This window comes from Macaca mulatta, chromosome 20 (genome assembly GCF_049350105.2).
Source record: "Macaca mulatta isolate MMU2019108-1 chromosome 20, T2T-MMU8v2.0, whole genome shotgun sequence".
NCBI lineage: Eukaryota > Metazoa > Chordata > Mammalia > Primates > Cercopithecidae > Macaca > Macaca mulatta.
Window position 1 is genome coordinate 41,862,673 of NC_133425.1, and position 217,493 is coordinate 42,080,165.

The following is a 217,493-nucleotide window of genomic DNA, read 5'->3' on the forward strand; positions in this document are numbered from 1 at the left end:
GCATTGCATCAATAAAGCAACATTGCTATGAAGGCACTGCAATCTTGTCTTCTCTTGTTGGTTTGAAAGCTTGTTTTTTGTTGTTGCTGATTGGCCTTTGGATGGTCTATCTTAAGGACTAATTCATTTGGTTCTGCAATGTGTCATCACTGCAACCATACCTTAAGGCTCAGAACACCTAGGGAGATAAACAGAAGTTATTTTTGTTATCTGGGCTTTATCAATAAATTTCAACTTGGAAAGATTACATGACATGCCCTGAGTCCCACATTCAGCCACAATGGGAAGGCTGGGCACAGTTCTAGGCTGAGCCTTAACATACTGAAGACAAGAGGAATCTGGGAGTCCCCAGGATCATCTCTTACTTTACTGCTGATCTCAAAGACAATCAATAGAGGCCCAGCACAGTGGCTGACACCTGTAATCCCAAAACTTTGGGAGGCTGAGGCAGACAGATCACTTGAAGCCAGGAATTCAAGACCAGCCTAGCCATCTCTACTAAAAACACAAAAATTAGCTGGGCATGGTGGCAGGTGCCTGTAATCCCAGCTACTCAGGAGGCTGAGACACAAGAATCACTTGATCTCAGGAGGCAGAGGTTGCAGTGAGCCAAGATCACACCACTGCACTCCAGCCTGGGTGAGAGAACAAGATTCTGTCTCAACAAAACAAAACAAAAAAAAAAAAGAGAGAGAGAGAGAGAGAAAATCAACAGATTCTAACATAGTTTTCCTTGCATTGCATCGATAAGGCAATGTCATCATGAAGACACTGCAATCTTGTCTTCTCTTGTTGGTCTGAAAGCTTGTTTGTTGTTGTTGTTGATCAGCCTTTGGTTGGTCTGCCCTTAGGACTAATTTGCTTGGTTCTGCAGAAGCCAGTAGGGTTAGGGGCTGTTACAGACTGGATTATGTGCCCCCCTCAATCTCCTAGAATTCATATGTTGAAATGCTAAGTAGTAGTGCCTCAGAATGCAAGTTTAGGATCGGGTTTGGTTGGTCGGCACAGTGGCTTGGATCCAGAGCCACTCATATTTGATGGGGTTGAGGACAGCATTGCCAACATCTTGCACTGAGCGAGTCAGTCCTGCAGAAGGAAGGTCTGCTCATGCTGCTAGTATGGCCCCGTGAGGAATCACTGAGTCCCATCAGCTAGCTTTTCCGTTTGTATCCTCTCCTTATTGTTATCATCTTGACATTGACCCAAGGGGCTCAGTCCAGCACTCTGGACTTCATTGCCTGCTCAGGCTGGTGGAGGAGGCAGACATCCAGAAACACGTGTCTGAGCCTCTGTGCACTCCAGACTTTTAATCTCCTTAATTGAAATTGATTGGCCTCTTGGGAGGCAGCTCTGCATTGGCCTCAGCTTCAGCATGTGATCAACTTTTGCTTATTTTTTTTTAAAGACCAACTGACACACCATGGTATCCAATCTTCTCCCTGCATACCAGGTCTATTTGCCAACCAGAAGCAAAACCAGAAACACACACACTTACAAAAACAGCTCAGGAAACAAAAGCACCTGATAAAAACAAGGAGAGAAATTTTCTGTCTCACGGTGACAAAACCCCGTTACCAAGGAAAGATGAAATCACATGGGAAAGGAGAGATGGGAGGGGCTGGGGGAAGAGTAAGCTGCCTGAAGCTTACAAGATCAATAAGCTGGGCTGGAGTATATCTAAGAACTAGCTGCAAAAAAGATAAAAAGGGAAGAAAAGTGAAACACCTTTTTTTTTTTTTTTCTTGGAAACAAAGTTTCTCTCTGTCACCCAGACTGGAGTGCAGTGGTGCAATCTTGGCTCGCTGCAACCTCCACCTCCTGGGCTCAAGCTATTCTTCTGCCTCAGCCTCGAGAGTAGCTGGGATTACAGGCAGGCGCCCCCACACCCAACTAATTTTTGTATTTCTGGTAGAGATGGAGTTTCACCATGTTGTCCAGGTTGGTCTTGAACACCTGACCTCAAGTGATCCGCCCACCTCGGACTCCCATAGTGCTGGGACTAAATTGAAAGAAAACCAAACATCAAGGGACCCAGATTAGTGTTCATCTAGATACACCACAATCACTCTGAAGCAGCTAGAGCTGGTTTGCAAACCAGCTTGGTGGGTCATATCTCTGGGTAAAGCCTCCAGTAGGGCCCCTTATCTACCAGACTGATCATATGTCCTGGACATGTCTCCCTGTGGGCTCTCCTGTGCAATGCTGGTGGGTCACTTCACCAACTGGGCAGTGGGCTTCAAAAAAACAGTCCTAATTGGAGGGTGGGGCCACCTTGTGACTTCCAGTTCTCAGTTCTGTCTCTGCACCAGCTGCATGGGGGTAACACCAGGGCAAAAGAAGCAAGAGGCAGGACTGGCCAGGTGCAGTGGCTCATACCTGTAATCCCAGCACTTTGGGAGACCAAGGTGGGCAGATCATACAGTCAAGAGATCGAGACCATCCTGACCAACATGGTGAAACCCCATCTGTACTAAAAAGTACAAAAATTAGCTGGGCATCGTGGTGTGCACCTGTAGTCCCAGCTACTCAAGAGGCTGAGGCAGGAGAATCGCTTGAACCCAGGAGGCGGGGGTTGCAGTGGGCTGAGATTGCACCACTGCACTCCAGCCTAGTGACAGACCAAGACTCCGCCTCAAAAAAAGCGGGGGGGGGGGGATGGCCAGGACCTTAGAGGAAAGGAAGCACAGCACAGACAAGTCAATTGATCACTATTGTGCATGACAAACTCATTGCAAACACCTTGCTTCCTGACCTTCTGAAGATCAAGTCCAGAGTCCAGATTTTATAAGTGCAAAGATCCAGCTTTTTTGCTGTTGGAAAGCTCTACTTTCAAAGTAATTCAAGGAGAAAGTACTTCTTAATCTCCATGTTCCCTACACAGAGGAACAAAAACATTTTGTCTACTCTGTTATGCTCAGTTACTGAAGTCTGCAAATTAAGTGGATAAAACCCCGATTAACAAGAGACATACATAAAAATTGTATTTGATGCTAATATTTTTTCTTGCACAGGAGGCCTCACAGAAAATAAGACCCCAGGCTGGGTGCATTTTGGGAGGCTGAGGCGGTGGGTCACTTGAGGTCAGTTGTTCAAGACTAGCCTGGCCAACATGGCAAAACCCTGTCTCTACTAAAAATACAAAAATTAGCTGGATGTGGTGACATGCACCTGTAAGTCCCAGCTACTTGACTTGGGAGGCTAAGGCAGGAGAATCGCTTCAACTTGGGAAGCAGAGGTTGCGGTGAGCCAAGATTGTGCCACTGCACTCTAGCCTGGGCAACACAGTGAGACTCTATCTCAAAATTAACAGCAAAAAAAAGAAGATCCATAAAAAGTGGTCCGACTCAGGAACTTATATACCATTTTAACAAATGGTAATAAATTGTGAAGTGACTAGACAAAGGAAAGCAGATCATTTGGGCTTCTAGGAGTGGTAAATTGTGGAACTATAACTAGGAAATATACAGTACATAAGGGATGAATAGCAGGTTTTGTTATGCAGACTCACCTTGGCACTGTCTCTAGTGATAAGTCATTTCTGTGATTCAGCATTATTCCCCTCTTCTGGTACTGGACAGAGGCATCCCTTCACAAATCCTTTACAAATGGAAATTCATGTTACCTTTACCAAGGGAAACATGGCCTGTTTTTAGGCAGAAAGGAGAAGGACAGAGAGCTTTTCCTGTGTCTGTATTTTCCCAATTGTCTTCAACTCAAAATAATTCTTAAACCAAAGTGACATATTCTGGGGCCCTTCACGTAGCAGCAGGAAAGTGACATAATGATGGAGAGGGTGAACACTGTAAAGACAAGGGCTGTAACATTATCCATCATCACTGAACCAGGGTCTAAGGGTGTTGAATGCATAGTAGGCACTCAATAAATATATGTTGAATGAATAAATAAATCAGTGGATGGATGGATGGATTGGATATTGGATAAAATAAGATTGAAGCAACTACATAGTATGGAAAAGAAAATTGCAGCTTATTGAATTCTGGCTCCCATAAAATACCACCAAGACAATATGTTGATAAAGGAAAGATCACGGCAGTAAGAGACAGCACTACCCTGGCAGTCATAATGTCTGAGTGGGACAGGTAAATTCAGGGTGTGTATGATGTTTGAGAGTCTGTTTTAAGGCAGCTGTTTAAGTGTGGGGCAGACTAAGATTGAATAGGATAATGATATCATCCAGTATCATGGAGACAGCAAGGTGAGTTAACAGTCATTGGATGCAATCTACCAAAGTTAAGCAGTTTTAAGTAAGTTTGAAGGAAATTCCTAAAACAAACACAAAAGTTATTTGCAATGTTTGTATTTCTGGGCAAGTGTTTCCTGCCATTGTGAAATCATGTTTGTTGATACGGTTTGGATCTGTGTCCCCACCCAAGTCTCATGTCGAATTGTAATCCCCAGTGTTGGAAGTGGGCCCAATGGGAGGTGATTGGATCATGGGGTTGATCCTTCATGAATGGCTTAGCACCTTCCCCTCCATGCTGCTCTCATGATGGTGAGTGAGTTCTCACGAGATCTGGTTGTTTAGAAGTGTTTGGCAGCTCCTCCATCAGTTCCTCCTGCTCCAGTCATGTAAGAAGTGCCTGCTTCTCCTTCACCCTGCATCATGATTGTAAGTTTTCTGAGGCCTCCCCAGAAGCAGAAGCCACTAGGCTTCCTGTACAGCCTGTGGAACCATGAACCAATTAAATATCTTTTCTTCATAAGTTGCCCCATCTCAGGCATTTTTTATAGCAATGTGAGAACAGACAAATACATTGGTAAAGACAGTGGAATAGTAAAGTCATGTTGTGAGGACTGCAGCATAGTAGTCATGTAATGCAGACATGAGGAAGCGTATATAGGTTTCAGTGGCTTCGGTCCTCAGTGGCCTTAAGTAAACTCTTCTCCTTCCACAGTGTGGCACATACAGAAGAGTAAACCACATTTGTCCGCAGAAAGTCAAGCAAACAAGCAGATGTTACAGTGAGCCGAGATTGCGCCACTGCACTCTGGCCTAGGTGACAAGAGCGAGACTCCGTCTCAAAAAAAACAAAACCAAACAAAAAAAACATATTAGTAACAATGAGAGGTGGGGAAGGGAATGAAAAGGTAGGCAAGGCATAGCCCTGTCCCAAGAAACCTAATAAAAATGAGATTGCTTGTCACCTTGGCCACTTGCACCTTTGATGATCAATCCTTGATCTGGGCTTTACTGAGCAAAAAGAGTGCCCTCCTTGCAAGCCAAACCAAACCAGTGACCTCAACATGAGCTTCCAGAGCCTGGAGTTACCTCTTGCTTGCAGCAAAAATATACACATTCACTCATGGCCTTCAGCTCCTTCACCTCTGGGTTGTCACTCAACAGGAGGGTGGAGACTCTGCCTGCTGGCAGAGACCAGATCCCAAACAAAACATCCCCCATTAAAGTTATAAGAAACAGTTCTCTAGCTCCAACTCTGTCTACCACTGTTGGTTTCCCCAGCCACCCAAAAGCTTCTCCCATCATTTTTGGGACATTTCTTGGGTATTTGTGATTCTCTCAACAACCCCATGGTATGCACTACTTCCTCCAATTCTAACACCGGTTTTCTGAAAGGACAGGCACTGCCCCTACCTCTGAAAGCCTGGAAGCCCCAGGAAGGCGCTTCACCCCAGTCCTGCCTCCTATTCACATATCTGTGGCCAAGCAGGACATCAATCTAGCCCGCTTGCTATGTACTTCCTCCCTAAAGAGACAGAAGCCTGAATCACCACCAGCACCCTAGCGTGGGTGCATGGCGTATGTTCTCAGGCACTCCTAAGATCCCCGAGGAAGGTCCAGGTAGACAATATGTGGCCTTGCTGTGCTAAAAGTTGCGTTTCAGGTTTGGTGCCAGGCCTGGGATCTGCCCCAGCAGCCCTCGAGGCAGACCCACATGGAGCCTGAATCCTGGAGATTTCAGTTTGATCTGCGGTTCCTGACATACCTGAAGTGTAGGGCCTGGGGTGCTGCAGCCAAGAAATTGTAACACACCTCCAGTCCTGATCCCTTCTGCTTTAATGAGCTAGGACTACAGGTGTCAGAGGCACAAGCCTGGCTTGAGAGCTTGCAGCATAAAACAGTACAATGTTCCAATTACCGCCTTTCGGGGTTTTAGGGTCAAACCACTCTTCTTTTAATAAGGTAATGAACAGATCAGCTTTTTCAAAAAAATTTTTTTAACTGATAGATATTACCTTTGGAAAATGTGCCGAAATAATGCCCCCTAATGGGGGTCCTTCACCACCACAATCCGTTTTCACATTGCCAACCCTTTGTTACAAGAATGGGGTCCTGATCCAGACCCCAAGAGGGGTTCTTGAATCTCACCCAAGAAAAAATTCAGGGTGAGTCCATAGAGAAAAGTGAAAGTTTATTAAGAAAGTAAAGGAATGAAGAATGGCTACTCTATAGGCAGAGCTGCCTCCGGAGGCTGCTGGTTTCCCATTTTTTATGGTTCTTTCCGGATTATATGCTAAACAATGGATGGATTATTCATGCCTCCCCTTTTTAGACCATATAGGTAACTTCCTGATGTGGACATGGTATTTGTAAACTGTCATGGAGCTGGTGGGAGTGTAGCAGTGAGGACCACCAGAGGACACTCTCGTCACCATCTTGGTTTTGGTAGATTTGGGCCAGCTTCCCTATTGCAACCTGCTTTATTAGCAAGGTCTTTATGACCTGTATCTTGAGCTGACCTATCTCATCCTATGACTTAGAATGCCTTAACCATCTGGGAACGCGGCCCAGTAGGTCTCAGCCTCATTTTACCCAGCCCCTATTCAGGATGGGGTTGCTCTGGTTCAAACGCCTCTGATACCTCCACCATTCCCAAGAGCCTCTTTTGTCAAAAACATGCATCTACCAATAAGAGCTAACATTTACTGAACACGTTCTGTGTGTCAGGTTTGGCCACGTGATCTCATTTCATTCTTACAACAACTCTGCGAGAGAAATACTATCTCCCCTTTGCAAAACAGAGAGCATGGTCAGCGGGGTTAAGTGACTTCCCAAGATCACAGGCTAGTTTGTGGGGTAAGATTCTTCCTTATCCACATGCTGTCAGGATCCAGACGAGATGTTTATCCTCCTACACCCCAGTTTGAATTCCAAGGAACCACTGGGCAGGCTTCAAATGTAGGTACAGTGAGCTGATTTGTAATAATAACAGCCAATATCCGAGAACATACCACGTGCCAGGTAATGTACATAGAGTCTTTCATTTGCCAACTCAATAAGATATATATGTCTGCAGCTCGATACTACAGGCTGATCTTTGTTAGAAAAGAAATGATTTGGGGACTGCTTGTCAGTAAAAGGAAAACTTTTAAAAACCCTACTGAGGAATTCCTTATTCTGACTATCTGCCTAAATAATATCTTTTTAACTTCTACATCAATAGCTTAATGCAGCCTTGAACTCCTGGGCTCAAGCAACCTACCTACCTCACCTTCCCAAGTAGTTGGGACTACAGGCAGGCACCACCATGCCCAGCTAAATTTTTTCTTTTTTTCGAAATGGGATCTAGCTATGTTGCCCAGGCTGGTCTTCCTGCAGCTTTGACCTCCAGGCCTCAAGCAATCCTCCCACCTTCAACTCCCAAGGTGGTGGGATTATTGATGTGAGCAACCACACTCTACCCACAGCTGTTCATAAAACTTCAGATGATAAGCAGTTTTAATGCCCAGAATTTAACTACATGGAGTATGTCCCCAGCTTCCTGCATTTTATAATCTCCGGGTAACACACCTCTCCCATTTTTGCTCTCCCAGTCCTTCCACCAGCTTTATAACTTAATTCCCTGTATTCAAGCTCTCTCTGTTTGAAATTTCTAAGGTGATTTCTGCTTTTTCTACTGAACACTTACTAATAAACCCCTTTTCCATTTCTTTGCCTTTGTAGATTTGTGTAAATGCCCAAGGTTTTATTATTCAGGTGCCTGTCTATCCTTTTTGCTGAGTTCTTCAATCAATGTGACCTTTCTGATTTAAGTTTGTTTGTTTGTTTGTTTTTTTGAGATAGAGTCTCACTCTGTCACCGACTGGAATGCATGTCGGCTCACTGCAACCTCTGCCTCTTGGGTTCAAGGGATTCTCATGTCTCAGCCTCCTAAGTAGCTGGGACTATAGGCACTAGTCACCACGCCCAGGTAATTTTTTGTATTTTTAGTAGAGATGGGGTTTTGCCATCTTGACCAGGCTGGTCTCGAACTCCTGACCTCAAGTCATCCACCTGCCTTGGCTTCCCAAAGTGCTGGTATTACAGGTATGAGCCACTGCACCTGGCCCTTTCTGGTTTTAATTTTTTGGTTATTATCGTTTCTTCCCTCCACCCTCTCAACATTGACAGGCGAGAGTCAACGCCTGCCATTTATTGCTCTCCTCTGCTCTTAGATCCCTGTTACATTAAACTACAAAGCAGCTAAAGCACTGGACAACCCAATCCCTTCCTCTGGGACACTGCCACCTGGGAGCATCGCTGAACGTTTTGTTCTACTGGGTAGTTAGAAACAAGATCTGCAGGCCAGGTGCAGTGGCTCATGCCTGTAATCCCAGCACTTTGCGAGGCCGAGGCCAGCGTATCACTTGAGGTCAGGAGTTTGAGACAAGCCTGGCCAACACCGCGAAACCCTGTCTCTATAAAAATACAAAAAACTTACCCGAGTGTGGTAGCACATGCCTGTAATCCCAGTTACTCGGGAGGCTGAGTCAGGAGAACCACTTGAACCCAGGAGGCAGAGGTTGCAGTGAGCCAAGGTCATGCCATTGCACTCCAGCCTGGGTGACAGAATGAGACTTAATCTCAAAAAAACAAAAACAAAAACAAGATCCGCCACAGCGGGGCTCTGCCCCTGTTGATGGGAACTACGCATAACTAATGAACAGGAAAATTAGTAGCAAAATGGCCTGATCCTTCTCAACATGCTTCTAATAACTTCCAATATTCCCAGTCTAGATTTCCTTATGTATCTTCTTTCCTTCCTAAATGATTACTCCAGACCTTCAAAACCAGGCATTTTTGAGTCTCTGTTTGCTCTTCGTTTCCTCCCCATCATATGGCACTTTGCTCTGCAGAGGATTAACCCAGCTTCTCAATCACATTAGATGCACCTGAGTTTTTTTTGTTTTTGTTTTTGTTTTTGTTTTTTTTTTTTTTGGACAGTGTCTTGCTCTGTCACCCAGGCTGGAGTGCAGTGGCATGATCTCAGCTCACTGCAACTTCCACCTCCCAGGTTCAAGCGATTCTCCTGCCTCAGCCTCCCAAGTAGCTGGGATTACAGGTGTGCACCACCACGTCTGGCTAATTTTTGTATTTTTCATAGAAATGGGATTTCACCATGTTGCCCAAGCTGGTTTCGAACTCCTGGACTCAAGCTATCCACCCACCTTGGCCTCCAAAAGCGCTGTGATTATGGCTGTGAGTAAAATCCCAAGGTGCTGGGATTACACTGTGTCTGAACCACCATACACATTTGAAATAAGAACTGGCTTGGTCTCTAGTTGTGGATGCTGAGATGTCAGAAGTACCCAACAATTCGGCAGATTTAAGGCTAGACTTTATCTTCTGGCATTGCAAATACCACATGGGATAGATACCAGATCTCTGTTTCAAAGCTGAGGTAATTGATGTTCAGAGGAGTTTACTACTTGTCCAAAGTTACATAGAGTGTAGGGGGCAGAGCCAGGTCTGAACCCAGGTCTTTCTGTTGCCACAGCTCCTGCCAAACACTGCAGTCAATGTAGGAAAACATAAACGAAAGCACTGGATCTTAAATTCCAGAAAAACGCTATGGCAGCTACTCAGGAGACAGAGGCAAAAAAATCACTTGAACCCAGAAGGTGGAGGTTGCAGTGAGCCAAGATCATGCCACTGCACACCAGCCTGGGCAACAGAGGAAGACTCTGTCACCAAAAAATAAAAAATAATCTGAATATCTTATGGACTTTAGTTAATAATAAGATATCAACCCTGGTCCAATACTGTAACAAATGTACCCTACTGATGTAAGATGTTAGAAACATGGGAAACAGCACAAGATATATGGGAACTCTCTGTATTAACTTCATGACTTCTCTGTAAATCTATAACCATTCCTAAAAATAAAGTTCATTTGGCTGGGTGCAGTGGCTCATGCCTGTAATCCTAACACTTTAGGAGGTTGAAGCAGGTGGATCAGTTGAGTCCAGGAGTTCAAGACCAGCCTGGCCAATGTGGTGAAATCCCATCTCTACTAAAAATACAAAAATTAGCCAGGCATGGTGGTGCACACTTGTAGTCCCAGCTACTCGGGAGGTTGAGGAACAAGAATCACTTGAACCCAGGAAGTGGAGGTTGAAGTGAGCTGAGATCCCACCACTGCACTCCAGCCTGAGCAACAGAGACTCTGGCTCAGAAAATAAAGAAAGTTCACTTCATTTACATTTTTGAGAAATTCCCTAGTTCCTCAAGCCAGATCTAAAAGCCTGCTATGTGTTCATATAGCAATCTGGACTACTGGCTAAATGAATTAATTTATCACCTTATATAATTATATGTTTGTGCATTTTGCTCACTGCTGTATCTTAGTGCAAGGTCAGGGCCTGGTTCTTGACAAGAGCTTAGTAATAGACATAGAGTAAGTGCAGCATCACAGAATAAAAGTTTGATGATAACAGGATTTCATCTGTTCTGTTCTCTGTTGTATCCCTATCACCTAGATGATGTCTGGCACATGGTACACACTCAATCAGGATAAATTCTTCCCCAAGTGGAGTCAAGGAATCTTTTCCCTAGTGATCCAGGGCTCTCCACCACCCTGGATCCCTTTGGGGTGGCCTGTCCACTGTGGGTTGGGGCCACAGGTTTGTGGGAAGTGGGGATTGACTTCCCCGTTCCTGGCTGAGGCTCCACATCTTCCCTCTGCACTGGGCTCTGCAGAAAATTTTCAGCTGGGGCAACTTGCTGCTCAGTTAGCACCATTTACCAAAATAAGGGAAAGTAAGAAAGGGGCAAGGGGGAGGTGCAGTTTAAAGAAGATTTGTGAGACATCTAATTGACAAAATCAAGTAGGAAATTGCATACATCTGTCTACAACTCAGGGGTGGTGTAAAGCTGTAGCTATAAACCTGGAATTCATCAACCTATAGTTGGTGTCTGAAACCAAGAGAATGATGGGGCAGCCGCTGCGGGAAACAGCATGGCGCTTCCTCAAAAGATTAAATGTGGAATGACTACAGGATCCAGCAATTCTGCTTCTGGGTAATGTGGTCTATCCATACAATGGAATATTATTTGCCCTTAAAAAAGGACATTCTAACCCATGCTGCATGGACGGACCTTGAGGACATTATGCTAAAGGAAGTAAGCCAATCACAGAAGGACAAATACTGTATGATGCCATTTCTATGAGATCCCTACAGTAGTCAACTCATAGAGACAGATAGTAGAACGATGGTCGCCAGAGGCTAGGGGAGGAGGGAATGGGCAGTTGTTGTTTCAAGGGGATGGAGCTTCTGTTTGGGAAGATGAAAAGGCTCTGGAAATAGATGGTAGTGATGGTTGCACAACAATGTAAACATACTTAATGCCACAGACTGTACAATTAAAAACAGTTAAAATGGCCAGGCACGGCGGCTCATGCCTGTATTCCTAGCACTTTGGGAGGCCGAGGCAGTGGATTGCCTGAACTGAGGAGTTCAAGACCAGCCTGGGCAACATGGTGAAACCCCATCTCTACTAAAATACATGAAAAATTAACTGGGCCTGATGGCAAGCACCTGTACTTGCCAGCTACTTGGGAGGCTGAGGCACGAGAATTGTGCTTGAACCCAGGAGGCAGAGGTTGCAGTGAGCTGAGGTCACGTCCCCGCACTCCAACCTGGACAACAGCTCGAGACTCTGTCTCCAAAAAAAATTAACAATAGTAATAATAATAAATAATAATATAAAAATAAAAGTGGTTAAAATGGTAAATGTCATGTGTGTGTGCATATACATATATATATATATATATATATTTTTTTTTTTTTTTTTTTTTTTTTCTGAGACAGAGTTTCACTCTTGTTGCCCAGGCTGGAGTGCACTGGGCATGATCTTGGCTCACCACAACCTCCACCTCCCGGGTTCGAGCAATTCTCCAGCCTCAGCCTCCCGAGTAGCTGGGATTATAGGCATGCACCACCATGCCTGGCTAATTTTGTATTTTTAGTAGAGACAGGGTTTCTCCATGTTGGTCACGCTAGTCTTGAACTCCCAACCTCAGGTGATCAGCCCGCCTCAACCTCTCAAAGTGTTGGGATTACAGGCATGAGCAACTGTGCCCAGCCTTGTTATGTATATTTTACCACAATAAAAGAACTCATTATTATGTACTGAATGCTTCCTATATGCCCAGCATCTTTTAAGTGCTGTACGTGTTTCAACCTCATTGAATCCTCCTATTTTCAAGGTAGGTACATTATCACTCCTATTTTATAGGCTAGGAAAGTAGTGATCAGAGAAGTTAAGTAAAAGGCCTAAGCTGTTTTTTTGTTTGTTTGCTTGTTTGTTTGTTTGTTTTTTAGACGGAGTCTCACTCTGTTGCCCAGGCTGGAGTGCAGTGGCACGATCTTGGCTCACTGCAAGCTCCGCCTCCCGGGTTCAAGCCATTCTCCTGCCTCAGCCTCCCGAGTAGCTGGGACTACAGGCGCTCGCCACCATGCCTGGCTGATTTTTTGTATTTTTGTTTTAATAGAGACAGGGTTTCGCTGTGTGAGCCAGGATGGTCTCCATCTCCTGACCTCGTGATCCACCTGACTCAGCCTCCCAAAGTTCTGGGATTACAGGTGTGAGCCACAGCGCCCAGCCTAAGCTGTTTTCAAAAATTTGCTAAGGATTGTTTTATGGCTGGATGTCTGTTCAGTTTTAGATTATGTGTCATGTGCAGATGAGAAGAAGGTATATTCTGTTGTTTTGGGGTGGAGAGTTCTCTAGAAGTCTATTAGGACCATTAGGTAGGTATTAAGGTCCCAAGTATCTTTGTTAGCTTTCTGCCTCGATGATCTGTCTAATATTGTCAGTGCAGCATTGGAGTCTCCCACTATTTTTGTGTGATTATCTATGTCTCTTCATAAGGCTGTAAGATCTTTGCTTTATGAATCCAGGTGCTCCTGTGTTGGGTGCATATATATTAAGGATAGATGTTTTTCATTATGTAATTTCCTTCTTTGTCTTTTTTGTTCTTTGTTGGTTTGAAGTCTGTTTTGACTGAAATTTGAATACCAACCCCTGCTTTATTAGTTTTCCTTTTGCTAGGTAGATTTTTCTCCATCCCTTTATTTCGAACCTGTGGATGTTACTGCATTTGAGATGGGTCTCTTGAAGATATAGTTGGATCTTGCTTCTTTATCCAAGTTGCTATTCTGCCTGTTAATTGGGGAGCATTTAGCCTGTTTATGTAAGTTTAATATTGATATGTGTGGATTTGATGCTGTCATTTTGTTGTTACGTGGTTATTATGCAGAACTGATTGTGTGGTTGCTTTATACTCTCAATAGTCTATGTATGTGAGTGTGTGCGTGCGTGTGTGTGTGTGTGTGTTTTGTGGCAAGTAGCAGTTTTTCGTTTCCATATTTAGCACTCCCTTCAGGACCTCTTGTAAGACAGGCCTGGTGGTAAAGGAATTCCCTTAGCATTTGCTTGTCTGAAAAGGGTCTTATTTCTCCTTTGTCTATGAAGCTCAGTTTGGCTGGACAAGAAATTATTGGATGGTGACAGATTGGATTAAGAAAATGTGGCACATATACACCATGGAGTACTATGCAGCCATCAAAAAGGATGAGTTTGTGTCCTTTGTAGGGACATGGATGCAGCTGGAAACCATCATTCTTAGCAAACTATCACAAGAACAGAAAACCAAACACCGCATGTTCTCACTCATAGGTGGGAACTGAACAATGAGATCACTCGGACTCAGGAAGGGGAACATCACACACCGGGGCCTATCATGGGGAGGGGGGAGGGGGGAGGGGGGAGGGATTGCATTGGGAGTTATACCTGATGTAAATGACGAGTTGATGGGTGCAGCACACCAACAAGGCACAAGTATACATATGTAACAAACCTGCACGTTATGCACATGTACCCTACAACTTAAAGTATAATAATAATAAATAAATTAAAGAAAAAAAAAAGAAATTATTGGATGGAATTTATTTTCTTAAAAAATGCTACATATAGGCCCCCAATCTCTTCTGGCTTGTAGGATTACATTTGAATGTAATCTTTCATTTAAATCTTGGAGAATATGAAAGCATTTCTCGGGGTTTTCTGCATTTCCTGAATTTGAGTGTTGGCCTCTCTGGTAGGATCGGTGAAATTGTTGTGGATGACATCCTCAAATGTGTTTTCCAAGTTGCTTACTTTATCTTCCTTTCCTTCAGGGATGCCAATGAGCCATAGATTTTGTCTCTTTAGATCTCATATTTCTCAAAGGTTTTGCTCATACTTCTTTATCTTATTTTATTTTTGTCTGGCTGAGTTATTTCAGAGAATAAGTCTTTCAGATCTGGGATTCTTTCCTCAGATTGCTCCATTTCACTGTTAATATTTGTGATTGTATTATAAAATTTTTGAAATGAGTTTGTCAGCTCTATCAGATCAGTAATTATTCTTTATTAAAATGTCCATTTTTGTCTTTTGTCTTCTGTATTGTTTGGTTTGTTTCTTAGATTCCTTGTATTGGGTTTTAACTTCCTCCAGGATGCCAATGATCTTCATTTTTATTTATATTCTAATTCAATTTCTGTCATTTTAGCCATTTCAGCCTGATTAAAAACCATTGCTGAAAAACTAGTATGGTTCTTTGGAGGGACAAAGACATTCTGACTTTTTAAGTTGCCACAGTTCTTGCAGTGTTTTTTTCTCATGTGTGTGGTCTAATGTTCCTTCAATCTTTAACCCTTATCCTGTTTGCCCTGAGAATACTCAGCAGCAGTGCTTGTGGCTGCGGCATTTGGCCCAAGATAGCTTTGTCACAAAATATATTACCTTTATTATTATTCTTGCATCACTCTAGTATATTGACTTTGGAAACAAAAGATATTATTCTATTTTTAGCATCTTGTTTTTATCCGTGGTATTTTCATTAAAATATATAGTATTTCTTGATTGCTGAAAATGACCATTCCTACAAAACAGCATTTCTACGTGTGATGTTAACATCATTCTCAAACAATTGTTAGCTGAAGATTCATGTGACGAATCTGATTTTTCTGAAATAGATGACTCTGATTATTCAAATGATTCTGATGTTAGTTCTGTTTATAAATAACTTCAAGAACAGTTTTTCTATTTTATTTTCATGTTGAAAATTAGTCAGATTTGCTTCAGCCTCAAAGAGTATGTCTATGTAGAATTATGAATGCTTGCAGTAAGCTGCACTTTTCTCTTCTAAATGGGAAAAGAGTTCAAGTTGTTGTCCATTGCAGGGTTTTTGTTGTTGATGTTTATCTCCTGTGATTCCCTTTTGAGTTAATTGTAGTGTAAGGTGGGTGCAGCTGACTGGGTTCATTTCTGGAAGATTTTAAGGGGCCAAGGCTGAACTCAGCACTCCTGCCTGCATAGTCTAACTCTCAGGGGCTGCTACTAGAACCTTGGCTTTGTTCTCTGGCCTCTCTAGGATAAAAAGCTGCTGTGCTGGAGGGACTAGAGTTGTTCTCAGTCCTTTGGCCACAACACTCTGACGGGTGGTGCTAGCCAAAGCACTTCATCAGGATGATGGCAGCAGGATTCATTCTCATCCATGCATGGAGCAGTCATGGCAGTGCAGCAGTATGGATATTCATTGGCTGGGGAAAGATACCAGCACAAATGAGGCTACAGTGCTTCTGCTCATGCTTTTGCTGGATATGGGGTGCATGCTGGGATGGGGATGCTGGTGTCCATGTTTGCAGTTATGCCTGCATTGGTGAGAGTGGGGCAATCAGGGGTGTGGGGCTCCTGGCCTGCATGCATGCATTTGCATCTTTAGTTGAGGTGGTGCAGAGGTGGGAAAGCTACAAATGGGTCTGTATAATAGTCACTGTATTCATCTGTGTGCAACAAGAAGCATCAGCAACTGCACAGATTCTTTTCTGTTCATCCAGTAAGTAATCTAGAGAGAGTATATTATCTAGTACAACTTTAGCTAGATAATTCAGAGAAGCCTGTTGTGCAACTGTAGCCTTTACAGTAGAATCTGCTTCAGGGAGTTTTATGAGAGATAAACTTTTCATCATTGCTTCATTTACTTCAAACCATAAAAAGAGATCAAACAAACAATGCACAGCCAGAAGAGTGAAGGCCTCTTGGCAATGCTCTCTCTAACCTATGATATAAGTGAAGAGAAGTAGACCGATGTTCTGTTTCTGACTCTGAGGCAACAAATATATTATTTCAATTTCTCACTCATTTTGTTTCTTCATCATTTATATATCAAGGCATAAAGTCATCCCTTTTAAGCTTAGTTGCAAAATCCTTCACAAATATAAGTATATCCCTTTTACACAAGATCCATTTTATAGTTTGATGGTTTATAGAGGCATGAGCATGAAAAAAATTGAGGTAAGAGTGTCATGATAGTAGAGAAGTCTTGATTTGTAATCTTGGGGAGGCTGTTTATGTTCAGGATGTTATCTGCATCTGGGGAGAAAGTTTCCTGGTTAGCTTTACCTTAAGGTCTCTAATGAGTGCACAGTTCCAAAAGTCTTGATGGGACCTTCTGAGTTGTTTGATTATAAACCCAAGGTTTCTGGTCCTGACACTCTCCTACAGAGTGAGTGACAAGGGCAGTATTTCCCTGATGTTGTTTCCAGAAGACACAATCTCTGGGTTTCAGATCATGAATGGTTTGATTGCCCTCAATTGGTGTACTACAACAAGCTGTTTATACTTGGTGAAAATACGTAATGCATTAAAGCTTTGAAGCATTTGGTCATATCAGAGTTTAGAAGAAGAAGATGCATGAAGATGCAATAATGCATGCATGCATTATTAGGAGCATAGCTCTTCTGGTGACTATTTCATAGGGGGTCAACTTATGTTTTCCACTGGAAGTGGATCTGAGTCTCATCAATATGTAATACCTTTGATCAAGACAATCCAGTCAATTCAGTTAGCCTAGTCTAATGCTATTTTATTTGTAATGTTTAATTATTTTGTAACTTATCAAGTAAGACAAGTACCTTTATCACTGGAGATCTCTCCAGAAAAGTCACATGAGAAGCCTCCTCCCCATGCCTCCCCTTTTTTTTTGAGACGGAGTCTCACTCTGTTGCTCAAGCTGGAGTGCAGTGTCGCCATCTCAGCCACTGCAACCTCTGCCTCCCAGGTTCAAGTGATTCTCCTGCCTCAACTTCCTGAGTAGCTGGGATTACAGGCACCCACCACCATGCCCAGCTAATTTTTATACTTTTAGTAGAGGTGGGGTTTCACCACTTTGGCCACAATGGTCTCGAACTCCTGACCTCAGGTGATCCATCTACCTCAGCCTTCCAAAGTGCTGGGATTATAGGCATGAGCCACCACGCCCAACCAAAAATACATTTTAAATAATGTTTTAGCTATTGTTATAACATCAGCTCTCCTGCATGGGAAAGCTTGCATATAACCAAAGAATATTAACTGAAAATGACAATAGAACAGGTGTAGTGGCTCATGCTGCACTTGGCCTGCTGTCAAACTTCATGATTCCAACTATTTGACATTCTGAAAAAGGCAAAACTATGGAGGTAGCAAAATAATCAGTAGCCTGGAGCTTGTGAAAACTGAGGAATAAATAGGTAGAGCACAGAAAACTTTTAAGGCACTACAAGTACTCTATATGACTCATGTATCCTATATTGGTAAATACATGTCCTTATACATTTGCTCAAACCCATAAACAATATAACAAAAAGAGTGAGACCTAATAGAAACAGTGGATTGTGGGTGACAAAAATGTGTTAATGTGGCTGCGTGTGGTGACTCACACCTGAAATCCCAGCACTTTGGGAGGCCAAGGCAGGCGGATGACGAGGTCAGGAGACTGAGACCAGCCTGACCAACATGGTGAAACCTCATCTCTACTAAAAATACAAAATTAGGCTGGCACCTGTAATCCCAGCTACTCAGGAGGCTGTGGCAGGAGAATCGCTTGAACCCAAGAGGCGGAGGTTGCAGTGAGCCAAGATCAGACCATTGCACTCCAGTCTGGATGAGAGAGGGAGACTCCATCTCAAAAAAAAAAGTGTTAATGTAAGTTCATCAGTTGTAACAATGTAGAACTCCCATGGGTGGATAATGGCGAAGACTGGGTATGTGTGGAATAGGATGTATATGAGAACACTGTACCTTCTTCTAAATTTTACTGTGTAAACTTACATAACTTTACTGAAAGACATAAGAAAACATGTTTGAAAATCAATCACGTCTTTAGATCAGAAAAAGTGGTGAAATAAAGGTCATAATGACACAAACTTGGTGCATTTAAAACCTAAAAGAAACATGTATTTTCAAAAATAATTTTCAGAATGGAGGGGATGATGGCAAATGGAAGGCAGGACTAGATTGCAGCTCCAGATAGAGTAGCATCTGGAGGCTTCCATTGTGCATTTTAGCTCCAGATTGACTGCAAGAAAAACCAGCAATACTGAGAGGACCCACAGACCCTCTGAAGGAAGTGGACTGCTCCTGCAGGACCCGGGAGATACCTCAAATACTGTGAGTGCCCCAACTGCAGAGGTGGAAAAGGGAGACGCTCCTCCCCCTAACACACACACCCCCACTGGGGAAGCTGAAGATCTGTTTGCAGGAGAAGTTTTCCAACTTTAGAATAAATTGGAGACGGTTCCTCTTCTTTCTCTATAATGTGGAATACTGTCAAAATGATTGATATCAATTCTTCTTTGAATGTCTGGTAGAATTCTGCTGTGAATCCATCTGGGCCTGGACACTTTTTGTTGGTAATTTTTAAATGACCATTTCAATCCTGCTGCTCATTATTGGTCTGTTCAGGGTATCTAATTCTTTCTCATTTAAGCTAGGATGGTTATATTTTTCCAGGAGTTTATTCATCTCTTTTAGGTTTTCTAGTTAATGTGCATGAAGATGTTGACAGTAGGCTTGAATGATCTTTTGTATTTCAGTGGTGTCAGTTGTAATATCTCCTGTTTAGTTTCTTAGTGAGGTTATTTGGATTTTCTCTCTTCTTTTCTTGGTTATTCTTGCTAATTGTCTATCAATTTTATTTATATTTTCAAAGGACTAGGTTTTTGTTTCATTTATCTTTTGTATTTTTTGTTTCCATTTCATTTAGTTCTGCTCTGATCTTGGTTATTTCCTTTCTTCTGGTTGCTTTGGATTTGGTTTGTTCTTGTTTCTCTAGTTTTTTGAGGTGTGACCTTAGATTGTCCATGCTCTTTCCAATTTTTTGATGTATGCATTTAGGGCTATGAACTTTCCTCTTAGCACCACCTTTGCTCTATCCCAGAGGTTTTGATAGGTTCTGTCATTATTATCAATCAGTTAGAAGGATGGTTTAATTTCCATCTGGATTTCATTTTTGACCCAATGCTCATTCAGGAGCAGGTTATTTAATTTCCATGTGTTTGCATGGTTTGGAAGTTTCCTTTTGGAGTTGATTTCCAGTTTTATTCCACTGTGGTCTGAGAGAGTGCTTGATATAATTTCAATTTTCTTAAATTTAGTGAGGCTCATTTTATGGCCTATCATATGGTCTATCTTGGAGAAAGCTCCATGAGCTGTTGAATACAATGTGTATTCTGTGGTTGTTGGATAAAATGTTCTGTATGTATCTGTTAGGTCCATTTCTTCCAAGGTGCAATTTACATCCATTGTTTCTTTGTTGACTTTCTGTCTTGATGACCTATCTAGTGCTATCAGTGGAGTATTGACATCCCCCACTATTACTGCGTTGCTGTCTATCTCATTTCTTAGATCTATTAGTAATTGTTTTATAAATTTGGGAGTTCCAGTGTTAAGTGCATCTATGTTTAGGATTGTGACATTTGGTTACATGAGTAAGTTCTTTGGTGTTGATTTGTGAAGTTTTGGTGCACCCATCACCAGAACTGTATACACTGCACCACATTTGTAGTCTTTTCTCCCTCCCCTTCCTCCCACTCTTCCCCCAAAGTCCCCAAAAAGTCCATTGTATCATTTATTGCGCCTTTGCATCCACATAGCTTAGCTCCCACGTATCAGTGAGAACATTTGATGTTTGGTTTCCTCTCCTGAGTTACCTCACTTAGAGTAATAATCTTTCATCTCATAGAGGTCACTGCAAATGCTGTTAATTCATTCCTTTTTAGGGCTGCATAGTATTGCATCAGCTATATATTACTACAGTTTGTTTAGCCACTCATTGATTGATGGGAATTTGGGTTGGTTCCACGACTTTGCTATTGTGAATTGTGCCACTATAAACATGCGTGTGCAAGTAACTTTTTTGAATAATGACTTATTTTCCTCTGGGTATATACCCAGTATAATATACCCAGTATAATAATATCTAGGATCTACAACAAACTCAAATCAGTAAGAAAAAAAAAATCCCATCAAAATATGATATAACGAAATACCACCTGTATCCCAATAAATTATAGAAAATTAATAACAATAATTTTCATGTATTATTCAGGAGACAAAATCTTATTAAAAATAAAATAGAGGGGATTGTCAAGTCTGATATAAATTCATAATTACATGTATTATCCTAGACAGTTCAAGGAGGACAGGACTCCTAGGGAAATGTCTGCCTCTGGGTTGCCTGCAGCCTACTCTCTCATACCTCCCGCTACCCGCCCCACGCTTCCCCGACCCTTGCCACTGCAGCCTTGCTGCTACCGCCAGGCCACCGGCATTTTTAAAAGAGGCCCCAGCCTGAGTTCCAGGAGCAGAGCGTCAGTCAGCGCAGCCAATGCGCATGCGCAAGGCGCGAGCTGATTCTAGAGTCACAGGGATCTCCACGGTCCGCCTGGTGATGCGTCTGTGAGGTGTCGCAAAGCAGGACCCATTCGTAGCAGTAGGTAGGTGTCGAGGCTCCAGCCTGACGTCTCCAGGGGGTGGAGAGGGATGGTCTCCGGATGCCGGGAGTCGCGGAGAGCGCACCAGGATAAAGAAACTTCAGGCGGAGTCCCAGGGAAGCAGCGCGGGATCCCAGCCTCAGGCCTGCCCAGACGGTGTGCGGGCGAGTCTGCCTCCAACTCGCGCCCTCTCTGATCTCGAGGACAGGCCTGCAGTATGCCCATGGGCTGCTCTCTTGAACCCTGCAGCCTCAAGGGCTGCCTGGGGTGGGTGTTTCTGTGCCGCTGCTGTATGTCTGTGTGTATGTCTTTCTTTCTCTCCTGGCTCGCTCTCTCTCTCCTCTCTCCCTCTCTCTCTCCCTCTGTGGCTGTATGTGCCCATGTGAGTGTGTGTTTTGGGATGAAGGTGCCCTGTGCGCTGGAGGGCTGTTTCTTGCATGTCGGCCTGTGTTTGGTGAGCCGCCTTCTGTGTCTGCCTGGGACGTGTGACCAGTTGTCCCTCTTTTTCCCTGCGGTTCCAGTTTGGGTTTGTGAAGGCCTTGGCAATGTGGGTAGCTGCGATGGACCTGCAGGGGTTGAAATCTACTCCCCATCCTGAGAGGCCTCTTTTCTAGGATCAAGACGGCCGCAGCACACCCAAGGACAGTATTTTAAAAAGCATCACAGGAGCTCATTGTCCTCCTGCAGGAGGGTTGCAGACCGACCTCCAAGAAGATGGTTCTAACTCCTCCCACCCTCTCTTCCCATTGAGAAATGGAGCCCCGCCGCGACACAGGCTTGGAGAAGAAGCCGAGAACGGGACGTGACAAGGATCTATATCACTCCAACGCTGGCCTTTCTGGCCAAGTCACCCGTTTGGCACCCCTTGCCGGAAACCCATGGCGGTGGCATTGTGCTGTATCCCGCCTGGGCTCTGACCTCTACTCTGGCCTCCCTCTTGCTCTGTCTGCCATGTTTCTGACGGGCCTGGATGCTTCTTGGTCTGGCTCAGGGTCTTCCACAGAGAACACTTTTGAGTCTATCAGGGAGAAACTGCCTGGAAATCCGTTTCATGATTGTTGTCATCACAAATCATCAAAATGTCATCTGACAGAACATATTTTTCTAAGTTGATTTACTTATGAGACATTTACAAGGGTATAGAATAATGTGCTCAGTGAATGTAGTCGTCTCATTTAATCTTTGATGTTTCAGATGATGATATTTTTCGTTTTTTGAGACAGAGTCTCATTCCATCGCCCAGGCTGGAGAGCAGGAGGGAAAACACAGCTCACTGCAGCCTCGACTTCCCAGGCTCAAGGGTCCTCCAACCTCAGTTTCCCAAGTAGCTGTGGCTACACGCATGTCCCGCTTTTTGTAAATTTTGTAGAGATGAGGTTTTGCTGTCTTCCCTAGGCTGGTCTCGAAATCCTGGGCTCCAGCAGTCTGCCGACCTCGGCCTCCCAAAGTGCTGGGATTACAGGCATCAGCCATCAAATCTGGCTAGGATTACTTGGTTTCCTTATTGGCATATTCTATATTCACCAAATAAAGAATCTACAGTCTCAGTCTAGGTAGGGTAAGCAAAAATAAATAAATAAATAAATAATCTACAGTAATCTTGCATACTTATATTCTAAATTTATTTACAAATTCATAACTTATATTGGTCTAATTTTAAAGTTTTTTAAACAATATTCGTAATGGCCATGTCAATCTTTTCATAGCTTTTTAAAATTAAAATAGATTTGAAAGTATACCTAAATCGTTTTGGGTTGTTCTTGTTTTTGTTTTTTGTTTCTGGAGTGCAGTGGCGCGATCTCAGCTCACTGGAACCTCTGCCTCCCAGGTTCAAGCAATTCTTTGCTTCAGCCTCCAGAGTAGTGAGGATTACAGGCGCCTGCCACCATGCCCAGCTAATTTTTTTGTTTTTTAAATAGAGACGGGATTTCACCATCTTGGCCAGGCTGGTCTTGAACTCCTGACCTTGTGATCCACCCGACTCGGCTTCCCAAAGTGGTGGGATTACAAGCGTGAGCCACCGCTCCCATCCCCTAAATCTTAAAAATATTTTTAAAGAGACATTTTAAAAAATCAGTTTTAAATGAGTTTAGCATTACATTTCCAACTGTTTACATTTTAACGAGGACTGACTGAATTGTATTTTTTTAAAAACCATCTGGCCAGGTGTGGTGGCTCACGCCTATAATCCCAGCACTTTGGGAGGCTGAGGCAGGTGGATCATCTGAAGTCAGGAGTTCGAGACCAGTCTGACCAACGTGGGGAAACCCCATCTCTACTAAAAATACAAAAAATTAGACGGGCATGGTGGTGCATGCCTGTAATCTCAGCTTCTCGGGAGGCTGAGGTGGGGGAATCACTTGAACACGGGAGGCAGAGGTTGCGGTGAGCCAAGATCAAGCCATTGCACTCCAGCCTGGGCAACAAGAACAAAACTCTGTCTCAAAAAAATACAAAAACAAAAACAACAAAATCTCCATGTAGCCTTGAATTAGTAACACATCTGTCTTTTCTTTGATGTGGGGTCTACTTACCTTCACAGAAAGTTTGGATTCTTTTCTATTAGCAGTGAAAGAGATGCTGTACTTGACAGTCTCATCTTTTATTCAAATGGAAAGGTTATCAAACTATTTCTCAAGACAATGCTTTTAAATATTATTTATACATTAATCTTTTAAGTAAACAATTTCTATCTTATTCCCTGTACACTTGTTGTATTATACTTTATTTTTTATTTTTTTAATTATATTTTTATTTGAGTCACCAGGAGAAAGATTCCCTTGTGGTTCAAACCAGGTGTTCAGAATCATAACAGGACAGAAAGGTTTGATCCCGAGCAAAGCCCTAGAGGGGAAAACCAAAACAGACTGAAATAAGACAATATCCCATATAAAGAGATGAATGAGTGGCCACACACACACACACACACACACACACACAGACACACCCTCCGATGATGTGCGCAGAGGCACATTTCACACGGTCATTTCTGTTTCTTTTTAAATACTGGTTTGTGGGGTGGGTTTTTGATTTTTTCCAGCTACAGAAAAGGCCCAAAAGTGCATATGTGAGGCGGGAAAGGCAGAAATTCAGCAATAAAGCAGTTTCCCTGAAGGAACATGAAGGGGAGGAAACAGAAAGCAGTGTTAGAAGAGTTCACTTTTCTCACCCTTGGGCTTCCTGCATTTTATTATTGGTCCACAAAGTTATATTCACATTGTAGCTTCCAGGCATCTTCCTTCCTGGGAGTAGATTGGCTGATAGACCTCTGGGAACTGTAGAGAAGACCAGCGGCTCAGGCCAGCTTTCAGGGCTCTGTGATCTTCTAGGGATGGATGGCTCTGGTAGGGAACAAAGAGGCCCAGCAGCCCTGGGCCCCTCAGCACCAGTGTGAAGGTCCTTTCTCTCTCTGGGGATGTGTAAGAAAATGGCCCCTACTTTGAGGACAGAAAGAGTAGAGGGAGAGCCTGAGCAAGATTCCATGGCTGGCTCCCCTTGTCTGGGAAGGAAAACTAAGCTGAGCCACAACAGGCTGTTTCCTGCTGCTCTGGGCCCTCCTCCCACCACTGGCCACTCTCCCAAATGAAGGTCTTCTAATAGGATTTGTCCCTGACCTTTGGTCCCCAAATCCGCATTGTACTTTGAGAGCAAGAGGAAACAGAATGCACCAGCATCACCCCCAAGCCTCCCAAGATAATTCCCCAGGAGATTCTCTGCTGCCCCAGCCCCCAAACTGCCCAATACAAGATATTCTACCCACTTCCACCCAAGCTAGGGCCAAAAAGGAAAAGGATTAGTCAGGCAGGAGCTCCTCGCCCACAGTTATTTACTCATTTCCTCAACCTCTGATTTTGGGCAAATATCCCCAAATGCATTAACAAACAGTTGACAAAATACTTATGATGACTAATGACTGAACAGGTCCTGTCCCTCACCTGCAGGTTACAAGTGCGCAAAGGGAGAGGAGGTCAACGGTAGGGCCTGTTTAGACTCAGGGTGACAATGGGAGGGGGACAGAGGGGTGGCAAGAAAAACCAGAGATGAATAAAGTCAGGCCAGGGTTGTCACAGCCACCAACCACCAGAGAGAAGGAACTTGAATACAGCACCATCATTCCCCTCCACATCCTGGAGGCTGTGCTTTCCATTTTGTAGCCCAGGGACCCTCTTCCTTGTTTCAAAGGGGCTTTATGTGAGGGGAAGACCTGCAGGGAGAGGCCCCTCAGTGAGACACACACAACGTGGGTGAAACAGGGTCCTTCTGGCACCCTATTCTGCAGCCCCAGACACAGATGGGGGAAGAAAATATGTCTGGAATGACGGAGCCTTCCCCCATCCCTTACCCACAGTGAGCTGCAGACCCAATGGCGGCCCCCACCTAGGCTACACCAGCCCCTTACCTTCTACTCTGCATACTACAAAGGCACATGGCTGGGCTTTCCCCACTCAAGAGATTCGGGAAGGAGGAATTAATTTCAAAGACAAGAGAAGGAACTTCTCTTCCCCCAGGGCCCTCTCCTCTCACTGTGGGTTTTGAGGAAATTATCAGGGGAAGAGGGCTCTGCACAGGCCCACATAGGCCCACTGCACACAGGCCCAGAGACACCTGAGGACACGCCCCCTGCCCATCTCACACTCTCACTCGCGTGTCAGACACTCATGCTCCTGCCTCTACACGCCAGGTCTTGGAGACATAGTGGTCCTTGCGAGCTTTGTGCATCCGCACGTCCACTTGGCATTGGGCCGGGGAGAGGAGGCCATGGAAGGCCCATGGCATCTTCCCAGCAGAAGCAGGGAGGGGCGGCCACCTAACGCAGATCCCAGAAACTGGGGGAGCTGGGGGCGCTGCACACCCATAGACCCCGGGCGTCTTTGCCCTCCCCTCGGACCACGGCTTCCTCCTAGGCTGGGTGGGTTCCTGGAGACTGGGGGTGGGCTTCAGGAAAAGGGGCTGCCGGGAGAACTCCCCGTTCTCCTCCCCTTCCTGCGGTTGTCCTACAATGAAGAAAGGCAAACTTGACCCAAACTGTGCTTCCTGGGGAGCCCTTTGTTCACTGCAAGCCTGCGTGGGCAGGAGGCAGAATCACGGGATGGGATGCGAGGAACTCACGGGGAGGGGAGGGAGAGTTCACCCCGCAGCAGGAGCCCCATACTCCTGTCATCGCCCTGGAGGAGGGAGAAGATGGAGAGGGAGACCCCGGTGGGCCAGCAGCCCCCGCTTTGAGAAAGAGAGGCAGAGCCCCTTGCACCGGTTCCTACACAACGTGGAGCCCCGTCCCCATCCCAGGGACAGGGAGTGGCTCCCACTGTGGTTACTTTGTGTGGAGCCCCCGCCTGGGGGTCCTGGAGTCTCCGCCTCCCCCAGCCACGGCATGTGCGGATGTGTGAGGAGCTGGGCGGGAGGATGTGAGGGGAGAAGGGAGGCGTGGAGGCCGGGGCAGGTCTCCAGTTCCAGCTCCCGAGAGGCCCAGGCCCCTCCATCAGGAGAGACACTCAAGCCGTCGGCCAAGACCAAGGGGAAGCCTCCGGGGAAGGAGCTGGGAGGTGGCAGGAGACGGCTTCTGTCAGTAAAAGCTGCCGGAGTAGGGACAGGGTCTCAGGATGTGGCAGGGTTTAAAGAACAGAGGCACTGAGGACCGGCGGGGGCGCCCGGGCTCCGAGGCCTCCATGCTCTCGGCCGCGGTCCCCGGGTTTCCCGTGAGCACCCTGCCCGCACTTCCCGCCACGCGGATCGGCTGCAGGGCAGCCCCGTCCTGAGGGAGCGCGGTCCCGCCGGCAGCGCTGCAGTCGCGAGGGGCCGCACTGCCTGGAGAGTGGGGCTGCGGCTCCCGGCGGCCACCCAGGCCTAGGCCCCCTCTGCTGCTGGCTGTGGCGAGGCTGCCGCCGTCCTGGGAACCTCGGCGCTCCGGATCAGCCCTGCCCGGCCGGACGACCGCGCTCTTCCCCTGCTGCTCCTGGCGTCCTGGCTCCGGATCCCCTCCTGGTTCTTTACTTTGGGGACTCCGGGCGTGTCCCCGCCGCGCCGGAGCCTCTGCCGGGTTCTCAGACGCCGGGAGCCGCTGACTGCTTAGCGCGCTGGGCTGCGGGAGACTCCGCCAGGCCCCTTCACAGCCCCCAGGACGCAGGCTCGAGTTCCCTTCCAGTCTGCCGGCGCCTGTCCGTGCTTGCCCAACTTTGTTTATACCACACTTAAGAGTTTTAAACTTAACGAGCTTTTCAAAAAAACTATTCTCTCCAATTCTGTGGATTGTCTTTTAGGGTTTTTGTTTGTTTGTTTTGAGACGGGGTCTCACCCTGTCGCCCAGGCTGCAGTGCAGTGGTGAGATCTCGGCTCACCCACTGCAACCTCCGCCTCCCAGGTTCAAGCGATTCTCCTGCCTCAGCCTCCTGAGTAGCTGGGATTACAGGCACACGCCACCACGCCCGGCTATTTATTTTTTATTTTATTTTTTGTAGGGATGGGGTCTCCTTATGTTACCCAGGCTAATCTCAAACTCCTGGGCTCAAGCGATGCTCCCGCCTTGACCTTTCAAAGTGCTGGGGTTACAGGTGTGAGCCGCTGTGCCTAGCCCCATTTCTGAAATAAAAGATCCTCTTCTCACTGAAGTATATCCAGTCCCTTGTCCATCATTAATGATCCATTTTAATCCTGTGATTTATTTCCAGTTCATCTCTTCCACGGATGTGTCCCATATGCGTTTCACATTATAAGTATTTAAAAATATTCACTCTCATGTGTTCCTTCCTGTCATATATACATATATGAAAAAAAGAATGCAGCAGTATCTGGCGTTCCATAAGAAAGAAAATTAAGCCATAAATTTTACTTCTTAGTATGTTACATAGGTTAAATAAAATATTTTAGAAAGGAAATGCTTTTGAAAAAGTTATTTTATGATCCTAAACCTTTGAAAACAAGTGTAGCACAATTACATTAATCTTGGAGAAGTGCTCAGATATATCTCTATAGACATGTGTAGATATATAGGCACAGATATAGAGAAATATCAATTTTTCTTATACCTTGAAAAGGGAAGGCATTTCAACAATGGTGAACCAAGGAAAACATATCTCATTTAAACTGCTTAGACTGATAAAAATTTAAATGAATAAATATTTAATATGATGATTAATAAGGACAGAATACTCAGACATTCCATATTAGGATTATAAAGTGTTCCACATTTAGGAGTTGGCAACTAGACAATATCTATTAACATTTAAAATACAGAAAAGGGGCCGTGCGCGGTGGCTCACACCTGTAATCCCAGCACTTTGGGAGGTTGAGGCAGGCAGATCACGAGGTCAGGAGTTTGAGACCAGCCTGGCAAGCATGGTGGAACCCTGCCTCTACTAAAAATACATTTTAAAAAAATTAGCTGGGCATGGTGGCACCTGCCTGTAATTTCAGCTACCCAGGAGGCTAAGGCAAGAGAATTGCTTGAACCCGGGAGGCGGAGGTTGCAGTAAACCGAGATTGTGCCACTGCACTCCAGCCTGGGCGACAGAGCGAGATTCTATCTCAAATAAATAAATAAATAAATAAATAAATAAATAAATAAATAAAATACAGAAAAGAAGCAAGTAGCAATGCTAGTCCTGAGAATCTCCCCCCAGGGCCACAGATGCAGGTGAAAAGACAAGAGCACAGTGCTGGACCCCAGTGCTTCCACGGGGTGACCTGTATCTGCCAGGATTTACAGAGGTTCCCCCCTTTCACGTATGAACTTTTTGCACATTTTCTGAGATTCCAACTTTATAATAAAATCAACAGTAAAACAAATTTAATTTTGATATATCATTTTTCAAAATAAAAAGACGTTCCAAAAGAGACCCTTTTTCGTTTGTTTTTTTGAGACAAAGTCTCACTCTGTCTCCCGTGCTGGAGTGCAGTGGCACAATCACAGCTCACTGCAACCTATGCCTCCCGGGTTCAAGCAATACTCCTGACTCAGCCTCCTGAGGAACTGGGATTACAGGCACCTGCCACCATGCCTGGCTAATTTTTTGTATTTTTAGTAGTGACGGGGTATCTCCATGTTGGCCAGGCTGGTCTCGAACTGCTGACCTCGTGAACTGCCCACCTCGACTTCCCAAGGTGCTGGGATTACAGGCATGAGTCACCGCGCCCAGCTGAGGCCCTTTCCACTCACTGTGCAGCTGAAGGGTATTCCTGAGGCCGCCCAGGAGAAAAGTCACTAATAAAGGCATGGCAAAGCACTACTCTGTTTTTTTGGTCTCTCTGTTTACACCACAGTGAAGAAATAGCCTGAGCTGAGCCCTGCTGACTTCTTCCCCAGCAGTGAGCCAGACCTTAAAGCAGCATTGTTCCCTCCTCTCCACCAACGCCTCCCAATCTGCCAGGCTGTGTTCACTGACCCCAACTGCATCTGAGGGTCACTGAGGCCAGTGGATCTAGGGGAGCTTTCTGCTGGGCCAGAATTCCTCCACCATCACATGCTGGACACAGCAGTGGACACAGCAGTCAGCTCCTTCATAGTTGATTCTTATACATAAAAATAATATTGGAGATTCTGAAACACACCAAGAAATATGGGACTTAATGTAACAGTGAAATAGCAAAATAATTCACATAACTAACTTCGTTTCCATTTAAGGTGCCTTCTTCTATTCCTGCATGCAGGCGAGGATAATTTTACAGCACTGAGATAAAATGAAAAATAACAATCATATGGTTTTTGAAACTAACTCTTAGGTTAAAGGGGAAGTATATAAACAACTATGCTTTGATGGAGATTTATAGGAACACTGTGACTTGGCCAAGGACAAGGAAGTTCCCAACCTCCTCAGACCCTCGCTGGCTCCCAGGTGTCTGCCATCCTCAGCCCCCTCTACATCTCAACCCCTTTGCCAGCCCTTTACATAAAAAGAGCCTGACATTTATACTGACTTAAGCTGCTTCTTTAGAACAGTCGTCCACCATCTTCTTCATTTTCTGGCTCTTCAAACTAAAGTCACCTTCCTTGCCCTAACTCCTTGTCTCCTGATGTATTGGCTGGTGTGTAGGAGCAGAATGAAGTTGGACTTGGTTACATTACTTTCTCTTCACAAAAAGTTCAGATTTCCTTTTGCAGTGGAAGAACTGCTGTACTTGAGCACTTCATTTTTATTCTAATTGAAACACTATCAAACTATATTTCTCAAAACAATTCACTGTAAATAACATTTATATGTTATTGTAAGTGAATAAACTGATATTTTATTCTCTACATACTAATTATACTTTGAAAATATATGTACTTTACAGTAAAGACTTTCAGTACTCTGTAGCAATAGTTTTTCTAGAGTTATATTCCCAATAGTTATAAGTCATAAATTAAACCCACCATTTTTTGCTTGAGTATGTATACATTAGAAAACAAAAGAAGGCTGCGCGGTGGCTCACGCCTATAATTCCTGCATTTTCTGAGGCTGAGGCGGGCAGATCACTTCAGGTCAGGAGGTCAAGACCAGCCTGGCCTATATGGTGAAATCCTGTCTGTACTAAATACACAAAAGTTAGCCGGGTGTGGTGGCGCATGCCTGTAACCCCAGCTACTCGGGAGGCTGAGGCAGAAGAATCGATTGATTCTCCCAGGAGGCAGAGATTGCAGTGAGCCAAGATCTTGCCACTGCACTCCAGCCTGGGCAACACAGCAAGACACCAATCAGTCTCAAAAAAAATAGCTTTTTTGAGGGGGGATAGAGTGAACTGGTATGCTTAGATAGAAATTTATATAATTTAATATTCATATATTCATATTTTTATATAATCATGGATATTTTCTAAAAAACATTGACAAGTTCCACAGAAATTGCTTTCTTTTACTACATGAGTAATGTAGGGAGGGATTTTGGATGAGGAATAGATCCCCTCGAACAACACTGGAGGGCTCCACCTTGCTGCTCCTCATCCCATCTCAAATTCATCAAAAACACTTTTTAGTGGAAAGCTAAAAAAAGCTGCAGGGGGCTTCTCTCCCCAGAAATTAAGCCAGGGTTCCTATCATTCATACATGTAGTCACCAATTATGTCTCCTCATTAGGCAATGAGCACAAACTTGCCAGTGTCACAGTGGAAGGGAAGCCGCAAATGACACTGTAACTGGAAGGGGTGGGGGAGTCACATGAGATCAACGACAGAGACAGCATCACCAGAAGTGCCTTTGCATTGCAGACAGAGCAATGGAGAGAAAGGAAGTCCCTGTCTTCATGTGGCTGACATTTTAGGGAAAAAAAAGGATGAAACTCCACACTACAATGAAATGTAGAATGGAGCATGTCAGGAGGTGATAAGTTTTATGGAGAAAAATGAGGGTAGAGTAGGCCATATTCCCAACAAAAATGACTGAGGTGGGGATCTCATCAGTAGAGGTTTATTGGGCCAAGATTTGAGGCTGCACCCAGAAACAACACAAGTCACAGGAGCACCTGTACTTTTTCAGCTGGGGATGAAATCATGGGGGTGTCTCAAACTGTTTCTGCAAAGTCCGTTCCTGGGAGCAGGTCTTAGGACCAGGTGGCATCTCTTGGTCTGCTGAAACATTAAATCCAAAAAGTATCTCAAAGACCCGTCCTTTAGGTCTCACAATTGTGATGTTATCTATAGGAGTGGTTGGGGAAATTACAAATCTGGTGACCCTCAGTTACATGACTCTGGGGCAGTAAACAACTTAAAGAAAACAAGCTAAGCAATGGCAGGCACGGTTTAACCATCCCTGTTCTTAACAAACTTCACACCCTACCGTAATTCTCATCTTGTCTTATAGATGCATCTTCGATCTCTGAATGAGGAGGAGGTCAGCTTTCTTTGCTTCAAAGTTTAACTATGAACTAAATTCTTCTCAGGGTTATCTTGGCCTCCATGATAGAATAAGCAAAAAATGATTTGACCTATGAGGTTAGAAGCAAGACGGAGTCAGTTATGTTAGATTGATCTCAAGACTTATAATTCTACAAAGGTGGTTTCAACTTCCAACAGGCCATGGCCATGGATGTGTGGAATTAGACTGAAGATTCCCCCTGGGAAACAGCCAGGAGAATGGACCTGAAAGATGAATGAGAAAAACTTGTACAATGGGGCCAGGTGGGGTGGCTCATGCCTGTAATCCCAGCACTTTGGGAGGCTGAGGCGGGTGGATCACCTGAGGTCAGGAGTTTGAGAAGAGCCTGGCTAACATGGCAAAACCCTATCTCTACTAAAAATACAAAAATTAGCCGGGTGTGCTGGTGCACATCTATAATCCAAGCTACTCAGGAGGCTGAGGCAGGAGATTCACTTGAACCCAGGAGGCAGAGGTTGCAGTGAGCCAAGATCGCACCACTGTACTCCAGCCTGAGTGACAGAGAGAGACTCTGTCACACACACACACGCATACACACACACACAAAACCTGCACAATGGGAGGGGGTTTACTCATAACCCAGGGTTGGTAGGTTACAGCCACCCATTGCTAGGCCTTGATCCTCATTACTCCAATCCTTCTTTTGAAATGTGAGCTCAAAGACACCAACATAATCTGTGTAGCATCCCCCTTCACTCAGTTATCCCCAAGGATGACATAAAATGAGACATCAGCCTCCAAGCCAATAACTGACAAATGGTTTAGTGGGGTTTCCTTGGTTAAAAAAACAGAGAATTATTTTTGCCTCAGATGGACAAGTGTCTCAGACATGCTCCTTTAGTTTGGAAGTCACAATGTAACAGTGGATGTGTTGAAGAAGCCCTTTAATGAAGAGAAGCTCAAGGCCATGTCAAAAGCCTCAACTTCCCAAAAGCTTGCTGCATTGGAATAAACAGTTGAATCAAGAGTATTTGAATGCATCAGTCGGCAAAGCCTGAGTCCTGTCGTCTTGCCTTCCTCCCATACAGCATGAGCTTCACCACTCGCTCCACCTTCTCTACCAACTACCGGTCCCTGGGCTCTGTCCAGGCGCCCAGCTACGGCGCCCGGCTGGTCAGCAGCGCGGCCAGTGTCTATGCAGGCGCCGGGGGTTCTGGTTCCCGGATCTCCGTGTCCCGCTCCACCAGCTTCCGGGGCGGCATGGGGTCCGGGGGCCTGGCCTCAGGGATGGCCGGGGCTCTGGCAGGAATGGGAGGCATCCAGAACGAGAAGGAGACCATGCAAAGCCTGAACGACCGCCTGGCCTCTTACCTGGACAGAGTGAGGAGCCTGGAGACCGAGAACCGGAGGCTGGAGAGCAAAATCCGGGAGCACTTGGAGAAGAAGGGACCCCAGGTCAGAGACTGGAGCCATTACTTCAAGATCATCGAGGACCTGAGGGCTCAGATCTTCGCAAATACTGTGGACAATGCCCGCATCGTTCTGCAGATTGACAATGCCCGTCTTGCTGCTGATGACTTTAGAGTCAAGTATGAGACAGAGCTGGCCATGCGCCAGTCTGTGGAGAACGACATCCATGGGCTCCGCAAGGTCATTGATGACACCAATGTCACTCGACTGCAGCTGGAGACAGAGATCGAGGCTCTCAAGGAGGAGCTGCTCTTCATGAAGAAGAACCACGAAGAGGAAGTAAAAGGCCTACAAGCCCAGATTGCCAGCTCTGGGTTGACGGTGGAGGTAGATGCCCCCAAATCTCAGGACCTCGCCAAGATCATGGCAGACATCCGGGCCCAATATGACGAGCTGGCTCGGAAGAACCGAGAGGAGCTAGACAAGTACTGGTCTCAGCAGATTGAGGAGAGCACCACAGTGGTCACCACACAGTCCGCCGAGGTTGGAGCTGCTGAGACGACGCTCACAGAGCTGAGACGTACAGTCCAGTCCTTGGAGATCGACCTGGACTCCATGAGAAATCTGAAGGCCAGCTTGGAGAACAGCCTGAGGGAGGTGGAGGCCCGCTACGCCCTACAGATGGAGCAGCTCAATGGGATCCTGCTGCACCTGGAGTCAGAGCTGGCAGAGACCCGGGCAGAGGGACAGCGACAGGCCCAGGAGTATGAGGCCCTGTTGAACATCAAGGTCAAGCTGGAAGCTGAGATCGCCACCTACCGCCGCCTGCTGGAAGATGGCGAGGAATTCAATCTTGGTGATGCCTTGGACAGCAGCAACTCCATGCAAACCATCCAAAAGACCACCACCCGCCGGATAGTGGATGGCAAAGTGGTGTCTGAGACCAACGACACCAAAGTTCTGAGGCATTAAGCCAGCAGAAGCAGGGTACCCTTTGGGGAGCAGGAGGCCAATAAAAAGTTCAGAGTTCAAAAAAAAAAAAAAAAAGTATTTGAATGCATCAATCTGGCCAGTGGATTTGGGGAGAAAGGCAAGGGGTTTCATCTTAAGGACTGAACTAGGCCCCTTGTCCAAGGAAATCATGCATGCATAGCATTGAATTGATGTCTTGGGCAAGGTGGACACAGTGGCAAGATATTTGAGGATGAGATGAGACTTGTTCTGGGACTGCACTGCTCTATACCCCTCCTCATGGGCCTTTCCACTGTCACTCTGCCTGAGGACAGAAAAGATGTGGGTGTGGGCATGGGGCTGGGGTGGGGCAGTGGCAATAGCCACTGACTGGGCTAAAGGCAAATGACTCACTATTCTGGGACAATTCTGTTACCGCTAAGTTACAAGTTGCTGTGAGGACTTCCTTTTTCCATCTGCTTTTTAAAGACCTGAGTCTGAGCTACTCTGTATGTACATTTTTATAGCCATGTTTTCACCCTGTTGCCCAGGCTAGAGTGCAGCACCTATTCACAGGCACAATCCTTGCACACTACAGCCTCAAACTTCTGGTCTCAAGAGATTCTCCACTTCAGCCTCCCCAGTATCTGGGACTACAGGCTGGGACTCCAGCTGTGTAACACCATCCCCATCCTGATCTACTGCAGATTCTCTTGATTTCTGGGTAAATGGACTGACTGGACCATCCTATCCTGTCAAATCACTTGCACAAATACTTCTACTTTAAGACTTCTTCCACCTTGTCCAGAACCATAATCCATCAACCCCATTATTTGATCTCTTAAGAGAATAAACAAATGACACACTGACCCATCAAAACACACATGTCCTTTCCCCAAATACCAAACACAAAAAACCCAGTTGGTCTTCTTCACTTGGCCCACTTGAGAGAGTCACTTTCTCATGAGTACTTTTAACTCCCTGATTTACTGTTCTGCTTTTTCTGGCACAATCCCATACCTGGATGAGCACCATGCTATGTTGTTCAATGATGTCACTCAGCTGAGCCAGATACAATGTAGAAAAGTGGCCAGGTGGTATCAACACAAATTCAAAACTACCCGCACACCAGAGGACCATAAACACTGCCCAGAACTTAGTAAGTTCACATCTGGCTGATAAAATCCTTTCTTCAGAAACCCGACGTATCTAACAATCTTCTCCATGTCCTTTGAACATTTACTCATGTGGCTTTTACCTGGTATCTTGCCCAATAATTCATACAAAAATTAGATCCCACGAGGCAAGAACCGCCTCATCTTTCTACCATCTCTAAAGATAATATGCACAGGTCTGTATCTTTCTAGCCTTCTTTATTTCATCATGTCAGAAAAAAGATATACCATAGATAAGAGACTGAGAAGACATTCAGTCTCATTTGTAAGGTAATATTATAATGAGATTACATCTTTCTTTTTTTGTTTTTTGTTTTTGTGTTTGTTTGTTTGCTTGTTTGTTTTGAGGCAAAGTCTCACTATGTCGCCCAAGTTGGAGTGCAGTGGCATGATCTTGGCTCCCTGCAACCTCTGCCTCCCAGTTCAAGAGATTCTCCTGCCTCGCCTTCCGAGTAACTGGGATTACAGGCACCCACCACCATGCCTGGCTAATTTTTGTATTTTTAGTAAAGACAGGTTTTCACCATGTTGGTCAGGCTGGTCTCGAACTCCTGACCTCAGGTCATCCACCCACCTCAACCTCCCAAAGTGCTGGGATTACAGGTGTGAGCCACTGCACCCAGCCCACATCTTTCTTTGTGCCATTATTATGTCTTCATGAAATCAATGCTTCATTACGCAAACATGGTCCCATGGACCATCTTTTTAAAAAATGGCATTAATATGGCCAGTTCCTTATAAAACTAAACATGCCCATAGCATACAACTCAGCAAATGAGTTTTCCCAAATGAGGTTTTTTTTTAACCTTTTAAGTTGGGGGTATATGTGCAGGTTCCTATTACCTTGTTATATAGGTAAACTTATGGAGATTTGTTGTACAGATTATTTTATCAACCAGGTAAAATAATCTAGGAGGTCAAGGCGGGAGGATCACTTGAGGTCAGGAGTTCGAGACCAGCTTGGCCAACATGGTGAAACTTCTTCTCTACCAAAAATACAAAAATTAGGCTGGTGTGGTGGCGTGTGCCTGTAATCCCAGCTACTCAGGAGGCTGAGGCAGGAGAATTGCTTGAACCCAGGAGGCGGAGGTTGCAGTGAGCCAATATCATGCCATTGCACTTCAGCCTGGGTGAGAGAGTGAGGCTGTTTCTCAAACAAATAAATAAATAATAAAAATTAAAAATCTACATATTTATTTTAATTATGTAATTACTTGCCATCATATCTCTCTCGGAACACTGATCCAAGAACAACAAAAATAATAGGGCTGATACTTTCTGCTAATTAAGCAAATTTCCTTTTTTCTTTGTGAAACCAACTGACAAAATTCTTCAGTTTATGGTTTTTAGGAATAATTTCTACTAATTTATTTTCAGTGGAGTTTTACGGATGTCCCAAACAAAAACACCAACAATGACCAACCAATTTCATTGGGAAAGTACTAAATTTAACAAACTTTATTTTTTGATCAATGAAGACTCATTTTTAATTTTACTAAAACCTTTTAGATTTAGCCTTGGATAATAAAATTAATTAATATAGGGAATGCTTACTAACATATATAAAGACTTGTTAGTTAGAATGTCAATTTAATATTGATCAAAGTTGCCTGACAAAAATAAACTTTAGGTAAACTTAAGACAAGTTTGATGCATTCTGTTTATAATCTTGTACCTCTGTTTTCATTCTAATTTGGCATGCTGCATAGTTGTTGTTTTTTTTTTTTAATTCCAGGTGGGTTATGGCCACTCTTTTCCTCTCTTAAGTCTTGCTTTATTGTTCTTCCAGAAACAATTTTAAAATTTGCAGAGCTGCATCTGGATCAAGCAGTTGCGTTGGAGGAATTTGAACCTTTAAATCACAGAAGAGCTTATTTTCAACTGCCATAGCTAACATTGAGTCTATGCCTAATGATGTAAGCAGTGTGGATATGGGAATGTCTTTGAGTTTTGTATTCATGAATTCTCTAGCTCATCTGTTGATACTTAAGATGAAGAATGTGTAAAAACCATGTCAAACTTTTCCAGAAAATTGAATTTATCTTAGAATTATTTGTAGAAATAAATTCCATTAGATGGAACTTGGGAAAGTTTTCCTGTAATTTCTTGAAATCAAATTTGACAGTACATTGTAGTCTGATCATTCTGCATTCCTCATTCTGATTTTCCAGCAACTTGCTTTTTGTAAACTGCTCAGATGTTGAATTTCTCAATAAAATAATCACAACCAAATACCATTTCAAATCCGAAGCCAGAGAGCCCCCTTGACATGGCTTGTTGAGAATTATTCAGAATCAAGCACGATTCAAGTTACTGATGGATGTGGGGTATTTGAAAATTTAGTATTCCTCTGGTGGTTAAAATGCTTGGAAGATAATATTTTTTCAGCAGTCATTCAAGATTCAAGGCTCTCCAATTAATTGATTGTCCAGTGAGACCATAGTTCCTGTGATAGTAGCAGAACATGTCCAGCAAGGAGTTAGCAGCAGCATCGTTGGCTTGTATTGCATTTTCAATTAAAGCAGAGACTGTTGAATAGCACTCAAAATTATCAAGTTTTTGCCTTCTTGTCAAAAGGTGAAAATGTACTACTCCATCTACTTTGGAGCTTAACACTTTCTCCACTCAAGAAGAGATGTTGAGAGTTTCCAGGAGCCCATCGTCCAAGACTGTGGCACTAAAACAATACACCTGAGATTTTACTCTGGAAAGGCATTTACTATTAAATGCACCTCCTTACATATACACCATGGAATACTATGCAGCCGTAAAAAAGGATGAGTTTGTGTCCTTTGTAGGGACATGGATGCAGCTGGAAACCATCATTCTCAGCAAACTATTGCAAGAACAGAAAACTAAACACCGCATGTTCTCACTCATAGGTGGGAACTGAACAATGAGATCACTTGGACTTGGGAAAGGGAACATCACACACCAGGGCCTATTATGGTGAGAGGGGAGCGAGGTGGAATTGCCTTGGGAGTTATACCTGATGTAAAGGACGAGTTGATGGGTGCTGACAAGTTGATGGGTGCAGCACACCAACATGGCACAAGTATACATACGTAACAAACCTTCACGTTATGCACATGTACCCTAGAACTTAAAGTATAATAATAATTATATATATATATATATATATATATATATATATATATATATATATATAAATGCACCGCCTTTTTCACCTCAGAATGAAAAATGACAGGACACTGTAGCCTGATCACTTTGCATTCTTCACTCTGATTTTCCAGCAATTTGCATTCCTCTCAAATGCTCATAAGTTGGATATCTCAATGAAATAATCACAATGGGCCCGTCTCCTTGAACAGTTTGAAGGCTACTCAAAAAACGAAACATTGATCTGCCATATCAACCATATCATTGAACAATCTCACTGCTTGGTGTATACCCAAAAGAAAGGAAATCAGTTTATCAAAGAGATACCTGCACTTTTATGTTTGGTGCTGCACTGTTTACAATAACTAAGATTTGGAAGCAACCTAAGTGTCCATCAACAGATGAATGGATAAAGAAAATGTGGTACCGATATACAATGGAGTACTATTTAGCCATCAAAAATGAAAGCCAGTCATTTGCAACAACATGAATGGAACTGAACATCATGTTAAGTGAAATAAACCAGGCACAGAAAGACCAACATCACACGTTCTCACTTATTTCTGGAATCTAAAAATCAAAACAATTGAACTCATGGACATAGAGAGTAGAAGGGTGTTTACCAGAGTTGGGAAGGGTAGTGAGAGGGTGGGGGGAGGTGGGAACAGTTCATGGCTACCAAAAAATAGAAAGAATGAATAAAACCTACTATTTGATAGCACAACTGGGTGAGTAGTGTCAATAACAACTTAATCATATATTTGAAAATAACATAAAGAGTGTAAGTGGATTGTTTGTAACTCAAAGAATAAATGATTGGGGGGATGGATATCCCATTCTTCACAATGTGCTTGTTTCACATTGCATGCCTGTATCAAAACCTCTCATGTACCCCACCAATACTACATCTCCACAAAAATTAAAAATAAAATATAAAAAAGAACCATCTCCTTTCTGTAGAATAAACATTACAGTTTGAAATCCAAGACTAGAGAGCTCCCCTGATACAACATACACTCCATTTGCCATGAATAGTTTCCCCTTTGCTCTATACAAATGTATTTGTAGAAGTTGGCATTCTGGAACATTGACTTCTAACACAGCGAGAGGGATAGCCACACATGTGAGATATGATGACAGAGCAGTATTCACCAGTGCATTCTGTTGAAACAGTGAGCAAGCCAAATTCAAGTTATTTTCCAAACTCATTGATTGTAGCCACTGAAAGGTCTGTGAGACACCACCAGGGTCTCTGTGAAACCTGGCTAAGACTTAGAATGTGGACTTGAATGTGATTGTGATCATTATGTAATACTTGCTGTAAAAACTCAGGTTGGTGTTGGCCGCATATCCCTATAACAGTCAGGTGGGGAGAGTCAAAGAGTGTTTCTTTGACAAGTTCCTCTAAAGGTGGCAGTAAACTTAGTGCCTTTTTGCCATAGACCCAGAGATAGCGAGAGACACTTGACAACCCCAGATTACTTCCTTAGCAGCCAAAGCCAGCATTTCACCTAGAATGGATTTTTGCTGTGGGGAGAACATGGCAAGCATGCAGAGATGTTTGGGATTTGGTAATACCTGGGTGAGTTTTCCAAGCTCTTATGAAGTATAAGATGCACAAGGCCCATTTCTAAATATTGGAAACATCTTGCTGTGAAAGCGTGTGATGTCAGGAGTTAAGACCTTTGATGATGCCATGCACAAAAACATGTGGCAATGTAATCACCAGTCTTTACCTCTTAAATGGCCTTGCACATGGCTGCTCCTGTACTGCTGAAGCCCAGTGCCAGTAGTTTATGTTTCCCCATTGTGTCATCAGCCCAATACAAATTATTGTCAAACTTACACCCGGAGGTGCTAACAGGAAAATAATCTTCTGAGTAAATGCACATTTTATCAGTCTCAACTTCCAAAAATTGGTCATCGAACAGTGTGAGTTTGTGTCTTTCTATCTTGGCTGTCACCTTTACTACATTGTAGGGGTCTGAGGTGTGTAGAGTGAACACCTCAGAGTTCCAGTTGCCCTTGTGGGTTTTGCTATCATAAACCCTTTCAAAAGACACATGCCTGATTGCAGAAATGAATATTGTCCCCTGACAATCAATATAGAATTCTGGATCATTCTTCCCTTTACTTTTCCTAATAGCTTCTGCTAAGCTAGTGACATTCTGTGGGATTATATCACAGGTATCTGTCATCTGAAATGTGATGCAAGGCACTTCTATCAAAAAGGCCCTTGTCATGCCAGAAAGAACAAATCCTAGATTGAGGTAATCCACATTTCTTATTGTTCTGTAAGTGGGCACTGCCACAGAATAATCAAGATTTTGGTCTTTTAAGGCCAAAATAAGTTGAAATACCTCAAGGCCAAAATAAGTTTAAAAACTGCCTCATGAAGAAGTGTTCCTGGGATCTCTTCATCTAGTTTTTGAATTCTCCACAAGAATGAAACATAATGAAAGTCCTTGATTTCCATTCTCATCATATCACTCACTGTCATCTCACAATGTGGACTTGTTTCTCATTCCTGAAATCCAATATACTTGGAGTCACAAGGTAAATATTTAGCTATTTCAGATGTGTTGCCTAGAACTATTCATGGAGGCACTTCACCAGGGTTTCCAAGCACCCGAATTGTGATATTTGCTTCCATAATTCCTAGAAGCAAGTTATCATGAGGTTGTGTTTGTTTACTGTACATGAACACAATCTGTTCAAGTCTTGATAAAACGGAGCCCATATTTGTTTGTAAAGAACCACACACTTCACAGTGGCTTTCTGTAGGTAGATTTGATGACCTTTATGTATATATTCATTTCCCTCTCCAGATTTTTGAAAACTATCAATTTGCCCATCGTTGGTGGAAAAACAGCTTTTCTTTCTGTCTTTCTGCATCTTGTGGCCATGACAAATGCCATTTGCAAAAAACAGAGGTGCTAACAGGAAAATAATCTTCTGAGTAAATGCATATATGATATTCATATATTACTCTCTGGATATCTTCATTGACCTTGCTTCTTGTTATGCCATCCTTTAGCTTATTGCAGAATAAAAAAGTGGCTTTTAACTGTTTGAAAATGGTATCATAGTAAAATCCAACATGGAAGAGGCATTCAGAAAGTTCATCACTGTTTGAAATCAACTTACACTTTCTAGCAACTCTAGAAGGCATCTTCTTTCTTTAACTTAAGCATTTTGTAGATGGCAACTATATTAAAACTCTTTTAAGGGATCTTGTAGTGATTATGGATTTACCCCTTTGTATCTTGAGAGAATCATTTTTAATCTCTTTTACTAAGTCTAACCTAATTTGGCAAACCAGTGCATCACAAGGGAACCAAGTCTGCCTTGGAACTACTATATTAAGTTTAAAATAAACTATTTTTCAACTTATCTAGAAATACTAAAAATAAACACCCCTTGACTCAAAAATCTTCCCTGGCACCGCATCTGCATCTATACCCTCTTTCATTGTCATCTTGTGAAATGATATATTACTCGATTTTGCTGGTAAAAACTAATTAGAACATTTATATTTAAATCATGCTTAACAGTTTACAGAAGTATTTTTCATTTTCTTCTTGTACCCAGTGGCAGAATTTTACGATTCTGAAGCACTTAGACTCTCATCATCTTTTTTGCAGAGAAATAAAACAAAACTAACAATACGATTTTTTAAATCTGCTACCTAGGATTTTGTAATTTATGTATTAAAACAAGGATTTAATTTGTTCTCTTTTAAGCTATTTGGCTGCAATGCTTTCTTAAAAACTTTAGATTTGCTCTTCCCTGATGTGTTGGGACATGAACCCAGGTAAAGAAAGAAGGTTAAGGCCTCATTTAACATGGGTCTATTATTACTTTTCTGTGCATTAAGATCATAAAAACACCACCAAAACTATGAGCCAAAGTGCATTGACTGAATTTTTTAATAACAATGAGACACAAAAAACTAGTTAAAATTTACTTATTTATTTTTGTGAAAACAAATATTTTATAATTTTTGTAATCTTTTCGAGAGACAGGGTCATGCTATGTTACCCAGGCTGCAGTGCACCATCATTTCACACTACAACCTTGAATCCCTGGGCTCAAGTGATCTTCCCGCCTCAGCATCTGGAGTAGCTGGGACTACAGTTGTGTGCCATTGCACCCAGTTTTTGTAATTTTCCAATGGTTGAAAGATGGTCAAACCTTAGACAAAGTTCTTAAAGTCAGTCAAGCATAGTTGAACTATTTTTTTCCTTACCAATTCTGTAATTGATATACTTTGTCATTATTGGATTCACTTCGAGATCCCCAGAAATGGACTCCTATTATGAGTGAACTCTCATGTTGATGTTACCTATCTGGGGTGTTCCAGAGTGTTCTTGGTTGTCTTCTTCAAAGAAAGAATTCACTCAAAAGACCAATTAGTAAAGCAGGCAAAAGTTTTATTGGGGAAGTAAAAGGACACTCCAAAAGAGGAGTGGGCTGACCCTGCTGGAAACAGCCCCGGGATATTCTGCATTTGATATGCTGTGGTCTTGCTTTTTTCCTTGCCCACTTCTCACCAAGGCTTGGGGAATCATCCCTTACTGTGGTTAATGGACGTGCACTGGACGCAGTGATCAATACAAATCCCACCCAATGGGAACATTGCTCATTACTGCCACCCGGGAAGGGCACATAGCCATCAAATTTGTACTCATTGCACCTGTGTGGCTCTCAAGAATTCTGCTTTTGCCTTTTTTCTCCCTTATCAGGATCTAGTTAACCACACTTTGACAGTTCCACCACAGAGTGAGTACTGGGCATCTTAAGAGGTGTTCTGGGCTGTTCCTTCCAACATGGGTACTTCCCCTCCTGCCTGCTAATGTCTGACTAACTGCCTCCTCTTACATTTATCTCTTAAGGAGTTGGGACCCAGAAATCTTTTGGGAAATAGGGCGGAGGTCATTCTTCTGTAACTACTTCCTGCTGCAAAGGGGCGTTGAGGGTCTTCTGGTCCCTCCTCCTTGCTTGCTGTCATGGCAAGAAGCTTTCAGAGGTTGTTGTTGTCTCTCAAAAGGTTTGACCCACAGTGTCCAGAGGAGACATGCAGAAACTTGCTTGTCCTCAAGGTTAGGAAAGAGGTTGATATCCTTGTCACAAGACTATTTGAAGTCTGACGGCTTCTAGATGGGACGAAATAAACTTAGTTAGTAGATTCAAGAAGCAAGGCCCAGAAAAGAGAAGAAGGAAGATAGAGGTCAGGGGTCCCAGGAAGGGGAGGGGCCATGAGAATCAGAACCAGGTGACACCCCTCAGCAGCCTCTTCCCAAAGATGAGAAGCCTAGTTTATGAGATCTCAAATGTGCTCCTGAGCCTGCCCTGATCTCTTAACCCAGATCAGTACTCTTCTCCAAGCACAGTCAAGTTCCTCCCTGAGCTGCAACCAGCATGTCAAGACCTCTACCACGTTTGAGAACTACAGCTGCGAGAGAACTGACTTGTCACTGTAACTCTTTTATAGCAAGCAGTCATTTCTAGTTCTTGAACCAATTCCAGAGACAGGCTGTGGTAGGTTCAGGAGTAAGTGCCAATGCTGGCTATTCCTATTGTGGCACCTGTGGTAATGCCAAGCCCAACAAGAAAGGGAATTAATTGAATTGCTTGGTGGGCCCCAGTAATAAGAGCAAGGGCCGAGAAGCATCACCTGGGGCAATGAGATGCTAGGGTTTAGGTAAGCCAGCATGGGTGTTCTGGTCCACTTTGCAGAGAAGCATAGGTGGGCCTGTGTCCCACACAGAAAGCAAAGTTCTGTCATAGGCAGACAAGAATGGATATGGAAGGAGGCAAAGTCAATTCCAAACATTACCAATATCCTCATTGGCTATGCAAGATGTGATATTCTGTCACTAAAGTTGGAGCTGCTAGAAGAGCCAGACATGAGTGACTAGTTTGAGTAGGAAGATGGTTCTTATTTTCCCAGAAGAGCATGTGTCTAGTAATGTCAAGGAGAAGAGCTTCTAAAGGGAGTTAAAGATTTGAAATTTTTGCATGACCCCTCCTGGCTTGGTAAGGTAGAGAACCTTACTTGGTATTGGGAGATTTTAGTTTCTAGAAAAAAAAAAAATGTATGAGACGTATTGACAATGGTGATGGTTGTGTTGCAGTGCTCAGGGTTGAGAGAACCCACAAAAGTTCCAGAATCTCTGGCAGTAGTGATGCCTAGGGGTACCTGACTGAAGGTGATGGGGGAGAACAAGGGGCCTAAAATAGTGCAAGTGTTAAGAAAAGCTTGAAAGTCCCCTTTGCTTGTGTTAGGTACTGTATGCATCTCTGGGAAGGTTTTGTATAGAGAAGCCCCAGTGATAGGTGAAGCTAAATTGGGTTTGAGAAGTTGCCTATTCTTGTATCGTGGCTGAGTAGGCTGTTCCTGCCCTAGATAGAACTAATTCGTGCATAGCCCATAGGTTGAGGGATAGGAAGATTTGGTGAACTTTAGTAGCTGTTGAGCTGCTTGTAGATTTTTTTTATATATAGTTGTGGGCTGTTGGGGCCTATGAGGGTGATTTTAGCTGGGAGCATAGAGCATTTGGCTGCATGGTCCCAAAGAGAGCAGATCAGAGCCAAATTAAGATGTCTGTTGATTATGGGAAAAAGCTATTAACTCAGTGAGTGTTAGAGAGGACACCACCCAGATAACGGCTTTGAGATTTAAATCCAGGTAGGGCCGAAGAGACCTTTTCCTGGGGCGCTGGGGTGGGTGGGGGGTGGTGTTGGTTCACAGTAGCAAAGACATATTAGTAAACCTGCAAGGAGTATTATGATTCATGGTGTAACAGGCCAAAGCATTACTAATTTACTTATCTTTATTCTTTTGGATTTGCTTGAAGAGGAGTTTGAGACCCTGGAGGGGCTCCGTGGTCCAGGTGTCCAATGGGGCCTTTACGACTTCCTCTGCCAGAGATGAGTCACACAGCTTTATCTTGGAGTAGTGGATCCACCTGGTGATCCCTGGCACCATAACTGCTGTAGGAGTGGAGAGCAAAACAGTGTAAGGACCTCTCCAAATAAGACTCAGTTGAGAGTTTGGAGTTCCATCCTTCCAAGTCTTAATGAGAACTTGAGTACTTGGAGGGTATAAAATTTGGTCAGAGTTTTCAGGATGTGAAAATATCTTTTGGCCAGTTTTTGAATTCCCTGCTGAGACTGGGATAGAGAAGTAACATAATTAGTGAGTTGGTAAGTTTCAGTATCCAACAGGAAAGTGAAGAAAGGATCTTCCACATAATAACTCAAAAGAACTGAGTTGTAAGTTAGAGGTGGGTATGTTTCTCAGCCTTAGTAGAGCAATACATCACAGCTCTGGTCATGGCTTTGAGGTTTCCTGGCATAATTTTTCCAAGGTTTGCTTGAGAGTTTGGTTAATTCTGTCAACCATTCCAGAGTGTTGTGGATGCCAGGAGAAAAGTCGAAAGTAACTGATTCCCAAGGCCCGAGAAACAAGTTGAGTAAACTGTGAGGTGAAGGATGTACTGTTATAACTTTGCAGTGACCTGGGAATGACAAACCGGGGGACGACCTCCTTGAGGGCCTTTACTACCCTCATTGCTTTTCCCATTCACACTGGGTAAGCTTCTATCCAACCTGGAAAGGTGTCTCCAAAGACCAGAAGATATTTATACCCTTGACAGGCAGGAAGTCAGTTGAAGTCAAACTGCCAGTCCTCCCCAGCATAAGTGCTCCCCCATTGGACTGGCTGGAAAAGAAAAGGAGGTTCGGCTCCTTGTGGGATGTTTAATGTATCAAGGGCACAGGCCCTGCAAACTTGTTCGAGAGTCTTGGAAAGATTTTTTTCCCCAAAAGAGCCATTTGCACATTATTGAAAGTTTTTTCTTGCCAAAGTGGCAGGAGTCATGCAAAACATAGCTAACTTTCCATTGAACATTTTAAGACAGATGTAGGACCTCTCGCAGTTGATACCAGCCTCCGGGGCCTCGTGTCCCAGTGCCCATTCCTATTCCTCTGGTGAGTACAAGGGGCTGGTGGCTTTGGATCCTCAGTGGGAGGATGAATTAAAGGAGGCTGAGGATGCTCTGCTGGGAAATTTCCTAAGCCATTTATAGGAGAATTACCCACTGAGGGGCTCACAAGAGCCAAAATGGCATGGTCTAGTTTGCATTTTTGGAGAGATTCTGATCTTCTTTTAGAGCCATAAAGGCCTGGACATTGGGTACCTCTGACCATTTACCCTGTCACCTGCAAAGCAGGTCCAGCTGCAAGATGGTATTAAAATTAAGGCTACCATTTTCTGGCCAGACTTCCATAGTCATATAGTTTTGTATTGAGGCCATGAAGAGTTACAAAAGAAAACTAACATCTTTTTCTTTAATGTCTAGGAATCAATCTTGTCCTAACTTTTGAGAATGCATCCAAGGGGTGACTCCTACAGTGTGGGGTGTTGAATGTCCATCTGAAAGACAGACAGAAGTAAAGGCCAGGGGAGAGTGAGCATCCTGTCCATTCTCATCCATTATGAAAGGGGAAGAACATCCTCTCCATCTCTTTCCCACACTAGGCCAGGCATCCCTAGCCTCTCAGGAGCTTCACACTTCATGCACCCTTATTGCATGCTCCCTACTGAGAGGTGACCTCTTTGCCTCATTTGGTCTGTTGATCCCCCAGGTCCATAGGTCTCCCGTCTAATTATAGATGACTGTGCCCAATTATAATTTTGTAGCTTTTTGTGTGATAACCCTCTGCATACAGGCAAAGCATGTCAAGGACAGTGGGGAGGGCCACAAGAGGGAAGTTGACTAGTAAATCCCGGAGAATTCAGTGGTCAGAACATGGAAAGAGTTTTGGGTAGTAGCTACATCCAGGAGAACCCTAAACCAAGACCATAGCACCTGAAATTTACCTAAATTCCTTCGGGAGATGGAATTAGTGCAGAGGAGACAGTGACAGAGCATTCAAAAAGCCACTCTAGGCTGGGCGCAGTGGCTTAAGCCTGTAATCCCAGCACTTTGGGAGGCCGAGACAGGCGGATCACGAGGTCAGGAGATCGAGACCATCCTGGCTAACATGGTGAAACCCCGTCTCTACCAAAACATATAAAAAACTAGCCGGGCGAGGTGGCGGGTGTCTGTAGTCCCAGCTACTCAGGAGGCTGAGGCAGGAGAATGGTGTAAACCCGGGAGGCGGAGCTTGCAGTGAGCTGAGATCTGGCCACTGCACTCCAGCCTGGGCCAAAGCCACTCTATTGGAGCCTATCTGGGAAAAGAAGAGGAAAAAGTAGGTGGCATTGGCTAGCAAGAGAGATGCCGTGATGGCATCGGCAGCAGGACCAACTGTGAAGAAAGACAGGGTGGTGAGTCCCCAGAAGTCAGTTGTGAGAATGTGGAAGTAATCAGAAGCCTTGGGGTCTCTGGCAAGAAGAAAACATTCAGTGCCTGGAGGGGCTCTGTCGGGCATTAGGTAGAAGTGCTTCAGCTGAGCACACAAAGCGGAGATGCCAGGGAGCTTGATCGGCATGCTCAGCATTCTCATAGACTATGCCGGATAGGAGCAGACATGTGAGAGGAGACAGCAGGGAGCGTAGCCCTTACCTCACGACAGCATGCAAGTCACAACACCGAGAGAGATTGCCAAGCCTGGAGTTCCAGAAAGTGTCCTCGGTTCTTGTCTTCTTGCAAGAAAGAATTCAGCCAAAAGATCAGTTAGTAAATCTAGCAAAAAATGTATTGCAGAAGTGACAGTATGCTTTAAGAGAAGAGTGGGCCAACTTGGCTGGGAGCAGCCCCAGTACACTCTGCATTTGACCTTTTTCCTCACTTTCTTCTTTGGGTTCCTGCCTTTGTTCTTGACCAGTTCACACCCAGGCTTGGGGGGCTCTCCCTTACTCTTGGTTAATGCACATGTGCAGAACCCAGTGATCAAGATAAATTCTACCCAATGGTGGCATTGCTCATTGCTGCCACCCAGAAAGGTTGTATAGCCATCCCTTTTGCCTTTCCCCTTCTTTATCTGAATGTAGCTAACACATCTGACAGTTCAACCACAGAATGAGTGATTACTAAGCACCTTAAGAGTCGTTTTGGGGTGTTCCTTCCCATATAGCTACCTTTCCTCCTGCCTGCTCATATCTGACTAATGCCACCCTGACAGTTGGATTGCAAGGTTCTTGTTCAATTGAACCTTGAAACATTGAAAGGGTCATGTCCCAGGGAGATGGGAACCCTGTGCAGTTTTACATGGAATTCTGAGTAGGAAGTAGAATGGATTCTATTTGGTCACATTTGCTATTTAACTACTCTTGATATCATTGTCATCTTAGCCATAAATCATTCAAGTGATGGTAAGATAGACATAAGTGAGCTTCACTTTATGAATTCAAATATTGCTTTAAGTATTTAAAACCTGCTGTATGATTGCACAGCAACAAGAACATTTTATAACAATTGATATTAAAATGCTGTAAGTACAATAGCAATTAAGGATGTACTCATGTAAGAAAATCACAAAACTTTAAACTGAAAAACAGAAGAAACCTTTTTTAGTGTTACAGGTTCATAGAATTCATAAAAAGTATTTGTCTTAGATTCCTTTACATAATAATCATCCATATGTGGTCAGGTATTTGATATCAATTATTCACATCTGATTAGAAGTGGGAACCTTGAGATGCTACAGGAAAACTTTAAAAGCATTATGAACCCAAGCCAAACTAAAATCAATTAGAAAGTAAGCCAAACCATCTCAAAGTATACCTTTAGTTGTCAGGCAATACCATTTCATTTCCAAAATCTAACTTAAATGCAATTTTTACAGAAATTTAAAATGTGCCGGTTTAGTTACATTTATCGAATAAAGTTAACAAATGAATATCTCTTGACAATGAGAGCTCCAAGGACTTTAAAAAAAGGCTGTAAAGTTTGTTTCCTTTCCTTAAAAACACAGTTAATTATGACCTTTACTTAAAATACATAAGTCAATTAGACAACTCAATATTTTGCAAAAAAAAATACAAGAATTATATCAGAAGTCTGAGAAGGAAAGAAAAAATGATGCTATATCTAACCTTTGACAAGTCGCTCTCCATTCTGATATTTGAAGACAATGAGCTTAAGGTAGGAATCCTTAAGGTTTCTCTTGGAATATGTATTCTGTTGAGACCTAAATTTTCATTAAGATTTCCATTGCATGCTGACTGTAGGACTGCCCTTATAGTATGAGAAGTAAATAAAGATCCGCTCTGCTCTTTTTCTTGAAGAAGTTTGGTACTGACGTCTGCTAGAATTTCTTTACGTCTGTGAAGATTGCAAAACACAGACACTGAGTATTTTGGGTTTTTTTACAAATTATGTCTAAATGACTTGCATTGTTTAAAAAGTCACCATGAGTCAATGAAAGATACCACAAACTATGTTTTAACTCTGAAAATGTATGAGAGCATGTGTACTGTACACAGTTTTAATTTTTAAATTGTTCTAAAGAACTACATGTACTTCTAGAGGATTTTTAACAAGTAATTCAAACAAAGTAGAGAGGGAAGAGCGAAAGCTATCAATGATATGTGGATTAACAGGTGACATTTGTTGCCTTCTGAAATGGCTCTAGTTATAAGATTCTTAAGGATGCCATTAGAAATACTTGTGTTTAGTTAGGCTGGGCGTGGTGGGTCATGCCTGTAATCCAGGCACTTTGGGAGGCCAAAAGAGGTGGATCACTTGAGGTCAGGAGTTCAAAACCAGCCCAGCCAACATGGTGAAACCCTGTCTCTACTAAAAATACAAAACATTAGCCAGGCATGGTGGTGGGTGCCTGTAATCCCAGTTCCTTGGGAGGCTGAGGCAGGAGAATCACTTGAACCCGGGAGGCGAGATCGTTTCACTGCATTCCAACCTGGGACAAGAGCAAAACTCCATCTCAAAACAAAAAAAAGTAAAAAAGCAAATAAATACTTGTGTTTAAAGGGTAACTATATGAAATGATAAACATGTTAATTTGCTGGACTAGAATCACCATTTGATTATGTATAAATATATTAAAACATCATGTGGTACTCCTTAGATATACAGGAGTGCCGAAATATATCCAAAACTATAAATCCAAAAATATTTTACTCCAGTGAAATAACTAAAAGTAAAATAAAGCTAGAAATACTTGTATTTAGTAAGCCAGTTACAGAAAAAAAAACTCTCTCTCAAAGACACTTTCAAGCATGTCTTTTTACCACCCTTGTACATTTCACCCATTATTTGAGAAGCATTTGACACTGAGGAATCATTCAGAGCAACAATTCCCTGGGGAGAAGGAGATAGCCAAGATCAAAGAGAACTCAATCATCTCCAAGGGTGATTAACTCCTAAAATTGTGACCCACACATCAGAAGTGGGGCCTGCCCTTTTGGTATTCCACCTACCACCTCAGGCTGACCAAGGTGTTATTTTTCACCACTTTGTGAATTAGATTTCCTTTCAACCCTGTGTTAATTATTCCCTATTTCACAAGTATGCCTTTATGTGGCGTGGAAAAACTATACAAAATACTTTGTTCCAAGGTGGCCTCTAATGTTACTACCAAAGGTCGCAATCAATGACAGTTAATTTACTGAGTGCCAGAATGTGCAGAGGAGTAGAAGTACCTGACCCTTTTTCAGTTTAAGTTGTAATCTTATAAAAAATAATTCAATTCATTAATATTTCTATATAGGGGAATGCTGGCAAACAATTGTGTAACAATATCACTGTCTAAATTATGAAGCTTCAAAGAAACTTGGCTGAAAGACTAATAGATCAGGTTAACCACATAGGAATATTAAGGGGATAAAGAGCCATATAAAACCAAAAAACAGGCCAGGCACGATGGCTCAGGCCTGTGATCCCGGCACTGTGGGAGGCTGAGGTGGGCAGATCACTTGAAGTCAGGAGTTCAAGACCAGCCTGGCCAAGATAGTGAAACTCCAGCTCCACCGAAAATATCAAAATTAGCCAGGAGTGGTGAGAATATGAAAGGTTGGGGCTGAGACAGGAGAATTGCTTGAACCTGGGAGGCAGAGGTTGCAGTGAGCCAAGATTGTGCCACTGTACTCTAGCCTGGGTGACGGAGTGAGAATCCATCTCAAAAAAACAAAAAACAAAACAAACAAAAAAACACATCCAAAAAGAGGGGAGTGACATGAATTGCCCTGGATTAACTTTTTTTAATTTTTTTATTTTATTATTATTATTTTTTTTAGATGGAGTCTCACTCTGTCACCCAGGCTGGAGTGCAGTGGCGTGATCTTGGCTCACTGACACCTCCACCTCCTGGTTCAAGTGATTCTCCTGCCTCAGCCTCCCAAGTAGCTGAGATTACAGAAGCATACCGCCATGCCCGGCTAATTTCTGTATTTTTAGTACAGACGGGGTTTCACAATGTTGGCTGGGCTGGTCTTGAGCTCCTGACCTCTGGTGAGCCACTGGCGGATTAACATTTTAAAGGTAAGCTCATTTACTAACATCATTTTCCAAAATTGTTTAACCTAGTTAGCTTTCACTTCCCCCTAATCTCATGAACCTGTCTCACTAAAAATTATGCCTTTGAGGCAAATTAATGAGCTTCATTTATTTTCTATGATTCTGTGTTTTGACTTACTTGTTTAGTTCATCTGACAAAGATTCTCTAAGTTTTAATTCTTCTAGATACAGTTCCTTATATTTTTCCAATTCTGTTGTATTACAGTCTGCTTGTGAAGTTTTTGCTTTGTAGAGTTTGAATTCCAGATCTTTAATTGTAAGTTCCATCTGACTTTTCATAGTAGCATTGCTTTCCTCTGTTAAAAACTGTAACTTGTCATGGGCTATTTTCTGTGTCTAAAACAAATTGAAAGGGTACATTAAACAAATAATTATAATCTGAATAATTATTGTGTATTTGTTTCTTTTTGTTTTGGGTAGGTGATGTAGAGAGCATTTCTAAGTATGTGAAAAAAAGCAACTGAAGTTTAATATATTTATTATGAGTATCAACTAAATTAATAACTTAATCTGAATTGTAAAAATATTAAATCATGCTTATAGTAGTACTCATGAAATGTAACACTCCAAAGAATAATAAAATCAATTTAAATTCTGAAAAATTGAGCAATATAACTTAAGAATACTTCAAGAGTATAGTATATTTTCTAAATCACATTTTTCTTTCTCTATTAGTCTTGTTTCATGCCACTTGTCTTAGTAATCAAATGATTCACTAATGAGAATCATTATTATGGAAGATCAATTTAGTTACAATAATGATGGCAAGTGAAATATTTAAAGAGAGAAACAGATACCACCTTCCTTCTAGAAATCTACCAAACAAATTGCTATAAGTGAAGGAGAGGAAACATATACTATGTATGTATCCAAAATATAATTTGCAGTGAAATGAATGAAGGCACGTTCCTGATAATAAACTAACCTGTAAAATTAGATCAATGGTTTCTAATTGTTCTGCTATCTCCTGCCTTGCTCCTTCTTCGACCTCCTGTTTATAGTGTTCCAATTGGTCACATTGTAACATATTCATTTCCATGTGACTTTTGAGGTTTACTAGTTCTTCTTCCAACTTCTCCTGATCCTTCCGTAGTATTTTGCGCTTTTCTTGCATTGTTTTCATATATAATAATGACTGTTGAAGAACTTCAATCTCTGCATCCACATGTAGACCTTCTGAAGATGCAGTTTCCACTGCTTCTGTAAGATCAGGCTGCATAAGTAAAATAATATGGTTTTGTAAGGAAGAAAGAAGACAGAATAGTCTAACATAAAACTAATCATTTTTTAAATAAATTCAGTTGCAATAAAATGTTATCTATACTGTAGTAGATTCTTAAAACATGGATCTTTGAATTACTTAGAAAATCAAAAACAAATTTAAAACCACCAGGAATCACAAAAATGTATGTTTTACTCACATCATCTTTGCCACACAATATTTTTATGTGATAGTAGGCTTTCATTTTCCTGATTGTGTAATATATTTCCTCTTTAAAATGGCTCCAAGTCACTTCTTTATTGTTTGTTTTTGTTTTTTTGTTTTTGTTTTTGTTTTTTTTGAGGTGGGATCTCACTCTTGTTGCCCAGGCTGGAGTGCAGTGGCATGGTCTTGGCTCACTGCAACCTCCGCCTCCTGGGTTCAAGCGATTCTCCTGCCTCAGCCTCCTGAGTAGATTACAGGCACCTGACACCATGCCCAGCTAATTTTTTGTATTTTTAATAGAAATGGGGTTTCACAATGTTGGCCAGACTGGTCTTGAATTCCTGGCTTCAAGTGATCTGTCTGCCTCAGCCTCCCAAAGTGTTGGGATTACAGGCGTGTGCCACTGCACTCCGTCTAAGTCACTTCTTAGTACAAAGTCTCTTGCCCCCTCACACCCTTTGTTATTCCCCATAATTTCTAAAAAAGTTTTAGGAACACCACATTAAATTATCCAAACCTAAACCAATAAATCACTGTGAGAAGAAGACTTGAAAATAAGACTCTAATTAATGAATCTTTATGATAAAACCTCCAACAGATTAGGCATAGAAGGAACATATTTCAACACAATAAAGACCATATATGGCAAAACCACAACTAACATTACACTGAAAGAGGAAAAGCTGAAAGTCTTTCCTCTAAGAACTGGCATAAGACAAGGATACCCACATTCAGCACTCATATTCAACACAGTATTAGAAGTCCTAGTCAGAGCAACTGGGTGAGAAAAAAATTAAGGGCATCTAAATTGGGAAAGAAAAATTGAAATTTCTCTTTGCACATGACCTGATCCTGTATATAAAAAACCTAGACCCCTCAAACAAACTCTTAGAACATTTCATCAAATGGCTACAGAATACACATTCTTCTCATCGGCACATAGAACATTCCCCAGGATAGACCATACATTAGGCCAGAAAACAGGTCTTAGCAAATTTTAAAAACTTGAAATCATATCAAGTATCTTCTCAAACCACAATGGAATAAAACTAGAAATCAATACCACTTATGATTGCTAAAAAATAATAAAATACTACTCAGGAACAAATTTAACCAAAGAAGTGATAGAGCTCCCCTGCAAGAAAACTATGAAACATTGATGAAAGAAATGGTAGAGGACAAAAACAAATGGAAATATATCCCATGCTCATGAATTTAAAGAATTAATATTGTTAAAATACTACCTGAAGGAGTCTACAGGTTAAATACGATCGCTATTAAAATACATATTAGTCTATTTTCACACTGCTATAAAGACGCTACCCAAGACTGAGTAAAATGTATTTAAAAAGAGGTTTAATTGACTCACAGTTCTGCATAGCTGGGGAGGCCTCCGGAAACTTACAATCACAGCAGAAGGGGAAGTAGGCTCATCTTACATGGTGGCAGGAGAGAGAGGAGAAAGAGAAGGGGGAAGAGCCCTTATAAAACCATCAGATCTCATGAGAACTCACTCACTATCATGAGAACACCATGGGGGAAACTGTCCCCATGATCAATAACATCTCTCCCTTGACATGTGGGGATCACAGGTTTCTCCCTCCACACATGGGGATTATAATTTGAGATGAGATTAGGGTTGGGACGCAGAGCCAAACCATATCAAAATATGAATTACATTTTTAACTGGGGAACAAGATGATCAACCAGATGCAGCCAGGAAACACCTCTTCCACAGACAGAAAACAAAATATTGAGTAAGCCATCACACTTTGAACAGATTTTGGGGGGAAAAAGCACTCAAAGTCAATAGAGAGGCAATGCAGACACTGAGTTTGAAGAGGAAGGAAGCTAGGAAGCCAGATGGAGTCACCAGTCACCAGGACCAGCTCTTGGTCCAGAATTGGACCTAAGGAAGGAGAGAGTGAAGGAACTAGAGGTCACACAATCCTGCCAGGGACCTCTGAGATCCTAGGTACAAGAGATCCCATGATACACACAGACATTTGAATTGGCAGGGGGAACTGCCAAGAGAGTAGGGAGAGGCAGAGCTTGAACATGCATGGAGCCCAAAAGATTTCATGCATGAGGTAGCTGCAGGAAAATATGAGAATAGGCACCCATCCCCCAAGGCTCTCCATCTTTCTGAGTTACTTTAGCCCCTGCTGACAGCCAAACCAGGAGAAAGCAGGGCTGCCTTTCCCAAGGGCCTGAAGTGCATTTGATTTGCACACCCCCTTGTCTGCCTGTCCCTCCCCAGCTCCTGCCTGGTTGCTCCCTCAAGGGTGTACACATAACACAGCCTCCACTGCCCCACCTGAGTGTTTGTCTGGCAGCCTGAAAGCAGTTTGCCCACTCCAGCACAGCCAATGCTTGACCCTGAGGTACCAGAGGATATAGCTACGAGACCCGTCCCAACTTCCCAGGGTTTGAGTGCACAGTTAAGGGGTATTGAGCTGATATCTGTGGCCTGAGCTCAAATTGGGGTGGCACCCCCGACTCTCAGAACAATGAGAAGAGTGAGGCACAGATTCATGTGCTGGCACAGGAGCTGGGTGTGCCTCCTTCTACAAGACTGGTCTGGAAAAAGCATAGCCTGTTGGCTGGCCACAGACTCCATCCGAGGGAAACCTGTGACCTGGAACACATATCAGGCCAAAGATTTGGGTTCAGAAAGCTTGGGGCAAAACTAGCTGGTCAGGCCTTACCTAAAAGTACACATCACAGAAAACCTGGTCAGGGGAGCATGAGTTTTATGGTCCTCAAAGCCAACTGCTGAGCAAAAAACTCCAGGATGTGCATACTTCACCAGCTGCACACCCATGGCACCATCCACCCTATCCAGGGGACCTTCACCCTTGACCCACAGCATCCACAGACACCTGCAGACATACCCCGTATCCCACTCAGACTCTTCCAAGCACAAGGAATCAGCAGGTCCCTGGACATTTGGAGGACTAACCTTTGGCTCAGGCTGCCCCTAAAGCAAGCTTGTCCTGGGCCCATGGGCTGCATGCAGACCAGGAAGACTTTGAATGTGGCCCAACACACATTTGTAAATTTTCTTAAAACGTTATGAGTTTTTTTGGCAACCTTTTTTAGCTCATCAGCTATCATTAGTGTGTGTTTAATGTGTGGCCCAAGACAATTCTTCTTCTTCCTATGTGGTCTTGAGAAGTCATAAGATTGGACATCCCTGGCCTTAAAGATGGAGGCTGTGCAGCTGTCCAGGGACTTCTTTGGAGCTAAGAAAGAGGGAGTGTAGCACCAGTGATTGAAGGGGATTCTCTGAAGGCTAGGGAACAAACTTTGTGAGAAAGGCATTTCTTGCCTCCCTGCCAACTATTTCCCCCTCCTCAGAGGCCTGCTCCAAACACACTGATATACAAAAGAGTTATGCAGCTGAGTAAGAGCCTATCTACCAGCTCTTACTCCAAAGCACCATCTATGGGATTGAAGCCAGAATTACACTACCAAACAAAATTAATTCCCTCAACACAGTTAGCCTGTGAAAACCAATGCAAGAAACTAGCCACAACTAAGAAATCCGTAGAGGCCAGGTACAGTGGCTCATGCCTATAATCCCAGCATTTTGGGAGGCCAAGGCAGGTGAATCACCTGAGGTCAGGAGTTCGAGACCAGCCTGGCCAATATGGTGAAACTTCATCTCTTCTTAAAAAAAAAAAAAAATTAGCCTAGTGTAGTGGCCCACATCTGAATCCCAGTGACTTGGGAAGCTGAGGCAGGAGAATCACTTGAACATGGGAGGCGGATGTTGCAGTGAGCCGAGATTGTACCACTGCACTCTACCCCAGGTGACAACAACAAAACTTGAATGAAAGAAAGGAATGAAGGAAGGAAGGAAGGAAAGAAGGAAGGAGAAATTCATAAAGATCCTTGGCCTTCTGAAAGAACCCAGAAACTAAACCAATGAACTGTTCCAACATACACAACAGTCAAACACTCAAGGGAAGAATAGGAATATAGAAACCAGAAGTCATATCCAAATGACAGCAATTTCAAAAAGATAAATAAACACTAGCCCTCTCAGACAGGAAAGCATCTGTGAAAGAAGTCCAGCAATTCAAAAAGTCATAGTGTTTTCTAACCCTCATAGGATCACACTAGCTCCTCAGCAATTGATCCTAACCAGATTGAAATGCTGAAATAATAGTCTTAGAATCCAGAATCTGGATGGTAAGGAAGTACAATGAGATCCAAGCAAAAGTTGAAACCTAACAAAGGAAGCAAGTAAAATAATTCAAGAGTTAAAAGATGACATAGCCATTTTAAGAAAGAAGAAAACTGGGCTTCTGAGATTGAACAACTCACTATAGGAATTTCAAAACACAATTGGAAGCCTCAACAACAGACTAAACCAAGCAGAGGAAAAAATTATAGAGCTTGATGTCTGGTCCTTTGAATCAACCCAGTCAGATGAAAATAAAGAAAACAGAATTTTTAAAAGTGAACAAAACCTCTGAGAAATATGGGATCATATACAGAGACCAAATCTATGACTCACTGGCATTGTGGAGAAAGAATAAGTACTTTGGAAAACACATTTTAGAATATAATTCACAAAACTTTCCCCAATCTCATTAGAGAAGCTGACATGCAAATTCAAGAAATTCAGAGATAAGATACTACACAAGATGGTCATTCCAAAGACACATAGTGAAAAGCATCCAAAAGTCAACGTGAAAGTCTTATGGCAGCTAGAGAAAAGGGTCAAATCACATACAAAGGGAACCCCATCAGGCTAACAGCAGACTTATCAGCAAAACCTTACAAGCCAGAAGAGTGTTGGCCTATTTTAGCATCCTTAAATAAATTCAAACCTCAAATTTTATATCCTGTCAAACTAAATTTCATAAGTGAAGGAGAAAAAAATCTTTTCCAGACAAGCAAATGCTAAGGGAATTTAAAACCATTAGACCAGCCCTACAAGAGATCCTTAAGGGAGTTCTAAACAGGGACATGAAAGAACAATACCTGCAACCACAGAAACACACGTAAGTACATAGTTCACAGACGTTATAAACAAATACACATTGGAGACTACGAAGCAACCAGATAATAACATCCTGGCAGGATAAAAATCTGACATATAAATATTAGCCTTAGATAAAATGATCTAAATACCCCACTTAGAAGGCACAGAGTGGCAAGTTGGATTAAAGAAAATCAAGAACCAACAATCTGCTGCCTTCGAAAGACCCATCTCGCATATAATTACACCCACAGCCTCAAAGTAAAGCCATAAACTAAGATCTACCATGCACACGGAAAACAAAAAATCAGGGGTCATTATTCTTGTATCAGATTAACACACTTTAAACCAACAACAGTTTTAAAAAAGGACAAAGAAGAAGATGATAAAGAATGATATGCAATGATAAAAGAACTCAATTCAACAAGAAGGCATAAATATTTTTAAATATATAGGCACCCAACCTTGGAGCATCAGATTTCTAAAACAAGTACTTCTAGATCTATGAAAAGACTTAGTTAGCCATGCAATTATAGTTAAAAATTTCAACACCTCATTGGCAGCATTAGACACTGACATAGAAAAGTAACAAAGACATTCTAGAATTAAATTTCATATTTCACCTATTGAACTTAATTGACGCTTACAGAATCCTCCACCCAACAACCACAGAATGTACTTTCTTCTCATCGGCACAGGGAACACACTCTGAGATCGACCACATGCTCAGCCATAAAGCAAGTCTCAGTACATTTTTTAAAAACTGAAAGTATACCAAGCATAATCTCAGACCCTAGTGGAATAAAAATAGAAATCCATACCAATAATTTCTCTCAATGTCACATAATTATATGAAAATTAAACAACTTGCTCCTGAATGACTTTTGGGTAAACAACAAAATAAAGACAGATATTAAAACCTCTTGAAAATAAATAAAAACAGAGACAGAACATGCCACAATCTCTGGGATATAGCAAAACCAGTATTAAGAAAAAAGTTGATAGCACTAAATGTAGACATCAAGAAGTTAGAAAGATCTCAAATCAACAACTTAAAATCGCACCTACAAGAACTAGCAAAACACCAAACCAAATAACCTCAAAGCTAGCAGAAGTAAAGAAATAACTAAAACCAGAGCAGAACTGAATAAATTTGAGACACAAAAATCCTTACAAGTAATCAACAAAACCAAAAGTTTGTTCTTGGAAAGGATAAATGAGATCGATAGCTAGCTAGCTACATTAACAAAGAAAAAATAGAGAAGATCCAAATAAGCACAATTAGAAATAGCAAAGATGGCATTACAATGGATCCCACAGAAATACAAAATATCATCAAAGACTACTATGAACACCTCTATGCACAGAAACTAGGAAATCTAGAGGAAATGGATAAATTCCCAGAAATACAAAACCTCCCAAGATTGAATCAAGACGAAATTAAAACCCTTAACAGACAATAACAAGTTCTGAAACGGAATCAGTAATTTAGAAACCTAGTAACCAAAGAAAACGCCCTGAACCTGAAGGATTCAGAGCCAAATTCTACCAGACATACAAAGAAGATCTGTTACCAATCCTACTGAAACTATTCCAAAGTATCGACTTTGAGAAACTCCTCCATAACTCATTCTATGAATACAGCATCATCTTGATATTAAAAGCTGAAAGAGAGGCAATGAAAAAAGAAAACTGCAGGTCAATGTCTCTGATGAACATAGACACAAAAATTCTCAACAAAACATTAACAAACCAAATCCTGCAACACATCAAAAATTCACTTTATTTATTTATTTATTTATCTATTTATTTATTTATTTTTGAGACCGAGTCTCACTCTACTGCCCAGGCTGGAGTGCAGTGGCGTGATCTCAGCTCACTGCAAGCTCTGCCTCCCAGGTTCATGCCATTCTCCTGCCTCAGCCTCCCCAGTAGCTGGGACTACAGACACCCGCCACCACACTTGGCTAATTTTTTGTATTTTTAGTAGAGATGCGGTTTCACCATGTTAGCCAGGATGGTCTCGATCTCCTGACCTTGTGATCTGACTGCCTCGGCCTCCCAAAGTGCTGGGATTACAGTCAAGAGCCACCATGCCTGACCCAAAATTCACTTTTTACAATCTAACAGGCTTTATTCTGGGATGCAAAGTTGCTTTGACATATACAAAGTAATAAATATGATTCACTACATAAACAGAATTTTTAAAAACCATATGATCATCTCAACAGATGCAGGAAAAGCTTTCAGTAGACTCGCAATATTCCTTCATGATCAAAACCTTCAACAAATTAGGCATCAAAGGAACATACCTGAAAATAATGAGAGCCACCTATGACAAACACACAGCCAACATCATACTCGATGGGCTAACCTTGGAACCATTTTCCTTCAGAACTGGAACAGGAAAAAGATGCCCACTCTCTCCATTCCTATTCAACATAGTACTAGAAGTCCTAGCCAGGGCAATCAGGCAAGAAAAAGGAATTTAAGGCATCCAAATAAGAACTGCAGAAGTCAAACTATCTCTCTTTTCAGATGATATGACTGTACACCTAGACAACCCTAAAGACTGTCAAAAGGCTCCTAGATCTGATAACAATTTCAGTAAAGTTTCTAGTTACAAAATCAACGTACAAATATCAGCAGCGTTTCTATACACCAATAATGTTTAAGGTGAAAGCTGAATCAAGAACACAATCCCATTTATAAACAGCCACAGAAAAAAAAAATACCGGGAAATGCATCTGACCAAATAAATGAAAGATTTCTACAAGAAGAAATATAAACACTGCCAAAAGAAATCAGAAATTAAACCATCAGATGAAAAAAATCCACGCTCATGGATTGGAAGAATGAGTATCATCAAAATGCTTATACTGCCCGATGCGATCTACAAATTCAATCCACACTACTCCTATCAAGCTACCAACATCGCTTTTTCACAGTGTTAGGAAAAATGACTCTAAAACTCATGGAACCAAAAAAGAGCCACACTAGCCAAAACAATCCTGAGGAAAAAAAAGGTGGCAGCATCAGTCTACCTGACTTCAAATTATATTACAAGGATACAGTAACCAAAATACAAGGTTTTGGTATAAAAACAAATACATAGATCAACAGAAAGAATAGAGAACCCAGAAATTAATCCACATATTTACAGCCATGCAATTTTTGATAAAAGAGTCAAGAACATCCATCAGGAAAAGAACATTCTCATCAACAAATGAGGCTGGGAACACTGGATATCTGTAGGCAGAAGAATGAAACTAGATCCTTATAGTTCTCCATATACAGAAATCTACACTAAATGGATTAAAGACAAACATAAGAACCAAAATTGTAAAACTACTAGAAGAAAACATAGCAGAAATACTTCAGTACCTTGGTCTAGGCAAAGCTGTGATGACTAAAACATCAAAAACACAGGCAAAAATAGACCAATGAGACTATATCAAAATTAAAGTTTCTTCATAGCAAAGGAAACAACCAACAGAGTGAAGAGACAACCTGCATAATGGAAGAAAATGTTTGCAATCTATTCAGCTGACAAGGGTCTAATATTCAGACTATATAAGGAGCTCAAACAACGCAACAGCAAAAACAAAATTAATCATCTGATTAAAAAGTGGGCAAAGGATCTGAATAGACATTTCTCAAAAGAAGATGTACAAATGGCCAAGAGATATATGAAAAAATACTCAACATCTGTAATCATCAGGAAAGGAAATAAATCTGCAATGAGATATCATCTCACTACAGTTAGAATGGCTACTATCGAAAAGACAGAAAGTAAAAAATGCTGGTGAGGTTGCAGAAAAAGGAAACTTATGCACTCATGGAGGGAATGTAAATTAGTATAGCCATTAAGGAAAACAGTATGGAGCTTTCTTAAAAACTAAAAATAGAAGTATCAAACAATCCAGCAATCCCACTACTGAGTATTTATAAAAAGAAAGAAAATAAATGTATCAAAGAAATACCAGCACTGCCATTTTTATTGTATCACTATTTATAATTACTAAGATATGGAATCCATCTAAATGTTTATCAACAGATGAATGCATAAAGAAAATGTGGTATCTGTACACAATGGAAGATTATTCAGCCATAAAATAGAATAAAATTATATCATTCTCAGCCACATAGATGACCTTGGAGGACATTATGTTAAGTAGAATAAGTCAGGCAAAGAAAAACAAATGCTGTATGTTCTCACTCATGTGGGAGCTAATTTTTAAAAATGAGTTCACGGTAGTAGAGAATAGAATTGTGGATATTAGAAGCTGGGAAATGAAGGGGAGTGGGGCATGGGGTGAGGTTGGTTAATGGATAAAAAATTACCACTAGATAGAATGAACTCTAGTGTGCTGTGGCATTGTAGGGTGAATATGATTAACTATGATTTATTGTATTTTTTTGAAAGCTAGAAGAGAGGATTATGAATGTTTACAAAAAAAAAAGAATGGTAAATGGTTGAAGTGCTGGATATAATAATTAGCCTGATTTGATGATTATACATTATTTACATGTATCAAAATATTACTGTGTATCCTATAAATATGTACAAATATATATGACCACAGAATATAAAAGAAAGCCAGGCATGGGGTAACATGCCTGTAGTCACAGCAACTTGGGAGGCTGAAGCAGGAGGATCCCTTGAGCTCAGGAGTTTAAGGCCAGCCTGAGTAACACAGTGAGATCCAATTTCTAATATATATAAATAGATAAATAATAAAAATAGAAGAAAAACTGTATCCTATAAAGAAGTAGACTGTGGGCCAACCCTACTGACTGGCCTCTAATGAAGAAATGTGGTGAAAGTGATACCACGTGCCTTCCAACATTAAGTTAGAAAAGGCCCTCCATCTCACACTGCTTGTCCTTGGAACTTAGCCCCCATGTTGTGAGGAAGCTCAGGCCACAAAGACAGCCTAGGAGTTCCAATGAAGGTATTTGAGCTGCCTGCCCCAACTAAAGTTTCAGTCAATGGCCATTATGAACAACCAGACAGTTAGGGAACAAGCCTTCTGAGGATTCCAGTCCTCCAACCTCTGATTTATCCCAAGTGAAGCTCAAGGGAATGGAGATAAGCTGCCCCGGCCAAGGTTTTCCCCAGCCACAGATGGCTGAACTAAATAAATGGTGTTTTCAGCGACTCAACTTTAGATAATTTTTTAGGAAAAAATAAACAGAAAATTTGATTTAAACAAAGAGACATCAAGAAAAAATAACTTACACAGTAGAAATTAATGTCCTTTAAAGTAGGAATTAATAAGTGCTGAATTTAATTTATTAACAACAAACAATGCTAACGAGAAGCAGCAGACAATTAGGAGAAAGGCATAAGAACTATTGAGGAGAAAGTTTTTCTAAAATTTTCTTCAGTTACAAAGTCTGATAAAGAAAAAGAGCCTTTTTAGAATTTGTTCCTCAAGTTATGGGATAAAGATGGTGAGGATGAAAGGAAATATATGGTTGAAGTTGTGAAAGGAAAATATCCTGGGCCCCCAAAATCACTAAGGAAAACTCCAGCTGGAAACTGCTTAGGGCAAACCTGCCTCCCATACTATTCCAAGTGACCTCTCCACTCACTGAGATAGATGCATATTTGACTTGCTTCCTTCGGAAAGGCTAATCAGAAACTCAAAAGAACGTATTTCTTTGTGTATAACCTACCTGGGACCTGGAAGCTCCCTCCCCACTTTGAGTCTTCCTGCCTTTGCTTCAAGTTGTCCCACCTTTCTAGAACCAATGTGCCTCTTACCTATATTGATTGATGTCTCATGTCTCCCTAAAACATATAAAACCAAGTTGTGCCTTGACCACCTTGTCCACATGTCATCAGGACTTCCTGAGGCTGTGTCATGGGCATGTCCTTAAGCTTGGCAAAATAAACTCTCTAAATTAACTGAGACCTGGCTTAGATCTTCTGGGTTCACAAAGTATAAAAGGTGAAAAAAACTAGCAATATTTTGATTTTCTAACCAAAATCAGATGTTTGACCTGATTTCAATTCATTGAAATTCTAAGAGATAAGTAACTTTGAGTGTTTACTAATCAATCTAGTATTCAATGTTTATGTTCATTTCTTCAATGAGAAAATAGAGAATATTATGGAACTATCTTTAATCTTCTCAGGAATAAAACAAATGTGTCCTTTGAATGTTAAGAAATTAAGTACAATTTCCCCTTTACCTTACTTTGAGCCTGTTTGTATGAAGAAGGTGAGACCATCTTATCTTTATTTTGTAACAAAATGCTTCTCCGTGTCATACAAATTGAGCAAGACGTGTTAGTGAACAAGGATAGACATAGACCAGCATATTAGAGTTGAGAATCCAAAATTAAATCTGTATGTTTGTATTCAGTTCATTTTCACCAAGAGTTAAAAAACAAATGAGAAAAGAATAGTATTTCCAACAAATGGTATTGTCTCACCAAATGCAATATCTAAACATTTATTCAAAATAGCTAAATGTAAGAGCTAAAACTATAAAATTCTTAGATGAAGACACAGGCATAAATCTTTGTGACTGCATTTGCCAGTGGTTTCTTAGACATAACACCAAAAGGAAAAATAGATTAACTGGACTTGATCAAAATTTGGAACTTGAACAGGCACCATCAGGAAAGCAAAGAGGAAGGCCATTGAGTAGAAGTAAATATTTGAAAATCATGCATCTGATAAGGGACTTACACCTGGGATACAAAAACAACTTCTAAAATTCAGAAATAAAAAAAAAATTTTAAATGGGAAAAGGATTTGAATAGATATTTCTCCAAAGAAGATATACAAATGGTTCATAAACACATAAAAAGATGTTTAAAGTCATTAGTCATTAGAAGAATGCAAGTCAAAACCACAATAAAGTACCTCATAGCACTACTAGAATGAAATCTTTTCTCAGTCAAAAATATGGAAAATTTTGGCAAGGGTATGAAAACATTAGAACACCCTCACAATACTGATAAGAATGTAAAATGGCACAGCCACTTTGGAAAACAGACCGGCAGCTCCTCAAAGAGTTAACACATGACCCAGCAATTCCACTGGGTATAACCCCAATAGAAATGAAAACATATGCACTCTTACAAAAAAGTGCAAACACAAGCCCTTTTACATCAAAGTTCATGGCAGCTTTGTTAATAACAGTCCAAACTGGAAGCAACCTGATGGTCCATCAATTGATGAGTGGATAAATAAAATGATTGGTATATTCACACAATGGAATATTACTCAGCAATAAAAAGAAATTAAGTACTGATACCTGCTACCACACAGAAAACTCTTAAAATGTTATTCTAAGTGGAAAAAAAAAGTCACAAAAGACCACATATTGTGTAATTCCACTGATAGAAAACATCCAGAATGGACAAATCTGTACAATCAAAGGAGACTGGTGGTTCCCTGGAGCTGAGTAAAAAGGGGAAAACTGGTCGATGATAGCTTAGGGATGCAGAGTTTCTTTTCAGGGTCATAAAAATGTTCTAAAATTGATGGTGGTGGTGGTTACACAACTGTGTGAATATACTAAGAAACTGTGAATCGCACACTTTACATGGGTGAACTGTATGGTAGGTGAATTATATCTTAATAAAGTTGCTTTTAAAAATCAAATGGCAGGATTTTGATAAATTTCTTCTCTACTTTGGATTATATACTATACATGATCTGAATATTTCTGTTTTACAATATATTTAAAAGAAACAAAATAGGAAAGAAATGCCTAACATTTCAAGTAGTTTGTAAACTAACCTAAAACATTTGCATTTTGAAGACCAGTATAACAGTTTTTCCCTGTATGCATTATCCTGAAATGCATGAAATAAATATACAGAGATTCTGTACCCATTCACAAAAGTAAAGATAGGAAATAAGACAATTTTCTGAAATAAACATTATCTTCTGATTTAATCTGGTGTGCCTCACCATGGCAATAGAGAAAATCACTAAAAAATACTGTTACACAGAAAAAATGTCTCTCAACTTTTGTGAGAAATGATGTCTAATTCCCAACTTTTCCTGAAGGTAAATATTATAATAAAAATATGTACATAATTAAGAGGAAAAAATGACAGAATAAAAGTCAAGAGGTTAAGAAATAAGTATATTATAATGGTAATAAAATTGTAATAAAATTAATTATAACGAAAATAAAAAAGAAAGCTCTTCACTGAAATTAGTATCCTAAAACACTTGATATTATTTAACCAGCTATAGACTAACTGTTGACATGTTATATTTTATACATACTTGACTTCTGATTTGACCTGATTTCCTCTTTGAGTCCCGTGTTTCATCTAAATTAACATAACATGGTGTAGCCTCTAGTGAAGGCTCTGATACAGGTTGTTTTTTTACAGTATCAGCCAATTCTTGTTGAATTTGTCTCACAATTTCCTGTAAAGATATTTTTGTTATTGATTTTATGTCACCTTATTATTAAATGATGGTCATAGAATTTAACTCTAACATATATACTTTGAAAAATATTACCACATACTTTGATTCACCTTCTTTTCCTCATGTGTAATGAACATTCCTGTTCAATACTGAATTCAGTTAAGGACAGAAAAGGTGTTATTTTCCTGCCAAATCAGTATTCTGTAACTTAGACAACTGATACAGCCCATTATATATTCATCACCTAAGTTGGCAATGCTTAATCATCTACTGAAGTCTCAGAAAGAAATGGGTATGTGAGTGAGACTAGTGGTTGTAAATTCTATACTCTGAAATGTTTTCTCTCTTCTTTATTAGAAGTTCAAATCAACTTCACAATTCCTCATTTATTCAATTGCCTGCTCAAATCCTTCCACTAGATTGCTGTATTGAAATAAAACTAAAATTTCAATGGTCTTTGAAGCCCTTGATAATCTTGCCTCCACTTCCCTGATCTCAGCTCCTACACTCTCTCTCCTACTCACTCCATTCCCACTATATGTGAATCCTGTCACCCCTCATTAGTTTGAACATGGGGACCCAACGCCAAACAAAGAAATCTCAGATTGCTACAATTATCTTTGTACTGGACAAAGTTATATCCAAATGAAATTAGTCATTGAGTTTAGAAATAAAAATTATGCACAAATTACTTGTAAAAACATTCAAAATAAATTACAAATGCCAGTGGTAAGATGAAATCAAATATGGTTTTACTGACATTCACATCTGTCCCAAATTATACTTAATTAAAAGTGAATCCTGTCAGAGTTGAGAGGTCATGACAATAATTTGAGATTGAAATATTTTCAGATTTAAGTCAAACTGACACGAATAAAAATAAAATTAAACCAACTTCAATATATAAGAAGCTCCTGAGGGAAAGTCTTATGAGATACAGCAGTACGCTTCAGTTCACCTGGGAAATCTGGACCTAACTGTCGAAATCACCCACCAAATTGAATCTTAACTTCAAAATACTCACTTCCGGTAGGAGCATTTCCATTTATCTGTTTCATCGTGGTCTCAAAATGTGGCCACATAAAGACATGAAAATTATTATTTCAGGCCCGTTGTGGTGGCTTATGCCTGTAATTCCAGCACTTTGGGAGGCCCAGGTGGGTGGATCACCTGAGGTCAGGAGTTCGAGACCAGCCTGACCAACATGGCAAAACCCCATCTCTACTAAAAATACAGAAACTAGCCAGGTGTGATGGTGCGCACCTGAGGTCCCAGCTACTCGGTAGGCTGAGGCAGGAGAATCGCTTGAACCCGGGAAGCGGAGGTTGTAGTGAGCCAAGATGGTGCCATAGCACTCCAGCCTGGTCAACAGAGTGAGACTCTGTCTCAAATTTAAAAAAAGGTATTATTTCAGCAGTGTAAGACTACACTATTGATACTAGTCTCTATTAACAACTTGTAACTTAACCTCTCAACATTTCATAGGTGACACTATTTCTTTACACAAAGTAAAGCATCTTTCCAGTCTTTTTTTTTTTTTTTTTTTTTTTTGCTGGCATGCTTCTAGGCTGATAAAGCAAATATGTTTATAATACATATATATTTATATTCAATGAGACTCATCATTTAGCAAAAACCAAATATTGCTTTATATTTTCTTTCAAGAAGTTTTAAAATATTTTCTTTCTCAATACTTACATTTCTTTCTGCTTTCTCTTTTTCATATTTGTACAATCTTTTATTTATGTAATTGCATTTATTAATTAACTTGTTGTTTTCCTGCTCCAGTAGAAGACTTTGCTCTTCCCTCTGAGCTTGATTTTTGACAATAGCATTAAAATGCTCTTGGATATTAATTATTGTCTCTTCTTGATTATCAGCTTTCTTGTGAGCCTCATTCAGTTGCTGTCGAAGTAACAGATTTTCGTTTTGTATTTGAGATAACCTCTCCTCTAGAGATTCTTGCTTTTGAATGTATTTACTCACTTTGTCTTCTTCATTCTGAAACATTTGTTCAATTTCTTTCCTTTGACATTGTGATTGGGTTAGGTCTCTTTGGACATCTTCTAAAACCAATGTCTTTTCTCTTAGAGCATCTTTTGTGTGGTGCCACTTCATTTTGAGGCTTCTGATTTTATTTTCAGCATTAGAAAGTTTTTCAGAAAGCATCTCATTCTTATCTTTTAGGTTGCTCATATCAAAATTCATCTTTTCCTTTAAATGAAACCACTCTTGTCTTGTTCTCTGGAAATCGAGTTCTACATCTCTTTTTGATGCCTGACTTTGATCACAGTCTTGTATAGCAGCGGCCAGTCTACAACGATATGATTCAATTTCTGTTTCCAGTCTCTCCTGGTTTTGGTTTTCATCCTCCAATTTAAAACTGAGCATTTCATTCTCAGCTTTCAAAACTTCAGACTGTACACTGTACTGGAATATCGTTGTTGTAAATGTTTCCTCGTTCAGCTTCAAAGTATTTTGAAGGAAATCATTCTTTTCTTTCACAATTTTAATGTCCTCAAGATAATTATTTTCCTTTTGCTGGTCCAAATTTTTCACCGTGTCTATTTCCAGTCTTAACCTGGCAATTTCTTCCTGCAACATGCAATTTTCGTACAACAGATCTTTTTCTTTCTTATGCCCATGAGAAATCTAAATAAACAAAGGAAACTTTTAGCTAGCATTCAATACAATGACATCTCATTACTTTCTCTAAAATTAAAGAATATCCTGCACATTTATACAATGAAAGCATTGCCATGAATGAATATCTAACTGGGAAAAAAAGTTGAATTAAAACTTCAAACCTCGTAGAGCATAAATTCTCCAAAGGTCAATGATTTATTTAAAGACAATGAATCCATAAAAGGAAAAGAGAAACCACTAGAGGATGTGTAAGGTTCCCAGAATTGGAGAAACCTTTCTCAGGACAATAACAAACCCAAAGGTGTAAAATAAAAGATTTTTAAAATTTACTACATTAAATATTGGGTTTACACTCTGATATCTAACCTATATACTACCATATAATAAGAGCCTTAGTTCTGCATATATTTGGACAGATGAAATTCCCCATGTCCTTTAAGTTCCTTTTTCCTGAGACTATTCTACAGATATTCTCTTTTGGTAGTATTTTTTATAGGCAGTCCTAAGAATGACATGCATGCATAAATGCTAAATATAAGCATCTCACTAAGCACTTGGTGATGTATTTAGATACATCACCAAACTTAATTATCACAATTCTACAAAGGAGTGGTCAAAAAATAAGCAAGCTGCAAAATTTTCCCCAGGTTTTCTAACCACTTCTAGTGCACCTCCACCAAATCACATTTATTTCTGTAGTGTAACTAAATACAAAAAGAAACTTTTTTATTTCAAAACACCAATAGTAAATAAGATAAAATTATAGAGCTTTGCTTAGAGAGTCATAAAATCATTTGTCATTGCAATAACTTCTATTTCCTCTTTATAATGTTTGAAAGAGTCATAAATATGAAATGGCGGAAATATACTGAACTATTTTACTAGGAACAAAATACATATTAGTAAATTATCACTAGTATATATTGTGGCATACCATTGTGTTCAAACTCTTTGTACTCAAATTAGACACTATTGGAGCAGACTGTTACTCTTCTCAAAAGTAAAAAGAAGAACATCCAAAATATGGTCTCTGAACTGCCTATACATTTTCTTCTTACCTATCAGTGGAAATAATAAACTAACCCCTCCATTAATATAAAACTAAGATTAAATCACTTTCAACAACTAGAACATGTTTTGTTAGTAGCAAGGGTTTTGACATTATAGAAAGATCATTAATTCCTATGGAAAGTATCAAATGCTTCTGCTTTTCATGAGGCCAGTATGAATATCACTACTTGACTATTGCAGACAAATGGCATTAAATTAAGAACATCATTTTATTCAGTGGACCAAAGGCCAGAACCCCCACCACCACCTCATAAAAGACAAAGACAAAAATTGTCTTCTTCCTTCTTTACAACTTGGATTTTAAACAGCTAGCTTTTGAAGATGTGATATTGTGGGGCTTCAGGAACAGAAAGGAAGCTTCACCCTTTGTGCACTAAGCTATTCTTTTCCCCACTGCCTTTTATCTTTCTTTTTTATCTGTCTAGAACTCAGTCTTCTACTTTAAAGTCATACACTAAATTTTTGGCTGAGAATTTATGATACTTATATAAAAATATCATATACGCCATTAACTTACCATACTCTATCAAACAATAGAATATAGAAGTCTGACTCAACAGAAACATTTGAGAGTTATTTAAATTATGTGAAAGTATATATACTTCTCAAAAATATTGAAAGTGGTTATAATTATATGTTGCAAGAGTTGCAGTTAAACAGAAACACTACAAAACATGAAAGCACAAGAAACAGATTCATTGGCCAGGAATATTTCTTACAACTCTCAAGACTAGTACATTTTTATCTCCCTTCTCAGTCATTGCTTCCTTCCCACTGTATTTCCATTTTATTGCTAAACACATCTCATCTTTACATAAATGGAAGGCAAAACCCTAGGGCTATAATTTTAAGCAATTTTCTTTATGCTTATCCTGGTTCTGAAGGTCATAGGCATATAGATAAATTAGTTTATGATTTCTTATACCACTTGGAAAACTTGATAGACTTTGCTTGATCAAGGAACAAAGATTAGAGAAAGTTTTTCTGAACTTCTATCATTTAGACAGCAGAAATAATCTATTTCTATGTACAGATTTAGATAACCCAATTTTACACGTAAGTTTATCATCAGTAGAAATTCAGAATGGATCCGATGATTGATAAAGAGAGAAAACAAAGAGTAACAACAAGTAAACCTCTACCACTTTTTGAAGTTGAACTTTCTTCAAAACCAGGAACTCTACTTGTAATATGTCTACTTCATTCTTAAACCTTTGTGTATCTTGCTGTCATTTTCTTTGTAGATCTACTTTTGATGTTCTGTCATGATGTAGTGATAAAGAACTCAAATTTTCTAATTCAGGCACCATGATTTTGTAGTTACTAGCACTGAGACTGTCATAGAATGGCTTCTGGAACAAGTCTTGTGTTGCTTTTGTTTTCTTCTAAGTGCCTATATCTGCAGAAATACTGTGGCTTTTTATTTGAATCATGTTTTATCTCTCTGGAGGGGGTACCCAATGAATCTGAAAGACCTTTTGGATCACTAGATAGAGGCATATGCCTGATGTCTAATTTGATGCCTCATGGTATCTTGGTCATATTTTTTTGTCATTTGCATATCAAACTCTTGACCTTCTTTCATTTCCATTGTAACAACTTCTGGGTCCCTTGCTTTTTTTTTTTTTTTTTTTTTTTGACGGAGTCTCACTCTGTTGTCCAGGCTGGAGTGCAGTGGCACGATCTCGGCTCACAGTTCCATGCTTTCTTAGAGTCTCTATCATTATAAAAATTCGCCTCATCTATGTTAAAAACATATTCATTATCTGGTTTGTTATTTTCACAGTCTAATTTATTTTCATTTAAATAAAGCTTAGAAGATGTCTGGCAAACATGTACCAAAAACCCAGAATATGAATGAGATATACACACATTTTTGAGACTGAGTTCCATGTGTTCAACAAAATGCCTGCAATGCCACAAAGACAGGCACTCCAGATGCATCTTTTTCCCTCACAAGTATATTATTTGTCAAATTAGAAGGAATTTCCTTTATGTTTGTTTCTCCTTTTGAGCTATCATGGAGTGGCTTCAGGAAAAACAGTAATTTGTATTTTTCACAGATTTCACCAAACCTCTGATTTAACTCACTTGTAAGAAGTGAATTCATTTTCATTTTCCCACTCTAATTTGCCTCATTTAATACACATTTCCTCAGACTTTTACACAAAAAAGTCCTGAATATACAGACGTATCCTCTCTATCCAATCTTTATTTTTTTCTTGGTCTTGAGATATTTTTGGCAGATGCAAAAGGGAAAGATTAATTTGCTTGTTTCGTTTCTCAGAAGTTGTCTTTGTCAGAGTGCATGTTTTTGTTTTTATTTTTTGAGACAGGGTCTCACTCTGTTGCACAGGTTAGAGTGCCATGGTACAAACATGGCTCATTGCAGCCTCAACCTCCTGGGCTCAAGTGATCCTCTCATCTCAGCCTCCCATGTAGCTGGAAACACAGGCACATGCTACCATGCTTGGCTAATTTTCAAAAACAATTTTGTAGAGATGGGGCATCACCATGTTGCCCAGGCTAGTCTTGAACTCCTGGACTGAAGCAGTCCTCCCACCTCGGCCTCCCAAACTACTAAGATTACAGGCATTAGCCACTGTGCCCAGCCAGGAGCATGTTTTTAAAATAACTTTATTTTCAGTAAAGTGTAAAGAAAAAAAATTAAAGTAATTAAAATTAAAATTTAATTGTTAAATTTCTTTGTATGTTTAACTGCTCCCAAATCACAGGGAGAAGTAAAAAATAATTTGCCTTAGCTAAAACTGCAAGAAAAAAATAAACCAGCAAACTTAACTTTGGCACTGTTGTTTGGAATAAATTCATTTTTTGTTATATCTACCAAAACATGAATGAGCAGATGATTAGTAGTGTTACAAAAGTGTCCTCACCTGAAAAGATTTTACCTCAGCATACCCTAACTAGTGAGCACGTGAGGTGCATTTAAGTACTTTTTCTGAAGATTACTATCTGGACTGTAGGCAAACTTTGTTAGAAGAAAAAATCAATACCAATCAGGAAGAAAAGCAAATTCTCTAATTTTAATTCAAATTATATTCTGTAATATGACACTCTAATGTATCCAGTTTATCTGCTTAAGTCCAGTTCTAATATATTCTAATATCCACCGATGATGATGGATTACAAATTTTATACTATTTACTGACTTCTTGCATTGAAATAAGTTAGAAAGTTATTGTTCATATCCTAATACCAAAGGTCCCATTCTGCAGAGTATGGTTCTCTTAATAAACACTTAGGTTGATTTTATGACCCAGCTCTCTTCCTAAACATGACCTGAAGTCAATGAGAGAGCGTGAGGCAGAATACATGTTTAGCCTTGGCATTCATTAGTGACTGGCAATATAAAACTGCACATTTTGAACCACTGGCCATCATGACTCCTTTAACATGAATACAATGGCCATCACTCTTAAACTGTTCATAACTTCTTTTGCTCAATAATATGATTCAATAATTCATTTTACTTTCTTCATCATGTAAACATGTCATAAAGATAAAAAAGGAAAGAAAATTTTGAAAATGTTGTCTCTCTATTCCAAGGGTAAAGATGAGGTATAAGTTACTATAGATTTTAAAAATCTTTTAAGTTTTATAACTAGTTAAAATGTATTTAAAATTCAATATTAAATAGTAAATTAGAATATATTGATTAACAAAGGCTAATCTGAAAGGTAATTTCATTTGGACTACCCTATATTATTAAAGCAAAGAACATAATAGTCAACCAGAAATTTAAATGAAATTGTTGTATACTTGGAGCTCATTGTTTTCACTTTCTTCAAGTCTTTCTTGCTCTTCCTCTGATATCACTGCTAAGACTTGTTCTGCTGAAAAAATCACACATTTAGTTAAAATGAACTACTTGAACAGTTAAACTATAGTCTTTATGAAAATAGATTAAAACTAATATTTCATTTTATTTTATAAGTTGTGAATTTAAAGGAAGCTTAATCTTTAGCAGGATATTTACTTCTTTAATAAATGCTCCTAATTCTTAAAACTTCAAGAAACCACCTGGGGAGACACTAGATGTCACCGGTTGAAGATAAACACACATGTCAAACATTCACTTGCAAATGTATCTACCAAACATAAATAAAGAAAACCATCACAAACAAAATAAAAATTTTTAAATGTGAGCCCTTGGCCCTTAAGTGAACATTGGTGGTACCCTGGCAGGATTCCTCCTAGGTCTGTGGTGGTGGTGGTGGTGGACATGGTAAGAGATTCCTCTGCCTGAGGAGATGGGAGGGAAGAGTGGAAAGGACTTTGTCTTGTGGTTTCAGTGCCAGCTTAACTGCAGTAGAATACAGCACCAGGTAGATTTCTAAGGTTTCCAACTGTAGGCCCTGGCTCGCAGACAGTATATGTGGCCCCTCCTGGGGCCTGAAGGGACTCTCACTGCCCTGAATGGAAGGACATAAGACTGGTTGACTTCACCACCAGTTGATTGCAGAGCCCTACAGGCTTGAGCAGTCTGATGCAGTGAAATCCCAGTGCGGGTGGACACAGAGGTGCTTATTTAAATCCTCCCCCAGCCCCAGGTAGCACAGAGACAGACTCCATTTGTTTGGGAGATAGTAAGGGAAGAGAACAATGGTTTATATCTGGTAATTCAGAGACTTCTTCCAGCTCTTATTGAACAACCACCAAAAGCATGTCTCTATGAGGCTGCAAACATGACAGAATTACTGGGCTTAGGGTCCCTGCCCCCTAATGCAGATATGGGTGCAGTAACCAAAAGCATAGACACTATACCCAAGTCCCTTTGAGTACCTGGAAAGCCTTATCAAGAAGGATGAGTACAAACAAGTCCAGACTGAAGATTACAATAGATACGAAGCTCTTCAATGCCCAGACACAGACAATCATCCACAAACATGAAGACCATCCAGGAAAACATGACTTCACCAAGCGAAATAAATAAGGCACCAGGGACCAATTCCAGAGAGACAGAGATATATTACCTTTCAGACAGATAATTCAAAACAGCTTTGTTGAGGAAACTCAAAAAACATTCAAGATAACACAAAGAAAAAAATTCCAGAACTCTATCAGATAAATTTAACGAAGAGATTGAAATAATTAAAAAGAATCAAGAAGAAATTCTGAAGTTGAAAAATGCAATTGATGTACTGAAGGATGCATGAGTCCCTTAATAGCAGAACTGATCAAGAAGAAGACAGAATCAGTGAGCTTGAAGATAGGCTACTCGAGAAAACACAGTCAGAAAATACAAAAGAAAAAGGTATAGGAAAGAATGAAGCATGCCTACAAGATCTAGAAAATAGCCTAATAAAGCAATTCCAAGAATTAATAGCCTTAGAGAGGCGGAAGTGAGATAGATGGGAGAAGAAAGTTTATTCAAAGAAATAACAAAGTTCTTCCTAAACCTCAAGAAATATATCAATATTCAAGTGCAAGAAGGTTATAGAAAACCAAGCAGATTTAACCCAAAGAAGGCTACCTCAAGGACCTTAATAATCAAACTTACAATGATTGAAAATAAAGAAAGGCTCATTTATCCCTGCAGCAAGCAAAGAGAAACAAATAACATACGACGAAGCTGCAATACAACTGGAAATAGACTTTTGGGTGGAAAACTTACAGGCCAGGAAAGAGTGGCATGACATATTTAAAGTGCTGAAGGAAAAACACTTTTATCTTAGAATAGTATATCCAGTGCAAATGTCTTTTAAATAGAAGGAGAAATAAAGATTTTCCCAGACAAACAAAGGCTGACAAATTCAATCAATACCAGACCTGTCCCACAAGGAATGCTAAAGAGAGTTCTTCAATCTGAAACAAAAGAATGTTAATGAGCAATAAGAAACAACCTGAAATCAATGAATCTTCCACAACTCACTGATAATAGTAAGTACACAGACAAACATATAATATTGTAACACTGTAATTATGGTGTGTAAACTTCTCATATCTTAAGTAGATTTCATATCCTCATAGTAACCTTAAATCTAAAAACATACAATGGATACACACACACAATAGCAGGAAATTAAAACATTCCAACAGAGAAAATCACCTTTACTAAAAGGAAGACAAGAAGGAAGAGAAGACTACAGAATGATTAGAAAATAAGTTACAAACTAACAGGTATAAGTCCTCACTTATCAATAACAACATTGAATATAAATAACTAAACTCTCCAATCAAAATATATAAATTGAATGAATTAATTTAAAAAAAAACAGACCCAATGATCTTTTGCCTTACACATAGACTGAAAATAAAAACATGACATATGATATTCCCCACCAATGAAAACCAAAAAAGAGAATCAGTAGCTATATACTTATATGGGACAAAATAGACTTCAAGACAAAAACTGTAAGAGACAAAAAAGGGAACTGTATCTTGATAAAGGGGTCATTTTAGCAAAAGGATATAACAATTTTAAATATATATGCACCCATACTGGAGAACCCAGATAAATAAAGCAAATGTTACTAGAGCTAAAGAGAGAGAGAGCACACCCTCAATACAATACTAGCTGAAGGCTTCAATACCCCACTTTCAGAATTTCACAGATCATCCAGATAGAAAATCAACAAAGAAACATCAGACTTAATCTGACCTATAGGCCAAATGGACCAAATAAATGTTTACAGAACATTTCATCCAAAAGCTGCAAAATACTCATTCTTCTTCTTAGTACGTGGATCATTCTCAAGAACAGGCCATATGTTAGGCCACAAAACAAGTCTTAAAACCCTCAAAAAATGGAAACTATCAAGTATCTTCTCTGACCACAATGGACTCAAACTAGAAATCCATAACAAGAGGAATTTTGGAAACTACACAAGCACAAGGAAATCAAATAACATGCTGCTGAATAACCTGTGAGTCAATGAAGAGATTAAGAAAATAAATTGAAAATTTTTCTCAATAATGGAACAAGAACCAAAACCTATATGATACCATGAAAGCAGTGCTAACAGAGATGATTATAGCTGAGTGCCAGCATCAAAAAGGAGACAAAACTTTAAGTAAACAACCTAACATTGCATCTCAAAGAATTAGAAAAGCAAGATCAAACCAAACCCAAAGGTAGCAGAAGAAAAGAAATAACAAAGATCAGAACAGAAATAAATGAAATTGAAACAAACAAAACAATACAAAAAAATGAACATAACAAAAACTTGATTTTTTTGAAAAGTTACATAAAATTGACAAATCTTTAGTCAGACTAAGAAAAAAGAGAGGAGACTCAAATATAATCAGAGATGAAAAAGCAGTCATTCAAAAACAAGCAATGGGGAAAGGATTTCCTATAAAAAAAGGTGCTAGGAAAACTGGCTAACCATATTCAGAAAACTGAAACTGGACCCCTTTCCTTACCTTATACAAAAATCAACTCAAGATGGATTAAACACTTAAATGTAAAACCCAAAACTGTAAAAACCCTAGAAGAAAATCTAGGCAATACCATTCAGAAAATAGGTATGGGCAAGAATATTATGATGAAATCACCAAAAGCAATTGCAACAAAAGCTAAAATTGACAAATGGGATCTAATTAAACTAAAGAGCTTCTGCACAGCAAAAGAAACTATCATCAGAGTGAACAGGCAACCTACAGAATGGAAGAAAATTTTTGCAATCTACCCATCTGACAAAGGTCTAATATCCAGAATTCACAAGGAACTTAAACTTTTAAGAAAAAGAAACAACCCCATCAAAACGTGGGCAAAGAATATGAACACACACTTCTCAAAAGAAGACATTTATGCAGCCAACAAACGTATGAACAAAAGCTCAATATCACTGATCATTAGAGAAATGCAAATCAAAACCACAATGAGATTCCATCTCATGCCAGTCAGAATGGCGATTATTAAAAAGTCAAGAAACAACAGATGATGGCAAGGCTGTGCAGAAATAGGAACACTTTTACACTGTTGGTGGGAATGTAAATTAGTTCAGCCCTTATGGAAGACAGTGTGGCAATTCCTCAAGGATCTAGAACCAGAAATATCACTTGACCGAGCAATTCCATTACTGGGTATATACTCAAAGGAATATAAATCATTCTTTTATAAAGATACATGCACATGTATATTCACTGCAGCATTACTCACAATAGCAAAGACATGAAACCTACCCAAATGCCTGTCAATGACAGACTGGATAAAGAAAATGTGGTATATATATGCCATGAAATATCATGCAGCTAGAAAAAGGAATGAGATTCTGTCCTTTGCAGGGACATGGATGAAGCTGGAAGCCATTATCCTCAGCAAACTAACACAGACACAGAAAACCAAATATCACATGTTCTCACTCATAAGTGGGAGTTAAACAATGAGAACACATGGACACAGGGAGTAGAATAACACACACCAGGGCAACTCGGTGGGAGGATGGGAGGGAGCGCATCAGGACAAATGGCTAATACATGCAGGGCTTAACACCTAGGTGACAGCTTGATAGGTGCAGCAAAACACCGTGACACACATTTACCTATGTAACAAACCTGCACATTCTCCACATGTATCCCAGAACTTCAGTATAATTTTAAAAAAAAAAAGGAAAAGCAGTCATTACAATTGATTCTGCAGAAATTCAAAGATCATTAGAGGCTACTATGAAAAACTATATGCCAAAAAATTGGAAAACCTATAATAAATGAATAAATCCCTAGACACACATGACCCACCGAGATTGAACCACGAAGAAATCCAAAACCTGAACAGACTAAGAACAAGTAATGAGATTGAAGCCAGTAAAGTTTAGGGGACCTAGCGAAGTCTCCCAGCAAAGCCTAGGACCTGATGGCTTCACTGCTTAATTTTACTAAACATTTAAAGAATAAGTAGTACTAATGCTACTCAAACTATTCTGAAAGACAGAAGAGAATGGAATAATTCCAAACTCATTATACAATGCCAGTATTACCCTGATACCAAAATGAGACAAAGACACATCAAAAAAAGAAAACTACACTGTTTATCTCTCTGATAAACATTGATGCAAAAAATCTTCAACCAATACTAGCAAAACAAATTCAACAACACATTTCAAAAATTACACTTCATAACCATGTAAAGTGTATCTCAGGAATGAAAAGATGATTCAATATATGCAAATCAATCAAAAAAGAATTGAATATATATATATAATTGAATATATACATGCAAATCAATCAATGTGATATAGCATATCAATAGAATGAAGAATAACAATCATATGATCATTTCAACTGATACAAAAAAAAAGCATCTGGTAAAAATTCAATGTCCCCTTATAATAAAAACCCTCAAAAAACTGGGTATAGAAAGAACATACCTCAACACAACAAAAGTCATACACAACAGGCCCATAGCTAGTATCATAATGGGGAAATCCTGAAAGTCTTTCATCTAAGATCTGGAACATCACAAGAATGTCCACTGTCACCAATGTTATTCAACATAGTACTGAAAGTTCTAGCTATAGCAACTAGATAAGAGATAGAAATGAAGAACATCTAAATAGGAAAGGAAGAAGTAAAATGATATAATGATATAATCTTATATTTGGAAAACCTAAACACCTCATTAAAAAACTATTAGAACTGATAAATTCAATAAAGTTGTAGGATGCAAAGTCAACATACAAAAATCAGTAGCATTTTAGATGCCAAAAGTGAACAATCTGAAATCAAAATCAAGGAAGTCATCTATCTCATTTATAAGAGCTATAAATAAAATGAAATACCTAAAAATTAACATAATCAAAGAAGTACAAGATCTCTACAATGAAAACTGTAAGTCTTCAGTGAAAGAAATTGAACAGGACACCAAATAATGAAAAGATATTTCATTTTCATAAACTGGAAGAACCAGTAATTTTTTTTTTTTTTTTTTTTTTTTTTTGGAGAAGGAGTCTCGCTCTGTCGCCCAGGCTGGAGTGCAGTGGCCGGATCTCAGCTCACTGCAAGCTCCACCTCCCGAGTTTAGGCCATTCTCCTGCCTCAGCCTCCCAAGTAGCTGGGACTACAGGTGCCCGCCACCTCGCCTAGCTAGTTTTTTGTATTTTTTAGTAGAGACGGGGTTTCACCGTGTTCGCCAGGATGGTCTCGATCTCCTGACCTCGTGATCTGCCCATCTCAGCCTCCCGATTACAGGCTTGAGATTACAGGCTTGAGCCACCACGCCCAGCTAGAACCAGTGCTGGGATTACAGGCTTGAGCCACCGCACCGGGCCAGAACCAGTATTTTTTAAACGTTCATACTACCCAAAGTAATCTACAGATTCAATGCAATCCCTATCAAAATACCAATGACATTCCTCATAGCAATAGGAAAAAACTGTCCTAAAATGTATATGGAACCACAAAAGACCCAGGATTGCCAAAGCTATCTAGAGCAAAAAGAAAGAAACTGGAGGAATCACATTACCTGACTCCAAATTATACTGCAGAGCTATAGTAACTAAAACAGTATGGCACTGGCATAAAAACAGACATACAGACCAACACAACAGAATAGAGAAGCCAGAAACAAATCCACATACCTACAGTGAAATCATGTTTGACTTCACACACTTGGGAAGAAGAACATATACACTAGAGAAAAAGACAGTCTCTTCAATAAATGGTGCTGGGAAAACTGGATATCTATATGCAGAAGAATGAAACTAGACTCCTATCCCTCACCACATACAAAAAGCAAATCAAAACGGATTAAAGACTTAAAACTAAGACCTCAAGCTATAAAACTGCTAGAAGAAAACACTGGGGAAACTCTCCAGGACATCACTGTGGGCAATCATTTTTTGAGTAATATCCTACAAGCACAGGCAACAAAAGCAAAAATAGACAAATTGGGTCACATCAAGTTAAAATGCTTCTGTACAGCAAAAGATACAGTCAACAAAGGGAACAGACAACCCACAGAATGGGAGAAAATATTTGCAAACTACCCATCTGACAAGGGATTAATAACCAGAATACACAAAGAGCTCAAATAACTGTATGGGAAAAAAACTAATAATTCAATTTAAAAATGGGCAAAAGATCTGAATAGACATTTCTCAAAAGAAGACATACAAATGGCAAACATGCATATGAAAAGGTTCTCAACATCAATGATCATCAGAGAGATGCAAATCAAAACTATAATGAGATGTCACCTTGCCCCAGTTAATATGGCTTATAGACAAAAGGCAATAACAAATGCTGATGAGGATGTGAAGAAAAGGGAAACCTTGTATGCTGTTGGTGGGAATGTAAATTAGTACAATGACTATGAGCAATAGTTTGGAGGTTCCTCAGAATACTAAAAATAGAGCTACCATATGATCCAGCCATCTCACTGCTGGATATATACCCAAAAGAAAGGAAATTAGTACATCAAGGAGATGTCTGCACTCCCATGTTTATTGCAGCATCATTCACAATAGCCAAGATTTGGAAGCAACCTACACCTTTCACAACAGACAAATGGATAAAGAAATTGTGGTACATATACACAATAGAGTACTAATCAGCCATGAAAAACAATTACATCCTGTCATTTGCAACAGCATGGATGGAACTGGTGGTCATTATGCTGACTGAAATAAGCAAGGCACAGAAGAACCAACTTTGCATATTCTCATTTATTTTTTAAAACTAAAAATTAGAACAATTGAACTAATGGAGATAAAGTATAATAATGATTACCACAGGCTGGGAAGAGTGGCGGGGCAGTATTGAGGGAGGACGAGAGGTTGGTTAATGGGTGCCAAAAAATAGAATGAATAAGATCTAGTATTTGACAGCTCAACAGTGTGGCTAAAGTCAATAATAACTTAATTGTACATTTAAAAATAACTAAAACAGTATAATTGGATTGTTTTTAACACAAAGGATAAATCCGTGAAGTGATAGATATCTTATTTACCATGATGTGATTATGATATATTGTATGCCTGTATCCAAATATCTCACGTAGTCCATATATCCACCTACCTTGTACACAAAAAATTAAAAATTAGAAATATACTTTAAAATTTAGTAGAAACATCCCTACATAGTAATGAGGTATACTATTCTCTATTTCTTGGTAGTACCTGATTGATGATTTCCAAAACAACTGTTTACACTTTTATCGATGTGCACCCTGTTCCTAATACCTGAAATGCTTTCCTCTACTATTCTGACAAATTTATTTTCTTCTTTTAAAAGAGGTGGCTATGTGAAGTCTTCGTTGATTCTGGTGATTTTTTTAACTAGTATCTTTATTCCCCAGATAAACAGGTGTCTCCTTTCTTGGGGCTGCCTTAGTATTTTATTGATTTTTCTACTGCATCTTTACCACCTTAACTGTATATTATTGCTTCACATGACTGTCTCCTTTGCTTCTACACAATAGGGGACAACTTGCAAATCATCTTTCTATAAACAGCCTTTATGTATTTTACTCAGCAATTATTTATGGAGTCCTGCTATGTGTCAGGCACCAGAGCTTAAAGAATGAAAATGAAGCATATAGAAAAAATACAAAAACTTAGCCAGGCATGGTGGTATATGCCTGTAATTCCGACTACTCAGGAGGCTGAGGCAGGATAATCGCTTGAACCTGGGAGGTGGAGGTGGTGGTGAGCCGAGATCGCAACATTGCACTCCAGCCTGGGCAACAAGAGTGAAATTCCATCTCAAAAAATTTTTTTAAAAAAAGAAGTCATTTTAAGAAGTTTTATCTGGCTATTAGAATATACTAGTGCTCATGTTTTTAAAGAGACATACTGTCATTCAACTTAGTTTATGTCTAAATATAAGTAAGCAAAAGAGACATACTGTCATTCAACTTTAGTTTATGTCTACATATAAGTAAGCAAATATTAAATATAGTAAGCAGCACTCTCCCAATAAAAAAGTAACTTCAACAAAGTATATTGAGCCTTAGTATGATATGATATACAGTTTTTACCTTCTTCTTGCCCATTTATTACATTTTTTGTCTTACAGTCTGTAGCCCCAGATACATGAGTGCCACCGTTCTCTGTGTGATTCTTAGAGATCTTCTGTAAAAATTAATAACAACAATGAGTTTCAAGAAGATGAAAAAGAAGTAGTAGTTACATAAAGATTTCTCAAACACTTTCTTTTAAAGAAGGTGTTTTTCATTCAGATAACTTCAAAATAAGAACATGTGTTGGGAACCTAAATTATTCAATAAAGAAGCTTACATAGATAGGCTCTCTAAGTCAAACTTATCTTTTATCTTCACAGGGCTACTGACTTTGCACACCCAGACTAAAAGGCTACAAGAAATATATTCACAGACCAAATAATAACTTATGTGCATATTGCAGCAAGAGACTAACTTCAAAATACCTAACTCTACCCTACATTCCCAACCAAATGTAAGAGACCATTTAAAATACTACACAATACACTTGGTAATACACTTAAAGCATTAAATATTTAAAAGATTTCTAGTTACAGAAAATGTAAATGTTAAGACAGCACAATAAGAAACTGTGGTGTGTGTCATGTTGCGTTTAAACAGAACATGGTAGAAGCTCCTTCATTTAGGTAAACAAGGGCTTGGAGAAATCTACACAGTCTTTCATATCATTTTTACTGATAGAAAAAATGGTTGAATACAACTACAAACCAATGAGAAAACCTTTAGTTTATGTCTATATATAAACATATATATATATTATGTCTATACTTATATATAAGTAAGCAAATATTAGATATAGTAAGCAATGCTCTCCCAATAAAAAGGTAACTTCAACAAAGTATATTGAGTCTTAGTATAAAAAGCAGAACAAGGCTGGGTGCAGGCAGTGGTTCACGCCTGTAATCTCAGCACTTTGGGAGGCTGAGGCAGGTGGATCACCTGCGGTCAGGAGTTCGAGACCTGCCAGGCCAACATGGCAAAACCCCACCTCTACTAAAAATATAAAAATTAGCTGGATGTGGTGGCATGCTCCTGTAATCCCAGCTACTGTGGAGGCTGAGGTAGGAGAATCCCCTGAACCTGGGAGGTGGAGGTTGTAGTAAGCCAAGATCGCGCCATTGTACACCAGCCTGGGCGATAAGAGTGAAACTCCATCTCAAAAAAAAAAAAAAAAAAGCAGAACAAGAACATTCAGAACATTCATTTGTGAAGCATTTAAAATGTGCCAGGCAAGGTAATTTCACCTTTTCTTTTCTACACATTATAGTAATAAAAATAATGATGATGATGAAGTTGATGATGGTAACCCCACTTTCTGGTGATTCCAGGATGTTAACAAGAAAATGATGAACAGATGAGATCCATTGCTTCCTCTCTGTCCAGAATGTCCTCCTCCTAGACTTTCCCATGGCTGGCTCCTTTCATCCTTTAGTTGACAGTTTCAATGTCACATGCAGAAACATCTCCTCTGACTACAGAACTTTACTGCCACTCCCATCCCCACGCTAACTACAAACTTCTCCAATAATCTCTGTCTTCTCTGTTTTCTTTATAGGAAGCACATTCAACTTACAATGCTGGGTTATTTACTTGTTTTTCTCTTCTTGCTGCTGTAACCTAAGCCCCCATCATCTATATTCAGTCTCTAGTTGCCTAGCAGAGTTGGTGCTCAACAGTAGAAATTCACTCAAGGTCAAAACACTTAAATTTCCATGGGAATGTCTTAAGCACCAAACCACTAGATTCCTAGAAGAGTTCTCTAGTAATAGTCTGCTGAAACTCATGTTCCCCAAACTAGAAATCCACATGCCCACTCTGACTTTCCCAAACTTTTCTTGATGCTATTGTCATTGTATTGTCCTCAGGGTTTACGTGAAGCATCCTCAATACTTATTGAGCCACCGAATACCCCTGTGGATCACTTTATTATACATTAGTGGTCACACTCTCAGGTTTACAAAATGCTTTCCAATTTTTCAGTGCATTTGTTCATTACACATGCCTAGGAGTACATACTAGTACCCTTTTTATGAGGGGCATCACTCGACATTCAAATAGGTTAAATAATTTTTACCAGAAATTCATAGCTAGTAAGTAAAAGCACCAGGATAACAACATGTCTTTTGACCAACTTGGTGCTGGTATCACAATACAGCAACTGCTTCTAAGAAGCCAGGCCCCTTCATCTCTTTCTACTGTTGTCACCTTAGAATAGTCATCATTTACCATAAAGGTACTAATGTTTTCTTTTTTTGAATATGATTTCTACTTAATAAAACACCACTAAACCAAACTACTGTGTTTATAGCTTCACTTATTTACAACTCCCCATGCTTTTGCTTCTTCTGAAATTTTTTTGCACACCTATACTAGTCAATGCAAATACAGTAGTATTTTAAATCCCAGGCATTGTCTTTTCGGGTTTCAAGTTGTACAAAACTCCAGTCCAAACTCTTTCTCTCTGAATCTCATTAGCACTTTTACACATCCAGGTAGAACACAGAATCATACATTTGGCTATATATTGACATGGAACAATTTTTTAGTTTCTAGATGAACTTAACTTTAGATTAAGTTTGATTCCTTGTGACTTCTAACCCTTATAAATTTTGTACTATGTGACACCGGCTTTTTACACGAATCCTCCAAATTAACAGAATTGTACTATGCAGCAGTGATATACTGTGTACATAATTACTGTACTAATTATGGGCTGATAATGTAAGAAAATAAATTTTTTGAGATGGAGTCTTGCTTTGTTGACCAGGCTGGAGTGCAATGGTGCAATCTCGACTCACTGCAACCTCCATCTCCTGGGTTCAAGTGATCCTTCTGCCTCAGCCTCCCAAGTAGCTGGGATTACAGGTGTGCACCACAACATCTGGCTAATTTTTGGGTTTTTTTAGTAGAGACTGGATTTTGCCATGTTGACCAGGCTGGTCTCAAACTCTTGACCTCTGGTGATCCACCTGCCTCGGCCTCCCAAAGTGCTGGGATTACAGGCGTGAACCACTGTGCCTGGCCAGAAAATAATTATTTATGGGCATATGCAGAGGCACAAAAGTGAAGTGAAAGCATTCTCTTTTATGTTGTAACATCACTGAATGCTTATTTTCTAAAATAATAACCGCAGCAATAACAATAGATAATACCTTGCTGTCCAAATGTGATTGGATATTTTCCTTTTGTCCTGATTTTACTGCGAATGGCACATCTATAAAATGTTATACACAGATACACTCATGAGAAAATTTATCACTATGAATTTTATATACCTATACAAGTTTGTCTTCACCCATAAATATTTCAGTGAAACAAAAGTAATAGCAAAAAGAAAAAGAAAAAAGTTTCAGGGAATTGAGGAATTGAAGTAGTTTCAGGAAAAAGTTGGTAGTATAAAGAAAGACAGAAAAATACTGTGGGAAAGAAATGAATATTATGTTTGGATCTACATAGGTTGGTGGTTTTTCTATTGAAAATACTTAGTATACGCTGTTTTTCAGATATATTCACTAACTTACCACCTCGAACATTTTTGAATCAAAATTAAATTTTCATTATTTGTGTGCTCTTGTGGAGCACTCTCAATAATACCCATACCATTTTGTCTTTTTCCATTTGCTGGCTCTGTTGCTTTCTCCTATTAAAAAGAAAAGAACAGCAACTTCAGAAAACATTGTATTTACTCACCATTCTGTCAGTAAGACAACAAAAATGTACTGTATTTATCAAATCATAAGCAATATTTGGGGAGAAGCTAAAAATATAAGTAAAAGTCAGGTCCTGCCTTATATTTCAGCAAAGTTAGAGATACATAAAAGGTAATAAAAACAGAAAAGTGTAGTCCATGAGTTCTACAACTAAAGTGAAAAAAGTAAGTACAGGAACAAGGAAAAGAACAATCAGTTCTACTTGGGGAGCTCAGGAAATGCTACAAAGATAGAGCCATATTTTGAAACATAGACCAAGAAAAGAACAGTGAGGGCAGGAAGGGTTTCTAGACAGAGACGCATGCTCAAAAGGATGAGGCATGAAATGATAGGGCAAATGAAGGGTACCAAAATAATGCTGTAAGAGTGGAACATAGTGAGAGGGAATGGAATGGAGAGAGAAAATGGGAGAATCAGGCCAAACCACAAAAGATATGGGCCACACTAGAGTGTGAACTCTCCCCATCATGTAATGGGGAACCATTCAAAAGCAGATGAGTTATATATCATTATAAATATATTTTATAAAAGTCACCTTGGCAGCAACAAAAAGATAGATATGAACACGGCATGGGGGAAATTAAACAAGAGTATTTCAAAATTATGGGTCAGAGAGTGAATTATGATAATGAGATATAAAAAATGCTAAGCAGTAGAAAATATAGAATTTGCAAGTGACTGAACTGATGATTTGAGAAAGTGCTGAAATGTAGAAATTGTCCTGCTTCAATGTTTCAGTGCTACTACTAGGTGTTATTTCCTAGGATGATGAAACCAGATGACAGAGTAGATTACAAAACATCAGGAAAGGGTCAAGGACAATGTCTTCAGTGTGTGACATAACAAATTTGAGGCACCCAGAAAGCAAGAGTGGATGACCTTACTCAGGAAAAGCATATAATGTGAAGAGGAGGAATATTTTTAAATTATACTAAACTCACAGAATTAAATCATGCAACACTATACCCTTCTCTGAAGTTTTGAAAATGAAAACAAGAGGAGAAAAAAATCTTGAGATTCAAAATTTCGATTATATATTTCAACATTTGTTTCAAGGATATAAAATATACTTTTACTAATGTAAACAAACATTTATTTCTGAAATATTATGGTAATATGCATTTTTAATTGAATGAAAAATGTAATTCTAAAACATCAACTCAAGATGCTGCTCAAGCAGGACCCCGTATTCACATGAGGAGAGAAAACGGGGACTGAAAAATCACATCAGGCCAGGCATAGTGGCTCACACCTGTAATCCCAACACTTACGGAGGCAGAGGCAAAAGGATAGCTTGAGTCCAGGTGTTTGAGACCTCCCTGGGCAATATAGAAAGACCCCATTCTCCACACACAAAAATCAAGTCAGCAGAATTCCTGAGTTTTAGAGATGCAAAACTTTATGTATAAGGTTTAACAACTATGAATACTGAAGTTAATAAAGCTTCCTGACAATAACATAAAATGTCTTTATTGCCAGAGATATTTTTAAAATTAGAAAATTATCTTCTGGAGATAATTGTTCATACTTTCTTAGAAATCTTAACTTTCTTATAATCTTATGATAACAGGTAGTTTATTTTTTAAAATCATAAATTTTCATTACATTTTGATGTGTGCATGTCTATTTTATACCAATATTATTAGAAATCAGAATATCTCCAGAAATAATTTCTGAATTTATTTACTTTAATATTTTATTTATTTTTGTGGGTACATTATGCACATATTAATACACATTTATAAGGTACATGAGGCATTTTGATACAGGCAGGCAATGTGAAATAAACACAGCATGGAAAATGGAGTAACCGTCCTCTCAAGCATTTATCTTGTGAGTTATAGGCAATCCAATTACATTCTTTATTTAAAAATATGCAATTATTATTGACTATGCTCACCTTATTGTGCTAACAATAGTAACTCATATTCATCCTTTCTATTTTTTGTACCCATTAACCATCCCCAACTCCTGCCAAACTCTTATTACCCTTCCCAGCCTCTGGTAACCATCCTTCTACTCTATGCCCACAAGTTGAATTGCTTTTTTAGAACCCAGAAACAAGCAAAAACATGCAATGTTTGTCTTTCTGTGTCAGGCTTATTTCACTTAACAATTTCCACTTCCATCCACGATGTTGCAAATGATTGGATCTCATTCTTTTTATGGCTAAATAGTACTCCATTGTATATCTGTACCATATTTTCTTTATCCATTCATCTGTTGATGGAATCTTAGGTTGCTTCCAAATCTTAGCTGTTGTAAATAGTGCTGCAAACAAACATAGGAGTGCAGTTATTTCTTTGATATACTGATTCCCTTTCTTTTGGATATATACACACAGTGGGATTGCTGGATCATATTGTAGCTCAATTTTTAGTTTTTTGAGACATATCTGAACTCTTCTCCATAGTGGTTGTACTCATTTACATTCCCATCTATAGTGTACAAGGGTTCCCTTCTCTTCACGTCCTCACCAGCAATTGTCGTTGCCTATCTTTAGGATATAAGCCATTTAAGCTGAGGCGAGATAATATCTCATTGTAGTTTTGATCTGCATTTCTCTGATGATCAGTGAAGTTGAGTACCTTTTAATATGCCTGTTTTCCATTTGTATGTCTTCTTTTGAGAAATGTCTGTTCAAATCTTTTCCCCATTTTTTGATTGGATTATTGGATTTTTTTTTCTATAGAGTTGTTTGAGCTTCTTACATATTCTGCTTATTAATCCCTTGTCAGATGGGTAGCTTGCAAACATTTTCTCCCATTCTGTGGATTGTCTTTTCATTTTGTTGACTGTATCCTTTGCTGTGCAGAAGTTGTTTAACTTGATGCGGTCACATTTGTCAATTTTTGCTTTTGTTGCCTGTGCTTGTGCAGTATTACTCAAGAAATTTTTACTTAGACTATTGTCCTAGAGATTTCCCCCAATGTTTTCTTGTACCAGTTTCATAGTTTGAGGTCTTAGATTTAAGTCTTTAATCCATTTTTATTTGGCTTTTGTATATGGTGAGAGATAGGGGTCTAGGCAAGGTGTGGTGGTTCACGCCTGTAATCACAGCATTTTGGGAGGCTGAAGCAGGCGGATTACCTGAGGTCAAGAGTTTGAGACCAGCCTAGACAACATGGTGAAACCCCTTCTCTACTAAAAATAGAAAAATTAGCCAGGCATAGTGGTGGGTGCCTGTAATCCCAGCTACTTGGGAGGCTGAGGCAAGAGAATCACTTGAACCCAGAAGGCAGAGGTTGCAGTGAGCCAAGATTGTGCCACTGCACTGCAGCCTGGGTGACAGATCCAGACTCCATCTCAAAAACAAACAAAACAAAACAAAACAAACAAACAAACAAAAAAAGCATAGTGGTCTAGTTTCATTCTTCTGCATATAGATACCCAGTTTTCCCAGCACCATATATTGAAGAAACTGTCTTTTCCCCCAGTGTATGTTCCTGGTGCCTTTTGCAAATGTATGTTCACTGTAGGTATGTGTCTTTGTTTCTGGTTTCTCTATTCTGTTGCATTCGTCTGCTTTTATGACAATACCATGTGTCTGCTTTTATGATAGTACCATGATGTTTTGATTACTATAGCTCAGTAGTATAATTTAAAGTCAGGTAATGTGATTTCTCCACATTTCTTTTATTTGTTGTTTTGTTTTTATTTTTGTTTTCTTTGTTCTCATCTGCATATTCTTTTTTTATTATACTTCAATTTCTAGGGTACATGTGCACAATGTGCAGGTTTATTACATATGTATACATGTGCCGTGTTGGTGTGCTGCACCCATTAACTCATCATTTACATTAAGTATATCTCTTAATGCTATCACTCCCCCCTCCCCCATCCCATGACAGGCCACAGTGTGTGATGTTCCCCTTCCTGTGTCCAAGTGTTCTCATTGTTCAGTTCCCACCTATGAGTGAGAACATGCGGTGTTTGGTTTTCTGTTCTTGTGATAGTTTGCTGAGAATGATGGTTTCCAGCTGCATCCATGTCCCAAAAAGGACATGAACTCATCCTTTTTTATAACTGCATAGTATTCCATGGTGTATATGTGCCACATTTTCTTAATCCAGTCTATGATTGATGGACATTTGGGTTGATTCCAAGTCTTTGCTATTGTGAATAGTGCCACAATAAACATAAGTGTGCATGTGTTTTTATAGCAGCATGATTTATAATCCTTTAGGTATATAGCTATAAATGGGATGGCAGGGTCAAATGGTATTTCTAGTTCTAGATCCTTGAGGAATCCCCACACTCTCTTCCACAATGGTTGAACTAGTTTACAGTCCCACCAACAGTGTAAAAGTGTTCCTATTTCTCCACATCCTCTCCAGCACCCGTTGTTTCCTGACTTTTTAATGATCACCATTCTAACTGGTGTGAGATGGTATTTCATTGTGGTTTTGATTTGCATTTCTCTGATGGCCAGTGATGATGAGCATTTTTTCACGTGTCTGTTGACTGCATCAATGTCTTCTTTTGAGAACTTTCTGTTCATATCCTTCACCCACTTTTTGATGGGGTTGTTTGTTTTTTTCTTGTAAATTTAAGTTCTTTGTAGGTTCTGGACATTAGCCCTTTGTCAGATGAGTAGATTGCAAAAATTTTCTCCCATTCTGTAGGTTGCCTGTTCACTCTGATGGTAGTTTCTTTTGCTGTGCAGAAGCTCTTTAGTTTAATTAGATCCCATTTGTCAATTGTGGCTTTTGTTGCCATTGCTTTTGGTGTTTTAGACATGAAGTCCTTGCCCATGCCTATGTCCTGAATGGTATTGCCTAGGTTTTCTTCTAGGGTTTTTATGGTTTTAGGTCTAACATTTAAGTCTCTAATCCATCTTGAATTAATTTTTGAATGAGGTATAAGGAAGGGATCCAGTTTCAGCTTTCTACATATGCCTAGCCAGTTTTCCCAGCACCATTTATTAAATAGGGAATCCTTTCCCCATTTCTTGTTTTTGTCAGGTTTGTCAAATATCAGATGGTTGTAGATGTGTGGTATTATTTCTGAGGACTCTGTTATGTCCATTGGTCTATATCTCTGTTTTGGTACCAGTACCATGCTGTTTTGGTTACTGTAGGCTTATAGCATAGTTTGAAGTCAGGTAGCATGATGCCTCCAGCTTTGTTCTTTTGGCTTAGGATTGTCTTGGCAATGTGGGCTCTTTTTTGGTTCCATATGAACTTTAAAGAAGTTTTTTCCAATTCTGTGAAGAAACTCATTGGTAGCTTAATGGGGATGGCATTGAATCTACAGATTACCTTGGGTAGTATGGCCATTTTCACGATATTGATTCTTCCTATCCATGAGCATGGAATGTTATTCCATTTGTTTGTGTTCTCTTTTATTTCATTGAGCAGTGGTTTGTTGTTCTCCTTGAGGAGGTCCTTCACATCCCTTGTAAGTTGGATTCCTAGGTATTTTATTCTCTTTGAAGCAATTGTGAGTGGAAGTTCACTCATGGTTTGGCTCTGTTTGTCTGTTATTGGTGTATAAGAATGCTTGTGATTTTTGTACATTGATTTTGTATCCTGAGACTTTGCTGAAGTTACTTATCAGCTTAAGGAGATTTTGGGCTGAGATGATGGGGTTTTCTAAATATACAATCATGTCATCTGCAAACAGGGACAATTTGATTTCCTCTTTTCTTACTTGAATACCCTTTATTTCTTTCTCTTGCCTGACTGCCCTGGCCAGAATTTCCAACACTATGTTGAATAGGAGTGGTGAGAGAGGGCATCCCTGTCTTGTGCCAGTTTTCAAAGGGAATGCTTCCTGTTTTTGCCCATTCAGTATGATATTGGCTGTGGGTTTGTCATAAATAGCTCTTATGATTTTGGGATACGTTCCATCAATACCAAATTTATTGAGAGTTTTTAGCATGAAGTGCTGTTGAATTTTCTTAAAGGCCTTTTCTGCATCTATTGAGATAATCATGTGGTTTTTGTCTTTGGTTCTTTTTATATGGTGGATTACATTTATTGATTTGCATATGTTGAACCAGCCTTGCATCCCAGGGATGAAGCCAACTTGATCACAGTGGATAAGCTTTTTGATGTGCTGCTGGATTCAGTTTGCCAGTATTTTATTGGGGATTTTTGCATTGATGTTCATCAGGGATATTGGTCTAAAATTCTCTTTTTTTGTTGTGTCGCTGCCAGGCTTTGGTATCAGGATGAAGCTGGCCTCATAAAATGAGTTAGGGAGGATTCCCTCTTTTCTATTGATTGGAATAGATTCAGAAGGAATGGTACTCACTCCTCCTTGTACCTCTGGTAGAATTTGGCTGTGAATCCGTCTGGTCCTGGACTTTTTTTGGTTGGTAGGCTATCAATTATTGCCTCAATTTCAGAGCCTGTTATTGGTCTATTCAGGGATTCAACTTCTTCCTGGTTTAGTCTTGGGAGAGTGTATGTGTCCAGGAATTTATCCATTTCTTCTAGGTTTTCTAGTTTATTTGCATAGAGGTGTTTATAGTACTCTCTGATAGTAGTTTGTATTTCTGTGGGGTCCGTGGTGATATCCCCTTTATCATTTTTTATTACATCTATTTGATTCTTCTCTCTTTTCTTCTTTATTAATCTTGCTAGTAGTCTATCAATTTTGTTGATCTTTTCAAAAAACCAGCTCCTGGATTCACTGATTTTTTGAAGGGTTTTTTTTGTGTCTATCTCCTTCAGCTCTGCTCTGATCTTAGTGATTTCTTGCCTTCTGCTAGCTTTTGAATGTGTTTGCTCTTGCTTCTCTAGTTCTTTTAATTGTGACGTTAGGGTGTCAATTTTAGATCTTTCCTGCTTTCTCTTGTGGGCATGCTAAAATTTCCCTCCACACACGGCTTTAAATGAGTCCCAGAGATTCTGGTATGTTGTGTCTTTGTTCTCATTGGTTTCAAAGAACATCTTTATTTCTGCCTTCTTTTTGTTATGTACCCAGTAGTCATTCAGGAGCAGGTTGTTCAGTTTCCATGTAGTTGAGCAGTTTTGAGTGAGTTTCTTAATCCTGAGTTCTAGTTTGATTGCACTGTGGTCTGAGAGACAGTTTGCTATAATTTCTGTTCTTTTACATTTGGCGAGGAGTGCTTTACTTCCAACTATGTGGTCAATTTTGGAATAAGTGTGACGTGGTGCTGAGAAGAATGTATATTCTGTTGATTTGGAGTGAAGAGTTCTGTAGATGTCTATTAGGTCTGCTCAGTGCAGAGCTGAGTTCAATTCCTGGATATCTTTGTTAAATTTTTGTCTCATCGATCTGTCTAATGTTGACAGTGAGGTGTTAAAGTGTCCCATTATTATTGTGTAGGAGTCTAAGTCTCTTTGCAAGTCTCTAAGGACTTGCTTTATGAATCTGGGTGCTCCTGTATTGGGTGCATATATATTTAGGATAGTTAGCTCTTCTTGGTGAATTGATCCCTTTACCATTATGTAATGGCCTTCTTTGTCTCTTTTAATCTTTGTTGGTTTAAAGTCTGTTTTATCAGAGACTAGGATTGCAACCCCCGCCTTTTTTTGTTCTCCATTTGCTTGGTAGATCTTCCCCCAACCCTTTATTCTGAGCCTATGTATATCTCTGCACATGAGATGGGTCTCCTGAATACAGCACACTGATGGGTCATGACTCTTTTTTTTTTTTTTTTTTTTTTTGAGACGGAGTCTCGCTCTGTCACCCAGGCTGGAGTGCAGTGGCGCAATCTCGGCTCACTGCAAGCTCCGCCTCCCGGGTTCACGCCATTCTCCTGCCTCAGCCTCCCGAGTAGCTGGGACTACAGGCGCCCGCCCCTGCGCCCGGCTAATTTTTTCTATTTTTAGTAGAGACGGGGTTTCACCATGGTCTCGATCTCCTGACCTTGTGATCCGCCCACCTCGGCCTCCCAAAGTGCTGGGATTACAGGCGTGAGCCACCACGCCCGGCCGGGTCATGACTCTTTATCCAATTTGCCAGTCTGTGTCTTTTAATTGGAGCATTTAGCCCATTTACATTTAAGGTTAATATTGTTATGTGTGAATTTGATCCTGTCATTATGATGTTAGCTGGTTATTTTGCTCATTAGTTGATGCGGTTTCTTCCTAGCATCAATGGTCTTTACATTTTGGCATGTTTTTGTGGTGGCTGATACCAGTTGTTCCTTTCCATGTTTAGTGCTTCCTTCAGGAGCTCTTGTAGGGTAGGCCTGGTGGTGACAAAATCTCTCAGCATTTGCTTGTCTGTAAAGGATTTTATTTCTCCTTCATTTATGAAACTTAGTTTGGCTGGATATGAAATTCTAGGCTGAAAATTCTTTTCTTTAAGAATGTTGAATATTGGCCCTCACTCTCTTCTGGCTTATAGAATTTCTGCTGAGAGATGCTCTGTTAGTCTGATGGGCTTCCCTTTGTGGGTAACCCGACTTTTCTCTCTGGCTGCCCTTAACATTTTTCCCTTCATTTCAACTTTGGTGAATCTGACAATTATGTGTCTTGGAGTTGTTCTTCTCGAGGAGTATCTTTGTGGCATTCTCTGTATTTTCTGAATTTGAATGTTGGCCTGCCTTGCTAGGTTGGGGAAGTTCTCCTGGATAATATCCTGCAGAGTGTTTTCCAACTTGGTTCCATTCTCCCTGTCACTTTCAGGTACACCAATCAGACATAGATTTGGTCTTTTCACATAGTCCCATATTTCTTGGAGGCTTTGTTCATTTCTTTTTACTCTTTTTTTCTCTGAACTTCTCTTCTCACTTGATTTCATTCATTTGATCTTCAATCACTGATACCCTTTCTTCCAGTTGATCAAATAGGTTACTGAAGCTTGTGCATTTGTCACATAGTTCTTGTGCCATGGTTTTTGGCTCTGTCAGGTCATTTAAGGACTTCTCTACATTGGTTATTCTAGTTAGCCGATCTTCTAATCTTTTTTCAAGGTTTTTAGCTTCTTTGCGATGGGTCCGAACTTCCTCCTTTAGCTCGGAGAAGTTTGATTGTCTGAAGCCTTCTTCTCTCAACTAGTCAAAGTCATTCTCTGTCCACTTTGTTCTGTTGCTGGCAAGGAGCTGCATTCCTTTGGAGGAGAAGAGGTGCTCTGATTTTCAGAATTTTCAGCTTTTCTGTTCTGTTTTCTCCCCACATTTGTGGTTTTATCTACTTTTGGTCTTTGATGATGGTGACGTACAGATGGGGTTTTGGTGTGGATGTCCTTTCTGTTTGTTAGTTTTCCTTCTAACAGTCAGGACCCTCAGCTGCAGATCTGTTGGAGTTTGCTGGAGGTTCACTCCAGACCCTGTTTGCCTGGGTATCAGCAGCAGAGGCTGCAGAAGAGAGAATATTGGTGAACAGCAAATGTTGCTGCCTGATCATTCCTCTGGAAGCTTCGTCTCAGAGGGGTACCCGGCCGTGTGAGATGTCAGTCTGCCCCTACTGGGGGCAGGCCTCCCAGTTAGGCTACTTGGGGTCAGGGACCCACTTGAGGAAGCAGTCTGTCCGTTCTCAGATCTCAAACTCTGTGCTGGGAGAACCACTACTCTCTTCAAAGCTGTCAGACAGGGACATTTAAATCTGCAGAGGTTTATGCTGTCTTTTGTTTGGCTATGCCCTGTCCCCAGAGGTGGAGTCCACAGAGGCAGGCAGGCCTCCTTGAGCTGCGGTGGGCTCCACCCAGTTCAAGCTTTCCAGCAGCTTTATTTACCTACTAAAGCCTCAGCAATGGTAAGCACCCCTCCGCAAGCCTCATTGCTGCCTTGCAGTTAGATCTCAGAATACTGTGCTAGCAATGAGGGAAGCCCCATGGGTGTGGGACCCTCCAAATCAGGCATGGGATATAATCTCCTGGTGTGCCATTTGCTAAGACCCTTGGAAAAGTGCAGTATTAGGGTGGCAGTGACCCGATTTTCCAGGTGCTGTGTGCCACAGTTTCCCTTGGCTAGGAAAGGGAATTCCCTTACCCCTTAAACTTCCAGGGTGAGGCGATGTCTCACCCTGCTTCGGCTCTCGCTCGGTGGGCTGCACCCACTGTTCTGCACCCACTGTCCCACATGTCCCAGTGAGATGAACCCGGTACCTCAGTTGGAAATGCAGAAATCATCCGTCTTTTGTGTTGCTCACGCTGGGAGCTGTAGCCTGGACCTGTTCCTATTTGGCCATCTTGGAACCACCCCCCTCCAGATTTCTTATTTTTGCATAGGATAGCTTTGGCTACTCTGGGTTTTTTATGGTACCATATAAATTTTAGGATACTTTTTTCTATTTCTATGAGGAATGTAATTGATATTTTGATGAGAATTGCATCGAATCTGTAGATTCTTTGGGGTAGTATGAAACTTTTAACAATATTGATTCTTCCAATTCATGAACATAGAATATTTTCCATTTTTTTGGTGTTCTATTCCATTTCTTCACCAGTGTTTCGTGGTTTTCATTGTAGAGATATTTCACTTCTTGGGTTAAGTTAGTTCCTAGGTATTTAATTTTACATGTAACTGTTGTAAATAAGATTACTTTCTTATTTCTTTTTCATATTGTTCACTGTTGGCATCTGGAAATGCTACCAATTTTTGTATGTTAATGTTGTATCCTGCAACTTTACTGAATTCATTTATCAGTTCTAATAGTTTACTTGTGGAGTCTTCAGGTTTTGTCACATATAAGATCATATCATCTATTAAAAAAGGATAATTTGACTTTCTCCTTTCCAATTGAATGTCCCTTATATCTTTCTCTTGTCTGATTGTGCTGGCTAGAACTTCCAGTACTATTTTCAGTAACAGTGATGACAGTGAGCATTCTTGTCATGTTCCACATCTTAGAGGAAACCCAAATTTGGGTTCGCCACTCAGTATGATACTAGCTGTGGGTCTGTCATACATGGCTTTTATTGTTGAGGTATGCTCCTTCCACATCTAGTTGAGGGTTTTTATCATGAAGGGATGTTGAATTTTATCAAATGCTTTTTTGGCATCAATTAAAATTATCATATGGTTTTTATCCTTCATTCTGTTGATATGATGATCTTGTTGATTGATTTGCACATGTTGAACTATCCTTGCATCTCAGGGATGAATCTCACTTGGTTATGACAAATGATCTTTCTAATATATTGTTGAATTCAGTTTGCAAATATTCCATTGAGGATTTTTGCACTTTAAATATGTCATGCCACTCTCTCATGGCCTGTAAGGAGGTTTCCACTGAAAAATCAGATTCCAGATTTATTGTAGCCCCATTGTCTGTTGTTTCTTTTCTCTTCCTGCTTTTAGAATCCTTTCTTTATCCTTGACCTTTGGCAGTTTGATTAATAAATGCTCTGAGGTAGTCTTCTTTGGGTTAAATCTGCTTGATGTTCTATGACCTTCTTGTACTTGGATATTAATATCTTTCTCCAGGTTTAAGATGTTCTCTGTTATTATCCCTTCAAAAAAACTCTCTTTCTTTCTTTCTTTTTTTTTTTTTTTTTTTTTAGATGGAGTCTCACTCTGTTTCCCAGACTGGATTGCAGTGGTGTGATCTCAGCTCACTGCTACCTCCACCTCCTAGCTTCAAGTGATTCTTATACCTCAGCCTCCCAAGTAGCTGGGACTACAGGCATGTGTCACCACACCTGGCTAATTTTTGTATTTTTAGTAGAGATGGAGTTTCACCATGTTGGCCAGACTGGTCTCAAACTCTTGACCTCAGGTGATCCACCTTCCTTGGCCTACAAAAGTGCGAGGATGACAGGCTTAAGCCACCATATCCAGCCTGTATTTCTTAAAAAAGATGAAATTCAGTTTTTATGAGACTGGCTCTAATAAAGATGAACATTAGTGGTTTATTAGGGATATGGGCAGATCTGCCAAATTGCCACATCTCTGCCAGCTGCTGTGTGAGGCTCATGAGTAGTGACCACTGAGTGGCCAGGACAGCAGCAGGTGCTGCAGGAACAGGTGCTTCCTCACTGGTTGCTCTATCTTGAAAACCCATGGCCCATGTCCCAAGGCATGGAAAGAGTTGGGGGGAGCCTCACCCCATAGCCACCATCACCTCAGGCCATGAGAATTATTGCTAGATTACTGTCTATGTTCTCTTAAGGCCCAAGGTCTCTCAAGTCACCCTGCCTGGCCTGGGACTCACCCTTCAAGGCTATGGGCTCCCCTCTGGACCACAGCATGTCCAAAAATGCCATCCAAGAGTCAAGTCTTAGAATCAGGGACTTTCAAGAGCCCACTTGGTGCTCTACCCGGCCACCCGCATGGCCGTGCTGGTGCCTAAGGTGCAAGACAAAGTCCCCTTTATTTTTCCTTCTGCTTTTCTTAAGCAGAAAAGATTTTGCCCCATAGCCACCACAGCCGGTTATATGCTGAGTCTCATCTCAGGCCAGCAAGTCACAGAGGCTCACCCAAGCCTTTCAATGTAGTACCTGGGTGTCACTGTTGTTCATTAAGGGCCTAAGGGCCCTTCAGTCAGCAGATGAGGAATGCTGCAAGTCCAGGACTGGGTCCTTTCCTTCAAGGCAGCGGGTTCCCTTCTGGCCCAGGGCGTGTCTAGAATGTCAGAGAGCCAGGGCCTGGAATGGGGCCTCCCAACTCTGACCAGTGCCCTACCTTGCTGCTGTGGCTCAGCTGGTATCTTAGATGTAAAACAAAGTGCTCCCCACTCTTTCCTCTCCTCTCCTCAAGCAGAATGAAGGGGCCTTTATCAGAGCTGTGAGCTGTGCAGCCTGAGATTAGGGGAGGGTTGATGCCAACACTCCCTTGGCTACCCCAGCTTGTATCTCAATATGGCATATCTTCCCCACCCAGCTTGTTGTCTCTTGGCCTAGTTCAGCACTAGGACTCGCCTGTGAATTGCAGTCCTTATGGCTTAGACTGCCTTTTGACGTTACTTGGAGACACAAAGTGCTGTAGCCCTCGGTGGCTAGGTTTACAGACACTCAAGTTCAGACCATCGGGACTGGTGATTTTCCTCTGGCTAAGGCTGGTTTAAATGCTCCCTTCATGGGTGGACATCAGTTGAGTTTGGTCTAATTTTCCTTTTTGCTCTAACAGAACAGCACTGGGTTCACAGCCTCATACTTGCTGTGTTCTCCCTCCCCCAGCACTCAGAGACACTCTCCACACTATGTCAGGCTGCTAGGGATGGGGGAGGGGGGGATGTCAGCCATTCAGGACTTTAAAAAATCTCTTCAGTGCCTCTTTCAGTGACATGAAGTTAAACCTAGGTACTGTGAGTGTTCACCTTACTTTTGGTTCTTATGAAGTTGTTTTTTCCTGTGTTAAGTTGGTGTCCTTGTGGTCGTGGGGAACAGTGGAATTTCTATTCCTTCATCTTCTTCCCTGAATTTATTTAAGAGGATTTTACCTTGAAATTTGTTTTCTCATTTAATGGATAAAATTAAGAACCTCCTTCATATAACCAGAAATTTTAACTAAAGATTAAATATGGCCAGGCGCGGTGGCTCAAGCCTGTAGTCCCAGCACTTTGGGAGGCCGAGACGGGCGGATCACGAGGTCAGGAGATCGAGACCATCCTGGCTAACACGGTGAAACCCCGTCTCTACTAAAAAATACAAAAAACTAGCCGGGCGAGGTGGCGGGCGCCTGTAGTCCCAGCTACTTGGGAGGCTGAGGCAGGAGAATGGCGTAAACCCGGGAGGCGGAGCTTGCAGTGAGCTGAGATCCGGCCACTGCACTCCAGCCCGGGCGACAGAGCGAGACTCCGTCTCAAAAAAAAAAAAAAAAAAAAGATTAAATATAATTATTTATGTTCTTTCTTTATTCTCAGAAACCTCTAAAATGGCTATCAAGATTATATGAAAGAGTAAGATAAATTAGTTAAGTCATGGATATGCCAAACACTAAGTTAGAAAACTTAAATGAGAAGCAAGAGTCAAAAATTAAGAATTCATAATAAATCTGATAAGGCCTAAAACAGATTTCACTGTGCATTATTTATCAACAAGGTTTTACTAGATCAAATATATGACATAACTGTTAAATTCAAAGATGTGAGGATATAAATTTCCTTTTTAAAAATTGATACATAATAGATGTGCGTATTTTTGAAGTAAATGTGATAATTTGATACATTTATATAATCAAATTAGGGTAATTGGGGTACCCATCACCTTAGTTATCTTTTCTTTCAAATGTATAGTAAATTAATGTTAACTACAGTCACCCTTATATTTTCTTTCAGTTCTTCATAAAAATCAGCTATAAAACATTCAAAGAAATCTCAGCAACTTTTTTCATTATCTGTCTTTTTTTTTTTTTTTTTTTTGAGACGGAGTCTTGCTCTGTCGCCCAGGCTGGAGTGCAGTGGCGCAATCTCGGCTCACTGCAAGCTCCGCCTCCCGGGTTCACGCCATTCTCCTGCCTCAGCCTCCCGAGTAGCTGGGACTACAGGCGCCCACAACCGCACCCGGCTAATTTTTTGTATTTTTAGTAGAGACGGGGTTTCACCGTGGTCTCGATCTCCTGACCTTGTGATCCGCCCGCCTCGGCCTCCCAAAGTGCTGGGATTACAGGCGTGAGCCACCGCGCCCGGCATCTTTTTTTTTCTTAATTTGCATTTAAAATAATTTCTATCATATTTTATAATGTAACGAGTTCCTGCGCTCATTAAATCCCACAGTTTCTGATGTGTTTTTACAATAATCTGACTCACCTTGACTCTGTTACTCAATCTTTACATTTATCTTGCCTCTCTTTAATAAATTCTTCCCCTTTATCCACCTCTTCAGCTTCATATTTGTTAAGCTGCTGTTGTGGGTTGCTTTCTAGTTCTTTAGTATAAGTCGTTTCTATTCTGTTTCTCAAAAAAAGCTAAGGACAAATGATTGTATAAATTTAGCTCCTTCCAAGAAACAGAGAAAAAAAGAATAAATCTTGTAGGGCAATGATAGATGAATAAAAGTCTCACATAGCTACTATGTAGAAAGCTACACTAAGTATGCTAGCAGTGAAGACACACATGGATTGAAAGAAGAGACGTTGTAGAGAATGTGTTCTAGGAGGAAAAACATAGGTTGGGATAAATCATTTTTAAAAGATTGGGGAGGAGGGAGAAAGAAAGAAACAAACAAAAGGACATAACCTACCAGTCAATCAAGTATGAGCTTGAAATAAAGCCATGGAATAAAGCCAAAGCCAAGGAAAAGGAGAAAAACATCACATACAGTAAGGGACATGGAGAAATACAGATGCACAACAGAGACTTTGGTTCATAGTATATTTCCAATAATACTGAGTAGTATTTATAATTAGCTTTTGGTAAAGATTTCTGTGATATAGAATTGAATTGTGTACTGTAAAACGAGACATTCAATTAGCTAAATATGGTCATCTACCACAACTTAAAAGCTGGAACATTACTACCTCAGAGAGAGAAAAATGGAAAAGGAAACATTCCATCAACTTTCTACTTGGAAGAAAAATACTAATCAGAATTCTAAGCAGTAATATATGGATTGAAAACATGTATTTAGTAGAACATGGGTTGGGGCTTTTAAAAGTTTAAACATTTTAAATCTAAAATTTTAATTTACACTTACAGTTGGAAGACTAGAAAATATATTAACACTTTAACCCTCTTTCCTATTGATGATCTATTTCTAATTTTCTTATTTATGACACATTTTTTCAATATAACTCATCTGAATTTATACATCCTAAATATTAAAAGTGAATAAAAATTTAGGCTATATCTTATAAATGAATGGATTTATTTATTAGATATGTTAGGCATATTATATTATTGCTAACATTCCATTATATAGAAATGCATTTGTCTGTTCATTCGTCGTACTCCAGGATACAAAAAAAAGTTCCCTAACCTCCAGTAGCTCATAGTAATAAAAGAGTTTTTAAATGGTTACTAAATAAATACAAAAACTTCTGAAATTTGAAATTTTAGCATGTGATATAGGATTTAGTTTGGATATTTTTAAGAACCACAACACAAATAATTCTGAAATTAAGTCCCACCGTATGGTTATTAAGAGTCTCTGCTTCTAGAACTGGTTGTTATTTTGGACAAAGCAACCATTCTTCAATTAGGTCAAGAGTATTAAATATAGTCTTAATGAAATGACAGTGGAATCTCATTGTAATAAAGATTTTGAGAAAGAAAATGTAAATTTCTAAATTTCCACAGTTTTTTAAAAATCAGAGGCAGGTTCTTGCTATGTTGCCCAGGCTGGTCTCAGACTCCTGGGCTCAAGCAATTCTGCCACCTCAGCCTCCTGAATAGCTTGGACTACAGGCATGCACCACCATACCCAGCTACATTTTCACAATTTCTAATATTATTTTAGACTAGTTACATAACCAAGGATAGAAATAGGAAAATAGCTCACATCTAAAAACTGTATATATAATACTAAAATAATGTGTCTAAGAAAGAAAAGTACATGCTATCTGCTGTACAGTTTTTGAACCAAAAGTCATCAAGGAGATTCCATGATTACTATAATAAGTAATTAGATCCATTAAAGATTTATTTAGGCATAAGTATTATAAAAGCTATCTTAGTATAATTTAAACATCACACACAGTAAGAATACTTATTCAAATCAACCTTGACCAAATTTCAAATTTGCTCTATTATGAGAAAGCTTTGCCTAATATAATTTTCCTGTCACTACATATTTTCCAGCCCATTCTTTTTTCACCCCCACTCCCTCTACATATTTGCCAAGTCTTTGTTATTTATCAAAGTAAGAAATGTTCAAAAATGTTTAGTCATGTTTCTTTTATGGTTTTCTCTAATGAACTTTCCATAGCCAACATAATACAATAATAAGTAGATTACTACTAAATTTCAAGAGTAAATGTTATAGAAAATTAAATTCAGAATGAGAAAATTAATTTTGCAAGAGACCTTTTTACCTCAGTATCAAAATCAAAGTCTTCATTAGCTGACATAGGTCGTGAGTCGTCAATAGATGGTTTGTTGAAAAGCCTTTAGAATAAAAATATACAACAAAAATGAGTGTGTTAATTTCTTTAGGCAATTAGAAGGTTCATACCTGAGTGCCCTCCCAAAACAAAACAAAACAAAAAACAAAAGTAAATCTTGTGGAAGTTTAGCTATCTGTATTTAAAATAATGTCTCTTAATATAATTAAAATTTGGCCTCTGTTGCAGTAAAGATCTTAATTACCTATTTCTACTTCCTCCTCTCCAAAGCTATGGAACAGTCCATGAAGACTCACCCTTAATTCCATAACAAATCATGACAGCTAATATATTGGTAGAGCCTGAGAATAATTGGGCTTCGCAAATTATTTGTTCTGGAGGCAGAACTTAAAATCCAAGTAATGGCTGATGTAACTTTTGTTACTTGAACTGGAAGACACCTGATAGCTTAAAATAAAGTGAAAAGATCCACTGTCCCTTCTCTATGATCTATCTCTAGTTCAAAGACTAATCTGTGTCACTTGAAAATGGCAGTCTTGGTTCTTCTGCTTGGAAACCACTTAAGCAGGCCCCCATTGCTTCCCTTTTCCTTAAAATATTACAGAATCTTCCCTGACACATCTAAAATACTTGAAAGCTAAATGTATGAATGTCAAAGGACAAATGTATATATTGTTATTAAAAATGATCTTCTGGGAGATATTAAAACTTAATTATAAAATCTAATTATTTTCCCTACATAGACTCTGCCAAATTCAGGGCCACATAAAGTATGAAGCTCTTAAAAACCTCCATAGGCACTCAGATACCAAAGGAGAGAGACTTCTGGAAAAATAGAATCCTGGTAGTTGTATCTCTATTTCCCTAAGAACTATCTAAATATCTTTCTTCCTATGGGCTCCCACTTCCAGATCCCTCTTCTGCAGGGCTCTATGGCAGTCCCCAACCTTTAAATCTTTAGCCAACGAAAGCACAAATTCCTAAAAGAGTGGGCTCAAATGACCAAGAGACAGAGCTCTCAATTTTATTGCTGCTAGAAAACAAGCTAAATGGAATTTCAGTCGTCTTCCCCCAGCATAGCCATGTTATCAGCTACCAAACTGATGGTCCATGACTGATTTGCCAGATAATCTGACCCCAGCCCTACTTGAATTGGGAAAAGAGGCAGAGGTAAGAGGATATGTGCTCTGGGGCACAGATCTACATAGTTCAGGAACCTTCAGTCCTCTAGTACTGGAGGGACTCAGCCCTCCCTCTATAAGTTGAGGTGGAAGTAGATAATACTACAATTCAATCTGCTATAGAGACTCTTCTCAATGGCTCAAATTCTTTTAACATCTTTCAATAGAAACTTTGAAGTTGATCAGTCACTCTAATTAAACAAACAAGAGCAGCAATCTGTTCAGGACTCCCCTGAACCACCTACTTAAACATGCCCTTCTAGATAAATCCCAATATCCTGTCTTCTTCATTACTATAATTTATCTTTATAAAACTTGTCATAAACCCCAATATTCACTTCTCTTTTCTAAAAACCTTATTCCTATCCAACCCAGTGTTATTTCTCTTCAAACATGGGCTTCCCCTACTAGTTTAAGTCTTCTCTTCCATTGGGTTCCCCAGTTAATTCCCTTCCTAGGCTCATCCACTGTGTTCACTAGACCCACTTTCCCTTTCTATTATTAAAACACTCATTAAAAGGATGATAAACAAGGAAGAGTAATGGGCTTTGAAATGGGTTCAAATCTCATTTCTGCCACTTCCTATATCCAAATAAGTCATCTTAATCTCTTTGAGTTTCAGATTCTCCATCCGAACAACCACTTCACCAGAATGTTAAACACAGGTTGAAGTACTGGAGGGTATTTTGATTAGTCACTAAGATTCCTTAAAATCCTGAAATTGTGTATGCTTTTGATTCTGTCTGTATAAAAATGGGGAATACTTAGCTGGCAGAAATGGAAAAATAATAGAACAAAGGAAACACCACAGAAAGCAGAGAAGAAAGTTAACAACTAAAGAAAAGATTGTAGAAAAGTCATGGAAGAAGAAAAAAGACTCTTAAAAAAAGCCCATGGAATTAAGCAGGGTAGTGGCCTAAAGGGAAAACTAAAGTAGGGAGTCAATAAGTAGATAAATCAATTAGAAATAGGCTCTATTTAGATGCTAAATATAACTAACATAATAAGTAAATGTAACATAAATAGCCTTCACTTACAATAAAATAATTCCTCTCTAGGACATGACTGGTCTTGTCTATGTAAAACCCATGCTCCTGTGGCCATAGCTAAGTGAGATCTGCCCTAAAATGTTTGATAGTAAAAGCAAGGTACTGATTACCTCTGAAATTGCCAAATATATTAAAACAAACTCTTAGACTAACCAGGCTTCTGAGAAAAACTATAAATGAGAGTTAACTAAATTTGACTTTCTGAATCGATCTGGTTTGGACCTGTACTTTGATTCCAGTGCTGTACAGGTCTCTGCCAATCTATGTAGAGGGGCAAGAGAAGGGATTTGGGAGCCAGGCAGGCTGCCAGTCAAATCATGGGCCAGCTACTTGTTAACTATGGGGACATGGGGCAGTTAATCAACCTAACTGAACCACAGTTAGCTAATTAGGAAAAAGTAGGTTATAATAACAGAGAACCTTTCAAAGCTGCTGTGATAACTATATGAGATGAGATAAGCACATAAAATAGTGTCTACCCCAGAATACAACACTCAACAGATGTTAGTTTCTTTTCTCTATATTCCCTCAGGTAACATATAATATTTTTAAAATCTGTAAGTCCTACCTTTTTACAGGATATCCAGGAATCTCATCCACTATTAAAGAAAAAAATGCATTTTAAGTCAACAATAGAAAAACACAGAATATTGAAAGTATAAGAGGGCCCAGTGGTACATGCATGTAATCCCAACTACTCAGGAGGCTGGAGGCCAGGGGATCACTTGAGAAGCCCAGGGGTTTGAGACCAGCCTGGGCAACACATTGAGACTCTGCCTTCATTAAAAGAAATCATGTATACTTTTGTGCATGCTTTAGACCTTTCTTTTTTTTTTTTCCCACAAAGTATTCCTTTAGGACCATACCTTGAGACTACACTAGAACTAATATTGATTATACTACTGGTAGGAAATTACTACATTAAGAATCCTTACTTCTCCTCCTTTGTATCAATCAAATGCAAAAGAGAATGGGATTTGCCAAAATGTGATACCTACAAATGAATTCCTGTGTACAATAATCATAATCCTAACCAAACCCTATCAGACTGACTAGCAAACTGAGTCAAACTTCAAGAACATGCTTTCTGGACTAATGAACTAGTAGTAGTTAGAACAGCATACAGTAATGCTTCATTCATTTTTATAATGATCATGCATCTGGTTGGGTGCAGTGATACATGCCTGTAGTCCTAGCTGCTCCTTTGGCTGAGGCAGGAGGACTGCTTGAGGCCAGGAATTCAAGGCCACAGTCACACTAGTCAATAGCTACTGCATGCCAGCCTGGGCAACATAGTGAGACCACATCTCTTAAAAAAACTAAATAAATAAATAAATAAAAGACTGTGTATCATTCAGGTAACTGTGATGATTGTAGAATAACATATAACCGTCAGATATACTATAATACTGTACTACTGATCATAGAGTTATGTTTTGTTTTCAATCTTTTTCTTAAATTTTTATAAAACAACAAAAATAAATTTTACCTATTAAAGTCAGTTCTTAATAGAACAAGTCAAAATGCCCAAAAAATGCATCCAAAGTGCAGTATGAGTTTTTCATTGCTCCCACCAGTGAGTTTGATTATTAAGGATCAACAGGACTTTTAACTTATTGAAGGGGGAAGAAAGTTATCTTGTATATAAATGACTAAAATGGTGAGAGTCTGATTGTCCACATAATCTAATTAAATCAGTTTACTAATTTCTGAAGAAATGTAATTCCAGAAAGGCATTTTACATTTAAACAGTGTGAAATAAAACAATTTGTATTTGACAATCCAGGACACACTTAAAATCTTGGCAGACCATCATCAGTCACCCTGTCATTGTGGTGCAGATATAAAGAAGTTTATTTAGCACTGGAAAGTAACAGAATACCATATATACTTTAGGATAGGTAGCCAATTCTTTTAAAATCAAATAATAGACATTTGTCAAATATACATATGTTAGAAATGTGTTCTAATAGTACTTTCTTTAGGGATGAAGTTCAAAGGGAAGCAGTGAAAGCAGAGATATCACAAGAGGGCAGATGAAAAGGAGATTGCACTAATAAATAGAGTCAGGTACTGACTTCCCTACTGATGTCACCAGAATTCCAAAAATACTGAGAACTACTCTATATAGCATATCACCTCATATGTTTCTGTGATATTACATTAGTGTTCTGCAATAAAATATTTAAATCAAAAGAAATTCAAACTGCTGATCTGTAAACTATTTCTGATCAAAACTTAAAATTTTGTCAAAGCATGGCTGTATTTTGATTCCATCTTAGAGGAAGGATATGAGTATCTGATAATGGCTTCCAGTTGTTGCTGTCAGATTTTTGTTTGGGAACACATCTAGAAGAGCTTATCAAGGGTTTGAGTACAAAACAAGCGTTTCCCCAAAAACCAGATAAGAAAGATTACACTTTTCCTCATGTGGACCCTTAGGTTCTAAAAATTCTGGGAAAATGTTGGCACAGGAACTCACCATCTAGGCCTGACTCTGTGTAGGTAGCTGCTGCAGTTACAAAAACATTAGGTAGGATGGTGGTAGGTGTATTCTTCCATACTTGAACACCAGAAGTACCATGTACCTAAATAATAGACCTTACAACTCTAAAAGTGTTCTTTTGAAGAGAGTACCACCAAAGAGCTTTTAAAATATTAATTTAACTTACTTTTTAGTAATCTTACTTGTTAGAATTTACATTCCCCCTCCTTGAAATTCTCACATTTTAAAATTTTTGCAACACCCCATCCTCTGATAACCTCTCCAACTTTTCTCTAGCCACTGCTCAGACTTCTTTACTAACTTCTTTTCCTCTGGTAAATGTTGATATTCCCAGGATCTTGTCACTGGCCTTCTGATTATTCCATGTCTTTCCTATCATGGACAAGCTCATTCAGATCTATGACTTTGCCTACATTATTCCAAGTCTGCATCTCCAACCTCAGTTCTACCTCCAGCTAGAAATGCCTAAAATCCAATTACCTACTGAAAATACCCCCATGAATATTCCATTTAACTCCACATGCACAGAACGAGGTTAGTCATTCCTGCTGATCTGCTGCTCTTCTCCATTCACCTGCAAATCTCCTACTCCTTCCTCATGTCCAGGTTAAAAGCTAGTTCACAACCTGTAAATCATCTGAGATTTCTCTCTGTGCCCTAAATTTGTACATCCAATAATCACTAACTCATATTGTCTCTATCTGTTCTCTGCCTCCGCTTTGTATTTCCACTACCACTGGTTCTTAACTACTGGCTTTTACAAACTACCAAATATTAATATTATTTCTTAAATAAAAAAACAAGCAAAACAAATTAAAAAGGCAAAAACCAAGAGAAAGATCAACATTTTAAAATTACTAAGTAGCTTTCTAACATCATTTATTTCACCATGGATGGGTGAAAACCACATAATGGATTGATGCTAGTCCAAGGATTGGTGACAAGGAAGCTATAGCTTTGGCTACTGTAAAAGCTTCCTTTGTCTTCCAGTCTCTTTATGTGGTACTTTCCATCTATCCTCCATATGAGGAGTCATCCAACTGCAGGCCGCAGGCCCAACCCAGCCTTATTTACAAAACCCAGTTTTGTAAATAAAGTTTTATGGGAGCTCAGTCCTGCCTTTTGCTTACATATTATCTATGACTGCTTTCACACTACCATGGCAGGGTTGAGTAGATATGACAGAGACCACATGGCCTGAAATATTTCCCACCTAGTTCTTTACATTAAAAGCTTATGAATACCATAATCAGAATGTCCTAATACTCAGATCTAATCTTGTGACTTTTCTGCTCAAAATTCTATAATGAATTCCTACAGAAAACATTGCTGCCTCCCTACCCAATGACCATTCCTTATTCTTTCTTGCTGGAGAACTACAAGTCTGTTTGAATATTTATCATCCTAATATGCCTCCCCATCCCCAACAAGAGAAATGACTATTCTAATTTAATCATGGTCATTACATTTGTTTTCCCAGTGCCTGGTTTAGGAATGAGCATGTGGTGTAACAAAGCCAATAAAATGTGAAAGGAAGCCCACTGCACGCTTCTGAGTTTTCTCCCTATTTTAAAGAAACATGAGAAGAAAAGCAGCCCTTCCAGCCTTTAGAAATTGTGTTATGAGAACATGATGTTTGGAGCTCTTGCTAATTAGCCAGCCATGAAAGGAGACATGTACAAAACACTACTGACAGCACAGCTGAAAAAGGAACACCAAGTGGGACCCAGTGTTATCACTGAACCACCCACCAAAGCAACTCTGCTTCCTGTTGTTTTAGTCAATGTTAGTTAGGTCCTTTAATATTTGCAGCCCAAAGCACTCTACCTGGTAAATTTCCCATAGCCTGCAGGATAAGATCTACTCAGTTTAACACTATAAAGTATTAAAAAGTCCATCATGAGCATGCCTTACCTAGGTTTTTCCCTCATTCCCAACCACTCCCATCTCAGATTTTGCAACAGCAAAAAAGAACTGCTCATAAACCCTGCAAAGTTCACTCAAGCATCTTACCTTTTGCACCTGCTGCTCCTTCTCCCAAGCACGCCATCTTGTTAGATGTTCCTTCTGCCAAATATACAAACTTGTTAGATGTTCCTTCTGCCCACATCATGCTTCTGCCTCTTTACCTAGAAAAGTTCTACCCCTTCTGCATGCTTACCTGAAATCCTACCCACTTTTTGACAGCTTTCATTCCTCACCACATACTTCAAATGTCTGGCACATATTTAACATGATAAATGATCATTACACACTTCCAGACAGCATCCAGCACATAGTAGTAGGCACTGAATGAAGTAGCAAATAATATAAATGAAAATGATCATAACAAGCTCCTGACTGTTTTGTTTTTGTTTTGTTTTTTGAGATGGTCTTGCTCCATTGCCCAGGCTGGAGTGCAGCCTCCCAAGTAGCTGGGACTACAGATGCATGCCACAATGCCCAACTAACTTTTTCATTTCTTGATTTTTATTTTTAGTAGAGTTGAGGTCTCACTGTGTTACTCAAACTGGTCTCAAATTCCTAGGCTCAAGCAATCATTTTGCCTCAGCCTCCCAAAGTGTTGGGATTATAGGTATGTGTGACCATGCCCAGCCCTGACTGTTTTTTGTTTTTTGTTTTTGTTTTTTTTCTTTTGAGGCAGAGTCTCTCTCTGTTGCCCAGGCTGGAATACAGTGGTGTGATCTCGGCTCACTGCAACCTCCGTCTCCTGGATTCAAGCAATTCTCCTGCCTTAGCCTCCCAAGTAGCTGGGATTACAGGCGTGTACCACCACACCTGGCGAATTTTTGTATTTTTAGTAGAGACAGGGTTTCGCCATGTTGACCAGGCTGGTCTCCAACTCCTGACCTCAGGTGATCCGCCCACCTCGGCCTCTCAAAGTGCTGGGATTACAGGCCTCAGCCACCACACCCAGCCCCTGACTGTATTTTTAAATGTTTGTATTCTGTAACATGAAAAAAAAAGAAGCCTACTCCCTAAAACACTCTTGATAGTTTATTCATTAAATAGACAAGTATATAAATGAATAAAAATATTTTTTTTGAAAATTATTGGCCAGCTGCGGTGGCTCACACCTGTAATCCCAACACTTTGGTAGGCCGAGGTAGGTGAATCACCTGAGGTCAGGAGTTCAAGACATCTGGTCAACATGGTAAAACCCCATCTCTACAAGAAATACAAAAAAAAATTAGCTGGGCATGGCGGTGGGCGCCTATAATACCAGCTCCTCGGGAGGCTGAGGCAGGGAGAATTGCTTGAATCCAAAAGGCAGAGGTTGCAGTGAGCCAAGATGGTGCCACTGTACTCCAGCCTGGGTGACAGTGCAAGACTCTGTCTCCAAAAAAAAAAAAAAAAATCTTGAAAAAACACACAGATATGAAATAAGGACAGCTGCAGTCTATTATGAGCACCTTAAAGACCAAGACTACGTGTTTGTCACCTGTAGCTTGCAAAATCTAACTTGTAAAAGTTCTTCAATTGATATGTACTAAATTAAAAATGTCCTCACACAGTTCAGACTGTATAATGTATTTGGTGTCACATTTAGGTAGCATAGTAGCATTTTTGTTATTGAGAAGCACTTTTATACTTTTATTATAATTTGTTGAGCCTAGAGTTGGACTATTTGGGTATTCATTACAATAACCTTTTGGCTACTGGTAAAAGAGTATTTTGTTCTAACAAAATTACTGTTATCATGACAATTAACTAGTGGAGAGAAGAACTGATCTTGTTCTAATGAAGTAAATGTATCTCATTCAATTTCAAATTAGGAAGAATGAAGTCAATAAGTGAGACCTTGTTGGTATAAGAATATGAAACATGACCTGCGCTTTTCAACAAGAAATTGCTTTTCTGACTTCTACACTTGGTATCTTTAAAAAATAATTTTCTATTAGTATTAGTGTACACTGGATAAGTTTTATAGTTCTTATTGACATTTATTTATGGTACCAGAAAGGTATTGTTGAGGTCCCAGTTTTAAAAAGTTACTTTTTTTAGTGACATAAATCACTATGTAATACAGTTGACCTTTGAACAACAGGAGTTTAACTTGCAGCAGTCTAATTATATGCAGATTTTCTTCTACCTCTGCCACCTGAGACAGCAAAACCAATCTCCTTTCTTCTCCTCAGCCTACTCAAGTTGAAGACCATGAGGATGACCCACTTCCACTTCCACATAATAAATAGTACATATATTTTTATTCCTTACGATTTTCTTAATAACCATTTTTCTCTAGCTTGCTTTCTTGTAAGAATATAGTAACACACGTAACATACCAAATGTCTTCGCTGACTGTTTATGTTATGAATAAGGCTCCTGGTCAATAGTCATCTATTAATAGTAGCTAATTTTGGAGGGAATCAAAAGTTACACACAGGTTTTCAGCTGCACACGGGGTCAGTACCGCTAAATCCTATGTTGTTCAAAGGTCAACTGTAATTGACATTTATTTACTAAATAAAAGCCTTTTTTTTTTTTTTGAGATGGAGTTTTGCTCTTGCTGCCCAGGCTGGAGTGCAATGGCATGATCTCGGCTCACAGTAACCTCAACCTCCCAGGTTCAAGCGATTCTCCTGCCTTAGCCTCCCACGTAGCTGGGATTACAGACATGCGCCACCATGTGTGGCTAACTTTGTATTGTTAGCAGAGACAGGGTTTCTCCATGTTGGTCAGGCTGGTCTCGAACTCTCGACCTCAGGAGATCAGCCCGCCTTGGCCTCCCAAAGTGCTAGGATTACAGGCATGAGCCACACCATGCCCAGCAATGAAAACCATTTATTTTAAAAATTAAGTAGAAGCTCCAATTTCATAACACATCCAGTTTGCTATAATGAGACTATAAATAAAACATACCACATACTAACTGAAAAATCCTTTTTCTTATTTATACAAAAAATATCATATAAGATTTTAGGGACTACGATTAAAGAAACGATTCCTTTCAGATAATACTGTTTGAGATTATGAATTATCTACACATAACTTTTTAAATAATTCTGAAATCTAACCTACTAAGAAGAAATTTAAAACACACACATATATGTGTATATGTGTGTGTATATATATATGTGTGGGTATATGTATATATGCAATTTACATAGTAAGCTTTTAAACTACTCTTTGGTGATTAAAACTTCCTAACTCTTATTTGTTAATCTATGGTAAGACCACCAAGAGCAATTTACTACCAGAAGTCTTACCTGGATTGCTATTTTGAGGATTTCTAGGTGTCTCGTTTTCTTTGTATTCAGACATTAGTTGGTGAATGCTATATCTAAAAACGTAATAAGTAAAATTACTATTTAAAAACTGATATAAAAATAATTACCAAAAATATTAAATTCTTAGAGTATTTCAAATGATATCAGTGTTAATTTTAGAATTTTAATTATCCCATACACTTCTAATTTGTAAGCTCTACAAACTTCTCTTTAAGCTTCTAATTAAAGAAGAAAAAAAATAACGTGAAGTACTCATGAACTGAAGGCAGTATAGTTCAGTAAATTAACTTGCATTAGCCTGACATAATGGAAAGTGTCTTAACTCAGAATAAGCCCTAGCTCCATAACCAAAAGCTACTAGTTCTTGGATAAGTTGTTTTTGTTAGGTTCAATGTGTTCTTCTAAAAAGCGAGAATTTTGCTGTCTTATTTTACTAGGTTGTTATAAAAATTTAGTGAGATAACATATTTTGAATGCTCAGAAAAATAGTGAAGCAATGAAATAATTTGTTCTTGAACTTTATTATTGGTGAAACTATCTTAGAACTGCAAATAAAATCCAATGTGTATTTTTTGTAGGTTCTAATATTGAAACGTTGTAGTATTTGGGAAATGTTATTGAGTCCTAATTTTGTTTATTAGGTGTTCTACTCTTTGTGGCTTATAATTTAGGGCATCTCATATATTTCATGGTTTGTAACTACATTTATAAACCTATTATCTCACTAAATTAGATAGCATAATTGTCTACTGTTACTGAGCTCATCAATCATACCAAAGGCAAAAAACTAATAGATATCAAGACCTGCCTTAGACTACTATCCCTTCTTCACAGACTCAAACTCTGAACCAGTAGATCTTTGTTAGAATGATGCTTAATCTCCATGTTCACCTCCAATTGACATAAAAGATAAAACTCTTTTTGTAAGTTCCATGAAGTAGATGCAAGTTGACATTCTCATTTCTGAGATACATACTAACAATATATTTGCACGCAGTATCCCGTGTTTTACTCAGCTCCATTCTCATTCCATAGATCACTCTATGTGAATATTTTTGTAGTGAAAATCATAATTTCAATATTAAGTGCCAACCATTTTGCTTTGACTCATGCTGTTTCCTTGGAGCTAGTCAGAAAATTGTGATATGACCTTCCAGGGACTGCACAAAATACGAACCACTTCATGAATTTGTGTGTCAGCCTTATGCAGGAGCAATGCTAACTTTCTCTGTACTATTCCAGTGTTACTATGTGTGCTGCTGAAGCAAGCACAAAACCCTGCTTTACACGTGAATACTCATGAGTCCTGGATGAGACTTAGCTCTGATAAACCCAATAAACATACTTGAGATTCAGATAATTCTATTGAATGGCTTCCTGTGAGGTAGAATATGAAAATATTTTTAAAACTTGAGGTAGAATTGCAAGTAATTAGGCCCAGCACGGTGGCTCATGCCTATAATCCCAGCACTTTGGAAGGCTGAGGCAGGTGGATCACCTGAGGTCAGGAGTTCGAGACCAGCCTGGCAAACGTGGTGAAACCTCGTCTCTACTAAAAATACAAAAATTACCCAGGTGTGGTGGCACACGCCTGTAATCCCAGCTACTTGGGAAGCTGAGGTGAGAGAATTGCTTGAACCCGGGAGGCAGAGGTTGCAGTGAGCCAAGATCACACCATTGCACTCCAGCCAGGGCAACAGAGCAAGACTCCATCTCACAAAAAAAAAAGAAAGAAAAAGAAAGAAAGAAAGAAAGAAAGAAAGAAAGAAAGAAAGAAAGAAAGAAAGAAAGAAAGAAAGAAAGAAAGAAAGAAAGAAATGCAAGTAACTTGGGAGATTTTCATTATTATGGAAATCAGATCACTTGAAGATAAAACCACAAATTGGAAAAAAAAAAAAGAAAAGAAAACAGAAAAATTGGCGCCACTGCTCTGAGGAAGGATAATATAGAACCTTCCACTCCCTAAGAAAATACACTAACCAGCATATAAAGGAACCTCAGAGTACAGATCTGGTAACAATGGAGTAAGAAAACACTGTTCTCTTTCTGCAACATTATTTAACCTCTTTGACAGTTTAGAACAATCTCAACTAACATTTAATAGAGAAAAGACAAACAAGGGCCTCAAAGGATAACTTACCATGAAGGCCTCAGCTAAGTCTAGGCTAAGATGTGGGCTCCACATAAGGTTTTGAGTGTGGGGGAAGGTTGGTCAATTTTCTCACTATGTGTGTGGCTAAAGCTAGGATGCCCAGCTGTCAGAGCAGGATGCTGGTGCTTTGGGAACAATGGCTGAGCATATATGTATGTGAACTAAAAAAGTTATAGCTATGAAGTCTATGTATGAATCACCATGAAAACTGAGGGCTCTGAATTAGTAAGCGAATCCTGGTGGGAAAAGTCAAGCACTAACAGACAGCAGAACCCCTTTTAATGGCAATAATTCAGGAAAAGAATCAATGGAAACAGCAGAATGATCAGAATGTCCTTTTCTTCCCTTCCTTCTGACTGGTAAAAGAGTGTCATTTTATCCTTCTTGGACTTAGAAACCCCTTAAGTTCTTGAAAAATTAAAGGAGGAGGGAATAGGAGATAGCCCTCAAAAGATAGTACGAGATTTTCTGCTAAACTGAACATTTCAACACCCAAATAATTAATTAGAGAAATGAGAGATGTGGCATTATTTTTATCCTGTGCATGTGGCTATACTTGGAGTAAAAGGGACAATGTTGGGATCTCTAAGATAAAGATCTCAAAAGTCCTCAGATAAAGAATTCTGCACCCATTGATATTTCTAACCAGTCTAGCCTTTTGCCTGATTTCTGGTTGATAAAGTGGACTAACTCACTGTCACTCCAAAACAACCTGAATTAAACTATAAAATCTCACCTGGTGTATAGGATGCAAGAACTACAATTATTTTAAACCTCAATTTAGTGTAAACTAGCTTTCTAATGTAAAAACTTGCCTACTAAAAGGACTAAAAATGGCATAATCTTCTGCAGCCCATCTAGACATATCTTGGGAAAACACATCAGCATTTTGCTGAAGAATACTGACTATACTTGCTGATTCACAATGTACAACAAGAACGAGGGCTGTTTTAAAACACCAGAGAGATAAATTCTTTCTTAGGAACTTTAAGAAAGTTATTTAAAAAGCTAATTTGGTATCCTTTACCAATTTAATATTTTGCCTGTCCATGTAGAAATAAACATTTACATGTACTAACAAACATAAGCATCTTGGGTGCTCAAGTGTTCATCTTCATAAATTACCACCAATGCTTTTTAAAAAAAAAAAAAAAAAAAAAAAAAAAGCCTCTTGTCCCATTAGAGTATTACATCATAGAAGTTGCTAACTTAAAGTCCTTTGATGAGCAAGAAACTTTGCTGAGATCACTTATCTAATGTAGGCAAAGATTTAAAGACAGATACATTGTAATTCAAAATCAGCTAGGGGTCAGATAAGTAAGAGCCGCCTGCAGGCAGAAAACAACAATACTAATACTAATGGTAGTAATAATAATAATCATAGTAGTGTCAGTTAATGATGCCCATATACATGTGCTAGGCACTGAATTAAATGCTATATATACATATACATATAAAATCTTTCCTCCACACAACCACCCTTGAAGGATATATTATTATCCTCCTTTTCATATAGAAAAACATATTTGGTGATAAGTAATGTTCCCAGGTCACACACCTAGCAAGTGAGAAAGCTAGGACTTAAACCCAGTCTTGTGTGAATCTAAAGCCTGGCTCTTTTCTCTTTTTCACCCACCTATGGCTTGTCTTCATTAGGAAAAAAAAAGCTACTCATTTAAAGCTGTATTTTCTTCCTCTGCCCATAGCAATTAGAAATAAAAACATCAGGGTCAGGTGCGGTGGCTCACGCCTGTAATGCCAGCACTTTGGGAGCCTGAGGTGGGTGGATCACCTGAGGTCAGGAGTTCAAGACCATCCTTGCTAACATGGTAAAACCCCATCTCTACTAAAAATACAAAAAATTAGCTGGGCATGGTGGCACACACCTGTAGTCCCAGCTACTCAGGAGGCTAAAGCAGGAGAATCCCTTGAACCCTGGAGTTGGAGGTTACAGTGAGCTGAGATCGCACCACTGCACTCCAGCCTGGGCGACAGAGTGAGACTCTGCCTAAAAAAATAAATAAAATAAAATAAAAACATCAAAATACACTAGAAATAAAATAGAAAAAGCTAATGAACCCACAGTATCTGGTAATAGCAATTAACAGCCACGTAGGGGTAGGTTAACATTACTATTTTTCAAAGAAAGCAACTTAAAGAGTCATCTAGAAGAACAAATGATGTTCAACTCCTATTTATGTCTAACACAGCATGTTTAAAGGAAGAGCTTATAAGAAGCAGAGGTTAAAAACTACTATAAAAGAGTTAAGAAGTTCAATATTTATTAAATCTTAAAGTATATTAAAGTTAAAATCCACACTTCATACAACTAATAAAACCAATATAAAAACACTTTGGTCAGGTCACATGACCAAAAACATCACATTACAAATAACAAACCCCAGTCAATATAATAAGAGAAGATGAATCCTACTACATACTGTTCTCTTTGTTGCCCAGCCCAAATAATTGTTTTTCTATTTAACAGATGATTTGTGTTGATATCTTTTACTATATCACAATAATTACAAGTTAATCTTCTTATTAATCTAATATTTCTAACTAGAGAGACTGTTATTGTAGAATATCAGTCACGTTTTAAAAAAAAGAACTAATTACTGTACCTTTCAAACTTAGCTGCACTTAAATTTTCTTTTTGCTTTCTTAAAAAGTCTACCATTTGCTGTTTTTGTTCATGCACAGCTAGCAAAAATGGTGTGAGTTCATCCTGTAAAACAGCAAGAGTAACTGATAATTCACAACCTTACATATTTCTCAACTGAACTGGAAACATTATATTTATGTAAGTAAGTAAGTCCCTTCCTTTTTATTATTCTTTGCTTTCCTGTGTGCTGTTCCTTCCCTTGGAAAAACTCCTCCTCCTCCGCCTCACCACATGAACTCTGGTCATCTCCAAAACTCACTTCAACACCAGTTCCAATAGTCTTTGCTTCTGTCACAGCACTTAGCATAGTATATTGTAATGATTTTATTGTTTTCCATGTAAACCAAGAGCTTCTTGAGGGCAGTGGCTTTATCTTTTATCTCTATATTCCCAAATCTTAAGACATATTAGTAAAAGCTTCAAGGGTTTTTATTAATGATCTAAATTATTGCATCTAGACAAGTGTTTCTTAAGCTGCATTGCAAAGAATGTTTACTCTACCAGATGGGTAACACATCCAGTTACAGCCAGGAATAACCTAGAAATGCTTAAAGGCATGCTAATGCAAAGGTGGTGATGGCAAATATAAAAAATAAGAGTTAAATACAAAGAATATTTACCATAAATAAAAAGAATATAGAATTTAGCAGGTTTTTTTAAAACTTCTAAATTTTAAAATTCAACTCTGGTGCTAAGGGATTCATATAAAATATAGGTTATATATTATAAACAAATAGAAACTGTCTTGAAAGCCTTGACATCTTTATCAAAATATACTGTAAGACGAGAGTTGTCAAATGCTTACAAGGGCAAAGGGGGTGACCTAAGTGAGGGACCTAGGTGGACACCACAGCAAACTGGAGAACACAGGCCTCATAGAAAGGGGTAACCTCTGCACATCAGACCGAACAGTGATGTGGGCTCAAGGGACACCAGATTTGATTCTTAAGAGAAACCTAAAATCCAGATTTGTATATGAGTCTCCGCAATTTTACATGTTGACATAATTTACGAAGGCAAGTGAAACATACCTATGGACCACAATTAGACTGTAGCGCCTGCATTTTTAAACTTGCCATGGATGTGTTGCCAAATGGTTGTGCAGAAAGCAAGTGTTTGCATGTAAAATGTTTTCTTTCTTTAGTTTTGGATGTTTTACCAAAAAAACAGTCCCCAACATGTAATAAAATTTGCTACTAAGACTCATACCACCCATTTCAATAATTTTTCTAGCATTTATTTGTTTAAAATCTATTAGTAAGTAGTTTTCTGAGATTGTTAGCCAAATAGATATTTAGTTCATAGGAATGTTGAAACTAAATGATTAAAAGAATTTATGGCCGAGCGTCGTGGCCCACGCCTATAATCCCATCACTTTGGGAGGCCGAGGCGGGCAGATCACCTGAGGGCAGGAATTCAAGACCAGCCTGTCCAACATGGTGAAACCCTGTCTCTACTGAAAATACAAAAAATTAGCCAGGCATGGTGGCAGGTGCCTGCAATCCCAGCTATTCAGGAGGCTGAGGCAGGAGAATCTCTTGAACCCGGGAGGCAGGGGTTGCAGTGAGCCAAGATCGTGCCACTGCACTCCAGCCTGGGTGACAAGAGCGAAACTCCATCTCAAAAAAGAAAAAAGAATTTATATCTGTATTCTTAGTAATTTCATGGTTTTCAGAGTTTAAAACTGTCATCCTGATTATGCCAAAATCTATGAACAGACATACTGATGTAGCCCGTAATGCAGCTTCAACAACAACAAAAGGTTTAGAACTTGCTACAATTCTAATTGAGGAAACTCCACTTGTAATAAAGATTTATTGGACTAATCACCTGAATGGTAACAAAGAGATGTGAAGTCCTGAAGGGATTACCCTCCATTTAGTGAAATACTGCCCAGGCTGAGTGCACTAGCTCATGCCTGTAATCCCAGTACTTTTGGAAGCTGAGGCAGAAGGACTGCTTGAAGCAGCCCAGAGGTTGAGACCAGCCTGGGCAATATAGTGAAACGCTGTATGTACAAAAAGTTTAAAAATTGGCTGGGCATGATGGTGCATGTCTGTAGTCTCAGCTTCTCAGGAGGCTGAGGTAGGAGGATCACTTGAGTTCCAGGAGGTTGAGGCTGCAGTGAGCTGTGATTGTGCCACTGCACTCTAGCCTAGGTGACAGAGCAAGATCCTGTCTCAAAACCATTTTAAAAAATAAAGATTACCCATAGCAAATGTATAAAGACCCTCTGAAAGGCAGTAAATAATAGTGGGAAGGAAAAGGTGTTATTCTGTAAGCTGATAGATATTGCCAATAATATTTCTTTTAGCTTCCCAACCACAATGGTAAAGAAAAATGGGCTAATATTATTGAAAGGGAGAGATTTAAAGGAAGTAGTACCTATCAAACTCCAACTGTTCTAGAGATTTCTTAACTCTAGAAGAGTTTTTGGAGATGGCAATTTACATATTATATTTATCTATTCAGTGATTCTTAACCAGCCATGTATCAGAATTTTGAGGAATTTGCTGTTATTTAGTCAGAGACGGGGTCTTACTATGTTGCCCAGGCTAGACTCAAACTCCTGGGCTCAAGCAATAGCCCCACCTCAGCCTCCTGAGTAGCTGGGACTGTAGCCATGTTTCACCATGCCTGGCTCCAAGGAAATATTTTTAAACATATATGTCTAGGCTTTATTAGATTTACTATATCAAAATCATCAGAGGAGAGGTTAGCTGTGTAGAATTTTTTATATTTCCCTAGGTTACGGTGATGCACAGTTCTAGCTGAGAACTAGTGCAATTGACAATTACTTCCATCATCTCTCACCACATGACCAATTACCTTCATCTTTGAGGATTTGGCCAAAAAGAGGAAAGAGTAAAAGAGAAGTTTTACTCTCTGTTTTACATTTACTGAGAGTTTTTACTCTCTCTTTTACATTTACTGAAAACTGCACATAATTTGTTTGGGTAGGAATAGAATAGGGACTAGTAAACTCAAAATCCAACTTGACTTTGTAAGCTCCTTATCTTCCACCTTCCCCTCAAGACAGTCTAGATTTGAGAGCAGAGTTTAGACATTTATCTAAGTGGCTGTTTCTGCCAGCATAGGATAAGTCAGTTAATTACTTGAGGGTTTCCCACTTCATCACCACCTATTCAGAGCCAATCCGGTTTCCTCACGGTCCTCCTAAAATTGATCTCTAAACGAGTGTGCAACTCATTAACTCTCTCCCAAACTGAAAACTATTATCCCCAAAACTGAAAAGAATATTGTCTAGACATAAACTGGAAACAAACAAACAAAAAGCAAACAACAACAAAAAAATTCTTCTTGGTATTTTCCCTCAAGTACCTAATTTCCAAATTGGCCTGCATATTTCTGGTTGCTCTCCTTTCCATTTTCCTTTCCCTTTCCATTTTTCCCTTTTAAGCCCTGCCACTGAGAGTTAAATCATTTTCATATATATTACTCTATGTAGGAATTTATCAACAGCATCAAGATTTCTTTTATTTAAAATGTGTTAGTTTTCTTGGCATTTTAAGATAAAGCCTATTTCAAGAGCAAATTTTACTTTCCAGGGTAATTAGAAAAAAAAAAAAAAAAACTTGAAAGAAAAAATTTAAAAGTATTACCTTTTACAAATTCAGTGTTTTCAAAAATTTTACCATAAATACATTTAAAAAGATATACCCTCTAATGCCTCTTTAAAAGTATCAATATTTAAAGTAACATTTTATAATTAAGTTATTTCCAAATATTTTTATGCAGGTTTTGCTTGAGCTTCCAAATATGGAAAACTGACCTGTACGTAAGTCAATGTTAAAACAAATGCATTTCAAATATTTTGAAATCAAAGTTGGTTGATCTATACCTTGTTTGCTGATTCAATATCAGCATGGTGTAAAAGCAGTTTTTTTGTCATTGGTATATCCTCATTGTAGACGGCATAGTGTAAGGTAGTATTGCCATAGACATCTGGAAGGTCTGGGTCGGCACCGACTTCTAGCAAAATAGTCGCACATTCCTCTTCCTGGCATTGTACTGCCTGTCAGTATTAGAGCAAGCAATAGATTGTAAATTCTAGGAGTTCAAAATAAGCATTCCACAAGTTTCACCAATGAGTTCTGTTTAAACGAGATGAATTTTATTTTATTTTATTCTATGTATTTGTATCAAATCCATCTCATGCTGAAATTGTTGACTACTCTGTACCTTTAGCAGAGCTGTCCTGTTTTTGTTGTCAAAGACATTAAGTTGACATCCTCTGTCCACCAGAAGAGCTACCACTTCTGGATGGCCGTTGGCACAGGCCAAATGCAGAGCAGTCCTATGAGAGGGAGACGACATTTTTAGGAAACTATCAGAAAACATAAAATCATAAAATCATATGAAAACATAAAATCATCTGTGTAATTATAAACATTGAGCAGCATGTGATTTCTCTGCCTTCCAAACAAACATTTAATTTTTTGTGAAGAAATCACACTTTTTACTCTCTCTTATTACTCACTACATTAATGAAAGAGCAGCCTATTTCAATAGAAAGACCTTGGCCTTTGGATTCAGTTCAACTTGGACTGGAATCCTACTTCAAACTCTGTCACTTCCCACTTACTGCTTAGCCTTTTTTGCCTCAATTTCCTCATTAATAAAATGGGGTTAAAAATACTGGCTGTTTCACAGGACACTATTGTGATGCTTGCCTGAGACTCTGTACAAAGTATTTAGACAGTTCTTAGCACAAATAACAGTTCCGTATTTGTTAGATATTACAATTATTACTAATACTACTGCTTAACAAAGACAAGATTTTAGTTAAGTAAAATGATACAATTATATCTTCTTTGAGGTATGTTTAACGATTAGAGGTAACATTGTATTTCGATCATTCTAAATTGCTCACTTGCTCATATTTTAACATCTCTGACTTTGGAATCCCATTTACAATTTTTGATTTATTACAACTAAAATTGGCAACATTTAAATAATTCTCTTATTGAGACATAAAATGATGGGGCATCACAGAATCCATGGTGCCTTGCAATAAGTGGAAATGGTATATACAACACATGTAGGGCCGTTCTAGTCATATAAATGTCATTTAAATAAATTTTAGTTCTTAAAAGTACCATGGAACAAGAGGACTGAAAATAAAGATGACAACAAATGTTTAAAACAAACTCATTCTTACTTTGATTTTCAAAAAAAAAAAACACTTTAAGCCAAAAGAAATTCGGAATTCAAATGAAAGCATATGACTTATTTTATTTTCTATTTAGATTTATAGAATGGATGTAAATCAGGCACTTTCAATGATTAATATTCACATTTAAGACTGTTATAAACTTTCAAAAGAGTAGTTAAAAGTTATATTTTGCGGCCGGACACAATGGCTCACATCTGTAATCCCAGCACTTTGGGAAGCCGAGGCAGGCAGATCACCTGAGGTCAGCAGTTCAAAACCAACCTGGACAACATGGTGAAGTCCTATCTTTTCCAAAAATACAAAAATTAGCCAGGTGTGGTGGCGTATGCCTGTAATCCCAGCTACTCAGGAGGCTGAGGCAAGAGAATCACTTGAACCCAGATGGCGGAGGTTGCAGTGAGCCAAGATCAGCCAAGATTGTGCCACTGCACTCCAGCCTGGGCAACGGAGACTCGGTCTAAACAAAACAAAACAAAACAAAAACAACAACAACAACAAAATTCTATTTTGCTATTTTCCACCTTCAGAAATGCTTAAAGGAGGAAGGAAAAGCTTCAATTGAGATTAAGTTCTAATACTCCAATTTTAAATCTCTCAGCTTGTTCAAGCTAGGCATGTAAATATGAAGTTTTTAAGGATGAAAGGGTCCTGAAAGATAGTAGAATATGTGTACTACATAACAGGTGTCCAGCTTCTGTTTGATGGATAAATTGATTGAAAGAATGAAGGCTGTGCATGGTGCCTCATGTCTGTAATTGCAGCTCTTTGGGAGGCCAAGGTGGGAGGATTATTTGGGCCCAGGAGTTCACGACCAGCCTGGACAACATGGCGACACCCTGTCTCTACAAAAAGTACAAAAATTAGCCAGGCATGTTGCACACACCAGCAGTCCCAGCTACTCAGAGGCTGAGGAGAGGATCACTTGAGCACAGGAGGTCGAGGCTGCAGTGAACCATAATCGTGCCACTGCATTCCAGCCTGGGTGAGAGCCTGTCTCAAAAAAAATTATTTTTATTTAAAAAAGCAATGGAAAATTACAGTTGGGGAGTTCAACGTGTTTACAGAAAACTCCCATAAAATAAAGCAATACTTTTGTAATAGTAATACTCACTTATGTTTGCTATTTTTTATTTTCATAAGGACACAACTAAACTAAAATTTTTAATCTATTTTTTGCATATATGTAGTAAATCTATATATAATAAAAATATATGTATGTAATAAAAATGTATTCATAATAAAACCTTTAAGCACAGATAAAAGGATTCCCCCTTCTCCAAAAGAGGCTAAAAGTTAGCCTCTTTTAAGAGGCTAAAACCACAAAAATGGTTTTTGTGGTTGGAAGAGACCAAACCACAAAAATAAAATAATAGAAAGTGAGAAATTATTTTTATCTAGGCAAGTTTCGTGTATTCCTCTTTTCCCAAGGATTATTTCATTAATAATAAGCCTTTACTGTAACTTTTATACATGCTCATTGCAGAAATCACAGACAAGAAAAAAAAGTTACTTATAGTACAAATGCCCAGAAATAAATGTATTCATATTTGGTACACATTTTCAGCTAAAACAAGAGCATAGTCTATGTGTATATACACTCAAAATAATTTTTTCTCAATTGCTATAGCAAAGTACATCTTCACATGTCAAAATAAGTCTGTATCTAGTCACACCTTCAACAGCTACTATTCCATCCTATGGATGCACTGAAATTTAGTTCTAAAATCCACCATATGGGTTCTTCTTAATACATTGAGGTTTTAAGCAGTACTGAGAAAAACAAATTGGATGTATCTCTATTTTTTACAAATATTTCAGTATAATGGAATTGATGAGTGAAGGGCATATATGTTTTTTAAATGTGGTGCTTATCACCAAATTCTCTATCTGAAAAGTCATCAGCAACTTAAACTTTAAGCAGCCGTGTAAGTACCACTGTCTTCATTTTCACAAACTTTGTGGATAGGAAACAGTATTTTATTTCTTTTTTAACATGAATTACTTCTCTTGCAAGGAACACTAAATGTTTTTCCTATGTCACTTATGGATGTACAAAAAAAGTACTTTGCCCAAATTTAGAATTATTTTATTGTTGAAGATATGAAGATACATTGTTCACCTGATGTGTATGTATTACATATGTGTGTATTATATGTACGTGTTGTAAATATTTTGCAAGTAGGTTGTCTTTTTTTCTTATTTACAAAGTGTTTTAAGTTTTATTTTGCTAAATCAACCTTCAGAATGCTTGCTTGTGACGTTCTTAAGAAGGTCTTTATCAACATAAAAATGTATCTGTATAAATAGGCATGTGTGTCTTCTTCTGGTACTTTCCTTATTTTGTATACTTAAAATGTTTGATCTATATTTCATCGGGAACTTATTTTTGCGACATAAAAATCTAGTTAGTTTTCTCCAAACAGCAGGCATTTCATTTATGAATAATTCACCCTTCCTACTAATCTAAAATGTCAACATTATCGAGCTCTAAATTCTTACATATATTTGGGCAATTCTAGATCTTCTATTCTGTTTCATTCATTTACCTGTCTTTTCAGCTGTTAATAAACAATTTGTGGAAATTAATAGCACATTTTGATATATAGAAAGGCCAGTCTTTCTCACCTCATTACAAAAAACATTTTCATGTCATCACAACAGTAAAACACAGACAAGTTTAACTTTAAAATATTAAAACTTTGATATTTTTATTTGGTTTATGTGAAGTTGATACACAAAGAGCTCACATCTTGAGAAAAATGAATCTTCCTACTCAAGAACAGGAACGACTTCCCACTTCAAAGTTTCCTTCTAAGGTTCTTCAGTAAAGAACGTATTTACATAGGTGTACATTTATATAAAAATAAATATTAGATATAATCTGAAGAATTTTTAGTCCAGAAATTGAAATGTCATGGGAATTATTGCTCTCCTTATGCACCTGTCTATAGAGTATATAACATCATGTTGGCCGGGAGCAGTGGCTCACGCCTGTAATCCCAGCACTCTGGGAGGCCGATGCGGGAGGATCATCTGAGGTCAGGAGTTGGAGACAAGCCTGGCCAACATGGTGAAACCCCGTCTCTACTAAAAATAGAAAAATTAGCCGGTCGTGGTAGCGTGCACCTACAATCCCAGCTGCTCAGGATGTTCAGACAGGAGAATTGCTTGAACCCGGGAGGCAGAGGTGGCAGTGAGCCAAGATCGCGCCACTGCACTCCAGCCTGGGCAAAAAGAGCGAAACTCCGTCTCATAAAAACAAAAAAAAATGTTTTGAAATGTGTCCATTAAAGATAAAGTGCTGTATAGACTTAATTAACCCCTCCAAGGTTTCCCCATGCCAGGTCCTGTGGAGCCTGCGGAGGCAGGAAAGCCAGGACCCCGGGGTCAGGAGGGCTCACCCCCTACCCCGCATCCCCCCGTCAAAAAGGGGGCGCTTCTCCCGCACCCCCGCCTCCCAGCCCCCGCCCCCAGCCCCAGCGCCTGTCACCTCTTTTTCTTGTCTCTCTCATCCAAGTCAGCGTTCCCGCGCGAAAGGATGCGCTCCACCTTGGAGACTTCACCCCGGCTGGCAGCTCTGTGGAGCTTGCCCAGGTGTTTCTCTCGGATGTTGTACCCGCGCTGGGTGAAAGGGCTGTCATCGTCCTCGACATCGTCCCCCCTGCACCTCCGCCAGCAGGTGGAGCCGCAGGGCCCCTTCATGGCGGAGGCTATCAGAGACACCTCAGCACCAGTCCGCCTATCACAGCCTCAGGGGCCCAATAAGATCAAGCCACTCTGGTCAGCCACCACCTCCAACCAGGAAACTCCGCGGCTTCCAAAGTCAGAGCCAGTAACAAGCGAAGCCTAGCAGCCAGGCCGCGCGAAGCGAAAGCCCGTAAGCCCGACTGCGCATGCGCACCTCTGACAGCTCGTCACTGCGCGTGCGCACAACCGACGGCCGGCCAACCGTTCTCAGCGCGCATGTGCATGGCTCACGTGTCAGAAACATCGATGACAGCTTGTTACCAGCCCTGCGTTCCTGCCCCACGTCAGTGGGAGTTGGCAGAGTTTTCAGGACATTCCCTGGGAGGGGAAGGCATCCTGAAGTTCCAGCTACCCTAGCCCTAGTCACGTGTGAAGACAGCGTTCCCACGTGGGAACACATGACTGAGGCTACAGCAGTTAGAGAACCTTGAGATGCTGAAGGCCTCGCCTGGGGAAACCCCCATGAGGACACTCTCTGGCGGGCAGAGCTCCATGCAAATCACGGCTGCAGCTTGGGCGCCAGCGAAGGCTGCTGAGCTCAGACCTGGGGACCTCAGAGTTGGCAGAGCACCACCCCCTGCCCAGCCAGCAGACCCTCCCGGCGCAGCTTCTAGCACTCGCCTGTGCCCGCTCCCCTGGCTTGTGCCCAGAGCCACCAGGATGGGGCCCAGCGGCTGGTTCCGCCCATAGGCAGCCACTGTCGTGGCAGTCCGGCCTGGCCGCCTCGGTTGAGACTGACCCCGGGGTCCACACTGCTGAAGGAAAGACAGACAGAGGAGATGCTGGGTTGCACTCATCTCTGTCATATTAGAGGCATTCCTCAGCTGTCTGGGGATCCTGAGCGGTCTGCTCTATTTAAAAGGTCAGGACACTAACACACTGATTGGAGGCTCAATCCCCTGATGCTTAGCAACTGTGAGCTTTACCAGAGGTCAATCATTGGGCATTCACTTTAGAAACATCCAGTATTTGTACAGTATCTCTGGGGAAACGACCATGAAGGGAGACCTAAAACACATTTCTACAAACCTCTGCCCATAGAATACAGACCTGGCGGTTGGCATCCTGGAAGCTGAGCATGAGAAGAAAACTAGGGATCAGGGGCGATGGCTCACACCTGTAATCCCTGCACTGTGGGAGGCCAAGGCAGGCGGATCACTTGAGCTGAGGAGTTCGAGACCAGACTGGGCAACATGGAGGAACCCAGTCTCTACAAAAATTAGCCGGGTGTGGTGGCAGGCACCTGTAGTCCCAGCTTCTCAGGAGGCTGAGACAGGAGAATCGTTTGAACCCGGGAGGCGGAGGTTGCAGTGAGCGAAGATGGCACCACTGCACTCTAGCCTGGGTGACAGGATGAGACCCTGTCTAACAAAAAAGAGAAAAAAAAAAGAAAGAAAAATGAGAGAAGAAAACTAGGAGCCATTCACATAACCCTGTTTTCAGTACAGCACTCCTGTGGCCTACTATACCTAGTGTTTGCCAGGCCAGAGACATTCTCTTTTTTTCTTTTTTTTTCTTTTTTTTTTTTTTTTGAGACGGAGTTGCACTCTTGTTGCCCAGGCTGGAGTGCAGTGGCTCGATCTCAGCTCACTGCAACCTCTGCCACCCAGGTTCAAGCGATTCTCCTGCCTCAGCCTCCTGATTAGCTGGGATCACAGGCGTCTGCCACCACGCCCGGCTAATTTTTTGTATTTTTAGTAGAGACAGGGTTTCATCATGTTGGCCAGGCTGGTCTCAAACTCCTGACCTCAGGTGATCCACCCACTCGGCCTCCCAAAGTGTTGGGATTACAGGCCTGAGCCACCGTGCCCATCCGATTTTCTGCTTTTTCAAATCTCACCTTTACCTCTACTTCCAGAAGTACCTGAAAGTGCCAATTCCTGCGCCTGGCCCTTCCCAACAGACAGAAAAAACTGACTCCTAAGCCAGCAGTAGGGAGAACCAAGTCAGTTTCCACTTGTCCATGTGCTTTTCAACTTCCAAGTTTTACATATTTTATTTCCTTTCTCTTTTTTTTTTTTGTTTTGAGTTTACATATTCTTTTAATCTTCTTTTTGCTTACTCTCAAAGCTTCACTAACATGCCAGGTGATGCATACATTGAATCAGCCATCTCTACCTAGAACTGAAGCTGACCCTCAACCCCCAAAGAAATCCCAGTCCTAAGTTAACAAGAAGAAACACAGAAAACCCTACTCCCCTTTTAGTCTCCTGAGACCAACCAAGTCTCCTGAGTCCAACCCTATGGAACTATGAAAGAGGAAAGTTCCCGTGATCTTGCAATCCGGGCTGTAGTGGATTATAACAGCTGTTGTTTGGGACTGCCCAGCACCTCTCCTTTTGGTGCACCTGATGCAGACATAACCAATCATAGTATCTCATTACCCGGGGCAGGGGGATTGGCCCAGGAGTGGACATATGCTTCAGCCACAACCAATCAGCGTCCTTCCCTGGGATAAATATGCGGCTTCTGGGAAAAGCAACTGCAGTAGAAAAGGGGCTTTGAAGATGAAAAGTTGGGCGGCACCAGCGAGGTGCCCAGGTGGGAGGTGCTGATGGAGCCGGGAGGACGCTGCTGAGCCCCTGCTGGCCTGACAGCCAACACATGATGGCAATAGAGGAGTTCAAAGTGTGCCTTCTCGGGGACACCGGTGTTGGGAAATCAAGCATTGTGTGTTGATTTGCCCAGGATCACTTTGACCACAACATCAGCCCTACCATTGAGGTATCTTTTGTGACCAAAACTGCGCCTTGTGGAAATGACCTTCACAAGTTCCTCCTCTGGGACACTGCTGGCCAGGAACGGTTTCATTCGTTGGCTCATATGCTATGGAGGATCGGCTGCAGCTGATACAGTGCATGATGTTACCCAAACAGGATTCATTTCATATCTTGAAGAAGTAGGATAAAGAGCTGAAAGAACATGGGCCAGAAAAAATTGTAATGGCTATTACTGAAACAAGTGCCATCTCTCAGATATTAGGGAGTTTCCCCTGAAGGATGCTGAATCCATGGGTGCCATCATGGTTGAGACAAGGGCAAAAATTGCTATTAATATCAAGGTATCAGCCACCAGATCTCATCCTTGGAGAGGATGAAAATGGAAACAACGGAGCGATCAAACTCAGGAAGAAAATCATGCAAACCAGCCACAGATACTGTTGGCTCAAGGCCAGCTGTCCCTGACACTTGAAGAAGCCAGACCCCATGCCCTGAGTGCTGCTGAAAGACCCCATGCTTGGTGGCCTGGCACCTCACTTTCAGAAGAGCAAGTGAGCTGGCTTTACATCCTGGAAGACCTACAGAGTGGGGCAGGAAATGTCCCTAAAACAGATTTTAGAAAACTCTGGAAAAACCCACCACACCACCACAAAATGGCAGTCAGTATGTGAAATGCACATGGAAGGGATGATAGTTAATAGGTAATAAGTGTAGTTACATTTTTGCTAAAAACCTTTAAAAATTCTTGGATTTCTATAAAGGCCTACTGACTTATTATGTGTATGGGATTCTAAAGTGGTGTTCCACTCAGATTTCCTGTGCTATCTATCCAAACTTCAGTAACTTCTGCAGTGCCGTTGCCTTTGTTACCTAACCAACCGTCACGGAAAGGCAGATTTAATTCGGGAGGTTAGTTTTTAGCTAGCTTTAGAAGTAAGCCTTTATCGCTTTTCTGAAGGAAATCAGAGAAGTGTCAATGGACCATCACTCAGACTGAGACTTGAGCTATTATAGAACCTGGGAAATATGTATTAGAAAACTGTTGTCTACACCTCTTTTAATTGGTGAACATTTTTCTAAGTTGTGGTCATATATAAACAAAAAAACCAAATCAGACTAAATCATTGCATGTAATTTTGGGATTGGGAGGCCTAGTTCCTCAAAAAGCTAAATGGAATTACCATATGATGATTACCATAACAGCTGTATTCACAATAGCCAAAAAGGGAAAATAATCCAAATGTCCATCAACAGATGAACGGATAAACAAAGTGGTCCGTGCATACAACGCAATATTCAAATATAAAAAGCTATGAAGCACTGCTGCATGCTGCAACATGAATGAGCCTTGAAAATATTATGCTAAGAGATCAAACAAGAAGTTAATGACCATGTATTGTATGATTCCATTTCTATGACATGTCCAGAAGAGGCAACTCCATAGACACAGAAAGTAGATTAGTCATTGCCAGAGCTGGAAGAAGAAGGGATACAGATTTCTTTTGGGAGTGAGGGACATGTTCTCAGGTTAGATCATGCTGATAGTGGTACGACTTTGAGAATATATTAAAAACCACTGAACTGTACACTTTAAAGATTGAATTTTAAGATGTATAAATTATATTGCAATACAAAGAAAATAAAGGCAGAATCCATGTGGTAGGAGGTGGTTAATCTACTCGACGGATTTATTTTCTCATCATCTTAAATATAAACAGTGGGGAGGGCCGAGCCCTAGCGGGCCGGGGGGAATCGGCAGGGTTGGGTCCCCTCTGCGCTCAGAGCCGCCCCAGCCTGTGCCCGAGGCCTGGTTACAGAAGGAAACTTGGCCCTTTCCTGCCGGTATTGTGGCGGGGAGCTTCTGTCTAGGGAGGGAGGCAAACGGCCTCGGGCAGGCCCCCACCTCCAGGGACAAGGGAAATGAGGGCGAGAGCCCCACAGGCACTGGCGGAGACGCTGCTGAGCCTCGGGAGGATGATCTGGAAGAAGCTGGGATCAGGATGACGAAACTTTTGGCGACGCAGAACAAAGGCACCACGCCCCAGGGCAGGAGGCCGGGGAGTCACCCACGACCACACTCAAGTTCAAAACGCAATTCTGAAAGGGCAAGAAAGTTCAGAAAGTCCATTGCTAGGGCCAGGAAGTAGAAACCATGGAGACCCCAGGCTCAAAGATTAGTGGTTCCAGACCCCTCAAGCCTTCACGTGTAACTACGCGACGAGTGCGGGCTGAGCTGACACCAGGCCGGACAACAGCTGCCAGTGTCCTGAGGTCTGAGCATTTGCTGCATGGTCACCTAGGGAGCGACGTCGGCCAGGAATGCGAGAAAACGTTTCCTGTGAAGGCAGTGGATAAAGCTGAGAAATGCCACACAGCGGACAAGCCATTTGTGAAATGCGCACTAAAGGTTTCACCACAGAGGCCCACCTGAAAGAACGCCTAAAAATCCACTTAGGGGCCAGGCGTGATGGCTTATGTCTGTAATACCAGCACTTTGGGAGGCCAAGGTGGGTGGATCACTTGAGGTCAGGAGTTCGAGACCAGCCTGGCCACATGATGAAACCCCGTCTCTACCAAAAATATAAAAATTAGCCAGGCATAGTGGTACACGTCTAAAATACCAGCTACTTGTGAGGCTGAGGCAGGAGAATCACTTGAGCCCAGGAGGTGGAGGTTGCAGTGAGCACAGATCCTGCCACTGCACTCCAGCCTGGGTGACAGAGTCAGACTCCGTCTCAAAACATACACACGGCCGGGTGCAGTGTGTCACACCTATAATCACAGCACTTTGGGAGGCCAGGGCAGGCGGATCACGAGATCAGGAAATTGAGACCAGCCTGACCAACATGGTGAAACCCCATGTCTACTAAAAATACAAAACTTAGCCAGGCGTGGTGGTGGGTGTCTGTAATCCCAGCTATTTGGGAGGCTGAGGCAGGAGAATCGTTTGAACCCAGGAGGCGGAGTTTGCAGTAAGCCAAGATCACGCCATTGCACTCCAGCCTGGGTGACAGTGGGAGACTCCATCTCAAAACAAAAAGAGATACACACACACATACGATGCACACACACTGGATGTAATCCCTACAGTTGTGAGCTGTGTGGAAAATTATTTACTTAAAGCACTGTCCGAGAGTTCACAGTAACAAAAGAGTTTGCATGCCACATGAGTGACAAAGCCTTCAAACCCAAGTCCCACCTCAAGATCACAAAAGAAGACACAGAAGGGAAACGCCTTGCATGTGGCTCCTGCACTGAGGCATTTATTTGCCAAGATGTCTGCTCCGTAAAGGCACGAGAACTATGTGCCCTGTGAAAGGATGCAGGTTGCCCACAGTGCCATCCAGCAGGGGACCCAGCTGCTGCAGGCAGCATCGATGGCAGAAGCAGAGCAGCAGCTGGAAACACAGCCTGGAGCTCGGGGTAGGGGACAGAGACACTGCCTGGGAAGTAGAGACAGAGATGACATGGATCATAATGAATGAGGGCCAGTTACCCATTTCTGTGGAAGTGTATGGAGCAATGAACTCAGTTGACTTCAGGCAGTGCTTAGATATTTGTAAGACTTTCCAAAGAAATGACGTTCCTCAGTTCTGACCACACCATTTCACTGCCTTGTCTGGTGATTTTGACAACTCCTGTGTCCAATTCAGAAGTCAGACTCTATTCCATCTTTAATTGCACTACACTCGCCACACTGTCAAGTGCCCTGCACAGAGTACTAAGTGAATTTTCTAATCACAATCCTGTTGACTTATGGTCAAAAGAGCAGGTTTAGTAACTTAATAATTAAGTTCTTCAGAAAGACGCAGAAAATATTGGTGGGTGACCAAGAACAATGTGCAAATATAAAACCAAGTTCAAGAAATGCAGAACGGTGTTAGATTTATGTTTGGATTAATTTTACATTACAGTTTTTCACTGTTTTGTGGACAAATCATGATTGCTTTGCTGAAGTGTTTCTTCATCCGTTTTGATTGCCCTGTACCTACCCCAGAAGCTGAAGTCACACAGACCGAAGGCTGAGCAAACCCATGACGGTGGTGATCTTGGGGCTGAGCTCTTAGGTTCTTGTGATTGGGGGCAATGCCATGCCACACCAGCTAAGATTTGTGGAGTGGTGCAGTGTGAGGAGAAAAGGCCCTCAGAGACAAGGCTTTACATGTGTAACAATTCCAAGGTTTCCTAGATTAAAATAATTCTTAATTGATTTTGAAATTGGATTTTTATTTAGAATTGAAATCAGAACAAGAACAGATATGTTTCTTTAGATACATTTGTGTAACTTCACAGAATGTCATCAAGATTTTGGGATCTCCGGGGCACACGATTTATCCATAAAGGAGATGCAGTATATTTATTTGATTTAAAATCTGTTAAGTGTGTAAAAAATAAACAATGCAGTAATCACAAATAAAATACCTATTTAATAAAGCATGCCCTATTTAGCAACATCTTAAAGTAGGTAGCTCAAGGTTAACTCTATAGACCTGAAAATTATTAAAATGTTACTTTTGAAATATTTTCAGTACCAATTTTTCATAAATTTCATCCGGCTTCCAATAACTGTCCACCTTAGGAAGGTGTCACGGGCTAACTGTCTCTCACAAAATTCGTAAATTGAAATTATGTTGAAGTCTTAACCTATGTGCCTTAAAATCTGACTGTATTTCGAGACAGGTCCTGTATATTAAAAGTAAAATGAGTCCTTATGGGTGGGCCCTAATCCAATGTGACTGGCATCCTTATAAGAGATTAGGAAACAAACAGGCACAGAGTAGAGACCATGTGAAGGCAGAGGGAGAAGTCAGCCATCTACAAGCTAGACACCTGCAGATTGGTACTCAGTGATACCACAGGGGACCCTCTGCAGGTTTCTGTTGCTGTCTGTGCATCTCCTTCCTTTCCAGTGCTCTGTCTTGCAAATTCTGGCTGCCTTGGCCTCTAAACTCTGAGTCTGTCTCCCTGACTTAGTGAATTAACTGGGCTTCATTTCCACTCCCTGTACTGAGGCCTGGAATCTGCCTTTAGGCACTAAGCTCGTGTAATTGTAGAACTTACTTTTTCAGTTTTCTTCTTAGGTATTATCGCCCTGTGTTGTCTGTTATGTAACATCTGGAAAACCATTGTCTCAGGTATCTTGTCCAGTTTTCTAGGTAAGGTATGGGGGAAAACCTGAGACCTATTACTCGATCTTGGCTAAAAACTGGTCTGGAATCGTCCAGATTGCAACAATTTCCAAAGGAAGTGGGAGACTCTATATTAGTAGCCAATTGGTAAGCAGGTCAAATTTCTAAGATTTCTCTAGCTCATTTTTGTTGAAATTTGACTAAATGGTTGATGTTTGACTGTGGACACATTTGAGAAAACTTAGATAAAGGGGAGTCTGGATGGAATGGATCCATGACATTAACCCTTTCAGATGAACACATTCACATCCCAGAATCTCAGATATTCCTGGTTCTATTTGCTTACATCCAAAATTAAGACTTTTCTGCATTCAGGCCTATTTGTTTGGATGATGTCAAAGGTGGGTGGAAATAATCTTTGCATTGTTCTCATGGGAAGCATAATACATTATAGTTATTTGTGATTTTTGTTGTTGTTGTTGTTGTTGAGATGGAGATTTGTTCTTGTCACCCAGGCTGGAGTTCAATGGCATGATCTCGGCTCACTGCAACCTCTACCTCCTGGGTTCAAGTGATTCTCCTGCCACAGTCTCCCTAGTAGCTGGGATTATAGGTGCCTGCCACCACACCTGGCTTATTTTTGTATTTTTAGTAGAGACAGGGTTTCACCATGTTGGCCAGGCTGGTCTCGAACTCCTGACCTTAGGTGATCCACCCACCTCGGCCTCCCAAAGTGCTGGGATTACAGGCGTGAGCCACTGTGCCCAGCCTGTGATTTTTTTTAAGAGACGGGGCCTCACTCTGTCACCCAGGCTGGAGTGCAGTGGTGCAATCATAGCTCACTGTAGCCTCTAACTCCTGGGTTCAAGCAATCCTCCTACTTCCACCTCCTAGAACCACAGATGTAGTTAGAATCTAGAGTAGCTAGAACCACAGATGCATGCTACCATGCCTTCCAAATTTTTAAAACTTTTTAGAGGTGAGGTCTTGCTGTGTTGCCCTGGCTGATCTCAAACTTTTAGCCCCAAGCGATCTTCCCACCTCAGCCTCCCAAAGTGCTAGGATTACAGGCATCCAGCCTAAAATAAATTTTTAAGAAGCAGCTGACAACTTCCATTAATGCATGGAAAGTCAACATTGGAAATATGACTGCCCAAAATTCTGCAAATGTTGATAATGGCTAAAGGCTATTCTGTCTAGCAAATTTTAGGCTAAGAAATTTTGTGGGATTGCAACTACTGTGATAATGCATAAGAGGATCATGTGCCTCGTAAGAGATGTTTAAAAATCAAGAGGTTCATAATCAATAGCTTAAAAACAAACTCATATTTCTTGTATCCCATGCAATTCTGCAGAATAAATGGTTCTGGGGCAGGGGCAATGGGTGAGGTAAAGTAATAAACAACTCTTCTTTATGTTTCTTTTAGAAGTCCCACCATCTATAGCACTTAACACAGGATCAGACAAAAAGTTCCCGGCACATATTTAGATTCACTGGTTGATGGCCATCATCAGAATGGCTGCTCTTGTCCACATCAAGGAATCTGAGTATCCATGAACAGATTTACTGGTGACTGGTACAAATAATCAATCTTATAACAATCAAAGTAATTTAAAATATAAATGTTTTTAATCTTTGTCAGTTGGAAAGGCAGAAAACTTTAAGATTATACTCCCTAAAGCAGCGTTTTTCTTAACAGCCAAAAGATGGAAACAATCCAAATATCTATCAATAGATAAATAGAGGAATAAATAAACTGTTGTATGTACGTAAGTGGAATAGTACTAGGCCATAAAAAGAAAGTACTCATGCCTAGCTATAGAATCAACATAGGTTGCTACAACTTGGAAGAACCTCAAATATATTATGCTAACTGAAAGAAGCCAGACACAAAGGGATACATATTACATGATTCCATTTATTTGCTATATCAAGAATAGGCAAATCCATAGAGACAGAAAGCAGATTAGGTCCCTATTCACTTCTTGGTCTCCTCTGTTCCAAAAGACCCCCACAGGCTCCTCTGGGGCTTCCATCGTCCTGTGACCTGCAGGTACTAGCAGATCTGTTGGGAGACCATTCAGATACTACAGAAGCTGGGAAATGGACTAATGGCCTTTGAGGTTGTGGGCTGTAACTTCACCCTGTAGGGGTGGGCTTGGCAGGATCCTTCCCAAAAGGATCTCTATAGGGAATGCAACATGGGAAACTTTTAGAAACATAGCTTCTATAGGAAACAAATGAGAAAACCAGACCTAAGGATCAGTATAAAAATTCTTGGAGAAATCAAAGATGTCATATGGTAGTAAGACTGTGTGAAAGTAAAGAAGGTAGTCAGCATGGAGAAATATTCAGCCAGATTCCAAATCTTAATCTGAACAAGAAAATTCCTACTGGAGTAAAGCTGTTGTGGGAATCAGGAGACTGGAGAGACCAATAGGTGGATCAGGAGGATTTTATTGAGTGCACTAGTGGATTAATATCAAGGGACTGGGCCTAGAACAAAGACAGGACTTGACTTTTTTTTTTTTTTTTTTTTTTTTTTGACACGGAGTCTCGCTCTGTCGCCCAGGCTGGAGTGCAGTGGTGCGATCTGGGCTCACTGCAAGCTCCACCTTCTGGGTTCACAGGACTTGACTTTTATACACACTTCTAAAAGGGGGTTGGCTAGTTTGAAACAAATTTACAGTGGTGTGAAGCGTAGTAGAGCAAAAGTGAGTGTACAGAAGCAGAACAAAGGCAGTAAATCAAACTGTGACAGGTTCATAACTCAGACTTACATGTGACTCTTGCTATGCGGCCAAGATGGCTGTTATGTAGGTTTGCTCAAGTCCCTTGCAGGAGCTTATAACCTTCGCTATGGTGCCTAGATGGCTGCAATCCAGGCCTGCTCAGGCATATCTTATGACCTTCACTGTGCTACTTAGATGAAAAACAGAATACTTTGAGTTAGTAGTTACAGAAAACAGGAACCTATAAACTCATAAGTTTTCTCATACTATAGGGGAAAGGAAAATAAGAACAATTTGTTTTTCTTCTCCTCATGTTGAGGGAGTGCTGGGAGACTCTCCAGAGCACATTCCTTGGAGCCCTGGCTTCTTAGATAATGTTATCAAGACTTTGCCTGGGTCTGGAGTTTGCCTGTTACTTCTTTTGGGATGAGTCAACCTAATACAGAAAGCTTGTTTTTCTAAAAAAAAATCCTTATTTTTCTCTTTTTATTTTTCTTTCTTTTACTTTCCTGCCCCAAATCCATGTAAAAGCAGCATGTGTAGAAACGTCTTCACCTGCCATGCCTCCCTTTAGAGGCGTATCATACCTAATTCTAGACACAAATCATGAGTGTGAGGAATGCAGAGAGAAGACATACACATATAAACAATGTGGAAAAGTCTTCATTTCTCACCAGTGTCCAAGGACACATGGTAATACACACTGGAAGTTGATATTATGAATGTACAGTATGTGGGAAAGCCTTTGATTTTCCCAATTCATTGCAAATCCATCAGAGAACTCACACTGAAGAGAAACCCTACATATGAAATCAATGTGGGAATCCTTCAGTTTTTCCAGGTCCTGTCAAATACATGAAAGAATTCACACTAGCAAAAGACTATGAATATAGGGAACGTAGGAAAAGATCCATTTTGCCTTTGTCTCTTAAAATACATGAAAGGATTCACACTGGATAAAAATTCTATATATGTAAGAAATGTGGTAAAGCTTTTAGATATTTCAGTTCCCTTGATAACCACGAACTACAGCAAAACCCTATCAATATAAGGAATGTGTTAAGACTTTGCTCATTCCAGCCCCCTTCATAATCATAATTAAACTCATACTAGGGAGAAACTCTATGAATGTAATTAATGAGGTAAAACCTTCAGATATTCCAGTTCCCTCCACAACCGTAAAAGAACTCATACTGGTGTGAAGCCATACAAATGTAAGAAATGTGAGGCTGGGCGCGGTGGCTCAAGCCTGTAATCCCAGCACTTTGGGAGGCCAAGATGGGCGGATCACGAGGTCAGGAGATCGAGACCATCCTGGCTAACACGGTGAAACCCCGTCTCTACTAAAAAATACAAAAAACTAGCCGGGCGAGGTGGCGGGCACCTGTAGTCCCAGCTACTCAGGAGGCTGAGGCAGGAGAATGGTGTAGACTCGGGAGGCGGAGCTTGCAGTGAGCTGAGATCCAACTACTGCACTCCAGCCTGGGTGACAGAGCGAGACCCCATCTCAAAAAAAAAAACGAAAGCAATGTGGTAAAGGCTTCACTCATTCCAGTCACCTGCATAACCATGAAACAACTCATACTGGGGAGAAACTCTATGAATGTAGGGAACATAGGAAAGCATTTGTTTTTCCATGTTCTCTTATAAGACGTTAAAATATTCACACTGGAGAAAAACCCTATGTGTGTAAGAAATGTGGTAAAGTATTCACTCTTATTTGTCCCCTTTAACTACATGGAAGAACTCACACTGGCCCGGTGTGGTGACTTACATCTGTAATCCCAGCACTTTGGAAGGCCAAGGTAGGTGGATCACCTGAGGTTAGGAGTTTGAGACCAGCCCGGCCAACATGGCAAAATACTGTCTCTACTAAAAAATACAAAAATTAGCTAGGCATGGTGACGTGCACCTGTAGTCCCAGCTACTCAGGAGGCTGAGGCAGGAGAATCGCCTGAAACTGGGAGTGAGCCAAGATCATGCCATTGCATTCCAGCCTAGGTGACAGAGCAAGACTCCATCAGAGGAGAGGGGAGGGGAAGGGAGGGGAGGGGAGAAAAAGAAAAGAAAAGAAAGAGAAGAGAACTCATACTGTAAAGAACCCTTATAAAAGTAAGAACTGTCATCAAGCTCTCATCCTTAGATGTTTAGTTCCAGGAACCAACTCTCATACAGCCTTTCTCAGTTGAGTTTCTATCACTTATAACTGAAAGAATTCTGGCAATGGGCTATAACACAACTATCAAAAGAATAAGGTGGATTTGTATGTACAGACATATTTTTCTGCAATATATTAAGGGAAAATAGCAATAGCAACTTTCAGAGCATTGGTATATTATGCCTGTTTTGCTGTTTTTAAAAGATATATATTTTTCTATTAATAGTGAGAACTGGAAAAAGAGGAGAATGTTCATTTCAACACATATAAGACTTTAAAACATATATACACATACATATATGTTTAATCACAGAATAAAACAAAATGTTATAAAATTAAATGCTATGCATAAATTTTGCATCAAAGCCCAATTATCAAAATTTATTTCAGCTCAATTTCCATAAAAGCCTATGGAATATACTTCCTAGGAAGGAATAAGAATAAAAATAGCAAACTGAATTACAAAGAAACATGAATGACATGGCTCTTATGAGCTCATTAGTGTTTTATAGAACTCTTTTCAATCTCCCTCTGAAAAGCAAAATCCAGAAAATGGTTATTTCACCATCCTTCTACAACTCCAGAAAAGTGAAGTATACACACTTGAAATCAAATGATTTCTGGACAGTTTATAAAAATATATTCATGTTACTATCTATGGTGCAATAATACAAGAAACTGAGGAATGGAAATACATCTGAAGAAGCTGAAATAAAATACTCAAATCAAGGTATAGAATTTTGCTACCTGTCATAAATTCAAGGTCACACAAAGGGTGGACCATAAGGATAGGACACACGATTAGTCAACACAGAAGGCTATCCTTTTTCCACATCAGTGTTTTCATCTCAAATATCAAATCCATACCCTTCTAGAGCACTCCCTAAATTCCCTATGCTATACCATTTGAGATGTTTAACGCTCCATGATTGAGGCAAAATGTATTGCATATAACTTAAATAAGAACAAAGAAGGCCTACTCATTATAATGAATCATGTGAATAAAAATTAATATAAGCTTAGATTTAAGCTAAAATAGAAATGAAACCTGAAAAACTCCATGTTATAAAAAGGAACAAGGAACGTATTGTTACTAACTTATCTACAAAATCTAAACCAAGATAAAGTAGAAATTAAATTGAAAAATCAATGTGATTTGGAAGGCCGAGGTGGGTGGATCACCTGAGGTCAGGAGTTTGAGACCAGCCTGGCCAAAATGGTGAAACCCTGTCTCCACTAAAAATACAAAAATTAGCCAGGCATGGTAGCAGGCACCTGTAATACGAGCTACTCGGGAGGCTGAGACATGAGAATCACTTGAACCCAGGAGACTGAGGTTGCAATGAGCTGAGATCATGCCACTGCACTCCAGCCTGGGTGACAAAGCAAAGCTCCATCTCAAAAACAAAACAAAATAAAATAAATACAAAAAAAAAATAGCTGGTCATGGTGGCGGGCACCTATAATCCCAGCTACTCAGGAGGCTAAGACAGGAGAACTGCTCGAATTCAGGAGGCGGAGGTTGTAGTAAGCCGAGATAGCGCCACTGCATTCCGGCCTGGGTGACAGAGCAAGACTCCATCACAAAAAAAAAAAAGAAAAAGTGTTTTGTTTTTTTTTAAGTTGAATAATTGGTTTTTATCTTAAGGCATCACATCTAGAGGCAAAAATTTAAAAAAAGAATAAAAGGTTTTAATATCAACATTTGGCTGAAACTGATGCAGAAATGAACATTACTTTTTGAACCTCTTTGCAACAAGATTTTTTTTAAAGTAAAAATACCTTTCAATGATCAAATAATAAATCTAACATAAATCCTACATTTAGTAGCATCCAAAAAATAAGAATTCTTTTTTTACTCAAATTTAAAAAACAAACATAAGCACACTTAATGGGAAAAAATGTAATACTCTTTCTAAAGCATGAAAACAGATACCAAATACCATGTGTTCTTCAATGGACCACAAATGCTACACTGACACTATGGCCCATAGTGGGTTTGAAAAGATATAACAAGATTCAATTTTGTTATTTCATCACTATAATTTTAATCATTAGGCATATTAATGTCACATACAGTTTTTAAAATATAAATATTTTTAAAAGCTGTGTTTTACAATATGATACCAAGAACACACAGCAAATACAGTTTGTACAGTTAATCATTTTGACTATGTCAGTAATATAATCAGAATACTGCAATGGTAAGAGAAAAATGCTTTTTTTTTTTTTTTCTTGAGACAGGGTCTCACTCTGTCACTCAGGCTAGAATGCAGTGGCACAATCACACCTCACTGCAGCCTCAACCTCCTGGGCTCAAGGATCCTCCAGCCTCAGTCTCCTGAGTAGCTGGAACTACATGCATGCACCACCACACCCAGCTAATTTTTTTTTTTAATTTACTTTTAGTAGAGACAGGGTCTCACTATGCTGCCCAGGCTAGTCTCGAACTCCTGGGCTCAAGTGATCCTCCTGCCTCAGCCTCTCAAGGTGCTGCGATTACAAGTGTGAGCCACAACCTGGTCTGAAGAATACCTTGTTTTTAATCATTCCCATTCAGCAATAGTAAAAATGTTCTATGTACAACACTGGCTCTGAATAACACATTTCATTTCTGCTTCAAACTTCCTATGCTGTCTATTACTGTTTTGATGACTGAATAGCTCAACAGAAAAATGCATCCCATTGACAGTCTCAATAATAAGTCTGATTAGGCAGATAAATTCCCAATCATAAAAGCTTTTAAGACAAGTATTACGCAAATACAAGATGGAAATCAGACTCACTGTAATTGGGATGAAAAGGCAACTCTAAGAAGAACCCTGTACATACGACATCTATTGCATTTTTATGCACTAGTCTTACATTCCCTTCCTTTCTTCCTCATCTTTGAAGTGCTAAAGGTAATTACACTAAAAAGTTACTACCAGGCTTAATATGAGAGAACCATGTGTACAAGAAAGCAAGACTTTCAGATAAGCAATCTCCAAATATTTTCTATTTTATATGCATTTATGATTTTTCTTATAAAAAGGGAGTGTTTTATGTGCAACACCTGCAAATGGAAATAAATCTACCTTTCACTCAAGCCCCAATAATCAAATATAAAACACAGACATTAAAGCAAACTACAATGGCAGCAGTGATTCTTAGGGCAACATGTGCAAAATCCAGTCTTTTGCTACCTACTTACATCACTGTGGTCAGAAAAGAAATGTACCAAAACTACCTTTCCCATTCCACTTGAACTGGTTCCCCACAATCCCAACGAACATCTCCTGTGACATTAAGTTGTCATCAGCTTGAGTGATCCCCAGTTCACTCAACCTTTTCTTCTTCATCTGGCCTTTTTGTGTGGAGGCAGCAATTAGTTCATTTACAATTTCACAATTTCCCTCGACTTGCTCAGAAAGGTCAGTTCTTGCATAAAGCTCCATTTTACCAGTTGCACACTGCATCAGCTCTTCTAGATCCACTCCTTCAGTCACATCTGGCTCTCCACTTGTCTGAATTTTAAGTGCTTTATTTTCTGGAGAAACAAACAAATAATAACAAAGTTAAATACACAAGCTAACCCAACTAAAACATGTATTTCTACACAGTCTGTTAGAGCTTGCAGGTTTTTTTCAGCAAAGGATTTCTGCTGTCCTCTAACTGGATTTTACAAATTGTTTGCCATAAGATTCTCAACAAGCAGCTGCCTTGCTTTCTATGCCAAGGTTCCCTGAACCTCAGGCAGGATCAACAATTTTGAACTCTTCCTTCACCCTTTTCATCCCAGAATCACTTTTACTCAACAGACATTTCTTGGATAGTTACTATCTGCTAAGCACTGTGTCAGGAGCTAGGATGCAGACTGATAAGATAGCGCCACTTTTCTAAATGAAGTCCCAATCTAGCAGCTAATTTTAGATAGGCCCCATGATCCCCACCCCTGGGATTACTTTCATGGCTATAAAATGGCAGAAGAATTTTGCATTGTAATTTTACAATGTAATTAAGATTGCTAATCAGTTTTCTCCAGCTGGTTGCAAGAGAAGAAGTCAAGAGAAATTCAGAGCATGAGATTTGCCTTGAGGAATGTTCTCTGTTGCTGAGGTGGGGGGACCACAAGGCAAGAACCTGAGAGCAGGCTCTAGGAGCTGAATGCCAGCCCCAGCAAACAGCCAGCAGCCAGCAGCCAGCAAGAAAATGGAGACTTCAGACCCACAAGCTAAAGGAATGAATTCTGCCAATGAACGACATGAATGCATCTGGAGGCAGAGTCTGCCCCCAGAGCTTTCAGATGAGTCCTGCCCAGCTGACACTTTGATTTTACTTTTTTGAGACCTGTGAAGAAATAAAGAAGTTGCAGAGATGTAACTGGAGCGGATCCTGAAGGATGACAAGGACTACCCTTTAAACTCTTTCAACCTGAAAAAGCTGATTAAATAAATAAACTGCTTTAAACTTTCCTCACCTACATCAAAGCTTGATAGTGATCTACCTCATAGCTTGAAGTTCACAGATTTCCACTGAGTTAGTTCCCCTTTGCTGCCAAGAACGGCAGGTGACAGGAAGGCATTTACTTCCACCAATAAAAACAGAGATAAACTCCACTATCCCCTCCAGGAAATGCAGCCTGCAACCTGGTACATTCATTTCACTGCCTCCAGCCTTAACAAATGCCAGTAGGAGCCACTGTTGCTATCACACACCCACCATAGCATCACACACCCACCGTTGCTATCGCATACCCACCGTTGCTATCACACATCCACCCTCATTGAAAGCTAAGCATGATAAGGGAACTGCACAGAAACCACAATATCAAGATTTTGAATGACAGTTGAACTAATTGACCTTGAGAGTTTCTTTCACATTCTATAATATCATGGCTTTATCAAGGTTCTCTCTCTCTGTCTGCCCAAGCATATCCCAACAACCTTTTTTAAGGAACAGAGGAAGACTCAGATCCTTAATCAGCATTTAATGCTGAAATAAATTATGTCTGGTTTTTATATTAAAAATTACTAAACATACCTTCAGTTCCATCTTCAGCATTTTCTTGCAGGTCAGAGAAGATTGTAGGTTTCACCAAGACAACACCATAACCTTCATTATTATGTATTATGTTATTCACCATGGATATCTTGGGAATGTCATAATGTTCATCTAAGAAGTCCTGTGACATTGAAAACAAATGTTTTAGGAACTGTCATATTCAACATTTCCTGCCTTAAAAATCTTCTTTATTCATACTATTCTAAAAATAAAGGAGAAAAGCTATGCTTCGTCCCATGTTGTAGCACAGTCTGAGCCCTTAGTGACACAGCTTTCCTCTGTCATTTCTGCAGATCTATAGGTAACAAAGCATTCTCACAAGAGATTCCAATCACTGACTACCGATATTATCAAAATGTGTATACTGCTTCCTTTTCAAAACCAGAAAAACAGAACCCAACAATTTAATAAAGCATAATTTGTAGGTGAAGCCATTCTATCCGTTGAAAAGTGGGTGTTTTGGCCAATGCTCACCTTAATGAGGATCCCTTCCTTGCAGTGATGGATCCCATTGTCACTCAGGGTGCACTGACTCCCAGGGTAGATTTCTATACCGGCACCCTGTGAGTCACAGTTTGAGATAATGACAATCAGTTTTTAAAAGGCAAGACTGTAAGAGATTACTACAATTACTTCTTAGCCTTTAACACAGTACAAATGTACAGCACAAAGATAAAGTATTTTACAGGTAAGTGTTATCAGCCATTTTTAATCAACACTTCCATTTGTTCCATTTCTAGCAAGTTGTTGACAATTTATCACTTTCAAAACCACACACACACACACACTCACACACAGGCTAAGAGTGTCAACACTTGATTCTTGCTCTACTCTCTTTCATTCTAGATAAATGTTTTCTGATTCTGCCAAGAAAAAAAGTCATTAACAATTTTGTTGAAAGATGTACTTATTCAAAATGACCATTCTCTCAGATACTCAATTAGTTGGAGAAAAGTATTTGAATTTAGTAAAATATTGTAATTTGTGGATAGAAACAAGATCCCACATTTTCCAAAACGTGCCAGTTTTAAAATACCCCAACCCAACTTAAAAATCATTTCTATGAGTTAAACAATGGCTTTCCCTACCACACACGTTAACATTAGCAGCCAGTTCAAGCGTCATTCAAACAGAGTAACCAGAAAGATCAAACATGACACTATTCTCTCACACCTCATGGCACCAAAAAACATAAGAGTAGTAAGAATTTATTTCCCAATGCTATGCAAGGCACTCTGGAAACAAAAATGATTCACTCAAACCTCTATAGTTATTTCAGCAACCATTTGGGAATAATTTAACACACAACAGCATCGATGAAGAAGAGTTGCTACAACCATTGATAACACATCTACTGCATGTATGTTCAGTTAATTTTCTAGTAGCAGTAGTATTCCATGAGAAAACATTTATTATTATTTAACCCTGTACATGTGCCTGAATCATATGTATACACCAATCTAACCCTTCTGTAGAGAGGACTTTAAAAATGTGCTAATTGGGCCTACTTCTAGGAGATTTTCAGTTTGGGGTTATGTGCAAAAAAAGATTAGGGGTGATTACGTTAAAAAATATCTACAGCAAGATAGTTAAAATTAAATATCAAACTATCAGGAATCACATAAAATTTGTAAAGGAGAACAATTTAAACCTGTAGTCATGTAGCAAATGAAAGTCATATTCAAAATATGTTATGAAAAGGAACAGATAATTTGGCAATTAAAAAGTAACTGAGGAGTCTGCCACTTCTGGGATGATGGAGTAGATGTCCCTATTCCTCCTGCTAGGTACAACCAAAAACAATGGGCATTATATATAAAACAAGCATAAGACTAAAAAGTGGAGGGAATAAGACAGACCAGCTAGGGACCTCAGGACCTAAGAAACAACACCAACACAGTGGTAAGTTCCTTTCTTTTTGCTTCATAATCCCTAGACTTGGAGTTGAAGAAGCCAGCAATCCAGTACACCAACAGACATACACTTAAAAAAAAGCTGCTGTAACAAAAGGACTAGGCAACCTAGAAAGACAGAAAACTTTTAGATAATAATAGCTCTATTGCAGGTAAACACCACAGAATAAAACAGCAGCCCCAATCTCACCCATGCCAGCAAAGGTCAAGAGAAAAACCTAAACTTTTGCCCCCTCAAGGATGTAACCAGGTACCCAACACCTTGACTGGGGCAGTACCAGAGAAGATCAAGCAAGGAGCCAGGACTTTCATCCCCACCAACCACAGTTGCAAGGCCCTCCCTGCAGCAGTGTCAGTGAAAACTGTATGAGGAGCCTGGACTTGTACCCCTACCTGGCAGGGCCAAGACAACCACTCCCTCCCTATTGGGGCAGTGTCAGAGCAGGCCTCGTGGAGATTCCAGACTTTCACCATTGCCCAGTGGTAACAAGACCACTCCCATATATCACAGTGCCAGTGGAGACCATGTAGGAAGCTAGACCTCCTATCCCTACATAGCAGTAACAAGGAGCTCCCCAACCCAACTTGGGTATCAATGGAGGCCAAGTGGGAAGCATGACGTCTACCTCCACCAGTAAAAAGACAATGCTCATCTACCCCTAACCCTGTCCCTTCTTGTAGTATGTCAGAGAAGCCAAGTTAAAACAGAAGATCCAGATTCTCACAACATAATACAAAAATATTTGAAAATCTTGTGTCATACCAAGAATCAGGAAAATGTCAAAATGAATAAGACAATCAACAGATGCCAAAACCAAGATGTCAGAGATGATAGAATTAACTGACAGTGATTTTAAAGCAGCCATGATAAAAATGCTTCAATAAGCAATTATGAACACATAAAAAAAATGAAAAATGAAAGTCTCAGCAAAGAAGTAGATGATATAAAAAACCAAATGGAAATTTTAGAACTGAAAAATACAATAACTAAAATAGAAAGCTCAGTGGATGTGCTCAACAGCAGAATGAAAACAACAGAGGAAAGAATCAGTGAACTAGAAGACAGAACAATAAAATTTACCAAATAGCAGAGAAAACATACTGAAAAAGAAAAGTAAACAGAGCCCCAGGGGTCTGCTGGAATATAACAAAAGATCCAATATTAATGTCATCAGAGTCCTGGAAAGAGAAAAGAAAGAGGGTGAAGCTAAAAACATACTTGAAGAAATAATGACTAAAAGCTCCCAAATTTGGCAGGATTTGGATAATAAGCCTACAGGTTCAAGAAGCTGAGCAGACACCAAACAGGATAAACTCAAAGAAATCCATGCCAAAATACATCATAATTAAAATAGTGTAAGCTAAAAACAAAAATCTTGAAAGCATCAATGAAAATTTTATGCCTTACCTATAGGAGAGCAAATATGATTGACAGCATCAGAAACCATGGATGCCAGATGAAAGAGACAAAGTATTGTTCAAGGGCTAAAAGAAAAGAAATTGTCAACCCAGAATCTTATAACTAGTGAAAATATTCTTCAGGAACGAAGAGGAAATCAAGATATTCTAAGAAGAAGGGAAAATAAGAAAATTTGTCACCAGCAGACCTATCTTCATAGAATCACTAAGGGAAGTTATCTAAACAAAAATGATAAAAGAGAGGATCTTGGAACCTCAAAAAGAAAAAAAAAACCTACACAGTAAGCAAAGATATAGGTAAATAAATACAGTAAGCTTTCCTTCTCTTGAGTGTTCTAAATTATGTTTGACATTTGAAACAAAAATCATAAAATTGTCTAATATGGTTCTAGATGTATGTACATAAGGGAAATGTTTAAGACAGTTATAAAAAGGAGATGGTAAAGAATAATAAAAGAAGGCAAAGTTTCTATACTTTCCTTGAACTGGTGACACCAGTAAACTGTTGGTACATATAATATAAAACCTAGAGCAACCACTAAAAAAGCTATACAAGGAGATATTCTCAAAAACAAATGAAATTCTGAAAAATATTCGGGTATCCACAGTTGGCAGAAAAAAAGCAAATCACGAAATGAAAAGCAGAACAAACAGAAAACATGAAATAGACTAAAAGTTTAACATTAATAATTAAATGTAAGTGGTCTAAATACAATTAAAAGACAGACTGCCAAAGTGGATTAAAAACATGACTCAACCATATGCTGCCTACAACTCACTTCAAACAGAATATAGGCAAGTTGAAATTAAAACAATAGAAAAAGACAATGCTAAAGGGATCAATTCAACAAGAAGAGCTAACTATCCTAAATATATATGCACCCAATACAGGAGTGCCCAGATTCATAAAGCAAGTCCTTAGAGACCCACAAAGAGACTTAGACTCCCACACAATAATAATGGGACACTTTAACACCCCACTGTCAACATTAGACAGATCAATGAGACAGAAAGTTAATAAGGATATCGGGGAATTGAACTCAGCTCTGCACCAAGCAGACCTAATAGACATCTACAGAACTCTCCACCCCAAATCAACAGAATATACATTCTTCTCAGCACCACATCGCACTTATTCCAAAATTAACCACATAGTTGGAAGCAAAGCACTCCTTAGCAAATGTAAAAGAAGAGAAATTAAAACAAACTGTCTCTCAGACCACAGTACAATCAAATTAGAACTCAGGATTAAGAAACTCACTCAAAACAAAACTGCTCAAATACATGGAAACTGAACAACCTGCTCCTGAATGACTACTAGGTACATAACGAAATGAAGGCAGAAATAAAGATGTTCTTTGAAACCAATGAGCACAAAGATACAACATACCAGAATCTCTGGGACACATTTAAAGCAGTGTGTAGAAGGAAATTTATAGCACTAAATGCCCACAAGAGAAAGCAGGAAAGATCTAAAACTGACACCCTAACATCACAATTAAAAGAACTAGAGAAGCAAGAGCAAACACATTCAAAAGCCAGCGGAAGGCAAGAAATCACTAAGATCAGAGGAGAACTGAAGGAGATAGAGACACAGAAAAACCTTCAAAAAATCAATGAATCCAGGAGCTAGTTTTTTAAAAAGATCAACAAAATTGATAGACCGCTAACAAGACAAATAAAGAAGAAAAGAGAAAAGAATCAAATAGACACAATAAAAAATAATAAAGGGGATATCACCACCAATCCCACAGAAACATAAACTACCATCAGAGAATACTATAAACACCTCTAGGCAAATAAACTAGAAAATCTACAAGAAATGGTTAAATTCCTGGACACAAACACCCTCCCAACACTAAACCAGCAAGAAGTTGGATCCCTGAATAGACCAATAGCAGGCTCTGAAATTGAGGCAATAATTAATAGCCTACCAACCAAAAAAAAGTCCAGGACCAGATGGATTCAGAGCTGAATTCTACCAGAGGTACAAAGAGGAGCTGGTACCATTCCTTCTGAAACTATTCCAATCAATAGAAAAAGACGGAATCCTCCCTAACTCATTTTATGAGGCCTGCATCATCCTGATACCAAAGCCTGGCAGGGACACAACAAAAAAAGAGAATTTTAGACCAATATCCCTGATGAACATTGATGCAAAAATCCTCAATAAAATACTGGCAAACCGAATCCAGTAGAACATCAAAAAGCTTATCCACCACGATCAAGTTGGCTTCATCCCTGGGATGCAACGCTGGTTCAACACACGCAAGTCAATAAACGTAATCCAGCATATAAACAGAACCAAAGACAAAAACCACATGATTATCTCATAGATGCAGAAAAGGCCTTCAACAACAGTCAACAGTCTTTCATGCTAAAAACTCTCAATAAACTAGGTATTGATGAAACGTATCTCAAAATAATAAGAGCTATTTATGACAAACCCACAGCCAATATCATACTGAATGGGCAAAAACTGGAGGCATTCCCTTTGAAAACTGGCACAAGACAGGGATGCCCTCTCTCACCACTCCTATTCAATATAGTGTTGGAAGTTTTCGCCAGGGCACTCAGACAGGAGAAAGAAACAAAGGAGATTGAATTAGGAAAAGAGGAAGTCAAATTGTGCCTGTTTGCAGATGACATATATGATTGTATGTTTAGAAAACCCCATCATCTCAGCCCAAAATCTCCTTAAGCAGATAACCAACTTTAACAAAGTCTTAGGATACAAAATCAATGTGCAAAAATCACAGGCATTCCTATACACCAATAACAGACAAACAGAGAGTCAAATGATAAGTGAACTCCCATTCACAATATCTTCAAAGAGAATAATATACCTAGGAATCCAACTTACAAGGGATGTGAAGAACCTCTTCAAGGAGAACTACAAACCACTGCTCAATGAAATAAAAGAGGACACAAACAAATGGAAGAACATGCCATGCTCATCGATAGGAAGAATCAATATCGTGAAAATGGCCATACTGACCAAGGTAATTTATAGATTCAATGCCATCCCCATCAAGCTACCAATGACTTTCTTCACAGAATTAGAAAAAAACTACTTTAAAGTTCAGATGGAACCAAAAAAGAGGCCACACTGCCAAGACAATCCTAAGCCAAAAGAACAAAGCTGGAGGCATCATGCTACCTGAATTCAAACTATACTACAAAGCTACAGTAACCAAAACAGCATGGTACTGGTACCAAAACAGATATAGACCAATGGAACAGAACAGAGTCCTCAGAAATAATACCACAACCATCTGATCTTTGACAGACCTGACAAAAACAAGAAATGGGGAAAGGGTTCCCTATTTAATAAATGATGCTGGGAAAACTGGCTAGCCATATGTAGAAAGCTGAAACTGGATCCTTTCCTTACACCTTACAAAAATTAATTCAAGATGGATTAAAGGCTTAAATGTTAGACCTAAAACCATAAAAACCTTAGAAGAAAACCTAGGCAATACCATTCAGGACATAGGAATGGGCGAGGACTTCATGACTAAAACAGCAAAAGCAATGGCAACAAAAGCCAAAATTGACAAATGGGATCTAGTTAAACTAAAGAGCTTCTGCACAGCAAAATAAACTACCATCAGAGTGAACTGGTAACCTACAGAATGGGAGAAAATTTTTACAATCTACCCATCTGACAAATGGCTAATATCCAGAATCTACAAAGAAGTTAAACAAATTTACAAGAAAAAATATCAAACAACCCCATCAAAAAGTGGGCAAAGGATATGAACAGACACTTCTCAAAAGAAGACATTTGTGCAGCCAACAGACACATGAAAAAATGCTCGTCATCACTGGCCATCAGAGAAATGCAAATCAAAACCACAATGAGATACCATCTCACACCAGTTAGAATGGTGATCATTAAAAAGTCAGGAAACAACGGGTGCTGGAGAGGATGTGGAGAAATAGGAACACTTTTACCCTGTTGGTGGGACTGTAAACTAGTTCAACCATTGTGGAAGACAGTGTGGAGATTCCTCAAGGATGTAGAACTAGAAATACCATTTGACCCAGCCATCCCATTACTGGATATATACCCAAAGGAGTATAAATCATGGGCCGGGCGTGGTGGCTCAAGCCTGTAATCCCAGCACTTTGGGAGGCCGAGACAGGCAGATCATGAGGTCAGGAGATCAAGACCATCCTGGCTAACACAGTGAAACCCCGTCTCTACTAAAAAAATACAAAAAACTAGCCGGGCGAGGTGGTAGGTGCCTGTAGTCCCAGCTACTCAGGAGGCTGAGGCAGGAGAATGGCGTGAACCCGGGAGGCGGAGCTTGCAGTGAGCTGAGATCCAGCCACTGCACTCCAGCCTGGGCGACAGAGCGAGACTCTGTCTCAAAAAAAAAAAAAAGGAGTATAAATCATGCTGCTATAAAGACACATGCACACATATGTTTATTGCGGCACTACTCACAATAGCAAAGACTTGGAACCAACCCAAATGTCCATCAGTGACAGACTGGATTAAGAAAATGTGGCACATATACACCATGGAATACTATGCAGCCATAAAAAAGGATGAGTTTATGTCCTTTGTAGGGACATGGATGAAGCTGGAAACCATCATTCTGAGCAAACTATTGCAAGGACAGAAAACCAAACACTGCATGTTCTCACTCATAGGTGGGAACTGAACAAGAACACTTGTACACAGGGTGGGGAACATCACACACCAGGGCCTGTCGTGGAATGGCGGGAGGCAGGAGGGATAGCATTAGGAGATAAACCTAATGTAAATGACGAGTTAATGGGTGCAGCACAACAACATGGCACATGTATACATATGTAACAGACCTGCACGTTGTGCACAAGTACCCTAGAACTTAAAAGTATAATAAAAAAAAAGAAAGAAAGAAAGAAAAAGACATATCATGCAAACAATAATCAAAGGAAAGCAGATGTGGCTATATTAACATCAGATAAAGTAGACTTTGGAGCAAAAAAAATCACCGGAGACAACATAAAGTAATCATAAACATGCTGACTCACCAAAAAGACACAGCAATCCTAAATGAGCATACACCAAGTAACAGAACTGCAAAATATGTGAAGCAAAAACTAATAGTACTGAAAAAGCAAACAAACAAATCCAGTTATAGTTAGAGACTTCAACACCCCTCTCTCAACAACTGACAGAAGAAAAAATCAGAAAGAATACAAAAGAACTCACCACCACCAACCAAGTTGATCTAGTTGACATTTTATAGAATATACCACCCAACGACAGCAGAATACACATTTTTTTCATTTGCTCACACAGTATGTATTCAGATAGACCATATCCTGAGCCATAAAAGAAACCTCTAGAAATTTAAAAGAATTAAAATCATATAGTGTGTTTTCTGACCAAAATGGAATGAAACTGGAAATCAGCAACAGAAAGATAATAGTAAAAACTCCAAATATTATGAAATTAAACAATACATTTCTAAATTGTGACGAACCGGAGAATAAAAATAAAAAATATCAAAGTTTACAAAACAGCTACAGCAATGCTGAGAGACAAGTTTATAACATTAAATGCTTACATTAGAAAAGAGAAAAAGTCTCAAATCAATAATCTCATCTCTCAGGTGGAAAACCCAAAACAAGTAAAATAAACCCAAAACAAGCAGAAGGAACAAAATCATAAAAAGAACATAAAAAAGTAACACTAAAAATTACAATTAAATTTTAAAAAAGAACTAAAATAAATGAAATTGAAAACAACAATTATCAAAAAGAAAAAAAAAACACAGAACAATGAAACAAACTACCAACATCAAGTATGAAACAGGCATCATTACTATATACCCTGCAGATATCAGAAGAATAAGGAAATACTACAAACAATTCTATACATATAAATCTGACAATTTAGAACTAGTAGTCCAGTATCACAAAAAGCACAAACTACCAAAATATACTCAATATGAAATAGGTCAGTTGAATACCCTTCTAAAACTAATAATGTAATTTAGTTCATAATTTTAAAAATTCCAAAAGAGCAATCTCCAGGCCCAGGTGATTGCATTGGAGAAATCCATCAAACATCTGAAGAACAAACAGCAATTCTACACAATCTCCTCTACAAAATAGAAGAGAAGGGAACACTTCAGTATTCATTTTATGAAGCTATTATTATCGATAATAAAACCAGACAAAGACAGTGGTACAGAAAACCAAAACTAGAGTCCAATATTCATGAATATAGATGCAAAATTTCCTAACAAAAGATTAGCAAATATAATTCAGCAATATATAAAAAGAATGATATACCATGAGCAAGTGGGGTTTATGCCACAGAGGAAGGCTGGCTCAAAATTTGAAAATCAACCAATGTAACTCAACATTTTCTGTTTTCCAATAAGAAAAATCATGTGATCATATCAATCTATCCAGAAAAAACATTAAAAGTCAGCCTATTCCTGAGAAAGGAACTCAGAAAAAAAGAAGTCAAAATCCACTTATGATAAAAATTCTCAAAAAAGAAGAGCAGAAATTCTTCAACTTCATAAAGATGATCTAAAAACCTGATCAACCTTGTTCTTTTTGATGGAATACTAAATATATTCTCTCTAATATCAAAACCAAGGTAAGGATGTCTGCTTTCATAGTGCTGGAAATTCTAGCCACTGCAATAAGGCAAGGGGGGAAAAGGCAAAAAGATTAGAAAAGAAAAAAAAGAACCTGCCCTTATTTGCAAATAACATTACTCTGTATATAGAAAATCCTAAGGAATCTACAAAAACATTCCTGTAAGTACAGTTCAACAAAGTCATAGGATATAGCATAAACATATAAAAAATAAATTACATTTCTATATACTAGCAATGAACATATGGACATTGAAATTAAAAATATCACAGTAACTCAAAGTGAAATAATTAGGTACAAATCTAACAAAACACATGCAACATTTGTATACTGAAGAGTACACAATGCTGACAAAAGAAAACAAAGATTTGGCTGGGTGTGGTGGCTCATGTTTATAATTCCAGCACTTCGGGAGACTGAAGCTGGAGGACTGTTTGAGCCTAGGAGTTGGAGAACAGCCTGGGCAACATGGCAAGACCCCATCTCTACAAAAAATAAAGTAAAAAATATTAGCTCGGTGTAGTGGCATGCACCTGTGGTCCCAGCTACTTGAGAGGCAGAGGTGGGAAGATGGCTTGAGCCCAGGAGACTGAAGCTATGCCATGAGCCATGTTCATGCCACTGTACTCCAGCCTGGGTGACAGAACAAGACCCTATCTCAAAAAAAGGAAATCAGAGATTTTAAATAAATGGAGAAATACATTGTGTTCAAAGATTGGAAGGCGTTAATCCTTCCCAAAATGACATATGGGTTTATTAAAGTTCCTATCAAAATCTCAGCATGATCTTTTGTGGATATAGACAAAATTATTTTAACATTTGTATTGAAAAGCAAAGGAACCAGAGTAGCTGAAACAATTTTGAAAAAAACAAAGTAGGAGAAATCACTCTACCTGATTTTAAGACTTAATGTATAGCTACAGGTGTTGGTGGAGGGATGGCTACGCAGATTAGTGAAAAAGAATAGGAAAAGAAATGAACCATGACCTAAACCTCACACCTTAGACCAAAATTAACTAGAAAATGGATCACAACATTACGTAAAATATAAAGCTACAAAAATTTTAGAAAAAAAATAGGAGAAAATCAGGATCTTGGCTAGGCAGAGTTCTTTTTTTTGTGAGACGGAGTCTCGCTCTGCCGCCCAGGCTGGAGTGCAGCGGCCGGATCTCAGCTCACTGCAAGCTCGGCCTCCCGGGTTTACGCCATTCTCCTGCCTCAGCCTCCTGAGTAGCTGGGACTACAGGCGCCCGCCACCGCGCCCGGCTAGTTTTTTGTATTTTTTAGTAGAGACGGGGTTTCACCGTGTTAGCCAGGATGGTCTCGATCTCCTGACCTCGTGATCCGCCCGTCTCGGCCTCCCAAAGTGCTGGGATTACAGGCTTGAGCCACCGCGCCCGACAGGCAGAGTTCTTATTACCAAAAGCTCGACTCATAAAAGGAAAAACTGACAGACTGGCCTTCATCAAAATACTTTGCTCCATAAAAGCCCATATGAAGAAGGTGAAAAGACAAGCTACAGAGCGGCAAAAAAAGTCTCCAAACCACATACTTGACAACAGACTAGTACTTAGAATATACAGAGAACTCTCAAACCTCTACAGTAAAAGAGAACAAACAATCCAATTAGAAAATGGGGCAAAAGTCACGGATATTTCAATAAAGAGGACATAAGAGTGGTAAAAAAGCATATGAGGGCCGGGCGCGGTGGCTCACACCTGTAATCCCAGCACTTTGGGAAGCCGAGGCGGGCGGATCACAAGGTCAGCAGATCGAGACCGCGGTGAAACCCCGTCTCTACTAAAAATACAAAAAATTAGCCGGGCGCGGTAGCGGGCGCCTGTAGTCCCAGCTACTCAGGAGGCTGAGGCAGGAGAATGGCGTGATCCCGGGAGGCGGAGCTTGCAGTGAGCCGTGATGGTGCCACTGCACTCCAGCCGGGGGACAGAGCCAGACTCAGTCTCAAAAAAAAAAAAAAAAAAAAAAAAGCATATGAGAAAATGCTCGACATCAGTAACAACTGGGGAAATGACAATCAAAACCACAATGAGATATTACTGCACACTTACCAGAATGGCTAAAACAAAAAATAGCCAAAACACCAAATGCTCTTGAGGACAGGGAGAAACTAGACCACTCAAACATTGCTAGTAGGAATGTAAAATGGTACAACTACTCTGGAAAACATTTCAGCGGTTTCTTTAAAAAAATCTAAACGTGCAACTACTATATAACCTACAATTGCATCCATTGGCATTTACTCCTTAAAAAATGAAAACTGTGTTCACACAAAAACCTGTACCCGAACGTTTATAGCAGCTTTACCGACAATAGGCAAAAACCGGAGACAATCTAGACATCCTCCCACAAGTCACTAAACAAACTATGGAACCATCACACATTGGACTATTCCTCCACAGTAAAAAGGAGCAAGCTATTGGTACATACAACGACCTAGGTGAAGCTCCACAGAACCGCACTAAGTGAGAAAAGTCAATCCCAAAGAGCTACATACTGTGTGATTCCATTTCTACATTTTTGAAATGATGAAATAAATAGAAATGAACAACAGCTTAAGGTGTGCCTGGAGTTAAGGAAGGAGTTGGTGGGAGACGCAGGTGAGTTTAGCTCTAAGAGGGCAGCATGAGGGGTCCCTGTGGTGATGGGAATATTCTTTCACTTAACTGGATCGATGCCAGTATTCTGGTTGTGATGTCGCACAACAGTTTCACAAGATGTTACCGTTAGGGGACACTGGTGAAGGGCATAATGCAGGACCTCTCCCTGTTATTTCTTACAATACTGTGTGAATCTACAATTACAAAGTTATAATTTTAAGGGTCTAAACCTCTCTTAAAGCTACATAAAGTAATTGTGAGATTTATTACTTTTCTTCCTATCATTTGAAAATGCTACATGAGAAGACCCTTGCACAGTTGAGTTTGACTGACTTGGTAGAAATGACTGTCTGAAGAGAGTGGGAGTACGCACATACATCTTGGTCCCATATTTCATATTTTCATTTACAACTTAAAACTACTTCTCCAAGAGCTTCTACCTTGGCGCCATATAAATCCGAGTTCTTCATTAGAAACTCTGCCGATGTCCGCACTGTGACTCCGGTCGTCTCACACTGCAGCACACAGTTTTCCAGCGTAGTCTTACCACGGTGAACAACTGGGATGAAAATACATGCTGACTGCTTTAAGAAGTAATGTGCCTTTCCCAATGTTAGAGATAGCTTGGTGCTGACATTAGCTATGGTCTAAATATTTCTCAATGGCTATCATTTAAATATTCTTACCTAAATTACAAATTCATAAAATATAAAACAATGACTATTTTGAGTTATTTTCTACAATCCAAAAGCAACTATCTTTAAAAAGAATGACTTGACCTCAGATACAAAAGTACTTTCCATTACCAGAAAAAAAAAGCATCAGAGAGCAATTTTGCTGAGTATCTTGGAAGAAAAAGGCTTTGATTCAAGAAAGGGGATACAAAGATTCCAGGAAACAAGCACTACTCCAGTGTGGAGATAACTTCATTCTAGTGCTACCTTGAATACAGAGAACACAACACTGGAAAGCTTTAAAAGAAAAAAATCACCACACAGAAAAGAAACTAATATTAAACAACAAATTCTCATGAATAGGCTATTTTTCACTTCAGGGTTAAGATTGCTAAGTCGTCACACTATGTACACAAAAAAATAATTTTTTAGGCCGCATGCGGTGGCTCACACTTTGGGAGGCCGAGGCGGGGGCAGATCACCCAAGGTCAGGAGTTCAAGACCAACCTGGCCAACATGGTGAAACCCCGTCTCTACTAAAAAATACAAATATTAGCCAGGCGTGGTGGCAGGCACCTGTAATCCCAGCTACTTGGGGGCTGAAGCAGGGGAATCGCTCGAACCCGAAAGGTGGAGCTTGCAGTGAGCTGAGATCACGCCACTGCACTCCAGCCTGGGCAACAGAGGGAGACCTCCGCCTCTCAGTTTCAAGTGATTCTCCTGCCTCAGCCTCCTGAGTAGCTGGGATTACAGGCACCTGCCACCACGCCCAGCTAATTTTTGTATTTTTTAGTAGAGACAGGGTTTCATCATGTTGGCCAGGCTGGTCTCGAACCCCTGACCTCAGGTGATACACCCACCTCAGCCTCCCATAGTGTTGGAATTACAGGAGTAAGCCACAGCACCCATTCTAAATGAGTAATTTTTTTTTTTTTTTTTTTGAGATGAAGCCTCACTCTGTTGCCTGAGCTGGAGTGCAGTGGTGCGATCTTGGCTCACTGAAACCTCTGCTTCCCGGGTTCAAGGAATTCTCCTGCCTCAGCCTCCAGAGTAGATGGGATCACAGGTGTGTACCACCACACCTGGCTAATTTTTGTATTTTTAGTAGAGACGGGGTTCCACTATGTTCGCTAGGCTAGTCTCAAACTCCTGACCTCAGGTGATCCACCCTCCTCGGCCTCCCAAAGTGCTGGGATTGCAGGTGTGACCCACCACGCCCAGCTTCATAAATAAATAATCAGCCTTCCATACACACTCATACCCCAGAGATATTGCAGGTTGAGTTCCAAACCACCACAATAAAGGAAATATCACAACTGAAGTGAGTCACACATTTTTTTTGGTTTACCAGTGCATACAAAAGTTGTCTATGGGAGTCTGCAGCGGGTGGATCACTTGAAGCCAGGAGTCTGAGACCAGCCTGGGCAACAGGGCAAGACTCCATCTCTACAAAATACCAAAATTAGCCAGATGTGGTGACACATGCCTGTAGTCCCAGTTACTTGGGGGGCAGAGACAGAATTGCTTGAGCCCAGGAGTTTGAGGCTACAGTGAGCTATGATCGTGGTATTACACTCTAGCCTAGATGACAGTGAGACTGTCTCTAAAAACAAAAAATAAATAAAATTTATGTTTATACTAATGAGCATATGAGTTTATACTAATGAGTACTATGTTTATAATGCATCTATTAAGTGTACAAAAGCATTATGTTTTTTAAAAATGTATACATCTTAATTTAAAATACTTTATTTTGCTAAAACATGCTAACAATCCTCTGAGCTTTCAGTAAGACATAATCTTTTTGCTGGTGAAGGGTCTTACCTCAATGTTGATGGCTGCTTACTGATCAGAATGGTGTTTGCTGAAGGTTAAGGTGGCTGTGACAATTTTTAAAAATAAGACAACAATGACGTTTGCCACATTGATTGACTCTTCCTTTCATGAAAGGATTTCTCTGTAGCATGTGATCTTGTTTGATAGCACTTTACCCACAGTAGAAAGTTATTCAAAATTGGAGTCAATCCCTTCAAAGTCTGCCTCTGCTTTACCAAGTTTACATAATACTCTAAATCATTTGTTGTCATTCAACCATGTTCACAGCATCCTCCCCAGGAGATTCCATCTCAGGAACCCACCTTCTTTGCTCATCTATAAGAAGCAACTCCTCATCTGTTCCAATTTTGTTACAAGATTGAAGCAATTCAGTCACATCTTGAGGTCCTACTTGCTATCATCAGGCTCTAGTCCTCTTGCTATTTCCACATCTGCAGTTACTTCCTCCATTCAAGTCTTGAACCCCTCAATCATCCATGAGGGCTGGAATCAACCTCTCCAGAACCCACGTTAATGTTGAGATTTTAACCTCCTCCCATGAATCATAAATGTTCTTAATGACATCTAGAATGATGACTTCTTCCCAGAAAGTTTTCAGTTGACTTTGCCTAGACCCATCAGAGGAATCACTATCAATAGCTGGTAGAGCCTTATGAAGTGTATTACTCAAATAGTAAGATTTGAAAGTCGAAATTACTCCTTGATCCATGGGCTACAGAATGGATGTTATTAGGAGACATGAAAACAACATTAATCTCCTGGTACACCTCCCATCATTAGTTCTCTGATGAACAGGTACATTGTCAATAAGCAATCATATTTTTAAAGGAGTCTTTTTTTTTTCAGTAGTAAATCTCAATAATGGGCCTAAAATATTCAGTAAACCACGTTATAAACAGATGTGCTACCATTCAGGCTTTGTTGTTCCATTTCTAGGGCACAGGCAGAGTAGATGTGGCATAATTCTTAAGGGCTCTAGGATTTTCAGAATGGTAAATGAGCACTGGCTTCAACTTAGAAGTAACCAGTTATATTCACTCCGAACGAGAGTGTCAACCTGTCCTTTGAAGCTGTGAAACCAAGCACTGACTTCTCCTCTCTAGCAATGAAAAGTACTAGATGGCATCTTCTTCCAATAGAAGGTTATTTCATCTACATTGCAAATGTGTTGTTTAGTGTATCCACCTTCATCAATTACCTTAGCTAGATCTTCTGGTTAACTTGCTGTAGCTTGCATCAGCACCTGCTGCTTCATCTTGCACTTCTATGTTACAGAGATGGCTTTTTTCCTTAAACCTCATGAACCAACCTCTGCTAGCTTCAAACTCTTCTTCTACAGCTTCCTCACCTTCTTCAGCCTTCACAGAATTGAAGGAAGTTAGGGCTCTGCTCTGCAATAGGCTCTAATTTAAGGAATGTGGTGGCTGATTTGATCTTCTATCCAGACTATGGAAACTTTCTCCATATCAGTAATAAGACTGTTTCGCTTTCTTATCATTCATGTGTTCACTAGAGTAGTGCTTTTAATTTCCTTTATGAACTTTTCCTTTACATTCAAAACTTCCCCAACTGACACGAGAGACCTAGGTGTCAGGCTGTCTCAGCTTTCGACATGCCTTCCTCACTAAGTTAAACATTTCTAGTTTTTAAATTTAACATGAGAGACACGTGACTCTTCCTTTCACTTGAACACATAGATGCCATTGTAGCGGTTATTAACTGGTCTAATTTCAATATTGCTGTGTCTCAAGGAATAAGGTAGTCCAAAGAGAAGGAGAGAGATAGGGGAGTGGCTGATTGGTGGAACAGTCAGACCCACAAAATTATCAGTTAAGTTCACCATCTTATATGGATATGGTTCATGGCACCCCAAAACAACTATAATAGTAACATCAAAATCACTGCTCACAGATCAGCATATCATCTATAATTTTTAAAAAAAAAAAAAAAGGCTTGCAATATTGTGAGAGTTACTAAAATGTGACACAGAGACACAAGGTAAGCACATGCTCTTGGGAAAATGGTGCCAACAGATTGGCTTGAAACAGGGTTGCCACAACCTTCAATTTGTGGAAAAAAAAAAACTCAGTATCTGTGAAGTGCAATAAAACAAGGTATGCCTGTACTCAGAGTGGCATTTCATTAAATTCTATCTTCCATAGAAAGTACAGTTTTCCTTCAAATCTTAGAACAAACGATACACCAAACATTCATATACTTACTTAAGATTCCCTCTACAGCATCGTGCTGAACAAATTTTATGCCTGAAATTTTAATATCAGCACCGGTGCAGTCCACAAAAGTGTCGCCTTTGCCCCTCTTTTCTATCACAATGTCATCTGGTAGGCCATATCCTAAGGAAGAGAGAGGAAGAACACTCAAGATGGGTGAGGAAAAACACCTAAACATGAACACTCTAGAATAGGTTTCTCTAGTTCAAATGACTGCAGGTGATAACAAGACCAGTCAACATGTTGCATTTAAATAAAATCTATCTACCCACATATCCTCTTTAATTTAAACCAGGGTATCCAATTTTTAACAATAACAACTCTCTGACTAGTTCCCGTATCAGGAAGACTACCCTATCAACTATCCCACATAAGCTCAGCACTAAATTAACTTACAAAAGTGCTAAAAAAAATAAATAATGTTCGAGACCAGCCTAGGCAACATAGTGAGACTCTATCTCTACAAAGATAAAAAAAAATTAGGCGTGGTGGCATGCACCAATTACTCACTACTCAAGGAGGCTAAGGTGGGAGGGTCACTTGATCCCAGAATTTTAAGGCTGCAGTAAGCTATGATCATGCCTTTGCACTCCAGCCTTCATTCTGGGTGACAGAATGAGACCCTATCTCAAAAAATAATAATAATAAGGACTTACAGCTAAGTCAAAGAACTTTAAAGCACTCACCCTTAGAAGTTTGTTTCTAACTCTAACATTCTATGATTCTAATATAAATTACATTTGAAACCTAAGCAGTTCTCAAGATGATCTAAGTTCAATATTCTCTTAAACAGTTGGCTTAAAATCTGACAAACTGACGAGTTACTAGAAAAAAAAAAACAGTCTACCTCCTTAACAAATAAAAAGCATCAGATCAAGGCCTGGTGCAGGGCGCACGCCTGTAATCCTAGCACTTTGGGAGGCTGAGACAGGTGGATCACTTAAAGTCAGGAGTTCAAGCAGCCTGGCCAACATGGAGAAATCCTGCCTGGACAAAAAATACAAAAATTAGCCGAGTGTGGCATGTGCCTGTAATCCCAGCTTCTCAGGGGGCTAAGGTGGGAGAACTGCTTGAACCTGAGAGGTGGAGGTTGCAGTAAGCCAAGATCGTGCCACTGCACTCCAGCCTGGGCGACAGAGCGAGACTCCGTCTCAAAAAAAAAAAAAAAAAAAAAAAAAAAAAGAGCATCAGATCTCGGTCAGGAGCAGTGGCTCATGTCTATAATTCCAGCACTTTGGGAGGCCGAGGCAGGTGGATCACTTGAGGTAAGGAATTCAAGACCAGCCTGGCCAACATGGAGAAACCTTATCTCTACTAAAGCTACAAAAATTAACCAGACATGGTGGCGGGCACCAGTAATCCCAACAACTGAGGAGGCTGAGCCAGAATCGCTTGAACCCAGGAGGCAGAGGCTGCAGTGAGCTGAGATCACACCACTCCACTCCAGCCTGGGCGACAGAGCAAGACTCCATCTCAAAAAAACAAAAAACAAAAAAAAATCAGATCTGTATAAATCTTACTTGAACCATTAACGCAAGTCAAACACCTGAATGGGCTTACAAAAAACTGCAGTATCAGAAAACTAAGGAATTTGCTTGACTTCCATTATAAAACAGAACCACATAGACAAAGCTGTAAGAAATAACTCTCATTGTCTAAAGATGAGTCTTTGAGTAAATGAAAGCAGTAACTGTTTTTAACAAGCAAAGCCACTCAATGTAGCTACACTGGAAGAGGACAAAGGCTTTGGGGTCCCTAGAGAATGCAAGGGGACTCCACACACTGGAATGCTACCAGGGGTGGACTCTGGATGCCTGAATTATGAGTGATTTTGTTTCTGATTGTTGTATGTATCTGACTGTACTTTGCATATTTTCTACAATAACCATTGCTTTTTATCATCAGAAAAATTAAAAGTACAAAAAGAATTGCATACTGAGAAAAGATTCTTACACAAATTTTTATATAATTATGTATTTCTTTCCACTTAAAACATAAAACCATCACCTAAAGAATGGATTTTTGAAACAAGAAAGAAAAACCCTATTGTAAGTACTATTGACACCCTGCACATAGTAGGTACTCAATATGTATCTCTTGTTATACAGGTTAGCTATAGATCACTATCAGATGAGCTTGAATCTAACTCATGAACACTCCATATATGCACACTAGAGATACCATCTGATTCCCCAATTCTCAGACCCATACTGTTAGTCAATATACAGCCATTTTTATACTTAACTATCAGAATTCTATGTCTATTTATGACACTCTGGGAATTACATTAAAACTTCCTCACCAATCTAGGAAGAACTCTTATCTACCATACAAACTATAATATCAGTGTTATTTCCACTACGCCAAAAAATAAAGTGTTTTTATCACAGTGATTTATCTTGCCGATGTATTATTTATATACACACATCTATTATACATCAAAAATTGGAGAGTAGAAAAGAACAAAAATTGTACACATGAAACAAAAAAGGAAGTGAGATGATGTACTAGGAACAGGAGAAAACTTCCAGCCTCAGTTCTTTAGAAGTTTTGACAAGATAAAAAGTATAGCTTAAGCAGTTTCTGAACAGCTGCACAAGTCCCAAAATGATATATGATTTTTTGCATTACAAGCTTCACTGCTAACTTGAAGCTATTTTGGTAAATAGTTGAACAGGTGTAACTAAATTTGACACGTTATGAATATATACAGGACCAAGATGAACAATTGTAAAGTAACCTAAATTCAGAAATCACTCTAAATGAACAATAAGATTATAACTGTCAAAAAGTTATTTTTTTTTTTTAGACAGAGTGTTGCTCTGAAACCCAGGCTGAAGCATAGTGGTATGATCTTGGCTCATTGCAACCTCCACCTCCCAGGTTCAAACGATTCTTCTGCCTCAGCCTCCCGAGTAGCTGGGATTACAGGGTGCAACAAAATGCCCAGCTAATTTTTGTATTTTTAGTACCAACAGGGTTTCACCATGTTAGCCAGACTGGTCTCAAACTCCTGGTCTCAAGTGATCTACCCACCTCGGTCTCCCAAAGTGCTGGGATTTCAGGCATAAGCCACCGCACCCGGCCCAAAAAGTTATTTTTAATAGAATCTTTCAACATTAATCTTTTCTAAAGTATACTTTGGTCAAGACACAAAGTGTAGTATTTGTGACATTCAGCAAGCATTTAGAGAACTAAGATAACTGGTACCAATTTCAAGTTAAATGCCCTTCATTATACCTCTCACGAAAATAAGCTAAGTGTAAAACAACAAACAAAAAGCCATGCACTAACATATCTGCAACATCTATGAGATAAAAGCAAGCAACAAATTTTTAAAATATTAAAATTTTTTAAAATATTGCTAGGAATCTTTTTTTAATTCTAGAAATTAGATTTCCTTTCCATAAACCACCTACAATCTGGAAAGTATGTTTCTTCCTAATGGTCTTTTTTCTATATGAGCCTGTGAACATCTCCCCAACATACACACTGCTACAAAGAACTACAACTCAAGTTGCTGAAACACTGGGTCAACCTCTTTTAAGCTTTCCATGTCCTTAATGCTTCAAGGCAGCTCACCAGAAATCAAACGGGTTCAAATCACATTCTTGAAGTTTCAACAAGATCAGTGATTTATTGTTTACTTAAACATATCAGGTGTGAGAGTTTAGCTGTGTGTCTTCCATACTCACCTTCCAACTCAATGGAGTCAGCAATGGAGAAAGTGCCATGTACCACATAATGGCCAGGACAAACAATAACAGTGTCACCTTCGAAGCAGGCATTTATAGCAGATAGTGGATCACTATGGAACTAGAAAACAGTAAGAACACATTTGTAAATATACACTCCCAAAAAAGTAATTTGAGTATTACTCTAGGTACTTTCATGTCTTACTTTGAAAATGCAAGCCAAAAACTGCATATTTAAGCATCTCCTTTGATAACGCACTGACCTAACACATGCCTGGTAAGTGACTACTGAGGACTAAAGGCAGGGCTCTGACTACTTCCCATTGCACAGAAAACCATCTCGGGAAAGCTCCTGTAAATACTTTGTGGGATTTGTGAAAACCTGTGGTGAATCAGAAGGAAAAAAAGCCACCTGAAGCGAGAAACACTCCGTTTACCTGAATTTCTCTTTCTTCCTCACCGGGCTCCTGACAAAGCCTGTCTGTGAGCAGGGACCGGAGGAGACCAGCCACCATGGTGGAGGAGACCACGTGAGTGATCTTCTGACCGCTGGGACGAACACCCTTTGCTTGGATATTAGAATTCTTCTGATAACCGAACACATACCTTAAAGAAACAAAACAGGCCTATCAATAAGACAGCAAGTAAGAAAAGATGCCAACTAAGAATTACAAAGACACACATACCTCAACAAAGGATTCTCAATGAGTTTCAGCTTTTGTTTCAACTGTTCCATCTCCGAATACAATTTTAACCCTTCCACCATGGAGATATTTTCCTGCTCAGAATCAGAGTTACAATTTGACAAACTGCTTCTCAGATTTAAAAACTTCCTGTAACTCTCCTCACACTGAGACAACAGATTGCGGTAGTCAACAACAAGTCCTGATGGAACTCGGTCTTCAAGAATGTCATAATGCCTGAAAGTTTAAAAGCAAATTGAAATCCACTGCCTTTCAGGCACATTTTCCCATCATTAAAACAGCCCACTTAGCACTCCAAAAGCCAGTAAGAAAAGTGTTTTATAGTATATAACTCAGGTGCATGTTAAGTCTTTCTGAATAGCACTCTAATAATAATAATAATAAGTGGAAGTTGTAGGAAGTTTAAAGCACCACTTCCTTAAGGTCACTAATTTTTCTTCTCTTCAGGAGTTGTTTACTTTTTTTTCTTGGATCCAAGTATTTGTGCCTTAGAAACACTGAAAGTTCATGTTGCACAATTTGTAATTATTATTTAATAAGAAATTATTTTCTTCTCATATATTAGATTCAAAAGTTTAATAAGAAGGTGGCAGGGGGTAATTTGGGAGTGGGAGTAGGGAGAGCAGTATCTCAAATTGTTTCACAACAATGTTTAAGATTACTATATTTTTCATGGATCTGAATATGACTTTAAAAATTTATTAAAGGTTACCATATTTATAGGATCAAAAAGTAGAAATTACTCAAATAATATAGTCCCTCCTTCCATTTAAAGCACTATGGCACAAAATTATGCTGAATATTCCCTAGGGAAGATTATTACAGAATTTTTAAAAATAAGCCCTTGAGATTCTGAGGGGGAGAAAAAGGTGCCATTACTAAACTAGAGAGTGACTGAAACAAAATAACTTTGTACTGGACAACCATACTGGCACTTCAAATGTATTAATTTATAAACTTTCTCAAATATAAAAACAGAACACGGAGTATTTCTAGATGCAATAAAATAATTTGTATATGCACAATCAAGTTAATGATATAAAATTAACGGGTTTAAAAATAAAGTAAAAGAGGCCGGGCATAGTGGCTCACACCTGTAATCCCAGCACTTTGGGAGGCCAAGGCAGACAGATCACTTGAGCCCAGGAGTTTGAGGCCAGCCTGGGCAACATGGCAAAACCCTGTCACTACAAAAATACAAAAATGAGCCTGGCGTGGTGGCATGCATTTGTAGTCTCAGCTACTTGGGAGGTTGAGGTAGGAAGATGGCTTGAGCCCCAGGGGCCAAGGCTGCTGTGAGATCTAATTATGCTACTGTACTCCGTACTCCAGCCTGGGCGACAGAGCAAGACCCTGTCTCAAAAAACAAACAAACAAACAAACAAACAAACAGATGCTCAGGGCCCCATCCAGACCAATTAAATGAGTCTCTGGACATAGAAGGGTATTTTTTTAAGTTCCCTGGGGATGCTAATGTGTAGCCAAGAGTGAGCACAATTGCCTTAAATGATTTTTTTTTTAATTTAGTCACGCTCTAAATAAGATAGGGAAAAACAAAAGCAAGATAGAACCATATCTTAAACAAATTTAGATCATAGTATGAACACTTAAACATTTTAAATGAATAAAAAAGAAACTTTTCCCACTTTTCAAGTAAGTGAATTAGGTGAAGCTTGAAAAGCAAGGATTTTGTCTACTTTGGTTAATCCAAAAGAAACTGAATGAACAGCTGTGAAAAAAAAAAAGGGGGGAAAAACAAAAAAAAAATTTAAATTTTAAAAATAAAAAAAGAAATTGAGGATGAAATCATGTTCTACTAAGTTGTGAAGATTAAGACTCAAATTTTAAAATAAGTTTCTTAACATTTCCAGTATCCATGCCCATTAGCTTATTTCTTTTCATTATATTGCTACTTCATAGTCTAGAAGCAATGAACTAACATTTGTGTCTCAGACCCCGAAGTTCTGAAGTAGTGTTGGTTTTTTTCAGACCTCCTTTAGTCACGTATAAGCAGTGTGTTTTGAAGTAGAAAGGAAAAATTTACTGAACAGTACAAAATCCAGACAGTCTGGTTTGATTTTGCCTATTGATAGCCCCACTCCTATCTTAGCCCAGAGACATTTTTTAAGTCTGCCCACATCTGATAACATTCCAGTCTCTCCATTGAGTACCACCATGTCTTCTGTATAACCACACACAATTCCTCCCTTATGCCTTCCCATCTGCCAGTGATGTACAAGCTATGCATGTAAGTCATTGCTTGTCGTTAGCACATGCAAGGCTGTCAAATCAGAATACAACTTTTTTCCAAGTAAAGATTGAATTTGTCCAATATACGTTATGTTCCCTTATATTTCACGTCAACCAAAATCAATCATTTCTTTTCAAGAGCAAGGGTATCAAACCTAGAAAATACTCAAGCTTATTGAAATTTTGGGATTTTATTGAATATGCTATGGAAAAATAGGAAATGCACAATGGAAAAACTGGAAAGCCTAAATAGAAATCATAGCCCATTTATGAAGAGCTAAAATCCGACATACATAATTCTAAGCCAGGTAAAACTATTCATCAGACTTTCAAACTTTTTTTTTTCTTTTTTGAGACAAGGTCTTGCCCTGTCACCTAAGCTGGAGTGCAGTGATTTAATCACAGCTCATTGCAGCTTCAAACTCCTGGACTCAAGCGATCTTCCTGCCTCAGCCTCCCCAGCAGCTGGGACTATAGGCGTGCCCTACCATACCCAGCTAATTTTTTTTTTAGGTTTGTAAAGGTGGGGTCTCACTATGTTGCCCAGGCCGGTCTCAAACTCCTAGGGTCAAGAGGTCTTCCCGGGCTGGGCACGATGGCACAGGCCTGTAATCTCAGCATTTTGGGAGGCAGAGGCAGGCAAATCACTTGAGGTCAGGAGTTCAAGACCAGCCTGGCCAACATGGTGAAACTCCATCTCTACTAAAAATACAAAAATTAGCTCAGTGTGGTGGCGTGCACCTGTATTTACAGCTAGTCAGGAGGCTGAGGTGGGAGGGACACTTGAGCCCAGGAGATTGAGGCTGCAGTGAGGGAGATCATACCGCTGCACTCCAGCCTGGGCAACAGAGTGAGAGCTTGTCTCAAAAAAGTTGTCTTCCTCCTTCAGCCTCCCAAATTACTGGGATTACAGTCACCATGCCAGGCCTCACACATTTTTCATGTTATTATTATTTACTATTTAAGCCAAGAGAAATTCACTAAATCAACTTGAGCTCCACAAAAATGTAAAGGCCTACTGCCTTATCTTCTCATCTTGTCTTTCATACAGGGGGAAAAAAAATCATCTTTTACCCAGGGAAAAAAATTACCTTCTACAATTATTTTTTTGGAGTGCAAGTTATAATTTCATTCTTATTGCAGCACTGCCTATGAAGTTACTGCTATTGAATACAAGAAAAAATTACTGGTCTTAAAGCACCATCTAGTGGGAAGATAAATGCCACATTTAATAAGGTCATTAAGATTTAAGGCAGGAGGCTGACAAAATATCTTAAGGTAGATCTGTTAGTTCAGCCTGCTATGTTTCACTACAGAAACTTAGAGTAAAGCCATATACCTTTAAAGTATTATTTACAAAATTAAAGCCAATAAGTCTTATATAATTCAAATAATGTCACTGTTTTTCAAACAATCGAATTTAACAAAGGGCTTCTTAACCCACTAGTTCAATTGAATTTTATTCAAATTAACAAAACAGTGAGCTACTAATTTAGATGTTCTTGAACTTCCTGCTTTTTTTTTTTTTTTTTTGAGGCGGAGTCTTGCTCTGTCACCCAGGCTGGAGTGCAGTGGTGCGATCTAGGCTCACTGCAAGCTCCGCCTCCCGGGTTCCCGCCATTCTCCTGCCTCAGCCTCCCAAGTAGCTGGGACTACAGGCGCCGCCATCACGCCCGGCTAATTTTTTTGTATTTTTAGTAGAAACGGGGTTTCATTGTGTTAGCCAGGATGGTCTCGATCTGCTGACCTCGTGATCCACCCGTCTCGGCCTCCCAAAGTGCTGGGATTACAGGCTTGAGCCACCGCGCCCGGCCGAACTTCCTGCTTTTTGACTTAATTTATAAACACTGAAAGTAGGTTTCTCTGCACTTGTACAAGTTTCACTTAATGACTTGTCAAGGGGTAGTACAATTTGTACATCAGTTTATTTCTGTCTATGAGCTCCTGGAAAGAAAATAGAGAGAGAGAGAGAGAGACAGAGAGAGAGAGAGAAAGAGTGTGTGTATCTCACACAGGCAAAATTAAACCATGGGTAACTATTTTTCCAATATGTACAACAAGGTCAGCAATAAATACTTACAATCTTAATCGAGGTTCAACACATCTGACAAAATAATCGTATTCATCCTCCTCTTCTTCATCCCAACTCCTCCAAATGTTATGGTAGAAAAATCTGAAATGGAACTTAGTATCATTCAAATTCTATCACTGGCTCAAAACATTAAGATTTTGGAGGGGTGAGAGCTAAACAGTAAATCAAAACAATTCTCATAGGAGAATGCTGCATATTTGCTATGGTTGATAGTCATGAGTCACATAACATAGAGACCTTTTTTGGATCAGTTAAAGAAGAGAAGTTTCTCCACATTGGTTTTGTTAGGACTTTTTTTTTGAGACAGAGTCTCACTCTGTCTCCGGGGCTGGAGTGCAGTGGTGTGATCTTGGCTCACTGCAACCTCCACCTCCTGGGTTTAAGTGATTCTCCTGCCTCAGCCTCCTGAATAGCTGAGATGGCACCCACCAATACGCCCAGCTAATTTTTTGTATTTTTAGTAGAGATGGGGTTTCACCATATGGGCCAGGCTGGTCTCAAACTCCTGACCTCGTGATTCACCCACCTCGGACTCCCAAAGTGCTGGGATTACAGGCGTGAGCCACTGCGCCTGGCCAGGACTTTCTTTTTATTGGAAGAATTATTTATTGACCACCAGTACCTGGATGGATGGTAGTGCCATTTGCTGAGACAAAAAACACTGAGAGAGAAACAGGTTTGGGGTTGAAAATAACAGAGGAATATATAGCCCAAACCTCCAGGGAAAGGTCTGGGCTGGAGACATAAACCTGGTAGCTGTCAACACATTGACGGTGTTAAAGCAATGTATAAGATCACGTAAGGGCATAATCATAAGGCAGTGGTTCTCAACCCTCATTGTACACTGGAGTCCCCTGGGACACTTTTAAAAATTGATTCCCCTGTAATTCCAGCTACTCAAGAAGCTGAGGCACAAGAATCACTTGAACTGGGAGGCTGAGGCTGCAGTGAACTCAGATTGCACCACTGCACTCCAGCCTGGGTGACAGAGTGAGATTCTTTCTCAAAATAAATAAATAAATTTAAAAACAAAAACAACTAGTTCACTCTCCCAGGCCAATCAATCAGAATCTGGTGGGGGTGGGGAAGGTGCAGGGGAACCAGCATCCATACTCTTCTTTTCTTTTTTTTTGAGACGAAGTCTTGCTCTTGCGGTCCAGGCTGGAGTGCAGTGGCTCCATTTTGGCTCACTGCAACCCTCCCGGGTTCAAGCAATTCTCCTGCCTCAGCCTCCTGAGTAGCTGGGATTACAGGCGTCCGCCACCACGCCCAGCTAATTTTTGTACTTTTAGTAGAGACAGCATTTTGCCATGTTGGCAAGGCTGGTCTCGAACTCCTGACCTCAGGTGATCCCCCCGCCTCGGCCTCCCAAAGTGCTGGGATTACAGGCATGACCCACAGTGCCCAGCTGTATCCATATTTTTTTAAAGCGCTCCAAGTGATTTAACAAATTTATTCTGGAAAATCCTAAACATATACAACAACAGAGAAATAGTATCATGAATACCATGTATCATCAGGCAGCTTCAACAGTTACCAACTCACAATCTTATTTCATCTCTGCTTCACCCCGGCACCCTCTGCTCTCCTCCCCCACCATCTTGATACTGGATTTTTTTGTTGTTGTTCAGATGGAGTTTTGCTCTTGTTGCCCAGGCTGGAGTGCAAGGGCACAATCTCGTCTCACTGCAACCTCCAGTTCCTGGGTTCAAGTGATTCAGCCTCCCTAGTAGCTCAGATTACAGGCACCTACCACCACGCCCCACTAATTTTTTGTATTTTTAGTAGAGATGGGGTTTCACTATGTTGGCCAGGCTGGTCTCAAACTGACCTCAGGCAACTCACCCACTTCAGTTTCCCAAATATACTGGATTATTTTGAACCAATCTCAGACACATCAAATCATTCACAAGTTTTTAGTATGTATCTCTAAAATAAATCTTTATACCAAAAGTTTTAATTCCTTGATATTACCAAATATCCAGTGTTCAAATCCCCCTAATTGTCTTCTGCTGCTGTTTCACAGTTGACTTGTTCCAATCAGGCACCAAATGAGGATCCACTGCTGCCCTTGACAGACACGTCTCTTAAATCACTGTTAGCCTATGTATTACCTCTCCCTCTTTTTTCCCTTGCAATTTATTGACTAATTTCCCACACTCTAAATTTTGGTGATTACATCCCCATGGGGTCATTTTTCTTTTTTTTTTTTTTTTTTTTTGAGACAGTGTGTTGCTCTGTTGCCCAGGCTGGAGTGCAGCAGCACGACCTTGGCTCACTACAGCCTCCGCCTCCTGGGTTCAAGCAATTATCCTGCCTCAGCCTCCCGAGTAGCTGGGATTACAGGCATGCACTACCATGCCCTGCTAATTTTTGTATTTTTAGTAGAGACGGGGTTTCGCCATGTTGCCTAGGCTGGTCTCAAACTCCTGGGCTAAAATGATCCGCCTGCCTTGGCCTCCCAGAGTGCTACGATTACAGGTGCACCCAGTCCCCATGGGTCATTTAACATGTGCTTCATGTTATTTCTAGTAAGATCTACAGACCTGCGGGGCTTCAGGAAGGATTTTTTGCAAGAATACTTCAAGGGAGGTGTAATGTACTTCAGTCAAGACGCAGGAAGAGCAGAGCCTCATTCAAAAAGCCACTGTCTGTGTGGAGTGTGTACATTTTTCCCATGTCTGCATGGGTTTTCTCCAGGTACTCTGATTTCCTCCCACATCCCAAAGATGCATGCATGAGGTGAATTCTGTGTCTGCCTTGTCCCAGTCTGAGTGTGAGTGTGTGTCAGTGCACTCTGTGATGAAATGGGCTCCTGTCCACGGCTGGTTCCTGCCTTGTACACTGAGCTACGGGAATAGGCTTTGGCCACCTGCAACCCTGAACTGGAATAAACAGGTTGGAAAGTGAATGAATACAAATTACTGTCAAACAAAAATTCATAAAGTATACAATAATCATACAAATGCACAACAATCAATGCTGTGGCATGAAATTGCTCAGTGAGCCCACTATGTTTATCATTGTTTTGAACTGGGTGATGGTAGGAAGTGCTCCTTATAATTTCCGCTTTGCAAACATTTATTCCTTCATTTACTCAACACCACAATGACCACTGTCACTCACTGTTTCACCGAAAATTGGAAACTGGGTCAATAATTATCTTGTTTGCATTAATATGTCTTAATGTATGTATAGCTCATATTTATTTCAGTGTTTAAGATTAGAATTGTTTGGGGTCTTTATTTAGAAGTTTGATGATGTCTTCATGACCAGAAATATGCTGCAGAAACTTTAACTTTTGTTTATATCAGTCAGCCTATGGTAAAATTGGTTTCATTAACATTGCAGTTTCTAAGAACCTACCAACAACAGTAACTAAGGACTTTACTAAAACGCCTAGCCAAGTCTTTTTGTGAGGTTAAGATTGATCAACAGATACAGGTTGTCAGCCTGATCCACCCTCTATAAAGTTCTCTTTCCCTAATGGTTGCAGTAGTCATTGATGTTCACTGTCTAGAACCTTTATTTCATTAGTGGTTACAAAATACTGATATTCTATCACTTTCTTCATGTATTGGTTGGAATACTTTTATAAAGAAATTCCTCAGGTGATTCCAAAGTGGTTCCAAGGTTGATTAGGGAAAAAACAGTAGATGGCCTAGAACTGATCGCTGGGTAACTCCAACATTCTAAAGTTTGAGCATGAGAGGAAAAGCTGGCCAAGATGACTTAAGACAGCAAGCCAGTAAGACACCAGCTGAACAGTGGTGTCCCGAAAGCTGAGAAGAGAGTGTGTTAAGAAGAGGGAATGATCAAATACCTAGAATGTCAAGAGGTCAAGCAAGATGAGATCAGAGGCAAGATGAGATCAGTGAAATGTCGACTGAATACAAGAACATAGAAGTCTTTGTGCACAATTTCAGAGATGAGGTCAGGGTAGAAATGTTACTGGGACGCCAGCAAGTATAGACTGTGATTATATATAACCCTTTCAAGAAGTTCTGCTGTGAAAAGGAAGCACTGAAAATGAAACCAGCCATCTCCTAATTACTGTAGATTGGGCTATTAGTCCCTTCACCCTCTAGTGGAGTCTTTTTTTTTTTTTTTGTAATGAACTTAAGCATGCCTCTACTCAACTAAAAAAACCTCTGCTGGCTCCCTTTTAGCCCTCAAAAAGAAGTCCTGAACGTGGTACTATAAATAAATTCATAATCTGGCCCTATTGCACCTCTCCTGCCTCAGAGCCGTTGTACGTAAACTCTCAATTTCACAAGCTCTTTCAAACCTCCATGTAACTTGTTAGTCAAGCTGCCAGAAGTGCCTTCCGCCTTTTCCACATGATAAACTTATAGTTCTATTCCATGACTCCACTCCAATGTCATCCTCACCAGTACCATGCCAAGCATTTACACATCATTCCCATCTGCACCTCCCCCAGTGTTGGTTCTTTCAAGCCAGAAACATGTAAGTCAGCCTTGACTTCTCTCACTTCATTCACATCTTCTCATCTCTGATATTCACTCGACCAAGTCCCAGTCATTCTACTTTCTCAGTAAGCCTCCATCTGTCCTCTCCATATCCCCACTCTAGTCCTCTCTCTTGCCTCTTAAATGGTCTCCCAATTCCATCTCCCACCATTTTTCTACACAGAAGCCACAATGAACCCTTGAAAACACAAAGCAGCACTTTAGGGGACTGAGGTGGGAGGATTGCTTGAGCCCAGGAGTTCAAGACCAGCTTGGGCAACACAACAAGGCCCCCATCTCTATGGAAAAATTGTGTCAAAAAATTAGCTGGGCAGTGGTGGCACATGCCTGTAATCCCAGCTGATCCAGAGGCTGAAGCAAGAGGATGACTTGAGCCCCGCAGTTCGAGCCTGCATTGAACCATAACTGCACCACTGCACTCCAGCCTGGGCAACAGAATAAGACCCTGTTTCCAAAAAAATAAAAACACAAAACACAAAACTAGTCATATTTGCCCAAGAATAAAAATCCTTCAGTGGCTTCCCACTGCTCTTAAAGACAAAAATGACTAGCCAGCTAACAAAGCCCCACACTGTCTGGGCCCTGCCAACCTCTCTAATCTCGTTTCCTAGGTCTCTCCCAGCACTGTCTGTGTTCCAGCCATGCTGGCCTTTCAGCTCCTTCAACACACTGAGCTCCTAAATCTGTTCCCTTCCCCACCCCTGCCTCCCCTTTCACCCAGCTAACCCAAGTTCAAATGTCATTATTCCAGGAAATAACCCTAGAACTGCAACTTGACCTAATCTTAGGACACTCTGTAATTCTTCACAGCACTGACTGCTATTTCCAATCATGCAGACAACTGTGCGTGATTATCTCTTCAAGGCTCATCTCCCACCTTTAGACTAACAGCTCCCTGATGATGGTGTGTCTCATGCACCAGACATACTCCACCCTTGACTAAGGACCTGGCACTCAAATATTTATTGAATCAATGAACGAGTGAAATCCCTCATAATTTGACCCTCTCTGGGCACTGACCCAAATCTCAGCCCTCAAAATGCAGTGTACATTTAACCAGGCTCCTCTGCAAATAATACTACTAAATAACATTCCAGATACTTATTTTTCTACCAACTTCTATGCCCATAGAGATTAGCTCTCTGATTCCTAATTTCCTAAACTTATCAGTTATCTCTTTATCTTCAAATGTTTCAATTGACAGATTTTTTTTTTTTAATGAGAAAAATAGAAGAGAGTTATTTGGGTTCCAGACAGAAACCGGTTCATTAGATTCACTCTGCTTGGCCCAATACTGAACATCTAGGGTTAAATGTTCTTGCATACAATTAGAAACTGTCCGTAAGATGTTGGCAGCAGGGCCTGAAACATTCTGCTTCTGTGCAGAGCATTCGAGTTAAGCTCAGCAAAACTAGGCTAACTTACTAATGGTATAGAAAATGGAAAGTACTTTTTATACTACAAAACACCAAGCAATATTATTTACATTATGGTCATTATATATTACTCAAATGTTATACTCAGATATTTGACTGTGTAGGGGTCAGACGAGATAGGCACCCCTAACCCCCGCATCATTCAAGAGTCAACTATACTAGTTTTGTCAGCTTTTCTATTAGTTTGAAATTATCATAAAATGACTTAAAACGTTTTTAGGCCAGGTGCATGGTGGGTCACGCCTGTAATCCCAGCACTTCGGGAGGTAGAGGCAGGTGGATCACCTGAGGTCAAGAGTTTGAGACCAACCTGGCCAACATAGTGAAACCTCGTCTCTACTAGAAGTATAAAATTTAGCCGGGCATGGTGGTGGATGCCTATAATCCCAGCTACTCAGAAGGCTGAGGCAGGAGAATCGCTTGAACCCAGGAGGTGGAGGTTGCAGTGAGCCAAGATCACGCCAATGCACCCCAGCCTGGACAACAGAGCAAGACTCTGTCTCAAAATTAAAAATAGAAAAAAATGATTTAAGACATTAATTTTTTTTAATTTAAAAAAGATTATCCTATCTTTGGATATTTTTGAATACTGCAATGACCAAGTTTACAGTTGAGTTTTAAATCTGGGTCTAACACAGACCAGAATTACTTCATTTCATCCAAAGTTTCTGGCCACAAGGTTATTTTTCTCAACTTCTTTTCCTACCTGACATGCTCAATTGCAAGGGCTGTCTGGTCAAACACTCCCGAATCATCAAACACCACCCAGAGCTCCTGCAGGGGCAACCGATGTTCCTTCAGATCGAGGAGCTCCTTCATGCACTCCATGGTAAAAGTGCTCACTTGAGAGTCACAGAGGTATGGTTCAGCAAGCCTCACCACTGCCTTCAAGGCTGCAAAGTCCACATCTGTGGCCTGAAATTTAAAATAATGAGACTTAACACATGGAAATCAAAATTAAGATATACCTATAAGATACTACTGACAATCTGATTTTTTTAAAAGCATACAACGTGGGTGGGGAGCCTTTACCCATAACATAAAGGATGAACAAATCAGGCTGGCTCATGGAGCTTACACTGTAATCCTCATGGAGCTTACACTGTAATCAGGGAGATCAATAAACACAATGATAACGAGTAGGTGACAGAGAATAACTAGCAGGGGTGGGGATCTGGTTCTGCTGAGATGGCCAAGGAAATCAGCTCTGAGCCAAGCTGAGGAGGATGAGAAGGAAGCAGCCATGTGAAGAGCAGGGAAAGCGCAAAAGGCCTGTGCCAGAGACAGGCTTGGCAGCTGAACGAGCGGGAAGGCAGTCCTTGCTGGAGCCAAAGGGAGGAAATGGAGGAAGGGGGTGGTGTGCAGTGGAGCAGCAAGACATGAGGTGAGAGAGAGAGAGGCAACAAGACAAGGACATGAAGGACATCTGAAGGAGCTTGGATTTTACGTGTTTTCTATACAATGAGAAGCCATAAAGCCAATACTAAGCCCTTGGTAAAGACAATGCATTAGGAGTTTTAAGCAGAGAAATGGCATGCTTCTGTTTTGAAACAATGACTTTGACTGTTTTCAGAGAACGGACTGGCAGGGGGCGCCCTATCATAACCAAACGAATAGGCCTGAACTTCAACCAAAAAATATTAGCATAATCCAAAATTTTAAAACTCACAAGCAATAGCTGCAATCCACTGCCTCGTACATAATCACTGCAGTATGTGATGCCATTTTCTAAGGGAGCTGCAGCGACAACTTGTATTCACATACCCTGGTTTGACATTTTAGGTTACTAGGGCTTTTTGTGGTCAGTTAACAAACACTGAGAAAAATTCAAAGCTGTAATTAGAATGCAAATATAATGTAAAAGGCCTAGTCAGCAGAAGAATAAGATTGCTTTTACATTCTGCAATGGGACACAATGTCAAGAGATTAACCACATATAAACAAACTTGCTATGCAAAAAATGGGCTAGTTTTAAAATGCCACTTAGCGGAGGTTGCAGTGAGCCAAGATCATGCCACTGCACTCCAGCCTAAGCAACAGAGTGAGACTCCATCTCAAAAACAATAAATAAATAAAAATGTCTCTTAGGTTTGAGCTGCTTAACGAATTACAATTAAGAAGTTAAAAACTTTTTTGAAACCATTAACTTCATAATTAGGCCTAATTTTTTAAGTGATCTCAAATACCTTCTTTTAATTAATTTATACCAGTTTAATTCCCTGGTAACAACTCCTCAGTTGCCTTTAAAATTTGCAGAACACTTCCTGCAACATGGCAATGAGATGTGAAAAACATGCTATTTGAATCAGCTCATAAACTTTAATTAAAAATAAGCACTTAGGCCGGGCGCGGTGGCTCAAGCCTGTAATCCCAGCACTTTGGGAGGCCGAGACGGGCGGATCACAAGGTCAGGAGATCGAGACCATCCTGGCTAACACGGCGAAACCCCGTCTCTACTAAAAACACAAAAAATTAGCCGGGCGAGGTGGCGGCGCCTGTGGTCCCAGCTACTCGGGAGGCTGAGGCAGGAGAATGGCGGGAACCCGGGAGGCGGAGCTTGCAGTGAGCTGAGATCTGGCCACTGCACTCCAGCCTGGGCGACAGAGCGAGACTCCGTCTCAAAAAAAAAAAAAAAAAAAAAAAAAAAAAAAAAAAATAAGCACTTAGGCTATAACAGTCTGAAGTAAAGTGCTTATAGCTACAGACAAAGGTCTTAAAAACAAAATTAACCTTACCTCAACCAGTACCTTGAACACGTTAGTGTGCCAGACTGCCCGCCATCCAGATGGCTCAAGGACCTTCTCCAAGAACTCAGCTGTGAATTCCTGTACCTCAGAGGCCTTGCAGTCAGCTACAAACAAATTAAACACAAGAAGAATTGAGAATACATAAAGCAGAGGGAAGTTAATAAATCCACTTTCTCAGAAACAACAACTGGCAATCTGAGGGACTGAAACAAATAATCTACTTGTAAAATAAAAAGATAAAAGACAGAAAAAACCAGCCGGGCATGGTGGTTCATGCCTGTAATCCCAGCACTTTGGGAGGCCAAGGCAGGTGGATCACCTGAGGTTGGGAGTTCGATACCAGCCAGACCAACATGGAGAAACCCCATCTCTAGTAAAAATACAAAATTATCTGGGTGTCATGGCTCATGCCTGTAATCCCAGCTACTAGGGCGGCTGAGGCAGAATCGCTTGAACCAGGGAGGCGGAGGTTGCGGTGAGCCAAGATCACACCATTGCACTCCAGTCTGGGCAACAAGAGCAAAACTCCATCTCAAAAAAAAAAAAAAGCAAAAAACCTACTCACCTAAAATGTAATCTTGATAGGCTCTGAATCGCTCATAGAACAAAAGTTGATTTGTTTGGAAAATTTCTGGGAAAAAGGTTTTTCCTTCAGGCATAAAACTTTGTAAACTAGAACCTGGTTTATCACGGTAGCTACAATCACTGCATGACTCTTCATCTTGGAACAAACCTAAAAAAAAAAAAGCAAAAATAAGCAAGCTCCAGTGTCTTATTGAATGCTTCGATTTTCATATCCTTGCATAGAAATCCCAAACAAAATACAAACAAGAATTTGAATATGAATGGTCTACTTACCTCTACCACTGTCAGAAGAAACTAGTTTTCCAAACTTAAAAAGATTTCAAAATGCAAATTCTACTTCAAAACAATAAGAATTTAAGATCTTTCAAAGTTAGATTTTTGTTGTTGTTCTGTGAGGTTTTGTGGGTGAAAGGACACAAAGATACAAAAATGCGTACCCTCCCTTCCCCCCCGCCCCCCGATGTTGCTAAACTCTTTGTTCTGCTTTCTAATCTCTGCACGTACCAGAGGTTTCGTAAGTTCTGTAAGTACATGTTTTTCTTTCTGAGGCCAGGTCACAAGGAATGTTTAAGTAAGATAGCCAGGTCACAAGGTGTGTTTAAGCAAGAGAGCCATAAACTGGTTGTGCAACCTGACGCAATATAATTAACTGCCTTTGTGTAAAACTGCTCTTCTGCCTCAAGGGTTGTACTGAAATATCAGAAATGGCGGGAACCAATCATAGTTTGCCAAATCGCTTTGTTCAAACTCCAGCCAATCATACCTCTAATTTGTATAATGATTCTATGCCTACTTTCCTTAGACTATATAACATTGTTCGGAGCTCAGTGGGGGAGCTCTCCTGCCCGTCTCGTTTCACGAGCAAGTGAGAGCTCCAGGTTCGAACCTGTAATAAAGATCCTTGCTGCTTAGCTTTGACTCTGGACTCTGGTGGTCTTCTTCGGGGAATAAACGGTCTGGGCATAACAAATGGGGGCTCGTCCGGGATTTCCCCCAAGCCCACCAGACCCCCAAGTCAACGGATCTTAATCTGTAGGTAAGCCGGCTTTGTCACTGTCTGTCTTTGTCTCTGTCTGTCTCCCTGAAATTTCGCGAAATCCGTAATCTGTAACCTGTATTGGTCTGTTCTGTAAGTGGCACGGTCTTGGCGGACGCGCTAGAAGACAGCCACTCGGGACTGGTGGGAGACGTCCCCCAGTGCCCATCTGGGGGCCTCCATCCTTGGTTGCCCCGTCTGACTCAGGTCGGAAGTCCGACACGCGCTCGGGAATGCTTATCGTTATCACTGTCTGTCCGTTATTGTTAAGTGTTAAGTGTAAGCCCAAAATGAAACATAAAACCTTTTCTTCCCCTTCCAGGACCGGACCTGTCGGATACTCCCCTCTGCTTCACACTCATTTTCGTCCCCCCTTCTCTTTGTAGGAGCAGTCCAAAGATGGGCAACAACCAGAGCATGCCGCTCTCACTCCTTGTTACCAATTTTAAGGATGTGAAGGCTCGGGGGCATAACTTAAGCGTAGAGCTAAAGAAAGGAAAGCTAGTTACTTTCTGCCATTCGGAATGGCCCTCTTTCGGCGTAGGGTGGCCCTCCGAAGGAACTTTCTGTCTCTCTATTATTACTAAGGTAAAAACTAAGATTTTCCTGCCAGGGCAGTCAGGACATCCTGATCAAATTCCTTATATTCTAGTGTGGCAAAATCTTGTGGAAGACTCACCGCCCTAGATAACTCCATTCATCCTTGAGCCTTGCAAGGTCCTAGTAACGCGACCTACAAGACAAAGGACTCCCTCTGCTCCCTCGGCCCCTGTGCTGCCGGACAGCCAGGACCCCCTAACGTTAGAACCCACATTTCCCCCACCATATCCGCACCTTATCCCGCAGGACCCAGTCCCCCAGGGTGGTGCTTCCGTAGAGGGAAACCGAGAAGCGGAAGCAGCCGAGAGCGAAAGTAACCTGGGGGGGCCGGCCGGCCGAACACGAGGCCGCGTACAGCGGGACCAAGCTTCCCGACTCCCTGACTCCACTGTAGCCCTGCCTCTCAGAGAAATAGGATCGCTCGATGATACCGGGCTCTCCCGTCTCATGTATTGGCCTTTTTCCACCAGTGATTTATACAATTGGAAGTCCCAAAATGCTCGGTTCTCAGATAATCCCAAAGATCTAACCTCGTTGTTAGACAGTGTCATGTTTACTCACCAGCCGACCTGGGATGACTGTCAACAGCTCCTCCGAATCCTGTTCACAACGGAGGAGCGGGAAAGAATCCAAGTTGAGGCCAGAAAACTGGTTCCAGGAGATGACGGCCAGCCAACTGCAAATCCTGACCTCATTAACGCGGCTTTTCCTTTGACCCGGCCCAGATGGGACTACAACACGGCAGAAGGTAGGGGACGACTGCTCATTTATCGCCAGACTCTAATGGCGGGTCTCCGGGCTGCAGCTCGCAAGCCCACCAATTTGGCTAAAGTATATTCTGTGTTACAAGGTAAGACAGAAAGCCCCGCTGTGTATTTAGAGAGATTAATGGAAGCCTTCAGACAGTTTACCCCTATGGACCCGGAAGCACCGGAAAATCAGGCAGCGGTAGTAATGTCCTTTGTAAACCAGGCAACACCAGATATTAAAAGAAAACTCCAGAAATTAGAAGGTTTAGAGGGAAAGCAGATTCAGGACCTCCTTCAGATGGCCCAGCGAGTTTATAATAATAGGGATACTCCAGAAGAAAAACAGTTCAAGGCAACCAAAGAAATGACCAAAGTCTTAGTAGCAGCTTTCCCCCAGGCAGGGAATGGCCAAAGCAGAAAGCAGAAAAAGCAAGGCTCTAGGCAAGGATTAGAAAAGGATCAGTGTGCTTATTGCAAGGAACGTGGTCACTGGATTAAAGACTGCCCAAAGAAACGGAGACCAGCTAACTCTACCTCCGTACTCGTTACCCAGGACTCTGACTAGGGAGGACGGGGTTTGGACCCCCTCCCCGAACCCAGGGTAACTTTGCAAGTGGAGGGGTCCCCAGTTCGCTTCTTGGTCGATACTGGGGCGGAACGCTCAGTCCTAACCAAACCAATTGGAAAAATGTCTAAGAAAACATCCTGGGTGCACGGGGCCACAGGCATCAAAAAATACCCCTGGACAACCCAGAGGACTGTAGACTTAGGAACGGGAAAAGTCTCCCATTCCTTCCTAGTCATCCCAGAGAGCCCCTGCCCTCTACTAGGGAGGGACTTGCTGACAAAGATGGGGGCCCAAATCCACTTTGAGCCAGAAGGGCCCAAGATAACTGATTCCCAAAACAGGCCAATATCTATCCTGACTGTCACCTTAGAAGATGAGTACCGACTCCATCAAGAGCAAAAGCCCCCCGATCAGGAAATTGACTCTTGGCTCCAGCGTTTCCCTGAAGCGTGGGCAGAAACTGGGGGCTTGGGGCTAGCTAAACATCGACCTGCCATATTTGTGGAAGTTAAGCCAGGGACGGACCCGGTTCAGGTTTGGCAATATCCTATGCCCCTGGAGGCAAGAGAAGGAATTACGCCCCATATCCGCCGACTCCTAGACCAGGGAGTCCTACGGGCTTGCCACTCATCCTGGAATACTCCACTGTTACCTGTTCGTAAACCCAAAAGTACGGACTACAGGCCAGTACAGGATTTAAGAGAAGTTAATAAAAGGGTCATGGACATACATCCCACTGTGCCCAATCCATACACCCTTCTGAGTGCCTTACATCCCGAAAAACAGTGGTATACCGTTCTTGATCTAAAAGACGCTTTCTTCAGCCTTCCTCTGGCTCCCAAAGTCAAGAACTCTTTGCATTTCAATGGACGGATCCTGAGAGGGGCATCAACGGTCAGCTAACATGGACCAGACTGCCACAAGGGTTCAAGAACTCGCCAACCCTGTTCGATGAAGCCCTTCATGAAGATCTGGGTGAGTACCGGCGGCAACACCCTGAAATAACTCTTTTGCAATATGTTGATGATCTCTTAATAGCGGCCAGGTCCCCGGAAACTTGAGTTCAAGGGACTGAGGACCTCCTGAAGACTCTGGGGGAGCTAGGCTACTGAGCCTCAGCAACAAAGGCTCAGATCTGCAAGTCAGAGGTAACTTATCTGGGGTACCTATTAAAAGGGGGGCAACGCTGGCTAACCAAAGCCCGAAAGGAAACAGTCCTACGCATCCCTAGACCCCAGTAAACACAGCAAGTGAGAGAATTCCTGGGGTCGGCAGGGTTCTGTAGGTTATGGATACCCAGATTTGCTGAGTTAGCCAAGCCCCTATACCAGGCAACAAAGGAACGGCAGCCCTTCAATTGGACGGAAGAGGCTGAGCTGGCCTTTCAGCAAATCAAAACTGCCTTGTTATCAGCCCCCGCGCTGGGGCTCCCTGATGTCTCCAAGCCCTTCCACTTATACGTGGATGAAAGTAAGGGTGTTGCAAAAGCCGTGTTAACACAGTACCTAGGCCCCTGGCAGAGGCCAGTTGCCTATTTGTCAAAAAAATTAGATTCAGTGGCTGCTGGCTGGCCACCCTGCCTCCGGATAATCGCAACGACCGCCCTAATGGTCCGAGACGCTGATAAACTTATCATGGGGCAAGAGTTGCGCGTTATAACCCCGCATGCCATTGAAGGCGTCCTCCGGCAGCCGCTGGACCGATGGATGAGTAACGCCCGGCTCACCCACTATCAAGGACTGCTGTTAAACCCCCTCAGAATAACTTTTCTGCCCCCAACCTCTTTAAACCCTGCTTCACTGCTGCCAAATCCAGACTTGGACGCCCCGTCCCATGAGTGCACTGAGATACTGGCTCAGGTGCATGGGGTGCGGGAGGACCTGCAAGATCGTCCACTCCCCGACACAGAACTCATCTGGTTCACTGATGGCAGCAGCTACGTCCACCAAGGCCAGCGGTATGCAGGAGCGGCTGTAACGTCAGAGACTGAGGTAATCTGGGCAGAACCCTTGCCTCCAGGGACATCGGCCCAAAGAGCCGAGCTGATAGCACTCACACAGGCCCTCACCCTAGGGGCAGAGAAAAAACTAACAGTATACACGGATAGCCGCTATGCTTTCGCTACTGCGCACATACATGGGGCCATCTACAGAGAGAGGGGACTATTAACAGCTAAAGGCAAAGAAATAAAAAACAAGCAAGAGATCCTAGCTCTATTAACTGCTTTGTGGAAACCAAAGAAATTGGCTATTGTACATTACCCTGGGCATCAGAAACCAACTACGCCAATTGCTCGAGGCAACTTCTTAGCCGACCAAACCGCAAAGAGCATAGCAAAAGCTCCCAGTCAGCTCCTCGCGCTCCAGCTCCCTGATCCTGGCCCGCGAAATTTGCCATGTTTTCCCGACTATACCGAACAGGATCGCGAATGGATGGACACGCTTCCCCTAAAACAGGTTCAAAATGGGTGGTGGACTGATATAAATGACCAAACCATCCTACCAGAAAAATTAGGACGGCAGGTGTTGGAACATATCCACCGGACAACCCACCTGGGTGCCCGGCGAATGATAGACTTAATCAGGCACGCCAAGTTCAGAATCAGACGCATAGCTGAACTGGCCAGCAATGTCACAACAAATTGCAAAGCCTGCCAACTGAACAACGCTTGCCCCCAAACCCAGACTGCCGCAGGAATCAGGTGTAGAGGAACTAGGCCTGGTGTCTATTGGGAAATAGACTTTACTGAGATAAAGCCTGGAAAATATGGGTATCAGTACTTACTTGTCTTTGTAGATACTTTTTCAGGATGGACAGAAGTGTTCCCAACTAAGAGAGAAACTGCTCAGGTTGTAGCAAAGAAAATTTTGGAAGAAATCCTCCCCAGGTATGGCTTTCCCGTCCAAATAGGGTCAGACAATGGACCAGCCTTCATTGCTAAGGTAAGTCAGGATTTGGCTTCCATTCTTGGGGCAAATTGGAAATTACATTGTGCTTATAGGCCCCAAAGCTCAGGACAGGTAGAAAGGATGAATTGGACTCTAAAGGAGACCTTAACTAAATTGACCATGGAGACTGGCGCTAATTGGGTAGTACTTCTCCCCTACGCTCTGTTCCGGGCCCGAAATACCCCTTACAGACTGGGCCTCACACCATATGAAATCATGTATGGCAGACCCCCACCCCTGGTCCCCAGTCTAAAAGATGACATACTCAAACCTGAAACTGAAAACGTCTCTGAGCTCTTGTTCTCCTTACAAGCCTTACAGAAAATTCACCAGGAAATTTGGCCCAGACTACGAGAACTGTACGAGGCAGGACCTCCGCCAACGCCTCATCCGTTCCAGCCGGGAGACTGGGTCCTAGTCAAGCGCCACCGGCAGGAAACTCTTCAACCCAGGTGGAAAGGACCACTGCAAGTACTCCTGACTACTCCCACCGCTCTCAAGGTAGAAGGCATCGCTTCGTGGATCCACTACACACACGTCAAACCAGTGGACCCATCATCCGACCATCTCGGGCCGTCTGGAGCACCGGTTACATGGACTGTAGACAAAGCTAAGAACAATCCCTTAAAGCTAACCCTGCACCGTCATCCCCATAGCCGTAACCATGTCTAGCTTACCTATGCTTTTATGCCTTATGCATCTGACTCTCCTCACTGCTGTGCCGTCTAATCCCTATGTCTGGAGGTTCTGGCTCTATGAGAACAAAACTCACCCCAGGGAAACCCCCCAAGCGGGTAAACTGCTAGCTAGCGCAGACTGCCCCCTCTCCGGGTGTAATACTATAGTTTACCTCAATTTCACTAAGTTCCAGATTGCCCAACCAGCAATACCCATGATCTATTTTGAATATGATCAGACTGAATATAATTGTAAAAATTATTGGTGGCACCAGAGTGCAGGTTGCCCATACAGCTACTGTAAGATGCACTCTGTCCGATACTGGACAGAACAACAAGGGTGGTATTTTTACCAAACTGAGTCCCCAGTCACCTATACCTGGATAATTAGAGACCCGTGGGACTCTCGGTGGACAACCCCGCAACATGGAGGGGTATACTATTCATCAACTAGTACCTGGCCCAGTAGCCACTTATATTTGTGGCAAAGTCTAGTCCAGATTCAACCCTTAATCCATACACAGATCCACAGACAAGAAACCAAGTTATCACAGGACTTGCAGCCCTTCTCTTGGCTGACCTTACTACAGGAAGGGCTAGCAGTCACCAACCTTACTGGCTTAGGCGACCTGTCCTCTTGCTTTATGTGTGCCACCCTAGGAAGACCGCCATTAACCGCTGTTCCCCTATCCTCATCCCCCCCCAACAAACTATATACCAGACTCTAATTTATCAACAGTTGCAATACCCGATGTAGCCCTGTATCGTGACCCTTACCAGGAAAAATACCCCTACTGTTATTCAGCACTCAGTAGCAGCCTCTGCAACCAGACGGCTACATACCCTAATAGCCCCATACGTGCTCCCCCTGGTGTATTCTTCTGGAGTAACATGACCCTGCTAAAAACTCTGTCCAAAAGCATCTCTGACGGGCAGCTGTGTATCCCCATTACACTAGTTCCCCGACTGACTCTGCTGACCCCGGCAGAGTTTATAGGCTGGGCAGGGACTGCCCCAACTGAAACTACGTGACATAGACGGGCAGTTTTTCTACCGCTAATTGCCGGAATATCCTTAACCACCTCTGTCGTTGCGGCGGGGCTAGCAGGAGGGGCGTTACAACACTCCATGATAGAAAACGATAAGTTACTTCAACAGTTTTCCCTGGCTATGGAAGCATCAGCCGAGTCACTTGCATCTCTCCAGAGGCAACTCACTTCCCTGGCCCAGGTAACTTTACAGAATAGAAGAGCCCTAGATCTGCTCACCGCAGAAAAAGGGGGAACCTGCATGTTTCTCAAAGAGGAATGCTGTTTCTATATTAATGAGTCAGGATTAGTTGAAGAGAGAGTCCAACGTCTACATAAACTAAGCTTAGAAATGAAAAAGCAGCAATTCGCTACAGCTGCTAACAATTGGTGGAACTCTTCAATGTTTTCCCTTCTGGCCCCCCTTTTAGGCCCCTTGATGTCCTTATTACTTCTATTTACCATAGGCCCCTGTGTAATAAATAAGATTTTACAATTTGTCAGAGAGAGATTTGATATGATCCAACTCATGGTCCTCCGCAGCCATCACCAGCCTCTCCTGCACCCAGAAAGTGAGGTTGCACTGTAAAACTCCGAAAATCCAAGATTGGATGTCCAGTTACTTATGAGAGGGGGAAATGAAAGGACACAAAGATACAAAAATGCGTACTCTCCCTTCCCCCCCGCCCCCCGATGTTGCTAAACTCTTTGTTCTGCTTTCTAATCTCTGCACGTACCAGAGGTTTCGTAAGTTCTGTAAGTACATGTTTTTCTTTCTGAGGCCAGGTCACAAGGAATGTTTAAGTAAGATAGCCAGGTCACAAGGTGTGTTTAAGCAAGAGAGCCATAAACTGGTTGTGCAACCTGACGCAATATAATTAACTGCCTTTGTGTAAAACTGCTCTTCTGCCTCAAGGGTTGTACTGAAATATCAGAAATGGCGGGAACCAATCATAGTTTGCCAAATCGCTTTGTTCAAACTCCAGCCAATCATACCTCTAATTTGTATAATGATTCTATGCCTACTTTCCTTAGACTATATAACATTGTTCGGAGCTCAGTGGGGGAGCTCTCCTGCCCGTCTCGTTTCACGAGCAAGTGAGAGCTCCAGGTTCGAACCTGTAATAAAGATCCTTGCTGCTTAGCTTTGACTCTGGACTCTGGTGGTCTTCTTCGGGGAATAAACGGTCTGGGCATAACATGGGGAAGCAGAAGGCTGTTTGTTTTTGTTTTTGTTTTAGAAACGGTCTCACTCTGTCACGTAGGCTGGAGTGCAGTGGTGCAATCATAGCTCACCACAACCTCAGACTCCTGGGCTCAAGCTACCCTCCTGCCTCAGCCTCCTGAGTCTCTGGGACTACAGCAAAGCATACAGCCTGTGATTTATACTGCAGTTAGCAAGTTACAATAATCAAGTATCTTAGTTAGTTATTTCCAAAACAATTCCATAAAGCTCCTTTAAGAAAGGGAGCTGACTTCCTCTCAGATGGGTTAAACCCTCCCTTTATTTCCTACAATATCAGTCTGTCAATCACCCCTCAATAAACAGGGATGAGAGAGTCTTAATAATCCATAAGGTTTACTTCAGTAAGATTATTCGGTTCCTCCTCACTGATTTCAATGACTCTGTCTAAGGAAAAGATTGGAAAATGCAAATCACATTAGGTTTGGGCTGTATATAATGTTTCATAAGGTATGATTCAGCCAGTGGCATATCTAATTCTGTGTAATAAGATGTTTTTAATAAATGAAACAACTACTAAATAAGCAATGCTAAAAAGGGTAGCATTTAGAATGTAGAGTAGTTTCCAGAGGTGGTTTCAGGGAAGGTAACTGAGCTGTTAGCAGATACCTTTTTTCTCCCTCCCCCTTGATTTTCTCCTTCCCTTTCCTCCTTCCTTCCATTTCTTTGTCCCTGTTCAGGCCACCAGAAGTATTTGACCCACAGATGACCAAAGTGTACTGAAGGGTCTACTGCTCACAAACACTGATGCACATGAGCCTTAGAAGGCATCAGTACCTTACTGGTTATGTGACAATCACTCTGTGCCTCAGCTTCCTCGTCTATAAAGGAAAGATAAAAATAGTACACCTGCCGGGCGCGGTGGCTCAAGCCTGTAATCCCAGCACTTTGGGAGGCCGAGACGGGCGGATCACAAGGTCAGGAGATCGAGACCATCCTGGCTAACACGGTGAAACCCCGTCTCTACTAAAAAATACAAAAAACTAGCCGGGTGAGGCGGCGGGCGCCTGTAGTCCCAGCTACTCGGGAGGCTGAGGTAGGAGAATGGCCTGAACCCGGGAGGCGGAGCTTGCAGTGAGCTGAGATCCGGCCACTGCACTCCAGCCTGGGCAACAGAGCAAGACTCCGTCTCAAAAAAAAAAAAAAAAAAAAAAAAAATAGTACACCTACTTCAATTAAGAAGATTAATTATTTGTTAATAATTTACAACAGTGCCTATTATATAATGTATGTTTACTAAAGAAACAGTAGTACTTTAGCACCATTCTTTTTTTTCCAGCACCATTCTTTATAGCTTTATGGAGGTATAATTAACATAAAGAAGTTATATGTATTTAAAGTGTATAACAAAAATAAAAATAAAAATAAAAATAAATTAAAAAAATAAAAAATAAAAAATAAAGTGTATAACATGATGGCCAGGCGCGGTGGCTCACACCTGTAATCCCAGCACTTTGGAAGGCCGAGGTGGGCGGATCACCTGAGGTCAGGAGCTCTAGACCAGCCTGGCCAACATGGTGAAACATGGTGAAACCCCGTCCCTACTAAAAATACAAAAATTGGGCCGGGCGCGGTGGCTCAAGCCTGTAATCCCAGCACTTTGGGAGACCGAGGCGGGCGGATCACGAGGTCAGGAACTCGAGACCATCCTGGCTAACACAGTGAAACCCTGTCTCTACTAAAAATACAAAAAACTAGCCTGGCGAGGTGGTAGGTGCCTGTAGTCCCAGCTACTGGGGAGGCTGAGGCAGGAGAATGGTGTAAACCCGGGAGGCGGAGCTTGCAGTGAGCTGAGATCCAGCCACTGCACTCCAGCCTGGGTGACAGAGCGAGACTCCGTCTCAAAAAAAAAAAAAAAAAAAAAAAAAAAATTAGCCACGTGTGGTGGCGGGTGCCTGTAATCCCAGCTACTTGGGAGGTTGAGGCAGGAGAACCACTTGAACCCCAGAGGCGGAGGTTGCAGTGAGCTGAGATTGTGTGCCACTGCACTCCAGCCTGGGCAACAGAGTGAGACTGCCTCAAAAAAATAAAATAAAAAATAAAGTGTGTAACATGATGTTTTGATATACCTTTACATTATGATTACCACAGTAAAGTGAATTAATATTTCCATCACCTCGCATAATTACCTTTTGTGTGTGTGTGGTGTGAACACTTATATCTACTCTGTTAGCAAATTTCAAGTACAAAATTTGCGTCGTCACTGCATCATCACGTCATTGTCTATTAATACTGTAATAATAATACAGTATTATTAACTATAGTCACCATGCTGTATGTACATCAGATCCCCAGAACTATTCATGTTGCATAACTGAAACTTTGGACCCTTTGACCGGCATCTCCCCATTCCCCCCACCCACTGGCAACTACCACTCTACTCTCTTTCTGAAACTTCCTCTTTTTTAGATTCCCCATATAAGACATGTCATGCAGTATTTATTTTTGCAACCACTTTAAAAACTTTATTTCACTTCATCTTCACCACAAGTACAACCATTGGCTTAGTCTTCCAGATAGGAAAACTGAAGCCAAGTGACTTTTGCCACTTGGAGAGGTGGGTTAGCAGTGGAATTGTCACACTTCTGTTTTCTCACTTTGTTGGGACTCTGCTACACAATACAACGGAAAGTGTTAACGTAAAAACGTGAACCAGCTTAAAATACCAGAAAAAAAAATAGTAACGAAACTCTATGAGGAGGAAGAAAGGGCAGAGAACTAGGAGACCCCGGCTCTATTTCTGGACTCTGGCCCAAGTTGGCGCTCCTCACTTTGGACACGTCACTACCCTCCGTGGACAGGACAGCCATGTAGGCCAAGGGTTCAAGCTTTCCTCTTCTTCGGAAAAGGGAAGTGTGGTTCGTGATCTCCTTTGAGATGCAGATGAAAAAGATGACCTCTTGAGCAACGGTAAATGCACAGTTTCCGCAAAACCCATCTGGATTGGGAATTCCTAGACCAATCCAGCTCCCTCCAATCTCGGGGCGGGCTGAGGCCAGAGAGTGCAAAGACAGGGGGAGATGGGGAGAGGGAAGAGAGGGAGTCCCTCACCCCCACGGCACCGCCCGACTTTGACGTCCGGTCACTGAGTCCCGGCCGCGCACCGCCGTTCCCGCCGCCCTGGACAGACGGGTCCGGAAGGCCCGCGACCCAGGCGCCCTCCGAGGGTCCCGACGCCCCAGGCCTCCGCTCAGAGGCGGCACCTCGGGCCGGGCATGGAGAGCTCACCTTTCTCCAGAGACGCCGGCTCCTGCTCTGCCGCCCAGCCCGTGCGCTCCGGCGCCATGGCCGCCGCCTCCAGACCGCCGCCAGTCAGCGATCCGTCAGCCATTTCAAATTTCCGCGGACGGTCGCCCAGGCAATGACGTGATGACGCAGGCTCTGCTGATTTGATAGTCGGGCCGAGGCCGTGGACCAATTAGAGTCCGGCCCCGCTCCAGCCCCCACCAACCCCGCGGCGGCGCCCCAGGCTGACAGCTGTTCTTGTTCAAGTGCCCGGCCTCTGCTTTTCTGGGATGAAGTTGAAGAAAGTCGAATTGGGACATAATTTGGAATGATTTTCCGAAAAAACGAACGAGCAATGCCTGGAAATGAGATATAGTGGAAAAGTCACTGGGTTGAGAGTCAAAAAACATAATATTTAAACTTATCTGGGTTATTCCTAGTGGTATTGCCTTGGGCAAGTTATTTCACCTCCCAAAAGCACAACTTCAACTGAAAAGGATGCTGGTCTACGTGGGCCCAAAACTTTTCACCACCGAACACCAGTCTCTCTCTGTCTTTCAATACACACACAGGGAGAGAGAGAGCGCGCGCATATTTTCAAACAATGTCAAATTAAATTTAGTAAGTAAATTTGTTAATTTGGATTAATCAAAGGCAACTATAATCTCCATCATAATGGCTAACATTTACTGCATATTGTGTGCAAGACACCCTCCTGCATACGTTACCTGGATTGTTCTGTTTAATCTTCACAATGATCCTATGAGACAGAAGCTATTATTATAACCATTTTATAAATGAGCGAATGGAGTCACTAAGAGGTTAAGTCGCTTCTCCAATCTAACCCAGCAAAGCCAGGATATGAAACCAGCCAGATTCCATGAAGAAACCCTTTAATGTCTCTGCCAGGCCATCCCTGCTAGAATAATGAGGTCAGCCCTAGATAGCTCAGGTTACCAGGACACCATGTGGGATGCGTCCACGGGGTACCAAGATCCTGGTCATGACAGTTAGTCTGTGCAGTCTTAATGCGGGGAAACATTTCCACTTATTGCTTTGAAGAAACACCTTGGGCTAAAGTCTCTCCGATCCCTTACAGCTGAAATAAAATGGAGCGAGGAGGGGTGACTGTGGAAACCTGCACTTAATTGGGCTAACTTTTCCGGGAAGCAAGATTTCTTTGACTGTTGTGTGCAGAATCTAACCTTACATTTATTTGCTCACTGAACAAATACTTATTGAGCACCATGAAGTAAAAACACAGAAAACAATAATCAAGACTAACAACAGGCCTTGAGGACGACGCTAGCTTTCTCATTATTCTCCTCTTCAACCTTGCCACCCACAAACCTCACAAATGGCAGCATTTCTCGTCACCCATTTGCATCATCACTGGAGACAACACAGTTCTCTTCTCATCCAATTACCAAATATTTCATCAACCATCAAGATATTACTAAAACCAGGCTAAGCATAGTGGCTCATGCCTGTAATCCCACCACTTTAGGAGACCAGGGCAGGCAGATCACTTGAGTCCAAGAGTTTGAGACCAGCCTGGGCAACGTGGTGAAAACCCACCTCTACAAAATAAAAATTTAAAAAAAATTATCTGGGTGTGGTGGCATGCAGCTGTGGTCTTAGCTACTTGGGAGGCTGAGGTAGGAGGATCTCTTGAGCCCAAGAGGCAAAGGTTGCAGCGAGCCAAAATTGCGCCACTGCACCCCAGCCTGGGCAACAGAGTTAGACGTGTCTCAAAAAATAATTTTTTAAAAATATATATACATATATTACTCAAACTTCTGCTTCTGGGAAAAGTCTTGGAAAGGAACAGGAGGCAACAGGATCAAAGACTAAATACCTATGCTTTTGCAAACTCCACTAAGAACAAAATATTAAACTAAATACGTTTGCCCGTTGTGGTGGCTCACACTTGTAATCCCAGCATTCCAGGAGGCTGAAGTGGAGATCACTTGAGGTCAGGAGTTCGAGACCAGCCTGGCCAACATGGTGAAACCCCATCTCTCCTAAACATAGAAAAATTAGCTGGTCCTGGTGGCATGCGCCTGTGGTCCCAGCTACTCAGGAAGCTAAGGCAGAAGAATCGCTTGAACCTGGGAGGCTGAGGTTGTGTGAGCTGAGATCACACCACTGCACTACAGCCTGGGCCACAGAGTGAGACCCTGTCTCAAAAAAAAAAAAAAAATGCAGCAGTGTAATAGAAAATGATGGGGGAGACAAATTCAGACTTTTATGCAAAACACCTGATTTTAAACTTAGCAACTAATTTTTTTTAAATTTAAACACTATACAAGCCAGAAAAAATTTATTTCTCAGGCCAAATTGTCCCATGGCCCACCAGATTGCAACCTCCATTCTAAGCCCAAACAACTCAGGGCACAGTGCAGGGACCAGCAGGAGCTTGTTGGAAATGCAGTCTCTCCCACCCCAACCCCAGACCTGCTGGATCAGAATCTGTGTGTGGCAAGATCCCCAGTTCCCAAGTGACATCATTCACATTTGAAGCAAAGCCCTTCTGAACTGACCTCTTTCCTGAGGCTTTATTGGTTTTCACATCCCTGGTGGAAAACTTGATGTGGGTTCTCGCTTGTGATTCACCTTGGCTGTGCCGCAAAGCCAGATCCCAGCACAGCCCTTCGTCCAGCGCAGATGCCTCAGCTGCATCCTACCTCCCTGCCACAGCCTGTGTGGGCCCCAACCGTCTCGCACTCCCACTGGTGCGAGAGCCTCTGGGAAGTCGCACTCTGAGAAGCCTTCACCTACCCTACCCGTTTCCACAATTAACTGCTCCCCTCTCACTGCCCCTAATACAGGAGTCGCAAACTTAAATGCCCCAAAAAGCCAGGCTGATACCAAGCAGGGAAGTGGCTGCTAGTGTATGTGCAGTGAACCCGGTGTTGTTAGGGTGACCTTTCAAGAAAAGTCAGAAATCAAGGTTTTTTTTAGCTATCTCCATGTTAAAATGTGACCAACAGGCTGGGCTCAGTGGCTCACACCTGTAATCCTAGCACTTTGGGAGGCAGATTACTTGAGGCCAGGAGTTGCAGACCAGCCTGGCCAACATGGCAAAACCCATCTCTACTAAAATTACAAAAAAAAATTAGCCAGGTATGGTGGCGGGTGCCTGTAATCCCAGCTACTTGGGAAGCTGAGGCACGATAATTGTTTTAACCCAGGAGGCAGAAGTTGCAGTGAGCCAAGATCGCGCCACTGCACTCCAGTCTGGACAACAGAGTGAGACTCTGTCTCATAAAGAAAAAAAAAGAAAGAAAGAAAATGTGAGCAACAGGTTTCAAAAATGTTAAACACCATGCCAGCCAAATAAACCTATCTATAGACCACCAGTTGGCAATTTCTGAGATTTAGTCCACTTGTTACATTGTGTCAGAGCCCGTGAGTTCTTTCAAGGCAGGAAACATGTCCTGTTATCTTTTGTATTGCTAGCACCTACAACTGAGCCCGACTTAGTAATGGGAAAAACTAACATACTGTTCTCTGCTATAGAATGTGATATCACTATGTCATTAGCCAAATGGCTCGGGTTTAAGAGTCAAGCGCCGGGGGCCTGGACCATGAGGCTCTGCACCCAGCTGCCTGCAGTAATCACAGATTCATCAGCAGTATCACTGCCTGAGTCAGGGTCGGTGAAGGCTGCCTGTATTTGGTGTCCTCTGCCTCCAAATCAGACTATCAGTTTCCCCAAGAACAGAAATTGCTATGGGCTTTGATCCCCTGAGAGACGAGGGTCCCACTATAAGTTGTTACTGGATCCTCATGTGAATGCTTTGAGAGCAGATACGGACCAGGACAGACAGTGTATATTCTAAACAGCAGAGAAAGGTAGGGAGGGAGCCTCAGTCCTAGGAGGGGGCCCATTGGGGTGAAGCTTGTCTCTCCATCTGCAGTTGTACGGAGCCTGGGTGGGCCTGAGCGTCTTCTGTAGGAGAAAAAGGTGGCCTACCTTGCCATAGGCTGCAGGGAGAGGAGAGACGCTAGGTCTCTGCCACTCTGATTGGAGAGTCTTATAATTTTGGATAACAAAAATCATTAGTTTTGATTGGAAAACCATAACAAAGAAAAGCCAGGCTGGAATCTTGGCTTGCATTTTCCACTAGAGGGCAGCTTAAATTTTCAAAAGAAAATAAATCTTGTCCACTTTGTGAAGGATTGACGAGTCTGTTCAGTTTCCTCTTGAGAGACAAGACCCTGCATGAGGCCCCTGGGGATGAGAAGGGAATGAACTTAGCCCTTGCCTCATGGAGCTGGCAGTCTGGTGGGGAAGCAGCAAATGAAAAAGAGGACACCCAGCGAGGGTGCACTCAGAACCTAGAATAGTTGCCGTCAAGGAGAGAGCTGCTGTCAGGAGACAGATTCCCAGGCAGGGCCTCTGCATGGAGGTCTTGGGAAGACTTCCCTGAGAAGAGGGCATTGAGTAGGAGCTTCAGGGTAAGACGCAGGCAGCTGCTGGCCAGAGGTGGAGAGGGACAGATTCTGGAAGAACAGAGGTGGGAATTAAGGAGAGAGAGTGGGAATCCAGGAAGAGGGGAGCCCCAGCTCAAGAAGCCCTGAGACATGAGAAAGGGTGGGGTTGCAGAAACAGAAAGGCGTCAGGATAGAGTATGAGATGGGGAGTGGCCAGAGATGAGGTTCTGGGATAACAAAGCCCCAAAGGCCTTTGAAAAAGTTCAGATTTTAATCTACACATAATGGCATGCCATTGATTAGCTTCAAAGAAGAAAAGAGGTGACTTGACTGCTGCTCTGGCAAGAGCTATCTGGCCGTTGTGTGGAGGACACTGCAGGACTTACGGTTTGGGAACATCTGTCTCCTAGCCACAACATTGTGTAAAACTAACAGGAACATCGCATATTGCACGGTGCTCTCTCATTTACAAAAGGGGTTTCACTGAATGCCCAGCCCCTCTCCTTCCCCTTTCCCAGCTTTACTATGAGATGTTTTTAGCCTCAATTTATACTAGACGAAATTTGTTTAGTGAGTTCTTATGAGGTGCCCAGAGTCAGAGGGATCAGTTTATGGAGGAGACTGGATTCAAACTGAGGTTGACCTGACATCCAGCTGAGGGCTCTTTTAATTATGACCTTGGTTCTATGGCCTACATATATATATATACACACACACACACACACACACACATATATATTATGACCTTGGTTCTATGGCCTACATATATATATGTATATATATGTGTGTGTATATATACACACACATATATATATACATATACATACATATATGTATATGTATATGTATATCTGGATATATAGTGTGTATATATACACAAACACACACACATAATGTGTGCAAATTTTTTATATGTTTATATGTGCATAAATATAATATTTAAAAATATACAAAAATATATATATAATATATACAAAATGTGTATATATGTATATATGTGTATTTCTAATATATTTTATAATTTATATATAAACAGATAAATATATATATAAATTTGCATACATCATGTAAAACGAATGCTCATATCCTGGTCTTTGAAACCCTGCAGAAGCAGGTCAGGCATTTAACTCTATGTGCTCTATGTGTCTGGATGTATGTAGTCTGGGAAACCAGTCCAGGACACAACTGAAAATTCTTCAGAAAGAAAGAAGAGGAGAGGGGAGCCAGTGTCCAATGATCTGCCCTCTCCCTCCAAGCCACGGGCACCCCTAGCCCTGCACAGGCCAGTGTTTGTGCATATATCACACCTACTGAAAGAACAGATCAATGTGCTCGCTTCTGGATATGAAGAGTAATTGGGGCCGGGCACTCATGCCTGTAATCCCAACACTTTGGGAGGCTGAGGCGGGTGGATCACCTAAGGTCAGGAGTTCGAGACCAGCCTGACCAATATGGTGAAACCCCATCTCTACTAAAAATACAAAAATTAGCTGGGAGTGATGGCGGGTACCTGTAGTCCCAGCTTCTCAGGAGGCTGAGCCAGGAGAATTGCTTGAACCCAGGAGTAAGAGGTTGCAATGAGCTGAGATCTCACCACTGCATTCCAGCCTGGGTGACAGAGCAAGACTCCATCTCAAAAAAAAAAAAAGTAACTGGGACTACATTTACTTTTCCATCAACAAACAACTAGAAAACTGGACAAAATATATGAAACAACAGTTTTCAAGCAATGGACACAGCAGGACGATGATCCCTGAAAGAAGGGAAACAAATGATGTGAGTCCTGTCATTACCTGACTTTCTGTCTGAGACACCTTCCAAACTGCAGCCAGGAAAGGGAAATTTCAGCAGAGCACAGCATCTCACTGAGCTGAGGAAACAGAGATCAGAGTATGGCAAGAGAGAGAGAGGTAGCTGGAATTTTGAAAAAAGTACCAAGAGACTTGATCACAGGCCAGGCACAGTGGCTCACACCTGTAATTTCAGCACTTTGGGAGGCCAAGGAGGGCAGATCACTTCAGTCCAGGAGTTTGAGATAAGCCTCGGCAAAATAGTAAGACCCTATCTCTAAAAAAAAAAAAAAAATTAGCTGTGGGTGGTGGTGCACACCTGTAGTACCAGCAGTCTGGGAGGTTGAGGTGGGAGGGTCACTTAACCTCAGGTGTTCGAGGCTGCAGCGAGCTATGATTGTGCCACTGCACTCCAGCCTGGGTGACAGAGTAAGACTGTCTCAAAAAAAAAAAAAAAAAAAAATTCACAAAAAGAATGCCAGGGCCGGGCGCGGTGGCTCAAGCCTGTAATCCTAGCACTTTGGGAGGCCGAGACGGGCGGATCGCGAGGTCAGGAGATTGAGACCATCCTGGCTAACACGGTGAAACCCCGTCTCTACTAAAAAATACGAAAAACTAGCCGGGCGAGGTGGCGGGCGCCTGTAGTCCCAGCTACTCCGGAGGCTGAGGCAGGAGAATGGCGTAAACCCGGGAGGTGGAGCTTGCAGTGAGCTGAGATCCGGCCACTGCACTCCAGCCTGGGCGACAGAGCCAGACTCCGTCTCAAAAAAAAAAAAAAAAAAAGAATGCCAGAAATCTGCAGAGGGTTCGCCTCTAATCTCTTCCTGAATACTAAGCCGCACGTGAATAGAATGAAACTTCATGAGGCTGGGCAAAACGCCCAGTTAAACCATTACCACAACTCACACAAGGATGAGAGACATTTCAGTTCAGACCAGGCAGAGCAGTAACTCCTGAAAGGACTAGTTACCTAGAATACAAACACTCACAAAACTCTACATAGTGACGGAAACAAACCAACTAAAAAATGGGCAAAAATGTGAGCAGACATTTCCACTGAAGTGGATATAAAGATGGCAACTAACGTGAGAAAAATGCTCAGCATCACTAACCACTAAGGAAATGCAAACTGAGACTCTTATGGGACTTCAGGTGTCCATTTTCTGGCTGGGCCAGAAACCTCTGTGGGCCCACATGGAGTTCTTTTCTTGGCCTGTGTCCAGGAAGAATGAGGTACGAATGAGATACGCAGACAATAAAGGTGAACGAGATGAAGATGAGCTTGATTAAATGTTAGAACAGCACTCAGGAGACCATAGCTCCTCTCTGTAGTCAGATCATCCATTAAGTGTTCAGTTCTCAGCAAAGGAGAGGCCCTGAAGACAGTGGGTCCTCTTTGCCTGCAGGTCCTCCCTGCAGTTCTTCAGCAAGAGAGGGTAAGTCCTCTACCCAGCGCTTCAGCAGGAGACGGTAAGGTCTGCAGCTCTCAGAGGAGAGGCAGCCCTGGAGAGTGGCTCCTCGCTGCTGGCAGGTCCTCTCCGCAGCTCCTCGGCAGGAGAGGGTAAGTGTCCTCTCCTTAGCTCCTCGGTGGGAGAGGACCTTCTCCACAGCTCTCAGTGGTGGGGAGGCGGCCCTGGAGAATGGTTCCTCTCTGCCGGCAGTTCGACTCTGCAGCAATCAGCAGAGACGGTAGGTCCTCTCTGCAGCTGCTCATCCCCTGCGCTCCACCTGTCAGCAGAGAGAATACTCCTCTCTGCAGGTGATCTTCAAATGACTTCCACCCTGTTGGATGTCTGACTGTCTTCTGCCCTACTCTGGCTGAGCCCAGGGCTTTTATAGACCTCAGAGGCGAGGAAGTGCGTGCTGATTGGTCCATGAGTGGCCATGGGTGGGCCCAGAAGAGACACCACAAGTCCCCACCCCAGTCCGCTGGATTGGTAGCGCGGCTCCCAGCCTTCAGGGCCTCCCTGGCCGAAAGGTGGGGCCTTACCAGGACCCACCCCCTTCCGCCCAGGCCTCCTGCTGCCATTCATGGCCCTAGGATTCAGCCCCAACCCCGCTGTGAGATCGGAGCAGGTGCAGGAGAAGAGAGGGGCCAGGCAGTGGAAGCAGACGCCCCCGGCCTGCAGACATGAGGGTGGGGTGCACCCGTCCTGGGCCGGAGGGTGTAGCTACTCCGGGTTCTGCACCTGGGAGGGTGGCTGCAGTTGCACCCGGGGAGCTCCCACCCCACCAACTCAGAGGGGGTGGGGTTCCTGCTTGTCCCGGGCTCCTGCTTGCTCCATGGAACGGGAGGACCAAGTCTACAGCCAGTCCGGAGGCTGCAGGTGCACCCAGGAGGGCAGATCTTCCCTGCTCCTGCCCCTCTCCAAGAGCCCAGGGAGGCTAGGATCCACAGCCCCAGTTTGGGTGGCTGTTGCCCCCGGTCAAGAGGGCAGGCTCCTGCCTGCTCCGTAGAGCAGGAGGCCTGGGTCTGAAGCCATGGTTTGGGCAGCTGCAGTGGCTCCCACAAGCTCCATGGAGTGTGCAGCCCCAGCCACGCCTCCCTGCTGCAGCCAGCGTGATGGCAGCAGCCACTGGCGTCAAAACCACAATGAGATATCACTGCATGCCTATCAGAAAGGCTAGAATAAAAAATTAGAAAAACAGGCAGGGTGTGTTGGCTCACTTGAGGCCAGGAGTTTGAGACTAGCCTGGCCAACATGGCAAGACCCCATCTCTACAAAAATACAAAAATTAGTCGGGCATGGTAGTGTGCACCTGTAGATCCCAGCTATTCGGGAGGCTGAGGCAGGAGAATCGCTTGAACCCAGGAGGCAGAGGTTACAGTGAGCTGAGATTGCACCACTGCACTCAGGCCTGGGTAACAGAGCAAGAATCTGTCTCAAAATATAAAATAAAATAAAAATTAAGGAAAACATCAAAATGCTGGTGAGGATACAGAGCAACTGGATTGCTCAAACATTGCTGCGGGAATGTAAAATGGTGACAGCTACTCTGGAAAACAGTTTGGCACTTTCTCAAAAGAAATGTACAGCTACCATATGACTCACAACCATACTGCTGGGCATTGATCCCTGAGAAATGAAAATTGTGTTCACGCAATCACCTGTACACTAATATTTATAGCAACTTTATTCCTAGTAACCCAAAACAGGAAGAAAAAAAAAAAAAAAGATAGCCTTCAATAGGTGAATGGTGAAACTGATATCTCCACAATATGTGTATCAGTCAGAGTTCTCCAGAGAAACAGAATCAGTAGATTTTACACACATACACACACGCACGAGAGAGAGAACTTTAAGGAGGTAGGTCATGCAGTTGTGGAGTCTGGCAAGTTCACAAACAGGCAGGCTAGAGACTCAGGTAGGAGTTGATGCTGTAGTTTTGCAGCAGTTTCTTCCTCTCCTTCCTCAAGGGAAACCTTGGTTTTTGCTCTTAAGGACTTCAACTGATAGTATGAGGTCCACCCACATTATCAGTCTCCTTTACTTAAAACCATTGGTAGATGTTAACCACATCTACAAAATACCTTCACTGCAATACCTATATTCTTGTTTAATTAAATGACTAGGTACTATAAGCCTAGCCACATTGACACTTAAAACTAACCATTATACCATACTTAGCAATTAAAAGGAGGAAACTACTGCTATCCATAACAAACTGGATGACTCTCCAGAGAATTTTGCTGGGAAAAAAAAAAAAAAAAGCCAATCCCAAAAGGTTACATACTGTATAAGTCCATTTATATAATATTTTTGAAATGATAAATTTTTAGAACTGGAGGAGCAATTAGTGCTAGCCAGAGATGGAGAGAGGGGTGGGGGTGGATGGGAACAGAAAGGTGGTCATAAAACTGCAACATGAGGATCCTTGTGATGCTGGAACTGATCAGTTTCTTAACTGTGGTGTTGGATAAGTGAACCTACACAGGGGATAACTTGTGTAACACTTAATACACTCACACACACACACATGCCTATACATACATATGCACATATACAATGAACGCAAGTAAAATTAGAGAAATCTGATTGAGGTTAGTGGATTGTATCAATGCCAGTACCCTCATATAATAGATACTATGTCATTCTATATTTCTAGGTATAAGGGATACTATTATATGTTCAAATGTTACCATTGGAGGAAACAGGACAAAATGAATGTCCGTTTCTCTGTATCTTTTTTTAACATCAATTTTATTAAGTTACAATTTACATCAACAAAATGCACCCATTTTAAGGGTACACTTCTATGTTTTGACAAATGTATACAATCGTATAATCACCACCACAAAGAAAAGATGTAGAATATTTTCATCCCAAAACATTCCTTATGTCTCTTCCCAATCAACCACCCTCACTGCAAAACCCATGGTAACCTTGATCTACTGTCACTATAGATGTGTCTTTTCTAGGTTTCATATAAATAGAATCATAGAGTGTGAATACTATATGATTCCAATTACATGACATTCTAGAGAAAGCAAAACTATGGAAACTAAAAAAGATCAGTGGTTGCCAAGGGTTGGGGGAGAGAGTGGGATGAACAGGCAGAGCACAGAGGATTTTTAGGACAGTGAGTCTTTTCTGTATAATACTATAATCATGGATACATATTACAGTATACATTTGTCAAAACCTATAGAATGTGCAACACCAAGAGTGAACCCTAATGTAAGTTATGGACTTTAGGTTGATAATGATGTGTTGCCAATGCAGCTTCATGGGTTCTAACAAATATATCACTCTGGTGGGGGATGTTGATAACGGGGAAGGCTGGGGTAGGGTATATGGGAACTCTCTGTACTTTTCACTTAATTTTGCTGTGAACCTAAAACTGCTCTTTAAAAAATAAAGATTTTTTAAAAAGAAAAAAGTAAGAACAGCTCACAAATCTTAAATGCAGTTGATATACTCTTTTAAAATTTTTTTTAATTAAAAAAAAAAGGCTGGGTGTGGAGGCTCACACCTATAATCCCAGCACTTTCGGAGGCCACAGCGGGAGGATTGCTTGAGCCCAGGAGTTCGAGACCAGCCTGGGCTCCATAGTGAGATTTTAAAAGAGGAAAGAAAGAGAAAGAGAGGAAAGAAAAGGATGGGAGGAAGGAAGGGAGGAAGGGAGGGAGGGAGGGAGAGGGAGAGGGAGGGAGGGAGAGAGAGAGAGAGAGAGAGAGAGAGAGGAAGGAAGGAAGGAAGGAAGGAAGGAAGGAAGGAAGGAAGGAAGGAAGGAAGGAAAGGAAGAGGAAACAGCTCAGCACCTACCAGACCTATAAATTGTAGAGTCTTCAGGGCGGGATCCACCTCTCCTTCATGTCTCTGTTCTTCCACTGGGCAATTTCATCCAGTCTTACTACAACTCTAATAAGTATGGACCATTTTTCATAGCACTAGCTCTCCATATCCAATTGTCTACTACATATTTTAAAGTCAGCAGGTCCAAATCTAAACTCTATCACTCCCCTCAAACTTGACCTCCATCCAGGATTCTCCACTTGAATACTTGATACCATTATCTATCCAGTTTCTCAAGAGAAAATAGAGGAGTCACCTCTCTACACCGAATCCATCAGCAAGTCTTGTAATCCAACTTCCAAAGTGTATACCAAATTCTTAACACTTCTCACTCCTTCTCTGCAATCATCACCCTATTCCAAAACATGATCATCCCTTGTCTCGGCAACTGCAATTACCTCTTAATTGGTCTCTCCCTCCCCAGCCTAGTGTAAATGATCCGCTATTTTTACAGCCCCCTGCTTTCTTCCTATGCAGCTCTTATTACAATTTATGCTTTTCTGGTTTTCCTGCCTCCACTTTAACAGGCAGTACTGGCCAGCCTGGTGGCTTCTCCTTGGAATCCCAGTGTTTTTGGGAGGCCAAAGTAGGAGGATCACTCAAGGCCAGGAGTTTAAAACCAACCTGGGCAACATAGCAAAACCCCATCTCTACTAAAAATTTAAAAATTAGCCAGGCACAGTGGCCCGCACCTCTAGTCCCAGCTACTTGGGAGGCTGAGGTGAGAGGACCCCTTGGAGCTCAGGAGTTCGAGTCCGCAGCCAGTTATGATTGCACCATTGCAATCTAGCCTGAATGACAGAGAAAGACCTCCATCTCTTTAAAAAAAAAACAACAACAACAACAACAATGAGCTCCATGAGCACAAGAGTCAAGTCTGCTTTCTTATCATCTTGTCCCAGTGCCCTGCACACTAGCTGGCACACTAAATGTTCACAGAACTCATCAGTAAAGAAATCAGGACATGGCATGCATACTGCCAAGGACCAGACCCATAGCCACCTTCCCAGGAGGCTCCATTCAACAGAGGGACTGCCCCCGTTGCACTTCTCATGTGGTTTGATTTACAAGTGTTTAACTTGCCAGCAACTTCTCAGGATCATACATGTGCCTCTGCATACAGTGAAATTCTGTTTGGTCTTTGATTCATGTCCCTTCTCAGAAAGGCCTTTCCTGACCACCAAACTAAACTAGATCTCACGCCATCATCCCATCATCCTCCAGCACCACACCCAGTGAGCTTCCTGCAGTGCATTTTCACAATCTGTAATTATGAATTTCTTTCTCTACTTGTTTGTTCTCTGTCTCCCTCCAAGGGTGAGCACTATGAGGATGATGTTCTGTCTACTAATATCTCCTCAGTACCCAGTACAGAGCCTGGAGCCTGGTTGGAGCCTAATAAATACTTCTTGAGTGGAGGAAAGGATGCATGGAAAGTCCTCTTGGCCCTCATTAAACAACCAGTTCCAAAAAATGGGCACTTTCTCAGAAATTGGAACGAATGTGATTTTTCTGCTTCAGTTCTCACTAAACTGCCCAGAAACCTCCTGGCTTCTTGGAATGTCTGTTAAGAATTCCGGCTATCCCAGTGAGCATTTGCACACACAGCACAGCTGGACTGGCAGGCTCATGATGCAAGGAGGCCTGTTCTCCCCAACTCCACCACCCTTATCACTGCTCTCACCCAGACCTTCCTCCTGTCCTCCTAAGGAAAGGTCCCTAGAATGGAACAAACTCTTCCTCAGGAAGCCTCCTAGCCCTATTGTCTGAGGGAGCCTCACATTTTCTTCTTCTTTAGAGGATACTCTTGAACAGCTGGGTGATGTGCCCTGGGAAAGGCATCATTCTGTATAGTCCTGAGCTCAGAAGCAGAGCCAGGAGGCATTGTCTCTTCAGGACTAAGTGTTTCTTCTCTTCTCAAACCATATCTGAGCCTTAGTTCATCCCATGCAGTCCCACGACTTCAACATCTTCACTCCTCAAAGCCTGCCCTGTGGACCAGCAGCGGCACCTGGGAGCATGTTTGAAATGCAGATTCCCAGGTGCTGCCTGGTCCTACTAAATCAGCATCTGCATTTTAACAGACCCCCAGGTGACTCACAGCACATGACAATATGTTCCTCCGTGCCTGACGACTCCCAAGTTACCTCCTGTCCTGACATCTGTCCCAGTCACTTTGCAGCTGCTCATGTCACATCTTGGCCTGGAAGCCCATCAGGGATCTGAAACCCAACAGGCCCAAACCAAACCCTTAGTTCCTGTTCCCTAGACCTGCTCCTCCCCAACCTTCTGGGCCATGGTATCTTCAGGCACAGGGCACTCCTAAGGCACTGACTGAATAACCCATTCTTCATGGGCTGATTCATTGCTCAATTGCTGGACTGGAGGCCAAGAAGAATTGTAAGGAGAGCTTACCAAGTGATAAAAAGCCTCAGGGCCGGGGCACGATTGTGCGTGCCTATAGTCTCCACTACTCAGGAGACTGGAGGAAACCTTGAGCCCAGAAGTTTGAGGCCAGCCCGGGTAACATAGCAAGACAGTCTCTAAAGAAAAAAAAAGTCGGAGGGATGTTGGAGTTATACAGCATTCCAATACAGTCCCCTCTTGTGTCCAGCTTAGTGACTTTATCATAATGAACTCCATCCATGTGTATCAACTTGGGTACATCCCAAAGCATTGCTGAATAATGAGAAGTGGCAAATGGCATGCCAAACCTACAGGAGTGATCACTAGCGCTGTCTACCAAATATTTCCAGTTCCTGCAGGCACAAACTTTCCCATTCCTTAGAGCTAGGTGATTCTGTTAGAGCAGGCAGGTAGCCAGGCAGGGGCAGCTTTCTTTTTGCACATCTCTGGTCTGAATTCTTTCCTTCAAGAAGACCAAGAACCGGAAGACTTCCTCGCCCCTCTGGGTAACAATTCCACATGACTCTCCCTGGCCATGGAAATATGAGAAGCAACATGAATCACTTCTGCATGGAAGCTTTAAAGGACAATCCACTCTTTTTTTCTTCTTCCCTTTCTCAGCCTCTCGACCTGAGTCTCTTAGTGGCTCCAATGAACCGATCCCTGTTGTAGACACTTGTCAACCATGTGTTGGAGTAAGAAATAAATATTTGCTGAGCCACTGAAATTTTGGAATTATTTGTTACCACACCAAAGCCTACCCCTTCCTGAGTGATACATCTGCACACACATACACACGTACACACAGACACATACACACACACACCACCAATAGATATGTTTTCTGAGAACATAATGTATTATGGAATTATCTTTAGGGCTGGGTGCAGTGGCTCGTGCCTGTTATCCCAGCACTTTGGGAGGCTGAGCCAGGAGGATCGCTTGAGCCCGGTAGTTCAAGACCAGCCTGGACAACACAGGCAGGCCCTATCTCTACAAAAAATAAAATTAGCTGAGGGTGGTAGTGCACGCCTGTGGTCCCAGCTACTCAGGAGGCTGATGGGGGAGGAAGGCTTGAGCCCAGGAGATTTAGGCTGCAGTGAGCCGAGATTGCACCACAGCACTCCAGCCTGGGTGACAGAGGGAGACCCTGTCTCTAATTAATTAATTAATTAATTTGTAACTTTTGTATAAGTAATCAATGTTCACTATAGAAAAATTAGAAAATAAGAACAAGCTTTGGGTATCTCATCGCTCACAAGACCTCATCATGGTCTGAGAAAGCCCATTCCCTTCCACCCATCTCAGAGGCTAAATCTACTCTGTGGCACCCACACAATTTGCTTTGCTTATAGCTGCAGTTCTCCACCCACTTAGGGTTTAATTGGCTTGGAGTGGGGCCCAGGTATTCACATTTTTTAAAAATGCCTTTAGCCTAGGTATGGTGGCCCATGCTTGTAATCCCAGCACTTTGGGAGGCAGAGGTGGGAAGATGGCTTGAATCCAGGAGTTTGAGGCTAGCCTGGGCAAGAAAGCAAGAACTTTGTCTCTACAAAAATAATAAAATCAGCTGGATGTGGTGCTGAGCACCTGCAGTCCCAGCTACTCAGGAGGCTGAGGTGCGAGGATCACCTGAGCCCAGGAGTTCAAGGCTACAATGAGCTATGATTATACCACACACTTCAGCCTGGACAATAGAGTAAGACTCCATCTCTTTAAAAAAAAAAAAAAAACTGCCTTCCCAGCAGCCCCAGTCAGGGGCTTATAGATAAAACTCCCACCTCCCTGGGACAGAGCATCTGGGGGAATGGGCGGCTGTGGGTGCAGCTTCAGCAGACTTAAAAATTCCTGTCTGCTGGCTCTGAAGAGAGCAGTGGATCTCCCAGCACAGCATTCGAGCTCTGCTAAGGGACACACTGCCTCCTCAAGTGGGTCCCTGACCCCGTGCCTCCTGACTGGGAGACACCTCCCAGCAGGGGTCGACAGACACCTCATACAGGAGAGTTCCAGCTGGAATCTGGTAGGTGCCCTTCTGAGATGAAGCTTCCCAAAGGAAGGAACAGGCAGCGATCTTTGCTGTTCTGCAGCCTCCACTGGTGATACCCAGGCAAACAGGGTCTGGAGTGGACCTCCAGCAAACTCCAGCAGACCAGCAGCAGAGGGGTCTCCCTATTAAAAGGAAAACTAACAAACAGAAAAAGAATAGCATCAACATCAACAAAAGGATGTCCACACATAAACCACATTCGAAGGTCACCAACATCAAAGACCAAAGGGAGATAAATCCACAAAGATGAGGAAAAACCAGCGCAAAAAAAGCTGAAAATTCCAAAACCAGAACACCTCTTCTCCTCCAGAGGATCATAACTCCTCGCCAGCAAGGGAACAAAACTGGACAGAGAATAAGTTTGATGAATTGATAGAAGTAGGCTTCAGAAGGTGGGTAATAACAAACTCCTCTGAGCTAAAGGAGCATGTTCTAACCCAATGCAAGGAAGCTAAGAACTTTGAAAAAAGTTTAGACGAATTGCTAACTAGAATAACCAGTTTAGAGAAGAACAAAAATGACCTGATGGAGCTGAAAAACACAGCACAGGGCTAATATCCAGAATCTACAAGGAACTTAAATAAATTTACAAGAAAAAAACAAACAACCACATGAAAAAGGAGTGGAGAGGCGAGGAGTAGAGATATGAACAGACACTTCTCAAAAGAAGACACTTATGCAGCCAACAAACGTGAAAAAAAGCTCATCATCACTGGTCATTAGAGAAAATGCAAATCAAAACCACAATGAGATCTCATGCTAGTTAGAACGGTGACATTAAAAAGTCAAGAAACAACAGATGCTGGAGAGAATGTGAAGAAATAGGAACACTTTTACACTATTGGGAGTGTAAATTAGTTCAACCATTGTGGAAAACAGTGTGGTAATACCTCAAGGATCTAGAACCAGAAATACCATTTAACCCAGCAATCCCATTACTGGGGGATATACCCAAAGGATTATAAATCCTTCTACTACAAAGACACATGCACATGTATGTTTATTGCAGCACTATTCACAATAGCAAAGACTTGGAACCAACCCAAATGCCCATCAATGGTAGACGGGATTAAGAAAATGTGGCACATATATACCATGGAATACTATGCAGCCATAAAAAAGGATGAGTTCCTGTCCTTTGCAGGGACATGGATGAAGCTGGAAACCATCATTTTCAGCAAACTAGCACAGGAACAGAAAATCAGACACCACATGTTTTCACTCATAAGTGGGAGTTGAACAACAAGAACACAGACACAGGGAGGGGAACATCACACACCGGGGCCTGTCAGGGGGTGGGGGGCTGGGGGAGGGATAGCATTAGGAGAAATACCTAATGTAGATGACAGGTTGATGGGTACAGCAAACCACCATGGCACATGTATACCTACGTAACAAACCTGCACATTCTGCACATGTATCCCAGAACTTAAAGTATAATAAAGAAAAGAATAAAAACTTAAAAAACAGTAACAAAAATAAAATAAAGATACAAAGAGAAAAAAATGACTTCCAGTAATTCTAAGGTACCACTGAGAATGAAAACCACTGCCTTCCATCATCGCACCTGCCTACCTCTTCCTTGTCTCCCATCCCTATTACTGTTTCTTACGTTCCTGTTGAATTTGACCAGAATTGTTTCTTAAGTACCAACATTGTCTAAAGTGGCACTTTCTCTTTCCAGCAGCTCAGAGAACCCATTGCTTGGGTGCTGTCTCCTGAGATCCTGACTTGATTAGGTTTCCTTTGCTTGAATTCAAAGTTTTGTGTACATTGTGGGCACACACAATGAAACTGCCTAAAGACCAGAATTAAGTGCTCAGCAGTAACCCATGTGGAGAGATGGATGTTCTGACCCAGCAATATCCACTTGGAAGGGGTTTGTAGCATGGCAGACCAGTTGGGGGGAAACTTCCATCGCCCAAATTCAGAGGGCCTTTTATTTCCCTCAGTTACCTCTAACTTTTTCAGAACTTTTTCTACAAACAAAAGATACAGGAGGGAAAAAAGTCAAGAATTTTATTTCATGCTTCTGCCTTTACAGATATTTTTATACCCAGGAACAGTGGCAACTAATGTTTGAGGGCTTATTTTAAGATAGACACTGTTCTAAGATTCAGGACAACACAATGGTCTAGTCAAAATACTGTCCCATTTTACACACAAAGAACCTGAAGCTGGGTGTGGTGGCTCTTGCCTGTAATCCCAGCACTTTGGGAGGCTGAGGTGGGAGGATCACTTGAGGCCAAGGAGTTCAAGGCCAGCCTGGGCAACATAGTGAGACCCCAGGTGTGGTGGTGCGCACTCACGGTCCCATCTACATGGAGGCTGAGGCTGTAGGATCACTTTAGCCCAGCAGGCTGAGGCTGCAGTGAGCCATATTCACCCCACTGCACTCTAGCTTGGGTAACACAGGGAGACTCTGTCTCAAAAAAAAAAAAAAAAAGAAAAGAGATAAAAGAAACAGAGGCACACAGAGGCTAAGTTGCCTGGAACAAATAGCTATCCAGTGATAGTGAGCATTTGAATCCAAGCCACTTGACTCCAGACAGAGCCTCTGCTCTTAGCCACTGTGATTGAGTGACACTTACAGGAACAGTAGTGGGGACTGAATTGGCTTAAAGCAGGGTCCCCCAATCCCTGGGCCACAGACCGATACCAGTCCCTGGCCTGTTAGGAACTGGGCCGCAGAGCAGGAAGTGAGCGGTAAGTGAGCAAGTGAAGCTTCATTTGTATTTGTAGCTGCTCCCCATCAACTGCATTACCCTCTGTCAGATCCCTAGTGGCACCAGATTCTCATAGGAGCAGGAACCCTATTGTGAATTGTGCATGCGAGGCATCTAGGTTGCACACTCCTTATGAGAATCTAATGCCTGATGACCTGTCACATTCTCTCATCACCCCCAGATGGGACTGTCTAGTTTCAGGAAAACAAGCTCAGGGCTCCCATTGATTCTACATTACGGCAAGTTGTATAATTATTTCATTATATATTGCAAAGTAATAATCATAGAAATGAAGTGCACAATAAATATAACACACTTAAATCGTCCTGAAACCATCTCCCTCACACCCTGTGTGGTTTCTTCCATGAAACCGATCCCTGGTGCCAAAAATATTGGGAACCACTAGTCTAGAGTAAAAATATTGAATGAGCATATAGTTACCGGATGTTCTTAAACATTGGAAGAGGAAGTACAATGCAACACAGTGCACATGCAGGTGCTAGATGGATGAATGTGTAAATGTTATGGAGGATGCTGAAAATGATGAATGCTTTCCTGCAAGAAGGAACACCGCTAACATCCAAAGGGGCCAACCTTGAGCCACTGCTTCCCAGGGAGGAAAGCACTTTGTGTATCACAAAGAGGCTATCTGGAGGACTTAGGCAATAGGTATAGCTGAGGAAGAGTTGGCTGATATGGAAATAGAACCCCCACCCCCAAATGCTGCCATATCAACACTCACTATTTGGCCTCATGGTTGTCACCTTGCTGTGCCAGCCTGAGGGGTAAAGCGACCTCAACATCCCCTCTTGCCAGCCCCTGCTGCTTCCCTGCAGGGGACTTACAGGGTGCAGATGGCATGACCAGGAATGCCATCTTCAAGATGGCAATGGTGTGGGTGATAGTGTGCCTCCTCTACGGGCCTGCCATCATCAGTTGGGACTACGTGGCCAAAAGAAGCATCATGCCCTGAGGGAAGAATGGGACAACTGGTGCTTCCTGATGACAGCCTCCAGCATTGAATCCTTCACCCTCTCATCAGTGTCACTTACTTCAACTTCAGCATCCATGTAAGATTCAGAAACACACCTCCCTGAAGAATGACAACAGAGATGAACTTCAGGGGAGAAAAAAGAAACACATGTCACATTTTTTCTTAAACCAGGAAAGAGGAGGAGCAGAGGAGGAGAGACCAGAGCCCCTTTCCCAGGCACCGGGGCTTTCCTTGGATGTCCTGAGACTCAAGATTTCTCACCTCTGCAGGTGGACCTCAGAATCCCACGCAGCAGAACCGCTACAGGGCAGCGAGAACGCCTGCAATGGCAGCAGGCAGCCAGGCCTCCCCAGCACAGTGTCTCCCGGGACAAGCGAGTGTCCACGTCGATGGACATCATGGTGTGTGTATTTGTTCTGTGCTGGGCTCCTACACTGCTCGTGATCATCCAAGCTGCCTGCCATGGGTCACACGTCCAGCACTTCCTCTATGAGACATGCTTCTGGTTCCATTGGCTGAATTCGGCTATCAGCCCTGTTCCATACCCATTCTTCCATGAGTTTCAGAAAAGCATTCCATCAAACCGCTGTGTCCTGGAAAGGCCAAGCAAGATCCACCCACCCCCATATGTACATGTGACAGAAACTACTCTTGTACTGTTAACGGTGGAGGCTGTCCAGGTTCTTGGCATCTTGAACAAAGAACTGGACAAAACCCACAAACAAAGCAAGGAAGGAATGAAGCGATTTACTGAAAACGAAAGTACACTCCACAGTGTGGGAGTGGGCCTGAGCATAGGGGCTCAAAGGCCCTATTACAGAGTTTTCGTGAGTTTCAATACCCTTTACTTGGGGTACACCTTATGTAAATGAAGTGGACAAAGTTACAAAGTCATTTACAGAGGACGGCCTATGGATGCCATAGCTGAAGTGTGAATTGGCCTTATGTTCCCTGCCTCCATACCCTATTTTCCTGCCTCAGTACCAGATCACCTAAACCCTCATAAAGGAAAATTTTAAAAATCTCAGAACCCTCAAACTCCCTATGCCAAAGGGAAAGTTAAATCTCAGGTTGAGTCGTGCACCACCGTCTTCCAAATGAACAGCTGTTACCAGCTTTACACATCAGCCAGATCCCTAGGGAAAGGTCGAAGGCCTCAGGCATCTCCAGATGCTCCCACAGATCATTCTTAAGTAAATTTGTAATCGCCCAATGGGTTTACCTTGCCCGCTGTCTAGACAGAGCTGGTTTATCAAGACAGGGGAATTGCAGTGGAGAAAGAGCAATTCACACAGAGCCGGCTCTGTGGGAGACCGGAGTTTTTTTGTTTGTTTTTTGTTTTGTTTTGTTTTGAGATGGAGTTTCGCTCTTGTTGCCCAGGTTGGAGTGCAGCGGCAGGATCTCAGGTCACTGCAACCTCCGCCTCTGGGTTCAAGCGATTCTCCTGCCTCGGTCTCCTGAGTAACTGGGATTACAGGCACCTGCCACCATGCCCAGCTAATTTTTTGTATTTTTAGTAGAGACAGGGTTTCGCACTATTGGCCAGGCTGGTCTTGAACTCCTGACCTCAGGCATCCACCCGCCTTGGCCTGCCAAAGTGCTGGGATTACAGGCATGAGCTACTGCACCTAGCCTGGAGTTTTATTATTACTCAAATCAGTCTCCCCGAGCATTTGAGGATCAGAGTTTTTAAAGATAATTTGGGAGGTAGGGGCTTGGGAAGTGGGGAGTGCTGATCGGTCAGGTTGGAGATGGAATCACAGGGGGTTGAAGTGAGGTTTTCTTGCTGTCTTCTGTTCCTGGGTGGGATGGCAGAACTGGGTGAGCCAGATTACAGGTCTGGGTGGTGCCTGTAATCCCAGCTACTCATGAGGCTGAGACAGGACAATCATTAGAACTTTGGAGGCTGAGGCAGGACAATCATTTCAGCTAAGATTGTGCCACTGTACTCCAGCCTGGGTAACAGAGAAGACTCCCTCTTAAAAAAAAAAAAAAAAAGAAGAATCATTACTGACACTTGTTTGAATTTGGAGGAAAGGAAAGAAAACAATATAAGACAAAACACTGTGGCAGGAAGATACTAAATTATAAACAAGGCCTAAGTCCATTGCAAGGTAGGGGTTAAGTCACACCTTACAAACCATGAAATCCTCATTTAAATGGGTTTTTAACTCGGAATAATGTGGCTTACCTTCCAACCTGACTCTCACAAGGCATCGCATGACTGACAGCAGACCACCTCCCACCTTATCAGAACTTAAGCACTCCTTTCTACTGACTTCAAGTCTTTAGACGAAGCTTAACTCTTTCAACCAACTACCAACTAAAGCATCCCTAAAACCCACCTATGACTTGTAATCCGCAGCTATGAAATGTCCCGCCTTTTCAGACCAAACTAATGTATATCTTCCGTGTATTGATATGATTTTATCAGCAATTCCTGCCTCCTAAAACATATAAAACCAAACTGTGGGCCAGGCATGGTGGCTTATGCCTATAATACCAGCACTTTGGGAGGCCAAGGTGGGCGGATTGCTTGAGCCCAGAAGTTCAAGATCAGCCTGGGCAACATGGTGAAACTGCATCTCTACAAAAATACAAAAGCTAGCCGGTCATGGTGGTGCACACCTACAGTCCCAGCTACTTGAGAGTCTAAGATTGGAGGATCACCTGAGCCTGGGAAGTGGAGGCTGCGGTGAGCAGTGGTTGCGTCACTGCACTCCTGCCTCAGCCTCCCAAGTAGCTGGGATTACAGGCATATGCCACCATGCTTGCTAATTTTTGTATTTTTAGTAGAGACAGGGTTTCACCATGTTGGCCAGCCTGGTCTTGATCTCCTGGCCTCAAGTGATCCACTTGCCTCGGCCTCCCAAAGTGCTGGGATTACAGGCGTGAGCCACTGTGCCTGGCCAATGATCTGTCTTTTAACCTTCATACTGGTCAGTTGTGCCTAAACTCCAAAAGCAAGGCGGTGCAATGTGGCGAGTCCAACCTCCCTTCTCATCATGGCCGAGAACTTGGTTTTTCAGGTTTCACTGGGGTCTCCTTGGCCAAAAGGTAGTCCATTCAGTCAGCTGGGGGGCTTAGCGTTTTATTTTTAATTTACAGTACTAGTATATGAAAGTATTCCATCACCTTTGTGTATATAAAGACAAGGCTTGAAAAAACAATGATAGAACCTGATTTCTAAAAATATATCAGGCAGATTTTACATTTTACTGTTTTTCTTACCCTCCCTCTTTTACTTTTTTCTTTCTCCCTTCCTGTCAGTGTGCATAGATTTTACATTTTACATTTGCAAAACCATACCAGAAGATATGGTATCCAATGCAACGTCTCTGGGTAGGTGGAGGAATGGCTGATCTCCTCGTCTTTGCTCTGCACATGGGAAGATAAGCTTGTAATGAATATTATCAATCAGTGTGCAATTCAATGGACTTTAGTTTTGGGAGCTAGACTTGGATTGCAGACCTGAAGTTACAATTGGCTCGTCCTTGTTTATGGGAGGTCAGCAAAGCATTTGAAATCACCTTTGCAAAAATTGTAACTGAGGAAATTATGACAGTGAAAGAGATCAGACCCAATCTTGCTTCTAACCTTTAAACTGTCCTTGTTCATTCCTGGGCATAGGTCGAACTAACCTTGGGAAGTAATTTATAGTTTGACTCTGAAACACAATTGATAATAGCCCTTTCCCAACAGTTATGAAGCGTCCAAAGGTTTCCTTCTGTTTCTATTTCGCTAAGTGAAAATGGATTTAAGTCCCAGCCTGAGATTTTACTTATTTGAAAACACTACTGACGCAAGGCTGAACACAGCAATGAGTGTGTTCTGGCTGGGTGAGGTGGCTCATGCCTGTAATTCCAGCACTTTGGGAGGCTGAGCCGGGTGGATCATAAGGTCAGAAGTTCGAGACCAGCCTGGCCAACATGGTGAAATCCTCATCTCTACTAAAAATACAAAAATCAGCCAGGCATGGCGGTGCACGCCTGTAATCCCAGCTACTCGGGAGGCTGAGGCAGGAGGATCACTTGAACCAGGGAGGTGGAGGTTGCAGTGAGCCAAGATCACGCCACTGCACTCCTGCTTGGGTGAGTGCAAGACTCCGTCTCAAAAAAATAAAATATACAGTCCATCTCCAAAGATTTTGGAAGCATGGACCATTTTGTTGGGACAATGCAGGGTGCCCTACGGCAGTACAGCCAATACAAGACCATCCCAAATGAATTGTTTTGCATTACCACAAGCCAGGAAACATTTGTCTTTAATCAAACCTAAGGCAAGTCACTACTCTTGGGAATTCAAGTGTGTGGCAAATGTGTAGATACTGGCACCTGAATCAGTGTCTGTCGTCCATACCCACAGCATCTCCATAGGACCAACCCCAGCAAACAGGAAGGTCTCCCGCACAGATTTCTCTACCTTTCATTTACAATATGCAGTCTGGATTCCCATTGTCAAACACAATTCTGTTGGGAAATCCTTTCTGCTTGAGCTTATTACCTTGAGGTCTCTGAATGAGAGAGCAAATTTAACAGGTCTCTCTGGAACCTAGACTTTGTGTTTAAATCCCCTCAGTGCCTGTGGTGGTGCATTTATTCCTTAAAGTCTGTCACATTTTTCAATGGCTCTGAGAGTTGCACATGAACTGTACACTACAAGTCATCATCATTCTCCTAGGTGCTCTGATGCCTGATCAACTCAAACGCCTCTCTCTTTGAGCTGTGTGTATCAGCAAGGGCTGTTAATGGACAGGGCGTTTTTGCAGTTCATTAACCTGATGACCACCAATCTCAGGCTTGAGGATGAGTCAGGCACATGGATTTCTAGGCAAAGAAGGAATCATCCGGACTCTAAGAATCACTAGTTTCCTGCATGGAGACAGGAACGGGAGAG

The 217,493-nt window shown here is 41.1% G+C and overlaps 2 protein-coding genes, 1 non-coding gene and 1 pseudogene across 5 annotated transcripts; 1 reads left to right on the plus strand and 3 right to left on the minus strand.

The window, feature by feature from the left end:
- Window positions 1-32,868: 32,868 nt before the first annotated feature.
- Window positions 32,869-34,282, plus strand: LOC106996621 (keratin, type I cytoskeletal 18 pseudogene; annotated as a pseudogene). The gene has a single exon (XR_001442732.3). The product of XR_001442732.3 is annotated as a keratin, type I cytoskeletal 18 pseudogene (transcript).
- Window positions 34,283-42,893: 8,611 nt separating this feature from the next.
- Window positions 42,894-127,879, minus strand: LOC106994999 (ankyrin repeat domain-containing protein 26). Of its 2 annotated transcripts, XM_028840977.2 has the most exons (19): window positions 127,479-127,879; window positions 122,995-123,109; window positions 122,654-122,827; window positions 118,751-118,854; window positions 113,954-114,027; window positions 110,757-110,810; window positions 106,806-106,836; window positions 103,978-104,050; window positions 87,037-87,076; window positions 86,589-86,650; window positions 83,455-83,548; window positions 74,295-74,368; window positions 68,496-69,449; window positions 66,648-66,794; window positions 52,894-53,181; window positions 52,087-52,304; window positions 49,529-49,757; window positions 48,057-48,136; window positions 42,894-45,477 (listed from the first exon to the last, which is right to left on the minus strand). In XM_028840977.2, exons 1-19 carry the CDS (start codon window positions 127,688-127,690, stop codon window positions 45,420-45,422), a joined length of 3,081 nt encoding a protein of 1,026 aa, XP_028696810.2. In that variant the 5' UTR covers window positions 127,691-127,879; the 3' UTR covers window positions 42,894-45,419. The 2 variants fall into 2 exon arrangements, with proteins under 2 accessions (XP_028696810.2, XP_028696816.2); XM_028840983.2 differs by lacking the exon at window positions 118,751-118,854.
- Window positions 115,140-115,246, minus strand: LOC114674559 (U6 spliceosomal RNA). Its single transcript, XR_003725704.1, has one exon. It is a non-coding gene; the product is annotated as a U6 spliceosomal RNA (small nuclear RNA).
- A 14,619-nt stretch (window positions 127,880-142,498) lies between the features above and the next one.
- Window positions 142,499-193,261, minus strand: SHCBP1 (SHC binding and spindle associated 1). The gene is made up of 13 exons (XM_001113495.5): window positions 192,901-193,261; window positions 180,804-180,971; window positions 180,227-180,342; window positions 178,198-178,406; window positions 171,554-171,646; window positions 167,206-167,439; window positions 166,957-167,125; window positions 166,520-166,640; window positions 162,816-162,947; window positions 158,524-158,642; window positions 145,993-146,079; window positions 145,498-145,639; window positions 142,499-144,004 (listed from the first exon to the last, which is right to left on the minus strand). The coding sequence occupies exons 1-13, from the start codon at window positions 193,001-193,003 to the stop codon at window positions 143,679-143,681; spliced, it is 2,019 nt and encodes a 672-aa protein (XP_001113495.2). The 5' UTR covers window positions 193,004-193,261; the 3' UTR covers window positions 142,499-143,678.
- Between the last annotated feature and the right edge of the window lie 24,232 nt (window positions 193,262-217,493).

Coding starts and splice junctions, on each gene's coding strand:
- SHCBP1 (XM_001113495.5), bottom strand. CDS start 193,003: ATGGCTGACGGATCGCTGACTGGCGGCGGTCTGGAGGCGGCGGCCATG. Junction 178,407..180,226: donor TGTTCAAGGTACTGGTTGAG/GTAAGGTTAATT, acceptor TTTAAATTTCAG/GCCACAGATGTGGACTTTGC. Junction 171,647..178,197: donor CTTGCAATTGAGCATGTCAG/GTAGGAAAAGAA, acceptor GTTCCATTTCAG/ATTTTTCTACCATAACATTT.
- LOC106994999 (XM_028840977.2), bottom strand. CDS start 127,690: ATGAAGGGGCCCTGCGGCTCCACCTGCTGGCGGAGGTGCAGGGGGGAC. Junction 122,828..122,994: donor ACAGGACAGCTCTGCTAAAG/GTACAGAGTAGT, acceptor TAATACTGACAG/GCAGTACAATGCCAGGAAGA. Junction 114,028..118,750: donor AGTGCAGCTAAGTTTGAAAG/GTACAGTAATTA, acceptor TTACGTTTTTAG/ATATAGCATTCACCAACTAA.